Source organism: Dreissena polymorpha, chromosome 8 (assembly GCF_020536995.1).
Source record: "Dreissena polymorpha isolate Duluth1 chromosome 8, UMN_Dpol_1.0, whole genome shotgun sequence".
NCBI classification, from domain to species: Eukaryota; Metazoa; Mollusca; class Bivalvia; order Myida; family Dreissenidae; genus Dreissena; species Dreissena polymorpha.
Genome location: NC_068362.1, coordinates 74,485,765 through 74,693,506, shown reverse-complemented (window position 1 = coordinate 74,693,506; position 207,742 = coordinate 74,485,765). Strand labels below are relative to the sequence as shown.

The 207,742-nt window shown below is 35.4% G+C and overlaps 9 protein-coding genes and 1 long non-coding RNA gene across 17 annotated transcripts; 2 read left to right on the top strand and 8 right to left on the bottom strand.

Annotated features, from left to right (window-relative positions):
- The first annotated feature begins 16,078 nt into the window (after positions 1–16,078).
- On the top strand, positions 16,079–24,313 carry LOC127840909 (uncharacterized). Of its 2 annotated transcripts, XM_052369370.1 has the most exons (4): positions 16,079–21,268; positions 22,156–22,225; positions 22,809–22,933; positions 23,882–24,313. In XM_052369370.1, the coding sequence occupies exons 1-3, from the start codon at positions 19,970–19,972 to the stop codon at positions 22,889–22,891; spliced, it is 1,452 nt and encodes a 483-aa protein (XP_052225330.1). In that variant the 5' UTR covers positions 16,079–19,969; the 3' UTR covers positions 22,892–22,933; positions 23,882–24,313. The 2 variants fall into 2 exon arrangements, 1 of the variants encoding a protein (XP_052225330.1); XR_008030629.1 differs by lacking the exon at positions 22,156–22,225.
- Positions 24,314–33,196: 8,883 nt separating this feature from the next.
- On the bottom strand, positions 33,197–36,947 carry LOC127840914 (uncharacterized). Its single transcript, XM_052369378.1, has 3 exons — positions 36,574–36,947; positions 34,548–34,614; positions 33,197–33,332 (listed from the first exon to the last, which is right to left on the bottom strand). Exons 1-3 carry the CDS (start codon positions 36,928–36,930, stop codon positions 33,307–33,309), a joined length of 450 nt encoding a protein of 149 aa, XP_052225338.1. The 5' UTR covers positions 36,931–36,947; the 3' UTR covers positions 33,197–33,306.
- An 8,460-nt stretch (positions 36,948–45,407) lies between these two features.
- LOC127840916 (uncharacterized) lies at positions 45,408–55,835 on the top strand. Its single transcript, XR_008030630.1, has 4 exons — positions 45,408–45,506; positions 48,823–51,480; positions 53,612–53,735; positions 54,785–55,835. It is a non-coding gene; the product is annotated as an uncharacterized LOC127840916 (long non-coding RNA).
- A 23,193-nt stretch (positions 55,836–79,028) lies between these two features.
- Positions 79,029–89,079, bottom strand: LOC127840905 (uncharacterized). Of its 2 annotated transcripts, XM_052369364.1 has the most exons (3): positions 88,937–89,079; positions 88,514–88,708; positions 79,029–81,577 (listed from the first exon to the last, which is right to left on the bottom strand). In XM_052369364.1, the coding sequence occupies exon 3, from the start codon at positions 81,570–81,572 to the stop codon at positions 79,323–79,325; it is 2,250 nt and encodes a 749-aa protein (XP_052225324.1). In that variant the 5' UTR covers positions 81,573–81,577; positions 88,514–88,708; positions 88,937–89,079; the 3' UTR covers positions 79,029–79,322. The 2 variants fall into 2 exon arrangements, with proteins under 2 accessions (XP_052225324.1, XP_052225325.1); XM_052369365.1 differs by lacking the exon at positions 88,514–88,708 and having other exon boundaries at positions 88,937–89,036.
- Positions 86,255–88,487, bottom strand: LOC127840906 (uncharacterized). The gene is made up of 2 exons (XM_052369366.1): positions 87,588–88,487; positions 86,255–87,281 (listed from the first exon to the last, which is right to left on the bottom strand). Exons 1-2 carry the CDS (start codon positions 88,262–88,264, stop codon positions 86,255–86,257), a joined length of 1,704 nt encoding a protein of 567 aa, XP_052225326.1. The 5' UTR covers positions 88,265–88,487.
- Positions 89,080–89,251: 172 nt separating the features above from the next.
- Positions 89,252–94,116, bottom strand: LOC127840912 (uncharacterized). Its single transcript, XM_052369375.1, has 3 exons — positions 93,931–94,116; positions 93,600–93,833; positions 89,252–91,235 (listed from the first exon to the last, which is right to left on the bottom strand). Exons 1-3 carry the CDS (start codon positions 93,967–93,969, stop codon positions 90,975–90,977), a joined length of 534 nt encoding a protein of 177 aa, XP_052225335.1. The 5' UTR covers positions 93,970–94,116; the 3' UTR covers positions 89,252–90,974.
- A 2,387-nt stretch (positions 94,117–96,503) lies between these two features.
- On the bottom strand, positions 96,504–112,852 carry LOC127840908 (uncharacterized). Of its 3 annotated transcripts, none has more exons than XM_052369367.1 (5): positions 112,534–112,852; positions 100,764–102,091; positions 98,663–98,732; positions 97,954–98,078; positions 96,504–96,992 (listed from the first exon to the last, which is right to left on the bottom strand). In XM_052369367.1, exons 2-4 carry the CDS (start codon positions 102,063–102,065, stop codon positions 97,996–97,998), a joined length of 1,455 nt encoding a protein of 484 aa, XP_052225327.1. In that variant the 5' UTR covers positions 102,066–102,091; positions 112,534–112,852; the 3' UTR covers positions 96,504–96,992; positions 97,954–97,995. The 3 variants fall into 3 exon arrangements, with proteins under 3 accessions (XP_052225327.1, XP_052225328.1, XP_052225329.1); XM_052369368.1 differs by having other exon boundaries at positions 112,540–112,852; XM_052369369.1 differs by having other exon boundaries at positions 112,586–112,852.
- A 23,120-nt stretch (positions 112,853–135,972) lies between these two features.
- Positions 135,973–145,901, bottom strand: LOC127843088 (putative defense protein 3). The gene is made up of 5 exons (XM_052372905.1): positions 145,851–145,901; positions 145,369–145,589; positions 140,368–140,495; positions 139,695–139,792; positions 135,973–137,168 (listed from the first exon to the last, which is right to left on the bottom strand). Exons 2-5 carry the CDS (start codon positions 145,571–145,573, stop codon positions 137,006–137,008), a joined length of 594 nt encoding a protein of 197 aa, XP_052228865.1. The 5' UTR covers positions 145,574–145,589; positions 145,851–145,901; the 3' UTR covers positions 135,973–137,005.
- Positions 145,902–146,272: 371 nt separating this feature from the next.
- On the bottom strand, positions 146,273–158,763 carry LOC127843089 (putative ferric-chelate reductase 1). Of its 4 annotated transcripts, none has more exons than XR_008032080.1 (4): positions 158,232–158,763; positions 153,771–153,907; positions 153,337–153,425; positions 146,273–147,215 (listed from the first exon to the last, which is right to left on the bottom strand). XR_008032080.1 is itself a non-coding variant. In XM_052372906.1 (3 exons), the coding sequence occupies exons 1-3, from the start codon at positions 153,918–153,920 to the stop codon at positions 147,080–147,082; spliced, it is 375 nt and encodes a 124-aa protein (XP_052228866.1). In that variant the 5' UTR covers positions 153,921–154,272; the 3' UTR covers positions 146,273–147,079. The 4 variants fall into 4 exon arrangements, 1 of the variants encoding a protein (XP_052228866.1); XR_008032081.1 differs by lacking the exon at positions 158,232–158,763 and adding an exon at positions 157,593–157,706; XR_008032079.1 differs by lacking the exon at positions 158,232–158,763 and adding an exon at positions 154,279–154,424.
- A 35,873-nt stretch (positions 158,764–194,636) lies between these two features.
- LOC127841856 (uncharacterized) lies at positions 194,637–196,734 on the bottom strand. Its single transcript, XM_052370984.1, has 3 exons — positions 196,594–196,734; positions 195,486–195,626; positions 194,637–195,217 (listed from the first exon to the last, which is right to left on the bottom strand). Exons 1-3 carry the CDS (start codon positions 196,643–196,645, stop codon positions 195,036–195,038), a joined length of 375 nt encoding a protein of 124 aa, XP_052226944.1. The 5' UTR covers positions 196,646–196,734; the 3' UTR covers positions 194,637–195,035.
- Between the last annotated feature and the right edge of the window lie 11,008 nt (positions 196,735–207,742).

The following is a 207,742-nucleotide window of genomic DNA, read 5'->3' as shown; positions in this document are numbered from 1 at the left end:
AAATGACGTTTACATAACGCCAGCAGACACGCATGAATATTTTCGAATATTTCATAGGCTGATTCGAGATAAAACATCAAAACTTTGGATACAGCACTGTGTCTGTGCTCAGCGCAAAGGATGTAGCACTGTACAGTGTAAGAAATTCCGGACTACTCTCTGTATGTTTAAACGACACAAATTGTGGCCCAGTTACAATTAAGCGTTAAAATCCATCTCGCAGAGTTTTAGGGTCAGTACTTGTTCTCTAAATCGTCCGGGGAATATATAATGGACTATCGATAAACACAGTTTTGCTTTCAAGATGAGAAAACAAACATAACCGAAATAGTATAGTGTCACGATAAGAGAAAAATCGTTTAATTATTCAACCACAAATGTTTACCGTACTCGGTCAAAAGAACGTTTTCAAGAAATATCAAATTTAAACCCGCTGTAGTACATGTGACATGCACTATAACCGAGGTTACAAAAAATCCCACTAGACTTGTTTATCAGCAAAAGTGTTATTTTCCCGCATCTATTAATAGCCTCAGATGCGGCAGATGCGGTTGTTATCGTTCTTAGCGTTGTTAAGAGCAGACCGACTTGCAACGCGTACTACTTACCTTTGTTGTAAAAGTCAAAAATCTGTATTACAAGGACATCGAAATCTCGCTTAAATCTTACTGATGCATCGTTTAGGTTTCCCTATTGATACTGGATATATTGTGATACGAAATGATCCTGTCAACTAAAGGAAATACCTTCGTGTACCAGAGTAAATTGGTATTATGCCGAGAAAAATAATGTATACATTATGCCAAGAAAAGCAGATTTGTTTGCTCCATTTTCTGCGCATTCACCTCTCGAACGCCCGTGGTAACGGCAACCAGCATACATCATGTATATTACTCAAAAATATATATTTGAGTGACAGCAACGTGATTCAGTTACGTTACTATATATGCTTCTATGAAAAAAGTTATACTAGCATTCATGTATCAAGCAATGGCATTCTTGAAAGGAAAAGAAGTACGGACATTCGAACAAATCATGAGCGTGTTTTATTGCATGTTTCTCATTTCGCTGCATCGTTATGTGCGTGTTTACGTTTATATGCTTGATTTGCAGTCTTTATAACAATACATTAAATTAATTCGTCACACATCTATACAATCCGGTAGCGTGTTGTATTCTATAAGCACAATCAATTCCTGGTGCAAATCAACAACAGTTACACGCTTCGCGTTCATTAACCAAAGTCTCGTATTAATTGCATTTCTCTGAGGCAACAACAATGGTATTATGTGGCACTTATTATTTTTACAGCATTTACTCCTCTCTCCTGGTGGTTCTGTTAATTATATATCGGTATACAAATACATAATACCCGCAGCAAGAATTTACATGCAGAAGACTGTGTGAATAATAACTACATAAATTTTACCCGATAATGTGCAGCACATTTCTTTAAATTAAAAACATATGTATTTAAGACATTAGCAAACAAATGAATATGTTATCTATCTTTATAATAAATACAGCTATTTAGGTTCACGGTATATTTATACGTTTAAACATATAGTATTTGTAATCGTTTTAATACAGTTTTAATGAAACACCTACGACGTCTACTATTTAAGCTACACAATGCATACAGTATATTAGAACCAAGAACTGACTAAATGAATGCCTGTAATAGTGTGACTAAATGAATACCGGTAATAGTGTGACTAAATGAATACCGGTAATAGTGTAACCTTGAGAATTTGCTAAACCCACAAATATTTCCAGAGAATGAACATCATAACAACATTAATAACATGATGTTTCAAGATTATGAAGCGATCCCCTTTTGTAATTAAGCTCGGCAAAGATATTGTGCTGATTGATGCAACAAAAACGAATGTTGAGGTTAATTCACTATCTATAAAGATTCTAGATTAATCATGAGTTATCCAGGGGACCATAAATAATGACGAATTAAATAACGTAGATAACAAAAAAATCATTTTGATGTCTTATCAGTGAATGTACCGAATTTCGTTTTGTCTCATGTATCGTGGCAGGATTTGTCAGTTTAACTAAAAGCATGTAAGCTTTTATGTACTCACATATACACATTTCATAGACGAAAGCTAGAGTAGTATAACACATTTAATAGAATAACAAAGAAAAAATGTGTTCAAAGTTGATAATATTTGGTCTTAAATTATCTATACAGTTGTTTAAGTAGTATATACGGTGTATATCAATACCATTGATCCGCTACTTGTTTAAATATTAAATATATCAAAGCAGTCATAATGTTTGAGCAATTATAAATTCGTTTCCATTAGGACACACGTGTGTGTTAAGAGAGCACAAGAAGTAAAATTCGATAATTTTCTGGAAGCTCACAGCTTTTTCAAAGAAATATCTTTAAAACTTCAGGAGGTGATCTAAAATTCGGATAATTCATTGTCCCTGACCTCATAAAGCGTACTTTAAAGTTTATAGCCATTGAAGTCTTACCTTTCGCCTTTGATTTTTGTCTGTACACGTTTTAAGCCTTCGTTGGTCGTGTAACTCATATTAAAACGCATTGTAAACGTGAAAAACTTTTTTTTGTAAATCAAAAAAAATGTCGCATTTGCTCGTGTTCAACTAACTCACATACGTATAACCACCTACATAGTGTTTACTGTTGCAATCAACGGTTCCTAAACGGTTCAAACATCTGACCTAAAACCCAGATGTTTTGCAAAATGCAATGAAGGTTTTTTTTTACACGTTTTGTGAAAATGTTCTTAAGAGCTTGCGGGGGAGTAGAAACACGTGTCTGTTGATGTTTAAAAACTTTTGATGTGCATCATTTATCCCGCATACTATTGCCTCGATTGTAGGCTTACTTTCGAGATTTCCTATAGCGTCGTATAAATAATGATGTTTAAATGCTTATTAATGCGATATATCCCCGGATGCCTTCTATAAAGACGCCATGGCTTTACTACAGCTTGGAGTGAGGCCAATTCGTAGCATGCATATGAAAAACAGAGCAACAGAAACTTCGTATGGAGCTGTTTGATAATAATTGATACATACGAAAAGATAATTGCGAACTGCCTTTTCACAACAATTAGTCTTTTTCTTTCTTAAAAAAAACACGAACAAGCGGATGAATGCAATTTAAAAAAAAGGAATAAAGTAACATTATTTTCTACAAAACCGTTTTATGTCTGATCAGTTCATTGAAAGAAATAAAGGGAGTTCAATGTTGCTACTGTTTCTGTGACTAAATCTGCTGCTGATACTGCTATAGCTCCGTCAACTATTGCATCTACAACTACTTCATCTACTACTACTAACGATTGGATCATAATATGGCGAGTTCTGTTTTTGTCGTTATATTTTGTGAAACTAATAGGATTGCTTATATAAAGTATAAAATATATCCCTCATTGTTTGAGCACGGATGGCCGAGTGGTCTAAGCGGAAGAATTTTACTCCAGGACTCCAGCGGTCAGTGGTTCGAGCCCAGTTGAGGGCTACTTTTTTCTTTTTTAAATTTTATTCTTGTTTTTTTTACTGGAGCTTTTAAGATCCAATGTTTACATTTATCAATATAAAGCATTTAAGGTAGTGCACCTCTAATGGGCACATATCCAAATATAATCTAATTAATTATTTTCTTAATCAGCATCATTTCACTGAACTACATGCAAATTTGTAGGTAGGCTTTCCGTGCTTTTTAAAAAAATATACCGTTTTTTTCAAAACCACCCCCACGCTCAGCTTTTGTACAGTTTATTTTCACCCCTGGGGTATATAAAAGTTCCATAATTCATTCAAATTTCTAAATATGGGCATGCTGTTGGTGTGTATAGATGCAGTAAAGGTGTTTAAAATTTAAACAAGATTAAATAAGTATTCTTTTTCAGACATTTATTTTTTACAAATTTTTATCTATGGAAGAGCGCCATGAAATGTAAGTGATTTCAGCCAAGTAAAAATTGGGTCGGTTAAAAACAAAGTGTCATAAAATTCAAAATAGTACCATTTAAGTTATATTTTAAACATAGTTTTTATAGAAACACTAAATACAGCAAAAATACCAAGAAATAGACAAATTTACCGTTTACTTTTTGAAATAAAAATAAAAATTCAACATGCATCATCCGTATTTTCAGCAGTAAATCACCCAATTTAGCCATAACGTTGTTTTAATTTAAAAAATTGAAGGATGTGCATAAAAATTTCAACATATTAACAACAAAACATAGCATATATGCATCATTAAATCAAATTACGTTAGAAAAGAAATAAAACGTGTCGCAAAAACTATGCGATGTCGGTAGGATTCGAACCTGCGCGGGAAGATCCCAAAAGATTTATACTCCATCGCCTTAACCACTAGGCCACGACAACTCCACAATTGCGCAAGCTTAAATTAGATATGCATACGTAAACAGGTAAAAAGGCTCGCCAATCTTTGAAGAAATCGCGAAATCGTATTTTTTCAGATGATATTTGGATCAAAGTCAATATTTATTGTGAAAATAATGTATTCTAAAGGAATTACGTAAACATATAACAAAATTCGAACTTTGAAAAAAATAAAATGCATCTCTCGGAAATAACCGATCATTGAAGATCGACAATGATCGTAAAATAAATCGCGGGAAATCATTAGAGGTGCACTACCTTAATGACACACTTCAATGCATGCCAAAATCTGTGAAAAGGCCCCTTTAAACGTCATAGTATTGTGTAGCATGACTCGTACAAATATAACAAAGTACATAAAAATAGACAACGGATGCGGTCTCATTTAACATTTTGCTGCAAGCACTAGTATTTGCTATAAGGTAGAGATCAACACCTTATATCAAATTGTTTATGTTTTTGAAATAATGCACAAATCTTCTTTTGCAATTACATTCTGCAGTTTTTTAGCATTTACTTGTCATGAGAATGCAGTTCTGGATACACCGAACCATAAATTAAGTATCAATTAAGTATTAATTTCACCTTTGCGGAAGATAAAGAGCCAGATGCATTGTTTCGATACCTAAGAATAGTGAACAAATTAGAAATTAAACCACATTCACAACATAACAAACAACTTCACGTTTATGTTTTTAAAAGTGCATCTACCGAAATTATCTTCACATTTCGTCTCATTAATTTGGGGAAGTTTAGGTTATTCTTGGTCAGCAAACAGGGCATAAATGAATACATGCACACATGTCAAACACATTCACACGTTGTAAAAACGAATGCAATGGATAAACATTTTCTTCAACTTTTTCTTTTAAATATAGTGTATACTGAATAGTTCATATTAAGTGTATGTAAATAACAAAGGATGAATATAAAATATTGTTTGTTGTTATTGTATTTGGAATAGAAGACACAATATATTCATCACATGTTCATGTACCAAGTTTGTGTGTTCGTGTGTCGTATGAATAGATATCGTTGCGGGAAATTAAAATGGAATATTGTGCCACAAAAAATAAAAAACGAGCATTTTGTATCTCGTTAAATCTTTGTTACCATACCTCATCTAGCGTTGAAATTTTGGCTATTGCTATTAAAAAAACCTGATTTTGAATGGGTTAACATTATTTTTATTTCACGAAATATTTTGAAAAATATTCGTTGACGCTGAGTTTTTATGTAACTTTAAACAAATCATGATTTACCACATTTTGGATGAATGGCAGAGAATGGAATGGGATCTGACAAAAAAACGGGTTATAAAAAAACGAAAGTAATGCCAAAAAGTTCAAACTTGTGTATGATTTAAAATTGGTCGTGTGTAATAAAAATCAGATTATGTTCACGAACCAAACGGATATGCCGTCAAAACTGTGTCATCAATAGAGAACATTTCGACACTATTTAATCAATGTGGCAAAACACTCGACCAACATTAAGGACCTATCTGGAATAGCATTATATATAAAATGTTCGTTGAGAGATAACAAGCATTAATGCAGGTCATTCCGTTCAAGAAAGCAGACGGTGGCGGTTGAACAACGTATTAGAGGTACCATAGGCGTCGGGAAATTCTCTTGGCTTGACCTAGGAAGACGCATGTTCACTCTATTAAAGTCTTACTTATTTAGACTTCATTCATATTGAACTTCTAACATCATGTCATCCGACACCATTTAACGCATTTTCTTTGTTTCAAATGTGGATTCGCTCGTATCAAACTTATTTACATTTGTAGTGTCAACTACATAAGGTTGCCTTTTTAATAAATAGTACCAAATCATCCTTAACGGCTTAATTAAATAATATTCGTTTTTCTGCATTTACTGGTCATGAGAATGCAGTTCTGGATACACCGAACCATAAATTAAGTATCAATTAAGTATTAATTTCACCTTTGCGGAAGATAAAGAGCTAGATGCATTGTTTCGATATCTAAGAATAGTGAACAAATTAGAAATTATACCACTTTCGCAACATAACAAACAACTTCATGTTTATGTTTTTAAAAGTGCATCTACCGAAATTATCTTCACATTTCGTCTCATTAATTTGGGGAAATTAAGGTTATTCTTGGTCAGCAAACAGGACATAAATGAATACATGCACACATGTCAAACACATTCACACATTGTAAAAACGAATGCAATGGATAAACATTTTCTTCAACTTTTTCTCTTAAATATAGTGTATACTGAATAGTTCATATTAAGTGTATGTAAATAACAAAGTATGAATATAAAATATTGTTTGTTGTTATTGTATTTTGAATAGTAGACACAATATATAAATCACATGTTCATGTACCAAGTTTGTGTGTTCGTGTGTCGTATGAATAGATATCGTTGCGGGAAATCAAAATGGAATATTGTGCCACAGAAAAACAAGAGCACCGCCTTGCGGGTGCAGACCGCTCATCTATTTTCTTTTAAAAGGTGAAGGGACTCTCATTTTCAATCACAAAGGAGGGGGTGGAGTGAAGAGGGGTGTATAGTGTGGGGGCGTGGACATTTATTACATTATCTTCCTAAATTGCGGAAAAAAATGCAAAAAAAAAATCGGGGGGGGGGGGATTCTTGGGTGCGATGGTTGGACGGTATTTCAAACATAATATACTAAAAATAAATATTTGTGTTGTTTAACCGTTTCAAAAAAAAAGGGGGGGGGGTGGGGGGGGGGTATTCTTGGGTGCGATGGTTGGACAGTATTTCAAACATAAAATAATAAAAATAAATATTTGTGTTGTTTAACCGTTTAAAAAAAAATGGGGGGGGGGGTCGGGGGGGGTATAGTATAGTGTGAGGGTGTGGTGGTCATTTGTGAGATGATCTTAAAAAAAAAAATAGAGGGGGGATTCGGGGGGGGGGGGGTATAGTATAGTGTGAGGGTGTGGTGGTCATTTGTGAGATAATCTTAAAAAAAAAATTCGGGGGGGGGGGAATTCGGGGGGGAGGGGTGGGGGTATTCTTGGGTACGATGGTTGGACGGTATTTCAAACATAAAATAATAAAAATAAATATTTGTTTTTTTTAACCGTTTAAAAAAAAAACCAATTTGGGGGGTGGGGGGGGGGGTGGAGTCTATTGTGGTATGTCAGGTAAGAGTAGTTTTGTCAAAGTATCAAGCAAATCTAATAATAAATAAAGAAGTTATGGCATTTTTAGCAAAATGTAATAATTTGACCTTGAGAGTCAAGGTCATTCAAAGGTCAAGGTAAAATTCAACTTGCCAGGTACAGTAACTTCATGATAGAATGAAAGTATATGAAGTTTGAAAGCAATAGCCTTGATACTTTACAAGTAAAGTGGATCAAAACACAAAATTTAACCATATATTAAAAGTTACTAAGTCAAAAAAGGGCCATAATTCCGTAAAAATGACAACCAGAGTTATGCAACTTGTCCTTTTACTGTACCCTTATGATAGTTTGCGAGTGTTCCAAGTATGAAAGCAATATTTATGATAGTTAAGGGGTAAAGTGGACCAAAACACAAAACTTAACAAAATTTTCAATTTTCTAAGTATAAAGGGCCCATAATTCCGTCCAAATGCAAGTTAGAGTTACATAACTTTGCCTGCACAGTCCCCTTATGATAGTTAATAAGTGTTGCAAGTATGAAAGCAATAGCTTTGATACTGTAGGAATAAAGTGGACCTAAACACAAAACTTAACCAAATTTTCAATTTTCTAAGTATAAAAAGGGCACATAATTCTGTCAAAATGCACGCCAGAGTTATCTAACTTTGCCTGCCCAGTCCCCTTATGATAGTTCGTAAGTGTTTCAAGTATGAAAGCAATAGCTTTGATACTTAAGGAATAAAATGGACCTAAACACAAAACTTAACCAAAATTTTCAATTTTCTAAGTATAAAAAGGGCACATAATTCTGTCAAAATGCACGCCAGAGTTATCTAACTTTGCCTGCCCAGTCCCCTCATGATAGTAAGTAAGTGTACCAAGTTTGAATGCAATAGCATTGATACTTTCTGAGAAAAGTGGACCTAAACGCAAAACTAAACCGGACGCCGACGCCGACGCCGACGCCAACGCCAACGTCAACGCCAACGCCGACGCCGACGCCAAGGTGATGACAATAGCTCATAATTAAAAAAAAAATAGATGAGCTAATAAAAAACGAGCATTTTGTATCTCGTTAAATCTTTGTTGCCATACCACATCTAGCGTTGAAATTTTGGCTATTGCTATAAAAAAAACAACTGATTTTGAATGGGTTAACATTATTTTTATTTCACGAAATATTTTGAAAAATATTCGTTGACGCTGAGTTTTTATGTTACTTTAAACAAATCATGATTTACCACATTTTGGATGAATCGCAGAGAATGAAATGGGATCTGACAAAAAAACGGGTTATAAAAAAACGAAAGTAATGCCAAAAAGTTCAAACTTGTGTATGATTTAAAGTTGGTCGTTTGTAATAAAAATCAGATTATGTTCACGAACCAAAGGGATATGCCGTCAAAACTGTGTCATCAATAGAGAACATTTCGACACTATTTTATGAATGTTGCAAAACACTCGACCAACATTAAGGACCTATCTGGAATAGCATTATATATAAAATGTTCGTTGAGAGATAACAAGCATTAATGCAGGTCATTCCGTTCAAGAAAGCAGACGGTGGCGGTTGAACAACGTATTAGAGGTACCATAGGCGTCGGGAAATTCTCTTGGCTTGACCTAGGAAGACGCATGTTCACTCTATTAAAGTCTTACTTATTTAGACTTCATTCATATTGAACTTCTAACATCATGTCATCCGACATCATTTAAAGCATTTTCTTTGTTTGAAATGTCGATTCGCTCGTATCAAACTTATTTACATTTGTAGTTACATAAGGTTGCCTTTTTAATAAATAGTACCAAATCATCCTTAACGGCTTAATTAAATAATATTCGCTAGACACAACTTATGTTGTTTTTTTCTTTGACGAAATGTTAAAATCAACAAATTTTTTCTCCAGTATCTGTTCCGCGTCTAATTTTTCCATATGTATGCTTAATTGTAAGATTTTATATACTTTCTCACAAATCTTAACCTTTACTTTAAGTGTTATTTAATGCGCTGAATGTACCTGGTGGCTTCAGAGTGACGTCATGGGTCTACTACAGTTAGGAGTGAGGCCAAGTCGTAGCATGCAGGCGTAAGGAGCAGTAACTAACAGCTGTATGTTGTATCGAGCTAAGTAAGGATTATGCGTAAAAATTAACCGTGTCACATGTACGTTCATAAAAATAAAGAACAAAATAAATCCAACTATGTTATTTATTTTTAAACAATATACGATTAACCCTTCCACTCTCTTAAGAATAATGAACCAAATTGATGAAACTTTTAAGATTCGCAGTATTGTACTTTTTCCTAAATTAATATCAGATCTAATCTTTATAATTAAACTGTTGATTAATGTGTAATACAATTTCTATTCAATAACAAAAACAACTATAACTCTAAAATTATGTTGGTGGTGGTGCTTCGACTACTGATTTTGGTTTTTTATTCGAAGGGTACATATTATCACTAGATCTACAAAGCAAAATACAACAAGCAAATTCGTTGAATTGATATCCCCAAATAAATTTTATTTATGGATGGGTGTAGAACTAAAAGAAAAAAGGATAAGTGGAGGGTGGTTGTGCCTTTTGTCAATTATTTTTTTAACTCCTTTGTACCTGTGTTGGGTTTGCAGACAATAAAATGCAGATTTATGACCTTTGACCTCAATGTGTGACCTTGACCTCAGGATTATGGGTTTTCAATGTGAAGCACACCTAGATGATTGAGAGCAACTTTGGCAAGTTTCATGGCTCTGGCTCATGTGTTAATGGAGATAAAGCTCTAAGCTTATATTAAAAAGCATTTTTTTAATTTACAAAGGGCCATAACTCCGTTATTAACAGATGGTGTACAATGCCATTTTGCGTGCATCATCGTCATTTTGATATATATACTCATACCATACCGAGTTTCAATGAAATCCACAAAAACACTTCCGAGATATGGATCCGGACATAAAAGTAGATTTTTTTCAAGATACAAAGGGCCATAATTCTGTTATTAACGATGGTGTACAATGTTATTTGGCGTGCATCGTCCTCTTATCTACATATATACTCATACTAAGTTTAATGAAATCTGCCAAAGCACTTCTAAGATAGGGCTCCGGACACGAAAGTTCCGAATGGACGGACGGATGGAAAGACGGACGGACGGAAAGACGGAGGGACGGACAACGCCAAAACAATATCTCTCCGCCTATTGCGGGGGATAATTAAATCCTGTGTGCGGGTCGAAAAAAACATCTTAATAATGTGTAAATAAACCATTATGCATTGTTATGAGTCTGAACAGGTGTTTTGTTTTAGAAATTGGTTGAGAAAAAATCTTCTTTCTTTTATCGAGGTGCATTAAATTAAGCGAGAATCTGCTTCTTTTTTCTGTGTATTTGGAGTAAATGGCGCATGAGGCGTACTAAAACGAATCTATTTGATGCAGGAAGTAATAGTCCGGTGGATGTTGTTTACGTTGCGAACTATAAAATGCAAGAGGACCAGCTCACCACCTTATATTGCGCAATTTTAATGTACGAATAACAACTGTTTCATTGTACGCAGCAGTGAGGACTTTGGTTTATGTGTAAAGCTAGTTTTTAACGATTTGTCAAAGTATACATTCTATATCTAAATCTATGACAATATGCATCATCTTGTTTCGAAATTTTTCATCTTTCATAATATGATATCAGCATTTTATAATCTGTGTCGTAATCGTAAACAATAAAGTGTATAGTAGGAATACATTAATAAACTAAGCATTTAATACACAATATTGACATTTAAAAAAATTGCATTTTCACATACAATGTTAAATAGCATCAACTATAACAACTCAATTGCACATCTCACAGTCACTATTGCTATATGTTTGAGTTTTGTTTAATAAATGTTCATGCACGTGGATAAAGAACGAACGTTTGCATGAGGACACAGCTGCTCTTATTTGTTGTATCGATGGAAAAGTACCAGTATTCTTAATTAAGATCCAGTCACCCCATCGGTCACTTCCAGTACAACTTCCCGGTAAAGTGTGAGATGTGCAAGACCTTAAACACCTCAGGAAATGTCGAATGACAATTTACTCATAATTATTTAAAGACGTAATAGATTTGTTTAAGGTACAAAATGAGTGTGTGTACATGAAGTGTGCAAAGCAATATTACCAGGTCGACGTGGCCTAGTGGATATGGTGTCCGCCTAGTGACAGGGAGGTCATGGGTCGATCCCCACCGAGGAAGCGTTCTTTAGATTTCTCTCAAAGACACCAAGTACTGGTTCAAGTGTCATGACACAAACTCGAAAGCCAATAAGCCTTGGGCTTTTGATGCACAAGAGCTTTCGAGCTAAAATAAATAGGTTTAAACTAAACTAAAGCAATATTTTGTGGACTCTTGTTATTTCTGAACATTAATATAGATTCATAGACTGGAGTGTTATCAAAAGCGATTTCAAACTTTCTGATTTCACTTTTTTTTTTGTTTATATAACGTATGAAGTTGAATCTAGCTGTTTAAAGTACCAGTGAGTTTAGTTTGTTATGTTTCTGACTTAATATTTGACAAAAATATATACACAAAATACCTACCTTTAATGACTGACACCGAATACAGGTCTCATATCGTAGCTTTAAAATATTTATAAAAAATATGAACGCGTGCAAGCATAGACATATGGATGTTTTATTGAATAGTTTATTTCAATCATTACGATTGAAATACAATGTATCAATTTATACACTTCTAACAAAAAAGCCAAGTGAACAACTGTCGATTAAAATCTTTAAAATTCGTTTTGATAGCCCCTGATGATAACTATTGATTGGTTCACACATGTGAACATTATACAACGGCAATGAAAAAGGTAACATATTATGTTTTTTATTGACTAGTTGTTTGTTTTGTTCTGTCCGGCTTAATTTAATTAAAACAACTTGTGCACACTAAACATTCAATCAAATGTGTATACCATTACGTTAAAATAAACATGATAATCGAATCAACATACATAGGTAGAGAGAGAAGGAAAGGAAAGGTTTGTGTTGTTCATAGCGATATTTGAAAATAACTTGAATACTTTCAATGATGTTGAATGTATTTATGCAATGAAAATGAAACATTGTCTTTGTGTAATAATCAATAGCATCCGCGTGGCAACAATTTATCCCTTTTATACCTTATGAATGCTTTTGTCTATCAACAAACAGTGTGAATGTGCCAATTTTCTTTAGTAGTCCTTTAATATAATGTATCATTTTATGCTTTCAATTTAAATTCATTCATTAGCTAAAGCTATAAAGATTGCCTCGGCAAGAAACCATGGCAGAGATAAAAAAAACCATAAATACAGGTTTTGTAAAAGGTACATTCTTTCTTTTTAAGCTATTTAACAATTATATCCCGGGTCATCAAGTCATAAGTCGGAATTTCACATATGGCACTCTAAGTAAACACGACACACTACAGGTATTTATTTAATTCCTTGGAGAGCAGCAAATGTTGAATGCATTTTGTGCTAAAAATCACGATGGCCTGGTCGGTTTTTGACTTTAGATCCCTCAATCCCTAGACGTACATCCTACCTCAAGCCATTTTACCTCTGTGGCCTTGTGGTTAGAGTTCTTGACTCGAAATTATACGGCCCTTCTTTGTATACAATCGAATAACGCCTTGACTGTTTCGGCATTTCATGAGGGGAAGTCTCTCGGCTGTCGTGTGAAAGTTTTTTGTATCATTCAAGATGCTTGAATAAGACCTGGTGGGCAGTTTATTAAACGGGTCTTCCTCCATCACTTATAAGCTGGACATCGCAATATAACTGGCATAATGGCTAACGCGATGTTTAACTCTATACAAACAAATAAATCTACCATCGTTCTCACAAAATGAGCAAATATATAGCGCTCAAACCTTTTGCAATACCCCTAATAAACATTGTGACGAAACTAGAAATTGATTAATGTTCATGTTGTATTTTGTCTCAATGCTTACAGCTGTCGTCTGCTTCAAGTCGCTAAAAGTCGTCTGCATGGACGGAATATGTAATAAGTTTTTCATTTGGTATCTACATGCATATCGTCAGTCTCAAACGAAAAGGACGTAATTCAATCTAATGACAATCTAATTACCAAGGTTTGAATGTTACCGAGCGGTAACTTTAACCAGAGTTTATACAATCGGATGCTGGAGTTATGTCCTTTTCGATCGAGACTGACGGTATTTTTGCATTGTGTAATTTACTTGAGTTACAATGCGACATCGATTTTACTCCTATATGGATATGTAATCACATTCATGAATCGCTCACATATTTTGTCGGCGGTACACAACCCGTTGCGCTACGTTAAGTTTGAGTGTTTACTGTACAGTGATTGATCGGTAACACATTCTAAACTAGATAATGAAAACATGAAAAGACTGTATATTTAACATATGATATTTTGTTATTTACAGAAAACTGTTAAGGTAAAAAGTTTAATCCGCATGCAAGAGGCTTTTGTGCCTTTATTCTAAATAGAACTTAAAAATGTGCAAACCGGAATAACGGTGGACTTATAATATTAGTGAGGAAATGGTGTTGAACTTTTGAAACAGGTAAGATGACTATTATTTGGATAACACTCAACGATACAAAATTTGCTAGTGGTAAGGATTTGTTATAATGTATTTGTTACAATATCCGATCACGTAGTGAAAGGGAAGTTTTGTAGACAAGAATGTGATTGATATCATTGCTGATGACACTTTTTTAAACAAAGAATGTGAGTTTTTATTGACAGTTGATTTTTACGCAAGAGTTGGAGAAGGATTTCGTTACAAATAACACATATAATTCTTTGGGACTCCAGCACATAGAATGTATAACCTAAAAAACGGCAACTGGTAGCTTTCGAACAAAATGAAACATGATTTGCGTCTCTTTGAAAAAAGAAGCTCGATGCATCCTCCACAACAAACAATTATTACTGCTGCTTAAGACTGTTGAAATGTGTGGGGGACATTATTGTGTCGTCTGCAACATCTTTCAGTTTGGAACATTTCATGATCGTTTTCCCAGCTAACATTTTAAATTGGACCCATAAGGGCCCCATCTGGGTGTCTATATGGGTCCTAACTTGGCATCCCATGTGGGGCCCACGAGCTATTTGCAGCCGGGCAATATGAAGGATCCATGTGGGATTGCTATATGAGTAAATATGTGCCCTTTATTTGTCCATTTACTGACGTCTGGGTAAAATATGGGCCCTATATGGGTCACTTGTCGGCCATCTGGGTATTATATGGGCCCTATATGGGTCCTTTAACCGACATCTGGGTAAAATATGGGCCCAATATGGGTCACTTAACTGACATCTGGGAATATTATGGGCCCTATATGGGTCCCTTGTCTGTCATCGGAGTATTATATGGGCCCTATATGGGTCCCTCGCACGACATCTAGTTGGTAAATCGGCCCTATATGACATCCGGTAAATAACCAGGTTCAATATGGGTGTCTACAAAGGACATATGGGTCTCCATTGTTATCCCGAACCTAATAATAAAAATGATGTTGACATGATAGGGATTCTATTCAGATGCAACAAAATAATAATTTGTTATGACATTTAATAAGTGAAAAAACAATTAACAAAACAAATGGTTACAAGCAGATCTGTGAAAGGTATGATTCAAATATCACAGCTATGAGTCACTGCAACCATTTGTGCATACATGGTCCTTGCATATACATCACTTACAGTTGCATATACACCACTTACAGGAAGAATGAAGACTTTTTCATCAGAAGTATCTCACAAAATACCATATATAACAAACACATGGTTAACGTACATAAAGGCATCAAACAATTAAAGATACACATGGATTTTGACCGTCTATATATGTTTAAACGCTCACACAAATGTACCTGATCGAAGCCTTAAATGTACATGTATTTAATTAAGTCTTTAATTAGATTGATTTTACTACTAACAGTTCAATTATATATATAAGACGACCAATTTCGAGGATAAGTTTTCAGACAATGGTTGCCAACTTATATGATATAATTATACATTTAAATCTATTTATATATAATATATTTTGCATACAACTATGTTACAAGTTTTTCCTATATCAGTCTATACGACATATACCATGGGTTGCTTACAATTAAGCCCAAAAAGGCTTTTTCACTAAAGAATTAAACATGTTTTTAATTTTAAGACTTACTAGACTGTAAACAAAGTTTATGTAAGATTTTCTATAGTGACCCAATTTGTTTATCCAGATTCAAATTCGCCTTAGATATTGTCACACTAACATTCTGATTACTTACTGCCTTAAAAATATGTACACATATATACATGCATAGACAAAGAACATACAAATCAGAATGAAATCATCAAATCATGATGAGTGATGAGAATTGTTGACAGTGAGGGCCTAGTCAGAATCATAGTTTTGTGTTGATATCTGCATTGTGCAATGTTCCCAATTACTCTTGCATACCGAATGAGCACATTCAGCCATGTGACTGGTGCTTATGCTTAACAATTGAAAGCAAGAAAACAAGAGTGACTTAATGCCCACTATCGCTCGCCTGAATAGGACCTGGACATTCTGACCAAGTTTCCTAATGAGTACCATGCCAAAGACAGTAAGCAACACATATGCAAGCTAATAACCAGAATCAGTAAAATGCTGCTGTATACAACAGAAGTACTACTCACAAAATAATAAACTCACTTCTGTCAACAAAACTAATATTAACCTGCGAAGACAACAATGTAAACCAAACATGTTTCCCCTTGAGCACTACATAAAATACAATAGTTAAATGCTAACCAAATAATGTTTACTAGAACCTATAGAAATATTAACTAAGAATCGTGGAAAAATTTAAAACATTAATTAAAAACCATATTTAATTATGCAGTTTGGAAAAATTAAATACCTTAAAATTATACAGACTAGGAAATGTAAAGAACAAGTTTACAAGATAAATAAAATAAACCATATTATGCACCATAATCATTCATAATCTACAATATGTTTTAAATTCAAAAGAATGGTTAACAAGAACATTTAGGGATTTTCTGGTGTGCTGGAGTGTGAATAGCAGGCCCCCTCAGAGTTTCTCTGGACTTCCGTCATCCGTTCCTGTTCCTCGCCCCTCCAAGCGACTTCGTTACAGCAGCCTCCATGTCTTTTAGGTTTGCTTGCCTAGTTGCTGGATTCATGCGCAGACAGCTTGATAAAAATAAAGGTTATTTCTTTTACATGGGAAAACGAAATTGGTGACATCTCCATATTACAGACATAACATAAGAGATGATATTTATACCCCCAGTTTTACAATAGACTGTGAACAGTCAGACTTAAATTACCGTAAATACGGTCTTATCAGATTTTAATCTTTAAACTATTCTTGTTTAAACATCGGAGGTATAAAGAATACTTTATTGAATTTTCTTTAAGGAATTACACACACCATTAAGCACCTATCCTTTTGCAATTGAATTCAAGCATGATTTCACATAAATGTCAAAAAGTACATTTAAACTGCTAAAATATACACACAAGTTTATTTTAAGCTAAATGCTCCTATTATGTAATCAAACAGGTATTACCGCAGGGCTTCTAAAGCTGATTGTATAGCCGTTATTCGGTCATATTCTCAATGGCAAAACATATATCTCCCTCCAAAAAAATCAAGTAAAAAATCCCTTAGGACAGTTTCAGTTGTAAAATTTAGAAATAATTAGATTTTCAGGGTAAACAAGGACTGATAGGTTTAAATAACCATTTTACTGATTAAAATTTATGTATATCATTCTGTTTTTAACGAGTTACCAAAAAATTTGTTTTTCTAATAATATTTTCCCAATTTGGTCTAAAGTGACGCTTGAATTCCTAATTTAAAGAATATAGGTCATGTTCCCAAAGTGGTTAAAATAATTCCTGAGAACTCTTCACCATCTGAAATTTCATTACATCAGCTTATTGAATGGCATATATAAAAAGCGGTATTTACTATTCACCAACGTTGATCATAAATTTTATACTGTGAAATTTTGAATATCTTGGCATCTACCAACTGCATAGATTGCTATCATTCAAATCTGTAAAGATTACTCTTTCAACAAGCCCCAACGGTTACTGCAATTCTGACCCATCAAACCCTGAAGGGAACCCCGCAGCCACGAACGGTTCTTAAAACAAGTCAAATCACTTTAAACTTATGAAAAACTATGCCTGTGATGTTTAGGTCCTCAAACTTTCTTTTCCCCTTTAGGCCCCTGAAATTAAATTGCTTTGCTAGGCAGTAGTCAATCCAAATTATCATTATGCGGAAAACAGTGTCCTGTACATCTCGGCCAAGAAGGTCAGCTATATATTTCACCTACAACAATTGCAGTTTTATGACAATATTTTGAAGTCAGAATTTAGAAGAACAAGATTGTATGTATAATTAAACCATGTTTTATCAAATTATTTTACATTTCAATCATTCTTATTCTCACTTCAGTGATAAATAATATATTTTTTAACTATTAAATAAGAGATGCACGTAATCTGGATATATGTAGATAAAAACCTGAAACAAGTCCTTGCAAATCACAAAACATAATGCTATAATACATGTTACACTTTCAAATTGTAATATACTTAAAACAGAGGAAGAGGTTGTTTCATCATCCAATCTTGTCTCCAGTGCCTCAAAGTTATCCACAGTCTTAAAGGGGAAGACGATTTCCTCTGGAAGCTCAGTGTGCACAGCCGCCTCTACCCCACATACGCCGCGGGCCATAAGGTGTCTTAGAAGCCTGTTGTTGGCTTTCAGAGGGTCATTCATTTACTCTAACAATGTAAATATGCTTGTGTCATGTGCTGTAAAAAAGTAAATTTTTGATTCATTTAATAACAAAATTGAAATATGTTTATATCAATTAAAACAAATTTATAAAACCAATATTTAGTTCATAAAAAATTTCAACTGCATAACACCTGGATCACAAGTCCATTAGATTAATGAGAAAACAATTTACTTACATTTACCTTATCAACTTACCAGGCATAAATACAAAAGTAATCTTCCAAACAATTATAAATATCTACGTCATCATCAATATCACTGTCACTGTCTTACAAGTAGGGAGGCTTTTCCGAAAAAAGTCTAAGTCAACACAAGACTGAGGGTCTTGCACCGAAAGGTATTGATGTTGGTTACACTCTTGAATAATTTATAACGAACTTTCATTATTGAATAAAACTCTCCAAAAGTTATGACAGAAAAGTGAGGCATTTCATCCAAGTCACTCAATGGTAGATTGCAGATATATGTCCTTCAGCATTGGAGCGAACTTTTCTGTAAAAATACCAATAATCAGCTGTTAGTTTTCTCCGCCATTGCGAATCAATGTGGAAGTTCTTGAATGATAAATTATATCGCGAAAATATGAGACATATACATTTCAACGCTCTTACAGCTGCAGTTACAATGGAACAGCCCTTCAGAATTATTTTTTTTTAAAGAGACATGGTGCCAGAAATTCGGTAGAATACAAAAATGTAAACTCGTTTACAAAGCTTACATTTTCCGCAATATTACTGCCAAATTTTCCCGACAAACTTCCATTTTCCGAGAACGGGCGCTCTTGCTCAACTTCGGTCATACTTACGCCATACGAGTTTTTAACGGATATTAGCCGAGAATTCCCGATTGTTTCATACGGGTGCAGCCATACTTTTTTAATCACATGCCCATTAAAATAGGTCACTTCAGGATGGCAGCCTCATCCATTCGTCCGGGTCACGATTTGCACAATTCGACGAGGTTTTACGAATGCCTAAACACATTGTCTCTTACAGTACTGTACGTGTAATATGGGTCCCGGATGGGCACCATATGGACAAACCCATAAACATTTAGGTAGTTCTATTGGACATGGGTCCCATATGGGTACAGTATGGGAAAACCCATATGGGCTTGCCGGATTTAGCTCATATGTGACCCATTTATGTTTGCTGGATTGTAATGGATTAATGGGGCTGATCAGGGCTAAATATAAGTGGGAGTACTTAACTTTTGTATGGGCAATAACTAATTACAAGTTCCCATGTTGCTGTTACTCATTAGAGTCGTCTGGTCGAGCAAATTATAATAAGTTCCAACGTCAAAGGATTAGATAACAAATGAAATATTAAATTGTTGAGTCACTATGCCAAAACCACAAAAGGAAGACGAAATGTAAACACAAACACAAAAAACAAGCAATACTTTTATCAGAACTTATTGTCTCGTCGAGACAATTATATTGAGTTAATACACCATAGGGTTTTAATTATAAATCAAAAATAATAATTGTGGAATAACACCATTATATAGAGTGCTGATATTATCTAGAGACATTTTACAGCTAGTGAAAATTGATTCAATGTGAACATGACCGCTAAGTTACTGAAAGATTCGAAAGTGTCAAACAGCGGCGAAGAGTCATTTTCACACCTAGTGGAACAAAAGGTGTTGTCACTTCGAAGGAATATAATCTCAGAGAGGGCCGATAAGTTAGCTGAGGTCGTGTACAGAAGCGTGTATGTTATCTTGGATAAAGTCAGCGAACTTGAGCCTCGTTTTACTGTGTCGGAGATACTAAAAGTGGGAAGTTATTTCGAAGGAACAAAGATAGACAAAATAGATGAATTCGATTTCCTTGTTGTAATTAAAGAGCTGTCCAAACCAGGGGCAATTCATATCAATAAGGGGCCAGACGTTTTTGATGAAGGATATCTTATGAAAGAACCTGGTATGGTACAGATAAAATTACAAGACGATGATCTGAAAATGAAGTGGAGAAAGTACGTGATCGATGACTTCCTGACAGGTTTTCAGCAGCCCAAAGATACTCACAAAAGGCGTCAAGAATTTGGTTCATTTGTCCTAGAATCCATCAAGATATTTGCCAAGACCCAGCATGAGTGGAGAGACTTACTTTTTGAACCAGGGGTAAATATGTTTTTTAATCGGGGTGGCCTTACTCTGCTTTCAATTAGTGATTCTGAAAGGGTTATTCTGAAGGCGGCAGAAGTACACCATCCCAATACAGTGCTTGAGCTGGAATATGACGGCTCTGCGATAAGCGTGGATCTTTCTCCCGCTATACGATACGACCGTGTAAAAGATTGCTTCAAAGCTGGGGACTGTGTTAACGAAAGATTAGCAGCAGACGTTCTTGAACGAGGGTCTATCCTTCTTGTTGCAAAACAAGGCAATACTTTCCGAATCACATTTACAGAGACAGAAGTTGAATACATGCGTGAAAAGATACACTGGGTTCACAAATTGGTATACATGTATCTCAAATACATAAAATGCCTGTACGCAAAAATTAAACCCGGGTTTCAGCCATTTTCGTCCTACGTGTTGAAGATGTTCTGCATTCATCATGATATCAATTGTACAATTGAAAACAAAACTGTATCCAAATGTCTGGACGAAGTGCTGGATTTAATGACAGATTATTTGGAAAATGATGACCTTCCAAATGTGTTCAATACGAGGCTCACATACCTGGATATCGGTGATATAGAATCTGAGTACAGGTTATGTATGCTGGACGGCTTGAGGAAGATTAAAGAATTGGCGGTAGAGAACCCTACTGAGGCTTATTTCAACGAGGTTATTAAGGATGTAGTCGAGCAGTCTGCAGGCACAGTTGATTTTTTCCGGAATAAATCGTTAAAGGTATGATAAACATATTCTAGCAAGCATACAGCATTAGTTGAAAGGCCAGTGAGATAAATTATATTTAAAATTATGTCTACAGACGGACGTAGGTTTACCCAATATAGCCTTATATACTTCGTTTCTGGGGGTATAAAACTGGCTTAAGTGTGTGAATAAAAACACAAAGAATTTTAATAAAATTGAATAACGAGAAATGTTACCCTCACTTATAAGACTACTTTCATTTTCAAAATTAAGTTGCAGACCTTACATTATACAATTAACAGGAGTACAGTGGCTTTTCGAGCATGAATTTTCCTCACCATACAGCTAAAAGCTTTCCTTAATAGAAACGCACTCTAATACATTTACAGCAGAAGGTATTCGAAGACAGTGAACCAGAAGGAAGAATTTGCTCAATAAGAGAAAAATATTCGTATCTGTTAAGGATTAATGCATGTTTGTTATTCCATAACGTGACAGCAGTTAATTAATAAGTTGCTACTTTTTAAAAAGATATTTACAATACAATACAATGCTTTATAACATGACATACGCTCTGAGAGTGAAATAAATGGTGTATAAAAAGCATGTGTTGTTACCCAACACGTTACTGTAATACATGTAAGTTGTAGGTTTGTGTTAATTTATATTGATGCAAATAGTTTCAGCCTTCATAAATTAAAAGAGTTTGCAGACGAACATATTTCTTTTTTCAGATATTAATTGAAAATTATGGCTATGAAGGCTTCGAAATCATTATTGGAAAACTAGAAATTGCTCGTCACGAGCAATTTGTCTTTGTTCCTTCAATAATAAAACAAAAATATTTTACAGACACTTTAAAGGTAGTAACTATTTGGTAAATGGTTTATTCGACTAGTTATATTTTTTTAACAAACCAGACAGAAGATAGGCGATTCAGGGCGGAATGTCAGCGCTTGCGTAAAGTGAATGTGCCAGAAAAGTCTAAAAGTAGGCCAGTTACAATGAAACCAGCGTCCAATAAATAGACGAACTATGCGAATTGGCAATGTCGATTTCAAAAATATGATGAAATCGCAATATTTGATATGAATTTAGAGGATAAGAATTGAAACTGCACTATCCAATGATTTTAGACATTGAATGTATGGCAATAAGCACATAATCATGTAGAGTTAATGACCTTTACACTCTCTCACTCATCAGTATGATGTGATAAATGCGAATGTCCGGTTTGTGAAATTTTGCTGTCTTTAGTGGTATTTCTAGCGGTTACTGAAAAGAGAGGAACATTATAGAAATATTAGCGGATACATGGTATTTTCTCATTTGTTCACACAATGCTTACTAGTTTTACTATAATTTGACCGACATAATTACTTTACAATTAAGGCATCTGCAGCAAATCGAGATATGGGATAAATTATCCACATTGTCATGGGTTTTAGCGCCCGTATTAAAAAGGGCCATTTAACAGTCTGCCAAATTTTCTTATTATAAGATTATTCCATTAGAAAAATTTCTAATAGCGTACTACTATAACTTTGCATTCAGATGATCGTTGTCATTCCAGATTGCTTGCCAGGGAGTATTTTCAGCCTAAGAGAGACTGATGTGTTGCAGACAGTTACGTGTAAGCCCACGACTGGTCCATGAGCCATTCGCATGGCAACTTGGGATCTTAGAAAGATGCCTCAGGTAGTAATTTCATTAACCTTTATATTGGGACTGTTACATAGTAACATCATCAGCAGGCAACATATTTTGTTGCTTTCGCGTTTTAAACATGAATGAAAAGCTGTCATTCAGATTCATACAAAAAAAAATTGGTTTTCACGTAGGTCTCTGGATTAAATGGAGTATATGCGTAGGGTGAAGGCAAATATAAAAGATAACAATTCAAAATCAAGTTACGTCATTTTTAATCGAGAACGACGTTCATTTGTAATATATGCTTATTTATATTCAGAATGCCATACAGGATTTTACGAGGACTTTACATGCACATTGTTAATTACATCCTATGATGTTGGTGCTCATTAAAATTGTCTCATCGAGACTATTCTAATGAGTGCCAACAACATAGGGTTTAGCTTAAAAATAATATTTTCCTTGTTCCGCTTTATTAGCATTTTTTGGTAAATAGGATCAAAGGAAAAGAGAATGAGAGAAAAAAGAAAATTACTTTATACATTTTTTTTACAAAACGGAACGTCCTTGAACGACATAGTTACCAATCTGGTATACGTTTTGGATTTTAAATGAGGTATTTACATGCGCATTGTTCATTAAAATTCTTTGTTGTTGATGCTCATAAGAACTGTCTAATCGAAAACGATTCAAATGAGTACCAACAACATAGGGTTAATATTTTTTAAGTAGCAGTGGGAAACCCCCTTTATCTGGTGTTCTGAATAATTTTTCGAAAGCAATAATACATTCTTCTATTTTAAAATCAAGAAATAGAAATCAGACACATTGTGCTTATCCTGATACATGAAGTTTATTGAAAACTTAATCGCTTACTAAGTGACCAGCTTACATAACGATAGCACATTGTAATACAAATGTACGTCAATACGAGTTAGATTGTTATTTCACTGACCTGGCGGGAAAGACACGTGTTTGATATACTTTGTATTGTAGGGATTTGATCCAGGTGACGATGACCTTCTTCCCATATATGAACAAAAACAACAATTACGACGATGACATCGTCATAAACAACAACAAAACAGAGTTGTTGTCAATCGTTAGCGAGTCCGCCTTGAAATATAGGGGCCCTGCTTTCGAACCACGGCTCGGCCAATATTCATTAGGACACTTGATGAAGTCAACTGTCTGAGAATTCCGAACAGAGTTATGGACTTATCGCAAGTCTTAATATAACAGAGGTAAATAACCGTTCGACCATTTGATTTAGATATGTATTGTGCTTCTCTCCCTTTTGCCACATAAACATGTTTTGAAACTACATATATCATAACGGAAAGGAAACTAACTCATAATAATTAAACGAGACTATTGATGTGCCAAAATCCAATGAGATTTTACCATTTAATAAATCTGTGTATTGTACTTGTCTCCATTTAGTCATCCAAACATACTAACACATTTTGAAAGCTTTCTAACGAAAAGGGACCCTACTCAAAATAATTTATGTTTAGTTTCTGAAAAAATGACATAGAGGACAGAGGTTTAGGGCTAGAGCGTATATAATTGATACGGCAGTATCTAATGATATTAGACATTGAATGTATGGCAATGAGCAAATAATCCTGGAGAGGTCATGGCCTTTCCACTCTTTAATTCAACCGTAGGTAAAAAATGCGAATGTACGGTTTTGTGAAATTTTGCTAGCTTTATAGCTATTTCTAGCGGTTGCTCCAACGATAACGACGTCAGCGGATAATCCCAATGAAGCTATGTCTATTGTGTCCCCATTGTAACTATATGTTTTTGACAAGTCTGTATTTCCTTAATTAAAATACAAAGTTGTACTTTTTACCTGAGTGCACTTAACAAATGCATTTCTCTTTCGAATAAAACCGAGTTTGTTTTGACGAAATGCATTTTAAACACTTGGTTTCGTATTTACACTCAGATGGTGACCTAATGTTTTCGGGAAATAAATGGAAGCTCAGAACGAGACTGTAAAACACCCCCATATAAAAATAGTTATGCACCACTTTGAAGAATTGTTTGTGTTCTACGTCATATTTTTAGTCTTGATGACAATGTCTGAAGTGAAACCGAGCTTAAGAAATATATTTCCCTTTTTCCAGAAAATGATCATTCCAGACTGAAAAAATGGATTTTATGATTGACTTTTCGGTAAAAAATACTTCGATGCAATACACTGCAACATTTGGTACAGAAAGATTATATCCTGAATAGTAAAACGCACACACATATATATATACCATTTAAATACAAGTATCTGACGTAATTTGGAGTATGAAATGCAAATGCAATTTATAAAATAATTCGGTTAACCATCTTTACATTGGAAGAGCGTTTTACTAATCATGTGAAGAAGATATGAGAATACGTGATGTAAAAACAACCACACCAACCCACTTTTCGTGTATATTTATTCGCTCTGCAGTAAAATCAACTGTATTATATGAGACAATTGTATTATCTACAGTTCTGTATTATCTCTAGATAATGCTTATAATATTTGGTATACAAATACGTCATCTATTCAGGTAGCATTTACATTAAGCGAGTTTGGACAGTTACTAGTATATATATATTCATAAATATTCATTGTACCTTCGCGGATGATACATAGCTAGATGTATTGTTTCGTTATCTAAGAAGACTGAACAATTTAGAAATTAAACCACATGCAATACATAACAAACAACCTATTGTTTTTGTCTTTAACACTGAATCTATCGAAATTATATTCACATTTCGTCTCATTATTTCGGGGTAGGTTTTTAATTGTTGTTCAGCTAACATGACCAAAATAAATACACACACACACATGTCAATCACATACACATTGTAAAAACGAATGAAAGGGATAAATATGTTCTTCAAATTTTTCTCTTTATAGTTAAATATATTTTATGCTTAATAGTTCATATAAATTGTATGCATAAATAACAAAGTATGAATATAAAATATTGTTAATTGTTATTGTATTTGTCATGGAAGACACTTACGCCAGAAATTAAGGGTAGCACCGGAGCAGATGTGATCGCCCATTCATCCCTCAACAACGAAATCTTTCCCATCAGACGTTTGACCGATATGCAGTGGAAATAAATGAGCGCGCTTGGTAAATGAACTAGTTACTTTTTTCTCAGTTCAATCTTAATGAAGTCACTCAGATTTCTCGAGCAAACACATGGTTGACACGTTAGATGGGGACACTTATTGTCAAAAATCTAAAGTCTTCAATTAAAAATATCATGTTTTACCACATTTTGGATATATCGTAGAGGATGGAATGGGATCTGATAAAAACACTGGTTATAAAAAAACGAAAACAATGCCACAAAATGTAACCAGTTTTTAATAACAAACGTTTAAACTAGTGTATGATTTAAATTTTGTAGTGCGTAATAAGAATCAGATAACGTTCACGAATCAAACGGATGCGCCGAGATCATCACACGGGATCATTTTAACACTATTTTATCAATGTGGCAATCACTTGACCAAATTTAGAACCTATCTTTAAGAGCATTTTATATCAAATGTACGTTGAGAGATTACACGCATGAATGCAGGTCGTTCCGTTCAAGAAAGCAGACGGTGATAGTTTAACAACGTGTTAGAGGTACCATAGACATCGGGAAATTGTCATGTCTTCACCAAGAAAGACGCACGTACGTTCACTCTATTAAAGTCTTACTTATTAAGACTTCATTCATATTTAACTTCTAACACCATGTCATCGCCACCATTTAAAGCATTTTCTTTGTTTCAAATGTCGATTCGCTCGTATCAAACTTACATTTGTAGTGTCAACTACATAAGGTTGACTTTTTAATCAATAGTACCAAATCATACCTAACGGCTTAATTAAATAAAATTCGATAGACACAACTTATGTTTTTTTTTTAAAGAAATATTAACGTCAACAATTTTTTTTCCGGTAGCTCTTCCGCATCTAATTTCTCCAAATGTAGATTTTATATACTATCTCACAAATCTTAACCTTTAAGTTAATTGTTAATAAATGCGCTAAATGTACCGGGTGGCTTCAGTGTGACGTCATGGCTCTACTACAGTTTGGAGTGAGGTCAAGTCGTAGCATGCAGGCGTAAAACATGGGGGCAGTAACTGCTGTATGATGTATCGAGGTGACTTAGAATTATGCGTAAAAAAATAATTAACAAAATAAATCTAACTTTCATTAACACTAATTATTGCATGTTATCTATAATTAAACAATACACAATTACACCTTTTACTCTCTAAAGAATAATAAACTAAATGGATGCAACTTTTAAGATTCGCAATATTGTGTTTTTTCCTACAATAATATTTTCCGTCAGATCTAATCTTTACCATGAAATATGTTGTTTAATGTGTAATTTAATTTCTATTCAATAACAAAAACAACTATAAACGCTAAAATTATGTTGGTGGTGGTGCTTCGACTACTGATTTTGTTTTTTTTATTTGAAGGGTACATATTATCATTTGGTTTTTGGACCTGTTTGCATGGAACATAAACCGCACTAGATCTACAAAGCAAATTACAATTAAATCGTATTGAAGGGTCGAAAAAACATCTTAATAATGTGTAAATAAACCATAATGCATTGTAAGAGCCCGAACAGGTGTTTTGTTTGAGGAATTGGTTGAGAAATAATCGCATTTCTTCTCTCGAGGTGCATTAAATTAAGCGAGAATCTGGTTCTTTCTTCTGTGTATTTTGATTAAATGGCGCATGAGGCGTACTAAAAAGAATCTTTTTGATAAAGGAAGTAATAGGCCGGTGGATTTAGATTGCGATGCGAACTATAAAATGCAAGAGCCGGTGAAGAGGACCAGCTCACTGCCAAATATTGCGCAATTTTAATGTACGAATAAATACTGTTACACTGTACGCAGCAGTGAGGCATTTGGCTTATGTGTAATATACGATTTAAACGATTTTTCAAAGTATAAAATTTATATCGATTGAAATATGCATTCTTATGCTTCCAAATTTCTCATCTTAAATAATATGATATCAGCATTTTACAATCTGCGTCGTAATCGTGTTAAATAACGAAGTGTATAATAGGAATAAATGAATATTCTGAACTGGCCAAATATGTACAAATAATGTAGAATTTGACTGTTAAATAAGGCAATTGTGTAAATTAATAAATGACATTAAGTATATGTACACCAGGAGGGTTCTATGTTTACTGAGGATTGATATGTCAACTATTTTGGTGTACAATGCAGTGCAGCTAACAGTACTGTGCCATGCACATTAGTGTGCATTATTATTTGCTCAACGGTAACTCACGTCGTACGCCTTTGCGTGCATAATCGAATACATTTGTTTGTACAGCTAAGTTATAGTTTTAATAGTATTATAATAACACAATATTTTAATATTCAAGATTGACATTTAAACATTTGCATTATTACATTACAATGTTTAAAAGCATGAAATATACACATATAACAACTTAGTTGTACATCCCACAGTCACTATTGCTATATGTTTGCGTTTTGTTAAAGAAATGTTCATGCAAGTGGATACAGTTCCAACGTTTGCTTGAGGAAAAATGCTGCTCTTATTTATTGTATCCATGGAACAGTATTTTTAATTAAGATCCAATCACCCCATCGGTAACTGCCAGTACAAATACCCGGTATAGTGTGAGATTTGCACGAAAACTCAAAAAATGTCGAATTACAATTTACGCAGAATTATTCCAAGACGTTATAGATTTTTTAAGGTATAACATGTGTATGTACATGTAGTGTGAAAAGCAATATTGTGCGAACTCATGTTATTTCTGAACATGAATATTGATGCATTGAATGAAGTGTTATCAAAAGCAATATTACATTTTCTGATTTCACTATTTACATTATATTTTGTCTATATAGCGTATACAGTTGAATCACACGGTTTCAATTACCAGTGAGATTATTTTGTTATATTTCTGATTTTGTTTTTAAAACTATACACACAATATATACGAGTACTGCGTATCGGTGGGTACGACGTATCGATGTAATCCAAAACATGCCGAATATCTGCCACAAAACTTCTTAGTTGCGGTGCCGAATGTTTACAAGTTTTTCCCCACTTTATTATAAACAAAACATAACCGTTAAATGGCCTGTCTACGGGTACGTAAGTTCTGGTTTATAACAAAATTCGATGTCAGTGTCAAACGCGTGCACAGTTGCATAAGTTTTGTTAATGATTGAGAAAGTATTTCACGTTTTTCGGTTGTCACTTTACTGAATAGAAACATGCAATAGTAAAATGAGGTCACATGGTGATGCGCGTGTTAGATGGTGCTGCATTTTGCATATATATATAGGCATGCTTCCATTATAATTATTATTCGCACAAACTTCATACCCTTCAATTGAAATGTTCCTTTTTTCGTATATTTTTCCTGGGTGTTTGTTATTAATGTTTTTTTCAGTTGCCCACTATCGTCAAATTTGATCTGAGGAGGAGTGGATGTGAAATTGTATAAACAATATTGACACTAGAGAACTAGCAAGTTCAATTTCATTGCTAAGTTGTTGTTGTTTTTGAAATATGCAATAATGTTTAGTTTATTAGGTTATGAATACACATATATAATATATATATATATATATATATATATATATATATATATATATATATATATATATATATATATATATATATATATATATATATATATATACATATATACATATTTGATTTAACAATTACTCTTATATAGTACACCAATGACAGGTCCGAACTTTAATCTAGTAATCTAGAAATCAAAGCGGTTAACCGTTAATACACCGATTCGCAGTACTTTTCATAACAAACAAAATGGCGTCCGACTGTAAGCCGATGTCGAGATAAAATATCCAATCATATCATAATGGAACTTAATTTTATCACAAAATGGATAAAATAACAACGAACCGATGGTTTTTTGTGTGGATTTATTACGATAAACAAAATATTTGAAGACAAAGGCTTAATAATAATAAAAGAGTTCATTACCATTCATCATAGAATAAAAGGAGACTATATAACACAGCCTTCACATGCATTTAAGTGTTCACGGTAAAACTTAAAATTTCGATTGAATAATTTTTTTCTTTTGTATCATTTCAACCACATTCTCGCATACTGCATCTTGTGGAAGTGTAAAGAATAATGACAAAATGCAAACGAGCTCATTTTCCAAATTGCCCCATCTGTCACAATTAGTTAATGTTCTATTAGTAATTGCAAACTATACGAAGATAAAGCAAAACATTGGAACGGATTTAAATCGAACTAATTTAGTTGGAATATGTCATCGATGATCTTCACCTATATTTGCAACATGATATTATGTAGAATCAAGGATTTGAAAATGTACAAATGTCAATTGTTTTCAATTAAGCAGGCACACGTCCACAAAGCAGTGTTTTCATTTGATACCCTTAAGAATGAAAGTTTGAAGATCATCTTGACCACTTATGTATAGAAGTAGTTACTATTTGGGTCATTAAAAAAAGCACCTCCAAAGTGCATTTTGGGTAACCACTCATGATAGACCATTGATAAATATTCTAATAATTTACGTGTAATATGATACACCATTTTCAACACTATTACAGACAATCACGGTATTTAAGTTCCCTCATTCAGGATAAAAACAACAGCAACAATTAATTGTGCATCTTTAATCAACTAGCAATTGTCCATCTATCAACTAACAAGTATTTGTGATTTCTTAATAACTGCTATAAAACAAACATTCTTATTTAAATATGTAACATATGTACAACACAAAATGTTAAAATAGTGCAGATTTACTAGCATGCTTTTAAATGTATTATTAGAGAGTGTGTCAATCTATAGAGAATATTTATTTATTTTCGTCAGTGAGATATATGTTCAGATTCAGGACAACAGTAAGTCACCGACAAGTACAATCTGAAATTCTTCCCCAATAAATCACATTATTTTAAAAGTTAAATGACAGAACTGTAGGTACGTAATATGTGAACGACACATTCATGCTTTACAATACTTAAAGAGCTAGTACACATTCATCAATTTATAATAGTATTCACTAGACTGATAAGAGACTGACTACCAGTATTTTTGTCTATCTTAACAAATCTAAGTTTTCCTTTTCATCAGAACTGCGAGATATTAGTTCCAGCCTGTCTTTAAGAGTTTAAGTATTAAATTACACTGATGTCTGTTCCAGTTCTAATAAAGATCAGAAGTTTGATGCACAATATCGAAGCATAAGATACTGTTTTTGTTTCAATAATTGTGTTTGTGTAGTAATATTTTATTTTGTCAATAGCACTTTCCTACGACCTTTAAACCTTTTAATAAACAACACTTTGTGGACTGTCCCAAAATGAAAGAGGTTGCAAACAATAAGATTGTGGAGGAATATAAATAAATTACATTGTTAGGGTGGAAAGCATTGTTGAATTCGGAGAAATTGCTAATTTTCAGCAATTTTTACTTGACTTACAAGTATGTCAATACGTATGTAATAGTACAACGAACTCATAAAATTATTGGTTATAGGAAATTAATTACATAAATTTTAATATATGTTTATTGCAAAGTTCTAAATTATTGAAACATAATCGATCACCTGTTGTTGATATGTAGCAGCATTAAGATGTTTTATTTATTCAAAATGATGTTTTCTTATTGAGTTGGTACTTGCTTAAGCTTTATTTTACATGTTTACATTATTTAAAAATAATTTTGAGCATAATCCCCCTTTTTGATTGAATGGAATATATATTTTTGTGTCAAACACCTTTTATGTCAATGTTTTCAATGCTTACATTTGCAAAAGTGTGAGAATGTGTCTATAATAGATGAATAATTAACTTATGTGTACGTGTGACTATTTTGCAGAAGACTGCACTTAATAAATATAATCAATTATGATTTGGATTTTAGTGTAGCAGATTTATTTATCATTTGCCCTTGAAACATTGTTACAAAATGAGAAATTGCTCTTTATGAGCAATTTCTCTTGTCAACTCAATGTTTTTAAATGTTGAAACAAAAGTGCTTTTACAGGGACTAAAGAGTTTAGCAAACTTTACAAAATTGTTCTTGAAATTATTGAGGAATATAATATAATCTGGAGACATATTATCATTGAAATTAATATTAAGTGAGACATACATTACAAGTGCATTCCTCATTGCTGATTAAACAAAGTATACACTCATCAATATTTGTTACTTTCTACAATCCGAATACTGACAGCAATCGATTTCTAAAGCACAAGTCTTTACTTTTGCAGTAAGAAATTATACCCTTATTACTTCCAGGAATATTGTGGCTACATTTCTGGATCTGTAATACAGTGTAGCTGTTGCAGTTTGCCCAAGTCTGCTAGCTCTTCCAATTGAATAAGGGGGGGGGGGCAAGTATGAACAAGAGATTGCCAAACAATATGGTCCCCTACCGGTGAAACTCCACTATTGTTAGTAATTTTGTTTTATTTGTTGCCATAGCAACCAGAATTTTTGACGTAGGAACAAAATGAAATGACGTGCACGATCACCATAATGCCATTTATCCATGTTTCAAGTTTCATGAAAAATATGAAGAACTTTTAAAGTTATCGCAGGGTCCAGAAAAGTGTGACGGACTGACAGACAAACCGACAGACTGACAGACAGACGGAGTGCAAACGATAAGTCCCCTCCTGTTTCACCGGTAGGGGAGAATAATATTTGTAACATTTTCGGCATCAATTCCCATGCCTAAGATAGAAGTACTTTAAACTAGGCATATTTTGTTTGTTCGTTTTGTTTAAATTCCTTAACAGTTTTATCTGCAACATATGGGCCTTTCTCTGCTTAAATTGCACTGTACATCATCAATATTTTGGCACTTGAATATACTATTCAAATACATATATGTTTGGCCTATGTTATGCACAGGAATAACAATTATCCTATTTCCAAAAAAATAAGAGATTTCACGAGCTTGTTGGATTCGACGGAGACATTATTTTCTGAAGATGAGAAATTGCTCAAAATGAGCACTTTTCCTGTATCGCAATTATTTCTACCCTATCAAATTAATCAATTGTCTTCTGATTACAATAAGATGTGTAGTCTTCAATCACTTTCAATTTCGGACATTCTAATATGCGTCGTATTGTAAAGGTTTAATGTGACTGAACATTGTTATTTTTGACTATGTCACGAGTCATACGCTGCTGCAAAGCCATAGATACTTGTCTTCTCTAATTTTACTAAAACATAATATCGTATTTATATGGGCTGCATTCCATAACTTAATGTGCCGATAGAAAGCATTTGGGTAGCATTTTCTTCTATGCAATTGTACGAATTCCACTCAGAGCCGTAAATTGGATTTTTCAATTCTTTCAAAGACGTCCGGAACTCTTCTCCCCTGTAACGAAACATAACATTCATTATCGTATTTAAAAGAAATATCATAGCAGATGACCTTGGTAGCATCTCAACAAAAAAGCAAAACTTTTATGAATACCAGTTTATTTACTTAACAAAACTTCAGGACTGTCCAAAATTGAAAGAGGTTACAGATGGCACTTTCAGTTGTAACAGAATCTTCATAACTTGCTTCGGTACGGTAATACCATTGTGGGCATACGGGAAATCGCTCATGTTAAGCAATTTATCCTTAGCCCACAATAATGTTGAGAGTTCTGTGCAACAAAAGCATGAAATATTGTTATTGTTTGGTAATTGGTTAGTTAAGTCTTAAACATCACAAATATACAATTTGTATTATATAACTGAAGAGTATAGAAGGGAGATAACTTGTGATAGAGATTCAAGGTAGACAATTTCGGAACTTGGGTACTCACTCCACCCACTTCAATGCTCTGGCGACAAAAGTTGCAAAAACTAAGAAAAGCTTACAGCACGTCATTTTAAAGATCAGGAGATAATCTTTCTAAATCAAATGTTGCAGTGTATTGCATTGAAGTATTTTTGACCGAAAAGTCAATTTCAAAATCATTTGTTTTCAGTCTGGAATGATCATTTTCTGGAACGAGGGAAATATATTTCATAAGCTCGGTTTCACTTCAGACATTGTTATCAAGACTAAAAATATGACGAATATACAAAGTGGTGAATTAATATTTGTATACGTTTTTTTTTAAAGTCTCGTTCTGAGCTTCAATTTATTTCTCGAAAACATAAGGTCACCGTCTGAGTGTAACTACGAAAACAAGTGTTTAAATGCATTTCGTCACAACAAAATCGGTTTTATTCGAAAGAGAAATACATTTGTTAAGTGTTCTCAGTAAAAAGGTACAACTTTGTATATTAAGGAAATAAAGACTTGTTGAAAACATATGTTTGCAATGGACAAAATAGACAGAGCCTTATTTGGATTAACCGCTGACGTCGTTATCTTTGGAGCAACCGCTAGAAATACCTTTAAAGCTAGCATAATTTCACCAAACCACAAGTTCGCATTTTTTTACATACTGTTGAATTTAAGAGTGGAAAGGTCATGACCTCTACAAGATTATTTGCTCATGGCCATACGTTGAATGTATAACATTATTTGATAATGCAGTATACATTATATTCCTAAATATTGATGTCAAATATTCCGTAGTGACTGGCCTACCTTTAAACGTTGCCGGTTCATTCGCTGTACGCTGGCGCTGTTCCGCTCTGAATCGCCTATCTTCTTCCTGTTAAAAGTAAAAAAGTCTACTTAACCCTTTCTTAAACTGTAACTGGCTTTAGAGGATATGATGCTTTTTTGTTAATTATTGTTGGAAAGAAGAAAAATTGCTCGTATCGAGCAATTTCTTATTTTCCAAAAATGATGTTAAAGCCTTCATAGCAATTATTTTCAATTCATATCTGAAAAAGAAATATTGTCTTCTGCAAACTAATGTAATATGAGGAATACCACCATATTTTGATCAATGGTAAAGTAACACAACCCTACAACTTGTATGTATAATAATAAATGTTTGGATACAAAACATGCATTGTATACACCATTTGAACATCATTTGTCCCTTCCTCGGTTAAAAAAAATGCAGCCTATTTACGAACTGCTCTTATATTATTGAACTAAAATTTAACCTTTAAACTCAAGAGGCACTCGCTCTTGTTAAGCTAATTCTCCTTCTGTTTTAATGCTCTCGAATGTCGTCTGCTAAAAATGCGTCAGAAGCCGTATCTTTTGGGGATTTTTAGTTGTAACTAATATGGATGCAGTTTTGCAAGTAAGTCTGCTGTTAACTACGCTTGGAACGATAACCACTGCCTGTTTATAGTTCACCACTGGTACACTGAAGACAGACTGTATGTTATTAATAGTGTATAACAGCTTGTGCGACGATATTGGCCAGTCTTGTGTTTATAACTTCTTGTGCGACGACATTGGTCAGTTTATCATTGAAATCTGTACATATTGACTGCTTTCAGGGAAAACGGGGCTTTTCTGCATGTCAAATAAGATTAGCCTGTGCACACTAATTAGCTTGTGCAATTCTCACAAACTAATCAAGAACGACACTTTCTGATTTTATGGTGTTTTTCGTTTCAAGAGAGTGTCTGGTACTGGGTAACAATTAATGCATATGCATTAAGCCCTGTTTTCCCTAAATGAAGCTTAAATTATCTTTTTTATTAATCATTAAAAAACACATCTCGACCGGTGCTTTAAGACACATTTTTTTATAAATTGGAATGGGTTGTGTTCATTTCAAACTCGCGATATAAAAAGCAATAACATAATTTTGAAAAATGACTTCTGTCTAAGATAATACAATAGCGAACAAATTCAGTGCCTTCAGCGCTTTGATTTTTCACGCAACTATACTCCTGTTAATTTTACAATGTAAAGTTGGCAATTTCATTTAGAAAATGATAATAAATTCTTATAATTTATTATACCGTATTATTACTTTTTTATCGGTAATCAATTGTATGAAACAACTGTTAGATATTTGTTCACAAACTTAAGCTACTACATGTAATATATCCCAAAATATGAATTATATTGGGGCTACAATGGTTTTACGTACGTCCGTCTTTTTGTCCGTCAGTCGGTCCGGCGTCTGTAGACACACTTAAATTTCATTTATCTCAGTGGGCTTTCATTATAATCTAAAGAAATTACAAATTAATATGCAATACCATAGTCTGCATTTATCTTTTAATTCTTGTGTATTTAATTCAAATAGGCAATCCATTTTTGTTTTGAGTTGGAATTCAAAATGGCCGCCATAGCTTTCTAACTGAAACTTCTCAAGTGCCAAGTAGAAATAGTGACAACTCCAAGTTGACAATGGCTTACTAAATTATTTTTTTTTTAGATCTAAATTATACAATATGTTAACTATTTACTCCATTTATTAAAGTGAGACTTGTTTAACTTGAAGACATCGGCGTAAGACAATTATTAATTAATGGACAATGACAACTTTATCATGGAATTATATTTAAGACATTAGCTTCAAGAGCGTTCAAACGAGTATATATATGAATATAATGGGGTTATATAGTTTCTACCATGCATACACGTGCCATCTATTTAACGTTTATCAAACGGCAAACTGACATAGCAACGTCGGTTTTCCGTTGGACCAACGTTGAAACGATATTGTATGCTTGATGGGTTACGGCTTGCCTACCTTTAACACTCTATTCCGGAGAAGATCAACTGTGCTTGAAGACTGCTCTACTACATCTGCAATAACCTTACTAAAATTAGCCTGAGTAGGGTTCGCAACCGCCAATTCTTTAATCTTCCTTAAACCATCCAGCATACATATCCGGAACTCAGATTCTGTATCACTGATATACAGGTATGTTAGCCTCTTATTGAACACATTTGGAAGTTCATCATTTTCACAGTACTCTGCCATTAAATCCAGCACTTCGTCCAAACATTTCGATACAATTTTTGTTTTAATTGTACAATTGATATCATGATGAATGCAGAACATCTTCAACACGTAGGACGAAAATGGCTGAAACCCGGGTTTCATTTTTGCATACAGGCATTTTATGTATTTGAGATACATATATATCAATTTGTGAACCCCGTGTATCTTATCACGCATGTATTCAACTTCTGTCTCTGTAAATGTAATTCGAAAAGCATTGCCTCGTTTAGCAACAAGCAGGATCGATCCTCGGTCAATTACGGTGGCTGCTAATCTCTCGTCAACACAGTCCCCGGCTTCGAAGCAATCTTCTACAGGACAGTATCGTATAGCCGGAGAAAGATCCACGCTTATCACAGAACCGTCATATTCCAGCATGAGCACCGTATTGGGATGCTTTATTTCTGCCGACTTCAGAATTACCTGTTCAGAATCGCTAACTGACGGCAATGTAAGGCCACCGCCATAAAATTCGATATCTGTTTCCGGATTATAAAGCGCGTCTTTGAACTCATGTTGGGACTTGGCAATCTTCTTGATGGATTCTAGGACAAATGTACCAAATAAGTCACGCTTTTCGTAATCCAATGAGCCCTGCTGAAAACATGTCAGGTAGTCATCGACCACATACTTTCCCCACTTTATTTTCAGATCATCGTCTTGTAACTTTATCTGTACTAAACCAGGTCCACTGTAAATAGCTCCTTTAAAAGAAACGTCTGGCTCCTTATTGATATGAATTGCCCCTGGTTTGGAAAGCTCTTTGATTACAACAAGGAAATCGAATTCATCTATTTCGTTGATTTTTGTTCCTTCAAAATAACTTCCCACTTTTAGTATCTCCGACACAGTAAAACGAGGCTCAAGTTCCCTGACTTTTTCCAAGATAACATACACGCTTCTGTACACGACCTCTGCTATCTGCTCGGCCCTCTCTGAGATTATATTCCTTCGAAGTGACAACACCTTTTGTTCCACTAGATGTGAAAATGATTCTTCACTGCTGCTTGACCCTTTCGAATCGTTCAGTAACGTAGCGGCCATGTTAACATTGAATCAGTTAGCACTAACTGTAAAATGTCTCTAGATTATATAGAGAACCTAGATAAGATGTTAATCCGAAGTTTTTATTTTGATATATAATCAAAACCCTATGGTGTGGATACTCATTATAATTGTTACAAGCTGAAGTTAAGTCCTTTTCGAACTAGACAGACGATATAGGGTATTAACGATCACAGTTTATCACGACAGCAGAGTAAATAACAAACGGTGAGCTCGGATATAAAACACTAAACAAAGGGCTGTTATTCAACGCGTGCATAAACCTAAATTAAATAAAGAAGAACAGCGGTTTGTGTACCACATAGAAAATTAATCACCCGTGGATGAGTAAAAATAATATCCTCTTGTTACTCAAGTCAGTGGTGTAATCGAGTAAACAGTCCACAAAAGTTCACATTCACAAATACCTCCAGAGTCGATCGAAAATGACATAAGTCCAATTTTGAGAAAATATTGAATTACGTGCTGTTCGATGGGAGTGACGATATGCATGTAAATGCAAAACGCAAACCCAAATAATCGGTTTTGCCTTTTCGGACGACTTTTAGTGTCTTAAGCAGACGACAGCTGTAAACAGTGAGACAAAAATCGTCATGTACAGGTATCAATTTCTAGTTAAGTCACGATGTTTAAAGGGATTTTTCAATATGTTTGAGCTATATATACGTGTTCATATTGTGAGAGCGATGGTCCATAGATATATGTATGTATAGGGTTTCACATCACATTAACATTATGTCAGTTATATTGTGATGCCCAGCTCATTAGTGATGGAGGAAGACCCATTTACTGAACTGACCACCACAGCTCATTCAATCATCTTGGTAGAACTACCAATCTTCCACAAGAGAGCCAGGCGACTTCCTCTCATGATATTTCGAAACGGTCATACTGTTATTCGATTGTATACAGAGAAGGGCCTCGTGATTTAGAATCTAGAACTATAACCGTTAGGCAACAGAGGTCCGAGGGCCAGAGGTAGGATTATACATCTCGACCAAGGTGTGTAAATAAATACCTTTAATGTGCCGTGTTTGCTTGTAAAGGACCGACGTATGAGTTCATGATCGGGGAGGTTATTTTTAATCAGCATTAGGTACAATTAGCCATCTTTTACAAAACCTGGATTTATGTTGTTTGTCTTCGCCATAGTTTATTTCCCAGATAATCGTTATAGATTGTGCTAATGAATGAAATAAAATGTGAAAAATGTACAAGATATATTATATTAAAGGGCCCCTCTTAAATGTTATCTGCATCTGTACACAATTGAGTTAAGTCATTTAATATATATTAAATAGTGAGGGTTCATGAGGTTTAGGATGGTGATAATTAGCTAGTATGATTTTCAAGTCTATCAGGGTAAAACAATTATATGAAAAAATACGCTCCTCCAAAATACCATTTTCAACATCTATAATGTGTAAACAAAGGGTTCAAAAGAGAATGTAAATTAAACACGATACCACAAGTAAAGCGATAAGTCGATTAAATCCATACAATTCCCTGAATAGATTCCAAAACTGCTTCGCCAATATCTTTCGTATTCTTTCGTCGACGTCCTTAAGTCACGAATCTCGAAAAGGCGGCGTCCATTCGGAGCCTTTGTTATTGTCTATATCTTTTTCCCCTCGATATAGACGTTTCTTTAGACACTAGGTAATTGGTGTTATCGCAAAGTTAAATTATTCCTTTTAATTTATAAAAACCTAGTTGCAGACGACATATCTAAATTTGGCGACAAAAGGGTTAAATTCTTACACGTTAATGTAAACATTGTTTACACTTTCATTGTATCTAAATGTGCAATTGAGTTATCGTTTAACCCGTTACTCCATATAAAGTATACACCTATATAACACATATGTAGTTTATTGTTTGTTTACTTGAGGTTTAACCCCGTTTTCAACAATTGTTATTATATATCGCGCCGACAGTTCACTTACCCATGATCCCTGGGTTTCAAACCAGTACTAGGCAAGGGAAAAGTGCATTGACCAAGGCCATTACACGGCGTAGGCGGGAATCGAATCCTGGTCTTCCGGGTGAGAGTCCGGCGCCTTAACCACTCGGTAACGGAAGACCATTATGTTGCAATAGGCTGCAGAAGCCGTTGTGGCAAACTGTGAACATGCTTTAAACAAGCAATTTCTTCCTTTGCCACATTATTTTCTTGCCAACTGCATGATGAAATTTTAATAGTCGATGATTGTTCTGGTACTTTTTCATTTAGGATGGGTCAGACTATTCCAAAAGGGATAATGTGTAAAAATGTTTTGTTCAGTCTTGAAAATCACGATATTCTATAGGTTTTGCGTTTGTATACTACTTTCTATAGAAATGAACTGCTGTTTATGTCAAACGTGTGCCAAAATACACGGATTAAACAAATATAAATACAACTTAAAGTAAGAGTATTTTCCTTTTAATCCAATAAGTAGTTGATGGAAATAATCTTAAACGACGGCCGACTGGACGGACGCCTTGGGCGATATATATAATATGTTTCTTTTAGAGGATGAAGTAGAACTCAGATTCGCGAAAAACTAAACACGAACGCTCGGTCCCTGGGTAACTGTTTGGTACCTACAGACGCATTTTTCGTTTTTTAGCAGTCGACATTTCAAAGACTAGTGGCAAAAGGAGAAACTTCACATACTTTCTCCTTTTGTCACGAGATTTTCAAGGGCTGATTATGAATTTAACAGCAAATCTGAATTGCTAGATGCAGTTTAATAGGAAAATTTCAATTTGTTTTCTGAATATTGTAAGAGGGCAAATTAATTAACTTGTTCACAGTCCCTTGAGATTGCGAACCATGATATAAGTAACTTTACGTTCACTTCCGCATTATGTCCTTAAAGCGAGTATGCACGATATTTCCAAATATTTATGAATATATAAAATGTGTAAAAAAACGTATTATACATATAATTCAATATAAATTAAAATAAAAGTTAAGAAGAACATGTGTCGAAAAATGCGAAATAAGCCAGATATTTAATTCTTAAATTGAAAATGTCTGTACAGTCGAATTCGCAAGCATGAATATCATGCATGTACGATGTGAATCTAAATTTAGCTTTACGAATAATTTGATTTTCTGCATCGATATCTATTCATACGACACACAAACACTAACTTCGATCCTAATACAAACATGAATGCTTCGGTTATTGTAGGAAAATATGTACGAACTATCTTCGTCACAATCGGCTCGGGGCGCTAATTTGTCTTCGCTGCATTTTATGAAATTCGTCTTCAATGTATATTTTTTTTTGTCTATTTTGTGTTATTTTAACATATGTTTATCAATATATTACAATATAACACATATAAAAATCGTGCATACTCGCTTTAACACTGCTCTATGTCATTAGTTTAAACATATGTATTTGCATCGATTGCGAAACAAGTTCTTACAGGTTATATCAATCACTCTTGATTCCGCTTCTTGAAAACATAAGCAGTACTCGATACGAAATGTGCTTTAACCAGTCGCCACCTGTCAATCAAATTTTCCGATCAGCCAATCAGATATCGGCTTTTCACACACCCCTCAGCAACGCATAGTCTGGCCGCTATTTTGTCCGATAAACAAAGCGTGTCGTACATATGGAATGGACGTAATTGTTAAAAGTTTACACAGATTATATATCAAATGCCTGATCATTACTGTTTAATCATTACTCAAAATTTTAGGTGCTATACACACTTTATAAAGGGTCATTATTTTACCTTTATTGCTTGAACATCCGAACGAGTTATGAGAAAACAAACACAATGCATTGTTTGACCACAACAGTTGTGTGTTTTATAAAATGTGTTAAATCATTTGATGCACAATATTATTAAGCTGTTTGGACAACATAATAATTGCCACACGTGCTTATTAATAATCTCAGCGTAATTGTCAATAATTAGTAAATAACAGTATGTTGCGCGGGTCTCAGAATGGAAGAACTTTTAGGCATTGGTATGTACTGTACACAAGAAAAGATTACTATTTAATTACTTGAATGATTTCCAATTATATACTTATTTTCTGTGAGTCATAAACAAGGGAAATCATTATAAATTGTAAACTTAAATATTGTTTTAAATAAAGTAAAACAACTAAAAGGTGATTTCAATGCGGCTTAGCCAGCTGTCAGAGGGGGTTATCACGTGATAGTCAAGATGGCGACGTCCTTGCCGAGATAGTTATTTTTCACTGTTGTATACCCTTTATTTCTTTTGTATATTTTTTAAATGACGCTCACTTTCCAGCCATATCAGAAAACATGTGATTAGCTTTTATTTCGTATTACATTTTCCTTATTATATCGACTTTACTCCCCGCAAATTTTCGAAGCGGAGCTTTAATTAGGTCATCCCGCTAAGAAATTTCGCAGCGAGTAAAGTAGAGATAAAGAGCGAATATGAACACGAAATAAACGCTTTCTTGCATTTAAACGATAAAAACAAGTAATAAAGGGTATAAAATGTCTAAATACCTGCCTCGGCATGAACGTCGCCATCTTGACTATCACGTGATAACCCCCTCTGAGCTTTAGCGACTTCAGGTGTAAAATGTACGGCTTATAATACAACAACAACAACATTTCTCATACAACATATATTGATACGGGGAGAAATGTTCACATTGCAATGAACATATAAGGTCCATCTTGTTATAAATAAACAAATGCATACTATGCTTAATATATTCCATTCGAATGATCGTGAACAGCACCGCAATACCAACATTTCATTTTTGATAGTGAGATGCAAATGGTTCGCATAACAACCATGAAATAAAATGCATATCAGACTATCTGTTAATGAAAACACGAAGTTAGGCCTATATTTAATTATGGTTACAATTAAAATTTAATTTATATCTAAATAAAAAGAATCGGTGTCTTTAAAAAAATACAATAGCAAAGATCTAAACATTTTTAATAAACAAAAAAAACTGATGATAAAGATGTGTCATTGGCATTTGATAAAACTATTTTCAAAAAAATTAATTCTATATGAATAGCCATCGGATTCACTGTAAGGCTGTTTAAAACAAGTTCAATATCAATATGAAATTAATGCTCATTTTTACAACGGATTTTTATTCAAATCCCTATAATATGTATACGAAACGTTTCTTATAGACAGTCTGTCGTTTACTCATTAATTTTGATTACGCCATTTCTCTCTAAAGCATTTATGATTGTAATAAAGTTTTTCAAAGCAGTTAAGTGTGCTTCTTTAACAATTTATGTTGTAGAAAATACCATGACACATCGTTACAAATATAGTATTCCACTCGCCTAAACCGCTATTATTGCGATCTGCTTGTCGGATTTTTTTAATTACTAGACCACTTGAATATGTGGGCGGAGCGATCTTTAATTTGGCGACTGGTCAATTGTAAAACCTTTCAAAGGTTGACCCCGCTCATCAAGGGATTCGCACAAACGACATTCGGATCCGGAATCCGACGCTCTAGCCCTAGAATTGTGTCCTATATGTCATTTTAAAGAAACTAAAAATGAATCATTTTGAGTAGGTTCCCTTTCCGTTAGAATGCTTTCAAAATATGTTTGTTTGGATGACTAAATGGAGACAAGCACAATACACAGATTCATTAAATGGTAAAGACTCGTCGGATTTTGGCACATCAAGAGCTTCTTTTAATTATTATGAATTAGTTCCCTTTCCGTTATGATCTATGTCATTTCAAAATATGTTGATGTGGCAAAGGGAGAGAAGCACACTAAATATCTTAATCAAATGGTCGAACGGTTATTTACCTTTATGATATTAAGACTTGCGATAACTCCTTAACTCTGTACGGAATTCTAAGACAGCTTAATTATTTCGGTTATATTACGGCTGTCAGTGCACCTATAAATACTCTTGGTATTTTCTCATCAGTACTTATAATACGCTTTTACAACCAATGTTTTTCAGTGGTATGAGACGAATAAATCATGTCACATTGACTTCATCAAGTGTCGAAAAGAATATTGGCCGAGACGTGGTTCGAAAGCAAGGCCGCTATATTTTAATTCGGACTCGCTAACGATTGACAGCAACTCTGTTTTGTTATTGTTTATGATGATGTCATCGTCATCGTCTTCGTTGTTGTTTTTGTTCATATAGGGGAAGAAGGACATCGTCAACTGGATCAAATTCCTACAATACAACATATATCAAACACGTGTCTTTCCCGCCAGGTCAGTGAAACACCAATCTAACTCTCACTCTAACGTAGATAAGTATTACACTGTGCAATTGATATGTAAGCTGGTCACTTAGTAAGTGATTTAGTTTTCAATAAACTTCATGTATCAGGATAAGCACAATTTGTCTGAATTGTCTGAAGTAGAAGAATGTATCATTGCTTTCGAAAATTTATTCAGAACACCAGAAAAAGGTTTTTTTCCACTGTTATTAAAAAATATTAACCCTATGTTGTTGGTACTCCTTTGAATCGTTTCGATGAAACAGATCTTATGAGCATCAACAACAAAGAAATTAATGAACAATGTGCATGTAAATACCTCATTTAAAATCCGTTAACTTATCTTACCTTTTGCCCAGATTGGTAAACACGTCGTTCAGAGACGTTCTGTTCTCTTTTTATTTGATCCTATTTACCAAATAATGCTAATAAATCGGAAAAAAAGGAGATTATTATTATTAAGCTAAACCTCATGTTGTTGATACTCATTGGACTCGTCTCGACGTGACAAATCTAATGAGCACCAACAACACAGGATGTAAATAACAATGTGCATGTAAAGTCCTCGAAAAATCCTGTATGGCATTATGAATATAAGTAAGCATATATTACAAATTAACGTGACTCAATATATCGTCGTTCTTGATTAAAAATTACGTAACTTGTGGTTCTTAATTGTTATCTTTTATATTGGCCTTCACTATATGCATATAATCCATTTAATCCAGAGACCTACGTGAAAACCCATCTTTTTTATGAATCTGAATAACAGCTTTTCATTCATGTTTAAAAAGCGAAAGCAGAGAAATATGTTGCCTGCTGATGATTTTACTATGTGCCAGTCCCAAATCTTATAAAGGTTTATAAAATTTCTACCTGAGGCATCTTTCTAAGATGCCAAGTTGCCTTGCGAATGGCTCATGGACCAGTCGTGGGCTTACACGTAACTGTCTGCAACACATCAGTCTCTCTTGGGCTTAAAATACTCCCTGGCAAGCAATCTGGAATGACAAAGATCATTTGAATGCAAAGTAATAGTAGTACGCTATTATAAATTTTTCTAATGGAATAATCTTATAATGAGAAAATTTGGCAAACTGTTAAATGGCACTATTTAATACGGACGCTTAAATCCATGACAATGTGTGCAATTTAACTCAAATCTCGATTTGCTGCAGATGCCTTAATTGTACAGTAATTCTGTCGGTAAAATTATAGTAAAACTAGTATGGAATATGTGAACAAATGATAAAATACCATGTATCCGCTAATGTTTCCACAATGTTCCTCTCTTTTCAGCAACCGCTAGAAATACCTCTAGAGCCAGCAAAATTTCACAAACCAGACATTCGCATGTTCACATCATACTGATGAGTTAGAGAGTGTAAAGGTCATCACCTCTACATGATTATGTGCTTTATAGCCATACATTTATGTCTAATATCATTGGATAGTTCAGTTTAAATTCTAATCCTCAAAATTCATATAAAATATTGCAATTTCATAATATTTATGAAATCGACCTGGCCGATGCGCATAGTTCGTCTATTTATTGGACGCTGGTTCCGAAGTGACTGGCCTAACGTTCCTGGCTCATTCACTTTACGCAAGCGCTGACATTCCACCTGGAATTGCCTCTCTGCTCTCTGTTTTATTAAAAAATATAACAAGTCTAATACACCATTTACAAAACAGTAAGTGCCTTTAAAGGGATCTTTTCACGCTTTGGTAAATTGACAAAATTGAAAAAAGTTGTTTCAGATTCGTAAGTTTTCGTTTTAGTTATGATATTTGTGAGGAAACAGTAATACTGAACATTAACCATGCTCTAATATAGCCATTATATGCATCTTTTGACGATTTTAAAACCTAAAAATTATAAAGCGTTGCAACGCGAAACGATTGAATAATTTGGAGAGTTCTGTTTTTGTCGTTAAATTTTGTGAAACTACGAAGATTGCTTATATAAGGTATAAAATACATCAAGAATGTGTACTCGGCGAAATAGCTCAGTAGGCTAAAGCGTTTTTACTTCAGGACTCTGGCAGGACTCTAGGGGTCACTGGTTCGAAACCTGCTCCGGGCAATGTTCTTTTCCTTTTTTTATTTTTTTTCTTGATTTTTTACTAGAGCTTTTATGATCCAATGTTTACATTTATCAAAATAAAGCATTTAATGAATAAGTTAAAAAAATGCCAAAATCTGTGAAAAGGCCCCTTTAAAGTGTCTGTAAAATATGTTTGTTTTATTATTGTAGGAACGAAGAGGAATTTCTCATGACGAGCAATTTCTAGTTTTCCAATAATGGTTTAAACACTCTTTACTTAGTTCATTGAAAGTACATTTAAGCAATACAATACAAACATACATATTATTTACGAACATTATGCTAGGCAGGTAGAATTGCAGTATTGCTTAACATAAAGTCTGTAAAATACAATTGGACAGAATTGAGACGGAAGCTCGAGGCTTATACTATGTCTCTCTTCTGTCAGCTAGAAGCGCTGATGAAATGGTGTAAACAACCAAACGTATACCAACTCTTTAAAGACATGTCAAAATTACGAACAATATATTACTGTGATAGGTAATTGTATACCGTGAAGAAAAATAATATAAGTTATAATACAAATAGTATAACAGAGTAATGTAGATAGCATAAAAGCTATATATTGAGAAAGAAATATAAGGAAGTGAAAGAGTGGAGTTTCAGAATAAGAGAACAAGTGAAGATGCGGTGAGCCGGGGCATCGTTAGCAGAATATGGTTTGTTCCTGAGATAGAGTTGGGTTAGAATTTATGACTATCTCGGATGAAAGACTGAACATGTTTGAATTTAATGAGTTTACTTCATATGATCCGTCTTTAATACCGAAAAGACGTAGTTGCAAAGTTATGGGCTGGAAACTGGACAGATAGTCGAAAAGAATAACTCTTTTTTTTCTGTATAGATTGTTAAATTGAAGAAAAAGTGATATGTATCTTCAATCGCACCACATTGACAATATGACCTTTGTACAATATTTGTCGGGTTCAAATGTTCATTGAAACTTCTACAATGCATTCGTAAACGCGCATGTAGAACAGTAGACGTAATGTTGGGGAGTTATTTTTTTTATCTTTGTTAAGATTTGCTTTGAAAGCAGATTGACAAGGAGCCGTTCATACAGATATCCGTTAGATTGTTCCATAAGTTTATAGTTGATGGTAGGAAAGATCGTGTAAAATGTTGTGATTTGCATTGAATTCTGCGAATATTGTTAGAATTACGAAGAGGATAAACCGATCTTTCACCCACGCTAGAGGGAATCCGTGTGCACAAATATGGGGATGATAGTGAAATAAACAGATTATAAAAGTGGGTTAGTTTATGTCTTGTTCTCCTATTTTTTAATGGTTCGAGAGCAGTTTCATTATATAGGTTTTGCAAAGATGCCAAAGCTGTTCCTCCGCTGATTATACTTGCTGCTTCCTGTTGAATCTTTTCGGGTTCTATTTCATCTTGTGTATTAATGTTTTCCCAGACTATATAATCGTATTCAAGAATTGGTCTACTAAATGTTGTGTATATCGATAGAAGGGACTTTTTGTTGGGCGTAAACTTAATCGTTCGCATTAGATTGATTATTTGCCATGCTTTCTTTTTGATTGATTCAATGTGGTCATGTCAGGAACATGTATCACAAAAAGGTTAAGCCTAGATGCTTGTGAGACGAAACCTCAGTGATTTGGCAGTCATTTAGAAAAAGAGGGGGATGGATTGGGCGGTTGATTTTTCTAGATAATTAAGGATTCGGCTATGGATGGATTGAATGAAACCAATCACTTATCAGTTCAGGAATGAATTTTTGCAAGATAAGAGTTGAGATGATTAGCCGCAACAACAGGATTGTCGACGATGATATACAACGTGTTGTCGACTGCAAATAGGCGAATTGGACAATGAATATATCGTACAATGTCAAATATATATATATATAAGAAAGAGGAGGGGCCCTTATATAGACGCTTGAGGGACACCAACATTTATGGATAATGGGTCAGATTGGCAGCCAGAGATTACAACACACTGGGTCCTCTCGTGTAGGTAGTCTTTTAACCAAGAAGATTGCACGAGGTACCACTTTGTCGGAGCTTGTGAACAAGTCCTTCGTGCAATACTCTGTCAAAGGCCTCATAAATATCGCAAAAACGGCTCGAACCTCTTTACCTTTGTCAAGGGTTTTACAAAAGGAGTGGTATACAGAGACCAATTGGTTGACAGAGGAATCTTTTGTAATAAAGCCTGATTAAAATGAGTTTATAAATTCAATAGCCCTTAAATGGTTCAAATAAATGTGTGGAGAATTCTCTTAAGACATTTACTTAAAACACTTAAAAGGGAGATCGGTCTATAATTTCCAACATCCTGATGATCAGACTTTTTGTGAAGTGCACAAACAATTGCTTCTTTTCAGCTACGTGGGACCCTACCATTACTGATAGAAACATTGAAAAGATTTTGTAGTGGACAAAATCTGGCTCTTGGGAATGTAGGTTGTGCATATGCGTACTGGGTGTAGTTAAAGTAGATTGAGATTGGAAGTAGGAATTAAGAATATTCGCTTTATCAAGGGGTGACTCATATATGGTACCATTATGAATTAAGGGAGGCAATGCGTTCTGTGATGTGTTTTTATTTGTGATTTTTATTTTTTATTTTCCAGAAGTCGGATGATAAGCGAGATGATGGGCGAGATAATCGAAGTGCACTTTTTTTAGCTGATCTGACAAGATTATTTACAACATTACGTTGTTGGCGAAAGATGTGCCAGTGTCGGTCTAAATTGGTAGCCTTGGCTTTTTTTGTATGCTCGTTTGCGGCGTCGGATTTCCTTGTGAATATTTTAGGTAGCCATGGAGGATCAGCTGTTCTTATTGTAACTATTTTGTGTGGGATTGTAGTTTCGCAGAAACATATAAGTTGACGTGTGAAATTTGAGGTATATATGTCAATATTATTATCGCAGCAACTGTTCCAATCCAAGTTCTGCACAACTTGCCTTAGTTTAGTGTAGTCTCCATCTTTATATCGCCAGATTTTACGTTTAAAATTAGACCTAGCTGTTCTATTGACGTTTATGACGCAGTAGACTTGACAATGAAATCTAAGTTGCTGGTTAATAAAACGTTCTCCAACCACACTTGAAGATGTTATCATAAAAAGATCAAGAATGGAATTTGAGGTTTCAGTAAAATGAGTAGGTTCTTTAATAATCTGTGTGAGATTTTACTGTAAAAGAAGGGAGTTCATTTTGATCCTGCACTGTGTTTTATTCATGTCGAAATTAAAATCACCTGTGATAACAACGTTATCAATACCGGCTAGTGAAATCGAATCGTTTATACATTCTAGAAGTTAAGGACTAGAGTTTGGTGGTCTGTATAAAGAGCCAGATAAAAGACGCCTTCCCTTGATACGTAATTTAACCCATATACATTCTAGATCGTCAATTTGTAGGTCAGGTTGCTCGATGGCAGAGTTCAGATTTTATGTATACTAGAATACCTCCATGGGGATCGTTTCTTCTATCCCGTCTGAACGGCTTATGATACGAAGGAAAAAATAAGTTGGCAGTGTCAACTGTTGAGCTGAGCCAAGTTTCAGTAAAGACTATAATATCAAAATTATTAAGATCAGCATACAGAATATCTTTCTTGGGGAGGAACTTCTGAACGTTGTTATGAACAGTTTTTAGATTATGTGTAAATGCATCAGTTATTGAAGATGGGAAATATGTACCCAAAGATGAGGAGTCGATATGAAGGGAGCTGACGCTTCCAGGATTTTGATGGACATTGCCTCCTCTAAGAAGAAGAATTGCCAGCCAGCAGACTAACTCGAACATATTCATTGGTTGAAGCCCTTTAATTTTCATAGTAAGAGAGTAGAACAAACCTATCCTAATCCTGTACACTCCTATGTCAGTGTACATCATGTAATGCCCGAGTGTAATTAATAATTGGATGAGAAAAAACTATCCTGCGCCCGACCTGAAAGAAGTGGAAGATTGAGTGGAGGAATATTGAGAAGAGAAGAATAACAAAAATTAACAATACGTTTGGTCAGGTTGATGTGTTAAAACCTCATTTGATAAATTTATATGTTGGGCATGTCTAAATGATACAAAAAGTGAAGCTTATAATTAGATGATCGCGTAGTAACATAATAGTACAATAATCTACGCAACATGGGCTTAGTACTTGGGCACACCGAAAAATGACAAGCTTTTTCAAAAGCTTGAAGTATATATGCTACTGCGGCTTCATTGGGCTTATAATTTTATTTTTATTTTCTCTGTGACAGGCGTTTCTTGTTTGATTTATTTTTTTGCAGTACATAAACAACCAAGCAATGTAATATGGAACTTTTACACCGATTATTGCTGCTTCTTCCTGTATTTGTGCGATGATGATCTGAAATATAAACTATATGATGCTATATTTTTAAATCTTTTTCTATAAAGAAGGAATGTATTTGACACTTGTTCATAGTTTCATTCCATCGTGCCTCAAAAAGTTGTAACTCTGTTGCTCTGGTATCTTCAATACCGTTGAGTAATTAAATTGTAATTAAATTGAATACGTTTTAATTCCCTTTTATTATTGTTTAATTTGAGTTACAATGCTATGAGGTTAAATTTTATTTACACTTAAATGTATTATGAATATTGCTGGGCCAAGTGTGAGGTTGAGCGCTCCTAAACCGGTTTAAGCCCCCAATGCTTTGCATTGACCGTTCCAAGGCGGTGACCCCAGCTTTATTCTTATTTGTGTTTATGTTGTTTTGTATTGTGCTGTATTGTGCTGTTTTGTACTGTTTGGGCAATCGGTCACTTGCCTTAAATAAAGGACCTACTAATTGTTTATAGTAATAATTCAATGCTACTCCAGCAGCTGGAGTTTTACTTCTTTATATTGTTAACGGTATAGTCTGTGTTTGTAAAAATGTGCATGATTTCCGCAAGCTGGAAGAATACATGTATACTAAGAGTGTGTCGATGGATTGTAGATTACAGTTTAGGCACAAGTTAGGAGTGAGTGATCGTGTAAATTGTATTTTTCCTTAATAAGAGTTTACAAATAATGTCGAGTGAAATGGATTTTGAAAAGTGCATCTAATTGAATGATTTTTATTGAAATGTGTGTAGTTGCATTTACAAAATAAAATAAAAATGGATGTGTGTGTTCACCAAAGTGTTACTATTCATTTTTCGAGCTTGTAGATTTATTATTTCGTGGATGTATTACCAGCTGACGTGGGCTTTATTGCACACCACAGTTGAAAGCAGCATTTGGACAGATATGTACAAGAATTGAGTCTGGTAAGCTCTTATAAATCATAGTAGAAAGTAGATGTTTACTATCTGGTTTGTTAAATAACTGCTTGAATATTTGACTTAGCATATGGACTTACTTACATTCAGTCAATATGACAACACAATAAGCCTAAACAAATAGGTTTACAAGCAAGATACGCTATCTAGCAGCTGAGCTTTAAAATATATGAGGGCTAGTGAGTACACGAGCTATATAAAAATAGGGTGCTGTACAACAAAAGATAAATCATCCAGCAACTGCAGTTCAAATATCTTAGTGTTATAGATAAAGTAATAGATAAATAGGTTGATGTACAAAGATAAATCATCCGGTAAGTGAGGTTAAACTTCATAAGTGCTAGAGAGAACACAGGCAGAGTACAAATAAGTTGATGAACAAAGTAAGATAACTCACCCAGTAACTGTTCCAGCTTGTGTTTGAGTGCTAGAAAACAGTCAATATATATTTAATGAACACACATGTATAACACTTACTTTTAAAACATGTATTCATTTATCATATACACCTTTAAATAACCAATAATGATTTCGAAGCCTTCATAGCCATAATTTTCAATTAATATCTGAAAAGAGAAATATTGTCGTCTGCAAACACTTTTAATTTATGAAGGCCCAAACTATTTTTATCAATATAAATTAACACAAACCTACAACTTACATGTATATCAATAATGGGTTTGTCAACAACACATGCTTTTTATAACCATTTTTAAAATCATTTGCACCTATCTCTGTTTTAGAAAACTGCAGCAGACGACTTAATTTCTTTTGTTTTTATGTACTGTACAATATCTTCCTATCAGGAGGCAATAAATAAAGGATATTACATGAATGGTCGTTTTTATTATCCGCGACGATTTTTTTTTCAGATGGTTATATTAAAAGTCTCAGTCCGTCTGTCTGTTCGTCCGTCTTTCCGTCCGAAACTTTGTCCAGATCATAACTCCAAATATATTCAATGGATTTACTTTAAACTTAGAATATGAACAGATGGCAACTAGCAGAAGTGCAGTGACCAAGAACCATAACTTCATCTGCCTTAGTTTTAAATTATCTCCCTTTATATAATTTCAAACTATTTTTTTGTCTTAAGCATAACTCAAAATCTACTGAAGATATATGAAACTTAAAATATAAACATATGTCAAGTAGGAGAAGTGCAGTGACTAAGAACCATAACTCTTTCTACCTTAGTTTTTTAATTATCTCCCTTTATTTAATTTTAAAGTAATTCGGTTGTTCGGAGCTTAACTCTAAATCTACTGAAGAGATTTTCTTTCAACTTAGAAAATAAACAGATAGCAACTAGGAGAAGTGCAGTGACCAAGAACCATAACTCTTATCTACTTTAGTTTTTTTAATTATCTCTTTTTATATAATTTCAAAGTAAATTTTTTGCCCGGAGCATAACTCTAAATATACCGAAGGGATTTACTTGAAAGTATAAATATAAACAGATGGCAACTAAGAAAAGTGCATTGAACATGAACCATAACTCTTTCGGTCATAGTTTTTCAATTATCTCCCTTTATTTAATTTCATTGTAAATTTGTATCCGTTTTGTCCGGAGCATAGCTCTAAATCTACTGAAGGGATTAACTCTTAACCAATTTATGCCTAGCGTCTAGAACAAAGGCCTTGGCAAACAGCGTAGACCCAGATGAGACGCCGCATAATTTTCTGGAAGAAATTTTCTCAATATAGAAATAAATATATCAGACATCCCTAATTTTGGAGCTAAATTGATCGAATTTAGAAGGATGGGAGAGTCCACTAGGCATAAATGGGTTAATCTACTGAACGGAATATAAATAGATGACACGGGTGAAATGTTTTACAAATATTATTCTACTCTCTAAAAAAATGTTATCATACAAACACACACATTTCGGCGGGGATTTGGCACTACTGTGACAAGCTCTTGTTGAATTTATTTAACGAGTAATCTAAATATAGATAAAAACAAGGCTTGCCGAGTTTTTGTCTTTTTTATATGACGAGTTTAATAAATTCAAACAAAATGGCAACGAATGTAAGATTCTGTTTATAACATTACCAACCAAACAAACAAATGAGCATGAAAACATTCATGTTTTCCCCTATGTATCATGGATAGGAAAGGGCGAGCTCTAAGACAGTACATCCAGTGTTGCCATACCACGTGGTCCGTGACGTCATTTTGGCTAGCACGCCAAGTAGAAAATTGTAAACATTCATCCGCTTAGAAACTTAAAATCCACGTAAGTATCTTATTATTTACTCTATTGTGACGAAATAAAGAGCAGGCCATGGGTGAAGTTGAGTACTATTCCCAGTAACATGAATATTTTACACCAGATAAGTAGTTTGGTCTATCATTCGAGGCAAATTCCTAGTTTTTACGTTGCAATACACGCAAGCACGACACGCACATTTGAAATCTTCCAAAATATCTATTTTAAATTCCTTTTTGCAGTGCACTAATATATTCAGACGTGAATAATTCCATATGAAATGTGTTTTGTCCGAAAAAATATCTTAAAACATCATCTAATGACATTTCTAATGAACACCAACAATTTGGCAAACACGACAAGCAACGAAAGTAAAGGCAAGCACGAAAAGTATATATTCGGCTAGAACGACTAGTATTTATATAAAGTGTAGAATTGGTAACTTCTATGTTGTCAAATAATATATCTCAATTAATTTAAATCTGTGTGTCCCTTGAATAATTCGTGTCTATTTACTGTCTTGTGAAATTCTATGCCCTGTCCTGTGTGCGTTCAGCCATGTATAATGTATAAAGTAACGTGTTTAAGATTTGTAAACATAACACATGAAAACAATCAGCCTTTATAAATGACAACTCAATCAAAATTCAGACAATATGTTACCTTAACTAAGACTCTTCGCCCATGAGGGGTGAAGGGTCATGAATTTAATATTTATATTACCGAGAACAGTTTTTGTTAAAACGTATAAACAAGTATGCATTTATAAGGAACATATTTGTGCGGTCAAAATAACGCTTTTTTATATATAGTTTTATAGTTTATTGTCACTTTATGACGATATACTACACTGCCTTTTCCTAAGTTGTTTTCATATACAGAAAACATGTTGACTATATATTTGGAACAATCGCAAAAGTGTCAAACATCTATCTTTTTTGTGATGCAAATAAAAAAGATAAAACATTAAATAAACAAAAGAAAAAGAATATTGTTAACACATGCATATTTAAACTACATGTATAATAAGAACGTTATTGTTTTGTTATTTTACAATATTTATTTTTCCTTTGTAGGAATCATGAGACCAAAAACCAACTCTCAAACTCGGAAAGTAAAGCAAGCGTACCCAGACGAGACGTCAGCAACACGACTGTCCAACGTGGATGTAATCTTGGATCAAACCAAAGATGAAATATTCAATAAGTGAAATATGAATACAAAAACACACATAATGTTTACTCATCACACAGTCCCAGTCGAAATGCTGTTGCATGGTAAACATTAGGAGTACGTTGGGACAGTGCGAGAAGAAGCGAGAGCAAGTTGTTACCTACTTCTAGACTTGGACTCGACATAAAAGAAATTTAATCAGATTTACTCTTTGTGTAGAATTCCTTGTTTTAGAGGGATTGCAATCAGGTAGCTTGACTTAAGATAAAACAGACATTTAAATATATATTTATTCATGTGCATTTTGTGTTTTAATTTGTCAAGTATTGTTGGTGTACATTAGAAATGACATTAGATGGTGTTTTAAGACATTTTTTTCGGACAATTTGATAAGGAATTATTCTCGTTCGCATATAGTAGTACACTGCAAAAATGAATATAAAACGGATATTTTGGAAGATTAAAAATGTGCTTGTCGGGCGTGCGTGCATTGTAACGTAAAAACTAGCAATTTGCCTCGAATAATAGACCAAACTACTATGCGCTTTATTTTGTCAAAATAGAGTAAATAATAAGATACTTACGTGGATTTGAAGTTTCTTAGCGGATGAATGTTTACAATTTTCTACTTGGCGTGCTAGCCAAAATGACGTCACGGACCACATGGTACGGCCATCCTGACATCGGTTAATTTGTACTTGCGTGTAAGAAGTAGTTCTGAAGAATCTTTCTTGTTAAAACGTGTTGATTTCCATAAATATTTCAAATATTAAACATTATAGTCGTTAAAGTATGATATTTTATTTAAAAATGATTCAACGTTGTTTATCAATAAACTATTGCATCAAAAAGTTTAAAAACGTGAGTTGATCTGGCATTATAACGTCATACCAACGTCAGCGTATTACGTGACATTGTATTGTATTGTGTATTTTAAATATCTCTAAAAAAAGTAGCAACATACTAATTAACTGCGTTTACGTTATGGAATTATTAATACTTAACAGGAACGAAGATTTTGCTCTTATTTAGCACATTCTGCCTTCTATTTGAATGTTTTCGAATTTATTCTGCTGGAAATGCATCAGAATACGTTTATATTAGGGAAATCTTTGAACTGTGTGGTGAAGAAAGTTATGCTCGAAAAGCCACTGGACTCCTGTTAATCGTATAATGTAAGGTCTGCAACCTAATTTCGAAAATGAAAGCAGTCTTATAAGTAAGTGTAACTTTTCTCGTTACTCAATTTGATAAAACATCTTTTGAGTTTTTATTCACCGACTTAAGACCGTTTTATATCCCCAGAAACGAAGTATATGTGGGCTATATTGGGTAAACCTACGTCCGTCTTTCGGTCCGTTCGTCGTTCCGGCGTCTGTAGACATAATTGTAAATATTCTTTATCTCACTGGCCTTAAAACCAATGTTGTATGCTTGCTAGAATATGTTTATCCTACCTCTAAAAAATACTTCCGGGATATATCATATGTTTTAACAGACTGCTCGACTACATCCTGTATAACCTCGATAAAATAAGCCTCAGTAGGGTTCTCTACCGCAAATTCTTTAATCGTCCTCAAACCGTCCAGCATACATAACCGGTACTCAGATTCTGTATCATAGATTTTCAGGTATGTGAGCCTTGTATTGAACACATTTTGAAGGTCACCATTTTCACAATAATCCGTCATTAAATCCACCACTTCGTCTAGACATTTGGCTACAGTTTTGTTTTCAGTTGTACAACGGATATCATGATGAATGCAGACCATCTTCAACATGTAGGACGAAAATGGTTGCTGGACGGGTATTATTTTTGCATACAGGCTTTTTATGTATTTGAGATACATGTATATCAATTTATGAACCCCGTGTATCTCATCGCGCATGAATTTAACTTCTGTCTCTGTAAATGTGATTCGGAAAGTTGTGCCTTGTTTGGCAACAAGTAGGATCGATCCTCGGTCAAGAACGGCTGCTGCTAATCTTTCGTCAACACAGTCCCCAGCTTCGAAGCAATCTTCTACACGGTCATATCGTATAGCGGAAGAAAGATCCACGCTTATCTCAGAGCCGTCATATTCCAGCACCAGCACCGTATTGGGATGGCGTACTTCTGCCGCCTTCAGAATAACCCTTTCAAAACCACTATTTGAAAGCAGTGTAAGGCCACCCCGATAGTAAAACATATTTGACCCCGGATCAAAAACTAAGTCTTTCCACTCATGCTTGGTCTTGGCAATTATCTTGATGGATTCTAGGACAAATGAACCAAACATGTTTTGACGCCATTTGTGAGTATCTCTGAGCTGCTGAAAACCTATCAGGAAGTTATCGACCACATACTTTTTCCACTTCATTTTCAGATCATCGTCTTGTAATTTTATCTGTACCATACCAGGTTCTTTAAGATATCCTTCATAATAAGGGCCTGGCATCTTATTGATGTGAATTGCCCCTGATTTGGATAGCTCTTTGATTACAACAAGGAAATCGAATTCATCTATTTTGTCTATCTTTGTTCCTTCGAAATAACTTCCCACTTTTAGTATCTCCGACACAGTAAAACGAGGCTCAAGTTCGCTGACTTTGTCCAAGATAACAATCACGCTTCTGTACACGACCTCAGCTATCTTATCGGCCCTATCTGAGATTATATTCCTTCGATCTGACAACACCCTTTGTTCCACTAGGTGTGAAAATAATTCGTCACTGCTGCTTGACCCTTTCGAATCGTTTAGTAACTTAGCGGCCATGTTCACATTCAATCAATTTTCACTAGCTGTAAAATGTCTCTAGATTATATCATCACTCTATATATGGGTCTAATTCCACAATTATTATTTTTGATTTATAATTAAAACCCTATAGTGTATTAACTCATTATAAATGTCTCGACGAGGCAATATGTTCTGATAAAATTATTGCTTGTTTTTGTGTTTACATTTCGTCTTCCTTTTGTGGTTTTGGCATAGTGACTCAACAATTTATTATTATTATTGCTCGACCAGACGACTCTTATGAGTAACGGAAACATGGGAACTTGTAATAACAAAGTTATTGCCCATACAAAGGTTAATTACTCCCACTTATAGTTCGTCCTGATCAACCCCATTAACCCATTACAATCCAGCCAACAAGCATATATGGGTCCCATATGAGCTTAATCCGGGAAAGCCCATATGGGTTTGCCCATACAGTACCCATATGGGACCCATGTCCAATAAAACTACCTAAATATTATGGGTTTGTCCATATGGTGCCCATCTGGGACCCATATTACACGTACAGTACTGTAAGGGACAATGTGTTTAGGCGTTCGTAAAACCACATCGATTTTTGTAAATCGCGACCCGTACGAATGGAGCAAGCTGCCATCTTGAACTGAACTATTTAAATGGGCATGTGATCAACACAGTATTGCTGCTTCCGTATGAAACAATCGGGTATTCTCGGCTAAGATCCGTAAAAAACTCGTATGACGTAAGCAACCGAAGTTGAGACAGAGCTCCCGTTTTTGGAAAATGGACGTCTGTCGGGGAAAGTTGGCAGTGAAATTGCGGAAAATGTAAGCTTTGTAAACGAATTTATATTTTTGTTATCTAACGAATTTCTGGCACCATGTCTCTTTTTTAGAAAAAAATATCTAAATGGCTGCTCCATTGTAATTGCTGTTGTAAGAGCCTTGAAATGTATATGACTCATATTTTCGCGATAGAATTTCTCATTCGAGAGCTTGAACATTGCTTCGCAATGGCGGAGAAAACGAAATGCTGATTGTTGGTATTCGTTCGCTCTTATTTCGAAGGACATATATCTGCAATCTACCATTGATTGATTAGGATGAAATGCCTAACACTTCTGTCATAATTTTTGGAGAGTTTTATTCAGATTTGTCCGAATTATCAGACTATTAGGGATGGGACCGAATATCCGAATATTCGAAAATCGGCCGAATATTCGAATAAAAAATTCATATTCGAATATTCTATTTTTATGCAAAGATTCTTCCAAAAAAGTTATAAGTACATGTTTAAAGTCGCAGGTTTCGTCTCCATTATAAGTCATTGCTTTGAATACAGCTTCCACCAATGAACGAGATGATAATTGGCAGACGGGATGGTATAAGGAGAGGGACCAAATTTTCGATTTACTATCCATTCATAGTTATGCAATATGTACAAACTATTTTCTGAAAAACCCTTAAAATGACGTCGTTTTCGCGCAATTTGTCAGATTAACATTGTCCAATATGGCCTCTGTATCTGTCACAAAAGAAATAAGCGAAAAACGGGCTTAACCCTTTAGTGACCGAGAGGTGGACATTTTTAAGAACTTAAAGAAAGAAAATCTTCATAAACTCAAAGCAGACCAAAGCGGTCACTCGTTACTTAATGAGTAATTGATACCATGCTCGTTGCAGTCAGAAACTTGGTACATGACATTATTTAAAGTGTCATTAACACTCAAAATCAACGAATATTTCGTAAAATATTTCATAAAATAAAGTTAACCCATAAAAAATCATTGTTCATTAAAGCAATAGCCAAAATGTGAACGCTATATGTGGTCTGGTAACATAGATTTAACAAGATACATTGTTACCAGACCACATCTAGCGTTGAAATTATGGCTTTTATATACGGAACACTGATTTTGTATGGGTTAACTTTATTTTACGAAATAATTAGCGAAATATTCGTTGATTTTGAGTGTTAAGGGGGCTTAAAATGATCTGTCTGGTTATGATGTCTACGCATTGAATCGCAAAACTCATTAATTTATCGGGATGATATAACGATTGTGGTTAGTCTACATTAGCGACACGGTAATTCACATGGTAGGGTGCAACGAAGCAATACAACGAAAAGGACACATAATTTTTATATGTTGTCACAAGATTTATAATCGAATCCTGGATGAATACAGTTTCATGCTTTTGTACATAAGTTCACGAAATTTATGATCGAATCCCGGCTGTATGAAGCAATAAAAGTGTGCGTTTTGCAACACTGCGTTTTGCAAGATAGAATCTATATTTGAAATATGAAATGAGTAAAATAGACATAAAATATTCTTTTGAACGAAATCACTTGCATTGATTATCAAATTAATTGAAGGTTGTATTTTAATAGCTAAAATGTATTTAATGTTGTTGTCATTAAGCGTTAAATATTGGGGACTTGAACTGATAAATTCATTCGTTTCAAGTTACCCAATTAATATACGTAACATCACTAAAATTATGTTTCAATTAAGCTTTATTTAATTTAATTCTTACATAGTCGATAAGTCTACTTATTGCTTTGTTCACTTAGCTTACTGTACCTTATACATATTGAAGAGTACAGAAAACAGAACATTGTTTAAGCTTTGAAAATGCTGATTTTTTCTCGCGATTGGTTAACCTTAAATCTTATTGCTGTCTAACAGAGCTGTCTACGCCTAACATACCGGTAATGTTGCACTCGAGAAGTAGAAGTTGGTTGTCAATAGGGGCCAATAAAGGGATTAGCGATGGTAACTTGTAGCCAGACAGCTTGAATAGCGAATTTTATTGTTAATTTATAGAACGTATTAACGAATATCTGGACAAATTGTCTCATATCGTGACGCCGGAACAATCACCAAACTGGCGGGACTGTCCCGTCGAGATCTGGCATGTATGTTTTAATTCCGTTATCCAAATCAAATCAATGATTATCTAATCAGAATTTTGTTTCTCAAATCTAAACCAATTAAATCGTTCTTTATTCCAGAACAAAATAGCTAAACCAAAAGCATACATATAATTGATGGAAAGTAATCCAGATCAATTATAAGAATTAAAATAAATCAGAATTACGGTAATGTGTTTTCCTGAAAAATCTTGCATCTAATGAAACTAAAGAGTATTTATTAAAAAAGAGAGCATAATAATCAATGATCTGTAAAAAAGAAATTACTCTTTTTTTCAAAGCCGCACATAAGATACGATTTTGTAGGGGCATGTGTGCAGGCAATCAGGAATAGTAATTTGCGGATGGTCATAATTTTGGACATTTCAATATAAGATTAAAAAATCGAATATTCGAATGTATTCGAATAATGACAAACGAATATTCGAATATCGTTTTCAGTTTTCGTTCACACCCCTATATAAATAAATAAATAAATAAATATATATATATATATATATATATATATATATATATATATATATATATATATATATATATATATATATATATATATATATATATATATATATATATATACTGAGGTTCTTGCACCGAAAGGTATTGATGTTGGTGATTCTCTTTATATATATATAAAGCCTTCAAGGTTTGATGGGTCAGAATTGCAGTAACCGTTTTGTCTTGCATGTTGAAAGAGGTATCTTAACAGTTTTGAATGATTACAATCTATGCAGTTGGTAGATGCCAAGATATTCGAAATTTCACAGCATAATATTTATGAGCAAAATTGGTGAAAAGTAAATACCCCTTTTTTCATTTTTGCTATTCCTATAAGCTGATGAAATGAAATCTCAGATGGTGAAGGTTCTCAATTCCGGGATTTCTTTACCACTTTGAGAACATGACCTTTATTCTTTAAATGAGAATTCAAGCGTCACTTCAGCCAAAATTAGAAATAAAATATTATTAGAAAATAATTAAGAATTTGTTGGTAATTCGTTAACAATAGAACGATATACATAAATATCAATCAGTAAAATGGTTATTAAAACCTACCAATCAGTTTTACATTGAAAATCTCATTATTTCTAAACGTTTAAATCTGAAACTATCCTTAGAGATTTCTTTATTGGATTGGGGGGGGGGGGGAGATATGTTTTACCATTGGGAATATGACCGAATAACGGCTATAAAATCAGCTAAAGAAGCCCTGTAGTCATACCTGTTTGATTACATATTATGAGCATCTAGCTTAAAATAAACTTGTGTGTATATTTTAGCAGTTTTTATTTACTTTTTGACATTTATGTGAAATCATGTTTGAATTTAATTGCAAAAGGTTACGTGCTTAAATGGTGTGTGTAATTCCTTAAAGAAAATTCCATTAAGAAGCCTTTATACCCCCAATGTTTAAACAAGAATAGTTTAAAGATAAAAATCTGAGAAGACCGTTTTTACGTAAATTTTAGTCTGACTGTTAACCAGTCAAACTGGGGGAATAAATATCATGTCTTATGTTATATCTGTAATATGGAGATGTCACCAATCATTTTCCCATGTAAAAGAAATAACCGTTTTTACAGGTTGTCTTCGCATGTATTCAGCAACTGGGCAAGCAATCCTGAAAGACATGGAGGCTGCTGTAACGAAATTGCTTAGAGGGTCCAGGGACAAGAACGGAGGACGGAAGTCCAGAGAAAGTCTGAGGGGGGGGGGCCTGCTCTTCACACTCCAGCACACCAGAAATTCCCTAAATTGTCTTGTTGACCATTATTTTGAATTTAAAACATATTGTAGATTATGTATGAATATGGTGTATATTGTATTATTTTGAACAAAGTGCATACTACGGTTTATTTTATTCATCTTTAAACTTGTTCTTCATATTTCCTAGTCTGTATAATTTGAAGGTTTTTAATTTTTCCAAACTGCATAATTAAATATGGTTTTTAATTTATGTTTTAAATTTTGTCCACGATTCCTAGCTAGTATTTCTACAGGTTCTAGTCATCATTATTTGGCAAGCATTTAACTATTGTAATGTATGTAGTGCTTATGGGAAAACTCGTTTTGTTTTACATTGTTGCCTTTGCAGGTTAATATTTAATTATTCCAAATGTAGCAGTAGCTTTGTGTGCATGTTTTATAAGTGATGTTTTGCTCACCTGAGATTTACTGGAGTTTCGTTGACAGAAGTTTATTATTTTGTGAGAAGTTCTTCTGTTGTATACAGCAGCATTTTACTGATTCTGGTTATTACAATGTCCAGGTCCCATTAAGGTGAGCGATAGTGAACCGTTAGGTCACTCTTGTTTTCTTGCTTTCAAATGTAAAGCATGAGCACCAGTCACATGACTTGATGTACTCATCCGGTATGCAAGAGTAATTTGGACACAACAGAAAACTATGATTTTGACTAGTGCATCACTTGCAACAATTCACATCACTCATCGATTATCAAATTTGATGATTTCATTCTGATTTGTATGTTTTTTATGCATGTATATATGTGTACATATTTTTAAGGCAGTTAGTAATCAGAATGTCGGTGTGACAATATCTAAGGTGAAATTGAATCTGGGTTAACAAACTGGATCACCATAGAAAATCTTGCATAAATTTTGTTTAAAGTCTAGTAATTATTTTTGTTAATGCAGCATCAACATACTAACACTATATCCCGAAAAGAGTAAAATAATGCATTTGAATACCAACGGTTATTTCGTTTTGACAACTGACGACAGAAATGATTCGATTTACGATGTGAATCTAAATTTAGTTTTAGTGCAGATTCGTTCATACGGCACAAAGACACTATTTTGTTTTACGATTCATTTCGGCTTAGAGGACTGTCCAGTTATGTAAAATATCAAATATACTATGTAGTTTATATAGCAAGATGAGTGGCAGATAACTGGTCAGTTACCATATTTTTTAACTAACACTTTTGACCTGTTTTATTCTTTTCAGCTTAATTCAACAGTGAAAAATGCCCACTAATATCCCTTTCATTTTTGAGTGCAAAAAAGCTCTTTTGCGCTTAATTGTAAGCAACCCAAGGTATATATCGTTTAGACTGATATAGGAAAAACGTGTAACATAATTGTGTGCAAAAATAGATTGAAAGGTCTAATTATATCATATAAGTTGGCAACCATTGTCTGAACACTGATCCTCAAAATGTGTCGTCTTATTCATATAATTGAACTGTTAGTAGAAAAAGTCATTTCATTATAGACTCAATTAAATACATGAACATTTAAGGCGTCGAGCAGGTACATTTGTGTGAGCGTTTTAAAACATATAAAGACGGTCTAAATCCCTGTGTATCTTAAATTGTTTAATGTCTTCATGTACGTTTGCCATGTGTTTGCTATATTGTATTTTGTAAGATACTTCTGATGAAAAAGTTTGTTCATTCTGACCGTAACTGGTGTATATGCAACTGTAAGTGGTGTATATGCAAGGACCTTGTGTGCACGCACAAATTGCTGCAGTGACTCATAGCTGTGATGTTTGTATCACACCTTTCACAAATCTGCTTGTAACCGTTGGTTACGTTAATTGTTTGTTCACTTATAAATGTCATAACTAATAATTCGTTTTGTTCTGTCTGAATAGAATCCCTATCATGTTGACATCATTTTCATTATTAGGTTCGGGATAACAATGGAGACCCATATGTCCTTTGTAGACACCCATATTGAACCTGGTTATTGACCGGATGTCATATAGGGCCCATTTACCCTTCAGATGACGTGCGAGGGACCCATATAGGGCCCATTTACTTACCAGATGTCGAACAAGGAATCCATATGGGGTCCATATTATACCCATATATCAGTTAAGGGACCCATATAGGGCCCATATAATACTAAGATGACAGACAAGGGACCCAAATAGGGCCCATAATATACCCAGATGTCAGTTAAGGGACCCATATTGGGCCCATTTTATACTCAGATGACAGGCGAGGGACCCATATAGGGCCCATATTTTACCCAGATGTCGGTTAAGGGACCTATATAGAGCCCATATAATACCCAGATGTTCGACAAGTGACCAATATAGGGCCCATATTTTTCCCAGATCTTAGTTTAAAGACCCATAAAGGGAACATATTTTACCCATATAGCAAGCCCACGGGTCTCACATATTGTCCGGCTGCAAATATATCGTTGTGCCCACATGGAATGTCCAGTTAGGAGTCTAGAACTGTAACGAATCGGTTCGATGCATCGAAAAACCGGTTCAACGCCGCCGATTCAATTTCGATACCAATACGGCCAATTTCGATTCGATTCACTGCAATCCCGATTGATCCGCATTTTAAACCTTACTTTCCAAATCCGTCGTCTAGACGTTCTTGTCATTTGTAATACGTCTTGTGATTGGTCAATAGCCAATATGGCATCAAATTAATGGATGAATAACATGCTGAGCATTACACCAGCCGGTAAAATGGCTTCTTCAACACTCCGAAAGACGCACCGTCAAAATTAAAATCAAAAGTATTGGAACATTTCGGGTTTCGCGAAGGTTCTGGTGCAAAGGCAAGTTACCCATATGGTTTGTTTAGTAAACTGTGTGTATTCTGTTAAGAAGTAACTGGAAGTTGTTTATATATTTACATGTTGTTTTTGTTGTTGTTGTTTTTTCTGTTAAACACATGTGATACATTGTGCATTTTATGTTATTTAAAGCCACACACCTTGAAATGAAATACATGTTAATCAATACATATAGATGCAATTTGAAACTAAGCAAAATTGTCATTAAATCTAAAGCCTAGTTAGCAAGTAATTAATTCTTTTTTTTTTAAACCGAAAGTAGTATTTCTTTACGGATACGTCCATTTCGAGAAACGTGATTATTTGTATGCTTTAAAGCGAAACAAAGACGGATTTCTACCTTGTAAGCACCCGATATATTCTAATTGGCATAGATACAATTAAATCTATAGCCTAGTTAGCAAGTAATTTATTATTTTTCAAACGGTACCGCTTTTAAAACAGAAAGTAGGATTTCTAGACGTATATGTCCATTTCGACAAACGCGATTATTTTTAAGTTTTTAAGCGCAAAAAATCGGATTTCTACCTTGTAACCACCAGATATATTCTTATTGGCATAGATATAATATGTTTCTTATTTATACTTAAATTTACTATGCCATGTATTTCATTTCAAGGTGTGTGGCTTTAATAATAACTCAACGGGAAGTTTTGTTCGATAAATTTGTTTCTTATAAAAAATATTTCGTTTTAAATTTAATTAAAAAATTAAACACTTTAAATGTACAACATATAATAGGTTAATAACAAATACCAAACATATTAATTCATGCTCTGGACAAACCAAACATGAAATAGTTTGCAAAATAAGCAGCAAATAGGTTAATTTGAATCGAATCGAAAATAATCGAATCGGACCATTTGGTATCGAAATCGAATCGAATCGAATGATGGGTGAATCGTTACAGCTCTAGTTAGGACCCATATAGACAATCAGATGGGGCCCTTTTTGGTCCAATATGTAATTTTTGCTGGGAAAACGATAATTCATGAAATGTTCCAATCTGAAAGATGTTGCGGACGACACAATAATGCCTCCCACACATTTCAATAGTCTTTAGCAGCAGTACTTTTAGGGTTATTGTTTGTGGTGGGGCATGCATCGAGCTTCTTTTTTTTAAAGAGACGCAAGTCATGTTTCATTGTGTTCGAAAGCTACCAGCTGCCGTTCTTTAGGTTATACATTCTATGTGATGGAGTCCCAAATAAGGATATGCATTATTTGTAATCCTTCTCCGACTCTTGCGTAAAAATCAACTGTCAATAAAAACTCATATTTTTTTGTTTTAAAAACTATAATCAGCAATGGTATCAAACACATTCTTGTCTAAAAAAAACTTCATTTTCACTACCTGATATTGTTACAACGCCGAAGTCCATCGCTAATCCAGTTTGCACCCTGTTTTAAAGTTTTATTTAGGATAACGGCACATAAACCTTTTACATGCGGATTGAACTTTTTACCTAAACACTTTTCTGTAAATAACAAAATATCATATATTAAATAGACTGTTCATGTTTTCATCATCTAGTTTAGAATGTCTGTTATCAATCAATCCCTGTGCATTAAGCACACACACTTAAAGTAGCACAGCGGGTTGTGTACAGCAGAGAAAATATGTGAGTGATTCATGAATGTAATTAATATAATTTTCGATGTTTTAAGTTTATTGAATGAGACGAAAATTACTTTCCCTTCAGAATGAATTTGTCGCTAGAGGCGCTCTGGAAGGTTTGTCATTCAGCTTTGGGAACTCGCACGCTATACATGTTATTATTATTGTAATGTGTTAATATTTCATATTATTGAAATTATATATTGAATTGAATAATTGATATATGTATTGGGCTAAATTTACATAAAATGTCACTGTATGCTGACTGTTAAAAAGATTGTAGTATGTGATATATGTTTGAAGGTTTGATGATGATAATTATGTTAAGTATAATAATAAATGGACATTCAGCCGGTATGCGAGTCCCAACGGCTAGTACCCCCCAGCCGGTATGCGAGTCCCAACGGCTAGTACCAAAATACAGAGTTTGTGTTTGTTTGCTTTATAGTCTGTATGCGGGTCCCAAAGGCTAGTACCAAAAAACAGAGTGTGAATCGATGACTTATGGTAACAGTGGTATAATAAATTACACAATCTATAAATACTGTCAGTCTCGATCGAAAATGACAACACTCCAGATTGTCACTACATTGAATAACGTCCTTTTCATTAGAGACCGACGATATGCATGTAGATACCAAACGAAAAACTTCTTACATACTCTGTCCATGCAGACAATTTTTAGCGTCTTGAAGCAGACGACAGTTGTAAGCATTGAGACAAAAAACAACATAATTATACATTAAGCAATTTGTAGTTTAGTCACAATGTTTAAAGGGGTATTGCAATATGTTTGAGCGCAATTTATTATATTCCTATTCAATACTTTTAAGAAAAAACAGGTTGTATCAATCGTTTTAATAAATCCCGTATTATGCTACTTGCTAATTTCCGATTCCGTATTACCAAACTAGCCGGACTACTTTATTCGACCCATTTAATGACGTCACATTACGCGCACCGAAAATAGGAAACCCATATTTTATATAACGAAGTATATTACGTTGTTCATCGTATGACGTCATTTCTATGACGAAACACAATAGTTTTATTTAAACTCTCTGGAATTTAAGGACATGTCGGACGTGGTGTGTTTATTTTACAGTAAACTATTTGTTTAAAACATCGAACGAGTGCAAAACGTATTTCGGAGTGTGTTTGTTCATCATGCATAAATGTAAATTTCAATAGGAATACAATAAAATATTGTGGTTAAACTAAGTTTCGATAAAGACATGGAAAAATAGAAGTGGAGGTGCATATCATTTAAACGTTTTTGTTATAAACATTGGATTAAAGTTATCAACTTAATTGTAATTAACATTGGATTAACGATGCCATTAAGGTAGGCGTGTCGGAAACCTGTGTTTTCCCGGTTCAAATGTTTACACGTTAATTTACATAAACTGGATTAATACACGTCTTAAATAAACAATGGTGTACCGTTTTTGTCATTTTTTGTCAGTTTTGTTAAAGCAAAAAAATACACTTGTTAACTGGTTTCGTTTGTTGTTGTATATAATAAAAGGACTATCACGCTAGTAAATTGTTCCACGAGTGTGTTACAGTCTCGGGGCTTGTGCTATTTCGCATCACACTTGAGGCTCCGGTTCTCGTGTGATACGTCATCACACAAGCCACTCGACTGATACAAACTCTTTGAATAATTTACTATCGTAATATTCCGTATATATTTGCTCATTTTGTGAGAACGATGGTAAATATATTTGTTTGTATAGAGTTAAACATCGCGTTAGCCATTATGTCAGTTTTATTGCGATGCACAGCGTATTAGTGATGGAGGAAGACCCGTTTAATAAACTGTCCACCAGGGCTAATTCAAGCATAAACCTTTCACAAGACAGCCGAGAGACTTCCCCTCATGAAATGTTGAAACAGTGAAGATGTAATTCGATTTTATACAAAGAAGGGCCGTATGATTTTGAGTCAAGAACTCTAACCACTAGGCCACAGAGGTCAAAGGGCCTGAGGTAGGATGTACGTCTAGAGATTGAGGAATCTAAAGTCAAATACTAACCAGACCATCGGGATTTTCTGATCACAAAATGCATATAACATTTGCTGCTCTCAACAAGGTTTTAAATGAATACATGTAGTATGCCGTGTTTGCTTAGAGCGCCATATGTTAATGACCGACTTTTTACTTGATAATCCGGGATATAATTGTTAAATAGCATAGAAAATATTTACCTTTTACAAAACCTTTATTTATGTTGTTTATCTCCGCCATAGTTTATTGCCGAGGCAATTTTTGTATAGCTTTAGCTAATGAATTCTGTTTATACTTCTTTCTAATGAAAGAAACTACTTTTATTTCAAAAGTATTTGTAAAATGCATGGTTATACAAGCATAAAGGAAAATAAAAATAAGAGTATATTTCTTTTCATACAATTAAATTCTATGCGACAACCATTTAAATACTCAGTAACAAAGCGTTTGCTGTATGAATACATATTAAAGCAGTTCAGTCATTGACATTTTGGGTTTATATCTGAGTTTACCTTTTGAATCGAACAGTAATCAGGCGGTTATTTAAATTAAACTAAACTAGTATTATTTGTATTGGCTTTTTTTCTTTTTTATTTTTAAAGTCGAAGTGAATGTGCTTAATGCGTATGTCGAAATTCTACCAAATGGCAGTAACTCTCTAATGTTGCTTACCTTTATAAGCCCTCTTCTCAATTTTGCAAAAACTTTTAATTAAGTTCTCGTGTCTATTATAAACAAGGTGTACCTAAATGGTTGCTAAAATCACTTCCACATCAGACACAAGACAAATGTATTGTATATAAATACGTATTAACATTTTTGTAATGCAGTCACATACTCTAAAACGATGTATTTATCTCTTGCTATTTGAGCTTTCGTAGGTAAGAGTTAAATCCAATAAATCAAATGTTACCACTATCTTAAACAGTGGTCATTATATAGTATAAGGACAACTCTTGTGTTTAAACTGTTCAAAAATAAGCTTAAATGCAAAGACTCACAGTGGGCAAATGAATCATTAAATATAAAATGAATGGGAAGTAAACATTTGTCCCTCTATTTACATTGTTTTTATCATGATAAAGGTTTTACTCTAACCCGTTATATTAAATCGAAAAGATGAAACTGATTATACTTAACATTTTTACTTTGATATCAAGTGCCAATGCTGGTCAATTCATTAATTGCATTCGAATTCATAGAATTCGGCTTTTTTAGAACGCAATTGATAGCTCGTTAGTGAAATGTTTAGAATTGTTTGTCTTTATCAGTAAATATGTCTTACAAATGTGTTAAATAATCATTTTTCATTAACCTTCTAAAAAAATATGAAAGTAAAAATACCATTTAAAAAAATTGTTGGTGACAATACCGTAAAAAAAGAACATGAATTACACTAAGGCAAAACATATGAATATATGTTAATGTATAAAAGCATACTATGTTAGACAGGCACATATAAGAATGCATATGATTGTAAAACAATTATTATACAAAAAGCAAAATTGTGATTAATTAATGGATCAACTCTGTTTACTATTTTAAGCGTTCAATTCGGTTGATTGCTTGGGGAATTTAATTGTTATTTATTGCAATTCTATTGTTTTTAAAGCAACATAATATTTCCTATTGATTGATTAACTCTGTTAACTATATTAACTGTGTAATTCGATTGTTTGCCTTGGGAATTTAATTGTTATTTATTGCAATTTATGTTATTTATATAACTTTGAAAAAACACAATATTTCCTATGTAATACATAGACATTTGAAGAGGCTGTAAATTTGCTGCACGCATAAAAAAACATGTGTGAAAAGTAGGAAATGTGTAAGCATTACTGTATATGTTGTATCATCCTACCAGTAGCTCATAAAAAATGCATGTAAAACTTGACGTTCATGCCTATGTCTATATATGTACGGTATTTGCAGTTTAATACTAATTAACATTTTTGGAAATCGCCTAGTTTAATTATAAAGTATATTTAAATAGCAAGCAAGACAGAGCAGTTATATTGAAATTAAATGTTGTTTCATACTTATCTTGGGAACATTGACTATATATTTAATTCTACTTCTATATTTGTATGGGCAAACAAATATAAGCCAAAAAAAGTCTTACTTATGCAACCTTTCATTTGTTTCATCATGTTATATCATACTACCAGTAGCTCATACAAAATGCATTTTAAATTTGACGTTTATGCCTATGTCTATATATGTACGGTATTTGCAGTTACTTTTTAATACTTTTGGATATCGCCTAATTAAATGATGTAGTATATTTGAATAGCAAGCAAAACAGAGCAGTTATATTGATATTAAATATTGTTGTACAGTTATCTTAAAAACATAAAATATACATTTCATTTTGCTGCCATATTTGTATGGGCAGACGAATATAATCCAAAAACTTGTTTTAATTGTGCGATCTTTTATTTTAAGAATACTCACTTTGAACAAGAGCTTAAATAAATCAACAATATAACCATGTAACTATTGTTAACTATATACATATCATAAATACATGTGCAGGTAGTGTTCAATTGCCTTTTTGAATAACTTTTTGATTCCGTTTATTTTTCTTTGTAAATTTGTTTGCACATATCTTTATTTACGATACACACTTAGTGGTCACCATTACTTGAACTCACCTCTCTGTATCTACCTGAAATAAGACTACCTTTCCAACAATTCCTAACATCTATCAGGCAGGTGCTTTGATTATCTCTTATGTTTTTTCTCACTTTTGTGATATTTCTTTTTTTCTCTTCTTCAATTCTATGGAATATTCATCCTTTTGTATCCCTATTTTTTTTGTATTTTGTCTGTGTTTGTACAGACATCTTATTTCTTATAATAGAAACCAACTGGACATGTTTTAAAATAGAAACTAACAGGACAAGCACACACAAATTATCATTTATTTCAATGGTTAGACGAAAAAAAAAATAGTATATGCCTGTTACAATAAAGTCACTTGACACATACTTTCGCAAAACCGTTAAAATATGAATGGGACGGAGACATCTATCTAAGTGGACAACATACTAATAAACAAGACATTGCCTTTCTGATAGGAAATTATATAGTGATCACAGTCGATAACTTTAACGAAAAAATAATTGCCAGACAAGCAAGTATAGATATCAATATACGCGAAACACAATTAACATTAATCAATGTTTACGGCCCTAACATAGATGATTCCACATTTTACGAAACGTTACAATCCTTTATAATTAATAACCAAGATAAAAACATTGTAGCCGGTGGTGATTTCAATACTATTCTTAACCCATTAGTTTGAAAGAAGGGAAACCTTTATACTCATCCTAAAAATAAAAACCTTTTGAATAACATAATTGAGACTACAATATGATAGACATTTTGCGTACAGAAAATCCAAACGAAAGCAAAATCACCTGGTACTCAAACACAAAATCAACAATATTTTGTAGATTATACTATTTTTCAATATCTGAATCACTTTGCAACATTATTGACACATGTATCATAAAACCAGGATTTATGACTGACCACACTCTAGTTAAACTGCTCTAAATACAACCTGAAACTGGCCCGGGATACTTTAAAATTAATTACAGCATCTTATTAGATACACAATATCAAACGCAAATAAAACAAGAAATATTAAATACAGTTAAAAATAATAAAGATGCAAACCTTAACACATTATGGGAAGTAATTAAAGGAAATATACGTAACACAACAATTAGATACACATCGTTTAAATATAACGAATCACACAAATTTGAAACTGAAACCATCAAATATAAAGAAGTGAAACTCCAGCTGCTGGAGCAGTATTGAATTTTCATTAAAAACAATTAGTTGGTCCTTTATTTAAGGCAAGTGACCGATTGCCCAAACAGTACAAAACAGCACAATACAGCACAATACAAACCAACATAAACACAAAATATGAATAAAGCTGGGGTCACCGCCTTGGAACGGTCAATGCAAAGCATTGGGGGTTTAAACCTGGTTATAGAGCGCTCAACCTCACACTTGGCCCAGCAATATTCATAATACATTCAAGTGTAAATAAAATTTAACGTCATAGCATTGTAACTCAAATTAAACAATAATAAAAGGGAATTAAAACGCATTCAATTTAATTACTATTTAATTACTCAATTGCATTGAAGATACAAGAGTAACAGAATTACAACTTTTTGACGAACGATCAAATAAAACTATTAACAATTGTCAACTACATTCCTTATTTATAGAAAAGATTTGAGAATGTAGAATCATAGAGTTAATATCTCAGATAATCATCGCGCAAATACAGGAAATCATTGAAACACTTGAAAAACAATAACATTAAACAAACACAAATGATACCAAAGCCATTGAAAATGAAATAACATTAAAAAAACAAGTATTTATAGGAATTTATCGTGCACAGCTTAATACAATAATACTACGAGCAAGTGCACAGCATGTTATACACAATGAAAAAAACAACAAATTGCTTCGCAAACAACGAAAAACGTAGAAGTGAACAAAAAACTGTACACAAATTAGTAGTCAATGGCGAAGATATAACAAACAGAACACAAATACTAGAATAACAACGTTAATTTTTTGAAACCCTCTACATGTATAAACGAAAACATTTTGAAAATAACACCCTTTTTAAAAATACGCATCATTCTCTAAATAAAGTGGAATCGCTAACCTTTTTTGGAATGGCATCGGGTCTTTAACTAAACAAAAGTAAATGCACTGTGCTACGAGTAGGTAAATGTAAGCAAAGTAGTATTCATCTTAAAACAGAAATGAAATTCAACTGGACATCAGATGAAGCAACAACATTAGGAATAACCTTTACAAACAATGAAAATGAAACAATTCTAAAAAATCATATTGCCTAAATTACAACAATTTAAAATTTGTTTAAAATCATGGCAGCATCGTAAACTTACACTTATCGGAAAAAGACACTGTGTTAAAAACGTTTGCACTCCCTAAATTAATGTATTCACTACCAGATCTCCCAAACCCACCAAATGAAATTAATGAAGATATTAAATCAGAAATATTTAATTTTATATGGGACGGTAAACCTGATTAAATTAAGCGAACTCAATTAATTCAATCAGTAGAATATGGAGGTATCAGACTAACGGATATAGATTCACTCCTGAATGCTATCAGATGCAGTTGGGTTTAAAGATATAAAGAATCAAAGCGCCCTAGGCGCTGAAGGCCTGGGGCTAGATTTAGGGTGCTTGGTAAGAAGTGTAGTGACTAAACTGAAGTAAATGAGTTTTGGACAAAAATAAAGTAAATCCAATCATGAACCACAAAGTTAGAGCATGGTCCAGCCTTGTCAGTATGGACTAAACAGGCGAAATTGAGCAAGTATTGTAAGTTTGAAGAGGATATCTTTGATAGTCTTTGCGGAAATTGACATTACAGACAACTAAACAAACGCGGACGCCGTCTACCTTTGTTCTATAAGTCGAGCTAAAAAGGGAGATATTAATTAAGTTGTGTGACTGGTAGACTATTTTCAGTCAATATAATGACAATGATGGCATTTTGAAAGGTAAGTGCTAATGATAATGAAATGTTTGAAAATGGTTTTGAGATCAATCTGAAGGCAGGGCAAAGTTACCAATACCATCGTAATAAATGAACAAGTACTTAGTGCTGAGATCAATTTAATGAACACAATGTTTCAACAACCTGTAGAACATGGAAGATAATTGTTTTTAGCATCAAAGCTTAATATAACTTGACATAATGAACTAACTAATAATCTAGCTCTACAAAATGATTTTAAAATGTTTGGAACAAGAATGGTATCATGCAATTTTCGTTCTTTTGTGTGAGTATTAACATATGTACTGTAAATGTACAAGGGCTAAAAAACAAAGATAACTGCACAAAAAGTTTCAAATGGTTGGACAAAAAAAGGTTATATAAGTCTTTTTTATACAGGAAAGTCACCTAAAACATACCTAAGAAAAAACATTGAAAAGTGGTTGGGACGGAGATATTTATCTTAGCGGACAACATACCAATAAACAATGCATCGCTTGTCTGAGTAAAAGTCATAGAGGAATAACAGTGGATTACTTGAACGTAATAATGATTGGCAGACAAGCAAGTATAGATATAACAAGGGCTGTTTGTAAAACATGCATGCCCCCCATATGGGCTGTCCGTTGTAGTGGCAGCCATTGTGTGAATACGTTTTTTGTCACTGTTACCTTGACCTTTGACCTAGTTACCTGAAAATCAATAGGGGTCATCTGCGAGTCGCGATCAATGTACCTATGAAGTGTCATGATCCTGACAAAAGCGTTCTTGAGTTATCATTCGAAAATCATTTTACTATTTCGGGTCACCGTGACCTTGACCTTGTGACCTCAAAATCAATAGGGGTCATCTGGGAGTCATGATCAATCTACCTGTGAAGTTTCATGATCCTAGGCATATGCGTTCTTGAGTTATCATCCAAAAACCATTTTAGTATTTCGGGTGACCTTGACCTAGTGACCTCAAAATCAATAGGGGTCGTCTGCAAGTCATGATCAATCTACCCATGAAGTTTCATGATCCTAGGCATATGCATTCTTGAGTTATCATTCAAAAACCATTTTACTCTTTCGGGTCACCGTGACCTTTGACCTAGTGACCTCAAAATCAATAGGGGTCATCTGCGAGTCATGATCTATGTACCTATGAAGTTTCATGATCCTAGGCCCAAGCGTTTTTGAGTTATCGTCTAAGACAACCACCTGGTGGACGGACGGACTGACCGACATGAGGAAAGCAATATACCCTCTCTTCTTCGAAGAGGGGAATAAAAATACACGGAACACAATTAACATTAATGAACGTTTATGGTCCGAACATAGATAGTCGGAGAGGATTTCAATATTGTTTTTAACCCATTATTAGAGATAAAAGAAATGGAAATCTTTAAAGTACCTTGGGCTATTTCAGGTTGTATTTCATGCAGTTAAAGTTCAACTACAGAGTGATCAGTCATAAATCCTGGTTTTATGTTGCATGTGTCGATAATGTTGCAAATAGACTCGCATATTAAAAAAAATCTTACTCCAAAATATTGCTGGTTTTGTGTTTGAGTGGCAGGTGAATTTTCTTTCATTATGATTAACTGTATGCCATATGTTTATGAAATTGTAGTTTTCAATTATGCTATTCAAAATGTTCCTTTTTTTTATAAAAGTAAATAATAGCTTTTGAAAAATACACAATATGAAACACAAATATAACAGGTAATTACCAATACAATTTAAGATAACAAAGACGCAAATCCAAACACCTTATAGGAAATAATTAAAGGCAAGATACTTAACACAACAATAAGATGCACGTCATTTAAAACAAGAGGGCCGTTAGGCCCTAAGGCATAGTACTTCGAGCACGGGCACATCATGTTGAACACAATGAAAACAATACAAAATACTGTGCAAACATTTTAAAACGTAGAAACAAACACAAAACTATACACTGATTAGTAGTTAATGGCAAAGACGTAACAAATCAAAGTCAAATGATAGAAGAAGCTTATTTTTCGAAACACTAAACGAAAGAAACTGCCACGACCAATGGCGGCCATGTTTTTTATTCAACTGGAACCATTTTCGAACTCATTTAAGATTTTATAGGGAAACATGTTGTGAGGATCTAAAAATGTGACTTCTAGAGTGTTATGAAGGTTTTACTGTAGCCATTTAAGGAAAAACTGCCACGCCACCTGGCAGCCATGTTTTTCAACCAATTAGTCCATATTCAAACTCGATCAAAATATCATTAGAACAAATGTTATGACTAAGTCATGAAGATTGGACAATAAATTTGACTTCTACAGTGTGAACAAGTTTTACTATAGCCTTAATAGGAAAACTGCCCCGCCCCCTGGCGGCCATGTTTTTCTTCCAACGGAATCATTTTTGAAATTGTCAAAGATTTTATTGGAACACATGTTCTGACCAAGTTTCATGATGATTGGACAAAAAATGTAACTTCTACAGTCTTAAACAAGGTTTTACAATAGCCATATTAGGAAAACTGCCACGCCCCTTGGCACCCAGGTTTTTCAACAATAAGAAGCATTTTCGAACTTGTCCAAGATATTAATGGGACACATGTTCTGACCAAGTTTCACGAAGATTGGACAATAAATATGACCTCTTAAGTGTTAACAAGGTAAATGTTGACGCTGCACGACAGACGACACACAAAAGGCAATCACAAAAGCTCACCATGAGCACGTTGTGCTCAGGTAAGCTAAAAAAAAAAAAGAAACACACAAACTTGAAAATGAAGCCATAAAAGTCATTGAAGCACTTGAAAAACAGATGCATAAAAGAAACACAAATTATACCACCTCCATTGAAGATGGAAATTTTCACACACCAAAAAAATAATGGAAGAAATTTATCACACACACCTCAACGGCATATTAATTTGAGCATGGGCACAGCATGTTGAACACAATGAAAACAATACAAAATACTGTGCAAACATTTTAAAACGTAGTAGCAAACTCAAAACTATACACAGACTAGTAGTTAATGGCAAAGACATAACAAATAAAAGTCAAATTATAGGAGAAGCCTATTTTGCGGAAAACTATAAACGAAAGAATGTTGAAAAAAACAACCTGTTTAATATAACACATTATGCTTTAAAGGAAAAGATAACAATGATGTGAAGGATTACAAACTGAATATGAATATTGACAAGCTCGTTTAAAAATGCCAAATAACAAAAGTCCGGAATCTGATGGCATCACTATTGAGTGTTATAAAATATTTTGGAACAATATTTAAACACTTTTAACATTTTCACTAAATTATTCATATAACAACAGAGGAGTAACCACTCAAAAAGCAAAGTGCTATTGATAATGAAATGTTTTTAAATTGTACCGAGATCAATCTAAATAAAGGCAGGGCAGAGTTACCAATACCATCGAAAAAAATGAACAAGTATTTAGTGCTGAGATCAATTTAATGAATACAATGCATTAACAACTTGTAGAACATGGAAGTTGATGGTTTTAAACATCAAAGCTTAATATAACTTTGCATAATGAAGTATTAACTAACAAGGGCTGTTTGTAAAACATGCATCCCCCCATACGGGCTTTCCGTTGTAGTGGCAGCCATTGTGTGAATACGATTTTTGTCACTGTGACCTTGACCTTTGACCTGAAAATCAATAGGGGTCATCTGCGGGTCACGATTAATGTACCTATGAAGTGTCATGATTCTAGGCAAAAGCGTTCTCGAGTTATCATTCGAAAATCTTTTTCCTATTTCGGGTGACCGTGACCTTGGACCTTGTGACCTCAAAATCAATAGGGGTCATCTGCAAGTCATGATCAATCTACCTATGAAGTTTCATGATCCTAGGCGTAAACGTTCTTGAGTTATCATCCTAAACCATTTTACTATTTCGGGTCACCGTGACCTTGACCTTTGACCTAGTGACCTCAAAATCAATAGGGGTCATGTGCGAGTCATGATCAATCTACCCATGAAGTTTCATGATCCTAGGCGTATGCGTTCTTGAGTTATCATCCGGAAACCATTTTACTATTTCGGGTCACCGTGACCTTGACCTTCGACCTAGTGACCTCAAAATCAATAGGGGTCATCTGCAAGTCATGATCAATCTACCCATGAAGTTTCATGATCCTAGGCGTATGCGTTCTTGAGTTATCATTCAAAAACCATTTTACTATTTCTGGTCACCGTGACCTTTGACCTAGTGACCTAAAAATCAATAGGGGTCATCTGCAAGTCATGATCAATGTACCTATGAAGTTTCATGATCCTAGGCCCAAGGGTTCTCGAGTTATCGTCTGACAACCACGTGGTGGACAGACAGACCGACCGACCGACATGAGCAAAGCAATATACCCCCTCTTCTTCGAAGGGGGGCATAATAATCTAGTTCTACAAAATGATTTTTAAATGTTTGGAACAAGAATAGCATCATGTAATTCTCTGTCTTTTGTATGAGTATTAACATATGTACTGTAAATGTAAAAGGGCTAAATAACAAAGGAAAACGCACTTAAATTTTCGAATGGTTAAGATGTAAAATAGTCTTTTATAGGAAAATCACCTTTTACATATTAGCAGTTGAAAATAACACCCTCTTAATAAATAGACATCATGCTTTAATTGAAGAGGAACACTGATGTAAATACTCTTATTTGACTTTCCGCTTACTAATAACACACACTGATCAAGGTAAAACAGTACTTTAATAACTAAAATATAACATCTTATTTCACTGAGAGTTCGTCCTTTGTTCGGCGTTCCGTCTGCGCATGCTCCCAACGCGCTTCCGCCAGGTCACACACAACAGTCCAGCAGGTCAGCCACAACACTCCCCCCGTCTTTATTGTTGGAGCCGCTTCCCGGAACCCGGTACCTCCGCCGCAGGTAACAGTCGGCCATCTGCTGGGTGTTGTTGTTCGTGCCCATCCTGGATCGCCAAACTGGCATACATTGAGGACCATCAATTACTAGGGTTGATCTACAGGGCAACCTGCCCTGTGGAGATCGCATCAGACAGGTTGACTGCGTTTCTCGTGGTGACTTTCAGGATGTGCTGCGTTGTCACCCCTCGAAGTCCAGCCAACATCGCCGCCACATCCCCAACTTCCGCTGGCGCCGAAAACCTCATATGGGGCCTCGTAAAGTAAGGGGCGTCGGTTTCAATAAGGAGAAGATCCTCAGGCATGCTGACTACAGCGGCCACTTGCTCCGGGGTGAAGTTTTCAACACTCCTGTTAAAACTGAAGTGGGTTTTAGGGAAAACTTCCAACCACCACCCGACCACCAGTTGGTTCCCATTAAAGGCATGGAGCTGAATCCTCTGTTGTCTGGAAAGGGGCTTTAACAGGTGAAGCAACAACAGATGAGCCTCCATACCATTGTCGCCGGTAATTCCCCGACAGTGGAGCACTAGAACCTTGTTTTCTCGGATGATGGGCAGGAGTTTCTGCAGCAGCTTCATCTGGTACCACCAGTCTGCCGGGTCCACCGAGTGATCCAACCCTACTTCACCAATCGCCACAACCCGCGGATTAGTGAGCAAACTGCTCAACCTCTCCAAAGCGTCTGTGAGGATCCTCTTCGGGTTTACTGCATGTTTAGGGTGAATCCCAACCGCCACGATGACTTCCGGTGGAAAAGTATCAACATCTCTTGACGATGGGTACGTCTCTGGGTCGCAGAAACTTGCCACCACGTGTTTAAGCTTGAGTCTTACCACCTGCTGCTCTACTCCTAAAGCCAGGACGTCCTCTATGGTGCCGTGAATATTGGCGGCACGTCTGAGTCGATCAGGGTGGAAATGACTGTCCACTGCTTCTGGGAGAGATTCAACCACGATTGGGGGATAAGCAAACTGCTCCATCCAATAAAGGCGATCCCTGGGCTGCAGCAAGGCTGCCAACAGGTACAGAACTCTCCAGTGAAGAAGTCCTGCGACACTGTTGACGGGTGCAAGGGTGAATTCCGCTGGAACTGGTTCCCGTAAATACCTACAAAACCCTTCCAAGGTAGACCAAGAGGATGATCTTGGGTGAGTCGTCTCACGGGACTCGAGGAAGTGTTGGGCGTTCACCAGATCCAGCAGGTCGTGGAGCGTCCCTGGTCTGCCAAGTAGCCACGTTGCAACCTGCAACAATGCTCGGACCCGCATTCCCTGAACTATGTCACTTGGATCAGCCAACCGTCCATCAAAAACTGTTGGCACATGCCTGGTCATCGCATGGACCTTTTCGAATTCAACTCCAACGCTGTCACAACCAGGGACACAGCAGGTATGGTTCCTCCTTAGCCTCTCGACCCGGCGCTGGCATTCTAACCTCTTCTGGACCTGGGACAAACTGTCCCTGGTCAGCCTAATCTTCTTCGGTATTTCGACTGACACTCGGAGATTGCCCCCGGAACTTGTACCTGGCATCTGGCGTACTTTCCGTGCAGGTTCCGACCTGGTATCTCTTTTCTTCGCCTGACTCCACTTCCGGTCTTCTACCCTCTCCCCTGAAAGCCTGCTTCTGTCCTCCCGGTGACTCTCGGAGCTCCTGACTTGGTTTTCACGATAATAGAGAACCCGCTCATCTCTTCCTGTGGACGTGCGACTTGCATCCTCGGACGGGTCGCCCTCGACCTCTCCCAAGGGTAAACCAGCAGCCCCCGAGTCTGTGTGACCTCCTGTAGCTTCTACCTTGTCCTCGCCAGGGAAACTGACCTCCATCGGGCAAACTGCCGTCGATGACTTGTCCAGACACTTTCTGGGACTCGGCGTTCCCAACAGGATATCAGGATCCGGACCAAGGTCTTCATTGTGGCTGGGAGTGCCAGGTTTTCCGAGAAGCTTTTCTACGTTGAGCAGTTCATCTCCCAGGTAACAAGCCTGATCTAAACTAGACCCAGCCTGCCCCAAACGAATATCTCGCTGCCCTGCCCCGGGATTATACTCCTGTTCCCTTTTCTTTGGCCGCTGGGGAAGTGGGAATACATTTTCGTGGATCCATTCCCTGTCCACTATCTGATAGGTATCTAGCGATCTTGATAAATTCTTAAGCCAGTCCTCCTTTCCCTTGGTCTTCGTTTTCTGGGTCTTGGCCAAACTGACCATCCCCTCTAGGAGGCGAAGGGCACCCTCCCTGTCCTGAGCCATGGCCAGTCCAATCCCCAGAGCAAACCTGTCAGGGCATTTGTAGAGGATCCCCTGGCTTAGCAGCGCCTCGACTTCCGTAATGAAAGATGACATTGAATCTGAAACATACAAACAAAACAATGGGGCAAACTGCTCCGTAAGTGTTCATACAGGCAAAAAAGACTAAGAAATATTTTTTCGACATGCCCCACACCTGTACTTGTCTATATCTAGCGCATCAGAAGGAGAAATGTTAACACAAGACCCATGGTACCATTTGTCACAAAAGTCACATTGGATCATGAAGCGTCCCTGCCACGGTTTTTCACAGACGCAGTGCAGTTCCTCATCTTCAAGAGTGTCCGGATCAACCTGATCTTGACTGCGATGTTGCACAATCCATGCAGGCAACTTCCTATCCCGGCATGGCATCATTCTGTCGTGATTCACCACAAAAACAGAGTTCCGCAATTTCACCTGGTACAGGTATGCAGAGAGTTTCTTTGATATAACACCTGGACCCTTCCATGGTGAGCAGAGTTTCCTGCACTTTCCCTTCAGTACTGCGGTGTCCATGAGATAAACCACATCACCCTCCTGGTAGGGACGCAGCAACACCCTTACGTCGTAATCTCGCTTCATACGTTTTGATGCTGTCCTGAGATTGGCCCTTGCTGTTTCATGGGCTAGGCTTATGGTCCCCAGAAGGTCGCAGACAAATTCGTCCACATCTTCATGTTTATCTGTCGCCATTGGGAACATCAGTTGAGCTGGAGTGTTAACTTCGCGCCCTAACATCAATTTGTTGGGCGTATATCCAGTGCTGCGGTTTACAGAGGCCCTTATAGCCCCAGCTATTTGCTGCACTTTCTCATCCCATTTATTATGTGTTTTTCCAATGAAGCACCGAACCGCATCCATTAATGTTCGATTGAACCTCTCAACTTGTCCGTTGGAAGATGGTCTATAAGGTGTGGTCCTTGCTTTGTGAATTTGTAAAGCCTTGCAAACTGCTTCAAAGACCTTACTTTGAAAATTCCGTCCTTGGTCAGAAAACAACTGAAAAGCATACCCGAACCGAGTAAAGAAGGTGTCTATAGCTGCTTTTGCTGCAACCTCTGCTTTTTGGGAGGGCAATGGCACACACTCGACCCATTTGGTAAATTGATCCACCATCATTAAACAATGCTCATTCCCATTAGATGTACGTGGCAACGGTCCTAAGAAATCTATGTGAACCCTCTCCATCGGAGCCCCTGCCTGGTACTCTGTCAATGGAGCTTTCCCATAGCATTTACTTTTCTTATTGCGATTGCACACATCGCAGGTCAACACGTATCGCTCTACATCTTTGGAAATATGTCGCCAGAAGAACTTTTCCTGGATCTTCGCCTTGGTCCTGGCCACACCCTGGTGCCCAGCCGATGGTAAATCATGATGCCATTCAATAGCTTGGGTCTGTAAGTCAGTGGGTAGCACCAATTCCAAGTCCTTCGAGTTAGGTTTCATGCGAAAAATAACACCCTGCACCAATTTGAACATATCTCTGTTAATCCAGTAGTATTTTGCATCCGGACTGGAAAGAAACAGTTTACCCTCATCTGGTTCGGTTTTGTCCCTCAGAAAGGCTAGTAACATGGCCAATTTGTTGTCTTCCGCTTGTTTTTCCTCCAATTCTTTGAATGTGAAACCCCAACAACATGCATTATCTTCCTGTGACTCTTCAGGTGATCTTACACTTGCACAGAAAATCACTTCGGGTGTGAAAGCACAAATCTGGAAAGCCGCGTTACTTTGCCCTATTTCCATAGTTCTAGAATTGTCAAACTGACATTTGGGAAAGTCATGGTTCGAAACTACATTGCCCTGGTTACAGGCTTCTGCTGGATTCTTGTTGCCACCACCTGGCATGAATGAGTGATCGTCTTGCCCCCCAGGATCCCAGGGATATGATCCTAGCTGACCAGCTGTCTCTTGTCTATTGGGAACGTCATAAACCGACTGAACGTTCTCCACTTCCGTGCCATCCGACGGTGTACTTGAGCAAACTGCTCCTTCGATGCGAACTGATTGCTCATGTTCTGACATTGTTGGGTCACCCCTCGTTTGGAAACTGCCCTGCTCTACTAGGCCAATGGCGTCGTCGACGTCTTCTGTGAATGCAGCCCACTGATCATGTGCACGGGCACAGTAGTGACAACCACCACAAGGCAAGTCGGCAGGTATTATTCCTGCAAGATACGAAGGACATGGACTCAATGTGTCTGGAAGACGTGATAACGCGTCAGCATTTCCATGATTTTTTCCAGGTCGGTGTTGCACGATCATGTGGTACTGTGCCAATTCTTCCATCCAACGGGCCAACTGTCCTTGTGGCTCTTTGAAGCGCAATAGCCATGTAAGACTTGAATGATCACTTCGGACAGTAAAGACTTTACCTAACAGGTAATATCTAAACTGCCTAGTAAACCGTACAATGCTAAGAAGCTCTTTTCTGGTGGTGCAATATCTTCTCTGTTCAGATGTCAGTGAGAAACTACTGTAGGCAATCACTTTTTCCACACCGCCTTGAACTTGACTGAGTACGCCACCAATGGCTGTGTTGGACGCGTCAGTATCAAGGATATATGGGTCTTGGTGATTCGGAAGACCTAATACAGGCGCCTTGATCATGGCACCCCGTAACATCTCAAATGTCTTTTGCTGATCTTCACCCCATTTGAACAGGTTCCTGCCGGTCAGTGCATACAAGGGCTGTGCTAAACTAGCAAAGTCTTGAATAAATGACCGGTGATAGTTCACAAATCCCAAAAACCGTTCAACGTCTTTTGAGCAATTTGGGATTGGCCAATCTGCAACCGTTTGAATGTCTTTTTCCGACAGAGCCATATCTTTTCCATTAATAATGCGTCCAAGGAACTCGACCTCCGGTTGGAAGAAAATACACTTCTTCGGTTTAAGCTTTAAACCATGCAGACGGAAACGGGATAGAGCATCCGCTAGGTTTTTCAAATGTTCATCAAACGTCTTTCCCAGGACCAGTACATCGTCGAGGAAGGCTAAGACCGTTTTCCATGTCAACCCACGCAATATAAGGTTAACAACCCTTGCAAAAGTGGCGGGGGCATTTGTCAACCCAAAACCCATGCGCACATGTTGGAAAAGTCCATATTTTGTTATGAACGCAGTCTTCTTCCTGTCCTCCGGGCTGATTTGCACCTGCCAATAGGCGGCATTTGCATCCAACTTGGAGAACCAGATGTTTCCGGCCAACGCATCGAGACAGTCCTCAACCAGAGGCAAAGGAAACGTATCTTTCACAGTGACATTATTCAGCGCTCTGTAATCGATACACCACCGGACCGACCCATCACGTTTTCTTATTAACACCGGTGCTGATGCCCACTCCGAAGAACTTTCCTGGATGACGCCCGCATCTAACATTTTCTTCAAATGAGCCTCTTCCTCCCCTGCAAAACATGCTGGGGTTCGCCGCATTCTTTGTTTGATCGGTTTGGCCTCACCCGTATCTATAGTGTGTTCAATGGCGGTGAAACTTCCTAAATCGAACTCATCTCTTGCAAACACATCTGCGTAGTTGCATAGTAACTTGGCGAGTGCTCCGGCTTGTTCATCCGTCAACTTCCCTATCGACGCTTTGTACACTTCCTGCAGATGGTCAGGAACGACTTCTTTTTCCTTCTTTTGCTGTTCCGACTCACCATGGCAACCTGCCACGGTCTCCGGTTCTCTGGTTTTACTCAGCGACCCTTTCAGCTGATCTGACCCCACCTGGCAACCTGCCACAGTCTCCGGTTCTCTGGTCGACCTTTTCTGCCAAACCGACTCCACCTGGCAACCTGCCACGGTCTCCGGTTCTCTGGATTGACTGGTCGACCCGGCACAGGACAATCCCAACGGATTTCTATTATATTCCGCTGTTAAACGGTGGTCTACTTCAGCTACAGGATGTATCTTGATGCCATCATCTGTCGTTGCTTGGAAATCGCCTTCCTGAAGAACCTCTTCAAATTCATAGGCGTTCCCCACTACCACGTTTTTCTTGATAGTCTTAAACTGGTCAGTTGGGTTCACAAAACACACTACTGGGACTTCATTAGCGTCCCGAACAACTTTTGGCACCAATACCTGCAAGTTGTTCACTGGTTCAATGTAATATGCCCCCAACGTTCCCTCCAGTTTACAGGGGACCCTGACCACTGAATTTGGCGGTACCACTGTTCTTTTAGACATGATGATCCTTGCAACCACCGGTTTGTCCCTAAATGTTGTGTTTAAAGGTATACTTTCGCCATTGACCAATAGGCAGTCCGTGTGCAAATCAATCAATGCCTTGAAGTGCCGCAGCAGGTCATGTCCCAGCAACATCTCATCGCTGATTGGCGCAACGCATATCCCTTCCCTGGAAGACTGTTTTCCCAGCTGTACATGGATAGGCTGTGTCACAAATCCCTTCAGAATAGAATTCTTATCAGCAAGCTGCATGTTGATATCCTTGACCTTGCCTGGTTTCCGCTTTAACCGGTCATAAACTTCTGAAGACAGTATGGATATATCCGCTCCAGAGTCTACCCGAGCCCTAACCTGCCGGTCTCCCACCAACATATTCACATAAGACGACCCTGCCGTCACGACCTTGACTGCTATCGTCTCCCCTCCACTTGCTGATCCGGATTTGTCTCCTTTTTCAGCCGCCAATCCAGATGAAGTCTCCTGCTGCACTTCAACCGGCGCTAACAAATGGCCTCGTTCTACATCGGGCTGCGGTGCCTGGCCTACGCCACCGGCCCCTTGGAGTTTAAAGGCTTCTGTGGACTCCTTTCAACCACTTGACCTCCAGACTTTTGTTTAAGGGATTCCTGATACTCCCTACAGTCTCTTTTCATATGGCCCCTGCCATTACAATGAAAACATCTAAAGGTCTTCTGTGGGAACTTCCTGTCCTTGTTACTTGTTGAACTGTTTGATGCTAAACTAGCTTCAAACTTACAAGTTAACTGCTCAATCGCCTTTTCCAGACTCTCCATTCTCACGTCTGCCGGGGACTGAACCGCATTGACTGTGACTTCTTGGTCATATTTCCTGACCTTCTTGCCATCAACCACTTGCGAAACATACTGATGATGTCGTACCAGATCAAGAGCATGTTGAATCGTTCGTGGTCGTTCGAAGCAGGCGTGCTTTCCCGCTTCCCTGTCAATGCAACCTTGACAGAACCTAGAAACTGCCTCCCGTTGACCAAACTGATCTGGAAGGTCCCTAAAAGCAGGCGTTGCCAGAGTTAACACTCTATCCGCCCAATCTTCTAAGGATTCCCCCGGCTGCTGTGTAGCCTGCTGGAATTTGGCTCTACTGGTTTCGGGTAGTTCCTTGGAACCAAAGCGCCCTTCCATCTTTCTCATAATGTCACGGAAAGAAAAACTTTCTCCCATGCGCGTCTCAATGGTAAAGTAGTCCAGAGCCTTTCCCTCTAAGCACCAGTTGAGGTAATCCCGGCATTCATGGTCAGACCATTTGTACACCTTTCTGTAGCTGTCAAACTTCTGTTTGAATGACAGCCAACTGGTACGTCCATCATATCGTAGGTTCTTCGGCATCTTCTTGGGATCACCATGGACTCTAGAGTGGTAATCATCCTCCGATAAACTACCAGATTCTGAAGTCGACCGATAGTAGAACCTGGATCCTGATGACCTTGACCTACGGCGACCATGCCCATGACGATGACTCCTCCTTGCTTTACCACTGTGTCTCGACCCCGATCTTGAACTTGAGTCGCTGGAGTGGTTCCTGCGCTTTGACCTCCCACCGGATGGAGCATGACTATGGCGGGTATATATAACCAACCGTCTGTCATCGCAGTCGCTGTCTTCCCTTGATAAACTATCATGGGAACGGCGATACCTAACATGGCCAGATGTCCTGTATCTTTTACCTTTGGACTGCCTTTCATCGCGCTTGCGTAATGACCGTTTGTCATCACAGTCATTTCCGGAGCCGCTGCTGGCGTCTTCCCTTGATAAACTATCATGACTCCTCCTTGCTTTACCACCGTGTCTCGACCCCGATCTTGAACTTGAGTCGCTGGAGTGGTTCCTGCGCTTTGACCTCCCACCGGATGGAGCATGACTTTGGCGGGTATGTTTGCGAACCGACCGTCTGTCATCGCAGTCGCTGTCGTCGTCTTCCCTTGATAAACTATCGTGGGAATGGCGACGCCTTAAATGGCCAGATGTCCTGGATTTTTTACCTTTACGCCATTTCTCTGCTCGCACCGGTGAATGGCCCTCGGAGTCACTAGTCTCGTGTTTCTTGAATCTCGCACCGCTTTGTCGCTCCAAGGGCTTACATGGTTTGTCATCTTTCTTCGGCTGCAAAGTGTCAACATTTTTCAGATTAGGCATCTGTTCGACTTGCTGCTGGCCTTTCTCTAATTTGGTGGCAGCGCATGTGCTTTTAAGCCTTGCTGCAACATCCAGTTTGGCTGTACCTGGGGACTGGACCTGTACACTTGCTGGTAGTGAGAGAGCAAACTGCTCAACCTCTGCAAACTGCTCGCTAAGGTCATCTGAAACGACTAAACTGAAATCCTGCTCTGCCTCTGGAAACTCCACAAGATGCAGCACATGGCTGGGGACAGTTCTTCCCAATGCTAATGACAATAACTTTGGTGTCATAGTCCCATATTTTTCCCTTAATCGAACAATAACCTTTGCAGTCTTTTGTCCCACCCCCGGAATTGCACGTAACTCTGCCTCTGATGCAGTATTAATTCGAACAACCATTTTTAATTATTTTAAGAACTAGATGAAACAAGCACGGGTGTGTTGCAAGTCTAATTAAACGATACAGAGTTGTGTTATGTATATATTGTACTCTTTAGTTTCAATCTGAAGTTACCAAAATAGTATAAACAATGTATTAAAACCAAGTTTTTATTTATTATTTTTTATTTTATTTTTAATAACAATGTTAGCAAATGTTCTCTTGTCCAATTAATTAATGGCAACAAAAGCCCACCATACTATACATACCAACCAAACTGGTTAGACGTATATGAGCAGCCGCTTTCCAAGCACCTCCCTCCTTCTTATTACTGTAGTAGAGCCCCTTGTTGCAAACTGCAACACCTCTGTGCACCTCCGCAACCTACGATGGCTATAAGATTCCTTGCACAAACTGCGCAGCACCCCTGTGTACCACCGCAAACTGCGATAGTTCTAGTGCACCTGAATAGATACGCATAAACACGTGACGTCACAGCAACAATCTTTATTTTCAGGAAATAACCGTCTCAAACAAATTTATTATGCCAAACTGGCTCAAATTTGCCTATAACTAGTTGTAACTGATCGTTCTCTACCGACAAATGTTCTCTATACGATCTACGCAGTGAAACCCACGGTTGCAAAAACACGTGTTTGCCAAACTGGCAAAAGTTTAAAGTCGTTGTTTACCCTGAATCCCGGTGTTTTCCGCAATTAACCTCGTCGCCAATGATGTAAATACTCTTATTTGACTTTCCGCTTACTAATAACACACACTGATCAAGGTAAAACAGTACTTTAATAACTAAAATATAACATCTTATTTCACTGAGAGTTCGTCCTTTGTTCGGCGTTCCGTCTGCGCATGCTCCCAACGCGCTTCCGCCAGGTCACACACAACAGTCCAGCAGGTCAGCCACAACAACACAAATTAATTTGATGTGCCTGCACTTCAAGCTTGTTAAGTGAACAATCAATCGTGTCACATGTTATCTCACATGATGACTCGAATAAAAAGCCTCAGACAATTAACAGGAGCAAAATACAAGTGTACAATTTCGAGTATTTATAGTCTCATTCTTTAATCAACCATAATCTAATCGAGTAGTAAAAGTGCACTTTTGCTTTTCATAGATAAACTTTCAACAGGACTTTTCGGCACTACAACAATGGATCATGTAAATTTTCTTGCTGATCACATGAATAAACTAACCATTTATAAGAATGGACAACTGTATGTCAGGTATTAAATATAACATGCTACCAAACAAATTTATTGACTGTGGATTGCAGTCAACATCCTCAAATATGCACCAAGTCATTTATTATGTTACAAGTATTCTTATGGATCATATAAGAGAAACCAATAGCATACATGATGAATTAGAAGAATTTAAGTTAGGAGTTCCTGATTTAATCAATGAAAAGTCGTGTACTCCATGAATGATTTTCTGTTTACAAGATCAAGCTTGTTTTTAATTTTAAAACTTCTAATTTTATAACTGAAAGATCCTTTGCATTTATACAAGGTCGAGTCTTTTCCTGTACCTATAAATGCTACATCTCATGATCTGTAGATGAAACTCAAATATTAAATCTCCCTGCTTTCTTATTGATAACTAATGAGTGGCTAGACCCAATTAAACTGAATGTGTAGGGTTCAGCCTCAAGTATTGTAAAAATAATTTTGCCTAATTACTTCTTCATGTTGTATGTTGGCAATCTTTGCAAATGACAAAATCAAGCAAGTATATGCGTAATTTCAGGTATGTTAAAAATGCCATTATACCTACCGCAAACACAAGTTCACTATATTTAAAACACTATGAATACATGTATACATATTCAGGTGACATTAAATTAACAAAACCAAATTATTTTTTGGCCCATTAAAAGTTTTTAAGACTGGTTACTTTAAAAAGAACAAGGGCTGTTTGTAAAAATGCATGCCCCCCATATGGGCTGTCAGTTGTAACGGCAGCCATTGTGTGAATACGTTTTTTGTCATTGTGGTGGTGGTGGAGGTGGTGATGGTTTCATGATACCAGGCGTAAGCCTTCTTGAGTTATCATCTGGAAAGCATTTTCCTATTTCCAGTAAACCACTTTACTGCCTCGTTTCACTGTGACCTTTGACCTAGTGACCTGAAAATCAATGAGTCATCTGCCAGTTATGATCAATGCCCCTATGAAGTTTCATGATCCCAGGGGTAAGCGTTCTTGAGTTATCATTCGGAAAACATTTTGCTATTTCCAGTTAACCATTTTACTGTTTCAGGTCACTGTGACCTTGACCTTTGACCTATTGACCTGAAAATCAGTAGGGGTCAGATGCTGGTCATGATCAATGTCTCTATTAAGTTTCATGATCTTAGTGTAAGCATTCTGGAGTCACATTTAGAAACCATTTTCTTATTTCAAGTCACTATGACCTTCACCTGTGTCCATTGACCTCAAAATCAATAGTTGGTCATCTGCCAGTCATGATCAATGTACGTATGAAGTTTCATGATCCTAGGCCTAAGCGTTCTTGAGTTATCATCAGACAATCATGTGGTGGACGGACAGACAGACCAACACACTAACATGTGCAAAGCAATATCCCCCTTCTTCGAAGAGGGGCATAACTAGGAAAATTAGGAGCTTGTTGTAAAATGTATGAAAAAGTAGTAGATTTATATAAAAAAAACACTATGAAAAACAAGGTAAACTAGGAATGCTGAATAATGTCATGTATATGTATAACAGTTTACTGAAGTTCCACTGAAAGTACTTCTGATCCTTTTAATTGCAGCCTTAAGTTTGTTTTTCTCTGCAAAGAAAGATTCTGGATCCAAGTCTTCATCAAGTTCTTGTGGAAGGGCAGCCATTAATAATTGTGAAGGTATTGCCCTCACAGAGTCATCACTGAGGAGAAGTTCTGTAACGTCATCTTGTACACAGGCACCTATTACTGTAACCGTCACATGTACAGTTGGTTGTTCGACTTTCTGGAAAAATAAGGAAATACTTCATATGGCAATACAAACATTACCTTTCAGGGATAAGGCAGCATCAGACATTAATCCTAACCATAAGCGTTCTTGAGTTATCATTCGGAAACAATTTTACTATTTCGGGTCACCTTGACCTTTGACCTAGTGACCTGAAAATCAATGAGTCATCTGCCAGTTATGATCAATGCCCCTATGAAGTTTCATTATCCCAGGGGTAAGCGTTCTTGAGTTATCATTCGGAAAACATTTTGCTATTTCCAGTTAACCATTTTACTGTTTCAGGTCACTGTGACCTTGACCTTTGACCTATTGACCTGAAAATCAGTAGGGGTCAGATGCTGGTCATGATCAATGTCTCTATTAAGTTTCATGATCCTAGTGTAAGCATTCTGGAGTCACATTTAGAAACCATTTTCTTATTTCAAGTCACTATGACCTTCACCTGTGTCCATTGACCTCAAAATCAATAGTTGGTCATCTGCCAGTCATGATCAATGTACGTATGAAGTTTCATGATCCTAGGCCTAAGCGTTCTTGAGTTATCATCAGACAATCATGTGGTGGACGGACAGACAGACCAACACACTAACATGTGCAAAGCAATATCCCCCTTCTTCGAAGAGGGGCATAACTAGGAAAATTAGGAGCTTGTTGTAAAATGTATGAAAAAGTAGTAGATTTATATAAAAAAAACACTATGAAAAACAAGGTAAACTAGGAATGTTGAATAATGTCATGTATATGTATAACAGTTTACTGAAGTTCCACTGAAAGTACTTCTGATCCTTTTAATTGCAGCCTTAAGTTTGTTTTTCTCTGCAAAGAAAGATTCTGGATCCAAGTCTTCATCAAGTTCTTGTGGAAGGGCAGCCATTAATAATTGTGAAGGTATTGCCCTCACAGAGTCATCACTGAGGAGAAGTTCTGTAACGTCATCTTGTACACAGGCACCTATTACTGTAACCGTCACATGTACAGTTGGTTGTTCGACTTTCTGGAAAAATAAGGAAATACTTCATATGGCAATACAAACATTACCTTTCAGGGATAAGGCAGCATCAGACATTAATCCTAACCATAAGCGTTCTTGAGTTATCATTCGGAAACAATTTTACTATTTCGGGTCACCTTGACCTTTGAACTAGTGACCTAAAAATCAATAGGGGTCATCTGCAAGTCATGATCTATCTACCTATGAAGTTTCATGATCCTAGGAATAAGCGTTCTTCAGTTATCATTTGGAAACCATTTTACTATTCGGGTCACCGTGACCTTGACCTTTGACCTAGTGACCTGAAAATCAATAAGGGTCATCTGCGAGTCATGATCAATGTACCTATGAAGTTTCATGATCCTAGGCATAAGCGTTCTTGAGATATCATTTGAAAATCATTTTACTATTTCAGGTCACCGTGACCTTTGACCTAGTGACCTGAAAATCAATAGGTGTCATCTGCCAGCCATTATCAATCTACCTACGAAGTTTCATGATTCTATGCATAAGCGTTCTTGAGTTATCATCTGGAAAGCATTTTACTATTTTGGGTCACCGGACCTTGACCTTTGACCTGGTGACCTGAAAATCAATAGGGGTCATCTGCGAGTCATGATCAATCTACCTTTCAAGTTTCATGATCCTAGGCCTACGCGTTTTTGAGTTATCATCCGGAAACCATTTTACTATTTCGGGTCACCGTGACCTTGACCTTTGACCTAGTGACCTCAAAATCAATAGGGGTCATCTGCGAGTCATGATCAATGTACCTATGAAGTTTCATGATCCTAGGCCCAAGGGTTCTTGAGTTATCGTCTGACAACCACCTGGTGGACGGACCGACAGACCGACCGACATGAGCAAAGCAATATACCCCCTCTTCTTCGAAGGGGGGCATAAAAAAACTCAGATGCACAACTTCACATAGTGAGCAATAATGCTAAAAAGATTCAAGACAGTGACTGTAGGTCTTTTCTTTCTTGAAGTGTCAAGACTGTAGGTCTTATACTTTAATAGATATGCGCAAACTTTTTTAAAGTATAATTTTACTAAGTTGAGAGCCATTACTCTGCTTTAAGATATTGAAAGCAAATGGAAAACCACAGGTGCACAAATTTACGTGTTAAGCAATAATCTTATTAAGTTTCAAGGGTGAAGGTCTTATACTTGTGTAGATATGCATATCACAAACTTTACTCAGACGCACAGAAGAACAGCAAACAGACGGACAAGGGTTTTTCTTTGGGGGGGGGGGGGGGGGCACAAAAATAGGCAACTTGTCATGGTGTTCTGCCCACCATAAGTGCATCTTAGCTAAATTATTTGAAAAATCCTTAAAGTATGCAGTCACAATATTTACTTACAGTAACTGAAGTTGTGTAGGTAGAATTGAAGCTGGTTTCAGTTGTGTACTTTGTTTGGTAAGTGTGTATTGTCAAATCAGTGATTTTGACGTAATCCCCAGTTCTGACGTCTTTGTTGGTGTTTCTCCACAAAGCCACTTTTACTCTGTCCACCGTTGCATCCTGTATGTAAATTGATCTCATCTTTGTCGGACTTTTCGACTTTCCTACCAGGATGTCACGCTCTTCTTCATCCTGTATAACATGATTACATACATATTGAGTTAATGGCAAAATGACAACAGCTGTCAGTAATGGTGTGCATGACTTGAAGGATATACAACATGCTGACCAATATTCCTGTTAAGTTGCATGTCTTTAGCTCAAGCATTTTGGAGGTTCACGCGACGCAGCATATTCGGACAGACACACCCACAGACAAGTTTCATTAAGAATGGACAATAAATGTAGCCACTAGAGTGTAAACAAGGTAAATGTTGACGCTGCATGATGCACGACAAACAAATGGCGATCACAATAGCTCACCATGAGTATGTTGTGCTCAGATGAGCTAAAAATGGAGTGTAAAAGGGTTAAGATTAGTCATTACGAGCTGTTTTAATGGAGAGTTAATTGTATAAGGCCTAACAAAAATTATGTTTATTTCCTGTTACCGATCGACCGTCAGAGTTTACCCGTGACTGCAATTCTTTTATAAAAAAATCGCGAGTGGACAACAACGATATTGTTTGACACTATTTGGTCCCTATGTAGATCTTAAAAGGCCTGAAGTTTAAACCACGCCGCTATCTTTGAAAATGGCCGTCTGCTCAAGCGTAGTGGCTTAACAAGAAGGCAGAGCTGCCATTATCTTCCACCATTTTGGAATTAAGGGTAGGGGAAAAAATCCAATGACAAGGCAGAGTCATGTTTATATCTAATACAACCAGACTTGTTATAAAATGTTAATACATTTTAAACATTATTTCAAATTATTGTGATTTAATTTCCGGTAGTTTTTTTATTATTTAATTATAAAAACCAATCGTTCCCTCGATGCGAAGCTTGACAGCTCTGCATTCATTTAAATGTAAATGTTTCTGTGTTTTATTAAATGAAATCGTAACCTCCAGTGTGAAACAGTACTTTATTATCACAAGAAGGTCAGTATGTGTTATATCTTGATTTGTTTTGTGCGGTAACCTCCAGTGTGAAACAGTACTTGATTATCACAAGATGGTCAGTATCTGTAATATCTGTAATATCTTGATTTGTTTTGTTTGTAACTTTCATTTAAATTATTTGAATCGTGTTGGTACAATATGAGTACGAACATCAAAAAATTCCGAACATTTTCGAACCAAATATAAAAAAATATCCAAACTTACTGACCCTCATTGTTTTAACTTAATTTAAGCGTGTAACCGGAAACATACATGTTTTTGTGTTCGGTGTAAGGTTAATGTGCTAGTTACAAATGCATAAAATCACCATCCAAAATATGGCAGATGACTATTTTGTAACCATGTTTGAACAGGTTTAACATGTTGGTGCATATTCCAGAAAACTTTTCAGCAGGTGCACGTTTCGTTGCTAAGAAAATGATAAACAAAATTCGTCCGCTATGTTTATTCATTTAGTCCATCAAAACGCGGGGTTTTTGGGGGCGGAAGCCCCCGATACCAAGGAAATCGGAAAGAAAGGATTTTACTTACTTCTCACCAAAATGATCAAGATACAAGAGGTTTTACGCCTTTGTACAGCTGATCAACCGTGTCTTTGATTGTCGCAGTCGGCAGTCCATCGAGCCAGTGTCAACTTCTTATAAAATTATAATCGAAAAGTGGACACTAGTCACACTCATTTTACACATTTCGCCGTAATCCAATACATTCAAATTACACAACCAAAAACCCCAACCGTCGTCACGTTTGCAGACATTTAAAAGAAAAAGAATACAAAAATTGCTAACAGTTGTATGTTGTTTTGCGTTTCATTAAAAGTAAACCAATCAAATGCCACTAATTGGTCACGTGATTAGAAACGTAGAACATCGTCATCAAAATGGAATTTCATTCATAAAACGGAAGTGAGATTCTCGCATGAATATGCAAACAATAATAAAAACTATGCCGTATCCAATGCTTAGGAATTTTGCTTCAATAATATCTTTTACACGTTTTATGACACTGTCATGTTATATAGTGATGTTAATGCGAGTAATTGAGAACTTCTTTGCAGGGACCTATTTGTTTGTATAGGTCCCTCTTCTTTGATTGCGTATGAATGACCGCCAAGTGGTAAATCGGACTTTTCCAAATTCATTCATTCGCGGTTGTTTTGGCAGCCAGCCAAGTCAGCTCACTTCAAAAAACGGTTTAACTACTTTGGCCTAGGGGCTTCGCCCCAGGCCAAAAACGACTCTCTATAATATGTATATGAAACGTTTCTGATAGTCAGTCTGTCGTTTACTCATTTATTTTGATTACGCCATTCCTCTCTAAAGCATTTATGATTGTATTAAAGTTTTACAAAGCAGTTTAGTTTAGTGTGCGGCTTTAACAATTTATATTTTAGAAAATAGCATGATGCATCGTTACAAATATAGTACTTAATTCGCTTAATCCGCTATCATTGCGATCTGCTTGTCGGAGTTTTCTAATCACTAGACCACGTGACTATGTGGGCGGAGCGATCGATAATTTTGCGACGGGTAAAATGTGAAACCTGTCAAATGTTGACCCCGCTAATCAAGGGATTCGAACAAACGACATTCGGATCCGGAATCCAACGCTCTACCCCTAGAATTCTGCATTCTATGTCATTTGTCAGAAACTAAACATGAATCATTTTGAGTAGGTTACCTTTCCGTTAGAATGCTTTCAAACTATGTTATTATGTTTGGATGATTAAATGGAGACAAGCACAATACACAGATTTATTAAATGGTAAAATCTCATCGGATTGTGGCACATCAAGAGCATCGTTTAATTATTTTGAGTTAGTTCTCTTTCCGTTATGATATATGTAGTTTCAAAATATGTTTATTAAGCAAAAGGGAGAGAAGCACAATACATATCTAAATCATATTGTCAAACGGTTATTTAGCTTTGTGATATGAAGCCTTGCGAAAAGTCCATATTCTGTACGGAATTCTCAGACAGCGTAATTATTTCGGTTATATTACATTTTTAGTGGTATGAGACGAATACATCATGTCTCATAGACTTCATCAAGTGTCGAAAAGAATATTGGCCGAACCGTGGTTCGAAATCAGGGCCCCTATATTTCAAGTCCAACTCGCTAACGATTGACAGCAACTCTGTTTTGTTGTTGTTTATGATGATGTCATCGTCGTCGTTGTTGTTTTTGTTCATATAGGAGAAGAAGGTCATCGTCAACTGGATCAAATCCCTACAATACAAAGTATTCCAAACACGTGTCTTTCCCGCTATGTCAGTGAAACACCAATCTAAATCGCATTGACGTACATTAGTATTACACTGTGCTATTGATATGTTAGCTGGCCATTTAGTAAGTGATTTAGTTTTAATTTAACTTAATGTATCAGGATAAGCACAATGTGTCTGATTTTTATTACTTGATTTTGAAGTAGAAGAATGTATCATTGCTTTCGAAAAATAATCCAGAACACCAGATAAAGGGCGTTTCCGACTGCTTAAAAAAATAAATAACCCTATGCTGTTGGTACTCCTTTGAATCGTTTCGATGAGACAGTTCTTATTAACATCAACAACACAGAATTCAATGAACAAGGTGCATGTAAATACCTCATTTAAAATCCGTTAACTTATCTTAATTTTTGCCCAGATTGGTAACCATGTCGTTCAAAGACGTTCCGTTTTTAAAAAAAAAACGTATACAGTTATTTTCTTTCTTCTCTCATTCTCTTTTCATTTGATCCTATTTACCAAAAAATGCTAATAAAGCGGAAAAAGGAAAAAATTATTTTTAAGCTAAACCCTATTTTGTTGGCACTCACTAGAATCGTCTCGATGAGACAATTTTAATGATCACCAACAACTTAGGATGTAATTAACAATGTGCATGTAAAGTCCTCGTAAAATCTTGTATGGCATTCTGAATAAAAAAATAAGCATATATTACAAATGAACGTCGTTCTCGATTAAAAATGACGTAACTTGCTTTTGAATTGTTATATTTTATATTTGCCTTCACTACACGCATATACTCCATTTAATCCAGAGATCTACGTGAAAACCCATCTCTTTTATAAATCTGAATGACAGCTTTTCATTCATGTTTAAAAAGCGAAAGCAGATAAATATGTTGCCTGCTGATGATTTTACTATGTTACAGTCCAAAATCTTATAAAGGTTAATGAAATTAATACCTGAGGCATCTTTCTAATATGCCAAGTTGCCACGCGAATGGCTCATGGACCAGTCGTGGGCTTACACGTAACTGTCTGCAACACATCAGTCTCTCTTTGGCTTAAAATACTCCCTGGCAAGCAATCTGGAATGACAAAGATCATTTGAATGCAAAATGATAGTAGTACGCTATTAGAAAACCGCATTGTTTCTAATGGAATAATCTTATAATGAGACACTTTGGCAAACTGTTCAACGGTCCTTTTTAATACGGGCGCTAAAACCCATGACAATTTGGGCAATTTAACCCAAATCTCGATTTGCTGCAGATGCCTTAATTTTACAGTAATTCTGACGGTTAAATTAAAGTAAAACTAGTATGCAATATGTGAACAAATTATAAAATACCATGTATCCGCTAATGTTTCCACAATGTTCCTCTCTTTTCAGCAACCGCTAAAAATACCTCTAGAGCCAGCAAAATTTCACAAACCAGACATTCGCATGTACCACATCATACTGATGAGTTAGAGAGTGTAAAGGTCATTAACTCTACATGATTCTGCGCTTATTGCCATACATTCAATGTTTAAAATCATTGGATAGTGCAGTTTCAATTCTTATCCTCAAAAATCAAATATTGCGATTTTATCATATTTTTAAAATCGACTTGCCAATTCGCATAGTTCGTCTATTTAATGGACGCTGGTTTCGAAGTGACTGGCCTACCTTTAGACGTTTCTGGCACATTCACTTTACGCAAGCGCTGACCTTCCGCCTTGAAACGCCTCTCTTCTGCCTGGTTTGTTAAAAAATATAACAAGTCTAATAAACCATTTACCAAACAGTAACTGCCCTTAAAGTGTCTGTAAAATATGTTTGTTTTAATATTATAGGAATAAAGACAAATTGCTCGTGACGAGCCATTCCAAGTTTTCCAATAATGATTTCGAAGCCTTTATAGCCATAATTTTCAATTAATATCTAAAAAAGAGAAATTGTCGTCTGCAAACTCTTTTAATTTATGAAGGCCCAAACTATTTTAATCAAAATAAATTAATACAAACCTACAACTTACATGTATAACAATAACGGGTTGGGTAACAGCACATGCTTTTCATACAACATTTAAAAAATCATTTGCACCTTTCTCCTTTTTTTAGAAAACTGCAGCAGACGACTTTATTTTCTTTTGTTTTTATTAACTGTACAAAATTCCTATCGGGAGGCAATAAATGAAGGATCTTACATGAGTGTTCTATTTTATTATCCCCGCTGAAAAAAAATCGGAGGGGATATAGTAATAGTCACCGTCTGTCTGTGCGTCCGTCTGTCCGTCATTCCATCCGAAACTTTTCCAGAGTATTACTCCGAATCTATTCAATGGATATACTTTAAACTTAGAATATCAATAGATGGCAACTAGGAGAAGTGCAGTGATGCAGAACCATCCCTCTATGTACCTTAGTTTTTTAATTATCTCCCTTTATTTGATTTCAAAATAATTTTTTGTCCGCAGCATAACTCTAAATCTACTGAAGGGATTTACTTTAAACTTAGAAAATACATGTAAACAGATTGCAACTAGGAGAAGTGCAGTGAACATGAACCCTAACTCTTTCGGCCGTAGTTTTTCAATAAGCTCACTTTTTATTTCAAAGTTAATTTGTATCCGTTGTGTATCCGTTTTGCCCGGAGCATAACTTTGATCTACTGAAGGGATTAAATCTTAATCTACTGAACAGAATAGACAGAGATTACACAGGTGCCATGTTTTGCAAATATTATTCTACTCTCTAAAACAAATGTTCTTATACAAGTAATAACATTTCGGCGAGGTTTTGACACTACTGTGACAAGCTCGTGTTGAATTTATTAAACGAGTCATCTAAATAAAGATAAAAACAAGGCTTGCCGAGTTTTTGTCTTTATTTAGATAACGAGTTTAATAAATTCAAACAAAATGGCCACGAATGTAAGATTCTGTTTAAAACTTGACCAATAAAATAAACAAATGAGCATGATAACATGCATGCATTGTTTTCCTATATATCATGGATAGCAAAGGGTGAGCTCTGAGACAATATAGTACATCGGTTAATTTGCACTTGCGTGTAAGAAGTAGTTCTGAGGTATCTTTCTTAATAAATAGTGTTTTTTTCATTAAATATATCAACTCTTAAACATTTAAATCGTTAAAGTATGATATTTTATTTAAAAATGATTAAACGTTGTTTATCATTAAACAATTTTAACATAAGGTTAAAAACGTGAGTTGATCTGGCATTATGACGTCATACCAACGTCAGCGTATTACGTGACATTTTGGCGTAATTTTGTTTATAAAACTCGTGTAATAACACCCGTGTAATAGAGAAAATAGATACTGGCGTTAATTTACTCTCAGAGCGTAGGTCATTTTATTAAGCATTGTATTGTATTTTATTTTGTATAGTAAACATCTCTAAAAAAGTAGCAACATATTAATAAACTGCTGTTACGTTATGTAATTATTTAAGTCTCTATAACGCTCAAAAGCCACTGTACTCCTGTTAATTGTATAATTTAAGGTTTGCAACTTAATTTTGAAAATGAAAGTAGTCTTATAAGTAAGGGTATCTTTTCTCGTTATCTTTTGTGTTTTTATTCACACACTTAAGCCAGTTTTATACCCCCAGAAACGAAGTATATGGGGGCTATATTGGGTAAACATCCGTCCGTCGTTCGTTCCGTTTGTCGTTCCGGCGTCTGTAGACATAATTTGAAATATAATTTATCTTACTTGCCTTTCAACCAATGTTCTATGTTTGCTAGAATATGTTTATCCTACCTTAAACAATATTCCCCGGGATATATCAAATGTGTTTGCAGACTGCTTGACTACATCCTGAATAACCTCGTTGAAATAAGCCTCAGTAGGGTTCTCTACCGCCAATTCTTTAATCGTCCTCAAACCGTCCAGCATACATAACCTGTAATTAGATTCAATATCATCGATCGTCAGGTATGTGAGCCTCTTATTGAACACATTTTTAAGATCAACCTTTTCACAACAATCTGTCATTAAATCCAGCACTTCGTCCAGACATTTGGATACAGTTTTGTTTTGAGTTGTACAACGGATATCATGATGAATGCAGAACATCTTCAACACGTAGGACGAAAATGGTTGGTCGATGGCACTCTTTTTTGCATACAGGCATTTTATGTATTTGAGATACATGTATATCAATTTATGAACCCCGTGTATCTTATCACGCATGAATTTAACTTCTGTCTCTGTAAATGTGATTCGGAAAGCATTGCCTTGTTTGGCAACAAGTAGGATCGATCCTCGGTCAAGAACGGCTGCTGCTAATCTTTCGTCAACACAGTCCCCAGCTTCGAAGCAATCTTCTACACGGTCGTATCGTATAGCGGGAGAAAGATCCACGCTTATCACAGAGCCGTCATATTCCAGCTCAAGCACCGTATTGGGATGGTGTACTTCTGCCGCTTTCAGAATAACTCTTTCAGAATCACTAATTGAAAGCAATGTAAGGCCACCCCGATTGTAAAACATATTTGTCCCCGGTGCAAAAACTAAGTCTTCCCACTCATGCTTGGTCTTAGCAAGTATCTTGATGGATTCTAGGACAATTGAACCAAATATTTTTTGACGCTTTTTAGAAGCATCTGTGGGCTGCTGAAAACCTGTCAAGTAGTCATCGACCACGTAATTTCTCCACTTTACTTTCAGGTCCTCGTCTTGTAATTTTATTTGTACCATACCTGGCTCTTTAATAAGATTTCCTTCAATAAAAACGTCTGGCATCTTATTGACGTGAATTGCCCCTGGTTTGGACAGCTCTTTGATTACAACAAGGAAATCGAATTCATCTATTTTGTCTATCTTTGTTCCTTCAAAGTAACTTCCAACTTTTAGTATCTCCGACACAGTGAAACGAGGCTCAAGTTCGCTGACTTTGTCCATGATTACATTCACGCTTCTGTACACGACTTCAGCTATCTTCTCGGCCCTCTCTGAGATTATATTCTTTCGAAGCGACAACACCTTTTGTTCCACTAGGTGTGAAAATGATTCTTCACTGCTGCTTGACCCTTTCGAATCGTTCAGTAACTTAGCGGTCATGTTCACATTGAATCAATTTTCTCTACCTGTAAAATGTCTAAAGATTATATCAGCACTCTAAATAAGGGTGTAATTCCACAATTATTATTTTTGATTTATAATTAAAACTCTATGGTGTATTAACTCAGTATAACTGTCTCGACGAGACAATAAGTTCTGATTATTACTTGTTTTTGTGTGTTGTGTTTACATTTCGTCTTCCTATTGTGGTTTTGGCACAGTGACTCAATAATTTATGATTTTATTTGTTATCAAATCCAATGACGTTTGTACTTATTATAATTTGCTCGACCAGACGACTCTAATGAGTAACAGCAACATGGGAACTTGTAATAACAAAGTAATTGCCCATACAAAGGTTAATTACTCCCACTTATATTTAGCCCTGATCAACCTCATTAACCCATTAAAATTCTGCAAACAAGCATGTATGGGTCCCATATGGGCTAAATCTGGGCAAGCCCATATGTGTTTGCCCATACAGGACCCATATGGGACCAATGTCTAATAGAACTACCTAAATGTTATGGGTTTGTCTATATGGTGCCCATCTGGGACCCATATTACACGTTCAGTACTGTAAGGGACAATGTGTTTAGGCATCCGTAAAATCTCATCGAATTTTGCAAATCACGACCCGGACGAATAAAAGAGGCTGTCATCTTGAACTGACCTTTTTTTATGGGCATGTGATCAAAACAATATGACTGCTCCCATATGAAACAATCGGGAATTCTCGGCTGGGATCCGTTAAAAAATCGTATGGCGTAAGTATGACGAAAGCAACCGAAGTTGAGCCAGAATTCCCGTTCTTGAAAAATGGAGGTATGTCGGGGAAAGTTGGCAGTGAAATTGCGGAAAATACAATGTATAAGCTTTGTTAACAAATTTATATTTTTGTTTTCTACCGAATTTCTGGCACCATGTCTCTTTTTAAGAAGAAAAATATATTAAGGGCTGTTTAATTGTAATTACAGTTGTAAGAGCGTTGAAATGTATGTCTCATATTTTCGCGATATAATTTCTCATTCAAGAACTTCAACATTGCTTCGCAATCGCGAAGAAAACGAAAAGCTGATTATCACACCGGGTGTGCGGATACTTTTATAACAGATGACACTTCGATAACAAAGAACAACACAAGCCACGCGCGAATGGCGAGTTCCTCGGTTGTTTTTTTGTTTTGTTTGTTCATTTGGTTTTCAGACACAAAACATTGTAAGGTCGATTAATGGCATAGTACTTCAAATTGCGAAGAAAAATATTCGTGGAAAAACAGTGGATTTTTTACTAAAAAAAAGATAAAATTCCATCGATAATCATCATGAATTAGATGATCAGTAAGGATTTCATCAAAATAAAAATATTTTGAAATAAATCAAGAACGTGACAACTATTCCGAATAAAATATAAATATGGCCAATAATGTTACAACGTGTTACATTTTAGTTTACTAACGTATTTGAGGAAATTCAAATGTTTAACTAGTCGAATGCCAAATGGACTCTTCTTTTACCGATCATTACAATGACAATGGCACTTCTATTCCAGATTACTTGACACTTTTTACCAGATATAACACACTCTATTTAGTGAATCAGAAATGCTGAATTCGCTGTGAAATACTGTTATAGTAAGCAGGCGATAAATAAAAATGGCGTAAATTAAAAACGAATGTGTGTATCCCTTTGGAATACGATTTTATGATTTTGTATAAATGTGAAGGATAAATGTGAAAATAATTCGATATGTCTGATGAGTACAGTCTATATCACTATACATTTTCCAGTTTTCGCGTCACCCAACAGATGGATTTTTGCGTAGTACACGAGTTTAAACAATTTTAAATTACATTCTTTGTAGCGAAACATCTGATCTATTTTGCATGTATATTTATGTCCTTATGAAGTTACAAAGGCCATTCACTTACAATATACAAGATAGCATGTCGAGAAACATCACTCAGCTAAACCTGCAACTTAGAGATAAATATCAGCAAGGATGCAGGTCCGAAGTTCTAGTGGGACTTTTTGGCTCAATGTCAGTTAACAAAAAAGCAATAATGGAATGGTCGAAAATCCAAACTGAGCTGAATAATTCAAACTGAAGAAAAAAATGTCGGCCGAAACTAACACTGAAAGTGAAAGGTAGGTGATTATTTTAGAATTTCTGCTAATTTAGTATCTACATGTATACGGACGAAATTGTTCTAAACATGTGATAATGAATGTCTGAGACACACATGCGTTTTGAGTTTTGCAATGATTTAATAGTTTACTAGTAAAAAAAAAATAATTTGTCTTCGGAATTCTAATTTTCATGAAATGCGACCTATGTGTTGAATTATTTACACGGTAATTGACAAAAGAGCGAACGAAACTGCAACCGAGATATGCCAAATTATATAAAATTATATCATGAATGTCCTAGTGTTTTTCTGTGTTAAAATCATGTGTTTGCAGGACGCATATAAAAGTTTATTGATACATCCAAACTGAACATTTCTGTGTATATAAAACATATATTTATAACAAAAACTCACACGATGTGTATAATGGAATATTAAAAAATACTTTCAACGAACATCAATATCTATTTATTTGTTATGAGTGAAATCTATTTCAACGAAACTTGCATATATATACAATTGAGATGAGAAGCAAAATTAGCATGCGAAATTTTGTCTATCGTTTCTACAATACACACAAAGGTATTTTGGCCTGTTCTTATACGATTCCAATTTTTAACACGGGCACTCCTCTGGCGATGGGCAGGCACTTTGATTAACTTTTTCTAACACTTTGATAACGCTATTTTCAATAGTGAGTTGCTGATGTTGTTCATCAGTGTTTTGTGGAGTAATATCAGTATATATTTTGTCCGATAACCTAATTTGCCGGTTGTTTCATATAAGGTAAGTTCTCTAATTTTTAATTTTTCTACGTAATGGTTAGTAGTGTTATTGATTAGTTTTTCTCAAGGCATTTAAAAGACTCTGCACAATATTAACATCTGTAGTTTTCCATTATCTTCTGTTTTACCTGAAAAGAAAACAAAATCATTTTTATGATGTTTGTTAAACAATGTGCTTAAATGCTTTTGTTGTAAGCAATTAAATAAATCTCGAAATATTTTACAAGAGAGTTCATTTTACATAGATTTTTAAATAAAGACATTTTGCAGTTTGGTCATTATCCATCGACTTCCTAATGTTTGTTTGGAATTGTCCATACACTAGTAAGGTCATTATCCAATTTGTATATTCTTATCCCAAACAAATACGAATATATTGTGTTTTCGAGCATTTACGCCTATAAAACTTTTTACATACATATATGAAAGGTTAATACATAATACCACGCATTAAAACATTAAAACATTCGATTATAATAGTTTTTGGCCTAAACTTTCGACAATTTCATTTACTTTTTCCAGATTTTTAAACATATTCATTTTATTTCGACGTTTTTAATTGTTATAGATTTATTAGCGCACTGTATCCTGCAAATAAAATTTTATCAAAAAGAAACGTTTATTATGTCACAACTTACCTTAAATAAACGTGTTATTAGAAATAAATGACTGGATTCTTTATTTATGTTGCCATATTTTCCTTTAGTTTGAATTATCCTACTCAGTTTGGATTATCGACGTACAGGGGGTGATAGTAGTGTCAAAATTGTGCAAACCCGTCGTTGTTATTAATATAAACACAACACATTCTGCATATGAACTTGGATATACATTAAATAATTATAAATTACAGGATTAGCGAATCGGAGTAAATGAATGTTACCTTTAAATCGTTTCTTTCCACAAATGACGCATACACGATTAAATAAGATATCTAAATTTAATATCTCAATTTAAAGCATTAGTATGCGACATTTAAATAACAACAATTGATATTTTCTTAAAAGGGGTCTTTTTTTAACAGATTTAACATGTATTGAAGTTTTTCATTAACTGCTTTATATTCATAAATGTAAACATTAGATCTTACAAACTCAAGTAAAAAAATAAAGACAGAAAAAAGTAACCCTCGACTAGGTTCGAACCACTGACCCCTGAAGAAAAAGTCTATCGCTTAGACCACTCCGCTACCGTGCTGATACAAAGAGTGATGTATTGTATTCTTTGTATAAGCAATCCTCGTAGTATCACAAAATATGACGACAGCAACAGATATTTCGCGTTGCAACGCTTTATTTTTGAAGGGTTTTAAATCGTCAAAAGATGCATATAATGGATATTTTAGAACATGATAACTTTTTAGTATTACTGTTTCCTAAACAATATTATAAGTACAATAAAATTTGCGAATCTGAAACAATTTTGTTTAAATGTTGTCAATTTACCAAAACGTGAAAAGACCCTTTAATAACTTTTTGTTTTGATGTTTCACTTAGTCAGCTCAATATGATTTTACTGAGATAAGGTTTAAATGTAATAAAGCATGATTGTTTGTATTATTTCTGCTTTTTTCATGTTGTTTTTTATCTTCAAAACAAGATGTGACAATCTTGAAGACACATTTATACCGCATTATTAACTCTCAATCGCTTTTCTCATAAGTGTTTACCAGTATATACTTGTTAGTCTACTTTATTAATTAATGCGCAATTTTTATGCAAGTAGCGAAAGTTTAGTATTGGCATCTTATTCACCAAGTATAGTGTTACATTACATAGGATTTTATGAAGAACAAATGTGTATTTGCCGCTTTAGAATCCCATTGCTCCCGTTATCTAGAGGCCTGCTGTGCTTAAAATTAAACAAAATCGTGTTAATCCACATGATCCGTTGTATTTTCATCTCGCTGAATCTCAAGTTACCACAAAAACACAAGTTCATTATGTAGACAATTATTTCCGGTTGTCACTTGAAATAAATAACTACAGAAATAAGCATTTGAATATTATTAAAAATTGCACTTATAATATAAATTGTATAAATGAATAGTAATGAGATTTTTGCAAACAAACATCGCCATTGGTTATATTATACATGTGTATGTAATTACGTTATGCTTAGATTCCCAATCAGTCGCGCTTGACAATTTTCAAATTGATTCGTTCGTCAACATGTTTGGTAAGAATAGAAGATAAAACTCGGTTATCAGAGTGCCCAATTTGTTGAAAGTCTCTGTTATCCGAAGTGGCCTATATCGGGAATCAAAAATATTCACCTTCATGAATACCACATATTAAAAAATGCTTTATCTTCGTTTATATTGCATTGAGTACTATCAAAATTTCAGTATTTGAAGCACATTGATTACTCCACATGCTGGAATAGCAACCCGTTTCTTGCAAAATATCTAAGTAGTTTTATTGTGTTTAAATGTTTACTGTTCACCCCGTTTATGGTGTTTTTCGACCGAACTTTCTATTTTTGGGTACAAATCTACCATTTTACCGTTATATTTTTTCTTCCCAATGCAAAGGGATACACCATTTATCAACTCGACCATGTACCTTGTCCCAAAAACTAATCTTGAGGACATAACTTTTGAAAAAAATTGACGAACTTATCTCTCGCGCGAGGCTTTTGTTGTTCTCTGTTACCGAAGTGCCATCTGTTATCGAAGTATCCGCATTACCAGGGTGATTATTGGTATTCGTACAGAAAAGTTCGCTCTAATTTCGAAGGACATATATCTGCAATCTACCGTTGCGTGATTTGGATGCAATGCCTTACACTTCTGTCATAACTTTTGGAGAGTTTTATTGAAATGTGTCCGAATTACCCGACTCTACTGACCAACATGAAGAAAAACAGCTTTCAGTTGACAATGAAATTTCTTTAGATTTTCTTCAAGAGCATCACCAACATCATTCTGTTGAGGATTACTGATCAGATAAATGTAAGTAAATTGTTTTCTCATTTATCCAATGAACTTGTGATTTAGATATTTTGCAGTTTTTTATGAACCAAATATTGCTTTTGTCATTTTGTTTTAATTGATATAAACATATTTCAATTTTGTTCTTAAATGAATCAGAAATTTACTTTGTTTACAGCACGTGACACAAGCATATTTACATTGTTGGAGTAAATGAATGACATTCTGAAAGCCTACAACAGGCTTCTAAGACACTTATGGCCCGGGGCGTAGGTGGGACAGAGGCGGCTGTGCACACTGGGCTTCCAGAGGTCATCGTCTTCCCCTTGAAGACTGTGGATGACTTTGAGGCACCGGAGACAAGATTGGATAATGAACAACATCTTCTTTTGTTGTAAGTATATTATATGTTGGAAGTGATACATGTATTATATCATAATGCTTTTCATTTTCCAGGACTTGTTTCAGGTTTTTTTTATCTGCATTTATCCAGATTACGTGCATCCCTTATTTAATAGTTATGAAAAATATAGCATTTATCACTGAAGTGAGAATAAATATAATTTAAATGTACAATAATTTGACAAAACATGGTTTAACTATACATTAACTCTTGTACTTATAAATTCTGACTTCAAAATATTGTCATTAAACTTCAATCGTTGTAGGTGAAATATGTAGCTGACCTAAATGGCCGAGATGTACAGGATACTGTTTGCCGCACCATGATAAACTTTGATTGACAACTGCCTAGCAAAGTAATTTAACTGCAGGGGCCTAAAGGGGAAAAGAAAGTATGAGGGCCTAAACATCATAGGCATAATTGTTCGTAAGTTTAAAGTGATTTTACGTGTTTTAAGAACCATTGTGGCTGCGGGGCGCCCTTTAGGGTTTGATGGGTCAGAATTGCAGTAACCGTTGGGTCTTTCATGATGAAATAGGTATCTTATCAGTTTTAAATGATTACAATCTATGCAGTTGGTAAATGCCAAGCTACTCGAAATTCATAGTTTAATATGTATGAGTAAAATGGTGTGTGAATAGTAAATATCCCTTTTTTCATGTATGCCATTTCCATAAGCTGATGGAATGCAATCTCAGAAGGTGAAGAGTTCTCAATTCAGGGATTTTTTTTACCACTTTGGGAACATGACCTATATTCTTTTAATTAGGAATTCAAGCGTCACTTCAGCCCAAATTAGGAAAATATTATTAGAAAATAAATATCTTGGTAACTCGTTAAAAATGGAATGATAAACATAAAAACCAAACAGTTAAATGGTAATTTAAACCTACCAGTCATTTTTTTACTCTGAAAATCTCATTATTTCTAAAAATTTAAAACTGAAACTGTCCATAGGGATTTTTTTACTGGATTTTTTTGGGGGGTAGATATGTTTTGCCATTGGGAACATGACCGAAGAACGGCTATAAAATCATCTAAAGAAGCTCTGCAGTTATACCAGTTTAATTACATATTAGGAGAATCTAGCTTAAAATAAACTTGTATGTATATTTTTAGCAGTTTTAATGTGTTTTTTGATATTTATGTTAAAGTATGCTTGAATTCAATTGCAAAAGGTAAGGTGCTTAAATGGTTTGTGTAATACCTAAAAAGAAATTCAATGAAGTATTCTTTCTAACCCAAATGTTTATACAATAATAGTTTAAAGATTGAAATCTGAAAAGACCGTATTTACGGTTATTTTAGTCTGAATGTTCACCAGTCTATTGTTAAACTTGGGGTATAAATATCATCTCTTATGTAATACGGAGATGTCACCAATGTCGTTTTTCCATGTAAAAGAAATATCCTTTATTTGTTTCAGGCTGTCTTCGCATGAATCCAGCAACTAGGCAAGCAAACCTAAAAGACATGGAGGCTGCTGTAACGAAGTGGCTTTGAGGGGCGAGGGACAGGAACGGAGGACGGAAGTCCACAGAAACTCTGAGGGGGCCAGCTCTTTACACTCCAGCACACCAGAAACTCCCTTAATTGTCTTTTTGACCATTATTTTGAATTTGAAACATGTTGTAAATTATGTATGATTATGATGCATATTTAATTATTTTGAACAAGGTGCATACTACGGCGTATTTTATTCAGCTTTTAAACTTGTTCTTTACATTTCCTAGTCTGTATAATTCAAAGGTATTTTATTTTTCTAAACTGCATAATAAAATATGGTTTTAATGTATGTTTGAAATTTTTCCACGATTCCTAGTTAGTATTTATATAGGTTCTAGTCAGCATTATTTGGCAAGCATTAAACTATTTTATTGTATGCAGTACTTATGTGGAAACATGTTTTGTTTTACATTGTTGTCTTTGCAGGTTGATATTTAATTATTCAAAAAGTATCAGTAGCTTTTTATGCATGTTTTATAAGTGATGTTTTGCTAACCTGAGAGTTACTTGAGTTTTGTTGACAGAAGTGAGTTTTTTTTATTTTGTGAGTAGTACTTCTGTTGCATACAGCAGCATTTAACTGATTCTGATTATTAGCTTGCATATTTGTTGCTGACTGTCTATGGCATGGCACTCATTTAGTCCCATTTAGGCGAGCGATAGTGGGTCTTTAAGTAACTCTTTTTTTATTGCTTTCAAATGTAAAGCATAAGCACCAGTCGCATGGCTTGATGTGCTTATCCGGTATGCAAGATTAATTGGGTAAATATTATGGTGCAGATATCAACAGAAAATATTATTTTGACTAGAACATCACTTGCAACAATTCTCATCACTCATCATGTGTCACGATTTGATGATTTCATTCTGATTTGTATGTTCTTTTTCTATGCATGAATATATGTGAACATATTTTAAAGGCAGTAAGTTATCAGAATGTTAGTGTGACAATATCTTTGGCGAATTTGAATCTGGATTTACAAACTGGATCACCATAGAAAATCTTACATAAACCTTGTTTAAAGTCTAGTAAGTCATTAAGTTAAACATATGTTAAAATGTTTAGTGACAAACCAGCTCTTTTGGGCTTAATTGTTAGAAACCGAAGGTATATGTCGTATAGACTGATATATGAGAAACTTTTAACCTAGTTGTATGCAAAATTAGATTTAAAGGTATGATTCTATCATATAAGTTGGCAACCATTGTCAGAACACTGATCCTCAAAAGTGGTCGTTTTATTTATATAATTGAACTGTTAGTAGTAAAAGTCATCACATTATAGACTCAATTAAATGCATGTACATTTAATGCTTCGATCATGATCATGAACATTTGTGTGAGCGTTTTAAAACATATATAGACGGTCAAAAACCCTGTGTTACTTTAATTGTTTGATGTCTGCATGTACGTTTACCATGTGTTTGTTTCATTGTATTTTATGAGATACTTCTAATAAAAAAGTATGTTCATTCTAACTGTAGGCGGTGTATATGCAACTGTAAGTGGTGTCTATGCAAGGACCTTGGGTGCACAAACTGCTGCAGTTACTAATAGTTTGAATCACACCTTTAACAAATCTGCTTGTAACCATTTGTTACGTAAATTGTTTTTCTCACTTATCAAATGTCATAACACATTATTATTTTTGTTGAATCTTAATAGAATCCCTATCATGTCAACATCATTTTCATTATTAGGTTCGGGATCACAATGGAGACCCATATTGAACCTGGTTATTGACCGGATGTCATATAGGGCCCATTTACCAACCAGATGTCGTGCGAGGGACCCATATAGGGCTCATTTTCCTACCAAATGTCGTACGATGGACCCATATAAGGTCTATATTAAACCCAGATGTCAATTAAGGGACCCCAATAGGGCCCATAAAATACTCAGATTACAGAAATTGGACCCATATAGGGCCCATAATATACCCAGATGTCTGTTAATGGACCCATACTGGGCCCATTTTATACTCAGATGACAGACGAGGGACTCATATAGGGCCCATATTTTACCCACATGTCAGTTAAGGGACCCATATAGGGCCCATATAATATCCAGCTGTCGGACAAGTGACCCAAAAAGGGTCCATATTTTACCCAGATGTCAGTAAAGGGACCCATAAAGGGCAAATATTTTACCCATATAGCAAGCCCACATGGGTTCTGATATTTCCCGGCTGCAAATATCTCGTGGGCCTCACATGGGATGCTCAGTTAGGACCCATATAGACACCCAGAAGGGGCCCTTATGGGCCTAACATATAATGTTTGCTGGGAAAACGATGAATCATAAAATGTTCCAAACTGTAAGATGTTGCAGACGACACAATAATGTCTCCCACACATTTCAATAGTCTTCAGCAGCAGTACTTTACTGGTTATTGTTTGTGGTGGGGAGGAATCGATCGAGTTTCTTTTTTCTAAGAGACGCAAGTCATGTTTCGTTTTGTGCGAAAGCTACCAGTTGCCGTTCTTAAAGGTTATACATTCTCTGTGATGGAGTCCCAAAGAATTATATGTATTATTAGTAATGACCCAATCCTTCTTCAACTCTTGCGTAAAAATAAACTGTCAATAAAAACTCACATTCTTTGTTTAAAAACAATGTCATCAGCAATGATATCAAACACATTCTTATCTACAAAACTACACTTTCACTACATGATTGGATATTGTAACAAAGACATATTGACAAATCCTTACCACTACCAAGTTTTGTATCGTTGATTGTTATCCAAACAATACGATCATCTACCTGTTTCATAAGTTCAACACCATTTCCTAACTAATATTATAAGTCCACCGCTATTCCGGTTTGCACCCCTTTTAAAAGTTCTAGTTTGGATAAAGGCACATAAGCCTTTTACATGCGGATTACACTTTTTACTTAAACAGTTTTCTGTAAATGACAAAATATCAATTGTTAAATAGACTATTCATGTTTGCATTATCTAATTTAGAATGTCTGTTATCAATCAATTCTTGTACATTAAACACACAAATTTAAAGTAGTTCAGCGGGTTGTGTCCCGCAGATAAAATATGTGAGTGATTCATGAATGTGATTACAGATCAATATAGGAGAAAAAATCGATGTCTCATTGTAACTCAAGTGGTATCATAAATTATACAATCCACAAATGCCGTCAGTCTCGATCAAAAAGGACATTACTCAAGATTGTCACTAGATTGAATTACGTCCATTTCGTTTGAGACCGACGATATGCATGTAGATACCAAACGAAAAACTAATTACATATTCCGTCCATGCAGACGACTTTATGCGTCTTGAAGCAGACGACAGCTGTAAGAATTGAGACAAAATACAACATGTACATTAAGCAAATTCTAGTTTAGTCACAATGTTTAAAGGGACCGTCAATCGTGATTGACGAAAAAAATAAAATTTACAAAATACCGTATTTTTTTACAATTATTAGTTCATATTGATTAAAATATCACGGTATATTACATTACTTGAAAACAGTTAATATTTTCAGCATATTCGGTATTAAAATTTCACGATGTGAAGTCGAAAGTAGATTGCGAAAATAGTTGACATAACAACATACACACTATAAATAACGCAAATAGATTGATCATTATATATATATTATATATACAATTCACTACGCATGCACAATTTGCATTCCTGGGTTTGACACGTGGCGATGATGATCAATCTACTTGCGTTATTTATAGTTTACTGGCAGATACCTGGCACCTGTACCCAGTAAAATTTATTACCGAATATACTGAAAATATGAAAACTTAACAACTTTTCTTCAAGTAATGTTATATACTAGTCGTGATATTTTAATGAATATAAACTAATAATTTAAAAAAATACTGTATTTTCGAACTTCTCTTGTTTCGTGAATCGCGGTTGACGGTCCCTTTAAAGGGGTATTGCATTATGTTTTACACACGGTAATGGGTTTTATCCCATCAATTAAGTTATTCATTTCTATCTATAAAAACCGAGGTGTGGACGTCAAACCTAAATTTCGCGCAATACGGGTTAAATTCTCAAGCGTAAATGTAAACTTTGATATCACTTAATCACAATATGCGGGTTATCTTTAAACCGTTACTACTATCCTCGTATGTAGCACATCTATAGCTCTACTGTTTGTTTATTTGAGGTTTTACGTCGTTTTCAACAACTCTTCAGTTATATCGCGGCGACAGTTCAGTTATCCATGATGCCTTGGTTGCAAACCAGTACTAGGCTAGGGAAAAGAACGAAACGACACGTCATGAGACGGCGAAGGCTACTATTCCATCTGTCCGTATCCGCATCCGCATCCGCATATCCGCATCCGCAAAAAATAGAACAAGTTGAAATGCACTGCGCTTATTTCATTCACCCGCATTCACATATCCGCACGCGCAAAAGGCGTCAGCAACAGAACGCTCAAGTGAGCATTCTAATGCGGATGCGAACAAGATATAGACGGCATTAAGCACGATGAGGGAAGCTGTCATCTCAAAAATCAACTAAAAAACTGATCGAAGTCGTGGAAAATTACCCGGAATTATATAACCAACGCAGTCCTGCATATCGGGACTCTGATTTCACATTAAATGTTTGGAAAAGCATAGCCAAGAAACTAGAAAAAGATGTTTCAGGTATTTACCATTTGTATTCTTTTACAAACAGAATGATGATTTGTACCTTATATCTACTTAAATTCATGCTTGTCCTTCATAATAATAATCTTAATTATACTTTTCAGTTTTATCCATAATATAAAAGAAAGATACGTTTGACATATGCGGATAAATGGAATATAGCGTCCGTATTATGATTTTGCGGATACGGACGCGGATACGGATGCAGATACGGATGCGAATAGACGGAATACTAGCCGATGGCGGGAACAGAACCCTGGAGCCCGCACATGGGGGAAAATGGGGTCAGCTGACCCCCCCCCCCCCTCCCCTGGAAAATCGGTAAGCGAAAAAGATAGTTGAATAAGGAATTATCTAAACGTGTACAATTATGATCCCTGAATTCATCAATTTGGGTCAGAATGACTCCTGGTTAGTTTCACACGAACATCAACACCCATTTACATGTAAACAAATCATGGATGCGGTTATTGCACAATTTATTTACTCTCAAAATATTGTTTTAAACATGATTCATTCGTGCGAAATCGAGGGGAGGAGTCAATCAATTAGCATTTATTCAGTCCCTGAATAGGAAGAGAAGGCGACGTGGGTCTCTGCCAAATTGCTCGATGATTTTTTGAATGAACATATTCTTGTCTGTGTTGATCCGATCCCTGTGAACGCTCATCATGAATAATCCTGAGAGCCTGTCGTCGGACATGGTGGATCTTAGCGATGTTTTTACTCGTTTCATCGTGCTAAATAACCTTTCTACCGTACAAGTGGTGGCGGGCAGGGTTAGTAATATAATCATCGCCTCACGCACGGCTGGAAACAAATCCGTTTTTTTTTACCATGTCAACAAAATATGACTCATTCTGTTTGATGGATTCCTTCTTGTTCATGTCGTACCATGACATTGCGTGTTGTTCAAAATTATCGATCCGATAAAATTCGTCGATGGTTCGGACTGTATTTTTATGGTCTGATCGATCAACTTTTTATGTGGTTCGGATGGAGTTAATGTAACATGAACGCATGCATATAAGATTATGAAAATCGGCTTCCTAGAGACCGGTTCAGCGAGTCGATGTAACTCATATAAATTTTGCGTCGATAGTATTCTTCACTGGTTCCGCCAACATTTGCTCGGTGTACTTGACGGCCACGTTGCCGTGGTATTGTCATTGTAAAACCAATATCTACGGCTGTTTTTAATGCCGGACCGAATATATCTTTCGCGAAATCCGCATTTGTCTCGGTTATCTGTGAACATTGATGATCGACGTGATTTTTGACACCAATCATGTCTAATTGAAAAGCCTGAAGTCCTTGCGTGATGGACTCTTAAATAAACGAATATTTGGCTATTATGCGGAGCGTTATCACAAATGTCGCCGTCCCTCTTGCCTTCCATAGCTGATATGCGGTCTGTCGTCCTTTTGTATTATGTTCGCTTTGCGCTAAATATTCTAACTGACGGCGTATTTCGATGAAATGATTAGCGAAGATTCGTATGCTTTTATATTTTGCAGTCCACCTTGTAACGCCTAACAATATTGTGTTCGGAACTAGCCGACTTCTCTAAGGGCTCTCTCTGAAATACTTAATGATTGCTTTCACAGTTCCTATGGTATTACGTAAATCAGAAACTGTATTTGGATCATTTACAACAAGATTAGTACAGTGAGCCGAACAATATACAAACATTGCGAGAGGATAATCTGGTTTAATATGGGCTAATACACAATGTTCTTTTCCAACCATAGTCGAACATCCATCGTATTCTCGGCCACGTAGCTTGTTCAAGTTCAGACCCTACTTCTTGCACTGTGTTACGATTGACCCTGCACTAGTGTCTGCGTCAATTTCATTAAGTTCATTCGTCATAAGGACGTATTTAATTCATCATCTACCAAATTTAAAACATTCATATTGTTTTCTAGAAACTGCATGATAACGTAGGTACCTTCATGGAACTCCATGGAAAGAAATCCCCACTGTTAGCATCGTAAGTATATGAAAACATCTTCGAGAAAATGACTAATACACAGGTCCCGTCCTGAAACGGGGCTCTCCGACTCTTATCACGACTTTCCTATCACATTAGTTATTGTAGGTTAAACATAATTAATGTCTTCAGATGATGAGTGATGACTAATGATAATGCTATATGAGAAAAGTCACTATGATCAAAGGAGAGAGAACATATGTATAACCCACTCCAATACAGTAAATTTAGCAATTCCAAATCCTAACTTGTAACCTTCCAGGTATACTTTATGAAGCACCATTATCTGGCCTTATTCTTAAAATTGTCTACGACTCCGGTGGCAAAGGGGGAGAAACCCCCCTTGACTCCCACCGAATCATTCCTGCGGACGCCCATGCCAGCGCCATAACCACTCAGCAATGGAGGATACTACATATGTAGCAAAATTCTTAAGAAGCCGTTGTGGTAAAGGGTGACAATACTTAAAACATGCAATTTCATTCTTTGTCACATTATTTTTCCCAGCTTCATGATTTTAAAGCCACACACCTTATTTAGCATAGTAAATTTAAGAATTAATAAGAAACATATTTTATATATGACAGTTAGAAAATATCTGGTGGTTGCAAGGTAGTAATCCGTCTTTTTTGCGATTAACACCTTAAAAATAATCGCGTTTGTCGAAACGGACGTATACGTCAAGAAATCCTACTTTCGGTTTTAAAAGCGGTACCCTTTGAAAAATAATAAATTATTTGCTAACTAGTATATAGATTTAATTTTATCTAAGCCAATTATAATACATCTGGTGGTAACAAGGTAGAAATCCGTCTTTTATGAGCTTTAAAACTTAAAAATAATCACGTTTTTCGAAATTGACGCACACATGTATAAGTATGGAAATCCTACTTTCGGTTTTAAAATCCGTTTGAAAACTAATAAATAACTTGCTAACTAGGCTATCGATTTAACGACAATTTTGCACACTTACAAATTACATCCATATGTATTAATTAACGTGTATTTCATTTCAAGGTGTGTGGTTTTAAATTATAATTCTCCATTATCTATCGGTGTCCTCTGCTGGTCCTTTCAATTTGAAAGGGTCAGAGTATCCCCAAAAGATAATGTATGAAACATTTCTGTACAGTCTCGAAGTTGATAATTGTCTGAAGAGTTTGCCTGTTTATACTACTTTCTAATGAAAGGAACTACTGTTAATGTCAAAGGTATTCGTGAAAAAAAGTAGAAATAAAACCAATAAAATAATAATATATTTCTTTCAATACAATTAAATTCTATGAGACAACCATTTATATACTCAGAAACAAAGCGTTTGCTGTATGAATACACATGAAAGCAGTTCAGCCATTAACATTTTGGGATTATTACTGAGTTTACCTTTTGAATCGAACAGTTATCAGGATGTATTTTAAATTAAACTAATATACTATTATTTGTATTGGCGTTTTGCTTATTTAACTGAATGTGCTTTATGCGTATGTCAATATTCTTCCAAAAGGCAGTAACTCTTAAGTGTTGCTTTCTTCTATAAGTTTCTTCTCAATTATTCAAAACCTTTCAATTTAGGTCTCGTGTCCCTTTTTAAGGGTGATTTTGGGGTATATTCTTAGCTACTTTTCTAAAGATATAGACACGCAGTATCTATAAAGTTACTTGATTATTCTAGCTGCTTATTTCAACTACAAAATCAGACCATTACTGGTCAAATCTGAGCATTGACTAAGTATCTATCTAGGTTCGAGCTAAGGTCGAAAAATACAAAACTTAGCTGGTAAAATAACTGTTTCTATTAGTTTGATCCAGCTTTATACCCCCTAATCGACTAGTATATTAGCTGTTGTTCACATATGGTGTAGGTACTTACACTAGGTATGTGTTCTGGGCCAAAAGACAGTCCCATGCCACTCGGTCTTTGCACAAATCATCGTGTTTAGGTTCGACACCCTTCAATTTAGACTTTCCCTTATAAGTGATTTTGTAGTAAACTCTAAGCCACTTTTCTCAGGATGTAGACAACCCAAATCTAGTGGACTACATTCGTACCCTTGCTATATATCACAGCTACAAAATAATACCAACGCTGGTCCGATCCGAACATCGGCTAAGGAAATACTGGGGATCGAGCCTAGGTCGAAAAAAAAAACAATTTAGTTCGGGAAATTTCCCTTTTTTATGCTGCTTTTGGGGTATATTCTTCGCTACATTTCTCAAGATATAGACACGCATTACCAATAAAGCTACTTGATTATTCTAGCTGTATTTCTCAACTACAAAATCATACCATTACTGGTCAAATCTGAGCATCGGCTAAGACCCTATCAAGGCTCGAGCTAAGGTCGAAAAACACAAAACTTAGCTGGTAAAATTACCGTTCCTATTAGTTCGATCCATGATTAAACCCCCATAAACGACTAGTATATTAGCTGTGTTTCAAACATGGTGTAGGTACTTACACCAGCCTGCAAACTCATATTGGAATGTGAAAAGCAAGCCATTTTTATCGGGTTCCTTTATTGATGGCAGCGGGTACTGAAACAACTATCCGTTCATTCTAAAACAAAACATGCTATGAAATTTTTTAACAAAAGATTAAGTTGTATGATTTCTATTTCATTCCAAATAAGCACAAAAGCGCGAAAAAAGACGCACACACAAACCCATGTAACAAAAGCACAACAACTCGCACTGATGTACAGCATACGCAAGCGCGATCACTTTCGTAGACGGTTTCATTAAACGCATTTTAGAATTAGTTTCTAAGCTCAGATAAACACATACAAACGAGTTTTTAATAAATAAATTGTATAGAAATAAAACGTGTAAAAACGGGAACTATTTAATCGGTAGTGAATGATATTGGTGGAAGTTGAGTACAGACTATTTTGTTTTTAAATTTGTTTTCATTGCAGGTGGGAAGAAAACGCATAAATAAACATTTTATGTATCAGAAAGGTGACAAACATTTTAATATTTGCCTGTTAGTGTGTTCATGCTTTTCTAGATATGTATTTTTTTACTAAGGTGTATTAATGGAAAAAATCTTAAGAAGAAATTATTTTTACGAAGATACAAGTTGTGCTGATTTGGTCCTGCTTATATGCTAGTCACTAGTCACATAGCCATCTTAACATTATAATTGTATCATCGACAGACACAGCACTGTTATGTATTGTTCTTGTCTCAAAGACACTACGTCTGTGATCAGCAAATCCAATTATTTGCTTTCCAAAAATTGTTTTTGTGTAACATAATTACAACAAAAGAATGAAGAGTAGTGCATGTTCTACACAGCATGATAGAGCAAACGTTTTCACTAAAAAATATAATTTTAATATATGTCAAAATAAAAGATGAATAATACACTCGCGAAAGATAAAAACTTATTTGCCTGTACAAAGTCAAAATCCACATAAACACGACCCACACGAAAATAAAGCACATATATTAGCCCGATTGTATGACAGCCCAACATTATACATAATAGTTTGATGAGCATGTTTACAAGCATGTCTTAAAAGAAGAGCACGATATCCTAACCGTGTTGGTAGATTGTTCTTGTGGAGGTCCAACCTACAGGAAATTTTGCATATACGCTTGCAAATATTGTTCTCGGAAAACTTCATTTTTTCATCATTCGTCGATAGGAAAACAACATATTTGAAGGTAAGTACTTATTTTATTCGATGGCATGTCTGAAACATTAAGTATATAACTAATCATACCCATTCCGTTACTGCCGGTTGCTTTCTTTACATGTATGCAAAAGGATGTGTTATGTTTACTCATAATAAATTATAAAAGAGCATAAGAAGTTAGAAGCAGTGAAGCATTTGAAAGCCTAAAAACATAATACGTAAGATAAAGTGAGCAAAAACGTCTTCAGGGAAACACTTTTAGTATTCGTAAATTATGCGAACACACGATAGACTTAATACTTATATACCTCTGTTTGCTTTAAGCTAACAGTTTGATTCCGTACAGATACAACCTTGCATGCTTTGAAAATCGTTCACAATATGTTGTTTAAATCTCTCTTATTCATAATGTGATATATTCAATGTGTTTTAAAACACTTAACAATTAGGTAACCTTTTGTTTGAAGCAAATAGTTTCATGGTATTAGGGACGTGGTATCAAGGCATGAAAAGGATTAAGTATTTGAGCATGATTTTTTCTTTAAAATTAAACGAAAATACAACAATCACGATACAATATACCTTTCAAATGATATCCATTTACTCTGTTTAAACAGTGTTTATGTTTGTATTAGATCGATACGCCTATGTTTTATGTTATTAAACAGGTAAACACACAACATATATTGTGCTCATTTGAGTTAATAATGATATTTTTGCTCGTGGTAATTATGCTATCATAATAACGGGAAATTCGCACTAATGGTTTTTCGATCACTCAATGTTAAATAAATTACATAATCGGTGTATTTCAACTGATATATTCTCGAAAAACAGAATCAATTATATATGTAATTCATCAATCATTAAAACTGTTAAAACGATCAATATTTGACAGCACAAATAAATAAATACCTTGTCATTGACTCGATTAGTGGAAAACGTATTAAATGCAGTCAACAATCTGTATCTGTGTGCCTCACTAACCCTATACACAATTTAACTCAGCCTGTATAGAGTTTCAAATCGTCCAAGAAAAGAATTGTGGGCTATTATTTCTTATTGATCATTGAATATAGATTTTATTCAATTCAACGGTGAAAGAACCGTCAAGAAAAGTAAACCAACCTTGCACAAACAATTTTATTAAATAGTGTTTAACAGTTCGATTTTTATAATAAATTTTTGTTACTGGTGCATCAATGTAATCTTAAACACGTATGTATTTTGATATACTTTTTTCTAGGTTGATAATTACTTTCGTAGTAAGGCAATTGCATGCATAATGATTTTATATATATTTCACGATTCCATGCAACAGAGAAACGATCGTTGACATTGTGCACAGAAATAGGTATTCACGCGGATAACAATGTGTATGTGCGTTCTTATTAAACCGTAATTATAATAAAGGGATAGCTAATTTGCATACATAAAGCCATTTCAACTAGAACCGTAGTCAAAGAATATCGTTGTCATTAACTTGTATTAAGATTTAAGAAATGCATTATCAGTATAAATTATACTAAAATTCAACGATTTAAACTCACATGCACGGTTGTTTCAGAACACCGGGTGATAACAACAGTTCAGTCAGTCCAGAACTCGAACGTAATACCTCTCGCTTTCAAGGCGAGTGCTCTACTGATCTTGCTTACCGAGTCTCTTACACAGCTAATCACAAACCCCGCTTAAGTTCGAAACAATGGCATCTAAATGAGCATCGTTCGTAGTTTTCATCGAATCGGAGTTGCAGGAAACAGTGTAGACCTGGGCTCGAGAACATACACGAACATACACACGTTCCATTGGCAGTTGCTTGATTTACGGATTCATGTTGAAGGCATTATCGTCGGGCGTTGAAAAGTGTGCTGCCATATGTCAATGTACCGAACTTCTGCGGAATTAATGATCAGCTTCATAAGTGATTCGGTTGGCTCACTTGGTAAAGTACTCGCCGTGCATGTAATAGAATTATAATTAATTACATAATTTAATACTTTATTTAAATTTACATGATAACCGAGCAAAAAATATTCCCAATCCATAGGAGCCAAACGTTTTGTTTCGATATTGTTTTGTGTTCCAATGTTCACATTTTAATAATAAATGCTTTTCTAACAGCTAATACAAACTATCAACATAACTCATATAATTTAAGTTTAAAAGTTGCATTTTCTTTTAATCATTTTATTTAATGTATCGCATAATTTCAAAATATAAGGTTATTCATACAATAAACACATTAGATTCAAAATAATAAGATGTATTACAAATGACATGAACTGTCTATATATATTTACCGAAAATATAATAACCAAAGCCAAACTTGTATATTTGTGTGTTTGACTTTTACTTCGTGTTTTTGCATTGTATTCAATATGTGTTTACACTGATGTTACCAAGATACTACTACGTATAACTGAAAAATAGATATGCATATTACATATGTATTTGCCATCTGTCGATTTCTGACCAACGAAACGGCAAGGTGTTACAAACATTGAATGTCTTTTATATATACCATTACATTCAAATAATCGATTTCGTTATTTCTTGGACATTGTTTGGTCCGGACACAATAACGGAAAATGCATTTGTCACATATTCGATTAAGATACGCGTCATTTACATATCATTGTTATTAATCAATTTATTTACATTTAGGATTTGTTGTTGGTGTTGTGTTTGTTTCTACATAAATGAAGCATTGCATCTATTTAGAGCAGCTAGAGGCCAAAACAAATTCATTACTTGTTCGAATGATTATGGCCACACACATGTTTAAAGAATAAATACAAATAAAAAAACACACCATTTTTTAGAAGTGAAAGATACAATGCTGAAAAATAAAGCTATGGTTTGTTCCTATTAACTGAACATTTATGTTTAACACGTCTTAAACTGTATATCTTGCCAATAATGAACTGTGCAATGGTATGATCCATCGAGTGTTTTCGATAAAATTGTGTATGTATTGTCCTCGGTGGTAGTGAAAAGGTCATAAACCGGACGGACTCGTATGACTTGAAGGAATGAACAAACAATATTGTTGATTGAAAACGGGCATTTATTATAAAATGACATACAGTAGATAAAAATGGAACAGATTTTTTCCAGAAAGGCATAATGGGTGGTAAAAACACGCATTACCACGTCACAGTCTAGAAGGAACAAAGGGCCACAATGGCCAAGACCAAATTTGATTGGTCAAAAGAGCACATGTGACCCCACACTGAGGTTATATACAAGTAATTAAATATAAGGCTTGAACAAATATTATGGTAACAGACAATTAACAAAAAAATCTTTTATGTGTGCATAAAATATTATTTATGTATTCTCCTCGGTGGTAGTGAAAAGGTCATAGACCGAACGGACTCGTATGACTTGAAGGAATCAACAAGCACAATGTTGTTGATTGAAAACGGGCATTTATTATAAAATGCCATACAGAAGATACCAAAAGAACAGATTCTTTCAAGAAAGACATAATGGGTTGTAAAAACACGCCACACAGGGGACCGGAACGGGAATCCCGCCGCCCATGAAAATTCGTCGTAACTATTCAAAAAGTATAAGCCCAGTCTGAACTAAAAATTAAATTAGACAAAAAATAAATAAATATACAAGATATTTAGAGCTGGCCCGAATTGATTAAGATTAATCATTCTTAAAATGGCAGACTAAATGTAATTTAAACAGCCAGAACTTGAAGTCAGGCACAAATGCTAAAACGATATTTGAATACTTATCTGAAATGAATCAGTATGACTGAAACAGTGCAGCGACAATTGCATCTCGGCTATTGTGGAAGACGTGTAGCTGGCCCCGAGGTGAGTGGATACAACCATCATGACAAAGTGACTGACGATATGCGCTAATAACGCTCTGGGCGCCGCCATCTTGGAAACCTATTACGGTAGACTGCGTAATGAACGTCGCAAAGTTCTCTGCACACGGCACTAATAAGCATGTGCACTCGTACAACGGCCCTTTAAATTATTAAAAATATAACACGGAATAACACCATTGGTGTAAGTCTTCGTACAACGAAAGATAATCCTTCACATAAACGGAATGAGACGGCGTCATATCGTATTAACAGTTATCCTTGAAAGTATCGCTTTAGAGCGTAATTGTTAATTTTGACCACACTGGATTACCACGTCACAGTCTAGAAGGAACAAAGGGCCACAATGGCCAAGACCAAATTTGATTGGTCAAAAGAGCACATGTGACCCCACACTGAGGTTATATACAAGTAATTAAATATAAGGCTTGAACAAATATAATGGTCACAGACAATTAAACAATTAAGAAGGCGTACAATGACATAAAATCGTTTATGTATTGTCCTCTGTGGTAATGAAAAGGTCATAGACCGGACGGACTCGTATGACTTGAAGGAATGAACAAACACCATATTGTTGATTGAAAAAGGGCATTTATTATAAAATGTCATAAAGTAGATAAAAATAAGAACATATTCTTTCCAGAAAGGCATAATGGGTGGTAAAAACACGCCATACAAACAAGTGTAAAAGATATTCATGAAATCACATTTGTATTCCATGCAAAACTTCATGCCCTGGTAAAATCTGTAGTATTATACCGTAAATATTAAATGATCCAATACTAAAAATAACAATCAATAAAAGAACCACTCACGATAAAGACAATACCTTGAAGATAACTACGGATTTTACCATATATTATTCACTAGAATGGCAGCCGCCCTCGAACAACTCCCATTATTTCAGGAAGAAACGTGTGGCACGTAGCAATACACTTGTGTCCATTCTTCAGAATATAGGAAATACGGCCTTTATCCGAGCATGCTCGAAACATAAACCAGAAAATGTATAGAATTTACATATTGATGTGGGCGGTAAAAACACGCCCCAAAAAAGTATAAAAGAAACATCTTTGATGCGTAGAACAGTAAAATAATATAAAAATGTGTTTCACAGACACGTAAAAACATACATAGTACGGGAGTCAAACCCTTATTGCGGAGAAGGGGCGGAGGAGAGTTGTTAATTTTGACCACGCTGGATTACCTAGTCACAGTCTAAAAGAACAAAGGGCCACAATGGGCAAGACCGAAATCGATTGGTCAAAAGAGCCCATGTGACCACACACTGAGGTTACACACAAGTAATTAAATATTAGGTTTGAACAAGTATAATGGTAACCGAAAATTAACAATTAAGAAGGCGTACAACGGCATTAAATCTTTTATGTGTGCATAAAATATTATTTATGTATTGTCCTCTGTGGTAATGAAAAGGTCATAGACCGGACGGACTCGTATGACTTGAAGGAATGAACAAACACCATATTTTTGATTGAAAAAGGGCATTTATTATAAAATGCCATAAAGTAGATAAAAACAAGAACAGCTTCTTTCCAGAAAGGCATAATGGGTGGTAAAAAAAAGCCACAAAGGGGACCGGAAAGGGAACCCCGCCGCCCATGGAGTACGGGAGAGGACCGCAATTCAAAAAGGGGGTAGCTGCCCCTGAATTGATGAAAAAGAAGCCTTACGATAGGGCAGGTAATGTGAAAATTAAGGACAGATAAACATTATAAGCTTTGATTTTAAAGAGGCCTTATTGATTATTAACAAAACATAGAACAGAGTGAAATTTATTAATTGAAAACAATAGGATTGGTCTTAAACAATCACTCAGAATAAGCATAACTTTAATACAAGTGTATGCTCTAAAAGATAAACACTGCTGGGGAAAAAAATCAGTGTTTAAAAGAACTGCACAATATAATTGTCAACAAAAGTGACAAAGACAGACTATAAGTAAATCATTGGAGCTGCGACCTTAAGTGGTCAGACAAAAAACAACAACAACAAAAATAAATATTTGTATCAAGTAAAAGCACTAGTAAAAAAGGTGAATGACTACCTGCAGCCTTAAACTGTCCGAAAACATAACTTGTACAGCAAAACAACAAAAGTAAAATAAGAAAATGCACCCGTAAAGGAGTAAGCAATCATGTAGTAAAAAATATGTATCTGCGGCCTCAAACTGTCATACAACATTGGAGACATAACCAACAAATACTGGCCTTAATAACCAGCCTTGTTAATAGGTGAAACAATTACCTGCAGCCTTAAACTGTCAGGTAGACATAAATTGTACAGCAAAGCAACACAAGTAAACTAAGACAATCTACCGGTAAAAGAGTAGGCAATAAATAATGTAGTAAAACACCGGATAACACCGAATCTGCGGCCCCTAACCGTCAGATAACATAGGAGATATAAGCAACAGATACTGGCCTTAAAAACCAGCCTTGTTTATAGGTGAAAAATTACCTGCAGCCTTTAACTGTCAGGTAAACATAATTTGTACCGCAAAGCAACACAAGTAAACTAAGACAATGTACAGGTAAAAGAGTAGACAATAAATAATATAGAAGAACACCGGATAACACCGGATCTGCGGCCCTTAACCGCCAGACAACATAGGAGATATCCACAACAGATATTGGCCTTAAAAACCAGCCTTGTTTACAGGGGAAAAATTACCTGCAGCCTTAAACTGTCAGGTAAACATAAAATGTAAAGCAAAGCAACAAAAGTAAAATAAAATAATAATAAAAAAATTACCGGTAAAAAAGTAGGCAATAATATAGTAAAACAATGGATCTGCGGCCATAAACCGTCAGACAACATTGGAGATATATACAACAGATATTGCCTAAATAACAGGCCTTTGTTACAGGTGAAAAATTATATGCAGCCTTAAACTGTTCAGTAACCATAAGGTGAACAGAAAAGCAACTAGCATAAAGTAAGAAAATGTATTGGTAAAAGAATAAAAAATAATCTGTTAAAACAATGGAGCTGTGCCTTAAACCAACAAGATAACCAAGGTGATATATACAATAGATATTGGCATTAAGACTTTAAGTACAGGTACCCGTTAAGAGGTGAAAGTAAACAAGCAGCTTAAATCTGTAAGGTAAACCTTAATTGTACCAGAGCCTGACAAAGCAACAAACTAAAATGTAGTGGTAAAGTAGTAAGGTATCATGTACCCAGTAGTTAAACAATGTAGGTGCTGCCCTTAACCATTAGACAACATATGCCAAATATATAACAAATAAAGGCCTTAATAAAGGGTATTGATAAAAGTTGGAAGACAGCCTGCAGCCTTCCCCTATCAGGTAAACATAGATTGTACAGCAAAACAACAAAAGTAAAATAAGAAAATGTAGACATACAGGAGTATCAATCATAAAGTAAAACAATGGAACTGCAGTCTTAAACTATCAGACAACATATGAGATAAAAGAAGACAAATAATGGCCTTAATAACATACCTTGGTAATAGGTGAAAGATTACTTGCAGCCTTAAACTGTCAGGTAAACATAAAATGTCAAGCAACACAACAAAAGTAAAATAATATTTGTAACCCATAAACAGAGAAAGCAATAATGTACAGTGTAGTACAACAATGGAGCTGTGGCTTGAAACCGACAGACAGCCAAAGAAATATACAAACAAAAACATTGGCATGAAGAACATGTACCAGTTATTAAGTGAAAGACTACCTGCACCAATATACTCTCAGGTTAACATAATATGAACAACCTTGACAAAAGTAAGATTCGGAATGTACCGAAATAAGAGCAACCAATCTAGAAGTAATAAACAATTGGGTTGCAGATTTAAACCGTCAGACACTTAAAGAGACATATATAACAAATACTGACCCAAAATAAGAGGCACTGGTAAAAAAAATAAAGACTACCCGCAGACGTAAAATGTCGGGTAAACATGAAAAGTCAATTGACGCAACAAAAGTGAAATAAAACAACGGTAAACATAGCACGCAATCATGCAGTAGACGGGCCTATCATGGGAATTAGTTTGAGTAGCGACAGCCCCAGACTGGACATAGCCTTTGATGGATTGAAGGGATAGAGGAATAGTGGTACATTTAGTATAGAAATGATTGTGAAAACGAATTGTTAACGGCTGCCGAAGATTCATGCCAACGCCTAAACGGGTGTACCAATAATCCCGATGAATATCTGTGGGAATAACCATATGGAACAATTCGGGTATGTACAATGTAACCTGGATCAAAACATATGTAGAACTTGTTAGCCTCGTGATTTAAAACGTGACAGAACTGGGCTAACGATAATCGCTTATGAGTAAGCATAGTAAAAAGGAGTAATGGATAATGATGGAAAATATATAAGTAATGGTTTTCACCAGGGAGCAAAAATTGAGGAGAACCAGTCAGGATTATAGTTCGTTGGGTGACCATACGTGACAAATCATAAAGTTAAACAGATGGTAATTGAAGGCAATTTACTGACGTTATAAATCAAATGAATTGGTATTTTAACAAGTACCAATTGGAAAAATGTGTTGACACTAGAACTGTTAAAAAGACGACCCGTAAAGTTTGGCATAAACCAATCAGTAAAACAGGAAAAATAAGTTAAACACTTTGCCATAAGAAATAAAAATAAGTTTAGTTGGAGGGGTAGAGTAACCCCACCAATGCCTGACTGGGCGGTAATTAAAGACACATATATGCATGGCGTCTCCTGATACCTGAATCAGGCAGACCATGTAAGAAGTTCAAGCATGACCTGATCTGGTACCTAACTCCGGTAAAATAGCTCCTTCGTAGAGAACTATAACCTCAATATGATCCTGAACGGAATAACTAAAATCAGGCCGAATACTGAAAAATATAAGCAAGGTCTGCATAAAACATAGTTCCTTCGTAGATAACCATAATAACAATATCAGCTTGAACGGAATAACTAAAATCAGGATGAATATAGAAAAATATAAGCACCGCCTGCATAAACATACTTCCTTCGTAGAGAACTATAAAACCAATATATACCTGAACGGTTTAAATAACATCAGGCTGACTATTTAAAAATATTAGCAAGGCCTGCATAAACATAGTTCCTTCGTTGAGAACTATAACATCAATATCGGCCCGAACGGTCTAACTAAAATCAGGCTGAATATTGAACAATATAAGAAAGGCCTGCATAAACATAGTCCCTTCGTTGAGAACTAGAACATCAATATCGGCCTGAACGGTCTAACTAAAATCAGGCTGAAAATTGCAAAAATATAAGCAAGGCCTGCATAAACATAGTTCCTTCGTAGAGAACTATCACATCAATATCGGACTGAACGGCCTAACTAAAATCAGGCTGAAAATTGAAAAATATAAGCAAGGCCTGCATAAACATAGTTCCTTCGTAGAGAACTATAACACCCTTATCAGCCTGAACTGTGTAACTAAAATCAGGCTGAATATTGGAAAATAAAAGCAAGGCCTGCATAAATATAGTTCCTTCGTAGAGAGCTATAACAACAATATCAGCCTGAACGGTATAAGCAAAATCAGGCCGAATATTGAAAAATAAATGTAAGGCCTGCATAAACATAGTTCCTTCGTAGAGAAGTATAACAACAACATCAGCCTGAAAGGTATAAGCAAAATCGGGCCGAATATTAAAAACTAAATGCAAGGTCTGCATAAAAATAGTGCCTTCGTAGAGAACTATAACATCAATATCAGCCTGAACTGAATAACTCAAATCAGGCATAAAAATACTTACTTCGTAGAGAACTATACCATCAGTATCAGCCTGAGATGATAAATATAATCAGACATAACATTAAAAACGTATAAGCATTAAATGAGAACTAACAACTGAAGTTCACTTGATAAAACACAATGTTCTGAAGATTGTAGTCTTCCTGTTTCTAGCGGTAAACGTAAATTAGGGTCCTTAGTGGCTTAATGTAGTGTTCAATAGGAAGGGCTGGAAACGTGCCTTATCGCCCCTTTGTAGTACTTGTACAGGAAGTGCCAGCCAGTGGACAGGTCCTATGTATTGTGGTGTTGAGAGGTAGGCATGGCCTGAAATGATAACTAAAAGTTTGCATATATTATCACACAAACAGCATACAGAACAGATGATTAAAATCATTTAAATGTAGTATAATCTTCAAAATGTAATGACAAATTACAAATAAAAAAATAATATTGCGAAAGAGGAGATTATAAATAATTGTCTCCAAAATCCTATTTTAAAATATTCTGTGAGTCGAAAACATAATCAAATGATAATAAGAACCGCTATTTTATAATTCATACATTAATTAACACACGAATTCAAGATTGTGAATATGATTCACATTGTTCATGACTTTAGTACATAAAGACAAATAAATGATATTATATTTAATAGCGATCAAGGCTTTTAGTTACAATAACCTTTGACAGTTAACTTAAGAGAGAGATACAAATGCATATGTCTTGCATATAATGTGCACAAATGTTATATGTATACAAATACTCGAAATCTGAAACTTGCAAATTTGATGAAACAGCTATTTATATAATTATATAAATGTATTTATAAAACATATATACGTACATAAAATTGATTAAAAAAATCAGATCGATTGATACACTAATGAAGCATTAATGAAAGTATAATAATCGAAAATTGTTTGATATTAATAAAAAATGTTGAAAGCAACTTTAACAATAAAACAATGCCGGCTACAATATTACAACACGGTAAAAGTAAAATATTATGTAATAAATTGAAATAACTAGGGTTAAAACAATAATTCTGATGATATTATGAGCAAATTTTTGGCAACATGAAGACCCTGTTTTTCATTAACTGAAAGGATATGTGAAAGGATATTTCTGTTCTCTGGCTCAGGCTGTCGGATTCCGCGGCTACCGGTCACCTGTCACCTTTAAGGACACTCTTTGGGTTTAACTTTATTTGAACTATTGTGACTACAAGTCACAAATAGACTGACCAGATGTGACATATAAATGAGGTATGGTAATATAGACTGAAATGAAAGGGTATTTTATCGTTTATTTCGCAAAAACATGATGACATCTGTTATTGTGACAGTGGAAACCCCAGCTAAACTGATAATAAAAATTTGTCGTAACTATTCAAAAAGTATAAGCCCAGGCTGAACTAAAAATAAAATAAGACGAAAATAGATAAATATAATAGATATTTAGAGCTGGCCCGAATTGATAATCATTCTTAAATAGGCAGAAAAACATGTAACTTAGCTAGTAAACAGCTAGTAGTCAGGCACACAATGTTATAACGATATTTGAATACTTATCTGAACTGAATCAGTATGACTGATACAGGGCAGCGACAACTGCATCTCGGCTATTGAGGAAGACGCGTAGCTGACCCCGGGGTGAAGGGTAACAACCATCATGAAAAATTGACTGACGATATGCGCTAATAACGCTCTGGGCGCCGCCATCTTGGAAACCTTCACGGTAGACTGCGTAATAAACGTCAACAAAGGTCTCTGCACACGGCACTAATAAGCATGTGTACACGTACAACGGCCCTTTAAATTCTTAAAAATATCACACGGAACAACACAATTGATGTTAGTCTTCGTACAACGACAGATAGTCCTTCACATAAACGGAATGAGACAGCGTCATTTCGTATTAAAAGTAATCATTGAAAGTACCGCTTAATAGCGTAATTGTAAATTTTGACCACGCTGGATTACCACGTCACAGTCTAAAAGAACAAAGGGCCACAATGGCCAAGACCGAATTCGATTGATCAAAAGAGCCCATGTGACCACACACTGAGGTTACACACAAGTAATCAAAAATAAGGTTTGAACAAGTATAATGATAACAGAAAATTAACAATTAAGAAGGCGTACAATGACATAAAATCTTTTATGTGTGCATAAAATAGTATTTATGTGTGCATAAAATATTTTGTATTTGTTTGTTCAACGCTACCCATGACTCTGGGAAATGTGTTTCGTATGCCACTCATATACGACACAATTTTGTCAGATCATTCAGTTTTGAAACCTCTTCTGCCAGTTTTTCAGCTATAATAACTGAACGACTTTCATCATCAATCCAAGCCGGCCAATAAAAACCCCTTTACACATTAACAATACATTAAATTGTGAATACTGTTTGCTAGATGTGAACTAAAATCATGCAACTCATTTTTTTACTTTCTAGCGTTAAAGCATCAAATAATATGGAAACTGTGTACTTAATCGCGCAAACAAGGAGAATTTTCTCAAATTCAAGGGGAGATAATGTGTACTTATTTCTCCGATACTGCTCATATGCAATAGGGTTCAAGTCCCCATTGATATAAAGATACTGTGCAAATTTGGAATAATTGGATGAAAACTGTGGAATTAATTGCGTAAACAAGCGGGATTTCAAAATTTTCTCATATTCAAGGGGAAGTCATTCTGGACGTATTGCTTTGATATTGCTCATTTTAAACAAGGGCTGTTTGTAAAACATGCCCCATATGGGCTTTCAGTTGTAGTAGCAGCATTGTGTGAATACGTTTTTTGTCACTGTGACCTTGACCTTTGACCTAGTAACCTGAAAATAAATAGGGGTCATCTGCCAGTCATGACCAATGTACCTATAAAGTTTCATGATCCTAGGCCTTATTATTCTTGAGTTATCATCCGGAAACCATTTTACTGTTTTGAGTCACTGTGACCTTGACCTTTGACCTGAAAATTAATAGAGGTCATATGCCAGTCATGATCAATGTACCTATGAAGTTTCATGATCCTAGGCGTAAGCATTCTTGAGTTCTCATCCGGAAATCATTTTACTGTTTCGAGTCACTGTGACTTTTACCTTTGACCTATTGACCTGAAAATCAATAGGGATCATCTGCCAGTCATGATCAATGTAACTATAAAGTTTCATGATCCTAGGCCTAAGCATTCTTGAGTTATCATCCGGAAACCATTTTACTATTTCGAGTCACTGTGACCTTGACCTTTGACCCAGTGACCTGAAAATCAATAGGGTTCGAGTCCTCATTAATATAAAGACACTGAACAAGTTTGAAAAGAATCAGATGAAAACTGTGGACTTTATCGGATAAACAAGAAAAAGTAACCATTTTACTATTTCGAGTCACTGTGACCTTGACCTTTGACCTAGTAACCTGAAAATCAATAGGGGTCATCTGCCAGTCATGATCAATGTACCTATGAAGTTTCATGAAAAGAATCGGATGAAAACTGTGGACTTTATCGGATAAACAAGAAACGTCTAACGCACGCACACACACACACACACAGACACCATGCCATCCCATAAGCTCTTCTGCCTTTGGCAGTAGAGCTAAAAACTACTAAATTTAACAAGGAATATCTTTTTAAAACGTAGTCGGCGTAAATGCTGACTTTGAAATAAAGTTTGCAATTTACGTTTCTAAATAAATAAATTGAAAACAAAAGTTTAACAATTGTGTTTTTTATCATTGTCAAACTACACATTAGTGTAAGTAGATACAAATTATACTACGGGAATGCACATCATATAATTTTATGTCCTCACATGCCTTATTATGAGTATATTTATTCACTATCGAAACATATCGTTTGTTAATATTTGATTTAAACGTACTTTTCTTTCGACACATTAAAATCACACTTTCATAGCCGCGTCATGCGAAAATATGTCCTATGCGTTTCCGCCAGCGTTATCTTAAACCCAACATGTAAATTTGCGCAGTCCGGTCAGAGGCGATGCTGTTCGCTATAAAATCACTCAATGTGTTATGGTCTCATTATGTATCTCCTGACCAGACTTAGAGATGCGCAGGCTGAGTGGGCTATATATATGATGGGCGCATATGGAATAAGATCCATTGTCGCATGACAAGGGTCCTTAAAAACCTCATTGCGAATTGTAAATGGCACATTTTAGCACAATGCTTTTCGATACATAATTGAATTAAAAATAGCAAACTTGTAAAGAATGGCAGCCTATCCAGGCGTTCAGAAACGATTTCGAGACGTGCTGACCGAGTACGGCAAACATTGTGGTTGGATAATTAATCAATTTTCCTCTTATCGTGACACTACTATTTCGATAATGCTTGTTTCATCATCTTGAAAGCAAAACTGTGTATATCGATAGTCAATTATATATTCCCCGGACGATTTAGTGAACGAGTACTGACACTGAAATTCTGCGAGATGGATTTTAACGCGTAATTGTAACTGGGCCACAATTTGTGTCGTTTGAACATACAGAGAGTAGTCCGGAATTCCTTACACTGAACAGTGCTACATCCTTTGCGCTGAGCACAGTGATGTAGCCAAAGTTCAGAGGTTTTATCTCGAATCATCCTATGAGATATTCGAAAATATTCATGCGTGTCTGCTGGCGGTATGTAAAAGTCATTTAAGGTAAAAAGCTGGGTACGCCGAAAAGGCGCATCAGTGCTCTTTACCTATTTTAAGGTCCGACTTGTTGACATCGTGTGAACTGCTAGGGTAACAAGAAATGCATAAACAACAAAGTACGGGTCAACAGGGCTGTCTTTTTTACTACCTAATTCGTAAGTAAAAAGTATTGCTCGCAGATTTATTTTTTATTAATTTCCATCAATAATCTTATTGTATATTTTGAATTTGTATATGGTGTCAAAAATCAAAAGTTTTGTACAGGGAATTTTCATCATGAAATTATATTCTTAGTGATATAGGTATTCAATATTCCAACAATATTCATTGAATATGATGGTGATTGCAAATTGTCTTTATATTCAGTTCTCATTACCATTTATATCATATTGTCTATGCTTTCAGAACGTCCAAAAAGGGCCATGTTGTTGTTATTTTTTCTAAGTTATTTCTATGAAATATATAGGTTGATAAAGAGTGCACACAATTCTCGACCCGTGCGGTATGACACACTCTTTATAAATTTGAATGGCGTGTGTTCATTTCAAACTTGCGATTAATTTTGAAAATGAGTTGCGTTTTACATTATGCAATAGCGAACAGCTTAAGTGACTTCAGCGCTTTGATCTATTATACCTAATGATAACCTTTGCCATTTCTGCAGTGAAATAACAGCAGTGAAAATAAACAAATTGTTATTTTCACCGGTAAAAATAACAAATTTTCGGAACTACTGTTTCTATTTTTAGATTATCATATCAGGACTGTCATATTTTTTTTATGATCACAAATCGGTATTCCACCGAATCCAACAAATTTTCCTTTTATATTATGCTTTTTTCACCGTTTACTTACATTGTTAGAGTTTAAAGCGGGTATATACGATTTTGTCAAATATTTATGAATTTATATAAACTGTGTAAAAAACTTATTATATATATATTTCAATATAAATTAAAATGAAAGTTAAGAAGAACGTGTGTCGAAAAATGCGAAATAAGCCAGATATTTAATTCTGAAATTGAAAACGGCTTTACAGCCGAATTCGCCAGCATGTATACCTTACATGTACGATGTGCATCTAAACTTAGAGTTTAACGGTTTATAATACAAAGACGAATGCTTCGGTTATTGTAGGCAAATATGTAGGTAACTATCGGCTCGGGGCGCTAATTTGTATTTGCTGCATTTTATGAAATTCGGCTTTAATGTATAATTGTTCTTGCCTATTTTGTGTTATTGTAACATATTTTATCAATATATTACAATTAAACACATATAAAAAAAATCGTATGTAACCGCTTTAAAGGGACCGTCAACCACGAATGACGAAAAAAAGAAAAATTCAAAAATACCGTGTTTTTTTTACAATTATTAGATTATATTGATTAAAATATCACGACTGGTATATTACGTTACTCGAAACAAGAAATATCTTTAAAAAGATATACAGCGTTGATGTTGAAATGTTTGCGACCAGTGAAAGGAGACGGAATGAAGCGACCATGTAGTTTAATAAAGGTAGTGAGTGATAATAAGATAATATATTTAACTGTATAAACAAATAAAAAATGAAGAACAAGAAGAGGTGAAATTGTATGTTTTATTGTCAATAAGTATTGTAATGTCTAGGTTTTCATAATTGACTGAGTAATACATTAGTTTCAAAAGGATAAGAAAACATATTCGCCACTGAAATACTATGAACATAATGCTGGAATGAAATAAAAGATAATGTGTTATAATGTGTAAAGATGTTAGTAGAATGTAAACATAAGAGACTCAATATTGCAAGCATCATAGTGATATGAATTTTTTGCAGAAAGACAGAACTTTCTATAAAAAGTGAACAAAACAAAGTACAAAGATACATATTTGCACTAATAAACGCAAATCTGAATTAGAATAAATCAAAGAAAGATATATTTCCAACACCTATATATTTCCTTAGTATCGGGGGCTACCGCCCTCAAACCCCCGCTTTGTCGATAGTGGTAAACAACTGCGTACCGGTAACGTGCAATCTAGCCTGTTTTTGTAGTGTTTAGTGTGACCGCAACGGCATGTAAACGATAGCTTATTTTAATTGTAGAGACATGTGATAAATGCTATAATGCTTCGTTAACTAAGGAAAAACGTTTCGATGTAATGTTTAAAGGATGTTTTTAATCATCACAGTTTTTATTTTATTGTAATTTACATGTTATTTACAATATATTCATATTTCTGTTCAAATGATATGCATCCAATGTTTACGGTGATTTTTGTATTATTAGCCAATGCACAATTCGGATTTATTCATTGGGGACCTATCATGAATGAAGGTCATCTAAGGTCAAAAGTGACGTTAAACAGCTACGCCGAAAAAGTTGTTAAGTTTTCATATTTTCATATATTCGATAATAAAATCTTTTTTTATTCATGTATCAAAAACTTGGGATTAAGTACGGATAGAAATGTACCGTTTATCATTTAAGATTTTATGCGTTCTTTCTTTTGCGTAAGGTGACAATATGCATAATTCAATAACAGGTAAGACCGAGTTCTGAATACACACATTGATTAAAAAATCAATAATACTATGCACATGATCTTTCAGTAGATTGGAATCTTTATTCAACTCTACAGGACACTAGCCACCATTAAAACAGCAATGGCGGCCCATGTGGTCCATGTTCCCACAATGCCCTGCGCGGCTCCCGCTGGGCAGTGTCCTCCTTCGTACGTCACAGTGACCTTCGGACCCTTGACCCAGAACGTGTTAAAAGACTTGACAACCGTGCACCTGAAGTATGGTCGATAGTATGTGACCTTGATGACTCCACAAAGTATCTTTAGTGCACTTGTTCAATTATTTACGAATGTAATTCAATCTCCTTATTTGGCATAGTAAACAATAAAAATATGTATGTTTAGTGATAGGCAGAACTATTAGTAAATGAAACATGAATAATAACCTACCAACAAGTTGCATCAATGCACCCAAAATAATAACAATACACTATCGATAAATCAATTTTAGCAAACAAAACTACTGAATGCATGAGACTGAATGTTACCTGTATTGAGTACGGTATCTTGGGGTACTGCGGTCGAATGGTAACGTTGTTAAAACAAATGGTGTTACTTCTTGTATGCTTTGTTTCCCTAATAGTTTGTCATGAGTCTAGGATGAGCAACAATAAAGGAGTGCGTTACTTAAACAAAGTGCGCGGGAACACTGGCTCATATCGAGTCACAATATAGGAGTGCGTTACTTTCACAAAGTGCGCTGAAATGCTTGCTCAGATTGAGACACAATATAGGAGTGCGTTGCTTACACAAAGTGCACAGAAACGCTGACTTGGATCGAGCCACAATATAGGAGTGCGTTACTTACACAAAGTGCACAGAAACGCTGACTTGGATCGAGCCACAATATAGGAGTGCGTTACTTACACAAAGTGCACAGAAACGCTGACTTGGATCGAGCCACAATATAGGAGTGCGTTACTTACACAAAGTGCACAGAAACGCTGACTTGGATCGAGCCACAATATAGGAGTGCGTTACTTACACAAAGTGCACGGGTACGTTGGCTCAAATCAAAACACAATATAGGAGTGCGTTACTTACACAAAGTGCACAGGAACGCTGGTTCAGATCGAGCCACAATATAGGAGTGCGTAACTTACACAAAGTGCACAGGTACGTTGGCTCAGATCGAGCCATAATATAGGAGTGTGTTACTTACACAAAGTGCACGGGTACGTTGGCTCAGATCGAGATACAATATAGGAGTGCCTTACTTACGCAAAGTGCACGGGTACGTTGGCTCAGATCGAGCCACAATATAGGAGTGCGTTACTTAACAAAGTGCAAGGAAATGCTGACTCAGATCGAGCCACAATATAGGAGTGCGTTACTTACACAAAGTGCACGGGTACGTTGGCTCAGATCGAGCCACATTATAGGAGTGCGTTACTTAACAAAGTGCAAGGGAATGCTGGCTCAGATCGAGCCACAATATAGGAGTGCGTTACGATACAAAGTGCACAGGAACGCTGGTTCAGATCGAGCCACAATATAGGAGTGCGTTACTTACACAAAGTGCACTGGAACGCTGGTTCAGATCGAGCCACAATATAGGAGTGCGTTACGATACAAAGTGCACAGGAACGCTGGTTCAGATCGAGCCACAATATAGGAGTGCGTTACTTACACGAAGTTCACAGGAACGCTTGTTCAGATCGAGCCACAATATAGGAGTGCGTTACTTACACAAAGTGCACAGGAACGCTGGTTCAGATCGAGCCACACTATCGGAGTGCGTGCAAGGGAATGCTGACTCAGATCGAGCCACAATACAGGAGTGCGTTACTTACACAAAGTGAACGGGTACGTTGGCTCAAATCCAAACATAAAATAGGAGTGCTTTACTTACACAAAGTGCACAGGAACGCTGGTTCAGATCGAGCCACATTATAGGAGTGCGTTACTTTCACAAAGTGCACAGGAACGCTGGTTCAGATCGAGCCACAATATAGGAAGCGTTACTTACACGAAGTGCACAGGAACGCTGGTTCAGATCGAGCCACAATATAGGAGTGCGTTACTTTCACAAAGTGCACAGGAGTGCTGGTTCAGATCGAGCCACAATATAGGAGTGCGTTACTTACACAAAGTTCACAGGAACGCTGGTTCAGATCGAGCCACAATATAGGAGTGCGTTACTTTCACATAGTGCACAGGAACGCTGGATCAGATCGAGCCACAATATAGGAGTGCGTTACTTACACAAAGTGCACAGGAACGCTGGTTCATATCGAGCCACAATATAGGAGTGCGTTACTTTCACAAAGTGCACAGGAATGCTGGTTCAGATCGAGCCACAATATAGGAGTGCGTTACTTACACAAAGTTCACAGGAACGCTGGTTCAGATCGAGCCACAATATAGAAGTGCGTTACTTAACAAAATGCAAAGGAATGCTGGCTCAGATCGAGCCACAATATAGGAGTGCGTTACTTACACAAAGTGCACAGGAATTCTAACTCAGATCGAGCCACAATATGGGAGTGCGTTACTTACACAAAGTGCACAGGCATGCTGGTTCAGGTCGAGACACAATATAGAAGTGCGTTACTTACACAAAGTGCACAGGAACGCTGGCTAAGATCGAGACACAATATAGAAGTGCTTACTTACACAAAGTGCACAGGAAGGCTGGCTCAGATCGAGACACAGTATAGGAGTGCATAACATGTACTTACACAAAGTGCACAGGAATTCTGGCTCAGATCGCGACACAATATAGGAGTGCGTTACTTACACAAAGTTCACAGGAACGCCGGCGTTATATTCTGCAGCCGTCCATTCGAAATCCACCACTGACTTCGACACGTTGCTCATGTGCGTAACTGAGCCAGTCTGAAAAAGCGATACGATATGAGTGAAAATATGCATTAAACAGATCATTTAACAAAGCATAAGGATTTTGTATAAACTTACAACAATTGCCCTATTCCATGTGACAAAGTTCTTTTTTTAGAAATATTAAAACATGTGTTCGTGATTACTATACTTATTTCTTGATTAATGAATCAACAATTATAGAAACCATTTTGTGGAACCTTCAAATGTGTTCGTTATTATGACACAATATTATTACAGTACTCAAAAGGGTTCGGACCTTTGAATACGAAACTCGAAGCCATGTTCCAGGTAACAATGAATGACTATAACAAACAACATTTGTAATGTTTTTCAACTTAAGTAAATTAATTACTAGTACTTTACTTTAATTAGAAATGTGTTTTGTACTTAAGTAACTTTCATTGACGTTTTCCCCAAATAGTTAAATGCGTTTATTTCACATTAAAATACAAAATTCACTTAACGTTAATGCTTGGGAAAAACTTCAGGATGAAGCAGTAGACTATTTAATAATGATATAATTTCCCCTGTTATTACCCCGTTGCAGAAGTTTTTACCACTGTAATTACCCCGTTGCAGAAGTTTTTACCACCACCAATCGCTGTCAAAGTGCCCGTGGTGACATATTTCGTAACGTCCGTTCTTGCTTGGCATAAGTAGCCCTTCAACTGCTCGTTGGTGGAACTGTTAAGGGTCACTGCAATAGAGAACACGGTTTGTTGGTCAATTTTTATCTACATGGAGCGGGAATTGAAGCGCTTGCAGTGTCTGTTCCTTGATGGGCACTCAACGTATGAAAACACATATTTTACGAAGATTGTATTTTAAAGTTTGAATAAAGTCTTAGTGATTATTTTCAAAATGATCAATCATTAATGAATATTTAAGATACACTACAAGATCATAATAAGGAGAGACACACAATCAATAATTCAGTTATATTCAATAGCAAAATATATGTGTATATTCGCTCGTTTATTTACAAAAGAGATGATACTATTGGGAACTTATAAATATGTGCACATTTTCATACGCCAATGAAATACTTTTTGGTCGTCCCTAACAAAGTAAAAACAACAACAAACAAACCCGCTATCCTTTCAAGGGACTTCATAAAAATGGTCTTAAGTGCAGGGTTGTTTTAACATAGTAGTTAATATGTATAATATAAATTATTCCTTGTTTGATTTCATTTATTGGTTTAGACAAATAAAATGCTTACATTTAAATGCAGACATAACTCCTTTTACTTTTTATTTCCTTAATCTAAAAAACCGCCAATGAATATTGTCATGGATTTTTAGTTTCAGATATAATTCATGGATTTATAATTGCCTAATGGAACATATTTTGTTCATTTCCATGATATTCATAGCGATCAAGTTTGAGTCGATACTGACACATGTACTCGGATTTGTTACAAAACCAAACTTGCGTGTTTTTTTTCTTAGGAAGAAGTTGACACAGAAAAAAATTGAACATATTTTGTTCATTTCCATGATATTCATAGCGATCAAGTTTAAGTCGATACTGACACATGTACTCGGATTTGTTTCAGAACCAAACTTGCGTGTTTTTTTTTCTTAGGAAGAAGTTGACACAGAAATTTGGGGCTTTAAAAATAGTGTATATGTTTTTCTACATGAATGTGTGTTCTGCTGTACAGGCAGAAACTTAATAAACTATAATTACGTTTATTTTCAGGAACTACTGCTACTTAACTGTTTCTCCAGTTTTAATTCATCAACATTCGGATTGTTTTAATTGTTTAGTACGATCGTATATTACGCTGGGTATGGCGATACTTCGATAACGGATGGCACTTCGATAAAGAGAAAATTCACGCGCGAAATATAAGTTCCTCGTTTTTTAAACGTTTATCCTTAATATTAGTTGTTGTTTTTCAACGTTAGATGGTGCAGTTGATACATTGAATATCATTTTGTATTGTGAAAAAAATCTCAATTAAGTATAGTAGATTCATCAAGATGTTTGCTTAATGTTCTAAAATGGAACCAAAATTTAAAATATTTCCATTTTATAAGTTATATTCAGTCTCTGTTTCAGCTACGTTAGCAAAAGAACAATTTTTATTGAGTTATTTAAGCCCCTGTTTAAATTATTGTAATAATTTGACGTTTGACGTCATAATATAAGTAACGTCATTTGACGTTGTTACTTTGGCAATTTGACATTATTGAGTATATTTTATATGACCTGATGAGCTGTGCGAAACCGGTCGGCATATTTTAATTATCCACCGTTATTTCGGGAATTTTTTTCGTCGCAATACGAAGTCCTAAACCATTAATCGGCCAAACGATGTTCCGAATATGAAAACCAATTAAACAGAACATACATTCCGAAAAAAGCTGAAGAACTCAACTCTAGCGCTTGGCATTTGTTGTTCTCTGTTATCCAAGGATCGTCATACCCATTATGTGTATACACGTTTTAAAAATGTGTAGGGTTAATAAAACACTATTTTAAATAGCACCGCATTCATAATCGAGAATAAACCATATATCGACATCAGATCATAAGAGACCCATCAATAAAATGCAATCACATATCATAGCAATCTTAAAATTAAGCAACAAATAGTTATCCCTTTAGTATAACAAGCGTCAGCTTTTATATCATCAATAAGATTGATCTAAGTCGGACTTGGGATTTCTAACATTCTATACCATACTTTGCTTTGCAATGCTGAGTTACGCTAAACGATGTGCTTAACGCTGCGCGCTAAACGCTGCGAGCTAAACGCTTCGCTAAACGCTGCGCTCAAACGTAACGCTATATGCCACGCTATATACTAAGCTATATGCTGCACTATACATTATGCTATACGCTACACTATATGCTATGATATACACTACGCGTTATGCTAGTTTTAACGCTACGCTATATGCTACACTACTGTAAACTACACTACACTGCACTTCACAACAACAAACCACATCGCATCACGCCTTGCAACGCAACGCCACGCTACGATACGCTAAAATACACCACGCCAAGCCACGACACGCAACGCTTTACTACACCACACAAAGCCACGCCTCTTATCGCCACAAAACAATACGCTACGCTATGCTATATTTCGCTACTCTACAATAAAAAGCGCCACGCTATAATACACAACACCAAACCACGCCACGACCCACTACGCCATACGGCACTACAAAACACCACATCACGAAACGCTACATTATGCAACACTACACTTCAATACATCACACCACGCCACGCCATGCATCGTTACACTTTAATATATCACACCACGCCTTGTCACACCACGCCATCCCACGCCACGCATACATTTTATACACCACGCCACGCCACGTTACACTACAAAACACCTCAACAAGACACGCTACACTACAATACATCGCACCACGCAATGATACACCACGCTACTATACATCACGCCACGCAAAGTTACGCTACATTACACTACACTATACAAGGGATACAACTCGACTTGGCAGTAGCAGACACAGGTTCACAACTGTAAAATGTACCAATGAGGTCAGCGATTTGCATTTGTTTATATGTATTGATCTCTCAAAGAGACTTAAAACTGTATTTGATTGCGATAATAGTTTAAAGAAATGTACATCGAGTAAGCAGATTCTATGAAAATCTTTACTAATTCGTTTACTTTTCACATGTAAGTCATTTTCCATTTTTGAAATGGAGTGTCTGATTGGCTACGTCAAATGGTCCACGGCTTCATTATGTTATGCTCACAAACATGGACCGCTGCTAGGGAATGCAATCACACTCATTCTGTTATTTCAAATATAACCAACTGATTTATCATTTTGAATGTTTTAAGGTATATTTTTACAATGAAATAAAAAAACACAGTGCTCTTTTATTTAAAATTTGTGTGCTGTTTGCAAAATAATGGTAATTATTGCCGCTGTACCGTGTTTCGTTTCGCATTTCTTCATGAGCAATAATAAAACAAGGAAGCAAATGTGTAAGTAGTTCTTTCAAAACACTCAATAAAATGTGGACGTGTTTTTGACCGGTCACACGTTATATTCGATTTCCTTACGCTATTCATAGTTATGCCCAAGGTTGCGAACCGGATATCAAATAGGATGATTCTTTAGGTCTTTGACAACAAGAAGCCTTTAACAGATGATATATTAGACCTGTCGAGTAAGATCACATTTATGCATAACTAAATTGTACTCTGTGCTTCTTCATTTTAACGTGGTTATATTCGTATACACGAATTTAAAATTCTAGCCGTGGGTTATCTGATGTCAAACTATGACCTACACTCATTATTTTCTTAATTATAATTCAGTTTGAACCTCTCTGTCGGGTAAATAATAGATAATGTTATTACATTTATTTGATGCACATTTTGTTACAACAGGCGCAGCGCCGGTGAATGTGTGGGTTAAGGATAGGCATAACTCTTGCGAATTCACGCGGGACAACTCATTGATTATATATTAAAGGGGCCTTTTAACGTTTCAACAAAAATTGGAAAAAAAAATCCAGATTCGAAAATGTTCGTTGTAGTTATGATATTTGTGAGGAAACAGTAATACTGAACATTAACCATGCTCTAAAATAGCCATTATATGCATCGTTTGACGATTTAAAAACCTGAAAATTATAAAGCGTTGCAACGCGAAACGATTGAATAATTTGGAGAGTTTTGTTGTTGTCGTTATATTTGGTGAAACAACGAATATTACTTATATATAGTATGAGCAATGTTTTATGTGCTGTTTGCAATATAATGGTAATTGTTGCCGCTGTACCGTGTTTCGTTTCGCATTTCTTCATGAGCAATAATAAAACAGGGAAGCAAATGTGTAAATAGTTATTTCAAAACACTTAACTAAAATGTGAACGTGTTTTGGACCGATGACACATTTAATGAGCGAGCGCGGATGGCCGAGTGGTGTAAGCGATAGACTTTCACTCCAAGGGTCAGAGGTTCGAGCCAAGTTGAGAGTTACTCTTTTTCTTTCTTTAATTTTATTCTTGATTTTTACTGGAGCTTTTTACATCCAATGTTTACATTTATCAATATAAAGCATTTAATGACAAACTTCAATATATGCCAAAATCTGTGAAAAGGCCTCTTTAACACATTAAAACGGCTGCGTTTGTATTCATGCTCACTGTCTATGTTCGCTGTACGGTTTGTATTCATGCTCACTGTCTATGTTCGCTGTACGAACAATGCTATTAAGATCAGATAACTTTCGTTGCGCTTGACTTAAGTGAGCATTTAGTTCATTTAGGCGCTTTAAAAATATCAGAACATTAATTTACTTATTGAACTGTAATATTTGGAATAGTTTTTAAAGATGATTATAACAAGGAAAGAAAAAGGCGTTTAGCGGAAATACTCTAAACTTTAATCTTTTAACGTTTTCACCAATCAAACGTATCAAAATGTTGCAAAAACATTAAAGGATACAGACAAATACAAAAAGCATGGTTGGGATCCCTAAATGGCTTTATAATCTATATAAACGTATCTTTAACTAGCAATGCTCCATAAGTATCTATGTACACTTATCTGAACTTACATTTTATTGTCTCCTTACAGCCGAACACGGGTTTGGAGACTGTGAGTTGGTATGGAGCCGCAGACGTCTGCCCCGGCACACTATGACCAGGTGTCATATTGTCACAGGCCCCGACGGGCGCTCCAGACGCGTTCCCATGGACGCTTCTTCCGGTTAATGCCACGAGAAAGGTCATGACCACCGCGAGACTTCGAATTGCGAACATAGCGGAGAGGTAGTCTCTTAAAAAATGGTTTATTGCACATTTAAAGTATGGTAGTCAATATATAAATTAAGCTAGTTCAACACATATAAAAGAGAATTAATTGTTCACATCCGTGTAACTAGCATGTAAATGCCCAAACGATCTTCATTTTCGAATTAAAACTTGCTATTATTAGCCAAGACTGAAAATTAAATCTAAGACAACAAATTCGATACAGTTTGGTAAATTAAGATTTTAATATAAAATAATAATGCAACCGCAAATTAACAAATTCAACCTGTTTTGTATGCTTATTATGTCTAATGTGTAGATAAACTCGTAACAAATAATAGCTCTGTATTAAGTGTTAAAGCAGGTAAAGGGTATATTGGTTAAATTAGCACTGAATGTTTACATTGTCTATCCGTTAATTAGATAATTTAAAGCATACACGAAAGCGGCAATTCACTATAAATATATATCTGCAATTAAATACAAAACGTTAAATACCTGTAATAAGGTAAATATCAGTTTCACAGTAAAATATTTCCGTCGGGCGTTGTTTATTGTGAATACTCAGAAACTGTTTACCCGATATACGGGTATGAAGTCAACCACAAACCGGACCCCGCTCTAGTATGACGAAACTGTTATTTTTAAAGCAGTAGTGCAGTAAACGAGAGAAACAATTGTTAACTGAAGATAAAGCTCTTCCACCGTATATCTTTATCGTCATCGTCAACATAATAATATGCATTGTCTATAATTATACTTAAAAATATTTATATAAAAAATAATCTTACGAACACATGTTTTTATTTATTTGTTTTGCAGCCGTTAATACATCAAGCCCTTATGATGCAAGGTATGCAAATCGGTCGAAACAACGAACTCAATGTTACGCTACTGGTTCAAATCTACAAATATTACAACAACAACCCCAGTGTAAGCATTAGCAACTTTTTTCCAGCATCGTATTCCTCATCATCAGTTGCCGTTCTCCTAGTCTTGTGTGTCATTATCAACGTCCTAGTAAAGGAACCAATTTTGCTTGAAGACATTTATTCGTACCTTAGAATCGGATAAAGAAGTTTCTTTTATTTGACACATTTAAAAATCAATTCAGTCTCACAGAACAGTGGTATTACGAGAAGCAATAATGTGTTGAAGTCATGATCTCTTAGGGCCCAAATTTCATGAACAAACATGTGAAACGGAATCGAAAGAAATTGTGATCTAATAAATTCAATAATATAATATAAAACGTAAAGCAGTATGATTTTATAATAATTTAATAAGATGTTCGTATGACAGATACATATGAATATGTAAATGTACATATATTCCATGAATGACTATATAAAGCCCAATGCCATTGTACATATTGAAGTTGTAAAAAATATGACCTCACGTATTATATATAAGAAAGAAATTAGTTTCAATATTTATATTGAAGGCCCTGTAAATTGCTCAAAGGCAACATGTACGGCATATTGCAATGACGCCGAAGCAATCGACAGCTGTCGTTTATATGACATAGGCGAGGAGAACACCGACGGACGCCATGAAGGCGAGTGTCGCACGTGCAGCACTCGAGCACGGGGAAACCTGCGCATGGACGGCCTTCACCCAGTAGATAGGATTCGTCTGAACCACCGTACAGCTGTGGACATAGGAGATGAGAACACGCTGAATTAACAGAAATCGGTTGAATATGACAAAGTTTGTTTCCTGACCGCAATCTAATATAAGGATCACAAAAAAGTATTTTAAGTTGCATATCTTTGGTAGTTATGTTATATTTGTCAATTAAAATAAACATTACAACCAAAAACACGAACTGGTAATATTTCGTGGAATTAAGATTTTCATATTTTAACTAATTTCTTTAGCTTAATTAAATCAAATTTGCAAGCAAGTTCTGCATATATGCTACTTACACCAAAAACATTACCCTTCATACTGAAGCTATTTATCGGAACACTTTTTTACGTTTTCATTTACAGTGATCTTGACCCAACTGACCCAAATTGCAATCTCAACACAGGTCAGAATGTTTGCTACTTACAAACAACTTTATAGCCCAATACCACAACAACCACTTAAGGGTTATGCGATGGAAACTGTTTCTAAATTGCAATCTCAACATAGGTCAGAATGTTAGCTACTTCCAAACAACATTATAGCCCAATACCACAACAAACACTTAAGGGTTATGCGATGGAAACTGTTTCCAAATTGCAATCTCAACACAGGTCAGAATGTTAGCTACTTTCAAACAACATTATAGCCCAATACCACAACAAACACTTAAGGGTTATGCGATGGAAACTGATTTCAAATTGCAATCTCAACACAGGTCAGAATGTTAGCTACTTTCAAACAACATTATAGCCCAATACCACAACAAACACTTAAGGGCTATGCGATGGAAACTGTTTCCAAATTGCAATCTCAACACAGGTCAGAATGTTAACTTCTTTCAAACAACATTAGATCTATAGCCCAATACCACAACAAACACTTAAGGGTTATGCGATGGAAACTGTTTCTAAATTGCAATCTGAACACAGGTCAGAATGTTATCTTCTTTCAAACAACATTATAGCCCAATACCACAACAAACACTTAAGGGTTATGCGATGGAAACAGTTTCCAAATTGCAATCTCAACACAGGTCAGAATGTTAGCTACTTTCAAACAACATTATAGCCCAATACCACAACAAACACTTAAGGGTTATGCGATGAAAACTGTTTCCAAATTGCAATCTCAACACAGGTCAGAATGTTAGCTACTTTCAAACAACATTATAGCCCAATACCACAACAAACACTTAAGGGTTATGCGATGGAAACTGTTTCCAAATTGCAATCTCAACACAGGTCAGAATGTTAGCTACTTACAAACAACATTATAGCCCAATACCTCAACAACCACTTAAGGGTTATGCGATGGAAACTGTTTTTTCTAATTTAAGTAACACTGATCTTGATACAACTTTCTCCAATTTCAATTCCAACAAAAGTCTTCATGCAAGCTACCTACTTCAAAAATAACCAGAAAATTCCCCCATCCAAACTTAAATTATTGAGAGGATAAAATATTCTTTTTTAATAACAGTGACCTTAACCACAGTGACCCAGCATGCAATTCCGCTTGTTGACCACAAATGTTAGAATGAATGTTCTAAGTACACAAGGTAAATAATTCTGCTGAATTGCAGAAACGAGACATTGACCTTAATTTTTTACCTTGAATTATCATACTTAAAACATGTGTGAATTTTCATTTAAATATCTGTAGTCGTTACAGAGTAATGTACGTGGTCAACGCAAACCTTAAGCTGTAATCATGAGAACCTGACATGGTGACGCTGCAAGTTTACCTTCAGCGCAGATGCAGACGCCGATATTTGAACGAAAAGTATAGCTCGGACTATTTCATTAAAAGTCGAGTTTATAAAACAAAAAATCGCACTGGTCGTTTCTTCAAATTTCAGTTAAAATGATAACAACCGATAAAAAAAATGCATATGATCAAGCAGCTTTAACATCAGTGCAAGTTCAAATACGTGTAGATTACTAACAACTGAAACATTGATTGATTTTTTTTGTTGTTGCATCCTGCTGAGCCAAGTTAAATCCAGTTTAAATGTTTAAGTGATATCCTTAGGAATGTCACATGAACTGAAATAAACACATCCATGTGTGATTATCGAATGGGGAGCTGCTCAAAAAGACTGACGCATGAAAAGACATTCGACCCAGCCGAGCCTGTCTTATTTATAGATTTTATTGCATGACTTTCGCCTTTTTTCAGTTCGAATATTTGAAATGTACGAAAATCAGCCAATGATAGTGTGTCACGAGTCCGATATAAGTGATGGTTTTGAAGATGATTGTAATATCTTCATCTTGAATCAATTTAGGAACCCCGCGAAATATATGCAACAGACCAGGTAGAGAGAGAGAAATAGAGAGAGAGAGTAAGAGATAGATGGAGAGAGAGAGCGAGTAAGAGAGTGAGAGAGAGAGAGTGTGTGTGTTAGGGAGAAATAGAGAGAGAGAGGGAGAGAGAGTGAGAGAGAGAGAGAGAGAGAGAAAGGGAGGGAGGGGGAGAGGGAGAGGGAGAGAGAGCGAATGAGAGAGAGAGAAACTAACCAAGTAATATATATATATATATATATATATATATATATATATATATATATATACGTATATAACCAGATGTACGAGGTCGTTTGTATATAAAAGCTTTATTTCGGTGGATTTTGGTGGGTCAGATATATGCTATATGCTTGTTGAGTCGTGGGTAATTTGCATAAAATTGATAATTCACAAATATTTTATAAATATATGATTATAAATCTTTATGAACAATATTATTAACCTTTGGTTGTTATTTTTATTTTTTTCAAATGTTAATCGTCTGTTATAATAATAAATAATCGATGGATCGATGGTGGTGATGGTGTCAAACCGCCAGCTTGTAAATAGGTTTCTTGTTGAGCCGTGCATTCTGATTGGCTATTCCAATTTCAAGATATGCATCTATATATAACCTAAAAAAATGACATTGCAGGGGAGATTAATTTCTCGTGAAAACATGTTAACAGACGATGTAGTATGGAAACTACTCATAAATAAACGATTGTGTGTTACTTTGGAACACTATATGAACAATGTAGTTGATAAGAGCTCTGATGAATTACAATATTGACCTGTTTTGTCACAATTTTGATCAGCAAAACGAAGGTGACCTGGTCAAAGCTTTTTTCCATAACGTCTGCATAATGTGGGAACGTTCTATCACGTAATTTATATATATATTGAGTCTTCAGCTGAAACATCCGAAGATTTGGTTGCTAGTAGTAATTCTACGGCCCCGTACCATTCACGTTTGGTAAGTACGCTTCACAGGTGTGTGTGCGTGTGTGTGTGTGTGGGGGGGGGGGGGAATCTGCAAGACATGTGGGTACACCCCAATCAGATGCTCGTAAGCCACTTAATCTCCAAACGGAGCCCAACTCACACGCACACGGAAGTTGTCCACATTGTGCCGCCGCCCATACCTTTCGTCAGAGCCGGTAGCGTATGCGGCCTTCCATGCCCGCCAAGGTCTTTTGGGCTGCGCAGTTGCATGTAAGACGTCTTTATGTAGCCGCTAGAGTTGGTGCCCTTGTCTCGCAATCGTCATCAAGTTTGCACCCGAACGATGTAGTTGATAACAACGTTCCTATTGCTGGCGACGTTAATTTCCGTTGCCCTTACATTTACATGTCAAGAAACACCCCAGATTAAGCAAATCGTTTTCAACGATTCACACAGCTCTGAAACCACCTCGTTATTCAAGTAAATTCCACATTATTAAATAACATTTATTAGGTTCGTTCGTGAATCGAACGAAACTGCTGAGATTCCATCCGAACAATAGAACATGATTTCAGGGACGACTATTTTGGTTTAAAATGAATGATTTTACGTCGGCAATATTGGTAGAGATGACAGCTTTACATCAATAAATAAACCCGAGAAGTCTTATATTGGTGTAATAACGAATTGATAACACAATTACCATATACACATTCATTCTGCTGATTGACACTGACTTGTATATTTAAAAAAAAATACCAAATTAAAATGATAATTATTTTAGCGGTTTTAAATCCAATATTTATTTTTAAAATTGCACTTTACATAATAAATTGTTATCGATAAAATCCTTTTGCATTATGTTAAGTTACGAATGAGCAATTTATATATTTCTTGGCTGAATCATGTTCATGGAATTTTTGTTATACCGCTCTTCTTTAATCAAACACATTAATAAGGTTCTATATGCGCGTCTAACGCTTCATCGACTTAGTTTGTGAAGATCATAAGCGTAAGCAATTAATCTACTGAGTATCAAAGAAATAGTCAATATTGTAAGCTATGATACGTATTTAATAGCCGGGTCTCGTTGTAATAAATTATACCATAAGTATTTTTTTCTATTTTGGCTGTCGTGTTTAAAAGACCTATTATCACCAGGGCTTAAAGTGCATGTACTGAGACAATATCAAATGAAACTAATGAATTCAATCCATGAACGTTCAAAGTTACCACCTATTACGTAAGACAATGTCGCTAAAAATAAACGTCTTTGTATATTTTGAATGAGTGACATCCTGCGTTTGTATGAAGTGTGGTAACACGCACTAAACCACCTCTCTCGTTTACTTTTATGTGATTTCAAAAATCGTATTTACATATCTGTGTCCTTCAGTGCAAATGAATATTTGCTTTAAAGTGACACGATCATTCAACTCCATAGCGTAGCTTGACGTTGGTCTAAGGCCGACACCTAATTAAACAAATTTAAAAGGGAACATAAGTATTGTCAATTAAATGATTTATCATTTAAACCCTACTGTAAGTGTTAAAATAACATGCAAAACGCGTTCATTTCATTATAAACTTCAAATATCGAATTGACGCTGGTTACTAAAGCGGTTAATCAAAATGGTTTGATAGTTTCGAAAAACATGCACGTGACGACCTTCTACGCAGTACCTGACTATTAACTAATTTAACCCATTTATGCCTAGCGTCTAGAAAAAAGGCCTTGGCAAACAGCGTAGACCCAGATGAGACGCCGCATTATGCGGCGTCTCATCCGGGTCTACGCTGTTTGCTTAAAGGAATTTGTGTAATAAATATTCTAAATATAGAACTAAATATACTAGACATCCCTAATTTTGGAAATAAATTGATCCAATTTAGAAGGATGTGAAAGTCCACTAGGCATAAATGGATCAAGTGTATCCAAATTCGCATATAATCGCACCGCCGTAGTTCGAAGTCGTCGGGAAACCAACGTAACACAGAAACACCAAAGAACGTTCACTTCACAGACGCTGGCAAGATAAGTTTTTAAAATCATAACTTACCGAACCACGTAACTATGTAACAGTACTTATAGATTTGGATTGTGAGTAGCGTATCTATTTCGACAATAAATAATAAAAAAATCTATTAATGTTTGTGATATATATTTTGTACACATCTCAGTTACATGGTACATCTAGACCGTTTGCAGAGTTGAAACTTAAGCCAGTCATTTTCAGCTAGCCATGTATGATGTAAGACCCGACTTAATTTACATCTCAATCAATACTAACAGTCTGCTGCCTGTACATTTTAATTTGCTACTAATTTAATGGAAATCCACATTTCGTTTGAAAAATTTAAATAAAGTTTGGACCGATCCTTTCTGGACAGATCCTTTCCGAATTTCAGAAATAAAAATATGCCTATTTCAAAAAATTTTGTTTACGGTTTAACGTCTGTATACCCATATGATTAAACGTTTATATACCGACTTCCGGATTTATGATTTGACTCCCCCATTCAACCGTTTAAGTTATTGTTCCATTGTTCTAAGTAAAAAAAAAGTATACGGCGTTACGTGCTTGGTTGTGTTATACTTTCAAGCTCGACGGGTAATCGTGTGGTCATAATATAAAATGCATATACAGTCGGGATATGATCGCAAGCCGACTAGATAATAAAATAATATTCATAAACAATAAATTATGTTTAAATAAACTATTGAGAGCATACTTTTACATGATACTCCAAATAGGTCAAACCTAGGTTGCATAATTTCTTCTTTCACAGTATGGTTTACAGATGAACAAAAATGACATCCAACCTTTGTCTGGTCTGAATGGTCCGCCATAACCACCCTTAGTGGGTGAAATAAACAGAAATATGATGTGTATGGACTACCGTACTCACACAATATGAACATTTGAAGTTTCACTGGAAGGAGTCCACCTGAACTTTGCGGATCCCTTGTCACGGTTCTCTGAATGGGTAATCGATCCCTTAAAACAACAAGTATTGAATGGCAATTGAACAACCATTTGCAATACCCAACATAAATGTTAACGAGAGTTTTCTGAATTTTTATAGCTATCATAGCGTATAATATATTGAACGATACTAATCTATACATTTATGACTCAGTAATTCCTTTTAGCTTAGATAGGGACATATTCAATGAACGAAGCTTGGTCCATGGTCCAGAGTTGTTGTTAGCAGCTGTGAACTTCATACGTGAATATACTATACGTCTAGAAGGAACACTTCTATAATTGTTGTGTCGAATATATAAATCAAGTTTGCATGATAATATGAATGATGCAACATAGAAACTGTTCCCAACTTACCGCGCCACAATTGTTTGCGAACGTAACGGTGGCGTCGTCATCGGCAAGTGTCCCCACGGTCGTGTCGCTGTCGATGGCGGCACGTGCCTGACACAAAAAGCCTCGGAAGTTGGCCCCGCCAGTCCCCGCTAGCGTCACTGTCGACGTCATAGAATTACATGTATAGTCATCACATTTATCACAAGAAACAGGTCGGTTTTGGTTTTATTACTAGCTTAGAACCGAGGTAGCGCGAGGCTTGCATTTTCCTCCATTTTTTTCAATTAATAATTATGAAATATCGCATTTTTGATTATTTTGTTTTCCCGTAGATGACAAATACAGAATTTTTGGAAAAAACAACAAATCTGATCTAAAAATGATAGTATAAAGCTCTAGATTATACGATCGTTGTTATTCTATCGATTTCCATCTGGTAATAGGATAAATTTGATTTCTATGATTGCACGACTTTTTTAAATATCTAGTGAAGTTTGAATACAATTGTAGAAATACTGTCGTTATGCACCTTAAGGTTTGATAATCTTATAATCATAATCTATCCTGTCTATACGTCGGTACACACTGACTGTGTCAAATTTAATATAATGTTCAAATATGTTATATTAACAATTTGATTCACGAATGCGTGTACATTTATAAATCATAATTTGAGGCTATGTATAGATGCGCCTGTCGATAAACAAAGGAGAGTCCAATTGCACGGGTGATAACAACGCAATAGGTTACGCTTGTTTATATTCACAGTTCTCAGTTTATAAAACGTTGAACATGAGTTCAACAATAAGTACAGGGATACGATAGACAACATCAAAACTGCGTCATTATCGCTAAAACCGATTTAAAAAAAAAACAATTAAATATGACAACAATTATCTTTTAAAAAGATAGTCTTGTTGTTTTTTAAAATAAAGTTTGAAATTTTGTTTCTTACTAATTTAATTGAAAACATAAGTTAAACTATTGTGTGTTTTTTTTACGTGTTAGTCGCATATTTACGGCATTGAATATGTGTTATAATAGGCAAACCATAGATCTACATAAGTATAAGTAGATACAAATTATGCATGCTATGTCCTCCATCATCGCAATATATCGTATGTTAATATTTGATTAACATGCAGTTTTCTTTCCAAACATTTAAATCACACTTTCATAGCCGCGTCATGCGAAAATGAGTCTTTGGTCTTTCGACCAGCGTAGCTCAAGTTTTAATGTGTTTTGCTTGATAATTTAATACAATGCTGTTTAATACCAATACATTTTTATTTGTCAGCAAAGCTCACAAATAATGCAGACGCAATTTTGCAGATCAGTATGCCTTAGCTACGGAAGGGCCCGTAACCCATGACTGCCTGTGTGGATAACTCCAGTCAAATTTAGCAGACGACAAAATTAATGCTTAAAGCGTTTCTGTTTATACTTAACTGGTACACTGCAGCAGACGACAGCCTGTAATTATGTAAACAATAGGTTTAAGAGCTTGTGGGACGTATTGGCCAGTCTAGTGTTTAAAACAGCTTGTGCGATGACATAGGTAAGTTTATCATTGAAATCTGTACATATTGGCTGCTTTCAGGGAAAACGGGGCTTAATGCTGCATTAAAAGTCTGTCATGTGGGCAAAATTGTTTCTCAATAATGTAAACAAAATGGATAAAGTATTAGATACACATATCACAACATGTACATGATTAAAGGCTTGTTATTCTTTAGCAAGGCAACCACAATTCTGAAGATGGTTGCCAGTGCAGCGACAAGTTGTGAAAAAAGACATATTGTTGTTACTTTGTCTAAGTTATCTCTATAACATAAATATGAGGATAAACAGTCACACACATCTTGACCTGTGCTTTAAGACACACTCTTTAAAATTTGAATGAGTTGTGTTAATTTCAAACTTGCGATATAAAAAGCTATAACATTAGTTTGAAAACTGAGTTGCTTCTAAGATTATTCAATAGCGAACAAATTCAGTGCCTTCAGCGCTTTGATTCTTTTTTGGCAAGGGGCAAACCTTGTTGATATTTACGGTTTTAGTCTAATAATTATGAAACTTGTTCAAAACATTTTGCCTGATTCCCCTTTGGCGGAGTTCGACAACTGTTCCGGTCCGTTGAAAAACATGAGTTTTCTTTTATGGCTACAGCGAAACGTTGTTAAAATCTAGAAGCCAGATTTTTGGTTTAACCAAGATGTAACTGTTTCAGAACATGTGTTCGAATGATATCTGACCCGAGTTTGAAAATGGTTCCGGTCCATTTACAAACAAGGTCTCCATAGCCGTTGCATTTTTTCGTATACGGAAAGACTGAATCAACACAATCTGGTCAATCAATATGAAGCTTACTCACATTTGTTTTAATGATATCTGAGCCGAATTTAAAAAATGGTTCGGCAGTTTTCCTGATGTTGCTATTGCAAAACTTATAATATAATATTATCTACTGATTTGTAACGCGGATTGAATAGACGTAAAATGACCACTAATGGCACCCGATGCACACAGATGCCAAGTTTAATTTATGCGATTAAAACAGAACAATACTGTAAATTATCAAAACTTTATTTCTGTTTGTAACAATGCATCTATTATACAATAGATTTAACATTAATCTTATTAGTATTCCATTGAAATCTGTAGCCGATTTAAAATGTATGTAATAAATATCGTGAAATATTTATATTGATATTTGAAGACATAGACCAGCCACAATTTGACTTTAACCGATAGCCTTAAAGTAACTGCACAAAGTCAATAGACGCTAATTTAGTTCTTCGTTGTTAATATTGGAAATTACTATCTACATTAAGTGTACGATTTTTATTTGAAAGTTATCTATGTACTTGAATTGAGAAATGATGTGAATGTGTTCTGGTAAAATTTACTGCTATATATATACACATGTATATGATCTGGCATGAGTTGTCATATCATACCATATTTAATTAAACTAGTTCAGGAATTTTGTTAGTTAGCGAGCCTTTGGCGAGCTTACTAACGAATTTACAGGAGGAGTTTAATAAAATATGGTATGAAATGACAACGAGTGTCAGATCTTTTTATCACATGCTTTTAAATGAGCAAATTAAATAAATGTTTACGCAAACATAATGATAAATCCCGAATGTTGTTTACATTTCGTGACGTCATTTGACGTTGCAACGTCATTTCAGCAAAATAACAAAATGCGATTGGTCAATCGAACGAAAATAAGCCAATTAAAACGCTTAAAAAGTATATTACACATGTGTCAGATAAAAATATTCGTAATGGTTATACATGTATAACATGGTAAACAGGGTATGGCATGTGATAAATATATATGAGTTAATTTAATTTTACATCATGAAGGTTTTGTAATAAAACAGTCAAAAAGAGTGTATATAAAAATATGGGCTTCCCTCCTTTGACACAGAAGACAATTTTTATTTAATCTTCTTCTTAGTTAAATTTAAAGCTATTGTAGATATTTCATATTTTTTTTATAAATTCATTCATGGAAAAATTTGAAAAATAAAAATGTATGCAGATGTCTCTTTAAGACCATGACTTGTATGTATATTTGGCAAACACAGGGGAAAAGCATAGTTATGAAGTGATCGACTATTGATTGATCGCTGTAAACGTGATATTGAATACTGGCTGTCACATCATGATTGTTTGAGAAGGAATTTTAATTTAAATAGACTTTATGCAAATATGATTTTATGCAAAGTTTCTTTACAGCCCGAAAATAAATTTATATTGACGCACGGAAGCCTCGAGGTCCCAAACAATCTAGACCTATACTACTGCTCTTAATTTTAGTTTGTGTCTCACCTGATATAGAGTCGATGCCACACCCATTTATTACAGAACACACAGTTAGCGAGTAGGGCGCAACCGACGTCTGTGCTGTTTGACCGTGACCGGTAGTGCGTTCAGTTACAGCGAACGTTCGCTATAGTTCGCGAACGGTCGCGAACGGTCGCGAACGTTCGCTATTGAACGCTCGGTTCGCCGCGAACGTTCGCGAACCGAAGCGAACCCTCTCGGGAGGTAGTTCGCTAGCGAAACCAAGATGGCGGACAAATAAATATGTTGAATTTGTTCAGTGTTACTTCGATATTTTTTCCTTTTTTTGTAGTACATAAAGTGAATTGAACAATAAACAAAGTGTATAGGAGGTTTTGGGGATTCCGATAATGACGCCACGTTTGCGCATCCTCAAATGTTGGCCGCCAACACTGCGGCCATTCTGCTATTGTTTGCGTTTGATGATCCGCATCGTGATAAGATTTCAATTATATTCGCGACCCATTTTAAGAACAACAAAATATTCAGAAATTGAAATTCTTCCATATTAAATAGAATCCAATGAATGAACACAAATAAGGACGTAAACAAACAACAAATTGGTTGATTTTATGTTATCAACATAACGAAACTATTTGAACCTATATGTCCGTAAAGACTTACCTTGTTACAGATTAACTAAATCCTCTTGATACATGTAAATGTTTTTATTTAATTGTTTACACCAATTTTGACCACCCATTGTTTAATTGCCCCTTTGCTCATCACAAACCGATTATCTCGATATGATCGGATACTGTCCAGACAATAACTAAGAAAACAGGGTGTCATAAACCCAGGGACCCATATTTGTATGACTCAGTATGGGGTCATTAACCACATGTGTCTGGTCATTAAACACAATTTATGATACCTCCGTGTCATCTCTGGGCATATTAAGCCAAAAACTTAACAGTTGCTTTAATAAAACATTTGAACATATTTAAAAAATAGACGTACATTTGTTCGAAATGGATTAACAGGAACTATTAAGTATATATATATAAGCCAGTTTAAACATAACACTTAAGTGTTTTATAATGACAATACATTTAAAATAGTGTAGAAATTTACTGCTACACAATTATCGTATTTAACGGGTACCTGCAAATGTAAACCGATATAATAACGTGTAAAGATCGTGCGTTTTTGCAGTGTTCGAAACATCATTGTGAAAACAAGCAATTGCGTTTGATCATAATATTGACATAAAATACTTGGGTAAAATAAATGTATATATTTATGGTATAATAAAATGCCATATTTGTATCGCTCATAATCACTACATTAGAGTTTTCAATATACATGTAAATTCAAAGACAGTTCAATTCGCAAAATATGCAGGTGTTGTTTTTTTCCATGCGAATGCTAAAATTTATTAATATTTTCATTAAATGTAAACGAAACGAAAATTCATTCAATATAAAAGAAAATTACAACTACATTTGAAGATTATAATGTATTGCGCTATTTTAGGGCTTTGTTTTATAACTGATTCAATGCACCTCTTACACTAAATTTCGATCGCTAATGAAAAATAACACTATCGCATCCACACCACTTATAATTATAATCAAATTATTAAAGGTTTTATTTTTTGGAAATATCTGTTAGTTAAGTACTTTCTGTGTTATTAGCGATTTCCGCCATCAAAATCGCTACATATTTCTGGGAGCCGCCATCTTGAAACGTTCGCGCCGAACTTATCGTTCAATAAGACCGAATCGGAAACGAACGATCATTGGCGAACGTTCGCTGTAACTGAACGCACTACGGGAATCATCGTTGCGCATGTGCTAGCCGGCGCACCACCTAAGTATCCGGATATGGGAGACACCAAAACCATTAAAGCCACAACTCTTGCCATTATATCCATTTTGGCCTGCAAAGAAAGATCTTTCATTAAAGATGTATATTGCTTTCAAGTTCAAGTGAGCATAATTGTTACATTTTTACCGAACCATTTGTTTGCAAAATGGACTACAATATGCACAATTTCTACTAAAATTGTGGCTTGCTGATAGCGCATGTTTAGCTCATGGACACTTGGTTTCACACTGCATGTATATATACATACATGTATATAAATATATAATCGTTACAAACAACGTTTATAAAATCAACACACTTGATTTATTATGATACCTTTTAGTTTAAGACATCGGGTTTTTTGGGTTGATACGTAGTTGTACGGGTCATTTTTATTTTAGACGCTGATACATATAATATTAAAAGTAGATTAATGTCCATTTTAGTAATTTAAAGAGAACATTGATGAAGGAACTAACGTAAAGAGATAATAACGGTGAATCGAAACGAGTGCGCATATTTAACCTTATTCAAGATGAAATCGCCTCCAAACTCACCTGGATTGTTAAACAAAAATACATACAAATAAATATCAATATAACAACGATTGTATGGATTAAAATATGGCGACGTGACCCGTCCTTGCAATCAAATGGTCATAAATTTAAATAATCAAAGAGTTTAAGTAGGAGATGCAGTTTGACTTTGTATTAACTTCTATTTCAATTTGCATTATAGCAATATGTGAACGTTTAAGTTTAGTTTTAACATATTTTATTTTCAAATGTTTTCATGTTTTGTGTAATTGTATTTATATAATATTATAAACCTAATACGAATACCCCCAGCTAAATTTTGATGTTCCGCGGGTTTGATTTGGTTATTTTTATTCATTCATTTTAATGTTTGTGTAATTGTATTTACAGGGAGAAGTGAAACTTTTTCAGTGTCAATTTAGTTGTATTCCAACTGTATACGAAACTAAGTTATTGCATTTATGTTAGGTAATATATATAATGTATACAGTATTACCCCAGTCACAAATATCGCACGGACGCCGGCTCATTTTGTAGCATCGGGCGGCGTCAGGAGTAATTTTAAGCCTCACTTAAAATTGTACACGACGTCGGGCCCGGGAAGGAAGCGAATTGAGATCGAAAAAAAGATCGGACGATCAACGCCCGGTTATCGCCCGGCTATAACCGTGCGTTTATGGTCCGATCTTCTTTCTATCTAAACTCCATTTCTTCCCGGACCCGACGTCGGCTTAAATTTTAAGTGAGACTTAAAATTACTCCGGACGCCGCCCGATGCAAACGTTCATAAAATTTTCACAAATATTTGTCAAAATGAAAAAGAGTAATGAAAGAGTGTCCAACTGTCAACAGATGATGCCCCACTCATTATTTCAAAACTACTTATTTGAGAGTTAAATATTTTACATATTTTAACTGTTAATCTGATTAAATATGCGGATAATATAGTCAGAAATGCGTTCTCTTAAAATATAAACAAATGGTATATAGATTAAATTCCTTTGATTTATTTGCAAAATTCATCAAAATACGAAGTTATATATAAAACCATTACAATCATTTACAGGAAGTTGAGGTCATTTCCACTTTATGATTGTCTTTGTCCACTGCCGATCTAGATTGATATTGAAATTTGATATTGATTCATGCTTTAATATTGATGATTTTGTTCTCATAATGTCTCTATTGCTGATGACATGGCATTTGTAGGATATTTTACCCGATTCTTATATCATGACATGCTTACTGACAAAACCCACTATGGCATACTTACTGATAAGACCCACTATGACATACTTACTGATAAGACCCACTATGTCATACTTACTGAAAAGACCCACTATGACATACTTACTGATAAGACCCTCTATGGCATACTTATTAAAAAGACCCACTATGACATAATTACTAATAAAACCCATCATGTAATACTTACTGATAAGACCCACTATGACATACTTACTGATCAGACCCACTATGACATACTTATTGATAAGACCCACTATGACATATTTACTGATAAAACTCAACATGTCATATTTACTGATAAGACCCTCTATGGCATACTTACTGATAAGACCCACTATGACATATTTACTGAAAAATCCCACCATGTCATACTTACTGATATAACCCTCTATGACATACTCACTGGTAAGACACACTATGACATATTTACTGATAAAAAACACCATGTCATACTTACTGATAAGACCCTCTATGACATACTTACTGATTAGACCCACTACGACATATTTACTGATAAAACCAACCATGCCATACTTACTGATAAGACCTACTATGACATATTTACTGATAAAACCCACCATGTCATACTGACTGATAAGACCCACTATGACATATTTATTGATAAAGCCCACCATGACATACTTACTGATAAGACCCTCTATGACATACTTACTGATAAGACACACTATGACATTCTTACTGATAAGACCCTCCTTTATGGCATACTTTCTGATAAGACCCTCTATGACATACTTACGGATAAGACCCACTATGACATTTTTACTGATAAGACCCTCTATGACATGCTTACTGATAAGACCCACTATTACATATTTACTGATAAAACCCACCATGTCATACTTACTGATAAGACCTACTATGACATACTTACTGATAAGACACACTATGACATTCTTACTGATAAGACCCTCTATAACATACTTAATGATAAGACCCACTATGACATACTTGATAAAACCCACTATGACATATTGACTGATAAGACCTACTATGTCATACTTACTGATAAGACCCGCTATGACATACTTACTGATAAGACCATCTATGACATACTTACTGATAAGACCCTCTATGACATACTAACTGATAATACCCACTATGACATATTTACTGATAAAACCCACCATGTCATACTTACTGATAAGACCCTCTATGGCATACTTACTGATAAAAAAACTATGACATACTAACTGATAAGACCCACTATGACATATTTACTGATATGACCCTTTATAACATACTTACTGATAAGACCCACTATGACATATTTACTGATAACACCCATCATATCTTACTTACTGATAAGACCTACTATGACATACTTACTGATAAGACACTTTATAACATACTTACTGATAAGACCGCCTTATGGCATACATACTGATAAGACCCACTATGGCATACTTACTGATAAAACCCTCTATGGCATTCTTACTGATAAGACCCACTATGTCAAACTTACTGATAAGACCCTCTATGGCATACTTACTGATAAGACCCTCTATGACATACTTACTGATAAGACCCTCTATGACATACTTACTGATAAGACCCTCTATGACATACTTACTGATAAGAACCTCTATGACATACTTACTGATAAGACACTTACTGATAAGACCCTCTATGACATACTTACTGATAAGACCCACTATGATATATTTACTAATAAAACCCACCATGTCATACTTACTGATAAGACCTACTATGTCATTCTTACTGATAAGACCAACTATGACATACTTACTGATAAGACCCATTATGACATACTGATAAGACCCACTATGACATACTTACTGATACGACCTACTTTGTCTTACTTACTGATAAGACCTACTATGTCATACTTACTGATAAGACCCTATATGATATACTGATAAGACCCTATATGACAAATTTACTGATAAGAACAACTATGACATTCTTATTGATCTTATTTCTGGCAAAATACTTAGAATATGACAAGCTGACTTGGTAAAGCACACAGTTTTTAATTATCAAATCCAGGATTATTGGCTTCACTCCCACGTGCAGCCAATAATTCTCTCTATAATATGTTTGAGTTCTCTAGAGCTTACACGGAAAAGTGTGCAAAAGCTTTCCTTAACGTATTCTAATGATTATTTTATTAATTTATACATTTTCGTTATCAGAATACAGGCAAATACCAACAAACAAACAACATATGATATGTTTTGCAACGGCAGCATTTCATTTTGATGAAATTGAGACCAAATTAAAAATGTATAAGGAGCAGAATTAATTACAGGCATTCATATAAAGTAAATAATTTTATTTGTGACATAAAATTCTTTCTTATATAAACATTTTGTGTTTAACTATAAATAATGTAAACATCTATATGTTTAACAGCTTTCGATAATGTGAATTGGATGTTTTCATAAGTTTCATGCGCGTTATTGATAATATCGATTTGTGTTTTTGGTTTCGATAGAATGTGACTATCTTCCGTTGGCCCCGTTGACTAAGTTTAGATATATAAGTAATGTGATCCCTGAAATCTCAACACATTTCTGGAGCTACTTGGGTTTTATCACAACATCAAACGAAGTGAAAAAATGCAACTTGCTTGTATTTGCAATAATCGTCGCTATCTTAGCAACGCAGGATGGTGCAGCGCATGCAGGCCCACCGCCACGGCAGCCACCGCAAGCCATTCATGTGCAGGACACTTCGAATAATGTGGATGTGCAGAGGCGTCTTTCCGAGTTGGATGCAGGACTGGCCACCATCAACGCTCAATTAAATGACCTGAAAGCAGCCGCCTCGAATGACAACCAAGCTCAGATCAATGACCTACTTGCACAGATACGCGCGCAACAAATCTCTCTGGCCTCGACTGACCAACAAGTGGCAAATATTCAAGGTCAGCTGACGGCTCTTGACAAGAATGTGAATCCTGACTTTCTAAAGAATCTTCTGGAGAAGATTTTGCGCCTGGAAATAGTAATTTGCATTTGGACTTAGCCAATCTAAAAGCGCTGGTCAATCCCAACGCTGGATCAAACCTTCCTTTGTAAGTACATATTTTATTTTGTAGTGGTATATAGTGTATATTCTTTAACGGGGTTGTGCATATTCATTAAGGTTATTTTCACTAATCAGTTATCTTGAACAAAAATATAAATATCCGGCGTAAATCCTTATTTTATAACAAAGGAAGAGAATTTACGTTTGTAGATAATTTACCTGAAGAAAAGTTTAATCTTATTATTGTTTTCGCATATATCCACCGCATGGAATGTTTGTTACGAACTGACCGTTTATTCAAACTATATCCACAAAGTTAAAAGACAGCTTAATGCAGGTTGAAAGCAATGCTGAAAGCTCATAATGGGGCTTTTAGCATTGTTTTCAACCTGTATTAAGCTAAAACTACTTGAAGTGTTCATCTTAGTTTATTGTACTTCGACCTATCGATATTCCACTTTTAATAAGAGAGGTACCCCAATATGAACTAGTTTGTATCCTTGTCAAAGCCAATCAAATGAAGACAATATGTCGTTCATGTTTCACTACTAAAAACATGTGTTCTTTTGGAAAAGCAGGCGATTACTTTGTCTTGAAATATTGTTTAGTACTTGTGAAAAATATCAGGAGCATAAACAGGAGAATGCCGTGATATATAAATACTGTCAAAAGTGACGTTACAACATACTGAATCCATATCAAATTGATCTTCAGTTATGTTACACCGACACGTTACTAATTGCCTCCTGGATGACATTCGAGCGCGTGTGAGAGAAAAAAAGTACATTGTTCAAAGAGATCCTGAAATGAAGGGATTCGCGCATTTGGAAAGCAATCAAATATTTTCTATTTTCGTACAAAAGCAAGTAACTTCATTTTTGCTATTCACTGAGGAGGAAAGCTGAAGCTACACATCTTAAATGTATATTGTAAAATTGTATTTTTACTCTCGTGGGATAAGAATAGTGCTACCATTTTCAGTGGGAAATGCGTTCATAAGGAAATTGACCATATCAATAATAATAAAAAACAAAACAAATAAAAATGTGTCGTGACGTTAAGTTTATTGTTTGTTCTAATTTGTAAAAGGAACGCATATTATGAAATTATCCATATCGCATTATAGTTTAAGCGTGTTATTAATAACATGTTCAACTAAGTTTTACATTTGTGAAACAAATGTTTCAACCGAAAGATGTCCAATTTATACCAAATTAAAAAGTAATAGTAATTTAAAATAAAATGGCATATTAATACTGTAACATAATATTGACAGTATCATGTTTGAATATCCATATTGTAGTTTTGCCTTAGCTAAAGATTTAAATGTCTTGACTTAACCGATTTTTGACTTTGTACCATCAGATGATCTTATGTGGGATGATGATTGTGATCAAATAAAGATGAGTAGAAAATATTTTAGATAACATATCATATTAAGAAATTAAAACAACAAATTGCAAATAGAATTTTATAAGTAAATTCGATAATTAAAATAAACTACACGAATGGCGTGGACGTTGTAAAAATCATCATGAGCTAGCAATTATGACAATAGGTACAATTATAAATAATAAAACATGGTTTGCATGCTTTTTTAGTTATTAATAGTTTATCAACAGCCACCTTAGATCTGAATATGATGATAACTAAATACTTAACAGAGAGCTCTAGTGCTAATGAAATTGAAATATCTATTAGACTTACCCGCGGAAAACAGTTGTTGTGTTGACAATAAATAAGAATTAAGTTTCCTAAGCATGTACAGCCCCTTGCAGAACCGATTATATGCAATATTTTCAACGTTATATTTCAAACTGTTGTCGTCATTAAAAGCCTGTACGAAAAGTAATATTTTCCGTATCCAAAAGTCAGTGTCACAATATGAAATTTTAATTATCGAGGCATATCTCTAATTTTAATTATGTACACTTGTGTACACGGATGTCACATAACAGCATTTACAAGTGGGCTGGAATGAATGATACAATTCACGAATTTCATGCAGCATTTATACGTGGTTATTTAACTGTTGACTTATTATTATTATTATTAAAAGCTATTTGTCAAAAGTATATTTGACAACGAGGTGGGCGCTTAAATTTTATTTATGTGGATTATATAAGGGATACGATAAGATAGATCATCGAAAGTTGGTTCTATGTTAAGAATGAATCGGTATAAAAGGTAATATTTGGCGTTTTCTTATTAAATCGTTTGCAAATTTAAAATCGTGTACAAGGACTGAAAATGGGTCACTTGTTTTTTAGACAATAACACACGGCAGAGCTGGGCCGGGCGTCTATAATCGGCCCGCTGCCGACATAACGGCCCGAGGACCTTTGGCCCGAGTGCCATTATTCGGCAAGAGCCGATTGTAGACGCCCGGCCCAGCTCTGTCGTGTGTTATCGTTTATATCACATATCATACTATTTTGGTCTTTCACGAAAATTTATACAGAAACAGCTTTCCTTACTTTTATCCTGCCTCTGTTGCAAAAATTGACCAGATAAAGCAGGGTCGGATAAACAAGTTGATATCCGGCAGTACATCACGTGACCGTGATCTAACCATAAGTATGTATTCCTACGCGCCGATTAACATGTTCTAATATTTGACCTTTGAAATTTATTGGGACGCACCATGAATGTTATCGTTTTATTATATATCATCCTTTTTTGTTCTTTAAAATATATTACCGAACCAGCTTTTCGTATTTATCATTTTCATTTACTTGATTACGCAATTTATGACGTATCTAGTGTGACGTCATTTCTCAGACAAAACATACTATCTAGCAGAGCGACTCTGGTCCCTGGACGTCTTTACCTTATATGGTAATCATTACCATATATGTCACAACACAAAAATCTATAAATAAACGTTATGAACGAGTGTAATATGACCATATATGAAGAAAGCGTAATCAAATAACGTGCGAGGGGTACCGAATGGAGAAACAAGAAAAAACATCGTTGGAATAATCTCCCCTTTTGATTGCCCACGAGCTTTCAAACGGTTGAGATCCGGTATTGTATACGTTTGTGACATTGTTTTGAGATCAAGAAGTCATTTCGGCGCTGATATATTTCAGTTTTGTTTTTGAACTTGCAATAGCTATCTTTTAAATGTGATTTTGTGTATTTCGACGTTGTAAAGTGTATAATTCAAAGTGGCATTCATTTTCGCGACCTAGTCCTAGTAACTCGGTGTGAGTGAACGAAGGATTTGTGTTTACTTTTCACCTTAAGTTCAACTGTATGTTTTATTACCCATTTTGTGATCTATTAAAACCACGTGCTTCGCGCATTTGGACACTTACAGTGTGTTTTACACTAGTGCAATAATTGACGCGTTTGATGTGTTTATAGTGACTGTGTGATATTTGCATTGATTGAACACTTACCAGTGGATTGCAATTTTGAGTGACACTTTAATACTAATTATTAAAAAAACAGGTGCTTCACGCATTTGGACACATTCAGTGTGTTACACACTAGTGCAATAATTGACACTTTTGACATGTTCATAGTGATATTTGCACTGAACACTGACCAGTGTATTGCAATTTTGACACTTATTGATTATTGAAAACTAGTGCTTTTTAACTTGTGTGACCTTTATTTTTATTAAAGCGTGATTGATCTGTTTTGTTTATATTCTTTTTGTGTAGTTAGATACACATAAGACAAGTTTAGTCGTCCTTATTAGTCTTGTTGCAATAGTATTGTTAAGGTAGTATTTGGGTTGTTAAGACTTGTCTTTTTATAATTAGTAGATTTATTACGCAGGCTCTTTTGAACAGGATGCAGCGTTGTGTCAGGAAGCATTTTCCTTTTATTTTTTCAGGTGCCCAAGACAGGAGAAAAGTGAACCGTATTGCTGGGGACTCCAATGCTCATCGGATTAAGGATATTCTTCCTGACGATATAGCTGTCAAATGCCTGCCAATCTCTGATGAGAATATGTAATGACAATGGTATAGAACAGTAATTACAGTTTCAAGTTTGTTTCTATTAATGGTATCATATGTACACATTTTTCTAAACGTTAAAACGAAATGATTAATGAAATAAACAAAAGGTTACCGTTTAAACGGTATCCATATGTCAGTTATAAAAGCGTCATTGACATCGCATTTCAAAACTGAAAGTAATGATTATTTCCAGAAGTTATATTCAGATCATAACCCATTTGGGCAATGACGTCATATTAAAACCAACTGTTCTTGCCGTTGTTGAGTCATTGGGTACACATTTTCTACTTACATGCCGTAGTATTTTATAACAAAGACAAATAAATATTGATCCCACATTTCTTCAATAAGACTACACCTGTGTAAATTTTTTTATTGTTTTCTACCTAACAAGATGTACATAAAAACGAGTATCTGTTTATTAAATTAAAAATGAATGCGGATGAATAAATGTCGGGAAAATTTCCTCATGCACGTTGTGCTGACGCGCATCAAATGTTCAAGACAATTCGGGGAATGATCATGCAACAAATAGCTGGAAAATTGTCCCGAGCACTTTGTGCCGACGTGTGTCAAATATTCAAGACGTCTAGGTCGTACATGGTGTTTTGTTATGTTTACGCTGTTGTGAATAAGGGCCATCTGGCACACATGATACAAATGTATACCAGTCTTTTTTTAACAGCTTTTAATAAGTTTTGCAACATTGTAACGTAATGAACTAAAATGGATTATGTTGATATCAACAGTCGTTTAAATGTTTACTGTTTTTGTAAACATTTTTGAGAAAACACGAAACGCCACCATTTAAACGTGATACTCATAGTTTCTATAAATGATGTAATTATTTCATTTCTTTATACTTAAACAGTTCAAATGTCAAGTCCTAAGCTTCGTATGATTACAGTATTTGTCATCAATATAAAGTTAAACTTATTATGCTGATGTGCAATAATTGGCATCATTGCGTTTTCTAACTAATTTGCATGGTTATATATTTTATTTAAGCGTGTGGAATATTTCACAGATTGTAGGGAATTGTAATTGCAAACTTTTCATTTTAATTTTGAGGCAAAGCATGCATTTTCCTTGTGTATTCATTCATGTACATTTGTGATTTATTTACACAGACATTCGCCAACTCTGTTTTCAAAGGTGCCAAATTTTCTTGTGATCGTTTTTGCCATGCATTGTTGAGAGACTTGCGGAAGATGGATGTTCAACAGCTGTATCTTCATCTAGGCTCAAATGACATTCTTACGAATGAAGCGGTGTTTTACCGGTACATATACAATTATAAAAAAGCTTTGATATTTAAATTTAATGTAGTTGTTTCCCATAACTTTATAAATTTGCAAAACTAACATTTAACATGGTTTATTCCTCAATGAGTCATGGAAACTTGCAATCATTTTAGAAGTGTTATCTAGTTTCTAATTTATAAATAAAGCATTTCACAATATTTTCTATTATCCATGTTAATTTGACATTTTATGCTCCCCCAAAAAATTTGGGGGGAGCATATAGTCGCCGCTTCGCCAGTCCGTCTGTCCGTCCGTGAACAATTTTTGTCCGGGCTATTTCTCAGCAACTAAAGACCGGAATTCAATGAAACTTAATGGGAAGCTTCACTATTAAGAGGAAATGTGCATATTATCAGCGGGTTCTGGTCGGATGATTTTTCACAGAGTTATGGCCCTTTGAAAATTTCCATTTACTGTACATATAGTGCAATTCTTGTCCGGGCTATTTCTCAGCAACTAATGACTGGAATTCAATGAAACTTTATGGGAAGCATCACTACCAAGAGGAGATGTGCATATTATCAGCGGGTTCTGGTCGGATGATTTTTCACAGAGTTATGGCCCTTTGAAATTTTCCATTGTACATATAGAGCAATTCTTGTCCGAGCAATTTCTCAGCAACTTATTACGGGAATTCAATGAAACTTTATGGGAAGCTTTACTACCAACAGGAGATGTGCATATTATCAGCCGGTTCTCGTCGAATGATTTTCCACAGAGTTATGGCCATTTGAAATTTTCCATTGTACATATAGTGCAATTCTTGTCCGAGCTATTTCTCAGCAACTTATTACATGAATTCAATGAAATTTTATGGGAAGCTTCACTACCAACAGGAGATGTGCATATTATAAGCCGGTTATGGTCGGATGATTTTTCACAGAGTTATGGCCCTTTGAAATTTTCTATAAACTGTACATATAGTGCAATTCTTGTCCGGGCTATTTCTCCCCAACTACTGACTGGAATACAATGAAGCTTTATGGGAAGCTTAACTACCTTGAGGAGATGCGCATGTTATTAGTGGGTTCTGGTTAGATGATTTATTTACAGAGTTATGGCCCTTTGAAATTTTTAAGTTACTAAACCATCCATTGTATTATTTTGTCCAAAGTTATGCCCCTCAAGACGTTTCCTTTTATCTGAATATATAGTGCAATATTGTGACAAAAAAACCTTTGTGGAGCATCACCCGTCTCAAACGGTTTCTTGTTTCATTATTTGCTGTCTACAATTAATTTTACATGAAATAGCAAATGTTTTATTTATGCGCATAATATTAACAATATAATTATACAAATTTGTTTATGTAACTATTTTGATAGGTAAGTCAGTCTGCAAAGAAAAAGAACACATTTGTATATATTTTACTCCACATTTTGTATGCCCCCTTTCGAAGAAAAGTGGGTATATGGTTTTCGCACTGTCTGTCTGTCTGTCACACTTTTCTTCTCCGCTCTCTAATTCAAATAGTTTTCATCCGATCTTTACCAAACTTGGTCAGAAGTTGTATCTAGGCAATATCTAGGTCAAGCTCGAATATGGGCCATGCCGGATCAAAAACTAGACCATGGGGTCACTTAGTGCATTTTAAGGTTTAAGCATGGTGTCTGCTCTCTAATTGAAGTAGTTTTCATCTGATCTTTACCAAACTTGGTCAGCAGTTGTATCAAGACAAGATCTAGGTCATGTTCGAATATGGGTCATGCCGGGTCAAAAACTAGGTCACAGGGTCACTTAGTGCATTTCAAGGATTAAGTATGGTGTCCGCTCTCTAGTTTGGGACTTATTTTGCATTTCTGGATTAACGTTTTTTATGCCGCCAAAGGAGGGCGTATAGTGATCGCACTGTCCTTCCGTCTGTTTGTCTGATGTCTGTCTGTCCGTCCGTCACACTTTGTGCTTAGGTTTCGAAAAATGCTCATAACTTCTTTTGTCGCTTCAGATGTAACATTCATATTTGATATGCATGTGTACATGGACAAGGCCTTTCCATACGCACACAAATTTTTACCCCATGACCTTGACCTTAGGGTCCGTGTTTAGGGTTCAAAAAATGCATTTAGATTTCGAAAAATGCTCATAATTTCTATCAAAGCATTTATTGGGGGCATACGTCATCCTATGGAGACAGATCTTGTTTAACAATTTAATTGAAAATAATATGTTGTCAACATGAAGTGTATATATGCAAGATCACATTCCCAGTGACAACAACTCTTTAATTGTTGACTGTATTTTAGCTGGACTATTATATATGAAATATATATAGTGGAGCTATCCTACTCACCCCGGCGTTGGCGTTTCCGTGAGCGTGCAAATGTTAAAGTTTGCGTACTACTTCAAATGTTTTCAATGTCCATTGACATATTGCTTTCATATTTTGCATACTTGTTTACCAACATGATCCCAACCTATAAACAAGAGCAGACCACTGTATCAAGCATTTTGACAGAATTATTGCCCCTTTTTTACTTAGAATATGCATATTATTGATAAATCTATGTTAAATTGTGCGTACTACCCCAAATATTTCCTATATCCTTTAACATATTGCTTTTATATATTGCATACTTGTTTACCAACATGACCTTTAACCTACAAACAAGAGCAGACCACTTAATCAAGCATTTTGATAGAATTACGGCCCCTTTTATACTCAGAATATGCATATTATTGATAAATCTATGTTGAAGTTTGCATACTACCCCCAATAATTTCCTATGTCCTTTGACATATTGCAATTATATTTTGCATACTTGTTAACCAACATGACCCCAACCTATAAACAAGATTAGACCACTGAATCAAGCATTTTGATAGAATTATGGCCCCTTTTTTACTTTGAGAATTGGACATTTTGTTTAAATTCACATAACTTCTTTATTTATGATAAGATTTTATTAATACTTTGACAAAACAACACTTACCTGAATACCACAATGGATTCCACCCGTGCAATACCAGTGCTCCATACTTGTGTTATTTGGATAAGGCATTACCATGATATAGTCTGAGCAGTAGTAGGACGCAATGCATGCCTCTCCAACCGCTCAACTATTGTGACTGCTAGATGATGATTTCAGCTGAGGAGCTAAACAAAAATGAGCAAGAGCCATAGTTCTGCAAAATTTGGGCTCATACATAATTTATTCCTTTAAGATGCCAATGTTTCCAATGTTGACTAGAAATGGCGCGGCAGAGACCGACGCATATCCCCACGCCGCATGTTTGACCCAGGGGCGCCCTAGGGTTGGTAATGGGGCCATGCATAATTGACCGTATTGTCATAAGAGAAGTTCAGTATCAATTAGAAGTGAATCGGTGTAGAAATGAAGAAATTATAGTAAAAGGCAATTTTGGGTGGGCGTGGCCTATGTGGGAGGGGCACCCCAGGGTTGGTAATGGGGCCATACATAGTTGAGATTGACCGTATTGTCATAAGAGTGGTTCAGTATTAATTTGAAGTAAATGGGTGAAGAACTTTTAAAGTTATCCAAGGATCCAGAAAAGTGTCAGACTGACAGACACAGAGCGCAAACCGTAAGTCCCTCTCCTTTTTCAAGGGTAGGAAACTAACAAGTTTTGATAATAATGTAAAAATAATTGTCAAAACAAGAAACTGATTGAAATACAAAGTTAGGTCGCCCAAAGGGTGTTCTCATTATGTTATATGCACAAACAGGGATTTCAGATATTAAAGGGGTCAGGACCATGGATAATTAATAAACCCTCATGTCAATTTCATGTGAATTGCCAGCATTTAATTCTTACGTTCACCTACCATTACTAACATCAAGAGTGTCTTGGTTTGGGTCAAGCTTTCGTATATTGTTTGGAGGCATAGTGTAATAGCTGTGATATTTTAGGAATAAAATGAACCTAAACACAAAATTGAAGCAAATCTGCACCTTTCTAGGTATATTTTGACCTTTGACCTTGAAGGATGACCTTGACCTTTCACCACTCAAAATGTGCAGCTCCATGAGATACACATGCATGCCAAATATGAAGTTGCTTTCTTCAATATTGCAAAAGTTATGGCAAAATATTAAAGTTGGAGCAAACAAACCAACAGACAGACCAACAGACAGGGCAAAAACAATATGTCCCCCACTATAGTTCATTCCAACGCTCACGGACACTGGAACCCCGGGGAGAGTAGGAAAGCTCCACTATATATATTTCATATATAATAGTCGAGCTAAAAACCCTATTTTACTATGATTCAAGGGCCATAACTCAGGGGTGTCTGGGTCTATTTGGCCCATTATCTAACTTGACCTAGATGTTATTGCCTTACACATTTTCATGAAGTTTGGTGAAGATCTGATGACATTTGCTTGACTTATTGAACGGAAAATAATCCGGAAGGACTGACAGACGGACTTACTAACTTACAGACGGACGGATGGACTAACAAACTAAAGGACGGAGCGATTTTAATATGCCCTCAAAATCGCTGGTTCGGGGGCATAAAAACGACATTGTAAAAAATGTATTGTATTTCTTAAACTGTATGAACTGTTATATCATACATACCATACGTCCCGGATTGTCCGGGACAGTCCCGGAAATGAAGAACTTGTCCCGCTGTCCCGGAAATCTGTCAAATGTCCCCTAATTTACAAAATCCATATATACATGTACCTTATCTTAGGCTTAACTGCACCTCGAATCTGTGTATATATGCAGCGTCTCCATGACAATGCCTACCCGAATAGGCAGACTACGCTACGTGTCAAAATCGATCAATTAACAGGGGTCCTGTTATCATATTGATTGTCTCACGTTCGCGGTCAAACCGAAAAGGCGGCATTGTTTTGGTTGTTAATTGACTTCTACAGCGAAACAAGAGTGTAACTAATGTGTGACTGTCCGGATTTTAAGTTGACGATCTACCGGTACTGTTTTGTTGTATTTGTTTTATGTGATTGGTTGTATGTATTGTGAATTGATTTGAGTTGACGATCTAACGGTACTGTATTGTTGTATTTTTTATTATATAAATGTTATAAATGAATAAAGGCGTATCAACAACTACGCGTTACACACCGGTCTTAATAACAATAACGCAGTGACGTCACCATCTATGTTTAGAACGCTTACACTGAAAACACATGGCCTGTATCTAGTAACGGAACTAGTAATGTTTAATTTGACGTTAATAGATCAAGTGTATTTCGGATAGGCTTTCGAACTTTTGTAATTAACGATGCGAAACAAAACAAAAGTACCAAAAATGCATATGTCTATAAATATCGCTACATTTTATACATGTCCCGGAAAATCGGCAAAAGTCCCGGACAATTTAACACAATGTCCCGGAATTGGTCTGAAAAATTATGGCATGTATGGTTATATGTAATTTCCATTTAACATTATCATTACATCTTCTCACGCTAGATTGGAAGGCTCTGAACTGTTATATACAGACAGATCAATCCCTAGTTTATCTTCCAGGGATCAGAAGATGTCTTGAAATCATTATGAACTGTTCCATCATTTAAAATACTGTATGAAATAAATGACAAAGTTATGGCCCAGACAAACTTCAGGTTTAAAACACAATAAGTGACCCCATGACCTAGTTTCTGACCCGGCATGATCCATATTCAAACTTGACCTATACATCATCTAGATACAATTTGTGACCAAGTTTGGGTGAAGATCTGATGAAATTTCGGGACAGACTGACGGACCGACAAAGTGGTTCCTATATAGCCCCCATTACCAATTGTAATGGGGGTATAAAAAGATAGTATTACCAGCAGTTGGTTTCAATGGAAATTTGTTACCAGACAAGAGGTTTGATGCAAATTGTTGTGAGGGGAAACTGGAAAATATCTGAAACAAAAATAAAGTCTTATATAATTTGAAGCGCTATATTGTTAAGTCAAATTTTAATATTTGATAATCATAATACTGCTAGCTGTCTGATTACAGAGGAGTCTTCGCAACATAATGCGTTAACAGTTTTCCTGCAATAAGCAAACAGGACAAAATCAACAACACGAGTATTTATAATATATTCAGAGACAAAGATGATCCATCCATGTCTTTGGAAATAAACAAAGGGCATTTAACAATTATTTTGGCCTCATTTTAGCCATGTTGATAAATATAATGGGTCATACTGCTTGGTGTGTTACAAGTGAAACACCATCAACACCAGTGCTCCAGCTTGGCATGAATGGAAGGGCGCAGCACCCTGCCATTCAAAGATTCCAACCTGTCAACCTTGGACACCCTTCATGCCCTTTGATGAAAATGCCGAGTTGGGAACAATTAATAGGGAGTTACAGTTGTAAGATCGTACGCGAATATCATTTGCCATTTAAAAGGAATCATGATGTTCAAACTTAACCTTTGACCTAGAAGTTGGCAAAGGGTTTGTTTTTAGTTGGTCGCATTTTAGAATTTACAGAGCATATTTTGCAAATCAGTGTGTGCTTAGAAGCCTTAGCTACGGAAAGAACCGCAACTCAATTTGCTAAGAACGATCACCACTGCCTGTCTGCAACAGATGACAAATGATTCTGCTCTAGCAGTGGTTGTATATACCAGCTTGTTAGACGACATTGGCCAGACTAGTGTTTATCATTAAAGTCTGTACGTATTTGTACCATTTTTGACCTCATCCAAGATATCATTGGGACAAATCTTCGGACAAAGTTTCATGATGATCAAACAATAAATGTGGCCTCTAGAGTGTTAACAAGGTTTTACTATATAGCCATAAAAGAAAAAATGCAGAGCCCACTGGCAGCCATGTTTTTCAACCAATCAGCATCATGTTTGGACTCGTCCAAGATATTATTGGGATGAATCTTCTGACCATTTTTCATGAACATCGGAAATATAAGTGGCCTCTTAAGTGTTAACAAGACTTTACTATAGCCATATAATGAAAAAAAGGCCCCGCCCCCTGGAAGTCGTGTTTTCCAAGCAAATGTACCCATTTTCAAACTCTTTCAAGATATCATTGAGACCAATCTTCTGACCAAATTTCATGAAGCTTTGACAATAAATGTTGCCTCTAAAGTGTTAACAAGGTTTTACTAAAGCCCTATAAGGAAAAATGCCCCGCCCCCTGGTGGCCATGTTTTTATAGCAACCATACCCATTTTCGAACTCATTCAAGACATCATTGGGACAAATCTTCTGACCAAGTTTCATAAAGATCAGACAATAAATGTGGCCTCTAGAATGTTAACAAGGTTTTACTATAGCTATAGAAGGAAAAATGCTCTGCCCCCTGGCAGCCATGTTTTTCAACCAATCAGCATCATTTTTAAACTCGTCCAAGATATTATTGGGATGAATCTTCTGACCATGTTTCATGAAGATCCGACAATAAATGTGGCCTCTAGGGTGTTAACAAGATTTTACTATAGCCATTTATAGCCATATTAGGAAAAATGCCCCGCCCCTTGGCAGCCACGTTTTTCAAGCAAACATAACCATTTTCAAACTCATCCAAGATATCATTGAGACCAATCTTCTGACCAAATTTCACGAAGATTGGACAATGCGGCCTCTAGAGTGTTCACACGGTTTTACTAAAGCCATATATAACCATATAAGGACCATATATAAATAACCATATAAGGAAAAATGCCCCGCCCCCTGGTGGCCATGTTTTTAAAGCAACCAAAACCATTTTCAAACTCATCCAAGATATCATTGGAAAAATGTTCTGACCAAGTTTCATGAAAATCTGACAATAAATGTGGCCTCTAGAGTGATAACAAGGTTTACTATAGCCATATAAGGAAAATGCCCCACCTCATAAATGCCATGTTTTTCAACCAACCGGCGTCATTTTAAAACTTGTCAAAGCTATTATTGGGTTGAATCTTAAGTAATATGCATATAATAATGGAAAAAGGGCCATTATTCTTACAAAATGCTTGATACAGTTGTCTGCTCTTCTTTATAGATTGGGGTCATGTTGGTAAATAAGTTTGCAAAATATGAAAGCAATATGTCAAGGGACATTGAAAATATTTTAGGTGGTACGCCAACTTTAACATAGATTTATCAATAATATGAATATTCAAAATGGTAAAGGGGTCATAATTATTACAAAATGCTTGATAGAGTTGTCTGCTCTTGTTTATAGGTTGGGGTCATGTTGGTAAAGAAAAATGCAAAATATGAAAGCAATATGTCAAGGAACATTGAAAATATTTGGGGTAGTAAACAAACTTAAACATTTGCTGCATTTTCTAAGTGGAAAAGGGGCCATAATTATTACAAAATGCTTGATAGAGTTGTCTGCTCTTGTTTATAGGTTGGGGTCATGTTTGTTAAGAAGTATGCAAAATATGAAAGAAATATGCCAAGGGACATTGAAAATATTTGGGGTAGTACGCAAACTTTTAACATTTGCATGCTCACACTAACGCCAATGCTAAGGCTAACGCCAACGCCGGGTGAGTTGAATTGCTCCACTATATAGATTTCATATATAATAGTCGAGCTAAAAAGGGTCTTTCTGTAAATCTTTAAGAGAACAAATTAAAAACTCAACAGGCCTTTTTTATTATTAAATATGCTTGTTTCCGTATATTATTTAAGGCCCTAAAATCATTCAGGATATAAATTTGAACATTTTTTACAGAAATAAAATGATCTTAAAGTTCTCTGCAATGCAAAGTAATTTTTACACACTAGATATTTAAAAAAATAAATTGTTAACTTGTCCATGCTATTCGGGCCGGCTGTGCTCTAACTGCCTATGGAAAATCTTGATCATATATATATTATATATATATACCTGTTGTGACCCCTGAGATCCTTATGAAATGTTCATAATTCACTAATAACTGTATGTAAAAAAAATAGTATTACCAGATAATCGGGTTCAAAAGTTATTTCTTTCAAGACAGGATGGTTGGTGGGAAACGTCTTCCAACGAAACTGAAAAACATCTAAAACAAAAAGAAAGTGACTTCTTGTATAATTTGAAGCACTATTCATTTTAATACAATTGTGTTTTGACAGCCATAGTTCTGCTGAGCCTAAAAATTAAAAGTAGGTCAACAAAACACAAAATGAAATCCAATGATTGCATCACCAAATGTTCAACATATCCAATTAATAAAATTAATTTTTATATATAGACGGTTTTGATACATGGCACAACATCAGGGGTGTCAAATGTCCCAAATTTGAAATCCTAATGATAAAGTCTGGAGTCTTAGGCTGTAGGTCCCTTACAGGTAGAGCCCCCCAAAGCCATAGTTCATTGTTCTTTTTATAGTCTTAGTTGCTATTTCTAGTGAGTAAAATGCAAAATAGTATAAGCCAGACCACCAGTAACACTCGATGTGTAATTGTCATTTTATATAAATGTTATAAAGAACATCGATAACAAGGGCTGTTTGTTAAACATGCATGCCCCCCATATTGGCTGTCCGTTGTAGTGGCAGCCATTATGTGAATACGTTTTTTGTCACTGTGACCTTGACCTTTGACCTAGTGACCTGAAAATCAATAGGGGTCATCTGCGAGTCATGATCAATGTACCTATGAAGTGTCATGATCCTAGGCAAAAGCATTCTTGAGTTATCATCCGGATTTTTTTTTAATGTTTCGGGTCACCGTGACCTTGACCTTTGACCTAGTGACCTGAAAATCAATATGGGTCATCTGCAAGTCATGATAAATGTACCCATGAAGTTTCATGATCCTAGGCGTAAGCGTTCTTGAGTTATCATTGGAAACCATTTAACTATTTCGGGTCACCGTGAATTTGACCTTTGACATAGTGACCTCAAAATTAATACGGGTCATCTGCGAGTCATGATCAATCTACCCATACAGTTTCATGATCCTAGGCATATGTGTTCTTGAGTTATCATCCGGAAACCATTTTACTATTTCGGGTCACCGTGACCTTAACCTTTGACCTACTGACCTCAAAATCAATAGGGGGTCATCTGCGAGTCATGATCTATCTACCTATGAAGTTTCATGATCCTAGGCGTATGCGTTTTTGAGTTATCAACCGGAAACCATTTTACTATTTCGGGTCACCATGACCTTGACCTAGTGACCTCAAAATCAATAGGGGTCATCTGCAAGTCATAATCAATCTACCTATGAAGTTTCATGATCCTAGGCATATGCGTTCTTGAGTTATCATCCAGAAACCATTTTACTATTTCGGGTCACCATGACCTAGAGCTTTGACCTAGTGACCTCTAAATCAATAGGGATCATCTGCGAGTCATGATCTATCTTTCTATGAAGTTTCATGATCCTAGGCCTAAGCGTTCTTGAGTTATCATCCGGAAACCACCTGGTGGACGGACCGACAGACCGACTAACCGACATGTGCAAAGCAATATACCCCCTCTTCTTCGAAGGGGGGCATAATAAATGTTAATCCACTAACCATACAGTAAAACTGCTGTCTAAAAATATATCCAGATATGTCTTTTGCAAATGAAATAATATATGCACTTAGTTTGACAGCAGAAAATGGAAATTTAATGATGGGGGACATATGCTACATTTTGTAGTATGTAAGATTTCTGGAAAGTAGCCAAGAGGTTAGGTCAGTTACCTTTTATGTCCGTATCAGCGGATAACCAATCAGACAATAGTAAAACAAGGGACAAAATTGTCACAAAACCAGGTTTTCAATGTAGAAAAAAGTTTGACAGGAGGGAGACAACTCAAACTAAACTGATTGTTTATAATTAACCCCCTTTGTTTCAAAATAAATATATTTTTAGTTGTGGCGACCTTGACCTTGGAGACATTGACGTAATTCTAAAGTGCGATACAACGTCCCACGATGGTGAACAAATATGCCAAATCATTTTTAAGTCTCACAATGAATGACATAGTTTTGGCCCGGACAAGCTCTTTTATGGCCATTTTTGACCTTTGAACTCAAAGTGTGGCCTTGACCTTGGATATATTGACGGTATTCTTTTGAGCGACACACCGTCTAATGATGGTGAACAAATGTGCCAAATGATTTTAAATTCTCACCAAGAACCACAACATTATGGCCCGGACAAGCTTGTTCCATCCGCCCGCCAGCCGACATTTGCCAATCTAATAACCCGTTTTTTTCTTTGGAAAACCTTGTTAAAAAGACCAGGAAAAATCCGTACTAAGCGCACATGCCCGGCATGCCAATGAAGCAATTACAATATTTGTTCACACCCCCTTAAAACAAATCATCGGATTTACACTGATCTAAAATTCAATCCTGAATGGCTCAAATCGGGATTTCCAAATAATCCGGACAATTAACATGCATGGGTTGCTAAGTTACTAAATGTCCTACATATAACATATAACAAATTCAGAATTTTTGTACCATCCCACTCACATAAATAGCAATTGCAAGATGATGTCCATTACAAACCTGTTTGTTATCATTCTGACCTTTTTGTACTTCTATAGTATTTCAAATTTTAATGTGATTAAAGTGCAAACACCTGATTATAGAAGGTATACCTAAGATCATATTGCTTGCCATGAGTAATAATCCAACAGATTGGCTTTGTTTGTATGCCAATAGATAGAGCTTGCACATTCTTTTTCAATATGTGGTTATTGACAACTGTAAACATTACTTCATGTATTTTAAGGGGCCTTTGCATGTTTTGGTAAATTGACAAAATAAAACAAGAGCTGTCACCATAGGATGACTTATGCCCCCTATAAATGCTTGATAGAAGTTATGAGCTTTTTTCGAAACCTAAACACAGATTTCGAAACCTAAACGCAGACCCTAAGTTCAAGGTCACAGGGGTCAAAATTTGTATGCGTATGGAAAGGCCTTGTCCATATACACATGCATACCAAATATGAAGGTTATATCTCAAGGGACATAGAAGTTATGAGCATTTTTCAATATCTAAACGCAGATTTCGAAACCTAAACGCGGACCCTAACTTCAAGGTCAAGGTCACAGGGGTAATTTTTTTTGTGCGTATGGAAAGGCCTTGTTCATAATCATATACACATGCATACCAAATATGAAGGTTATATCACAAGGGACATAGAAGTTATGAGCATTTTTCAAAACCTAAACGCAGATTTCGAAACCTAAACGCGGACCCTAAGTTCAAGGTCACAGGGGTAACAATTTTTGTGCGTATGGAAAGGCCTTGTCCATATACACATGCATACCAAATATGAAGGTTATATCTCAAGGGACACAGAAGTTATGAGCATTTTTCAAAACCTAAACGCAGATTTTGAAACCTAAACGCGGACCTTAAGTTAAAGGTCAAGGTCACAGGGGTAAAAAATTGTGTTCGTATGGAAAGGCCTTGTCCATATGCACATGCATACCAAATATGAAGGTTATATCTCAAGGGAAATAGAAGTTATGAGCATTTTTCGAAACCTAAACGCAAAGTGTGACGGAAATACAGACCGACAGACGGACAGTCTGATAACTATATGCCCCCTTTTCTTCGAAAGGGGGCATAAAAATTGTTTCAGACTTGCACATTTTTGTTGCAGATATGATATTTGTGAGAAAACAGTTATACTTAACATTAACAACCTGAAAATGATAAATCGTTGCAAAGCAAAACAATTGAATAATTTGGAGTTCTTTTGTCGTTTTTTGTGACACTACGAGCTTTGCTTATAGAAACTGAAAGTATAAAATATTGTATGAGCATGGATGGTTCGATGCCCAGATGAGGATTACTTTTTCTTTTAATTTGTTCTTGTTTTTTAATTGAGCTTTTTAGATTTAATGTTTACATTTATAAATATAACGCATTTAATGACAAACTTCAATACATGCCATAATCTGTTATAAGGTCCCATAAATACCAAGATGAGTATCAAGGAACCTGAGTGAAACATTTTATTTTATTTCGGATATATACAGGACTGCTTATTGGAAACAAAAAGTTTGCTCGATTCTTGAATGACTTACAAAAATGTTTATCAAATCGAGTAGGTTCGTTTATTCTTCGTCTGTTGTCCCATCTCGCCAACAGTCAACCAGCTCCCTCCAGGCTTGTCAGTTCCAGGCGAGTCTCTCTAGCTGCCCCCATTTTGGCCCATCTGCTTAGAATCTGCATCCAGGTCACGGCGCCAGGTGTTACTGTATTTGAAATAAAGTAGGTTGGATACCATTAAATGTGACTTTAAACACCATAATGACAGACAAAATAACAGGGTTATTTCCCTTCAATTAATAACAAGCAAATTCATTGAATTGATATCCCCGCTAATAAGCTTCTGGACACAAAAGTGTTATATTTGACACTAATGTCAAAAAGCATATTTTTAGGTTCGAAGGGCCATAACTCCGTTATTAACAGATAGTGTACAATGCCATTTGGCATGCATCATCCTCTTATCTATACATATACTCATACCAAGTTTCAATGAAATCCACCAAAGCACTTCCAAGATATGGCTCCCAACACAAAAGTGCAGGATGGACGGAAAGACGGGCGGACAAGGCCAAAACAATATCCCTCCGCCTATTGCAGGGTGATAATAACATGAATGTAAATTAAAGCCAGCACATATATGAATTAACTGCCTAGATGGGTGTATTAAATATAATTTAGGGCTGTACAATACTTACTGATATGTGAGCATATATTTACTTTTAGTAAATATAAATAAATGTAACAGTAATACTTACACACTTGTGACTGTGAGTTTATACATGTAACTAAACTTCCTTTATAATTTTATAACAGTTTTTTTTATTCCTGCCATAGTATAAAGAAGTCACTTGCTCAATAACACATTTAAGCATGAGCTGTTTTTTTTAATCTGCATACATAAGAAAACATCGAAAAAAAACACAAGAGGAGCATGTATCCGAAAGTGAATTACGTCCGAAATCAGGCAAGTTAAGCATGCGCGAAATTCACCAAAACATCGATTAAATATGGTTTAAACAGAATCATATGTAAAACGTGAATGATAAATTAAACATTATCCAACAAAAGCATGCAGCTTTAACCAAAAACAACAGCAAAAATCAGCAATATAGAGATGTTGTTGAATAACTCGGCGAAGGCTAGCAAGAAGAGAATTTTCCAGGGGAAACAACTTAAAAAGTAATGCAAACGGATTTAAATGGCTCATGCACGAAAGTTTATAATATAGCAACAACACATGATTTAGCTATAGAATTAGAATGCGAAAGATTTTTTTAACTATTACTCGAAGATTCCTTAACTAAATAAAATATCAATACAAGTTAAAACTTTGAGTTTGACCTACTTAGCAATCAATGGTCAAAACAACCTCGAAATAGCTTTTTCTTCATGTCAACAATACAATTGTTGAGTTAATGTTGACGTAATACTAATAATGATAATACTATCCATATTCTCTACCTAGAATATTCATCATATTAAAATATCCAATAAATGTAGTATATTTCTTTTCACGCTAACAATTCAAGATGGCTTACAATCGGTTTTGCTTGGGCATGCGCATTGCAAGCCTATTTGGTTTGGTCCCGCCTTTTTCTCCATATATGGTCATTTGAGCTTGTGGACGGCCGTGGACCATCCACCTACAGCTAGTTTCTCTCAGGATTTTAGGGACACAATTTTGACGTGGTGGTTTTAACAGTATTTCTTTTTAATATTTTAAAGCATGGAACGAAAAATAAACGTATTTTGGATTGCGTGTTTGTGTTTCATAAGTGTTAACTTCGATAGGAATAAAATAATTCGCTACGACAGGATTACGATTTCGTAAATCGGGTTTTGGGTCAGAATGGTTAGCATTCGATACAAACGCTATCAAAAAAGAGTGTGGTTTAAATACATTTCGGTAATAGAAATGGAAAAACAGAAATTGAGTTCGACAAACTTTGAAAGGGATGGAAGAACAGAAAATGGATGTGTATATCGTTGTAAATTTATTGTTATAAAGCAATGGATTAAAGTTGTTATTAAAGTAAATAAAATTTAGTTTTTGTTTTTCTGCTGCATTTTGTTTTCCTTTTTTACCAAGAAAAATATAACATTCTCGAATCGTTTTTTTTTCTTCTCATATTTTTAATAGGAAAGTATTAAAAGGAACAGTTTAATGTGGAACTATTTTTTACGTGACACAATCGGTAGTTATTCGGCCGTCAGGAATGGTGGCCCGACACGAATATTTATATTGTAATGTCAATTAATCATTTGTATTTGATAAAATGTGTCAACAGCATGAAGCAGGATAATTCGAACACATGGTTGGTGCCGAGATGGAGAAAGTTTATCCGGTTCGGCCCGAAAAAGAAAATTAGGGCTCGCTAAAGCTCGCCCTATTTTCTTTTTCTAAGCCTCATCGGATAAACTTTCTCCATCTCGGCACCAACCATGTATTCTATATTTATTTTCATTCAATTGACTACGCAGTTTATGACGTACCTCATGTGACGTCATTTCAATGACGAAACTTCCTAGACTCTCTGGATTTTAGGACAACAATAAAGTGTTTTATTTAACAGTTAAATATTTCGTTAAGCATCGAACGATTAGTGTGTGTGTTTACGATGGATTAATATAATATTATGAATGTGAATAGCAGTGTTGGGATATAAAACTGGAATGAAACTGGTGAGACTGCATTTTCGATTTCGTTAAAATGTCGACTCGAATAGCCTAACGCGAAGTTCTGTTGAACAATTGATGGATTATGCCTATATTTAAGATAAGCGTCAGTGAATGGTTCTTTAACTGTTTGAAGGAAATCGATGTTGAATTAAAAGGGTAATTTCTTTGATGAATACGTCCTTCCTTTGTCAGTCGATCAAAGAATGTCTATCCTCAAAGAATTGCCTGCTTACATCCAGTCCTTTTAAATGGAAAAGATGGATGGCGATGAAGAAATGTGTCCAGAATTTACTTCGTCATGGAAGCAAATTAAATTTTACGAAAATAAACATGGTTATGACACAACTTCGGTGAGTAGAACAATAACCAGTAGATGATGTTTTACTTCTTTATGGCTCAGACTGAATGTGGACGCCATATTGTTCAGTATTAGCCGCGCGATCCCATTCTTTTCTGATATGAAAAATCGGCCCTAGGGCTGATATAATTTATATTGACCCGCTAGATACGAATAACGGCCCGCTCGCGACGTCATTTTGTTACTTTTTAAAGTACGATATGTGATAATTCGCCTATATCACATATCGTTACTATAAATAGTAAGGCCGATTTTTCATATCAGAAAAGAATGGGATCGCGCGGCTAATACTGAACATGATACTAGTATGCTAGGATATACTGTTATTTTTGCTTTGGTTGCATGTGGTGTATGCTGTGTTTTTCTTCCTTATAATTATTTGTTATGTAATCGCTAACAAAGACATAATATTGTTTGTGATTTTCTTTATAAACAAAAGTAATATTTACACCCTTAAGAGTATAATGCATAGAGGAAATGATCTGCTTTTGTAGAATATTTCAATAAAAAAATAAACATAGTCTAAGACATTACGCATTAGCTCTAAATTATGTGTAAGTCACTCTTTCTCATATGGTAAAGGTATGGTTTTATTCCACCTACTATGTTTATTGCTTTGTCTGTGTATGTCACTGTCTACAATTATATAGATGACGTTAGATTGATTGCATATGTATTTCTTTGTATGTCACTGACTATACTTACATGGTATATTGTGTTGCATATGTATCTATATATGTATCTGCTTCCAGTCTTGTAAATAAACGTATACGCTATTTGTAGAGCATACTCGACTAGGTCACGCGAGTTGTGTATCGTGTTGTTTCTTAAAATTTGATCCAGCATGTGTAGAAATATAACAATATATGTACATTTCCAGAAAGGAAATTCATTTCTGCGTTGAATAAACCGGGTCCATGAAAATCGCTGCACAATTAATGAAGGTATGGCTGTTTAAAGCGATGCACCCGTTTTCGGGTCATTTTGAGTTGAAAACCTTGATATATATATTTTTTATAGTGATTTTTTTCCAGAAAAGTTGATTGTTCGTTATAATTCGATTATTTATCATTCAAAATGATGTTTTCACTAATGAATATCGTAGCCACACGCTAACCACCTGTGGTTTTTTATCAACGTTTTATTTATGTAGTTATCGTAATAACTCATTTTATGAATAAAGTAAACAATTTAAACCGTAGTCGTGTTTTAACATTGTTTAGGTCAACATGTATGTTTAAAATTTCATAAAAAGATATTTCATTACTGGACTTTCGTATCCCTTTATTTCATCATAATGGATTGATTGGTTTCGGACGCGTTAAATTATGTTGAAAAACAACAACATTGATACTGCCTTAAAAGGAAGGTAAACACCCCTAATTTAGGAGGTGGATAAATGGCATAAATATGCAAAGAAAGCAAAATAATTAAACCCACTTGAGGGATGGTGTATTGGGAAATTCTGGAAATATTTTGTGTTGGAACCTGTTAGTGCATATCATGATATTTACCCACACACCAACTACAAACTTAATCGAAATACTGTTTTGTTTATCCTTTTTCTCTCTTGCATTATTACGCATCGATTGAATCTCGAGACAATACCTGCCTGATTTAACAAAGCTCTAATTTTATAAAGCACATTTACATAACAAACGTTGTTGCCTGCAAGCAAACCGCCAACACCCCAAACAGTTAACCATATTCTCCACACTGCAGTCTAGCAGCTTCGCAGTTTTCTAATGAATATTATTTCCTTGTTTAATGCTAAATCATTATATTTTAATGATATAACTATAATGAAATTTGGTTCAGTTTATGTCAGATGCCTTCCAAATAAGTCAAACTGGTTTTGGTTTGAAGAGCTAGCTAGCTTAGTGCAACAGTCGATTTGACATGTGTTTGCTCAAAATGGCCAGGTGAGTTTTTTTTATTGTCAAATGGTGTGGGGATATTTTCAAGATACAGGGTAACTTTTTGTGCAAAGTAAGTGTATTCATAGTGTTAATCAAGTCCCATATGGGTGCATTAACATTTTGAACTTAATGAGTATCCGCCTCCCAACTTATGCTAAGTTGTCTATATATCAAAAATAGATTGGCAAGTTTTCATTCAGGAAGGTGTCTATCCTTATTCCACAAAATGTTGAATATTGTACTCCAGTGTATTGACATCGTTATACGGTAAGTGTTGCTTATTATTGAGTGGTCAGCTAATTAACAGTTGTGCAAATCACGGGAAAACACTGCTCATAAAAAGAGTGATGCCAAACGTTCTGTCGTTGTTGTTTCTTTTCGTAACGTTACAACCTAGTTTTACAAAAAAAATGCTTTTTGTCTGTTTCATTTGTTACACACGTAGAATCAATTACACAAATTATTATAGCGATGCGTTGAGAGTTACACAAGGTTCGTACTGACCTTGGAAAGTCCTCGAGGACAGGTTTTACCTTGAAAAATTCATGATTCCAACTTTACCTTGAACAAATGGTAAAAAAGCTATTGATTTTTTCATATAATTATTGATTTTGTTCAGCAGTTACCTTAACAAATATGTAAATGTATTTACTTTCAAATCGTTTAAAGGGTTTAAAAAGGGGCGTTCATTGTGATTATTGCCCGTGCATTGATGTATGTTCATTGGGAACATGAACAATCATAGTAATATTCCCTAGGTACGCTACCGTTTTGATTTTCGTGTAATGAGTACGAGTCGTGTATAACTTCCTTATGTTGTGGTTCTGCCTTTGAGGCGTGAAAAAGTAACAAAATGAATAGGGTTTTTTAATACGGAAGCAGAAGATTTGTGTTTAAATGAAGATATTAACTTAAAACATTCTGCATTTTCAGAAACAGACGTACCTATATCTAGAAATACATCATTTAAAACCAAATATATATTATGGCAGCGATTGAATTTTAAAACGGATACATTGTTATTGAATGCAGTGATGGTTTGTCTGTCCATTTGTGTGACTTGTTGAAATGTTTTTTGTATCGGACTTCTTTCCCGATAAATGAACAGAAAGAGCATGAATTCCTTTGCACGAAAAAGATGATGTTAATTGTGAAACTAACTATAGGGGTATTATTTTATTAAAGATCCTTAACTGCTCAAAATCAATGAAAACTTCGTTAAATAAAGTTAACTCATAATAAACTTCATTTGAATTTCCCACGACGATAAGCGAACATTTACGAGCAAACGCATAGACTTAGGGCGGGTTTCTTACTCATATTATTTTAGATAGACGGTTTGGCTGATGAAATCGGAGGTTATGTTGCCTATTGTGTGTTCTTTATTTGTAAAGAATCTGAAATTACCTAACTCTGGATTGAAAAGAGATGATGTTGTTTTGGTTGAACTATTATTTGCTATTGACATAGCTATCTTAGGCAAGTCACCTGCTGAAGTTATTGCACATTTATATGCTTACAGTTACATTGCATTTCTTGGGGGATAGATATTAACACTGCAAAAACAAACATAATGGTATATTCGAAGAACGGTGGATTAAAAGAAAACTAACAATAAGCAAACAATTGTAATACTATTTAAGTGATAGTTTACATAAACTATTTAGACTAAGTATTGAATATAACTGGGCGTTTGAAATTAACCAAGTAACATTGGATAGGTTAAGCCTTAAAGGTCATAAATGCATTATTGTTTAAATCCAATGACTTGGACATAAAACCAAAAATAGTTTGTCCGTTGTTTGACTCGTGTGTGTGTTCTTAATTAAATTATATGGGGTTAGTCTGGGATTTCACAAAAGCAGATGATATTGAAAGCATACATTTAACATGTTGCAAACGGTTGCTACAGGTAAATGTAAATACATTGTATGTTTAATGTTCCTGTTTATGGAGAATAAGTTAGATATGAATTGTATGAGAGTTTGTTGAAAGTCTATTTGTTAAAATGCAAAACAATTAAAATAACGTGATGCATATCTTTAAACGAGTGAAATACATTAAGTATACCTTGGTTTTATATGTAAAGAAGTTCTTACATAGTTTTGGATGTGGTTATGTAATCAAAATTAAAACGCTGTGCACGTTTATAATTCAAATGTAGACTTGTTGACAATTTTTAACAAAAGTAATTGCATAATAAAATGAATGACAGTTCTGTAGTAAATATGTATACATTTTAAAAACCTTCTTAGCATATGAAGACTCGTAGACTTACGTCCGAGACGTTTCAGCTTTTTAGGGAGATTAAGTCTCTGCACACCACTTGAGGATCCAAACTAGCAGATACGCTCAGAATAAAGTGAGATCGTTCATGTTGTAAAGACTTTGATATAGAAGACAAAGTTCATTACCGCATCGACACAACTTACGTGCTCTTGTCATCAATTGTGTTTATCTATCTTTGTTGTTTTTATGACTGTTGTATATAATATAATGCTATACCAAAACTGCCAGCGAGCCTGCCTGCCTGCCTGCCTGCCTGCCTGTCTGTCTGTCTGTCTGTCTGTCTGTCTGTCTGTCTGTCTGTCTGTCTGTCTGTCTGTCTGTCTGTCTGTCTGTCTGTCTGTCTGTCTTTCTGTCTGTCTGTCTGACTGTCTGTCTGTCTGTCTGTCTGTCTGTCTGTCTGTCTGTCTGTCTGCCTGCCTGCCTGCCTGCCTGCCTGCCTGCCTGCCTGCCTGCCTGCCTGCCTGTCTGTCTGTCTGTCTGTCTGTCTGTCTGTCTGTCTGTCTGTCTGTCTGTCTGTCTGTCTTGTCTGTCTGTCTGTCTGTCTGTCTGTCTGTCTGTCTGTCTGTCTGTCTGTCTGTCTGTCTGTCTGTCTGTCTGTCTGCCTGCCTGCCTTCCCACCTGCCTTCCTGCCTTCCTGCCTAGGATCTACAAAACGAAAATGGCCTCGATGCTAAACCGTCCTTCGCCGTTCTGAGCCGAACAGTTGCGCTCTTTATTCGTACCGAATGCCATAATTTCGGATCTCGTTGCCTTTAGTGAGAGGTCTCTATAAAGGCGAGACTGCACCGGAAGCAGCGGCTCAGGTGCCTCTAGTTGTCTAGTTTCATCGAGATGCCTCCGAATGTTGTTTTTCAATTAAAAAACAAGTTTGTATACAAGTTTCAATTGAGTGTTTATATTTAAATATATTTTCTATCTCCAAAAACGCGTCTTCTCTATCTTGGATGCGAACGGTACTTCCGTCGACCTTCAACATTGGCGCACGTTTACAGGTCGTGGAAACCGACATTATGGCGCTGTTCTCTGTGGTAATCAGTCCTAATTTAGTTAGTGCAACTGGTTACTTTTTCCTTGTTCAACCGTGAAAGAGGCACTGGGTTATCATTTAAAAAGATAGCTAATAAGAAATATACTGCAATAATTATTTGTTATTACCAACCTTCATTTACAGTGATTTTCCTTGATTTATGTGTCTCATTATTCATATTTATTTATCTGTTAAGTAAAATTCAGTCCCTTATTCGAATCGCAAATGTAAATATCTTAAAAGCAAATGTTTGTATTTAACGTTTTAATTTATTTAACTAATTTTTATCAAAAGGACGTACTTAAAAACACATGCTTGTTGATTTTTGATTTACTATATCTTTCTTTTCTTAAAATTTGGAATTATTAATGTAATGACTCTTTATATGTTTCCTTCAAGAATGTTCAATAAATACAACTGGTTTTATTGGTAATTCGATTTTACACGGGAATTGGATGTCGGAAACTGAAGGAAATTAACTTACCAGGCACGGGGAGACGAGCACTACGAACAGGTGCACACTTTTACTGGGCTTTTACTGGGCTTGTGCACGCCTCGGTCAGAGGAGACAATTGACGTCGCATCGCGCTCATTAAGTAACGAAGAAGACTTTTGTGTAATATAATTTTGTTACGATCTATACATGGAGCCCAGAGGCAGGTTCAGGACATCAAACAGAATGTCCTGTTCGCACCTGGTACCCTGCTTAATAATTACAACGCATATACAGAGGCAGGTAACCGAAAGCGAACAAAACATTTTGTTCAAAATCCTGAACGTGCCTCTGAACTCGAGGAGTTATGATTCGAAAATCGTCAACTTGCTGAATATTTGTGATGAAGATAGTCGGTTCTAGCCGATCATTTGCAACTTAAGTTAAATGGATGCAAAATAAACTATACTTGAGTGCGGGTTGGACTTGAGCATGCTAAAAGTTTTTTGTAAACCTCGGGGCCTTGCACGTGGGACGCACGGGACCCCCTTTATTCCTGGGTAGGGGCCAAATGCAAAACCACGCTTCAGAGCCTCTCACGGAATTGGATGGCCGGGTCCGAACCTTAGCATGCAGTTGGCGCCAGAAACATTAGGGGATTGGATTGGTCCGGGCATTGCACATGTATTCCTATTACATGTGTAATTAAAAACGTGTGTTCACACACGGTGGGCCCTATAAACATTGGCGGATTAGTAGTTCCTGGACGCACAGGACATCCCCTCAATATAGGGGTCTAGTTACATGCACCCCTATGTAGTGAATAACTGAAAGTCGATTGCGGGTCCGGACAGTGACGACGATCAGGGGCAGGAAACTAGTGAAAATAATGTCCAGGCCCGGATGACGCACGGGGACTTCCCATCATTAATCCACTAGAGGACTTTTTGAAACGGTTTAAGGTTGCAATCAAGATTGTACATTTGTAATTATAATTACTATTACATGGCATATATGGAAGCACTTTTTCATATCTATATAAAGACAAATATTAGAGAAATGGGTGTATTACAGCATGTATATGATCCTTTGATTCTCTTAAAAATGATAGTAACATTGTTTTTAAAAATGAAAATGAACAACATGGTTATAATTTGACTTTCTGCAATATTGCTCAGGTGAGCTATATAGGAAATCATGGTCTAATTGTCTTAAAACATGTAGATCTACTACCGATTTCATGTTCAGGGTTTTAAGCCGCTTTCATCAATTTTTTACTTATATCGTGGCATCAGTTAACTTATCAATGGTCCCTGGGTGTCACACCAGTACAGGTTCTAGGCTAGGGAAAAGTTCCTTGTCCAAGGACAACCCACCGTGACTGGCGAAGGCGGAATTTAAACCCTGGTCACCACTCAGACACAGCAAGGCAAAGCACTTTTTGCGACTTAGACATAAAGGATAAGTGAACTTTTCCGCGATATAGGAGAATACTGTCGAACTCGGCTTAAAACTATTTTTTTTATTAATGCATAGAGAGAAGCGAAATCAAATACATTGTTAATTTATTTCAAAATACAAGCAACAATTAACATAAGTGGTATTACGCACAGGAGGGAAGCCCATCTTTTTGGTGTTATATATATAGGAGCGAAATCGATTTTGTGAACAACCATGCAGATACACAGACATACACACAGACATACAAATACACATAAGAAACTGCGGCGGTTGCGCCTAGCTACAATGCAGACTAATAGAAAATATGTTATGTTAGGTTATATATATATATATTATGTATTCAGCATTGTTGTGTTTTGTGGTTTGTGTTTTTTGCGACGTTTAAGAAGTCCTAAGGTGCATACTATTTCATGTATATATCATTTTTGTTATTTTTACACACTTAAGCAACTGTCCAATTTGAACTACAGACAATTGTGTTGATTTCACTGAGATATAGTTTGTTTGTAATAAACGCATTTAATTAAGTATATGTTTCAATGCGTTTCGCATGAAATGAATGTACACTCTTACTGAACGCTTTTTATGAAAGTAGTGTATTATTTAATGCCGACGCATAATAAATTATATTATTGATTCTTATACTATAGTTGGTATTTTACTAAAACTTTTCTTCGTATGCCTTTATTGTAAAACTAGTATTGACGGGTGGACTTATGTATACAGTATCAATATGTGTGGCAGGGGTACACGATAGGTTAGAGATAGTTGGAACATTTTAAATAATCGTATTGGTGTTAAACATAACATCCTGTATTGGAAGGTTCAATTAGAATTATGAAGACCTGTTTCAAGATTATAATTTAAACAAGTCCATAATGCAATTTGCATTTAAATCATTGTAGTTGTATACTATAATATTTCAAAATCAAAACATAACCGGTAATAATTGTTTTTTTACTTATAATACAGATAACCCAACTTGCCTATAAACTTTAATTTGAAAAATGTATATTCCCTTGTTTTAAGATACATTCACTTAATGGTTCCAGACGAAAATTGTTCACAACATCCTATGAATCAAATATTTGTTTCCTAATTTACATAGTAATTGATACTTGGGAGCATGCGAAAATGGTTTGTTTCGGTGTACGCTGTTAAGGTCATTCGTGTCTATCATGATGATTATAATATGATATATTTATACTTAAAATAAACACTCTTGATAAACGCATATTGAGCGAAAATCAACACATGTATGTTTTAACTGCTCGTGAATTTACTGGAGAGTAAAATATCCAAAACTCCTATCATGAAAATATGAAAAACAGGAGATTAAAGTACTGGCTACTGTTTCAGTTCGTGCGGAAATAAAGTGCTTTATCGAATGACTTGTATGTATTTTAATTTGGAAAAATCAATGGATTAGTGAAGGAAACAAAAATATAGACTTTTCTAAAAATATAAAGAGATTGCAAATTGCGTCAAACTTGGTCCAGATTTGACCGAATTTTCACAGGCGACTACAGGATTAACTGACAAAATAGCGCGAACAAATGTTTTCAGACAAAAAATAAATTGGCCATATTATCTTTGTATGGCCAATCAAGGGACATTTTTATAATAAGAAGTTATTTTGTGATAAGAAGAAGTTGTTCTCCAGTTGTTGTTTTTTTTCTGTTTTTATAAAATGGCGTGTTAAACAAAGATCGGACTCTCGCTTTCATTCCATTCCATCTGGTTATAAATTTGAGGTATGCAATTACAACTCTTGTTAGACCCTACATCTACAATTCCGAAACGTTAACTTGACAAACGCCATTAAGTCTTCGCTTAACATGATAAGAAACGACCATTGCACCTTTAACTGTAATAAACAATCGAAATTCTCATCTTTTTTGCTAATTGATAAATGCGCTTTTTTTACAAATACTTTTATCCAGTTATTAAACCATAGCAGGTAATAACAACGTACTGATTGCTCCGGTATTTGTTCACAGACATAGGTTAAGATAAACGGCATATACTGGTTTATTTATTGTCCAAGATTCACAAGTAAGAAGGATAAATAATCAAACGAGTATAATATACTTTCTTTATTATTTATACCTTTGACAAAAATACAATCATTAATAAGACTGTCATGTTGAATAATTTGTCTCACGTGTTTTTGTTCCATAAAATACACTTAGTATCTGACAAACAAGAAACATTGTTTTAAAGTTGCATATGCATTGTCATTGTTTCAACAAACTGACTAAGCAACAAAGTACTATATAATTTACATCACATCATTAATTGACTTCAGATAAAAGGAAACAAATGCTTATTATAAAACTACATAGTTTTGTTTTAAATCTACAAACGTTAATACCTTTTCAACAAGCAGTATATTAAAGCATGCATACCAATGTAAATGTACACGTATAAATGTGTTTTGATCACTGCATAATACTGTCTTCAATACATGCATATACTGGTTAAATGACATGTTTCGTCAACATCAGAAGCGGGGCAATAATGGTTGCCATGGTAAAGTAGACGGATGAGGCTCCGTTGCATCCATCTGTGTTACAAAAACAGGCGGTCACGTCAAGCCCCAAGTATCCCTTTTGACATTTGGATTCACCAACAATGGCCGCTAGGCACTTGCGATCCGCGGCTACAGCAATAGATAGAAAGCACAATACAACATAAGAACTGGAAATTGCAGCAGCAAGTCAAATCGCTCATTTTTGTTTTAGGAAAATGGTTACTTGTCAAAGTTATACAATACAAAATATATAGAAGAGTAACAATACTTTATTTCTGGAGTTTCATTTTTCCTATAGTAACTGTATTTTCCCCAGTGTTAAATGCACGCTGAATATAATTACTTTTCAAATTACATCGTGGTAGTACAAATGCAATTGTACTAGCATGTATCATACCATTCACTTTATTGTCAACTGCTTTGACCTTTAAGCATTGTGCACAGCCATCTGCCAGCTTGTGTTTGCCTTTGTCAAACGTGTCCGCGCAGCTAACATCGGTACCGTTGCACTCGTAACATTTTATTGCTGCGCTATATCCTGAAACAAAGCACGAATAATTATACTACCACTTATAGAAAGGGGGATATATATTTGATCTTGTCCGTCCGTCACTCCTAACCGTCGGTCGGTTTTTTGTTCGCAGGTTTACTTGCATATACTTATTATTATAATTGCTGGAGTAAATTAAGATTATATGCATATTTATTAATTTTTCCGTTGAAAATATGTACATAAAGAGGTAAGTTACATCTCTAAAAAGATGTAGTTAATATATGTTTAGATGAAAGAATTATGAATTTTCGTATGTTATATATAGTTCAATTCACTATATTTTTCAATAAAGTTTAAATTATTAAAATTCTTCGAAAATAACAAATGTGAACCTAACTCTGAGAATGACGTAAATAGCTTAGTAAAAGATTCCTACGCGTTGCGTCATATTTTCATGTGGACCAGTTTATATTGTTGACAGGGTAAACATTATAAATGACAGTTAAAAATCATCAGCTAGCAGCATACAAGTTCAGTCTACGTATCCTATCAACCGTAAATGTGATACAAATCCAGTTTTTTATGGTGAATCATCAGTTTTAATAATAAATTGTAAATAAACGTCAAAAGCATTGGGTTTATATGATCAATGGTTCTTATTTATTTTCAGTATACATTTTACATTTCTTATTTATTTTCAGTGATAAATCAGTAGTTTAGATGATACATAATTTCTGTTTATCATAGGTCTTTAGGTTACCCTATCGTATTCCATATTGTTTAATAAATAGCAAGTTTACCTGATTAATCATTTTGATTAAGTATGTCGTAATAAAGAATTCCCATTTTACAGAAGCTACTCGAATTTGTATTACATGAACGGCTAACTTTTATATGAGTATGTTAGAAAATATGGCACTGCATATACATTTGGAGAGATCGCAAAAACATACGTATAAACATATATTTATATACAAATGTACTAGCGATAAACGAAACAGCATTTGCTCACCTGCACAAAGATAAATCACAAGAGCGAAGGACAACAAGAAGTTCGTCGCCATGTCGAATGCGTGATAACTTTCACGGTTTCTTAACAGACAATGACATGAGTACTAACATAGTTCACTTAAATACAAAGTGTGACATCCGGATGTCAAGTGACATCCGGATGTCAAGTGCCAAAACAACAAGATGAGTAAACAATAAGAATCAAACTCTCTTAAAATAATTAAAGTTGCTGTTTCTATTAACAATATAAGTACAATTGAACTCCATAAATCGAGTTTCTTTTTTTAAATACACTTTTATTATATTATTGAAAAAAACAACATCAGAATCGACTTTCTTTTTTTTTAAATTACACTTGTATTAATGAAATAAAAGTCCAAATGGGACAAACCATTCAAAACAACATCGCTGAATACAAAATATATATGGATCACTCGGATCACACGAACTACTGCATGCAATCATGCAGAGATAGAAGATAACTTTTCACGAAATGTTGGCTAGACAGGCAACTATGTTTAGCACTTTTGTTGCCCGGGAAAAGAAAAAAAGAGCCAAGAACCAAGACAATGTCATACTTATACGTACTTTTAAGAAAACAAAATCAGACAACAATATAATATGGCTGACATGAATCTATACATAATGCCCTTATGTGAGTCTGAATCTGCATTCTTCATAAAAAATAAAATGATAAACTACGGGGAAAACTGTTCAAGCTTTTCCAAAAAGCTATTTATCCGGTATGACTACAAACGTTTGAAATTGACTTCCTTGGACCTAAATTCCTGCCATCTTTCAAATTTATATTCCACTGCGTTGATGAAAACGTGTAAATATACTCTTATAAACCACCGAATGCACCTTTTTTCACAAATCTTTATAAATTAAAGATTTTGGCATTTTTATGGTCAAAATTGACTTCAAATATTACAATTTTTCGTATAATATTAGAAGAAAGAAGGAATATATGAAAGCATGCGTAACCTCTAGATGCACGAACACTGTTTTATTTGCGTATGTTTATGTATTTAAATTTATACTTTAAATTTCGAAATTAAGTGTTTCCTAAACTTCGGTTCAACGTCCACATTACACTTTATATGGTACTGGTTTATATTATATGCTTAATGGGCTGTAGGATTTTCAATGGTTAAGTAGCTTGAACAAAACAAACTTAAATTTCACTGCAGTAAAATATTAATAGCAAATGCCATGTCTGTCAGTTTCAAGGTTTACTTTTGAAGTCTTTTTTTTTTCAATTATCAGTGTAGCCATAATACGAAATGTATCGATGTTACTTTAATAAATCAAGTCATTGTCAGCTGCTTGACATGTACGTCGTTGGAATAGCTATACAAAGTTTTTTCTCCACGTAAATAGGATTTAAACAAAAATATATCCGGAATACTTAGCAAGATCCTGGCGTTATTGAGATCATAAACGACGTTGTTGATTTTAGCTTTAGTGTCAATAACAGGGTCAATCGGTGAAACGCTATTTGATCAACAAACTTATTTTTCCGTTTGCTGATAAATTCTTCAAAGCAATTTTTCAAAATATATAAAGGTTGGGGGCTTATCGCAGATAACGTCATACGCAAACAATAACTAATTACTGAATAATAAGCTCTCAACAAATAATCATTATTGATCAAATCGTTCTTTCAATAAAGGTAACATAAAATATTAAAAATAAAAAGTATTAGATTTACTAAAATTAATAGAGTTTATAAGTTGTTGCTTAGCGAGTATACATTTTTGACGATGCTGCTTCAGCAGCTCGTCTTAGTTATCATACCATGAACAAATTCTTCACAATGGCGACCTACCTAAAAGACCGAGCCAGTCCGATTGAGTTAGCTAAATTTTTTCAATCGGCACACCTCGTTGGTCAACATTGATAAAGATAAAGGCACTCTGGATCCAACCGGCTTTTTATTGCATAAGGAAGCTTTACGGAGAATCCGGAGATGGACGAAGTGTTACGATTGAGATAAAGGCAGCTTGGTTCCCGTCCTCTTTCAAATTTATCGAGAGGTTCGGGACAGGAACCAGACACGAAACTGCCAGGTGGCACTTTAAACGCTGTGTCGCTGGGAAAACCCCAAATGTAGTTATCCCCACGCTGACACGTTGGACTATCCTGTGTCAGACAAGTTAGACAAGACTGTGTCAGACAAGTTGGACTAGCCTGTGTCAGACAAGGTAGACTAGCCTGTGTCAGACAAGTTAATCTAGCCTGTGTCAGACAAAATGGACTAGCCTGTGTCAGACAAGTTGGACTAGCCTGTGTCAGACAAGTTGGACTAGCCTGTGTCAGACAAATTGGACTAGCCTGTGTCAAACAAGTTGGACTAGCCTTTGTCATACAAGTTAGACTAGCCATTGTCAGACAAGTAAGACTAGCCTGTGTCAGACAAGTTAGACTAGCCTGTTTCAGACAAGTGAGACTAGCCTGTGTCAGACAACTTTGACTAGCTTGTGTCATACAACTTGGACTAGCCTGTGTCAGACAAGTTGGACTAGCCTGTGTCAGACAAGTTGGACCAGCCTGTGTCAGACAAGTTAGACTAGCCTGTGTCAGACAAGTTAGACTATTCTGTGTCAGACAAGTTGGACTAGCTTGTGTCAGACAAGTTGGACTAGCCTGTGTCAGACAAGTTGGACTAACCTGTGTCAGACAAATAAGACTACTCTGTGTCAGACAAGTTAGACTTGCCTGTGTCAGACAAGTTGGACTAGACTGTGTCAGTCAAGTTGGACTAGCCTGTGTCAGACAAGTTGGACAAACCTGTGTCAGACAAGTTAGACTAGCCTGTGTCAGACAATTTAGACTAGCCTGTGTCAGACAATTTGGAATAGCCTGTGTCAGACAATTTGAAATAGCCTATGTCAGACAAGTTGGACTAGCCTGTGTCAGACAATTTGGACTAGACTGTGTTAGACAAGTTGCACTAACCTGTGTCAGACAATTTAATCTAGCCTGTATCAGAACATCTGGACTAGCCTGTGTCAGACAAGTTGGACTAGCCTGTGTCACACAAGTTGGACTAGCCTGTGTCAGACAATTTGGACTAACCTGTGTCAGACAAGTCAGACTAGCCTGTGTCAGACAAGTTGTACCAGCCTGTGTCAGACAAGTTGGCGATAGGATTTCCAAATCTTTCCTGATATTATATTCTTATTTTTTTAAATTATAAACCTTAACCTTTAAGCTTGTTATGGTCTATGTGTCACAATTATCGAAAATGAAAACAAATCAATGCATGTTTTTGTCTTGATGTCAAGAACCGAAGATTAGCTAAAATAACATCTATACTTATACGGGGGATACGCGTCGGCCGCTGGCGCGCCATTTCTAGTAATTTTTAGATTTGATCGAGAATGTAACACGCCTCCCAGTTTCGCTGAATGGGTAAAGTTCCCCATGGGTACTACTTCCCCGTACCCCCAAATTTTTGTTCGTACCCATTTCTTGTTCGTACCCATTTTTTGTTCGTACCCATTTTTTTTTCGTACCAATTTTTTTTCATACCCATTTTTTTTTTCGTACCCAAAGTTGTTTTCGGATCCAAAGTTTTTTTCGTACCCAAATTATATTTTTGGCATATTTTTTTTTATACCCCAGATTTTTTTTCGTACCCAATTTGTTGTTTTTTTTTGCATTATTTTTTCGTACCCAAAATTTTCGTACCCATGATGTGGTGATGTAGATAAACTTAAATTGTGCTTTTATATCCATCCTCTTCAAAAGCATCGTCACACCAGTACTGTCAGTACTCTGATTGAAAATTGCATCATAACTTAGGTATGTCGTACTTTAATTGATCAGACGGGGTCTTGTCCCTCTTTTCGAAAATTATGTATTCGGTTATTGTATGGAGTCGTTTTATGATTTAAAAGGCATAGGTGTTGTATACAATAGCTTTTGCTTTGTTAAATTCACTAAAAAAAATTCATTTAAGTCTTGTATTATTTGTTACTATGACGCGTTCGTTCACTTGATTGCAAAATGAGAAGGGAACTTAATATTATCCTGGTTAGAAAGAGTTAAGAATATTCGATACATCGACATTTGTTTGAATTAAACCACGGGGACGTAAGTGTGTGTTGTTTGATAGCAACGCGTCGGAATGACGAATAGGTGTGGTTGTTGTTTTTGTTTTAGTTTTATTTCAATGAATTGAACCATATTCCTTTTTTTCTAATCGACGAATATTAGTGCAATGTGCATGAAAATGCTTTGCCTATTATCTGGACGTCTTACTGCAATTTTGTTTTCAACATTCCCACGTGAAACATTAAACATGCTATACAAGAATACATATGCAGAGCCGTTTTGATTAAAATTCAATTAACCTCTTCCATTAAATTGAATTGAAATAGTACACCGATTATCTATCGTAGGCGCTAAAAATAAGAGACCACAACAAATTCTGGCCTTTCGAAAACGAGATATATATAATGTAATGACCTCCAGAACCCGTTGGCGTTATAAAAACCTTTACTATTGACAACTTTTATTGTTGCATATAGAAATGTCCCTAAGGCCAAAACTAAAATGCTCTTTGTTTCCACTTATATCGCTCAAAAATGATAAAAGGAAGGTCTTCTTATCTTTTTTTCGTTAATTTACTGATAAATATGCAATAAAATGCATTAAACTTCCAAATCTGTTTTCTCGTGTTATTTATTTTTTGTTAATTTATAGTAAATTTATCCGGAAAGATCGAATGAAGCGATTATGATCACAACTTCAGCCTGGAATACAAAATAAATTAGGGTCGGCACAAACAGGTATGTCGGGTAAGTTGAAACAAGAAATATCTTTAAAAAAGATATACGGCGTTGATTGTAGTTGCAGTTAATGAAAGGTAAAGACTTCAATGATTGAGATCAAAGATAGCGAATGTCTTTTTCTGTGCAGTTCTTAGCTGCAGCAAACGCAGTACGGGATGATACGCGGAGTTTTCGCGGCTTTACATTATTACATATTGCTGGTCATAAACGTATAGATACAAAACAGAAAAACAAAAGAAGAATGGAAGTGAAATTAAAACATATGAGTCAACCGGCCACACGCGAAGTATCCGTATATATTTTAAATATTTATACGCGCGTTCTTCGAACAAACCTGTTTTAGTGGTTTGTCTGGCGTTGCTATTTGATTCGATTTTTAACAGTATCGAGAATCATTGCGCTCATGCTTAATTCATTAGTCAATATGATGGCATAATTCTTGTTAAATTAATTAAAAATAATATTTATCATGGTATTGTTGTAAAACACATTAAGAATATATTATTGACATACCATATGATATCGCTGGATATCTCCATTTAACATCTGTCTGGTCTAAAGAAAATTCCAGTTCACCTAGTTCACGCTATAGCGTCTTTATTATGTAACGATTATTTTCCTGGCCGCGAACTCCGATCAGCACATAGGGTAGAGACGCAGCGATGGCCTGTATGTAAACTCTGACATTCACACACAGTGGCCGCAAATTGACCCGATATCGCGAGTTGAAATGCAATGCATTAAAGTGAGTCTTCGCTTCCGCTGCTCTCTATACTTTAACATGTTAACAGGTTGACAGGAATATGGAAGTTAGTGCTAAATATGAGAAAATAGCCTTTAAGTGCAAACGTTCTCGCGCTAAAAACCTTCTGAAAATAAAAGGTGGACGCACAAACTGTATTGATGTCGAGATTGAGTGTAAAACTGGTCTATCTATTAAGCCTTTTCATTAGATATATAATAGTTTCATGCTGAACACGCAGTAAAACAGTGTTACAAAGACGCGGACATGTTTCCAATGCTCTGGTCGTATTCTCAAATCAGCCAATGAAGTCAATGAAGTGTATTCATCTGTACTTGGCCGCGGGAAGTTTTATTTGAATTCTATTGGACGCTAACAAATTTCAGGCTAAGGTGAAAAGCTGGCTTAATACAGCTTACGCCGAAAAAGACTAAGACACACAAAACAGACCAATATTTTAACGGTTATACTAAAAGAAACACTTGTTAACTAGTATAACTTGTTAACTGATTATAAACGCACTCGGTGTCCAAACATTAACGTAATTAAATGCTGATTAAGCATATACAACTGACACATTAACTCTGAATAGTATAATCAAAGTTCTTAATAGTACAATTTGAGGGAAATGTCTTAAATACACAACGTGAATTATGTCTCCGACTATTTGGTGTTAATTCATGTTCTCATTAAAATGTCTAAACAAGTAAATAATACTTATATGATTAGTTGATTACTATTTTTCATGATTCTGTAAGCAGAAAACCTTGGCCTTTAATTGAAAAATTTCATCTGAAAAAGTACCTTAAGTGCAACTTAAGTTAAGATTCCCCTAAAGAACTTTGTGAATACCGGTCCTGTGCTTTTTTCTGACCGAAGGCAGCACTGTATGTATGGAACGGCAATGTGAGTGACCAACAAACAGAAGGTGCCATTCCTAAACTCATCGATTGCAGAGACATAACCCAAATGTATGTGGTATTGTATGGAGATACAAACACTTTACCTCATTTATTTGCACATAAAATAATAGTTACAAAATAAGAAATACTAAAACACTGTCATCAACTTACAAGAATATTTACGTATATGAAAATACAAAGTAATGTTATCTTTTGAAAAACCGTGGAATCAATGAAGTAACATTTTATTACCTTTTACAAAATTAACAATGCTGCTGTTTTACTAGCTCACAAAACAGTTATAATGGAACAACAAGTAACAACCAATTTATTAATTACACAATAGAAAGGAAATCATATTAATAGCTTTATGCATTAACTAAACAAGTTATTTGCTACTGTTTAGAATTACACTATCTTACTAAAAATGATCACAACAGGTACTTAGTGCTTTTACATACTTGTAGTAAGTTTTGTATTACTAGTTTGATATTATCGACAGACACTTGTCTATATACAGACTAAATTTGCATGGGAACCTTCATATTTTTTCAGCATAATTGCCTTCAAATCGTTAACTTAACAACCCTTTGACAATGTTTGCACATCTGATCGTATAATGCCATAGCTGATTTGTGTTTATAGACAGATATAGACTTTTCAAAGTTCTATAAAAGTTCACACATGTTCCATTCAAGTAAACCAACAGAACCAATAAATAAGATCACCACAGCTAATAACTGTGTGTATAGCTTGGAAACTTTGATAGTTCAGGAATCCCTCCTTTGTTGATTTCTGGAAACCAAAACTGTCAGTGTTGCTCGATAGAAAGGCTTGGGTGATGCCCAGCTCTTGCCTTGGCAATACAGCTTCTAAAAACGGAAAACCAACAAATATCTTAAAATTGTATAAATAATGCAGACAATTTATAAACGTCCTGTTTTTGCTGTTGATTTTGAATCTGGGAGATTTGTTACAAAAGATTTGGTACGAAAATCCAACGGTTTTAGATTTTGTGGTTTTATGCCTAATATTTACATAGTGATATGTAACCTTTCGGGATATCGGCAAAGTGCGAGCAGACGCGGTGTAAATACGTTTAAAATAAGCTAAAGGACTAAAAATTTAATTCGGAATATCGTTAAATTTTGTGAATTAATGTGTTTCTGATGGATAACAACCACAACTCACCAGAATATTGGACATGATCACACGTTAAACTGCTTTCTGAGAGCGAATGGAAAATGCGTCACGAATTCTGACAAGTAAACACCGGACGCTGTATGCGCAGTGGATAGCTCCCTTTAAAAATTTGAGAGCTCGAAATCAACCTCAATGTTTATGAATTAAGTGAATCCATTTTTTAAACAGTTTTATTTATTGATTTGTGAGGATAATAATAACGTTAAGATATTGAATGAATCGGATCAAATAAATTCGCAACTAAACAAACGGAGGCAGAACATGGACAGGATGAGTATTCAAGGGAGATAATTGCATCGCGAAAATATATGTCGCGTGGCAATTTTTTTTAGATGCATCCCTATGCGTATTACTTTGTCGAAATTTCCATATGTATGAACGGTCAACGCTTTTTCCCTTATGAGCTATATCTGGTCAACAGATTATCGTTATTCTCATTTATTTCAATGCTATACTAAATTAGTTTGAATACTTCCCCTAGATAATATTTATCGACATACCAAGTTTCATTAACCTATTTTACATACTGTTTAGGTTATCGCAAGATCTAGATTTAAGTTGTCATTTACTTCTGTATAACATCTGCTCTGGTAGTTACCTAGGCAAGGGTGGTCACCCAATACAATAGAAGTATGAAGTAGAGATACCTAGGAAAGGGAGGTCACCCAATACTATAGCAGTATGAGGAAGAGTTACCTGGGTGATGGAAGTCACTCATTACTATACAAGTAAAAAGTAGAGTTGCCTTTGTTAACAAGGTAACGGATCACTGTAGAACTTACAACTAAATATACCTTACCACAATTCGAGAAAGTGTACTGATTTCATTTGTTGATAATATATGCACATTAATGCGATCCACATACTTTTATTAATAGCACAGTTTGAAAATATATGGCTCTTTGCGAAGTTTAAGAAGTCCTTCCATGCCTATTATTTCATTTAAATATCATTTTTGTTATTCTTACACACTAAAGCAACTGTCCAATTTGACCTACACTGACCTACACTCAATTGTATTGATTTTTACTGAAACATACTCTGTTTGTAATAAATGCATTTGATAATACTATATGCTTCAAAGCAAGAAAAGAATATATATATATATATATATATATATATATATATATATATATATGTTATAGAATACGTTACCTTTAATGTTTAACAAAGCGCCCATTTCCAATTTTGCTCGCATACCAATAAGTTAATTACATTTAATTACTGTCTGGTGTCAACAATTGGTAATACTAATTCCTGAATATTCTAAAATCTTCAAGTATAACAAAAACACTTATGTGTTCAACTTATAACCGAAAGAGCATATGACGCATCTTGAAATTTTAAATGGTACATGTTACCATGTGGGTTACCGGATCGGCTATGGGTCACGAACTGTTTTCATGAAACATAAATCGAACTAGACCTAAAAAGTACAAATATATTGAATCGCGTTGGTGGCTCGAAAAAAAACATACTACTAAAATGTAATAAAATGTGTTGCATTGTTATTTGCTCAGACAGGTGTTTTGTTTGAGAAATTATTAGAGAAAAAGTCGTCTTTTTTCACGAGTTGTCCTTATTTAAGCGACAATAGACTATTTAGATTTGAAGCGGCATCTGTATGAATAAGTTTGTAAATACGGAAATCACTATGAGTGAAATTTCAGTTTTCTTAAAAATGGCGATTATGGAATAAATTTATTATTCGCAATTTAGCATTGGGTAAAATTGTTTTTTGGATCATGTAAACCTTTATACATTGCAGCTTATTACAGACCAAAAGAAGCAGACATCAACAGCGCCTTGGAATTTAGAAAATCTTTAGATCATGCACGTAAATTAAAAGGAAATCTTTGGATCCTAGGTGACTTCAACTACCCAAAATTATCATGGAGTACAGATCATGTTCCATCTATTAAACCCAGCTGTAATTTTGTTAACCTTTATGATGATTTCATTGATTTACTTTCAGATTTTGGACTGACTCAAATGGTTACTGATATTACAAGAGGCGACAACATTCTTGATCTTTTTCTCACTACAAATCACACACTAATAAATAATATTTCTTGTCTTCCGGGTATCTCAGACCATCAAATTGTTTCCTTCACAGCCAGTGTTAAACCAAAACAAATGTGTCAAAAACCTAGAACAGTACATTTATATAAGAAAGCAGACTGGGATGGATTCAAAGAGTACATGGAAAATATGTCTAATGATATTTTGTCAAATTACTCAACAGCTCCCGTGGAAGTCATCTAGGAGAAATTTTGTAATGCTATTACTACAGGAATTTCAGATTACGTCCCCACAAAAAGAATAGGTCCAAAAGTCTCCCTTCCGTGGATAACACAGCCCACCAAACGCCTATTAAGGAAGAGGGACAAACTCCACAATAAAATGAAGAAAATGAAAAACAGCAAAATTAAATCAACATTTTTAAATCTTAAACACCAGATCAAGAAGACCATCAAATTATCATAGAATAATTACATTAAATATAGTTTGGGTATAAGAGACCAAAATGGAGAACCAGATGAATCCAGCTCAAAATTTAACTCCAACAAACTTTTCAGTCTTATCAAGAGCGCCAAACAAGATGCATGCGGTATTTCAACATTATATGATAAAATTTCAGGTACACAAAATCTTCAAACACAGACAAAGCCAATATCCTGAACCAGCAATTTCAGTCAGTTTTTAGCCCCATGTCCCCTCTAACTCTATCTCAATCTTGCTTTTCAGCCCTGGAGAACTCTAATGTTCATTCTTCCTCAAGTCGCAAATACTCAATCATGCCAGAAATCACTATCTCGGTCAACGGTGTTTTGAAGCTCCTTTACAATCTGAAACCCCTCAAAGCTGCAGGTCCAGACAACATCAGGCCACTTGTCCTTCAAAATCTTCGTCAACAAATTGCACCTATACTATCTCTTCTTTTTCAGAAATCTCTTGACACAGGCATCTTACCAAAGATTTGGACCTCTGCAAATGTTGTACCTCTGTTCAAAAAAGGAAATAAAGAAGATCCAGCCAACTATAGACCAATATCACTAACATGTATTCTTTGCAAAGTTTTAGAGCATATTGTAGCTTCCAACCTCACAGCACATTTTAATAAACATAACATATTGTATGATCTTCAACATGGTTTCGGGGAACATCGATCCTGCGAAACCAAACTTATTCAACTTGTCGATGAACTGGCTCGCAACCTCGCAAATGGTAATCAAACTGATCTTATACGTCTAGACTTCAGCAAAGCTTTCAACAAAGTCATCCACCTTAAATTTCTTTTTAAATTACAGCAACACGGAGTGAACAAATCTACAAATTCCTGGATAAAGTCTTTTCTCATAGGCAGATCGCAAACAGTTGTTCTGGAAAGAGAATGCTCATCAGAAGTCCCTGTAACATCGGGCGTGCCACAAGGCTCAATACTTGGTCCCTTACTCTTTCTTTTATACATAAATGACCTTCCTAACTCTATCTCTTCTC

Coding starts and splice junctions, on each gene's coding strand:
- LOC127840905 (XM_052369364.1), bottom strand. CDS start 81,572: ATGTCATCTTTCATTACGGAAGTCGAGGCGCTGCTAAGCCAGGGGATC.
- LOC127843089 (XM_052372906.1), bottom strand. CDS start 153,920: ATGACGTCGACAGTGACGCTAGCGGGGACTGGCGGGGCCAACTTCCGA. Junction 153,426..153,770: donor TCGCAAACAATTGTGGCGCG/GTAAGTTGGGAA, acceptor TGTTGTTTTAAG/GGATCGATTACCCATTCAGA. Junction 147,216..153,336: donor ACTTCAAATGTTCATATTGT/GTGAGTACGGTA, acceptor CTATGTCCACAG/CTGTACGGTGGTTCAGACGA.
- LOC127840914 (XM_052369378.1), bottom strand. CDS start 36,930: ATGAAACCCGGGTTTCAGCCATTTTCGTCCTACGTGTTGAAGATGTTC. Junction 34,615..36,573: donor TCCGGAATAGAGTGTTAAAG/GTAGGCAAGCCG, acceptor TACTTTTAACAG/GAAGAAGATAGGCGATTCAG. Junction 33,333..34,547: donor TGAACCGGCAACGTTTAAAG/GTAGGCCAGTCA, acceptor GTTTCGTTACAG/GGGAGAAGAGTTCCGGACGT.
- LOC127840906 (XM_052369366.1), bottom strand. CDS start 88,264: ATGGTTGTTCGAATTAATACTGCATCAGAGGCAGAGTTACGTGCAATT. Junction 87,282..87,587: donor CATGCTCCATCCGGTGGGAG/GTCAAAGCGCAG, acceptor ATCCGGTGGGAG/GTCAAAGCGCAGGAACCACT.
- LOC127840912 (XM_052369375.1), bottom strand. CDS start 93,969: ATGCTTGAGCTAAAGACATGCAACTTAACAGGAATATTG. Junction 93,834..93,930: donor GCAACTTAACAGGAATATTG/GTCAGCATGTTG, acceptor CATGTTATACAG/GATGAAGAAGAGCGTGACAT. Junction 91,236..93,599: donor CCTACACAACTTCAGTTACT/GTAAGTAAATAT, acceptor TTATTTTTCCAG/AAAGTCGAACAACCAACTGT.
- LOC127840909 (XM_052369370.1), top strand. CDS start 19,970: ATGACCGCTAAGTTACTGAAAGATTCGAAAGTGTCAAACAGCGGCGAA. Junction 21,269..22,155: donor TCCGGAATAAATCGTTAAAG/GTATGATAAACA, acceptor TTAACAAACCAG/ACAGAAGATAGGCGATTCAG. Junction 22,226..22,808: donor TGTGCCAGAAAAGTCTAAAA/GTAGGCCAGTTA, acceptor TTGTCATTCCAG/ATTGCTTGCCAGGGAGTATT.
- LOC127840908 (XM_052369367.1), bottom strand. CDS start 102,065: ATGACCGCTAAGTTACTGAACGATTCGAAAGGGTCAAGCAGCAGTGAA. Junction 98,733..100,763: donor CCCGGGGAATATTGTTTAAG/GTAGGATAAACA, acceptor TTAACAAACCAG/GCAGAAGAGAGGCGTTTCAA. Junction 98,079..98,662: donor TGTGCCAGAAACGTCTAAAG/GTAGGCCAGTCA, acceptor TTGTCATTCCAG/ATTGCTTGCCAGGGAGTATT.
- LOC127841856 (XM_052370984.1), bottom strand. CDS start 196,645: ATGGCGACGAACTTCTTGTTGTCCTTCGCTCTTGTGATTTATCTTTGT. Junction 195,627..196,593: donor TGTGATTTATCTTTGTGCAG/GTGAGCAAATGC, acceptor GCTTTGTTTCAG/GATATAGCGCAGCAATAAAA. Junction 195,218..195,485: donor AGTTGACAATAAAGTGAATG/GTATGATACATG, acceptor CTATTGCTGTAG/CCGCGGATCGCAAGTGCCTA.
- LOC127843088 (XM_052372905.1), bottom strand. CDS start 145,573: ATGTTCGCAATTCGAAGTCTCGCGGTGGTCATGACCTTTCTCGTGGCA. Junction 140,496..145,368: donor CTGTAAGGAGACAATAAAAT/GTAAGTTCAGAT, acceptor TCTCTATTGCAG/TGACCCTTAACAGTTCCACC. Junction 137,169..139,694: donor GGCGTTCCTGTGAACTTTGT/GTAAGTAACGCA, acceptor ACCATACTTCAG/GTGCACGGTTGTCAAGTCTT.